General features: G+C 49.6%; 12 protein-coding genes across 43 annotated transcripts in view; 5 read left to right on the plus strand and 7 right to left on the minus strand.

The window, feature by feature from the left end:
- Positions 1 to 20,852: 20,852 nt before the first annotated feature.
- Positions 20,853 to 24,628, minus strand: CRYBB2 (crystallin beta B2). 3 transcript variants are annotated; one of them, XM_042805694.1, is made up of 6 exons: positions 24,513 to 24,628; positions 23,585 to 23,660; positions 22,816 to 22,934; positions 21,867 to 21,999; positions 21,289 to 21,431; positions 20,853 to 21,165 (listed from the first exon to the last, which is right to left on the minus strand). In XM_042805694.1, exons 2-6 carry the CDS (start codon positions 23,639 to 23,641, stop codon positions 20,997 to 20,999), a joined length of 621 nt encoding a protein of 206 aa, XP_042661628.1. In that variant the 5' UTR covers positions 23,642 to 23,660; positions 24,513 to 24,628; the 3' UTR covers positions 20,853 to 20,996. The 3 variants fall into 3 exon arrangements, with proteins under 3 accessions (XP_042661628.1, XP_042661626.1, XP_042661627.1); XM_042805692.1 differs by having other exon boundaries at positions 21,825 to 21,999; XM_042805693.1 differs by having other exon boundaries at positions 21,825 to 21,999; positions 23,585 to 23,695.
- A 2,597-nt stretch (positions 24,629 to 27,225) lies between these two features.
- On the minus strand, positions 27,226 to 32,693 carry CRYBB3 (crystallin beta B3). Of its 2 annotated transcripts, XM_042805696.1 has the most exons (7): positions 32,200 to 32,693; positions 32,006 to 32,075; positions 30,085 to 30,164; positions 28,591 to 28,709; positions 28,309 to 28,441; positions 28,038 to 28,180; positions 27,226 to 27,528 (listed from the first exon to the last, which is right to left on the minus strand). In XM_042805696.1, the coding sequence occupies exons 3-7, from the start codon at positions 30,157 to 30,159 to the stop codon at positions 27,363 to 27,365; spliced, it is 636 nt and encodes a 211-aa protein (XP_042661630.1). In that variant the 5' UTR covers positions 30,160 to 30,164; positions 32,006 to 32,075; positions 32,200 to 32,693; the 3' UTR covers positions 27,226 to 27,362. The 2 variants fall into 2 exon arrangements, with proteins under 2 accessions (XP_042661630.1, XP_042661629.1); XM_042805695.1 differs by having other exon boundaries at positions 32,006 to 32,693.
- Positions 32,694 to 34,586: 1,893 nt separating this feature from the next.
- KIAA1671 (KIAA1671 ortholog) lies at positions 34,587 to 121,936 on the minus strand. Of its 4 annotated transcripts, XM_032995006.2 has the most exons (13): positions 121,566 to 121,936; positions 98,978 to 99,113; positions 96,764 to 98,426; positions 95,456 to 95,549; positions 90,506 to 93,721; positions 89,797 to 89,919; positions 48,436 to 48,554; positions 42,224 to 42,479; positions 39,995 to 40,169; positions 38,474 to 38,601; positions 37,964 to 38,103; positions 37,711 to 37,793; positions 34,587 to 37,156 (listed from the first exon to the last, which is right to left on the minus strand). In XM_032995006.2, the coding sequence occupies exons 3-12, from the start codon at positions 98,371 to 98,373 to the stop codon at positions 37,715 to 37,717; spliced, it is 5,940 nt and encodes a 1,979-aa protein (XP_032850897.2). In that variant the 5' UTR covers positions 98,374 to 98,426; positions 98,978 to 99,113; positions 121,566 to 121,936; the 3' UTR covers positions 34,587 to 37,156; positions 37,711 to 37,714. The 4 variants fall into 4 exon arrangements, with proteins under 4 accessions (XP_032850897.2, XP_042661174.1, XP_042661173.1 ...); XM_042805240.1 differs by lacking the exons at positions 89,797 to 89,919; positions 90,506 to 93,721; positions 95,456 to 95,549; ... (1 more) ...; positions 98,978 to 99,113; positions 121,566 to 121,936 and adding an exon at positions 83,588 to 83,796; XM_042805239.1 differs by lacking the exons at positions 89,797 to 89,919; positions 90,506 to 93,721; positions 95,456 to 95,549; ... (1 more) ...; positions 98,978 to 99,113; positions 121,566 to 121,936 and adding an exon at positions 62,954 to 63,841.
- A 12,253-nt stretch (positions 121,937 to 134,189) lies between these two features.
- Positions 134,190 to 177,616, minus strand: SGSM1 (small G protein signaling modulator 1). Of its 5 annotated transcripts, XM_042805284.1 has the most exons (26): positions 176,870 to 177,043; positions 176,730 to 176,773; positions 164,134 to 164,224; positions 156,016 to 156,178; positions 155,043 to 155,195; positions 154,393 to 154,460; positions 153,736 to 153,881; positions 153,138 to 153,269; positions 152,436 to 152,560; positions 150,319 to 150,386; positions 149,732 to 149,895; positions 149,123 to 149,252; positions 147,805 to 147,984; positions 146,719 to 146,857; positions 146,277 to 146,341; positions 145,743 to 145,888; positions 145,004 to 145,132; positions 144,327 to 144,509; positions 141,905 to 141,976; positions 140,544 to 141,110; positions 140,228 to 140,352; positions 138,845 to 138,927; positions 138,400 to 138,509; positions 138,025 to 138,121; positions 137,434 to 137,601; positions 134,190 to 136,915 (listed from the first exon to the last, which is right to left on the minus strand). In XM_042805284.1, exons 1-26 carry the CDS (start codon positions 176,886 to 176,888, stop codon positions 136,827 to 136,829), a joined length of 3,456 nt encoding a protein of 1,151 aa, XP_042661218.1. In that variant the 5' UTR covers positions 176,889 to 177,043; the 3' UTR covers positions 134,190 to 136,826. The 5 variants fall into 5 exon arrangements, with proteins under 5 accessions (XP_042661218.1, XP_042661217.1, XP_042661214.1 ...); XM_042805283.1 differs by lacking the exons at positions 147,805 to 147,984; positions 176,870 to 177,043 and adding an exon at positions 177,469 to 177,616 and having other exon boundaries at positions 164,134 to 164,209; XM_042805280.1 differs by lacking the exon at positions 147,805 to 147,984 and having other exon boundaries at positions 149,732 to 149,892; positions 176,870 to 177,036.
- A 5,229-nt stretch (positions 177,617 to 182,845) lies between these two features.
- On the plus strand, positions 182,846 to 190,095 carry LOC116962086 (sodium-dependent serotonin transporter-like). 2 transcript variants are annotated; one of them, XM_042805681.1, is made up of 11 exons: positions 182,846 to 182,984; positions 184,623 to 184,757; positions 184,861 to 185,080; positions 185,280 to 185,418; positions 185,679 to 185,813; positions 186,463 to 186,566; positions 186,815 to 186,942; positions 187,235 to 187,347; positions 187,687 to 187,818; positions 187,965 to 188,064; positions 188,268 to 189,478. In XM_042805681.1, exons 1-11 carry the CDS (start codon positions 182,897 to 182,899, stop codon positions 188,387 to 188,389), a joined length of 1,416 nt encoding a protein of 471 aa, XP_042661615.1. In that variant the 5' UTR covers positions 182,846 to 182,896; the 3' UTR covers positions 188,390 to 189,478. The 2 variants fall into 2 exon arrangements, with proteins under 2 accessions (XP_042661615.1, XP_042661616.1); XM_042805682.1 differs by lacking the exons at positions 182,846 to 182,984; positions 184,623 to 184,757; positions 184,861 to 185,080; positions 185,280 to 185,418 and having other exon boundaries at positions 185,568 to 185,813; positions 188,268 to 188,368; positions 189,396 to 190,095.
- Positions 190,096 to 192,060: 1,965 nt separating this feature from the next.
- CUNH12orf76 (chromosome unknown C12orf76 homolog) lies at positions 192,061 to 193,840 on the plus strand. The gene is made up of 2 exons (XM_042805286.1): positions 192,061 to 192,191; positions 192,332 to 193,840. Exons 1-2 carry the CDS (start codon positions 192,083 to 192,085, stop codon positions 192,415 to 192,417), a joined length of 195 nt encoding a protein of 64 aa, XP_042661220.1. The 5' UTR covers positions 192,061 to 192,082; the 3' UTR covers positions 192,418 to 193,840.
- A 1,298-nt stretch (positions 193,841 to 195,138) lies between these two features.
- Positions 195,139 to 210,146, minus strand: ANKRD13A (ankyrin repeat domain 13A). 4 transcript variants are annotated; one of them, XM_042805614.1, is made up of 17 exons: positions 210,052 to 210,069; positions 209,444 to 209,522; positions 207,760 to 207,813; positions 206,914 to 207,046; positions 206,655 to 206,779; positions 206,237 to 206,282; positions 205,387 to 205,530; positions 204,746 to 204,941; positions 203,621 to 203,687; positions 202,106 to 202,187; positions 201,308 to 201,366; positions 200,249 to 200,385; positions 199,723 to 199,880; positions 199,123 to 199,236; positions 198,212 to 198,363; positions 197,904 to 197,968; positions 195,139 to 197,096 (listed from the first exon to the last, which is right to left on the minus strand). In XM_042805614.1, exons 5-17 carry the CDS (start codon positions 206,742 to 206,744, stop codon positions 196,898 to 196,900), a joined length of 1,509 nt encoding a protein of 502 aa, XP_042661548.1. In that variant the 5' UTR covers positions 206,745 to 206,779; positions 206,914 to 207,046; positions 207,760 to 207,813; positions 209,444 to 209,522; positions 210,052 to 210,069; the 3' UTR covers positions 195,139 to 196,897. The 4 variants fall into 4 exon arrangements, with proteins under 4 accessions (XP_042661548.1, XP_042661546.1, XP_042661547.1 ...); XM_042805612.1 differs by lacking the exons at positions 207,760 to 207,813; positions 210,052 to 210,069 and adding an exon at positions 210,104 to 210,146 and having other exon boundaries at positions 209,444 to 209,551; XM_042805613.1 differs by lacking the exon at positions 207,760 to 207,813 and having other exon boundaries at positions 209,444 to 209,551; positions 210,052 to 210,089.
- A 588-nt stretch (positions 210,147 to 210,734) lies between these two features.
- On the plus strand, positions 210,735 to 242,643 carry GIT2 (GIT ArfGAP 2). 12 transcript variants are annotated; one of them, XM_042805600.1, is made up of 21 exons: positions 210,735 to 210,856; positions 215,180 to 215,313; positions 215,852 to 215,964; positions 216,697 to 216,802; positions 217,181 to 217,267; positions 217,413 to 217,543; positions 218,653 to 218,747; positions 219,562 to 219,607; positions 220,111 to 220,116; positions 221,184 to 221,235; positions 222,234 to 222,306; positions 222,644 to 222,744; positions 223,039 to 223,150; positions 224,153 to 224,295; positions 225,123 to 225,272; positions 228,492 to 228,740; positions 230,143 to 230,232; positions 234,550 to 234,632; positions 234,747 to 234,929; positions 238,965 to 239,028; positions 239,892 to 242,643. In XM_042805600.1, exons 1-21 carry the CDS (start codon positions 210,805 to 210,807, stop codon positions 240,102 to 240,104), a joined length of 2,283 nt encoding a protein of 760 aa, XP_042661534.1. In that variant the 5' UTR covers positions 210,735 to 210,804; the 3' UTR covers positions 240,105 to 242,643. The 12 variants fall into 12 exon arrangements, with proteins under 12 accessions (XP_042661534.1, XP_042661535.1, XP_042661536.1 ...); XM_042805601.1 differs by having other exon boundaries at positions 222,647 to 222,744; XM_042805602.1 differs by having other exon boundaries at positions 221,187 to 221,235.
- Positions 242,644 to 242,858: 215 nt separating this feature from the next.
- On the minus strand, positions 242,859 to 249,852 carry LOC104359929 (trichoplein keratin filament binding). Of its 2 annotated transcripts, none has more exons than XM_042805616.1 (11): positions 249,353 to 249,852; positions 248,548 to 248,604; positions 247,939 to 248,007; positions 246,934 to 247,107; positions 246,331 to 246,443; positions 245,950 to 246,016; positions 245,490 to 245,659; positions 244,516 to 244,597; positions 244,108 to 244,293; positions 243,888 to 244,031; positions 242,859 to 243,327 (listed from the first exon to the last, which is right to left on the minus strand). In XM_042805616.1, the coding sequence occupies exons 1-11, from the start codon at positions 249,716 to 249,718 to the stop codon at positions 243,295 to 243,297; spliced, it is 1,461 nt and encodes a 486-aa protein (XP_042661550.1). In that variant the 5' UTR covers positions 249,719 to 249,852; the 3' UTR covers positions 242,859 to 243,294. The 2 variants fall into 2 exon arrangements, with proteins under 2 accessions (XP_042661550.1, XP_042661549.1); XM_042805615.1 differs by having other exon boundaries at positions 245,490 to 245,662; positions 249,353 to 249,850.
- An 885-nt stretch (positions 249,853 to 250,737) lies between these two features.
- Positions 250,738 to 253,443, plus strand: LOC116962091 (glycolipid transfer protein). Its single transcript, XM_042805617.1, has 5 exons — positions 250,738 to 250,939; positions 251,385 to 251,446; positions 251,784 to 251,917; positions 252,179 to 252,329; positions 252,620 to 253,443. Exons 1-5 carry the CDS (start codon positions 250,837 to 250,839, stop codon positions 252,800 to 252,802), a joined length of 633 nt encoding a protein of 210 aa, XP_042661551.1. The 5' UTR covers positions 250,738 to 250,836; the 3' UTR covers positions 252,803 to 253,443.
- Positions 253,444 to 254,538: 1,095 nt separating this feature from the next.
- TRPV4 (transient receptor potential cation channel subfamily V member 4) lies at positions 254,539 to 264,083 on the plus strand. Its single transcript, XM_042805297.1, has 16 exons — positions 254,539 to 254,581; positions 257,343 to 257,798; positions 258,821 to 258,993; positions 259,159 to 259,311; positions 259,832 to 259,972; positions 260,077 to 260,375; positions 260,881 to 261,060; positions 261,143 to 261,301; positions 261,422 to 261,514; positions 261,712 to 261,785; positions 261,897 to 262,062; positions 262,271 to 262,337; positions 262,544 to 262,860; positions 263,022 to 263,149; positions 263,379 to 263,500; positions 263,624 to 264,083. The coding sequence occupies exons 2-16, from the start codon at positions 257,422 to 257,424 to the stop codon at positions 263,764 to 263,766; spliced, it is 2,592 nt and encodes an 863-aa protein (XP_042661231.1). The 5' UTR covers positions 254,539 to 254,581; positions 257,343 to 257,421; the 3' UTR covers positions 263,767 to 264,083.
- A 7,347-nt stretch (positions 264,084 to 271,430) lies between these two features.
- FAM222A (family with sequence similarity 222 member A) overlaps positions 271,431 to 279,917 on the minus strand; it is a 29,365-nt gene continuing 20,878 nt past the window's right edge. For 4 of the 6 annotated variants that reach the window (XM_042805275.1, XM_042805274.1, XM_042805269.1 and 1 more), the window contains exon 3: positions 271,431 to 272,936. In XM_042805275.1, the coding sequence (XP_042661209.1) occupies positions 271,717 to 272,936 (1,220 nt within the window). In that variant the 3' untranslated portion in view covers positions 271,431 to 271,716. Of the gene's footprint in view, positions 272,937 to 278,212; positions 278,275 to 279,917 lie in introns of all 6 variants that reach the window. The other 2 variants (XM_042805270.1, XM_042805273.1) reach the window with 1 other exon arrangement.

Raw genomic sequence — 279,917 nt, forward strand, 5'->3', positions numbered from 1 at the left:
AAAGGCTAAGTCAATGACAAGTCTGAAGTTTAAAACTCAGCTTGTTTTGAGCTGCCTTCAAGTGCCGCCACTCCTCCTTCCTACATCTTTATGAAAGTTAATGATCTGATTAAAGCTAGGTAGAGTATACAGCTGGAAGGATTTCACTGTGCGGCTCATTATGAACCGTCTGAGAGCCCACTTTTTCTTGAAAATGTGAATTTAAGCCAACCCTTTTCGCTGGAACAGATCCTTTGGGGCAGGTTTCTCTGCCGCCAGTGACGTTCCTGATGGGCACGGAGCAGTGCTGAGATTTTGGGTGATCAAGCGAGGGGTGGAAGGGAGCAGGGGGGGCGTGGGGCATGTCCCTCGCGCCCGCCCGGCAGAGCCGTCTTGCTCAAGCCTCCCGTTGCTCTCGGTGAAGCCATCCAGGCGCACGCAGCTGTGCACCCTCATCAGCGATTGCAGAATTATTGTCTAGTTAGTTGTAAACACATAAGTATACACGATGCCCTGCGCTGTAGCGCACTAATCTACCCACTAAAGCAAAACCCGTGGTCTGCACCTCATCTACAGTGTCATTTTAGAGTTTTGAAATGCTTGGGTTTTGATGAGAAAGGCTGGTGTTGTCTAGTGACAGGTCCAAAGCTGTTTGGCTCCACTGTTAAAAGGAATATTCTAGTTTATTTAACCAGGAGTAAGCATTTGCCACCCTTACCACGGCCTTAGCCTGGTTACATGAGCACACCCGTGCATCTTGCAGGCACCTCCAAAGCGGCGGCTGAGCCGCAGCTCCTGCAGCCCCTCTGTCCTTCACCGCTCACGGATATTTCCATGGAGAGAACTGGTTTTCATTTCCTGAAATGCAAACGTGCAGAAGAAGCAACAGCGCTGCAGGGAGGTTGTCAGCGCTGACCTGATAGTGTTGCTAAACACCACCATCACGATGCAACCGCGCCGAGGGGAGGGAAAAGCAAACAGAAACCCATTACTGCCCGCCCGGCACTGCCTCGCCAAAGAAGGCCTTTCTGTGTTCTAGAATATTTACATGACTTTACAGCGATGATGATACCAATAATGGCCACGAAAATGCCACTTAGGGTTCATAATGCTCTCCTTTTTATTCCCATGCCACGTTTTCACCATTATTATCTTGGATATTATTGTAACGCACGCTTCACCAGCATGCTTGGTGACAATTTCTAGGAAGTCATGTTTGCTGATGGCCAATACAGAAAGTCAGTTAAGGAACTTGTTCCCTTCTTTCTGCTCTTGTGTTTCCTTTGGTGCTAGCTGGCATGGCAGCAGCAGCTAGAACCAAAACAGTAGTGAGTTATGAGAAAAGGTGTTCTCATCACCATTTATTTAAAAAGTGTATCATCTGCAGCGCAGTCGGAGGTGGTGGCATGTCCCCGTCAGCATGCTTCTGGCTACCAGAGTTCCAACTTACACCCAGCATGGGGGCAGGGGAGGGCTGCTTATGAATTGTGATCTCTTGCAGCATGGTAAACTCACACATTTTGCAGTTTTGTATTCAGAGGGTTTGAAGATCCCTTGGACGGGCATTTTTTTAATGACGGAGTGGAAGCAAACCTAACTTTCTTCCTGAAGCTGAAGCGAGCAGAACAGGTAGTGCTGGCATCCACTGCAGGGAAGCTCATTTCCTGCAGCTTTTCTGAGCGCTTGTTTGTATCCCAGGTTTAGTGTTTGTGTGTATTGCAGGTGGGGCTTGCTTTCTTGGTGTGTGTTGTTTTATGTGTTGCCTGTTGGATTCAGTGTTTGTGTGTAGCATTTACGTGTGTTTGTAAACAGTGCTCTGTGCCTGTGGGTGTATTCCCCAAGGTAAAGGGAACCTTGAATTAATCGATGCCAGGGTTGGCAGCGGTCAGAATATGATACACTCACACACGCTCCGAATGCATCTAAGTACCTCCTGACATTTCTGTGAATGCTGATTGATACTGTTCAATCAATTTAAGTGTGTCTTGAGGCCTCTCTGGGCTTGAGCGCAGGGTTTTACGTGCATCCATGGCAGAGCCAAGAAAACCTGCCTCCTCTCTGGTGTTCCTTCCTTCCGAGGAGTCTGTTTCTCCTACCATCTGTATAAGATTTAAATGTTTAATTTTGCACTGCTCTGCTTCACAGGATGACAGATGATATTATAGAGAGTAATGAGTCTAAAGTAGATTTATTAGTGCACCCTTTACTAACACCATCCTGCTGAGATAATGGTGCAAAATGGCACACCAGGATGGAGGTGTATTCACCCTGCTGCCCTCAAACCTGTGGCAAATCTGATAACAGATAAGATCTCTGCTGCTATGCGTGGCTAATGATAACAATACACCTCGAGGGGAATGTTCACATAGAAGATTGTTAAACGCTGTTTTTAAAATATTTCTAATGTATTACCAGAAACGCACGTAGTTTGATATTAAGAGCATTAAGCAGTGTTTAGCTCTGATCCCTCCATGGGATGCTGCTGTCTACAGAGAGAGCAAGCCTGCACTCCTTGCTCCTCCTCAGCAGCGCTGGTACAGGGTAATATATTCATTGGCGATGGAACCCGATGGGATCTGACTCGCCGTGGCTTGTTTGTGCAGTAGCCAAGCAGAGAGGTGACATTTTGCTGCTTCCTCTACTTCTGGCAGTATTATCTGGGGTGTGATCGTGTACTTGGCTGAAAGAGAGAGGGCAGAAATCCCCTCCCCACACCGCCTCCACCGAGCTCCTCTCGCCGGAGCGTTTTAAATCAGCTTCTGACCTCCGGGTTACCTGGAGGTAAAGCACAGGAGCTGCAGCTCCTGCTTAATGAAGTTGTGCGAGGATTCGTTAGTAAGCAACAGTGAAGTGCCCAGGGGACAGCAAGAGGTAAATAAATGCAAACTATTCTTAGTAAAAACTAGGCAGTGTAAGCCCTCCTCAGCCGACCGTGCCCTGCAGCAGAGACGGGAAGGTGCAGAGTCACCGCTCCCACGCTCGGCGCTGTGGGACACGGAGCAGAGGGACACGGTCAGCCCAGCATCCCCAGGAAAACAGCCTCATGCTATCCCTGTTGCCTCTCGGATTCACTGGGCTCCGGGGTGGCTTTGGCCCCTCGGGACAGAGCAGGGCAGGAGGCACATCCAGGCCGAGCACACGGGCATTCCTCTGCAGCATCCGCACCGAGACTGGAGTTGCAGTCCATCTCCTTAATGCTACGCTAATAAGCAGTGAGAGGCAATGTGGAAAACAAATGGAGTAATTAATGGCCATTTCTGCTGCTGGTTTTATTCACTGACTATTCCAGAAGGAGCAATTTTACAGAAAACAGCCTCTGCCTTGACAGTGCCGTTGCATTAGGCACCCTCAATCTCAGGAGGGGAATCTGCGCTGCAGCTCTGGCCTCCTGGAGAAACGCAATGGCTCCTCTGCATCTCTACAAATTCACCCCGCTTTCTCCTGGACACTCTTAACAAAGGTACTTCAACCACCTCTGAGAGGTAAAGCAGTCAATGTAATTTATCATCAGCACAGTCCTCTTTGTGACTAGCTGATGTGATGATGAGGCTAAGTTTTAGTTGGGAAACAAATGACAGTTAAATTCTCAAAAATATTATTCACCATCCAACATTTGTACTTGAATGTCTGACTAGTAAGAATAATGTCCTCTGGGGACAGAGATAAGAACAGAGGTGAAAGTCACGCAGCATCCTGAGCCGTGCATGAGAGGTACGGGTCCTTCGGTTTGCAATGGCATCACAGCATTTCTCTCACCACTATAATAAAAAAATTTTTCAGACATTTTCCTCCACGCATTTTCTTAAACTGACATGCCACACAGAAATGTCCTGTTGCTGTCCCCTTCCTCAGTCTGCACCTTGCCAGGCTGCCCGTTCATTATCCGAGGCTGCTATTTTCTCCACAGCTGCCTGAGAGCCAGGCAGATTGTACCCCAGGTGAGCTCACGGAGTCTCCTGGGACTTTTTTAAACTTCCAAATGGTTCCACGGGGGCAATTTAGGAGAGTCTCAGAGTCACTTAGCAGGGGCAGGAGGTCGAGCAGGCTGCGCTGGGGACAGCAGGAAAACTCATCCTCTCTGCCCTGGGCAGTGGCAATGCCTGGCTGGGCTCCTGGCCTGGCTCAGTCCTCCAGGAGGAAATGCGCGCTCCTCTGAAATGGACTGGAATGATTTTAGCCCTACTTTTTTATCAGAATAAATTGTGAAGAAATAACAAATCTAATTCAGATGATGGCAACATCAGAATGCATTCTTCTGGCCCCTCGCTAATTCGATTGCCAGCCACACAGGACATTCTCCAGTACCGATCATCTCATAAAATCTGGGGCCCGAATCCCGGGCAGATGCTGATTGATGGGGCTACGTTGGCTTTGGTGGGCTGATACCGATGGCACCCAGACATCCAGCCCCCGCTGGCCCCTCCTCCGTTCTGGTTTAACTGCGCTCGCTCCCCACGGGCGAAGAGCACCTCGGTCCAGGAGCTGATGGCTTATGGAGGCTTTACTGTGGGTCTGATCCAGCTCATCTCAGCATCAGTGGGAGCTCCAGCCTGGCGCCAGTGGGCTCACCAAGCAGCCCACGGGTGTTCAGCGAGCAGCGTCGGGACCCATCCTGCCCACGCTCCACTCCAGGGGGCTTGCAATTCTTGCAAGTGGCTTCCGTGCAACACGACTGGCAAGACAAACACGTCATGCTTGCCCAAATTATGATTATGCAGGAAGGAAAAAGGAAAAAAAAAAAATAAATCTTCCAAAACTGCGGTGCCTGCCTCTGGTGCTGCCAAGCAGAGCGCACCCCGCTGAGCATCCAGCATGGCACGTATCCTGCTGGGCATTCGGGAGGGCCCTTGCTCCAGGGTACAGCTGGACACCAGTGATAACCACTCCGATTTGTCATGCCGCCCATTCAGTGGGGAATAAAAAGAAGCCAGAAAGGATCCTCTGCAAAATCCCTTTTTTCTCCCCAAAAGAATGATCCATGTACATCAGCACTATTCCTAGTAATAATCCTCTCCTGTAACAAGCTAACAGCTACTGATGTCTTGTACTGTCTGGGATGCAAGACATTAATTCTATTCTACAGCTGTCATAAGTGGAGATCCTGGCTTTTCAACTGGAACAGGACACTGCAAAATGCTACACTGCAGATCCTGCCGGTGTGCAACCCACCACCACCCCAGACGCTTTTTTCCTGGTAGAGTTTTTGTAGCACATTTGTGTTCTGCACTCCCAGCCTGCACGGACACAGTGAGCTGGCCCTTTCGCCACCGGCTGGGCTGACATTTTGGCAGAATTGCTTGCTTTAATAGCCATTAGTGGTCATTAGTACCAATAGTAAACATCTATTGCGTGACCGAGTCCAAATGCCCCACTGCAGACAAGCTGCTGCACTGATGGTTTATATACCAGCATGTATCGCAAGCTGGGGAGGCTCATCACGTACCCTAAACATCTTTTAATGTACTTTGGATGTCGGGCAAAGTCATAAAACAATCCAAAACCAAGAGGCATCCCAGTCTCTTCCACCCTTTCTCCAGTCTCTCCCAGTTTGATGGAAGCCAGCTGAAATCCTGCCCGCTCTGTGCATGAATTACCAGGATCTGAAAGGCTCTGAGGGGCACCTTTCCTTCTGGTTTGGGGATTGCTGTCCAAAGGAAGAATTTTATTTTGGGGATTACTCATAGAAATGGTGTTTTCAGGTCTACTCATACAGCTGACCTTTCTCTTCTGGATTATTGCACATCGAGCCCTTCATCTGGACATTTGGCTAACCGGGCAATCAGAGCAAATCACCTAAACCTTACAGCTCACATAAGGAAACCCTGAGCAATTAATTTCACAGAGTTAATCCGCAGGTCCAAAGTCACACAGACAAGTGATTTCCTACTTTCGGATAATAGAAATATTCCAATCCCAGTGTCAACTAGTGGGCAGCCCAGGGCTGGAGAGAGGTAAGAGGCACTAGTTGAGTTTTCAGCCATCTTTTAGTCTACACAGTGATTTAAAAATGAGTTTTCTATAAAGAATAAATAAATTGCCATGTGCAGGAATTCCTGCATTATTAAGATATTTTGAAAAATGGCGGAATACAAAGTGGTGAAATTTAAGCAGTTCAAACTCACAAAGAGACTTTTTTTAAAAAAAAAAAAACAAAACAAACAAACAGCGCTCTCTTTAAATAAGCATAGTTTTCCCTCCACTGGAATGACTCTAGATTTTTAAGACTTTCTCTACTATTTATTTCCCTCCCTTTCAGTGGGGGAATGGAAGCAGACACAAATGAAAACACTGAATGTTGTGAAGAAAATATAGAGGTTTTTAAGACAAATTAAAACTGATAGTAGGTGCCTGTTCGCTGACGTTTCCTGCAGGAAACTGCAGGGGAGGGTTTCTGAGGCTCAGGTGCAAATTGATAGCAAAAGGGCACAGAGAGAAACGGGGTTCAGCTCCCTGCCCGCCTCGATTTCCCACCGCTCCCACAGGTATCTCCAGCGCTGAGCATGAAATCAGCCCTTCCCTTACCCTGCAAATAACAGGGATGAACTCAAAAAGACAGAGGGAAAAGCCAAAGCAGCAGGCACACCTGAGCAGCCACTAACATGCCACGGATCCCTCCCAGGTTGGGGTTTTTTTTTTGTGAATAACTTCAACGTGTTTTTGTCTTGTCCTCCGGCTGAATGGGAAAACCCAGCCCAAGGAAAGGGAAGGCCAGCTCTCGCTGGTCTCCAAAGCAGCAGGGCACTCTGCTCTCCCCAGGACGCGATGCTGGTGGCGAGGCAGGTTGGCACAGACCCGTCATGGAAAGGTCGTGCTGCGATCGGGGCTGAGGACCCGAGGGGTTCCCAGGGACCGGTGGCCTGACCGAAATTGCAGCGCTCCCTGGGCTGGGTTTGCTGCAGCAGGTCACACTTGTTTGCTTATAGTGAGAACCAGAGGTGTTTGGGCAGCTCCTCAGCAGAGGGATCAAATCCAAGCCTTATGGGCTGAGCCAAATCATTTACTGGGAAGAATGGTTATTAAGGATAATTTGTTTACTTGCTTATACCTGAGCTGGAAATGGAGAGTTAATGGGGACATATGTGTGCTGAAAAATGCCCTCACCTAAAGCTACCTGCAGAGTATGTAAAACGATGTAAAAATGATCTTAGCACCGGACCGACCACTGCCACCTCCTCAGGCATGGCAAAAAAATAAAGCTTTTCCTTGAAACCACGAGCACCAGACAACCTCTCCCTCCCAGCTGCGACACGCACCCACTGCTGTGCAAAGCCATTGATCCCCAGGCTGTATCGTTGCTGTCCCTGCAGCCCGCAGCCCGGTGCGCTCGCACTGCTACCGGGGCTGGCTCTGACCTCCTCACCCAGGAACATTACTAAAACCAAGCGTGGCAAGAAACCACCTTTCTTCCCCACCACACACACATCACAAAAAAAAAAAAAAAAAAAAAAAAAGCAGCATGTCTCTGACCTGGCCAGTACAAGCTTTAAAAGCCCAGGAGCAGCATCCCCCCTGCAGAGCAGCTAGCTGGACGAGCCGGGGATGCAGAACCAACATCATCGTGCCAAAACTAGCCTGGCAGGGGTGAGGCACAGGAACAGCACTGGTGGTACCAAAACACCCACTGACACTGCTGCAGGGAATAGCAGAACTGGGGCTGATCCCCAGCACTGATTCTGTTCCTTAAGTAGCATCACCTGGTGCCACGTGCACCCACCTGAGTTCCTCTGCAAGGAGGGCTGACCCATACAACTTGTCATGGGGCAGGAGGGGGCCAAGGAGAAGTTTGAGCCGTTTTTACACTGAAATCTCTACCCTTGATTCTCCTCACACCTCAACCACAATATGGACACAGCATCTGGCTCAGACCTGGCCGGAGAGGCTCGTTGAATCCCTGTTCACAGGGTTTGAGGTGCCTGACGGGAGCCAGGAGAGGTGGGCAGTGACACCGGGGTCACAGAGAACCTTCCCCCATCCCTCTGCCCACCTCAGAACTGACCTGCCTGCAAGAACCCCCTGATTTAAAAGCAACAGAGTCTGTTTTTACACTTTAAAGCAAATAAACCTGACGAGGACTGTAACAGCAAATGTCTTAAAACCCTAAAAAGAGTCTTCCTTCAGCGCTCTACAGGAGAGCTAATATCAGTTGGCATTAAAGAAGCGTTTTCCCTGTACAGACTGATTAGACAAACAGATGTCAAGAGGGAACCATTGAGCTTTCACTGTTCCAGTCTGGTTTGAATGTAACTTGATAAAGAAAAAAAAAAAAAAAAAAAGAACAAAACATCAGTAATTGACTAATTTAGCTATAAATTTTGAGGGATAGAAGGAGAAAAACCAACAACTGTGCAGATATTGAAATGGCACAAGTTAATTCAGGTGCTGTCACAACATTTTATGGAAGGTAAATCATGCAGTGCCGAAAATAAAAGCCCTCGTCTCCAGGGCGGTTTTGCTGCCCGTTGCAGGAGTAGATCAGAAGGACACGATTAACTCTGGCAGGCAGTGGGGGGGTGTGGGGCTCGCTTCAGGCAGCAGCACCCCGGGTTGATGCCGAATGCAGCGGGGTGGTGGGTGGGGGCTGGCAGCCGGAGGGTGCGGGGCTCCAGCGCCGCTTCGCTGAAATTCCCTCGGCGTGCCAGCGAGGCTGCCTGCGACGAGCCAGCCAAGCCAGCCTGCGAGAAAACCTTTAAAATATGCTCCTTGGAAACAATTCTAGTTATGTGGGAAACGCTTTCTAGTTATTTCTCTTCCCCGGCTTTTCATCCTCAAAGTCTCTTTGCACACAAATTGGCATTCGCTGCCCTGGCTGATCGTTCACCCAAATCCAATATTGCACGTCTGGTCTCCGCGCCGGCCCTGGGTGCCTGGTGTCACGGCCGGTGGCAGCGGTGGCAGCTGGAAGGTGCAGGGTGGTGGAAGCTGGAAGAAGTCGCCGTCCCCCGTGGCCGAGCCACCCCCCCCGAGCTGGCACGTCCCCAGGGCAGCTCTGCCACGCTCTGACACCAGAAGCGACGTGGCACCGAGAGCTGGGTGCCAGCATCCCACCCAGGGGTGTCCCCGTTCCTCCAGCCTGGAGGCTCGGACGCTGCTCCTCCACGTCTTGCCAGAGGCAGGAGCCTTCTGGCCAGGGGGAAGGGATCCGGCCATCGCGCCCACAAATCCAAGAGGTGTGAAAGGAGGCTCAATTCCATCACCTGCGGAGGGAGGAAGGCGTCCCACCTCCCGGGGGGAAAGCTTGGCTGCCCCAGCCTCACAGCCTGCGGCCCAGCCCTCCTTTCCCCCTGCCTGGGCATTGTGTTTAAAACCTACATGGGAAAAGTCCTCCCTCCAAGGCTGCTCAGGAAACCAGAAGGGAAATCACACCGTTCTGCCTCAGCCAGGCGTTACGCTGTTAATTTTTCTACTTGGCTGCATCACTCTATTTCAGTGAGAGAAAACAACTCTCTCTGCAAAACAGAACCAACCTGGTGCTCTCCGTGCCCCGTGACAGCGTCACGGTGCCGTGGGCTGCTCCTCCACCTCAGCTGCCCGGCTCCAGGGCACCCCATGTGCTGCAGATCGAGCCCTCGCACAGGCAGACCCCGACAGAAACACGGGGTGAAGCAGCAGGAATGCACTGCCAGCTTGGGAACAAAACAGCATGGAGTTTATTTGCACTTCCATCACATCAAAGGGGCCCTTGTTTGAATTTTTCTCCCTTTAGCCTGAAGGAGAAGAAGGGGAAAGATTGGTTCCTATTAATAGCCTTGCATCCCACAAGATCCAAGCCTTGCAAGAAGCCATGAAAAACTGCGGCATCAGATTCTCTGAATAAATGAGGTAATTTTGGAAGAAGTGTGTGCTCAGCAGCCTTAATTACTGCCTTCTCCAGTTTGGTAGGAGATGACAGTGGTAACTTACTTCGGTGTCGGTAGCGCCCGGGTCCCAGAGGAGCTGCACGGTGCTGCTGTGCCCAGAGAGCCACCAGCACGGGCAAGCGTGCTGCCTTCCCCCAAAACTTCCTGATTTTGCAGTAAACATCCCCAGGACTGGCACAGAGCGAGGGGAAGGAGCACCCCAGCAAGCTGATGGGTCGGCAAAGGGAGGGGCACAGCTCACTGCAGGGATGCCGAGGGACTGGTGCTGGCAGCAGGGTAAGGGGATGCTCGGGAAATCATCTGTACCAGGGAGGGAGCAAGCAGGGAGCAAGGCTGTGGGGATGTGGCTCCAGTCCCACACCCCTGGGGACCTCCCTGCCGCGGGGAAGGGCGGGGGGCCGTGGGCAGGCTGGCCTTTTCAAAGGCTTTGCTGCCCATCTGCAGGCACCTGACACCATCCCACAAGAGGATTTTTCTCTCGTCGGCTGTAGGATGGTGCGAAGGGGCGTCCCGCTGTATCGGCTGTGGGTAAAGCTCAGGGTGCACCCACCATGCGTGGGATGAGTGGGAGAGCAGGGAGGGATCTGCCCCCGCTCCTGGGAACACACAGAATTATGTCAGCTTTCCCTGAAGCAGATTTTTTCCCAAGCCCTAGGTGCCAGGTTGAATCCAGACACCGACGGTACGTGTGGCAGCGGGCGCCTCTGGCCGGCGGCGATGGCTGTGTCTTCGCCCCGCGCGCGGATGCTGGAGCCCGCGTTGCCCTTCCCGTGCCAGGCGTGAGGCCACCAGAGCCACCAGCCTGCCGTCCCTGAGACACTGGCTCTGCTCTCCTGCCAGCACCCGAGTCCGTGGCCGCCTGGTCAGGAGTGACCCTGCAGGGAATGCCCAGGGGGGAAAAGGAGCCCGCGATCGCCGCAGAGCAAATCTGTGCTCCTGCTGCATTGTGCATAACAACGAAGCAGAAGGATTTGCAGGACCATAACCCATTCTATCGGCGGGGCCCATATGCCAAACAATTAATCTACCCTCTCAGTGTCCTTGTAAAGCAAATCAGTAAATTATCTTAATTTCACAGCTGAGGAAACGTGGTCCCAAGGAGGCCGCCCTGCCCAGGGGGCACAGGAGCCGGCGGCATGGCTGTCCGTGGTTATGGGGTTCATCAGAACAGATAGCTGCAGCGTCCTGGAGACAGGCTGCCCGGGGGAAAAAAGGGACAATTCCCAGAGAGATTTACATGTCCAAAAAGCACACTGATTAAACTGTCAGTGAGCTCAAAAGCATCTTTCTGCTAAAATGCGTTCCCATGGATTTAACATCTTCAGCTCAGCTTGACCCCTGGCACTGGAGAAAGGCACCTCTCCTCCAGGAGAGTTTAGTTTGCCCTCTGAGAGAAGCAGTCGTCACCACGCACAGCACCACAAGCAAATCAAACCCAGGTGGGATGTAGAAAAGACATTTTTTTCAATTAAATACTAAAAGCAACGAGCTCCTTTCTGCTTGGGTAGGGCAGAGAAGGACCAAATGCCTCCACACCACACCCAGGAAAATGTAAACTGTTCATTGCTGTTGTTGGTAGGTAAGTGCATCACAAACTCAGAAGATAACACCTTTCGTGTCGCGTTTGCTGTGTGAGAGCTACAGCGTGGCAGGCACGTTGCACATCCCAGGGGGACCGAGCACTCGGTGCCATCGCACGTGCTCACGGTTCTCATGCAACCAGGCTGGTACGGGAGACTGGGGGCCGCTTCGGGTACCCAGGTGCCGTGACTGTGGCAAGGGAAAGGCAGCACGTGGATCTGCTGTGGTCCCCGTGCCTGCACCCTCGCAGCGGCAGCATCCCCGCGGGAGGAGAGCTGCCGTCCTTCGGTCACCGGGCTGGTGTCAAAAGGGACTTTAGCAGTTAAAGCATCCTGCTTCCCTGCTTGGCACAGCCCTTCCTTTGGAGCTCATCTCCGCAGATAATGGACTCTGCCTTCTGGCTTCATCTTCTGTAAATCTCTCTCCCTTAATTGCTTATCATCCGGAAACCTCGGACTGAGCCAGGACAGACACTCCCTGCCATGAGATACTGCTGTCCTCTCCCTCCCTGCTGCCATCCTGCTGCCACATGCACCCAGAGCACCCAGCACACCCAGAGCACCCAGTGTGAGCACCCAGAGCACCCAGCGCACCCAGAGCACCCAGCACACCCAGAGTACCCAGCGTGAGCACCCAGAGCAGCCAGTGCACCCAGCACACCCAGCACACCCAGAGCAACCAGAGTACCCAGCACACCCAGAGCACCCAGAGCACCCAGCACACCCAGCACAACCAGAGCACCCAGCACACCCAAAGCACCCAGCGTGAGCATCCAGAGCACCCAGCACACCCAGCACACCCAGAGCACCCAGAGCACCCAGATCACCCAGAATGAGCACCCAGAGCACCCAGCACACCCAGCACACCCAGAGAATCCAGCGTGAGCACCCAAAGCACCCAGCACACCCAGAGCACCCAGCATGAGCACCCAGAGCACCCAGCACACCCAGCACACTCAGCGCACCCAGCACACCCAGAGCACCCAGCACACCCAGCGCACCCAGAGCACCCAGCGTACCCAGAGCACCCAGAACACCCAGCATGAGCACCCAGAGCACCCAGCACACCCAGAGCACCCAGCACACCCAGAGCACCCAGCGTGAGCACCCAGAGCACCCAGAGCACCCGGCACGCCCAGCACACTCAGCGCACCCAACACACCCAGCGCCCCCCTGCACCCCTCGCCTCCCCACGTGGCACATCTCAGCCCGGAGCTGCAGTGGGACGAGCGGCACCGGCGGGGACCCAGGGCCGGGTTCCAACCCGCTGCCCCAGCGACGCTTCTCCTGACCAAAACGCCGGAGGTTTTGCGGCCGCGCTGCCCGCGAGCGACGCTGCTGCGGGTGCCGTCCGCCGTCGCAGCGCGGTCCGCGGGACGCCCTGGCAGCTCAGCAGCTCTCAACGGGAGCTGAAATCACGGCTCTCCCGGCCAGTCCCAGAACGAAAGGGCTCTGTTTGCCCTCCCCGTGTCTTTCCACCCACAGAAGAGCCGAGGACCCTCGGGAAGGCGGCACGTGAATATGCTGGTGTGAGTCAGGAGCCAGCACGACCCAAACCGCCCCTCGTAGCTCAAAGGCTGCTTGGGGTCTAACTGGGGGCACAAGCCTGAATGAAGAATTTGATATGAATGGGAGCTGATGTGCCTTTCAATTAAAAATGCCTCTTATGACAGCCGCGAGCAGCATTTTGTTCTCCTGGCTGTCGAAGGAGCAATCCCATCCTGCGGAGGGAAGACGTCATGCGATGGGAAGGTTGCTAAGCGAGCGGTTCCCTCCTTATGATGCACGACTTCATTACTCGGCTCCCTAAATGGATGTTACATATAAATGACATTTGCCTTAGAGCATATGAGCATCCCAAAATAGTGTGCGCGTTTCTGTGTTATTTGTATGGTTTTCTGAAGAATGTCCCTATTGTCTGCTGGGCTCGCAGCGCCTGATGGCTGGAGTCGCTGCCTGGCGCTGCGCAAAAACCCTCCCGTGGTGGGTCGGCAGTGGTGCAGGAGGGGTGGGGAGCCCCGACCCAGCGGAGCTGCCCTCGGGGTCCCAGCATTGGGGGAGCCCCAGGTGAAGGATGGGGACCGCTGCGGCTGGGGGGGAGTGGGATGCAACGCCAATTTCTCTCTTGCTCTGGTCATCTTTCTCTCCCTGCCTTGAATTTCTTCCCTCGCGGTGCTTCGCTCGGTGTTTGTCTGCAGGCCAACTGTGATGAGAGGAGACCAGAGCCCGAGGAGAAGAAGAGCCTCTGGCCGCTGCACCCAGGAGGGACTCCGGCCTCGTGCAGAAGGCACGGCTCTACCCCAGGGACCAAATCCTGCTCATGCCGCACCTTCCGGGAGCAAAAGCCTCACAGAGATGGCAGAGGGGACAGCCACCCTTTCATGCCCCCCCAGGCACCCATGTAAAGCCTATTCTCACCAGCCACAGCCTCCCTCCATGCAGCCATGGCCACGCAGGCAGCGCCCGGGTACCAGGAGGGGCCAGCTGCTCACGTGGCCATTTCAGCTAAAATTGCTTAAACTCAGCTCAGCACAGGCTGTCTTTTCAGATTCACTGAACTGTACAGAGAAAAGGTATGGCACCAGCTCCGGCACGTTACATAAGACACAAATTAAGAAGTAATAATAAAAAAAACAGGTTATGCCCATCCTGAAGAGAGGAATTTGTTTTTCATTTTTTCCCTGATTTCATAAGAACATCCACAGCAGCTGATCTTTGCAGCACTAACATAATCCGGTGATATATTTTAATCCCATTATGTTGCCATGTGCTTGCTTGTAGTCTGCCTGGACTATGAGGAACAGATGTTTCCTAATTGGCACTTCTGCTGCCCAGGAGTTTACATCACTGAAAATAGTTTCTTTGCCTTTGGCGTTGACATTGAAAGCGAGACCCCGCCGCTGGTTTTTACAGCCTCAAATTATGTCACGGCGCTGGCTCCTCGCATTCCCGTTACCCACCTCGAGCCGTTATTTTCCGTGCAAAGGCGGCAGCGCCAGGACCCGCTCGGAGCTCCTGGCTGCCCTGGTTGGGTCACGCCGCGTTTGCTGCCCATCGCCAGGGTTTAACTGCCTGGCTGTGGCGGGACGGGGCAGCAACCGGGGCTGCCCTGGCCGCTCGCCCGGAGGAAAAGCCATTTTCTTTTTAAAGCTGTGTTTTCGGTAAAGCCGTCTGACGCAAAGCCCCGTCCCACAGCACAAGGGTGGCTGGGGAGGGGGGGAGCGGGGGGCTGAGCCCTGCGCAGGAGGCTGCTCACCCTCGGCTGCAGCCAACTCGGTATTTCCCGGCACATACCTTTGGCTTTTCATATCATTAAAGCGGTTTGGTTTTGTCCTGAACGTTTCATAATCGAGCGTTGGGAAAAGCACGCTGAGGCTGTAGCGCGTGGAGCAGGAGCGGTGTCGCCGAGTCCTAACTGCTGCTGTAATCCCCTGATACGTGTTAATCCCATTATGTCTCCATGAGGCTGGTTCCATTTCTGGCCTTTGAAGAAGCGATGTTTCTTAATTAGCATTTCAACAGGACAGGAGTTTTACTTGCTGAAGGAAGCCTAGGAAGCTGTAAACCTGTAAAAAACAAAAACAAAAACAAAAACAAAACAAGACAACAAAAAACCAACCAAACAAAAAAAAACAAACAAACAAACAAAAAAAAACCAAACCAAACCAAACCAAAACAAAAAAAAAAACCAACAAGCAGCAGGAAAGCAAACTGGAATTCTGGGCAAGAGCATCCACCAGCTCTGGTCGTTGGGTGCTGGCGTGGTGCAGAGCCCCGGGTACCACGAGGGGACCGAGGCACATTTCTCTCACCCGTTGCTGGATGCTGATACTCCCTCTGCCTGCAAACACCAGAGATCTCCCCCGCTGACCCTCACATACCCCAGGCTCGTGCGATGCTGAGGGGTCCTGAGCCAAAGTCCAGCACCCATCCGTCCTGCCTATTTCCTTCCCACTTCTAATCCTGTGGTTTGGCTGCATCATTCAGAGCCTGAAATGGAAAAATTACTTGCCCCCCCCCCACACACCCACCACACAGCAGGTCCCCTCGTTTGCAGCAGCTGCTTTTTCTCCCCAGATGTTTTCTCTAATCAGAAAAGAGGGAAAACAAGGTGGCAGGAGCCTTTGGGAGCTCAGCACCCAGCCCTGCTGCTCCCCATCGCCCCGGGGACAGCGGGAACCCCACGGCCCTCGCCAAAGCGGGGGGAGGATCCTCTCTCAGCTGGGGAAATAACGCCGGGTTATTCCACTCTTGTCCCAGCTTTCGCATTAATCAGAGTTGCAATTACTTTCTTGCTCCACATGCCAAAGCTGAGCGCTGATAAATCACAAATCTGCCCTGAAAACCCACAAGACTTTAATAATATACGTGCTGGGTTCCTGCTTATTTTTCCTTCCCTTCTTAAGCCTTCAGTATCTGTGGCAAGGGTCTGTGCGTGTATGCACAAACATGAGGCTAGAGGCTCAATTTAATTTAAAGAAAAAAATCAAAATTGAAGCTAAGAATCTCATGTAATCTTGTGGCTCCTGAAGCTGGAGAGTTAAACATAAGAATAACAATAATTTTCAGAGGACAAAAATCTGTGAATCCTGCAGTAAACCCCTAAGAGTTGGCAAGTCACATTCAATACCCAAAGTATCCAGGCTGCAGATAAAACTACCCCCACTATAACTAAGAATAAACATTTCATATTTTTCAAGACTATTGGGTTTTGGCCAATGTTTTCCTCGACCTTGGTGTGTCTCCCAGGGCCTCGGCACCCTGCCACAAAGGGGAACTCGCCCAACTGCCGCCGTGGGCTCGGTGGGAAGGTGAAGGAAAGCCACTGGGAACACACGGGCACTGTTTCATCTCTTTTTATTGCATTTGAAATTCAGCAAGGCCAAGTGCAAAGTCCTGCCCGTGGGTCGGGGCAATCCCCAGCACAAACCCAGGCTGGGCGAGGGATGGCTGGAGAGCAGCCCCAAGGAGAGGGACTGGGGGGGTTGGTGGGGGGAAAACTGCCCGTGAGCCAGCCCCGTGCGCTCACAGCCCAGAACCCACCCGTGCCCTGGGCTGCAGCCAGAGCAGGGGGGGCAGCAGGGCCAGGGAGGGGATTGTCCCCCTCTGCTCCGCTCTGGGGAGACCCCCCTGCAGTGCTGGGGCCAGCTCGGGGGCCCCCAACAGCAGAAGGACACGGAGCTGCTCGAGCGGGGCCAGAGGAGGCCACGGAGATGCTGGGGGGGCTGGAGCAGCTCCCCTGGGAGGCCAGGCTGAGAGAGTTGGGGGGTTCAGCCTGGAGAAGAGAAGGCTCCGGGGAGCCCTTCGAGCGGCCTCCCAGGGCTTAAAGGGGGGAGAGGGGAGGTGGGGAGGGACTCTGGATCGGGGGGGTGGGGATGGGATGAGGGGTGATGGTTTTAAACTAAAAGAGGGGAGATTTAGGTGAGATCTAAGGCAGAAATTCTTCCCTGTGCGGGGGGTGAGGTGCTGGCCTGGGGTGCCCAGAGCAGCTGTGGCTGCCCCCTCCCTGGAAGGGTTCAAGGCCAGGTTGGACGGGGCTGGGAGCCCCCTGGGCTGGGGGAAGGGGGCCCTGCCCAGGGCAGGGGGTGGCACTGGGGGGGCTTTAAGGTCCAACCCAAACCAATCTGTGATTTGCTTCCTTCCTACCCTCACACATTGGACAAGGTCCCCCATGAAGGCACATTCCAAGGACAGAAACGGCTGATGCTCAAGCTGATAAAAAAAAAGAAATAGGAAGGAAAAGGCACCTAAATCTCTGATGCGATTTAACCAGAGTTTTGCATTATTTTTCTTCCAGCATGAATTACTTCATGGCCAATCTCTGCAGCACCCCTTCCTGCCTCCAGCACCCGGTGCTTGGGGGTGCTCGGGGGGGACGATCCCAGGGGATCCCCAGTGCCCGATGGCCCTGGGCTCCCGCAAGCACCGAACGTGCCGCGGCCACTGCAGGTGTTGAAGGGCCACCCAAGGGGATCGAAAACCAGCGTGGCTGGTGGCAATGGGGGCTTGAGGCCCCCCCCCCCCCATAGTATTTTCTGGGTTTAAAAAAACTAGTTTGCCAGTCTGGAGAACAGCTTTAGCTCTCCCGTCTATTGGCATGACAGCAAAACCACCCACCCGCCGGCAGAGCCGTGGGACCGCTGAAATATCACCAGCGCCCGGCGCTGACAGCGCCCGCTGTTCCCCCCGCAGCCCCCCCGGCAGCGAGGCCGGGTGGGCAGCGGCGAGGGAGAAGCTCCAAGAGCTTTGGGGTGACCGGGGGCACCGAGCCGCTGCGGTGGGTGGCTGTGCGGGGGGGGGGGGGGCAGGGTAGCAGCGTGCCAGATGGCACCTCCGCAGCTTGCGTGGGATGGAGGCGATCTTGTGCTTTTTGAGCAAAATTTAAAAAAAAATAAAATAAAATAATAATCCCAGCACATTTCTCACCGAGCCGTCTGCTCAGCCGTGCCGAGGAGCTGCGCCTTCGGGGTGACCACATCTCCCGGAATGGTCGGCTCGGTGGTGACGTTTCCAATGGGGGCGAACCCCCCAAAGCCAAGGGTGCCGCTCGCCCGGATTATTTGCCTCCGCCCTCAAGCCCAGCCCTCACGCCTCGGCTCGGCTTGCCCAGCTTCACGTGCCACTCATGGCTTTGCTCTTTGGCTGTCTGCTCAGCTGAGCAGCCTCCTAGGCTCGGATTCCTCCCTCCCTCCTGGGTCCTACCGCTTCTATGGTTTCTCCAAAAGGAAAGGGGAAAGGGGAGCTGGAAGGAGGGAGCATCCCAGCGGGGGACACGGAGCTGGAGCGAGGACCCCACGTTGCCTTCTCCAGCCCCACGCGCTCCTGGGTGCTGGATCCGAACTGCCGGGAAAGCCACCAGCTCCCAGCCCTGCCAGCTCCCACCCCAGCGTTTGGCACAGGGTGACACGAGACCCGAGAGCCGGCTCTGCCTTGGTGACGCTGGGTGACACCGCGCAGTGGGTCTCTGCTCACCCTCACCCAACCAGCCCCGGCTCTTTGCCTCTCCCGGCTCAGACCGTGCTGCGGGTGGACCGGGCGACCTGCATTGCCAGGCAGATGGCTTCACATTTGTCATCTGTGTCTGCTTAAAAAATGCAGCCAGATGGGGAAGTGGCTCTCTCCGGAGCTACCCCAGCCCCGGGCAGCCGGGAACAGCAGCCGTGCTGGGAGGCTGACCGGGGAACAACGCCGTTCCCACCGGAGAGGAGAGCTGGCACATCCCTGCTCAGTCCCAGCCGGCAGCCGCGGGGCCCGGTGCCACGGGGGGTGACGGAGCCATCTGGCTGCCGCCCCCACAGCTCAGGGTCCCTCCGTGGGCCGTGGGGAGCGGGGTGCCTTGTCCCAGCACCCATCCAGCCCAGCCAAGGACGGCTGTGTGTGGGGACACGGGCTGGGCCGGGGGTGACACCCATCAGCACCGTTCGCAGGATGGGATGTGCCTTCCTTTGGCGAGGGCAGGATTTGGGGCTGGGGTTACTGGTGAGCAACTGTGAGTCAGACCGGGAGCAGCTGCCGCACAACTCGGTCAGGAAAACACGTCTCCTCCTGCGTGAGCCCCTGTAGAGAACCGCCCGCTCCGATGCGCTGCCGTTGCCCGGCGGCAAGCGGGGTGCAGCCCACCCGCCCCTGCAAAGCGCCCGGCCGCGGACCACATCCCGCTCATGCCATGGCCTCTGCTTTTCTTCCAATCTCTGTTTCAGACCACTAAAACTCAGGGCCAGGGACCAGGAATGCCATCTGGGGCCGGTGGGAGGGGGGACACAGATGCCACCGGGCAGGACCCCGGGGAGGGTCGGAGCATCACCGCGTGCCCTTGCCACGGGCAGCCGGAGCAGAGCTGCAGCTTCTGATTCCCCGAGGAGCAGCCTGGGGTCAGGGAGCGGAAAAACCCACCTCAGCAGAGCTAAAGCTGCATCGAGGTGCCCTGAGGGTGCCCACCCAAGTGCACCCAGCCACTAGACGAGGAAATTCCCCCGACAAGTCCTAGACGAGCCGCTTCTGGGCTCATTCACCTTTTCCCCTTCTGCTTTCGGTGCTTTTCCCCCCAGGACCCCCCAGCTGCTCACAGCCGGGCTCTGTGGTCCCCGAGGGGTCTGTCCTGCTCCCCCACTGCAGGGACCACACATCTCTGCTCTCCGCCTCGTTGCTGATTTTAGCAGTTCGCACCCACAGAAGATGCCGTTTCCCACTGACAAGTCACAGCCAAATACCCAGCTGAGGCAGAGCTCGCCCGGCAGCAACACAGCAGGGCACGTGTCACTACTTCCATTAAACCCCCCATTTTTCACAAGAAATTTTCAGGTCTGGGATCTTCCCGAATTTTCCCCGTTGAGGGAAACGCACAGATTTTTTCACAGGGAAGCGTCTCGGTCGAGGCGACGCGCTGCCAAAGCACGACTCACCGAGGAGCTGACATTTCACAGCAACATTTGGCAAAATGATTAATTCAGATTATCGCCCCGTGGAGCTGGGCCTTGCCAAACCGGTGATTTATGCCGGGCTCAGTCATCCTGAGCACAGCGGAAAAGGCTCTGAAACGCGGAGGATTCCGGGGGCCAAACGCCATCCGCCGGGGCGGTTGCGTGTGGGAGCGGATAGAGGAGGGGGCTGTGCATCCCCCCACCCTCTGTGAGTCGCAATTTTGCCGGTGTTCACACCAAAACCCTGCAGCCCCCCCTCTCCTCCCTAAAACCCCCCAACCCATGCAGGCCACCCCTGGGGCTGCAGCCCCCCCGCACACCCGCAGCCGCCCTGTGCCCCCAAAGCTGTGGTGACACAGCGGCTGCTGCGGCCGCATCCTGCCAGCGGGGAGGGACGGGACTGGCCCAGCACCTTCCACCAGCACCCCCCAGTGCCCCCCCAGCACCCCCCCGGTGCTGCACTGAGCCCCAGGGCCAGGCGGGGTGAGGCTGCGGTTCCTCCGCTGTGCCCCACAGCTGCCTCTGTTCGACTCCAGTTGCAAATATTTGAAGCGTTCTTTCTCATTATGAACGCTAAATTAAAGCATTATTGCTAATTAAAGCTTGCAATGCCTAATAATTAAAGTGATTATTTGGCTTGGAGGTGTCCAGATCCCCCCAGCCCTGACCCCGCAGTGCCTTGGGGACAGTGCCGGCTACAACGGGACATACAACAGCCCTTGGCTGTGCACCCCAGGATGGGGCTGAGCCCCCCAGCTCGGGCCGGACCCCCCCAGGGGTGCTGGCTGCGGAGGGGGTGAGCAGCTCCCGCCCCACCGGTGACCCCCCCAGCACACCTCTCCCCCCGGGCTATTCGGGGGTCTGTCAGTGGTGGGTGAACTGAGAGCATCTGGGGGTGCAGCGATGGGCCCCCCCTCCCTGCCTGGGAGCATGGGGTCAGGACAGGCACCCCACTGTTGTGGGGGGTCCCCTCTGCACCCCCTCCTGCCCGGGAATGAAGGGGTCAGAGCCGGGACTTTGAAACTCCAAGCTTTATTCAGTTGCTTCGGCAGCGGCGGGCATCACACGGGGGGAGGCGGGCGGCGAGGCCGCGGGGGGGACAGCGGCGGCCGGGGGAGAGCTTGCTCCGCTCCCCGCGCCCTGGCACAGGCCGGGGGGGTCTAGTTGGTGGGGTGATAAGCACCACGCTGGTGCCACTGCATGTCCCGGATGCGCCTGACCGACTGGATCTGGGGGTGCTGAGCGCCGAAATCTGAGCTGTCCTTGTAGTCCCCTTTTTCAAACAGGTACTGGTAGCCCCTGTAGCCGGGGTACTGGTAGCCCACCCACCTGCCAAGGCAAGCACGGAGGTCACCCACCATCGCCCAGCCCAGCAGCCACGGCACGGCCGCATGATGCTCTGGCATCGCCTGGGTCCTGGCACCCCCCACCCCGCTGCGCCCCGGTACTCACGTGCCGCTCTGCACCCGCACGGATGAGACCTTCTCCTGGTAGCCGTGTGCGTGGAAGCTGGGCACATCGTCGTCTATGATCTCGATCTTCTTGCCGGTGAAGCTGGGGTTTTCATACAGCACAATCTTGTGCTCCTGGCTGTCCTGCAGCGAGGAGAGCAGAAACGGGGCGTCAGCAGCCGCCGGCACCCAGAGCTGGGCAGGGTGGGGGGGGTGAAGGGGCAAAGCCCAGGGCTCTGGGGAAACCGAGGCGGGGGGCCGGCCCCGCGTGCTGCCGCTCCCACCGCTGCCAGGGGGGCTCCGCATCCCTCTGCCCAGCTCAGAGAGCCGGCACCTGCGGGGATGCTGCCGGACTTACCGGCGGGCATCCTCCGCTCTGGGGTCACCTGCCCCCGTCCCCGCGCCCCCCTCCGACCCCCCCACCGGCTCCCCGGGCCCCAGGGGCTGGGGCGAGGGTGCGCAGGAGGGGGTGCCCCTCCGCCCGCGGGGCTGGGGAGGGCGGGGGGGGAAGGCTGGGGAACACTTCTGGCTGCAGACCTTGGTCTGGCGGGTGGGTAGTGGCTGTCTGGGTGCTCTCACCACTTTGATGGGTCTCAGGGAAGTGATGCTGTCGCTTCTCCGGCTGTTGGTCCAGGAGTCCCAGCGGGGGTACTCCCCCTTCTCAAACACAAACTGCTCCCCTTTGCAACTTGCCTGCTCGTAGCCCACCCAGCTGGAAGAGAGCAGGGGATGGGCTGCAAATGGGGCAGCGGGGCAGGGACCGGCACCCTGGCTCTGCCCGGCAAATGCCCCCACGCTGAGCCCCCAGCCATGACCCCCCCCCGGCAACGCACAGGCCCCTCTGCTCGGTCGATAAATAACAATGAGCATCACGGTGCCCAGCGAGGTGCCAGGGTGGGAGCTGGCAGCCCTGCCTGCAGAGCAACACCTACATCCAGCACACAAAGCTCGGCCACGGCACCGCGGGATGCTCCGGCGCGGCGGCCGCCCACCCCTGGTCCCCGGGGACCCGCAGAGGACGGGGTCACCCGCACGGATGGGGCTGTGCTCCTGCCAGGGTGCTCCGCAGCCGCCCCGTTGGTGCCGGGTGCGGGCAGGGAAATCCCCCCCCCTCCCCGAGCACTTCCCCCAGTGATTTTCAGGGGCTCCCCATTGGGGGGGAACCCCAGCCCCTCTCCGAGGGCTCAGCAAGCGGACGGGGAGCGAAGGTGCTGCTGGCAGCACCGCTGAACGAGTGCTGTCCCCGCGCCCAAAGGGAAGAAAAGCAAATTGAGGGGAACGGCGTGATCTGAGCTCCCTCCCCTCCCACCGAGCAGGATTGGGGTTCCCGCCCCCCAACCCGCCTCAGCGCTGGGCACCCACAGGGACGAGGTGGGGAAGCAGCACGGCAGCGTTGGCAGCATGAAATCCAGGGTGCGGTGCAGGTGCTGGCAGCGGGGAGATCCCCTCGGCATCCCAGCCCCTGCCACCCTCCTGCACACCCCCACGGCCCCCCAGACCTACCCCCCTCCCCCCCCAGGGCACGTACGGTCCGGAGTGCACGAGGATGGAGCCCACTTTGTCCACGCCGGCTTCTTTCAGGTTGGGGCAGGCACCGCTGAGCTCATGGCAGCGGCCCTGGAAGTTCTCCTGCTCGAAGATGGCAATCTGGGAGAGAGCGGGGACCTCAGAGCGGGGCACGCCGCCCCCCGCCACCGTGATGGGGGGCACACGCCGCCCCCCGCCACCCCCTCAACCCAGACCTCGCACTGCCCTCCAAAAAAACCTGCCCGGTGGTGGTTTTTAACCAGCCTGCGAGCATAAACCAACATTTCCATCCATCTGGGCTGGTCAGTGAGTCCCCACCGGTGCCGGCCCCGGGGGGGAGGGTGTCTGTGCTCACACCAGGCACCCAAGCAGCCTGGGCTCCGGCGGGACACAGTGAGCAGGGCACCCAGCACACACGGGGGGGGGGGGGGCACCGGGGCAGCCCCCGGGGGGGGCCAAGCGCTGCCAGCTCAGCACCGATTTCACGGATCAGCGGGGAGCGGATCTGCTGCGTCCGCAGAGGTGGTGGGAGACTGGGAGTTGATCCGGATGCCAGGAAAATCCCCGTGCGTCTCCCGCCCCGCTTCCCCATCCCTCTGCAGACAGCTCAGCACCGCAGCCGGCGACGCTCAGCACCAGCACGGCCGCAGCTCAGCTGCTCCCAGCCCGGCCGGGGCCCTGCGGCATCCCGGGGGGGATGATGTGGGTGCTCGGGGAGGGGGAGGGTGCCCCGGCCCTGCCGCAGAGCGGAGGAGAAGCCGCACACTGACCTTGGAGCTGGCTTGCTGCTGCTTGGAGGCTGGCATTTGGTGCTCGGAAGCCATCATAAGCTGGGTTGTCCACTGCCTTGGGTGGAAAACTCAGGAGGTTGAAAGCTGCCACTGAGAACGCAGCGGGGACTGTGGGTGCAGCCCCACGGCCATACCCCACGCTGGGGTGCTGGGTGCTCCCCGCTGCTGAGCCCCACGGAAAGGGGTGCCGGGGCTCGGGCTGGCGGCGGGGTGGGCGCAGGCTGGGTTTGCCAGGCCCAGTCCCCGCTCTGGGCTGCTCAGCACCACTCGCTCGCAGGATAAACCTCCCCAGGCTCGTGGAGGAGCCCGGGTGACGGTCACAGCCCAGCATCAACCACGATGGGACCTGCAAAGGGTCTCCAGCCTGGAGCGAGGGGACCTGTGAGCCCGGTGCGTTCCCAAGTCGTTCCCAGGGGAGCCCAGCCCCACGCACCGAGGCTTTTCCCACTGTCCCTGCCCAGCAAGTGGCAGCCGAGGAGTCCCTGTCCCGTGTGGGTGCCTGACAGGGACGAGCACCGGGGCACCCAGAGCCAGCTCCGGCCGTGCATGTGCCGGGTGGCCAGTGCTGAGCCCTCCCGGCTGCACCTGCCACAGCCACCCCTACAAAGGACCCTCATCCTCGAGCCCTGCGGGACCCCACCCCGTGTCTGAGCAGGCTCCAAACCAGGTGAAAACGGCTCATTCCCACTAAAACCAAACCCGAGCCGCAGCCGGGCGGCAATACTCCTGAGCTGGCCACCCGGTTTGGGCTGCAGGGACGGGACTGTCCCCGTGGGTCACCCCCCTGCGTGCCTGCACCCCGCTGCCGCCTCCGCACCTCTGCCCGGCACTGCGGGAGGGAGCGCCGGCGCCAGGGGTCGGGAGGAGGCAACGACAAAAAAGAGGGCAATAAATAGAAAAGTCTTACCAGTTATACCAGTACCCGCTTGAGCCAGTGAAGGGCCACGGCCGAGAGGTGGAATTTATACCGAGCTGCAGAAGAATGGTGCCAAAACTATTTACAAAATAGTTAAAGCATGATTCAAAGCGAGAATGCTGGATTAAAACCTAATGAAAACCAAGGTCAGCTGATCAGCCGCAGCCTTTGTCTCCCCAAACACCAAGTTGGGGAGTTATTTCATTAGCTTTCACATTCGAGTTGCCCGCTTTGTTGAGTTTGTTGGCAAGGAGATTTGGAGTTTGCATGCATCAGCCGAATGCATGCCAAGACCCAGACCGGCCCTTGCAAACAAAGCCCCCGCCAGCCCTGCTTCAGGAGTTTTGGAGCCAGACACTTTATCCCTCCAACAAACGGGCGAGCGGCCCCCACCGCTGGAACTGCCGAAAACTGCTGAAGTTGGCTCTTTCCATGCGCGATAAAAACGAGCCTTCAAATAACCGGTGAGCGTCTGGCTTTGCCCGTCTGCCTCCCCGGCAATCGAGCGCCCACGGCCGGTGCCAGAGCCGACGCCGGCGCTGCCGCGGAGGGACCCTGCCAGGCTGCCGGGCCTGGGGTGGGGGGCACCCAGGGATCCCCTTCCCGTGCCCACCCGGGGCGTCGGGGACGGGCAAGGGGCAGGATCTGGCCCTGCTGACACGATGCCGTGGGGCAGCACCCTCAGCCTGGGCTGCGGGGGCACCCGGGCACCAGGTGTTGGGCTCCTTCTCCGCTATCCCCCCACCCTTTTGGGGTCCCCGAGGAGCATCCCGGCCCCACGGGGCAGCAGGAACAGCAGAACTGAGACCCCTCTGACACCCCGGGACACAGCCGAGGCCAGCGACAGCACCTGGGACGTGTCCCCACAGCCCGGGGATGAGCTGAGGGTTAAAGGCAGCAGCAAAACCCCTTCGCTGGCATCTTGCTGCCGGCTGCCCCGGGGAGACATGTCAGGGCTGGGGGCTCATTTTGGTTGCAGCAAAGTGAGGTTCCCGGGGCGGGAGGGAGGACAACAACATGGCTATCAGACTCCCCGGGTGCTGTGCAGCACCCACAGCCCCCTCTCACCCCCCCTCCCCGAGCAGCGGGATCCCCATTGTCACCCCAGGGAGTGACACACAGTGTTAACGTGGCCCAGGCCAGCTCTCTTCTGCACGCAACATTTCAGGGGGGTCCCCGCACCCCCAGCAGCACCTCTGGCTGCTCCCCCCAGCCCCAGCACGGCCCCACGCAGGGTCCCCCCCGCTGGGGTGTTGCTCCCAGAGCCTGCCCTGGCAGGGACACACAGAGGGGTCTGTCCCCACGGTTGTGGGGGAGCAGCCTCGGGGGCCTCAGGACACCCTGTGCCTCTGCAAAAAAAAAAAAAAAAATCTTGCCACGCCACGGGTAGGTTTTAGCAGGTTGGGTTTGTGACCTACACCGCTCCCAGCCCTGCTGCCGTCCTCCTCCATTCCCTGTGCCTCCGGCTGCGGCACCGCAGAGGGATCCAGCCACTGCCCTCCCCGTCTTTTGGGGCTAATTCGTAGCGGTCCCCAGCCCAGGACCCCTGGGGACCAGCCTTGGGTCCCAGCGCAGGGCAGGGGCATCCCCGCGGCTGCCAGCCAGTGCATCCCAGTGAGCGACAGGCACGGTGCTCAGCGCGGCTCCTGCCGGGCTGTGATTCCTTCCCCTCGGCTCTGCCGGGCCCGTTTCGGCTCATCTCGGCCTCGGGCAGTGGCGATGCCACCAGCAGCCACCCAGGGACCTTCCTGGAAGCAGATTTTGCCACTCAGGACCACACAATCTCCTTTAATAGCTGCAAACCCGGATCCAAAATAGAAAAGCTTTAGGGGGGCGGCACCAAGAGCCCAGGCAGCCTCGAGCCCGTCTCTCACCTCTGCACCAGCCCCGGGGGGGGGGGGTCCCCAAGCGCGGGCGCTGTGCCCTCAGGGCAGGGGGGATGCTCTGCATCCTGTCTGGATGAGGTTGCTCCGTACTGGGATGCCCAGCTCCCTGCCAGCATCCTCGGGGTCCCCCCCCCCCACTTCCACAGCAGAGAGATCAGCCCCAGGGAGCAACAACCCTGGTGCGGTGGGGAAGCTTCCTCAGGGCTGGGCTGGGGGCTCTGGAGGGTGCTGGGGCCAGGCCCAGCCCTCACCCTGGGGGACGATTCCCTCTTTGGGGGGCACAAGGCCTGGCACCGCCCAGGAACAACTGCTCTCCACCTCCCCCCTTGCTGCTGGAGACACCCCTGAGGCTGCCCGGGGCCCCCAGGACCCCCCAAGCCACCACTCTGCCCTTTGGGCTGGATGCCCTCCCGCAGGGGAGCAGAGGCAAGGGGGGGAAGGAGCCGCAAGCAGAGCTCCCCCAGCCCCAGGAGATGCTTTGAGAAGGGGCAGAGTCACGGGAAAAACCCTTGGCAAGTGCCCCAAGACACACTCCCCCCCCCGCCCCAGGGGGCTGGGCTGTCCCCAACGCAGGGCTCACCCCCCAGCAACACCAGTACCCAGCCACAGCCCCACTGCGGGCTATTTTTGGAAAGCTGCAGCCTTTATGTAACATTGCAAGTCCTCTCCCTTCCCCGGCTTTTCCTCTGCACGGGAGATGCTGGGGGCACTGCCATGGCCCCCCCTCGCCCCATCTCCACCCCATCCCTGGACCGCAGCTCCCCTCACCACACCCCACCACGAGCACAACCCCAGCCCAGGACCAGCCAGGCCCCCCATCAGCCTCCAGCTCAGAGCTTTATTGAGGTTTTTGCACAAAAAAAAAAACCACCAAGGTCACGGCCTCAGCCGGCGGCATCGTGTCAGCCGGCCCCTGGCCCCGGGTGGGGGACACACACAGGGCTGGGGGGGTCCCTCAGCTGTTCTCGAAGCAGCCCCGCTGGTGCCACTGCTGGTCCCGCACGCGGCGCACGGACTGGATGAGGGGCTGGTTGGCATCCCACTCGTTCCAGTGGCGGTACTCGCCCTTCTCGAAGACGTGCTGGCGACCCCGGTACCCCGGGTACTCGTAGCCCACCCACCTGCAGGGAACGGGGGCAGCACTCAGCAGGGCCCCGGGGGGTGCTGCTGCAGCCCCCCTCCCCCGCCCAGGGGGTACGTGTGTGTGTCCCCAGGAGTGGGAGGGCAGCATCCCCCCGTGTCACCCCCGAGGCTGTGCCGGTGCCTCTGCCCGACGCTCCGCAGCGCTGCTCGGGGACCACGGCGCTGTCACCACCAAGTGCCACCGCCACGAGGCTGCAGCTGCAGAGTCCGGGTGGGAAACGTCATCGTGGCGAGACCCCAGGGGCAGGGAGAGCCCTGGGTCGGGGCGAGGAGCCGTCACACAGCCCCGGTTCCCCATCGCTCCCCGCAGGCCGTGGGGAGGGAGCAAGGGACACGACGGGCACGAGCAGCAGCGTGGGGACGGCCGCCCCGTCCCCGCCGCAGCGGTTGCACCAGGCATCCCTGCCACCACCCCAGCCACGGTGCCACGGGACAGGACCCCACGGGGGGTGTCCCCGCTTGCCCCCGCCGGTGCCACCGTCCTTACGTTCCGTTCAGGGCCCTGACGCTGGCCACGCGGTCCTGGAAGCCATGGGCCCAGAGGCTGGGGACGTCGTCGTCCACGATCTCCATCTTCCTCCCGGTGTAGCCCGCGTTCTCAAAGAGGTGGATCTTGTGGTCGGGGCTGTCCTGGGGGAACGCAGGGGTGAGGGGGTCCCCGCCCTGCCCTGCGCACCCCCCAGCCCCGACACTCCCATGGCTGCGGCCGAGCTGCTTGTCCCCAGGGGCACAGACACCCCAAGGCAGCCGCTACTCACGATCTGGAGGGGGCGGATGGACATCAGGCTGTCGCTGTTGTGGCTGTTGGACCAGGAGTCCCAGCGCGGGTAGTCCCCTTTCTCCAGCACAAACTGCTCCCCGGCGAAGGCTTGCCGCTCGAAGCCCAACCACCTGCGGGACCGGGGGGGGTCGGGGATGGCATGGCCGGGGGGAGGAGCACCCCCCAGGGACTGCTCCCCACCAGCGGGATGCAGGGGATGCTCTCCCCGCTCCCCCCACCCCACCCCAGGGCTTGTCCATCCTCCACCCCCCGGACTTACGGGCCAGACTCCACCTGGATGGAGCCCACCTTCTCCAGCTCCTTCTCGGTGATGTTGGGGAGCTCCTCTGTCAGCTCGCACTTCTTCCCCTGGAAATTCTCCAGCTCGTAGATGGTGATCTAAAGTGGGGAGAGACGCCGTCAGCCGCTGCTGTGGCCGCTCGGGGGGAGGGGGAAGCCCCCTGCCCCAGCACAGGACCCCCCTCGGCAAACGCCAGCAGCAGCAGAGGGAAGTGCCCCAGCAGCATCCCCGCCATCCCCCACGGCTGAGCTGGATCCTGCCACGTGCCTCTGCCCCGGCAGACGGCTCCCGGGCCGCGCTCCGCAGCCGGGTATTGGCCAGAGAGGTTTGCTTGGTAAAACACAGGCTGATATTTCATCCGTGACAGGCTGAAAACGAGCTGACCAGCTCAAACACAGCATTGAAAACACAGAGGGTTGGCGCTAAGAGACCTCTGGGACCGTGGACTGCGGTCTCCTGCCCCCAGCCCATCATTTCCTAATCACTGCTCCTCCAGACCCATCCATTCCCCTCTCCCAGCCTGGCACAAGCTCATTATTTAGTATTTTCCTCTAAACCCTGCTGGATGCAGAGACCACAAGACCTCCCCGGGCCCTCCTGCTCTCGGCAGAGCTTTGGGGCTGAGCTGCAGGACGAGCGGCCAGAGCACAGCGGGGAAGGGGGGCCTAGCACGTTTTTGGGACCAGGAGGGTGGGCACAGCAGCCAGGCTGAGCACGCCTGCGGCCAGGCACCCCCCGGCCCCTGCCCCAAAGGGGTCCCAGCCGAACCCCCCGAGCCCAGCACAACGGCAGAGCCTCCTGCAGACACCGCAAGATGGGGGCGTATCAAGGGACAGAGGGGACACCCGTGGTCCTCAGGAATTTCTTGCCACCCCCAAAGCAATAAGCACTCCAAGCTCCCAGCACCTCTCCACCCCATTTGCAGGATCTGCTCCCACCTCCAGCCTTCCCCGGCCAGGAGCGGCTTTGCCCGGCTTCCCGTGCTGCAGGAAGGGCTGCAGCCATTGCAACACCCACAGCTGATTTACCTCTAACCGACCTACAAGCGTAAGAATTACCACCTAAAAAAAAAAAAAAAAAAACACCAAAAAACCACATAAGGAGTTTTACTGCTCAACCCTACAGCCGATCCCCGCCGTGACGGGGTAGTTTATCTCCTGGATTGAAACGCTGCGCAGCTGCACACCGGACCGGCAGGCAAAAGCACTTGGCAGCCACAAACGCAGCGAGCAGCGTCTCCTCCTGCCAGGCAGCGGCAAATCCGGCGGCTGAAGCCTCCCTCCCCGGCGCGCAGCTCGGCTCGCCGGGCGAGGAGCAGATTTCTCAGAGCGGTGCCACCGACGTGCTGCTGCATGAGGGGAGCCGGAGGCTGCTCGCTTCCCCAGCCTGGACGCTGGGACCAGCCTGGTGCACGCACGCTGCAACGCCCGGCGACCTGCAAAGTCCATCCGTAACCAGTTGCCCCCAGTATACCTTGTAATTGCCACCACGCTCGCCAGCACCCTCCCCAGTCGCCATCTGCTCGGGGGGACTTTGTTGCTCGGTCATTGTGCCTGGAAAACCCAAATTGGAGGAGGTTAACACAGCATTGCTTTTAAGCAGGTATCAGCCTTTATAATTATAAAGTGCTTAATAAAATAGGAAAGAAGCTGGCGTGGGAACGGGCAGTGGTAGTTAAGACGGCTCCCCCTGAACGCAGCGGCTGTAAATCCCCAGGGGTGTCCAGGCTGGCAGGAACGCTCCGTTATCCATCCTCCTCTCCCTCCTGCACGCGGGCCCTGCCTCCTTGCCACGGGGCCGCAGAGCCCGTCACCAACCCAAGCCACTTCCCAGTGACACAGTGACACGGCCTCCCCCCCCCCCCGCCCCTGGACAGCTCGCCCAGGTGCTCGTTAAACCCATGTCCATCAACCCGTCCTTCATCTCCAAACCCAACAACCGGGTTTCGGCTGCTGCCGTCTTTCCCTGCTAACTTCAACCTGACGGTTCTTCCCTTGCTGCCGCAGCCCGGGGGGCATCGGACCCCCCCGCAGCGAGAGCCCCCTCCTTGCTCCCCAGGAACATCTCACCAAGTTCCCACTCAGCTCGGAAACGCACGCCTGCTCTCACCCCGCTAACGCGAGGGGGTGGCGAGAGGTTAATACGAGATGAATAAAAGAAACCGAGTTTGACCGGCGTCCTTCATCAAAACCCTTGCAGCGTCACTTCTCGCCAAGCGTTAGCAAAACATTCGCGCTAGCGAGACCTCGACTCAGACACGCTAATTCTTTTTTAAAGCCCCTTCCAGTCCAAGCAGTGCTGCCGCTACCTCTCCCGGCGTGGTTCCGCTCTGCCGGCCGGCGCGGGTGGCCCTGCTATTTATGGGTTGCTTCTGAACAGAACAGCACATTATTTGGACGCTGATACAGCAGCTGCGTCCACTGAATTCCATCCATGAGATTTCATCTCAATAGCGCGGGCTCGCAGCGCGCTATGGAAACGTTATTCAGATTTCTCCCGGCTGTCCCTTAAAAATGTGCCACTCGATTTACAGAAGATTAACGTCGAAATTCGCATCAGCACGTTCACGTCGCTTCTTGCCAGGTTCTCTGGAAAACTCTCCCGTCAGCAGCTAAGGGCAGGGTTTAGCCTGGAAACTGAGCCCAGCGCAAAGCAAAAAAAACAGTGCAAAATATTTACAGCTTGTTTGGGCTCGAACGCGAGACGAGATGCGGAGTTGGTGTTGGCTCTGGGGAGCTCGGCGGGGCTGGCAGGTTCAGGTTCTCGCCTCCGTTGGGACCCTCCCCGGGAAGGTTCCCTCCACTGAGCCCCTTTTCCTCCTCCTCACCCCTCTCCGCGTCCCACGCTGCGTGTTTCCTGGGAGCACCCACCTGCACGCAGGGGCTTTGGGGAGCCCAGCGCCCCGGCCACGGGCTGATCCTTCTTTCCAGGCAAAGCACGAGCTAACGGGGGGGGAGGGGGTCGGGCAGCCCCTCTGCACCAGATTCCAAACCAAGAGCATCGATGGGGCCCAATTCTTCCGCAGGGAGCACCAAGCTGCCTTCAACCGCACAACCACTGCTCTTAGGGGGCTTTGACCTGCTCCTCGCGCATCTCGCCTCAAAACTAAGAGCTACACACAGCACGTTTACCAAAACTGCCGAAAAGCCACTCCGCCAGGACAGGCTGGGCAAAGGTGAAGTTGGGCTGGTTGGAGGGGGCCGGGAAGCTGCCCCGGCACCCAGACGGAGCTCTCCACCGCAGCGCTCCGCGCGTCTGAGCCGCTCCCGGCCAGGCTCCTCGTCCCCCCCCCTCACCACTGCCCGGTGCCGCAGGACAAGAGAAGTGACCCCCAAAATCCGGCATCCCTAAGGGAGCCCGGGCGCAGGGGCACCACCCAAACAGCGTTTTGTACCTGCAAAGACCACTTTTATTGCAGTTCCTTGTCACATTGTCATCTTCTCTTTGAATATGAAGCTGCTTGTCTGTAAAATAGGAAACGGCTTCTGTACAGGAGGACTCAAAGGAGACCATGGAACGGGTTGTTTCTTTTTACCAAACACGATAGCATCTGTTTTCAACGCATTAGAAATGCAGAATTTTTCTTACCAGTCCACTCCTTGCCAGGCTCCCCGTGACACTTTGCTCCTCAGGGGCTGCGGTGCCCATGAATCTTCCTCTTTCCCAAACTCACAGAGCTTCCACACCGATATGGCAATTGCAAAAACATGACAGAAGGGGCACTAGATCTCACCGATTTGTCTTTCGAACAGAACTCAATTTCCTTTCGCTGTCAGTCTCTTAAATCCCTTTGAGAAATGCTTATAGTATATTGTTAAAAAATAGATGTTTAAAAAAAAAAATGTGGTAAAGCTAAACTTGAATCATAGTTGTACAGTCTAATACACAACAGCAAGAGTATCTTTATTACTTAGGAGATTATTTAGTACAAAATATATTCTGTAGCACAACACATTTATTCTGGCCTGTATTTACATACTCTATAAGGCTGCGTGGAACGATATAAAATTTTAATTTATACAATAGCGCCTTTAAAAACAAGCTTGGGGTTTAATATGGAAAGAGAAAAATCCGTAAGCCATTAGGCCTCGTCTCTCCTCTGTCTCCAACCCCACCAGCAGAATCAGAAGTTACCCATCTGAGCTGGTTTTGCAAGAACACTCTGGGCTCGGCGGCTGGCTGTGCGTGCCGGGGGCCAGCGCTTGCCCTGAGCAGCTCCCCCCTAAGCCCAGATCCCCACCACTCGCCCTCCACCCGCACCAGCACCCGCAGGACCTGGGTGCTGCAGCTCCGGCTGAGAGGCCTCGGAACCCCGAACCCCCAAATCCACCGAGGCTGGTTTCTACCCCAAAAGCCCTCTCCTCCCCCAAAGCCCACCTTTGGGGTTTTTTTTTGGTTGTTGTTTTTTAATTCACACCAGGACCTAGGAAAAACACCAGCTGACAGCTCTCACGAGCGCAGAGCTCAAGTCGATGCAAAAATGAACATTTGCTTTTGCTTCACGCCGGAGAGCGCGCCCCCCCCCCCCCCACCGGGGCCACTGCGCTGCATCCCCACCCGGGGGCTTGCACGAGTGTCCTTCAGCTTCTCGCCCCGGGTGCCCCTCCCCAAACACACCCCCCCCCCCCAGCTCCCGGCAGGACGAGCCGTCCCCGGTTTTACCGTTCGAGGTCGGGAACCTGCGCTCAGCAAACCCCCGCCGGCGCGGCACGCCCGGAACTCCGCGCTGCCCCGGCTCCCAAAGCGCCCCGCTCGACAGACCTCCCCCCCACACACCCACCCCGCTTCTCCCCAAAGCTCACCCCCAGGTCTGCCTCTGCAGCTTTTAAAGCTTTTTATTTAAACTACCTGTACGGCATTTGTCTTAGAACTGCCCCGATCCCCACCGAGCTGTCTCGGTGTATCAGCTCCTCACTGAGCACCTGGACATCAAACCACACCCTCGGTTTAAGGCCTAAGACAGGAGGCGTATTTGAGGGTGTTTGCACACGTATTAAAGGTTATAAATGAACAGACGCTGCTGCGCCCGATGAACTGGCCGATTAGCAGCCTGCATCCGTCAATCCGACACACAGCGCGTTTAACAGCTTGCCAATGATTGTTTGTAAACAGCAGGGTGAAGCAAACTTTTGTGCAAACGAAAAGGTGGGGGGGTTTAATTCCTTCAGGGCCACTTTATAAGAAGGTTTCAGACTTCAAAGGCTGAAGAACAGAAACGGTGCTTCTTTCTCTGCAGGAAGTAAAAGCAAAGCAGCGAGAGTCTGAACGGCTAAGGACTCAAATTATAGCTACACAGACCTTAAAGAGGTGAATTTGCAAAAAGGGGGGGAAAAAAAAAAAAAAAAAAAAAAAAGGTATGAATCCACAACTTGGGATTCCAGTAAAAAGAAACAGAACGGCAGAGTAAATCCCCAGTTGACAAACTAAAATGGAGAGAGGATTCCTGGTAATAATGAGAGAAAAATGCAATCAGAAAAGAAGTATTTCCAAATCCCACAGACCATGTACTTCCACTTTTAAAAAACCACTACTCCACTGATGCAGCTTTTTAAGCAAGCAAAAAAAGCTGAGCAGCTGGAACGGGAGGGATGAGGATGCTGCACTCCCCAGGATCTCCATCACGTTCGTTATTGCTCAGACACTGTTAGGACAAGAGCTGAAACCTGCTCTAAGCCAGGTTCCAGAATTAATGAAAAAGCATACCTGAGGAAAGTGCTGAAGCCAAGAGCTCACTCCCCTCCTGTATTACCAGCCAAAAAAAAAAAAAAGTACGTGGCAACAAAAGTGTAAGAAATTCCACAAGCATTATTTGGAATGAAAATAGAATTATATAAAGTGTATTACAGTATGGTCTCTCATTTAAGAAATAGTAACATATTTATAGATCTTTTATTACATAGAGATAACCTGAAGAGAAGGAAGTAGATATTTAATTCATGTACACTATAAAGAAATGATAGAGCAGAAAAAAACACTTTCCCATTCGACGACATTCTAAAGATGGTTTTTAATTAGACATTTAAGCATTAAACATTTCTCAGTAGTAGGTTAAACTACTAAATACAGTAAGTTTCAGTGCATTGTCCAAGCAGATGTGGAAATGCATACACATTCAAAGGGCTTTGTGGAAACCTAGCATTAATCCCCTCAGTTTCCTCAAACACAGAGCAAACACTGCAGTTACAGAATTTCTGGCCTTCCTTTATTAGACCAAAAACCAGTAAATCCTCCAACTATTGGTAACGCAACACTGTCAGCCTGCTGAATTCGAAAATCAAGCCTGTGTAAATATTCTCGTAAGCAGGGGGAATTTACCTGATTTCTAGGTACAGTTTAAAGTAAGCCCCACTTCATCTGAGTAACGGTAAGGAAAGCAATCGCCGCCTCCCACGCCTGCACACGCTGCTGCTCAGGGCTGGCCGAGGTGTGTGTCGCACGGGGTACGCGGCTGGCGGTACCCTCGAGTGCTGCCATAAAAAAAAAAAAATAAAAAAAAAAATCCCAAAAGACACATATGCAAGGCTTATCTCCAAGTTGCCTTTTCCACCATCATCTAAAGAAAAGGGAAGAAGAAAACATGTGCAACGTCTTAAAATTAGCCAAGAGGAGCTCTTCCAACAGTCTGGTCGACCGCGTTCAAGTGGAAGCCCGTCGCCCTTCGCCCAGGGTTAAAAGCCACAGGGAGTGAAACGCTTGGCAGAAATCTTGGGTGATCGTTTCTTAATTGGGAGCAGAAGGGGCTGTAAAACTGTAACGGTGGCAACAGCTCTGATGTGAAATAGGGCAAAGCAGCAAGTAAAGATTTTTTCACACAAGAGAAACGTATGCGTTGCATCTCCATTAAGGACAGGGAGCTGCTATCGGAACTAAATCTGGGAGAGAGAGATGCGCATATGGGACTTGTCTCCTGACATACTGCTGTTATTTCCTACGAGCAGACTGGGACTAAAAATCACCTCATCTGCGACTCCTCCATGAGAAGAATTGGCACATGGTTTTGGCAGCTACAAGCTTGATAGACAGCAGACCAGGCATGCCACTCTGGCTAGCAGATGCACCATTGTGGTAACCCCACGTAAATCAAGCTTTCCGAAACGCTGATCATTAAACAACAAAAAAAAAAATTTGGAAAAAAAAAAAAAAAAAAAAAAGGAAAATGAGTTCAAGTGCTGGTGCTTTATCTTTAATATCTAGAAAAGCCCATCAGCAGGACGGGGGATGCGCAAGGCGAGGAGCAGCCTCTGCTCTGGCTTCGCGCTTTGCTTTTCCACGCTGCTGCTTTCAGGGTTGAGTCGTGAGGAACACTGACCCAACAGGAGAACCCCCCTCGCTGGGCTACATTTTTAAAGGTTTACAGAAAAGAGCACTTATTTGGGGAAAGAATAAAGTATGTCTTAAATGGACATCTTGGTTGCTATTTCAGAATCTGTATTCCAAGATATTAACATGTTTGAGATATCAGTGGTATTCATCACACCCGTGTTATGCATGAGATATCTTTACCGCTATTAGAACATCAATTTTACCAAAAGAAAAGTAAGTCATCTGAGAAACTGAAGATCACATTTAGGTTATCCCACAAAATCAGCATAAAAATAAAAACTTAAACCTGGTATTTACAGATTAACAAATAAAAATATGAAGTGGGACTATCCAAACTGCTATTAAAGTGACATTCAACAATTAACTGGAACCCTGATATGAGTGTAACATCTGCCCTCTTCCCTTCCTTTTTTGTTATAAAAACAGTATTTACATTTTCTTTTTTTTTTTTTTCTCAAGAGAACTGGTTGACATTATTGCTTGATCCTTTTTAGGAAAGACATTCCAATGAAGCAATTATTCCACATGCTGACAAAACACAGAATATACCATTTCAAGAGTGACAAAAGTTAACATTTTGTTCATCTAAAAATTATATTCATCTGCTAGGTCAGCAGATCACATGTAAATATAAGCCAATCAAAAATACATTTTACAAAAAATAATCAAGTTTCCTTTTTCAATATGGCAGTAAACATAATTTGTTCTTTCACTCTCAACTTCCACAAACTTCATTCTAAATAGGAGCTTACGATTTTTTCACAAAAAAAAAAAAAAGATAAATTTGATTAAAATTGTTATTTTCATAAACAAACACAAAGCCCAGCCTTACACCTGTCGTGTCTACCAGAAGTCACACTCCTGAGTCGCCGAACACCTATGTAGAAATGCAGTCTTTGTTCAACAGTGAAGGGACTTTCCTGGTGCACAGCACTCCTAGATCAAACGTGACAATCTTTCACGGCTTTCGGAAGTGCTAACTGTGAACCACCAGTTCCTCTTCCAGGCAGGTCTAAAGTGACTATCCTCCCATATCTGAAAAGATACAGCTTTGTATTTGACTATGAATATTAAGCAGCTTTCTCCACAAAACAGGAAGGCACCATGCACATAGCAGTTGAGGCAGGAAGCAAACAGCAGCAACATGACATGTGAATTTTAGGTTCAGATGAGTTAAGGCTTCTGTTAAACTTCTTTATCTTCTTCTAGTTAGAATCACTATCTGCAAAGAAAAAACAGAAGCCACTGAAGTAATGGTGTGACATGGTCAAGCAAGCAGCCAGACCCCTCTCGGTGTCTGCAGCAGGACAGCCCCCCCCCCAAACACACATTACTGTTGTGGTATCACCTTGGCCTCATCTATTTAATGCGCTAAACGCTCAAGAGCTGCCCAGAATACTGCTGAAACCACATCCACCAAGGGTTTCAAAAGGTGTGCAAGCCTCACTGACTCAATGACAGACTCATCCTTGCTCAAGGGGAACTCCATGAAATCGCAGCACAAACAGACCCGCTGTCGTTACACCGAAGTGATCTGCAGAGCAGCAGCAAAACTCTTATCACCTGTGGATGACAACGTCACTTCTGCGAACACTGCTCTGCCTCAGCACGGAATTATTTCACATGCCTGGGTGCACACTTCATGGTAAGTCAGTCTGCTTCAACGCCTGCGCTCGCAGAGTCGTTATACTGGCACAGCAAGGAAACATTTCCCACGTGTGTTTCTATCACTGCACACTTTCACTCAGCAAAGCCACTCTTTCTGTCGGAAGGTACCTTTTCAAACCTGATTCTCATAATGGCTCTGTCTCTTCTTTGATTTCAGCTCCTTCAGCCACTGAGGAGACTTTTCTTCTGACCTAAGATATAAAAAAAAAATACTCTTTTACTCTTTAATTATGAAAACTCATTACAGAAAGAAAAAAAATATACAATTTTCCCTACAGCTGTGGGAAGCCTACTTGCATTATTATTTTCTTCCATCAAAATGAGTATTAGCATCTTTCTGACACTGGTGGGAGCCTCTCACCTGTCCTCCTTCTCTACACTGGAGGGCAGCAGTCTGCTACCAGGAGTTCCAAGCGGCAGTTGCGATTTAGGAGATTTGAACAGCTGAGCAGAACTTACTTCACCAGGACTCTCAGACTCTTGTCTTTTCCGCAGTTGGGCCTAAATATAAAGAAAAGGGTTCCTTTCTAAGCCAACATTCAGACTTTTTTTTGGAATGCCCAACAAATCACTCAGATTTATATAAACAAACCCCCCCTGCAAAACCAGTGAAGGGATTCCTTATGAACCTATGCAGTTTTGAAAGCATGGTTGCTATTGCAAAGCTAACTTTTGCCAAATCACTTTGTATTTCTAGCCAACAGTTAAAAATAAGAAAGAAAACGGCCTGGTTTTAATACACATCACCCCACCACACACACCCCAAGCAACATTGTCATCTTCAGCAACATCCCCTAGCTCTATTCCTAGAAAGCATCTGCAGCTACTGAACTGGTCTAACTCTCATCCGATCCGGTCTGCCCACGCTCACCTTGAGAACAGAGTGGTCGATTCCTGGAAATACGGGAAGTCTCTGAGGTTGTACAGAAGACGATCTCGCAGCGTGCTGTGTCTTGTCTTCCTCATCGGAATCTTCCTGTTGCATAGTTGTCTTCTCTTCTGATTAATTGTTTAAAAAAACAAGCAGAAGGGGAAAAAAACATTAGCCAGCAGGCTTTTCATCTGTACTTTGTTCTAGATCTCTCCCTTCATTCAAAGATTTATTAAGAGTAATATTAACACACCACAGGACTGAGTTCAGTGCTTCAACAGAGATAAAAGCAACCAACCTAAGTGCTCAGCAACAGAAAGACTTCCAGCTGACAGAGATCAGGGAGCAGAAGGTGCTCCTAATTTAACGAGTGTTGCTGCTTCTACACGACTCAGTTGATCACAGAACATGAGATTAATTCAGGCTGGAAGAGACATCCCAAAGTTGTGTGGTCCACCCCCTGCTCACAGCAGGGCTTTGATACAGTCTGAGCAGCAGCAGCAGTCTGCCCACTGCAGGGAAAGACGCAGTGGTACGGCTGCCTTGCTGGGTCCTTCCGTGATAAGTGCACTCCAGATTCTGATACAGCATATATCATCAAAATATTTTAGGTCTGTTAGACATGCAGCAAATCAACCACCACACAGATAATAGTCTTTCCACTGATAAGGAGGCTCAGAAGAGATCAGTTTGATCACACGTTCTTCCCTGCATTCACAGGCTTTAAGGGAAAGCAGAAATGGCAGGTCACAAAAGTGGCTTTTTTAATAGGTCCCCTCAGTTATAAAAACATCACCAGCCTCTCTAAAGAGCAGGCTGCAAGACCTGGAATTCCTCTGCTCAGGGACTATCAAACAGGTATCTGCAGCATGTAGCACCATAGCACCAAAGTGCTGCGGGTGCCAAATCGTGGATCTCTGATGAGCGCGTGCATTAAGCCTTTCATTCACTTCCATAAACATGGATTTTCAATGCCCGATGCATTTCCTTATTGCATCCTAAGGAACAGGCCAGGCGGGGTACATTTTTAGTAGAATGGATTTGAGGGAATTGATTTATCCTTAACTAGGCCTCTTGGGTCCTGTAGTACTTCCAGATGCTAAAAAAAAGATTATTTATGAGCACTCATAGAACATGAACAATTGCAGTTGCTCTTATCAATAACACACAGGCTTAGATATAAGGAATGTGCTAGAGAATGCATCCAACCGTAGCAGTTTCTAAATTCAGTGTTTTCTCAGTGAACAAAATTCTCTTAAATCAGCAGCCAGAACCTAAAGGAAATCGCATCGAAGCTCTCCTTCGCCCTGGTCCTCTGTAGGTCTGGCCACTGCAGCTCCCCTCACTCCACGGGCTCCAAGGAACGGAGCGAAAGGTCTGATTTAGAGGGTGACCCAGAGGTGGGAAAAGGAAACTGCTGCTCAACTCCGGAGCAGCTTTGGGTCTGTCAGACCATTTAGAAATTCCTGCCCTTACAACCAAGTTGATTACAGCTAATTATTTCAGACAGTTGAGGGATACCTGTGGAATCTTTAAACATCCAGGTGTTATCTGGTTCCTCCGTCAAAGAAAATCTGTTTTCAAACTCCAGCCCTCTGCTTCTTCTAAGAGAGTGGGAAATAGGAGCCCGACGGCGCCTCTTTTTGCTGAGCTGTACACGAGTTTTCAGCGCACTGGAGTCCAGAATAGTGGTTTGCTGTGAAAAGAAACAAAGCCTTTACTTTCAAGCGGCCTGAAAATTAAGTAATCTCCTCCATAATGATCTCCCAACCTACTTTAACGCATTAATCCATTCAGTTTAACTAAACTATATATATATATATTTGCCTGATTATTATTCTTGTAGTTACTTAAAACTATATTAAAGAGAATTTATGATGAGGATATGCTACATTGTGGCTAACTGGGTACAATACCGGTTCTTTGATCTCTTAGCTGTGGATGTCTCATCTGCATGATTTATTTTCATTATTCACTAAATTAATAAAAAAATAATTACAATGAATAGGATAGTGGTTCAGAGAGTGTTTCAAGAGTACAGGCCTTGCTAGCTGGTAACAGCTGAAGGCTAATAAGAAGACTGGGATCTAGAAAGAGCAACTACACAAAATTCTCTTGTAGTTGAATGCTGCAGTTTCATCGTTCTGACGGGCTGCCATCCACAGAAATTTCAAGCCCCTCACCAGCAACAAGGAGACTGCAAGTTCAGTGTCACGGCATTCAGAACATTTCTGCGATCGGCCACTTCAAACACATCCGCCTCTGTGCATGACAGTAAGGCAATAACATTTACAGAGCAAAAGAAGGGGCTGTAATTTATGTGGTTATTTAAAGCAATTTGGTGTTAGAGACTTGCCTGCAATCAGCAAACATCACTGAGCCTCCTCCTCCTCTTCGGAAGATGCGCTCTTGTTTCTTTTCAAGAGATTTCAGTTAGGAATAAACCACTCCTGAAAACAGCATATTGCCAGCTGTGCCTGAAGCTAATAAAGCTTTACAGAGACACCTTCAGCTGTGCAGGGAACAGCACAGCACGGGACCACCTCCACTACCTGCCGAACCGCTGACAGACGAAACGCCCGCGCTGTTCCGGGCCGCTAACGCTCCCTTCACGGAGCGAGGAGCGCGCTCGGGACATCCTGCCGAAGGATTCCCGACTGATGCCGAGGCCAAGGCACACGCGGTTTGGGATCTCAAAGCAACGCACCGCCAAGCGTGGCCTACTGCTTCAGAGCTGGAGTGGGCTGGAAGGCGAGAGCTGCCACCTGCTTTGGCAAAACGCGGGTTTCTGCCGTTCCCCACGGACGTCAGCCCCAGTGGAGAAGGGAGCTGGCTGGAGGCGCTTTGGAACAGCCCAGGCAGGAAGCAGCTGGGATTTTAACAGCCAATTCCGCTGCAGCACACCAAACTGCCTCCAGCACAAACCTGCTTCCTTCCTTCCTACGTGTTGCAGAGCAGTCTACTTCTCAATTCAGAAGGTGCTGTGGCACTTGGACAGGCAAGGCAGCGTATCTGAGACCCTCCTAGCAGATGCACTATCCATTTCAGTTGGGAATCTTGCACTTACCCGTATGTCTGCCATTAGGGATTACAGAATTAAGAAAAGGTGCACCAATGCTTACTAAAAAAAAAGCAATACTTTCTAGATGCTGTACTGAAAAACTACAGTTGGGCTAGTTTCAAACTAACACTAAACCTCATCTAACTGTGTAGCCAGAAATTACTGTTCTTATACTAGCTGCAAGATTCTCAAGTATGAAAAAAAAAAAAAAATCTTTAAAATGCAACTATAAGCTACTACAGAAAGAGACCAATTGTAAATAATAAAAGTATTAGTAAATGTCTTTATAGCCTTAAATCTGCACGGCTCATAGAACAGCAGTTACTAGCCATTTCTGTTATTTAATTATGCTTCCAATGTTCATAGAGCCATTTAACTCTTCTGATGCAGCTCACTGAGAGGCAGAAAAAGAAACAGCAACTTTATTAAGCCACTGGCAGACATTATCTGAGGCCAATAGCTTTTTGGAATCTCTCAGATCCTAAACATTACAGGAACTAGAGGATCTTTGTAGCTTTGATCTCCAGCTTTTCAGGCAGGAAGTCAGCTGGGAAAATTCAATGTGGTAAAGAAAAGGCAGAGGAAGCTTGAGTGCAGTTTCCAGAAGATGCTGCTTCGCTGTGATTAACGCTGATAAAAATACAGTTAACACGGAAGGAGAACTTCTGTTTCCTATCCTGGCAACTTACGTCAATGAAAGAGAAATCAGCGGTCTTGTCATCGGGGTAGGTGTCTCCCGGAGGAGGCAAATCAGTCCCATCAGTAGAGTCCATGTCAGTGCTGGAACGGTCCAAACTTGTGCTCCTTTGGTCTTTTGAGAAGTCATGGTGATCAACCAGGGAGGCAGGTTCCGTTTGGGAGGACAGGGAAGATGGGTGGCTATTTGGAGGTTGCTTTCTCGTCGAAATGACATCGTTTTCCGAGGAAGGAGATTCAGGCACAAAGCTGTAAATTAAAATAAGATGTACGAGTCTTCAGGGCAACCAAATACATGCCACTGTTGTTTGGATCACGCGTACTCAGCAGATGATAAAGATGGAACTGAAGCTATGGCTACAGGTAACAACAGCACCTTTGGAGCAGCTTACCAGCAGCACGGGTGTGAATCACTTCCATTATCACAGCTTTTTGCCCACGCGGATTTACAGTGTATTGAATAATGCAAGTGTGCCAATAAATTCTAATAATTTGATTGTACTGTGCTTTTACTGCTTGGGGTTTCTCTTCCCCAGCACAAAGGCCCCTTCAAACATGTACACGCAAGCGAGATGAGGGAAACAGCAAGCTGCTTAAAAGCTGCTTAAATTTGCCCATTTGATATATAACAACGGCAGACCTTACACGTTGGCACTGTATAGATTTTAAAACATTTTGAAGGATAATAACCTTTTTGCAGGCCTCGGGCAAAGAGAAACTGTTAAAAGATTCTTCTCCTTGCTCACCCAAAACTATTCTCAATACATATAAATGCTTATAAATACAAAACAATAAATACCTTTACTGTCAGGGAATTCCTGCAGGACACTACGAGCTACTTGCAGCCCTTTCAAGAGGACACCTTACAATCACTTCTGTTGTTCATGTCCCTGTCCTTTCCCTAGGAGGGTGCTTTTTGATATATATATATATACACAAAAATAAAAAGTGCATTTATATTATATTTAATTTAATTCACATTCATATATTATTAATATATTATAACCTATAATATCTATTTATATTTTTATATATATGGTAGATAAAAAACTTGTATGAATACTTTCTGAAATCACAAGAAGGCTGTGTGTACATGCCTGGACCTGACAAAAATGCAGGTGTATCGGGACTGGCCCCAGCCACTGCAGCAGGTCCTGCACCACAGCCGGTGCCCCATGCACACCCACCAGTAATTTCCATTTCACATGACTCCAAGGAAACTGAAGCATCTTCAGGAGTGCAGAGGATTTAAACATTTTGGGATGCAATTTTTAGATGCTAATAGACATGGGATTTAAAACTAAATTGCATCCCTCATGTCCTGACAGAAAGAGGCATCTCTGTTGGTGCTGTCCCAAGATCAACAGCTCCTCCACTGGAGCTCTATTAGATTTTGTTTCTCTTGCTGCCTCTAGTTTTGGTTCGACAGGCAACAGTAACCCAGTGAACCACAACAGCCAAGATGTGAAAGAGGAGAGAGGACATTGCTGGTTTAGATGGGCCAGATCCCCTCTTGGGAAGCTCAGCAGTTTTTAAGCAACAACTCAATCACACAGAACTGCTACGCGCTCGTGGCTCCGCTCTTGCCAGGCAGCAGGTCTGCGGGCTTCAGAGTGGGTGACTTCAAAGTGTGCGAAGAGCGAACTGGCAGAGAAGGAGACTGGAAAGGGGCAAGAGGAGGGCTGGAAATCACTACAGAAAGCTCTCCTGGGCCAGTCCCTCTGGACTGGGGATGGCAGTGGGGACAGACGCCCCGTGCTCCTCCACCACACTAACCTGAGAGGTGCCCACGCAACTGCAGAACTGGTTCTCTCAACCAACCACGGCCTCGAGAGCTTCTCCCTTATTTCGGGAGATAATTCAGAGCCTGCTGCCCAGCCAGAGGTTTTGTTCTTTCAGGCATGCTGGGGCGTGCCGAAGAGCAGCAGGACCTGCACCCCAGCACTGCCATGTTCCCCGGGTGTTCCTAGAAACCTGCCCTTCGCCTGGGCTCACAGAAATGAGTTGTAGGACTGAGAGCTGGATACAATTATGTGTCTCCCTTTGTCACACAGGTTGGAGTATTCCTTTAAACAGCAGGAGACTGTAGGAAACACAGTAAGACTCTACTGTCAGTAAAAATAGGGCTGTCTTGCTTCTAGTTTTAAGAATTTCTAGTTTAAAAAAAACAATACCTAAAGTATTTAAGGAGTTTGGATTTTTTTTTTTCTCTTCTTAGCAGGAGTCTTTTGTAACTAAGCACCTCTTCTTGAGCAATTATCTAGGAAAACTGTTCTAAAACAAAAAAAAAAATCTGAACATGTATGTATGAATATATGCGCATTTTAAAAGCAATAGTATTTTGTATAGTCCACAGAGATAGCAATCTCGGGAGGAAAACACTCAGGAGCCTACTGTTGAATAACAACTTTCTATCAAGCTGCAGTACATGATATAATTTCCAGTCTGGCACAGCAAACACTGCCCAGAGGGTTTCCAGCACATGAGTAGAGTGAATGACTCTTCCCTCCTTCAGCAGTGGGCCCCAGGATAATTAAGAAATGCCACTAATGAGCTCCAGAGGGAAGTTTTTGTCTAGTATTTTTGCTTCGAATGGTATTTGGTATCTGAAGCATTAGGTTTTAGATTCACTAGCATATGGAAGAACACGGAGACGAAAGACAATCTGCAGCCTTATCACCTTTCATGGAAATAAAATGTATATTAAAAGGATCCTGTCTGATTTGCATATCTCCAGGAAGCCACTTCCCTTCTACGCGCCAGGGCTTCAGCTAACACAACTCAGTGCGGTTTTTCAAAATGAAATATTGGAGAATAAGCAACGACAAATATAGGTGAATTTACACTGACTGGGGGCTTCTAATTCACAAACCTTTCTCATGGATTCTCCTGCGGATCTCTTGCACAATTACAGCATCGTTACACGCTACACAGCGTACCACAGCTAATCACCAAACGCGGCAAGGATGACTTGAGTACAGACATTCTGTTGTGCACAGCGGATTCCTTCCATCTGAACAGCGAATTAGGGGGAAATTCCCTTCAGAATCATGGTCAAATATTGGAATTTTAAACATGTTTTCAGTTCTCATTACTGAGATGTATTATGCATCTTCTATTATTTCATTAAGATTTCACGTTTTATGAGCGTATCCGTAAGCTACCAACAATTCTCAACAAGTGTCATTTACTGACACTTGCTCCTCTGAAAAATTCTCTTTCATGTAGTGCACACAAGTGTCAGCAGAATGTTTATCACAAACACGCAATAAACTAAGACCAATCTTGACTTTCAATTGCAATTAAATTTAATTAGTTTTAGCAAGGCACTGCTAAGAGGCTTCATGATGTAATATCAGGAGTCAAAAAGTAAAGGAATTCTACTTCTTACAGTAGCACTGCTGAGGAATTAGAATCAACAGGTCAAAAGGCAGCTTTCACTATTTGTTTAGGGCATCACACAAGAAATAATGGAGGGCATCTCATAAGAAATAATATCCATTTTTAAATGCCCTTTTATATTCTGTAATTGCAGATTCCCGTCTGTAGTGGGTAGCTGATACCCTGTAGTGGGTTTTCATTTCAAAAACTTTGCTGTAGTCTAGCTTCAAGAGTTTGAAGAAACAAATAACTAAAACCTCATGAAGTCAGACCTGTATAGACCCATCATCTAAAAAAACACAGTCCCTTTTCTGTAAAGGAGAATTGTTCTTCATTATGAAGATTGTTCTGATCTAAAAGTAAGATTTTTCTATGATGTCAACTTGGAAAAGCTTACTAAAGCACTTGAGAAAAACTAAAATTAAAATCTTTTAGATAAGCAAAGAAAAACCCAATTAATGCCTCCAAATTAAACCATCTCCTTCCATTCTAAGAAGCTGCTTGCCAAAGCCCACTGCAACCAGCCAAGGGCAGCCCCTTACGCTGATTCCAGCGGTGACTTCAGCTCTACTTGCAATCGATCCTGCCTCCTCCTCCCAGGCAGCTTATCTAGGAAAACGACCACGTTCATCCTGTTGCCATGTAGTCATGAGTTTTTATTTTAACATTCCCTTCCTCTCTCAGAGAAAATGAGTTCATTCACAGATGCATTAATGAAACACTCCTAAAGGGGCTAAAATCATCGCTCCACCACTGGAAACTGCCAGAAACTGGAAGTTCCTCCAACACAGCAGCAGCAGGCTGGTGACACTGGTTTGTTCCCCGTTTGCCCGCCCGGGACTGGGGTCACGGTGCCTGTTCCCCCCGTGCGCTCTCGGCCGTGGGTTCGGCTTACGGCCGAACGCATACCGGGGTGCGCGAGGAATGCACCCCCACGGGCCGTACGGCTGGCAAGGTATAAAGGCTAAGGGAAGCGAGCCAGGCAAAACAGGAAAGCTGAATTATCAGAAGTCTCCTGTAAGTTCCTGCCTCCGAGCTGAGCAGAGGAGGAGACGACCACCTCGGCAGCAGCCGAACGCAGAGACGTGCTCGAATCACCCATGGTCAGAGGGGAACGTATGCGCTTGTCCTGGCGGAGGATTCCTACTTCATAAAAAAACTGCCAGCAAAATGCATTGTCCATATATGCCAGGAATATTTCCATTATTAATTTAATATTTAAAAGCACATTACTCTCATTCCTCTCCAAGTGCTTGAATTAATACATCAGTAATTCCCCCGCAATGAACTATAAATCAAGCTAAAGCAGAGCAAAGGCGTGGCAAAATGCTGAAAAGTCAATATACCGTCATCATTAGACCATAAAAAGAAAAAACTAAACACTTCTTACAGTGGAAACAAAATTCCATGACATGGGGACTGAGTTCAATACTTCAATAAACCAGAATTTTCAGATGGAGCTTTTCTAATCAGGAAGAATCGTCCAGGTTTGAAATAACATTCAGATGCTATCTGGTTTGGAGCCGAAACAAGCACCTTTGTTAAGAAACTGATTTCAGAAAATGTCTGTAACATACTGAAATCAAAGTTAATTTTACAGAAGACTTGGATGTCACTGCTGGCATGTCACTTAGCTCACTGTACTTCAAGCTGAAAGCTGCCCTGATTCCATAAGCAATAAAATATTTATAACACACAGTTCTCAAGTGTAGAACACACCAAACATAATTGACATTAATGTTTGCTATATGAGCTCAAAAAGTATAGATTTAAAAAAAAAAAACAGGTAAAATGCTATTTTCATACTACACTGAGCAGAGAGGATACTGGCTTGAGCAGTGTTAGATCAAGCTATAATTTACACAACAGGTGTAAGCAATAAAAAACCTCACACTTCAATGCTCTAGGTTTATGTCATTCAATCGTTTTAATAACAGAGAAGCAGCAGTAATACCATCTTCCATTCAACCGATACCCCATTTCACCCTCCACTTCCCCACACTAAAATGCCTCAGAGTTGAGGAGGTGTGGGCACAGCACCCCCGGCTCCTCGGGACACACAGGGGGGGTCCCGGCCGTCACCCTGCTGCGAGGGGGTGCCGGCGCTCAGAGCACCCCTTCCAAAGGGATTTTGCCAAGGCAATGCTAATTGGTATGGGAGAGACCCAAATTCATAAAAAAATAAAACCACCCCCAAAACCGTTAGCACACCCTGACTAATCATAATCAGAGACTTCCTTACCTGCTCGAGAGGTAGGAAATCAGGTGATTTCAGCAAAAGCTTCTCAGAACCCTACTTTGAGCCATCCAAGGCACATATCAGACAAGCCCGTAACCACTTTCTAAATGTGGAAATGTACATTTCTAAATATAATTACAAACACAAAGCATTAAAAAAGTTTTACCATCTGTGTTAATCTAGTCAAAGCCATTTGGTGTATTTATTGAGAAAACCTGTCTTTCTCCCATATCTCCTTTCTACCATTTTAGCACTAAAAAACAACATCTAACTTGTGTTTCACCCACTAGCAGACTTGTTAAATCTCTTCCAGTCCAAGCGGGTTTTCTCACTGCTTATAAAAGTGGTGATACTGCATTCTCACTGGAGGATGGAGTTTAAATTTCAAAACTGACTGCAATCCACAGATAGGAAAGAAATATTTCTTCACCTGTAGACTAAGAAAACTGTGTAGTGACCGAAACTGAGCATCCAGCTTTAGAAGAACCGGGCACGTGCACGTGTACACGGCCAGGCGGACGGTTCCCTCTCAGCCCTCCCCTGCGGAGCTCGCGCGCGGGGCGGGGGCACGCGCTCCCCCCTTACCTCTCCCCGCTGTGCCGCTGCTGGTTCCAGGTGCCGTACTGGCTGTCGGGCTCCTGCACCAGCGTGTCCGTGTCCTTGGCTCCCGGCGGCTGTCTGGAGAAGCACTGCTTCAGCTGATCCTGCAATGAGACGATTGAAGTATTTCAGCATTCCTTTACCCCTCGGCTAAAGGATTAACAGATTGTTATTTGCCACAGTGGGTGTGAATCTGCCAGTTAAACCTGGTGAACATAAACCTGGGCATAAACTTAAACAGGGAAAACAGCTGTGAACTCTAACAATGACTCTCTCTAACATACACGCTGTTTTCCTGGGCAAATAACCGGTTCTAGAGGCTGGACCTGACTCCCTGGTTTTAGTAATTCCATATTGCTTTAAGATTATTCTGGTCTCAGGTTGCACAAAGTTTTTAGAAGCCCCTACGCAAACACAAATAATTCTGCTGGGGACTACATTTAATCTTGCCAAGCATACAAGGGAAACATCAATTCTACTGATCTTTTCCTGGGTTTAAGAATTTTTTTTTTTTTTTCAGCTCTTTCTTTGGAAGACATTCAAAATAAAAAGCATAAATAAATAAATAAACAAATAAGCACACCGCCAGACACTAGAAAGCCATTGACAAATTGATGTGTGCTAATGCAAAGTTCAAACACAACGTGAAGCATAGGACAGACCACAGTGTTTTTTCTGTGTTCTACTCCGACCTCTCATTTCCCAAGTATTTTTATTTCACAGATCTGCTACTTTCCTAAGAGGGAAACAGTGCACCTAAGGAAACTTTCCTTTCAGGGGAGAGAAGTGGGTCAGCCGCTGCTGCTGGCACCCTAGATTTGCAGCAGACCAATGTTAATATGCCCCAGAATATAGCACTGCCGCACCTTTTGTTTTGCAGTTGTATTGAGTTACACAGTGAAGTTAGATAGTTACTGAAATAATACACTGTGCATAGATAATTAAATGTTGGCTCCTTTTGCATTCATTATCCTGAACAAATACAAGTATGGCTTTCAGTGCCATGTCAGCTTTGCTTATGAAGATCTCACCGCAGCAGATTACATTGTTTCCCACCTCTCCTAAACTTTTCCTCTTTATAAAAAAAAAAAGGGAAAACCAAAACAACATCGACCTTCCCCATCAAATCCACCTAGCAGAACATGCTGGTGGAAACGACCGACACATCTGTTTCACTTCAGGCAGCACACTCAACGTCACAGCCATATTCAGTGGAATGGGATTCCTTAATATTATCAGAAAGAAAAAAAGAGATTGCATGTTTTGTGTCCTTAATTTTGTAAACCTAAAGAATTCTGCCTTAAGACTATAACAATACTGACATTAAGGATAATGCACCAATACTGATACTTGGCTACTGAAGAGGTCCTACAGTGCTTCCACCTTTTGAAACAAGTTGCTTATTGCCCCAGCCGTGCTCCCAGCCACTGCCGTTCCCAAGCCCCAGCACACTGCGTCCCTCTGAATGCCAAGTGAAACAAAAAACGAAAGGCTCCCCCCCATTTATTCCAGCTACTACAAAGCGCCATTACTAGACAAAGTAAAATTCTCATTTTGTAACACTGAAGTAAAACAGGGGCTCGGTTTGTGAGCTACAAGAAACAGAAGTTTCCTGCTTTTCATCTTCCAGATGCTCCCACAGCCTAATAATTCACTGGTTGTAATTCTTACCCTTTATATATAGATATATACATGTACGCCCAGAGGCAAGCAGAGTTCTTGCATTTTTCAGCCCATTCCAGGTACAAGCTTTCAGCTGTGAGCGATGCACACTTTTCTAACAGCTGGGTGAGTGGCAGGGGAAATAGTCTGGTATTTCTTAGAAACCACAGGGCATTTTCCTCCTACTTGGCTCAGGCGTATGTTTTGCTTTCCACAAATTCCCTCTGTAGCTTCATGATTTCACGCTCTGCACCGAGGGCTAAGCTAGCCCTCCTGGACTCAGCCTTCTGCTGTCTCTTGGTGGCCACGTAACCTTTGGCAAGTCGATTCGCTTCCAGGAAAGGCACTAACAAACACAAATTGTTATTCTTGCTTTCTTCCTTACTGTCCATGTCAGTTCAGGGGTTTTTCCAACTTGATACTTGTTATGAATTTTTTTTCCATCCCAATCTCACATTACAAGCTACCACATCCTCATAGTCAATATGTACAGAGTATTTATCAACTCTTTTCCCTTTCTGCACAGAAGTTGCATCTGTGTTATGCACTGTAGCTGCAGCACCTGGCAGCCTTAGCGGCAGCACTCTTGCCTCTGCAGCCCTCGCCCCACACCCCGGGTATTATTGCTGCCCAGAGCACGACCCAACAGACACAAGCCTGTTACCCTCCTTGTTGGAAGCCAGTTGCTTCCACCAGCTACAGCACATTATCGCTATGCGCAGCATATACTGTATTACTTGCAATTACTCACACTGTTTCTAGCTAGAAACATAGTCTAAAAAGATCAGAAACAGGAATGGGAGCAGCCAAAAAGCAACCTTGTTTTATGGCATGGAGGAGACACTATTTATAGAAAGTGTCGTGTTATCATGAATGTGATGGCTGTAAGGAGAAAGCATGCACAACCCAGATAATACCTTTTTGGCAGCAACAGGAAAGAAATTTCTATGCAAATATATCACTCATCTGAAGGCTCAGTAATTCTTAATAAAATTTTACACTGCAGACAAATGGATCAGTACATATTCCTCAGTTTCAGGCAACATTTTACTTGATGTTACATATATTTGAACTTTGAAATGCGGTTTTATAGCCAAAATGACACAATTAATACTCAGATAGCAATTCTCTATGCTGAAACCAAAACAAGCCTGAAAAAGAATTAACATGACTACTTCTGTAGCCACTGTGAACTTAAGTTCAATAAAACAAACTGGAAAGTCTAAATGTAAGGAGTAAGACACTCCAAATTCTAAGAGATTACTTTCTTATATCAACTAATGTTATTGAATTTTGCTTCTGAAGGAAATTACCTATTTCAGAAGAAGATTGTATGTCATTCCCTGATGATCCCTTTCAACCCATACCTTTTAATAGGCCAAATGATTAGTTGGAAAAAATAAATGTTCTTTCGAGTCTACAAATCGCTCCTTAGGCTTAAACTATTTAAAGATTCCAGCTTCTACCAGCTAAGAAGAACCGCAGAGAATTTAATGAGGTCCAATAACCTGGTCAGCTAGCCGAGAGAAAAAACGTACCAGCTATGACCGAAACAGGGAGAGGTAAGAGGTGCCATCGTCTCCCCAGGCTGTGGAGGAGGCGTCAGCTGGGGGGACCAAGGGTGACACAGAAAATCAATTTATAGCCCGTGCAGCCTGGAGTAGATGGAATGCGTCGAAGAAGGAAGAGACAAAAAACCATAGAGATTATTCTTTCCAGTGCGTGATGATTAGCAAGCACAAGAATGATGAGTTTTAGCTTTTCTTTTGCAGATTTCTTTTGTACCATCTTCACCACATTCCAGAAGGACTCAAGGCAATTTGGTAATATGGAAGCGCTGGGGCACTGGGACCTTGGAGGGGCCTGGGAAAAATCCATTCCCTCTGTTTTTAAAATGTTTACTCTAAGTAACTATAAGTTTATTTTTAAAAAACATTGGAGGCCTCTTTCAGCCTGCATACTCTCTGGATAGCACTTAGTAGTTGCTAGTAAACTTTTGGTTTTTTAAATACCAGTCATTATACGATTTCTCAGAGAACTATGCATATGTACCATTGTGTTTTATGGATGAGATGCTTTTAGGCACAAGCAACTCAAATTAGACCATACAGATATATCTGCATTTTCTGGCACTAACATTTTACTTGGAACAACTTGGTGTTACAGACAAAGAACATGAATGAAGAACAAACTGGGATTACAAACTGAAAGCTTGAAAATAATGTAAGACTTACTGAATGTACTAGAGTGACAATTTTCAGGTCTGTCAGAAGCCCATTGTATCTCACATCCCACAGTGCCCTCTATCACATTAGTTTACATAAAACCACAGAAGAGAGATCAAAGCACCCTGCCCACTGCCTAGTAGCGCTTATATTGCAGCCAGTGGCACAAGGTGCACTACAGCCAGTTTTTACCCAAGTTTGGGGAGGAGAAAGAAAAAAATACTCTCCAACGTGTACCGGTCCCAAACATGACCAGTTTCTCCTTCATATTTTGTTCCCTGGCATAAATCCTAATTTAAAGCTCACTTCTTCAGATGGATTAAAATTTAACTTAAAAGAAAAAAAAAAAATGTATAAACTACACAGAACAAGAGATTCTGCAAGATAAAGAACTGACACATCTGGCTTTGACTTTTGTTGCTCTTAAGAACAGATCTGCTCTCAACAGAAACCTTTTTTTCTGTGAGAGACAACTACCCATTATTAACTCTGCAAACTTGTGCTAACATGTGTGATCCATTCTCTTTCTTTATCCATCCCTTGGAAGAAGAAACCAAAGTTGAAAGAAGTGGTGAACAGCATGTGAAGCTAGGCCAGACACAGCCACTTCCTCCATAAACAGAATATTCATGATACAGTAAAACCAGAGATTTCAAAGGAAAAGGCAGTAAGAAGAGGGGTCTGGTGTCTTCTAAACGCACAAGATAAGAAAATTCCTGATTTGGGTTTATTTAAAAATGATGAGAGAACCTCCCCAATTAAATAAATACTACTCTCAATCCAGTATTTAAATGCTGTAATTCTCCATGCTTTGAACTTTAACTTCATAATTCTTACACCAGTAGCCAGGGAAAAAAATCAACTTCATTTTCACATGAAATAAAACAGCCGAGCTGTATACTGATTTGCCTCTTTTAAAATGAGGCATTATGATTATGCCTCTTTCGGTACTCCCTTGGAATTAAGCTGGGCTTGGCAATAGTCCAGGGCTGATTACTCCTGCAATTTCCAGTTCCTGAAAATGATGCACACACAGTATTGGTCCTACCAGCACAAAAATTAACCGTAACTAAGAATGAATGCATACATTTCTGTGAAAGGCTCTTTTGCACTGATGTGAAATGAAGACCTGGCGTATGAGGAATACCAGTCGAAAGAGATCTCATATGAGTCAGAATCTGCACAGACAGTTTCAAAAATATCTTTGTTTGCAAAAGAGACTGAGACATCAGACAGCCAAAATGACATCCCACACCTTGAAGTGCAAAAATTAGAAGTTAAAATGTACTAGCATAAATTGAATAGGTAATTGCACAATGGAATGAAGTTTTGACCATCTGCCTTGTTAATACAAAACAAAATTTCGCTAATTTATTTAGAAACCTTTTTCCCCCCTCTCTTTTCCTTTTTCTCTCTCCTTTTTTTAATTAAAAGAAGTTAGAATTTTGGTCTAATTACCCATATTCAGAACTCTCCTGCCCCTTTAGCGTAAACTCTCCTTACATGCAGTGTCACAAGTCCTTACAAATCCAGAAAACCATCCCTATTGTTCCCCTGCAATGTGCCAGGAAGATAGCAAAACACCCCGTTCAATTAAAATTTTATTCTGTTTTTTCACAGTTGACTCTGCTTTGAACAGAATGCTGGGCTACACGACCTCCAGGTGTTCTCTCTAATCTGAGTTCTACAATTATTCTAATGATTCTAAGGATTATTACTGAAAGATAAACTATGTATTTTGGACCACTAACAGAATTAGCAAGAACATAACACCATATCAAAACCAACCAACACCAAAATAACACCCCACCACAACAAGAGGCACTTAGAAACTATACAGCATTTCAGAACCCATGTATTTTTTTCTTTGCAAGGATCCCAGTGTCAGTACTGCAAGTGGAAACTCTAACTGTGTGGAATGAGCATCCTAGGATTGCCATCTGTACTTACTATCCGGCGAATTAGTGCTGCCCACAAGGAGTAAGTCATGGCTCAAGACCAACGCTCCAGTTAGTTCCTAGCGACCAGGTGAGAAGATTTACCAGCTCAGCTTTGGAATAAATTGTTGAAAGGAGTAACTGCCTTGGTGTAACGTCCCAGGCAGCAGACAGCACCCTCTGCCTCCCACCCCGCCCTCCATGCTGCAGTGACAGATAAACAGTTCCAGGAATTGGACATTTTCTTTCTGACCTCACTGATCAGGAAAGTTAAGAGACCTCCAGTGCAGGCTCCACCCATGGGCATCAATACGTGAGGACGACTTCCCCAGCCCTCTCAAACACCCTAATTCAGCACAATATCTTCAAACCAAGGAAGCACTTTACAAACGCTGGAGACCAAGCCTAAGAGCAGTGACGGAAGTAGCTGAATTAATCAATCTCATTACCTCAAGGTCTTTACATTGTTCCATAGGCCACCTCCCCTGCTGCCAGCAGGGAAGGAGACTGCAGAGAGCAGCCCTCCTGGGCGGGGGAGGACAAGCTGGTTTAACATGGCAAACTGCAGCCGCTGCCGGGGTGCGCGGGCACACGCACGGGGAAACACCAGCGTGCCCCAGCCCGTGTCTGAAAGCACTCACACAACAGATTTAGCGCCGTTACACCCTAAGGATCCATGCTGCTCTGCTCAAAGCCCCTTTCAGTCATAAAATGTTTCATTTTTCCATGTGCAGTGGAGTAGGTACCAAGTCCCACGGTATAAAACATTCTCATAAATGATTTCAGCCACTACATCCTCACTGTTGCTATGCAACCTAGGGCTGTCTCAGCCATATGTGTTTTCTCTACCTCTTCCACTGGGATATGACAAGCAACAACCAATTATAGCCCTAATGTTAAAAGCTGACAGCGTTTACCTTATGAAACATGGGTTGTTTTTAGAGGGTGACTGGTTTAATTCCCCACCTTTTTATAGCTTCCCAGCTTGATGCACAGGCCTGAATCCCAAAACCTTCTCCCTGGCAAGGCACGGTAAAAAAATGCAGAAAAGCAGACCTGTGTCTGCAGAAATAAGGGGAAGGGCAGTTGTCCCTTCCAGCCCCTAACCCCAGGAGCAAATGCCAAGGGTCAGCGGTGAACGGCTGGTACCCCAGGACGGCGAAGCCACTAAATCCCATGTACACTGTTAGCTCAGCTGCTCTCCTTCAGAAAGCTTTCCACCACCCACAACAGGCCTTATCACTAGTCCTACGGCCTTGCTGATAGGAAAGCCAGCCTTGACCTTAGTAGCAAAACTCTTTGCTTCAGTGTTGTATTTGAATTGGATCGAAGCAAAACTAAATCCATTGTATTTAACCTATATCCCTTTGAAATGTGCACACGCCATATCCCACTGTAAAAATATTTTCACCTTAATCAAAACACCCGAACTGTGCAGAACGAAACACTACAAATGATTTGACAAGCGGGTTAGCACAGAGCTGACAGGGATCCTCCTTGCCACACCAGCACAAAACATTTGCTGCACCCAGCAACAAAGGAGCCAGAGAAAACCACTGCCAGCAAGTTCAACAATTTACTCAAGTTCAAGCATCAGGTTCGCAGCCAGACCTTTCCAGCCTAAACTTGAACCCCCAAGAGGCTGAATACTATCACAGCTCCCCAAACCCCGGCATTTTCCACACCTGTTGAACACACAAAATGACTTCCCCTGCTTGCTGGTCTTTAGATAATGGCTTCGCCGCCGTTAGCAGACCTTTCACTCCTAAGCCCCAGCTCTGCCGTGCCTGCCGGGAGCCAGGTCCAGCTGAGAGACTCACAATTTGAAAGGCAGCAACACCAAAAAGAGACCCAGAGTCTACTCGGAGCCAACTGCCCACAACAGAGAACGTGGCCAGGTTAATCCTGATGAAATTAGTTTTGCCAGGAATCTGGTTACCATCGTGCAATGAGATCTACTCACTGCTTTTGCAGTGACTCACTGAATTTAACCTCCTCACTCCACTGAGGATTTCAAAGACATTTTTGAGTTCGTCGTTTTTTATACCCTGAAAATAGAGCTCCTATGATATGCTGTGAACGCTCACCACGCACATATTGTGGTTTTAGTGCAAGGCTGAAGACAGAGCAGAGGTTGACTTTACCTGCAGAAAGCAGACAAGAACCAAATTCTAAATATATACCTTGCTAGAGCTGAGTGAGCCAAGACAGTACTTCCTCTAAGAAGTGAGCAAGTAGAAAACCAAAGCAGAGTAGAAGCAATAGTTGGGAACATCTTTAAAATCCCTCCTATATCAATGTATTAAATTTTCTTTTCAGCCTTAGGCAGTCAAGCTAAAAAGAAATTAAACCCCAAGAAACCAAACCCAGAAGGCTGAAAGCCAGAGACATGCCAGCCTGTCCATCAGGAAGATTTTGAGCAGAACAGTGCTGTCCTACTTCAGAGACTGAGGAATTCACTCTCTCCCAGAGGGCACACGCAACTCTTATCGGTATTAATAAAAGTTGGCACCAAGAGCTGAACAGGATCCCTCATCTTCAACACTGCAAGAGACACAAGCCAGAACAAGACAATTTTATACTGTTATGCTAGGAAGTGAATATATTTGCTTTTTTTGAAAAGCTACATGCTAGAAATCAACACCTCCTACTTGAAATACTTTATTTCACGGCTCTTCTGTACAGTTAACGTTTTTCCACAATAAGACACAAGTTAAACTTCAAACAAACATTCCTGGGAAAAAGTGCTCTTTAGTTTAAAGTCTAGATTTAAAGATGCACAGAAAGTGATAGAATTTCTTGACAACAAGCGAATAACAAACACGCAGACTTGGGAAACTGTGCACTGCTCGTTTAAACAAAAATCTCAGACAACTGAGAAGATGTTTTAGAAGAGAGCAGACAAAATATACACACACAGACCAATGGAACACCACTAGTATTTCCTGAAACTATCACAATGTTACAAAGTTTCAATAAAATGGATTTTCATTGTTAAGAGTTGTGTTCGGTGATGCTTTTGTTTAGCACAATTTATTTCCCTCTGCAAGCTAACTGCTATCACTCAGTGCTTTAAAAAAAAATAAAAACCACCAACCAAGCAAACAAAGTAAATAAGCACAAAGTGACCAGCTCTAAATACATTCATGTTATTTTCTTATGCTTTAAGAACACGGTAAAAATCAACTCCTTGCAGCCAGCCTAAGTAAAATTACAGAGTAAAGTTGCCTAAGTGATTATTCCTGTCAAAATAATAAGGGAACAACAAAAGCAGTCTACCAAATACCCATCACTGCAGTTTTATGGCCCAGATTTATGCTGCCAGCTATGTTCATGGCCTGTTAAACCAAAGAAAAGTTATTAAGAATGAAAAAGCATGAACTGTTTCAGTATTGGCCCTTGTATCTTCACTAATTAAACTGAACAGCTCTCCTCTTCCCCCCCACCCTGAAACAAGACAAACAGCTCATTTTTAAAAGCGTGCTTTCTGCAAACATGCTTCACGTCACCATAACAGCTCTCTGAAAAGGTAAAGATAACACTCTATTCACCATCGGTATAAAACAAATATTTTTCAGAGCAATTAATTGTGCTTTTGAGGAGTATTAGGGTAAAATAGTTCAGAGACTATTTGTTGTAGGGTCTGTATCAGAATAGTCAAGTTCAGAATAAAAACTACAACTTGTATGAATTTCTTTTTACAAATACTTTGTTGAAAGATCTTCACCATGAAGGACAAACATTTGCAGACAGACTGTGGGTAAAATCAAACCAGGCAGTACCGATCAATGCTCTTTTAAAAGCAGAGATCCGATGCCAGGCCATGTGCAGGTGAATGGCACGTGTATAATTCAAACCAGTTTTAACAGCGCTGCTCTTGGCCCCTCACCTGCCCTTCAGCGCCAGAGAGGGATCCTGCTCATATGGAAAAAGTCAGAGTCCACCAACTTTTCCAAGAAACAAGCTGGCTGCACAAGCTTATATTGGCTTAGAGAGAAACATCTGTGAAGATTAAAAAAAAAAACTAAAATGGGAATTTCAGCCTCTAGCAGAGAGGATGACGGTGAAACGCCTGTAGGATGCAACAAAAACCCTCTGAAGGACTAAGCGCCCACCCAGCACATCTGGGACTCGTGCAAACGGAACACTCAATTTCCACCTTTATTTTGGAACTATATTAAAACTGAGTCCAAACAAAATAACTCAAACACATGGACTACTCACAGCCCAAGTAGCCACAGAATTAATCGTCTCTGTTCTATTTCAGAACATCCCAAAGAACATGAAACACCTCTGAGGTTTTCCACAGCTTTGTTGTTCATGCTAGCAGTCTGAAGGTAGTTAAAACGTCTTACAAGGAAACAAACTGCCACACTTTTCTAGTAGTGTAAGGGGATAGCGGAGGAACCGGGGGCGTTAAGCAATTACACTGTTTTTATTGTACAGCAACAAACTTAGAGGTCTGGAACTAATGGTGTTGGCTGTGAAACCAGGTATCACACCCATAATATAGACGTGACTGATATTCCAGGATTAAGGCAGAGGCAATGCCTAATGAAAGTAACTCTGCTCCTCTTACAACAAAGACACTAAGCTGATGACATGAGACAAAAAGTGGAAAAAAAGCCTCAAATAAAATCGTCTGGGAGAAAAATCAGCTTCCATTTAAAAGGTTTCACTGTAAAGTAATAACTTCTGCAATCTCAGCTACAGATTCCCAGCTCTGATATTACTATGCCAGAATAATGAGGCAATTAAAATCGGTCCTGTGTGATTACGTGTGGACAGTTTTCAGTACACGTGACCCGCGCTAGCAGGGCCCAGGCATTCCTGGGTGCAGCAGCCAGCAAGTTTCTTCAGTCCATGGTGACATCTTTTTTCCTTAAATTAAATATGAGAACACAGTATTACATCTATTTGTAGAAAATAATCTCAGAACAACTAAATCCAGTTCCAGTGGAAACAAAAAGGATGGATGACTACCTTCAAAGATACGGCTACATGAACAGACTACCACAAGGCAAAAGAGAGGAAGGAGAGGCTTGCTGGGAGACAGCAACTGATGAGAAAAACAGTGTGCTCAGGGGTTTGTGCTATGAATGGAGGCAGGACAAATGACAGAGTATTCCATTTCAATGAAGAAGTTAATAGGAGTACTACAGGGAAAAATAAAAACGTCTTTTTCCAAACAGCCCGCTGTTGACTATACCAGAGAAGCTATTTAAAACAAAAATTACTCTTACAGATTTGCATATATTAAATTCTGACTGAGCAACTGTTAGTTTGAGAAACACAAGATAGATTAGTTTTAGCTCTCAGGCTCATTTTAACCCTTGACTGTCCTAGCTTTTAAACAATTCTTAAAATGGGGCTGTACTTTCTCTAGATTCAAAATCAGATTGCCCTGTGTTAGACATTTATTTATCTAGGTGTGATTTGAGGTGTATGGATTTAAATTTAAAAAAAAAAAAAAAAAAAGTAGAGAATAGAAGAGATTTTATAAGGCACAAATTAACTTCACAATGTCCTGTGCATAAAGTCTGCTTCCCAAATAAAAGCTAGGGGATTACATTTTAAATATGGTATATCCACCCAGGCTCCCTTCCCGAGGGATGTGCTGCGGAACCTCCTCTCTGCGGTGCTACAGAGAAGCGCCGAGCATCAGAGACAGAGCGGGGTCAGGACATCAGCCCTGCCAGACTTCCAGTAGGAAAATGTGACACGGTATGAACAGAAAAACAAAGCGAACACGTAATCCCTGAGCTGTTAGAGAAGTGTTTGAAAAGAAAATTACTTCCTCTCTCTTACAGACTGATTCTTACTTTTATGACCTCCAGCAAGGAAATAACCAATTACGTCAAATCTCTTTCACTCCTATCCTAAAGCTCCTCTGAGGTGGATAAAGATCTCTCTTACAGCCCAGAAAAAAAATGCAATATCCATGAGTCCTTCCCCACTTACACAGCTTGCAGTAGTGATCAGCTAAAATATGTTGTAGTATGTTATTAATAAGGTGCTGACCTACCAGTTTCCCCACGTTTACAAAGACTGGGAACTGCACCCATGTCAGACCTGTGGAACAGCCCCGAGTCTTCTCACTGCAGGACGCAGCAGACAGCACACACAGCATCAGCCCTTGGGCTGGCAACATAGGATGGCAACTTAAGCACAGAACTAAACAGAAAACAAGACAACTTTTGAGCTCACGTGTTTTTTAAAAGTCACAGATATATAAATAAATAGATGAATGCTTTAACACCTCTAGAAGATATCTGAAGCAGTGACAGGAGATCCATACAAACTGCAACCCATTATTTCCTCTGGTATTTAATCTCAAAGTCCACCAAAGCCATGAGAGGGGACAATCAGCCAGCTACATGGATGCAGCAGAACGCACCCTCACACCGCCGCTACCTTCAACCTCAGCATCAAGACATTTATAGTTTAAGGAGTCGACTCACCCTATCTTAAGTTGTGCTGTTTGACTTGAGTTTTGCCAGGTTCCTTGGTCTTGTACAACGCTCGGTGCTCAGCCAGCAGCCGCCAGTGACAGCAGAGGCAGGAAAGCCACCGGCCCCCGCTGTGTCAGGCACCCGGCAGCACCCGGGGCACCAGCCCACGAGCCCGGCTGCTCCTTGTTTAAAAACTGCATCGCTGAGGTGTCAGCACCGAGCGACTACTCTACAGTACATCCCTGAAACAATAAAGAAGTCAGTTTATGAAGAATTATGAAGAATTGCGTGTTTTATACTAATTCCATAGTTGGACCAAAAAAAAAAAACAAGGCCTAAGTAAAATCAGGGCCCTGTTCCAGCCAGATAAAAAGATAATAGCTGAAGGTTCGTGTTCTACAAGTTGTTCTGCGGAAGATGCAACGGCACAAACTATGAACGTTCACTATGAAGTGCTGAGATCTTAACTTCAAGTGCAGGAGCTGGGCACAAGTTAAACCAAATTCACGCATAAAGCCAAGCGTGTGCAAAATTACTGCTGAAACAGAGGAACAGCGGCTCCAGTGGCTGTCACCAGTGAATTAAGTGAAGCGGTCATCCTGTCTCTCACAATTTCTGCTCTGTAAGCAGGGTAGTGTAAGGAAAGTAGTACAGTTGCCCTCTGCAAGTTCCACATTCCCATTTTTCAGTCTTCATGTCTTTTAAACAAGTTTTTCATTCAGATGATTCTAATAAATCTAAAACAGCACCTTAACAAAGAAATCGACAGAACTCCACCATGCTAGGGCTGTAACAGTGGTTACCAAATATTTTCCTCTTCATTCTTTTGTTCTCACTTGACGTTATTTTCCAGTACAGCCAAACAGGAGACGAATAGCAAGCTAGAACAAAAATGCTATAAGCATAACTGATAAAAAGTACTGGAAATAGCCCGTACACAAACACCACACCTGCCCAAGGAATGTAACTTTACCTTCAATCATTCAGTGAACAAACCTCCGTCAGGCCACATCAGAACTTGATGCATTTACACTTGACAAAGAATAACTACTTTGTTTAAAAAACAAAATAAAACCCAACCAAGACATTTTAGCCACTTCAGAGAGCGAGCTGTTCGGGATCTACCCACGTACTGGTAGCAAGGCTCTGGTCCCAATTCTGCTCAAGCCAACCACAAGACACCCACCTCCCATAGTTCCAGCGCCAGTCTTAAATCACCAGTTTCAGGTACAACTCAAGTCACCAGTTTAGGCTCCTCTCCATGAAATAAACCAGAATAAACCAGATTCAGTTTACCCTTCATGCACTAGAACCTAAAGATATTGCTGCTTTGCAGTATTTGCTGGAACTAGAAACAGGGGGTGTGGAATAACGGCTGCAAGGAGCATGGCAGACCCCAGCCCAGCTGCAAGAGCTCACACCCCTTTCACCTGGGAAGGGGCTTCTCTACATAACCGGGGCTTCCTCCCCCGCTTTGCCATGCCACTTAATACAGACCGTCCTTCCTGAAAATAACCCGGAGAGCAGGGAAGGTATTTAATGGAAAAGGGAGGGGTGGGGGGCTCCGCATGGCACCCAGCGTGGTGATCGGAGGGCTCTTCACCCTCCCCCTGCTCTCATGAAAATACACCCTGTCTCCGCCCCACTACAGCCCTCACCAGTCACGCTGCTCATATAACTTCTATTTCATGACAAAGTAGCAATTATACTGAGGGGAAAACAACACCTAATTTTCAATAAAAGGAGAGAATAATGACCACTGACCACCGAGTGACAGCGCTTAACTCTTTTTACAAATTTAGCTTCAGGCATTTTTTACAGGAAAATTACCAAGACTGATGTACATTCAAAGTCACTCTGAGCTGTGGTGTTGAAATGACTGACGCAAGTGCAGTTTTGGACTAACTTTCTTTGTCTAATTCTAGACAAATATTTGTTCTACCTTACTGTGTTGCTTTAAAAAAAGATCAACAACATTCTTCCCCATTCTCAAAACCTTGATTAACCATGTTCCCTCGGCAAATGAAAATATCCACCTGCGCTGCAGAAAGAAACCAGCTGGGAGCAGACAGACAGACACCACTACCTGGAAGTGTTTTGGGGGCTATTTTTACATTGAAAAGCAGACATGAGCTAGGTTTTGTTATTAGACAAAATGCTGCAACAAACCCAAGTTTTTTGCATTGTATTATCTACCTCGAGACTCTCAAAAAAGCGTATAGCTTACAAGCTCAGGTGGCTCTGAACTGGTCTGTCTCTTCCTCAAAGAGGAAAACCTCTGCTGACTCCGCACTGAAAACCTTCGGAAGGACTCTCTGCTCCGGGATGCAAAGTGCCTGAAGGAGGAGGTTCGCTTGAAGGGAGTCCTGCTTCCACCTTCCCCGCTAGTCCGCTCATGAGCAACCGCAGTAGTGACTAAATTTAGTGCTTCCTGTAAGGATCTCCGCACTGTACCCATCCACTGGGTCATGTGAGTTTGTGCCACTGTCAGTTTGTCTCCAAGGTAATCCATTTTTCCAGCAGAGATGAGAAATCAGTATTCAGGAGCAATTACTGTAAAATATATTCTCCTTAACAACCCTGATTTTATTTTGCAAAAAAAGAATCCACTTATAAAATATTTTCAGCTAAGGGAAATAGCACTACACTATAACCATCAGCATATTTCTGCATTTAATTAACAAAAGATGTGAGGTTGGAGATTGGTATTTGTCAAGTAGGAAAAAATAAAAGACTTTTCCTACTTACAATCAGATTTCCAGAGTTCCATCAAATTATGTTTAATTCAGCCATGTTAGAGAGAGAAATCAAGGTTTAAATCCTGACACAGTCACTTGAAATTAGTCCGTTTACAAGCATAGAATTAGTCTCTTACTGTCTCATTTCAGAGCTGGAAAAGCAACTCCCTTTTTAAGCCAAGTTTTTGTTTTGCTGTAAGTATCAGAAGGATAAAACAAATCGTATTCTTCTGGCTCGGCAGCTTTTCAGGTAACAGTACCTCAAACAAAGTTCTGATGCTTCTATACAATCCATTTAGCAGCAAAACCGATTAGATCTTCTGAGCAATAAATCCAAATTATTTCCTTCCCCCAAAACCGTGCAGGAAGGTGTCAGCATCGGCAGAATCCCCTCCTCAGCAGGCTTCCCATCTTCAGCACCATTCTCAAGGTTTTCACTTCCCGAAACGCAGATCACAAGCTCGGGAGGCCCAGTGAAGCTGAAGGGGAACCGTGTCAAGCCTGCTGCCTTCAAGACCGGACTCGCTGGCTGCTCGGAGCCTGCCAAAAGATCCTCTGAATGACATCAGCCCCTCTGCTGCAAGGGGGGCTTCCTAAGTGAGGGGTGTAGCTGGCAAGGGTGAAACGCTGTACCGGCAGCCAGCACAGACTTTCCCCACGCCTATGAAAGGCGCTGCACACGCCAGCTCCCCTCCTTACACGATGTGGAGAGGCACGCTGAAGAAGCTGCTGGCTACCAGTGCTGTGTGCCAGCCCACCCCGGGCTCCCGAGCCAGCTCTGCCGTGCTCCGGTCGCTCCCCGAGCAAGGCGCAAGAGGTCACGGGCGGGCGAAAGCCGCCGCTGCCTCTGGTATCCCGTTCCCTCCTCTGTGTCCCTGCCTCGCCTCTTCTCCGGGGAGGAAACAATGAGCTAGGTGGATGAGCCGCAGAGGTCTGCCTAAGGAAGGATCTGGGCTGGGCTTTATTCTAGTACAGGCACGGTTCCCATGGCAACCAACGGAACAGCATCTGCTTGCTGCCTAAGCAGGCAGGAGTTGCACAGATCTATTGGAATGATTCATAGTTTGCATATGTCACGTGTACTTGCTGATTTTAACCCTTCCTTGGGAAAATAAGAGCGACGCCTCTGCCAGGGAATGTTTGACGCCGGCACCCAAAGGCTTCCCATTCAGACGGGGCAGGTTGGGACAAAAGCTACAGCCCATCCTGCTGCGTGGTGGGGTACTCGGGCAGCACCGGCACGTGTAACTGCCTTATTACACGATTTACAAACTCAAACAAGATGCTCTCAGGTTAGTGACCACGATATCAGTGCAAGATAATGATTAAGCCAGAAGCTCCAAACAAAGCTGAGCAGGTCTGACCATTTGAAGCAGTTCTTTTTCCCACTTCATACACGGTTAAGTTTTGTCAGCAAGGGCTCGCTGCCGTTCCCCAACTCTGCTCCCTCCCCAGCAGCTGGGACACCCCAGTGTCGGCACCACCACTGCAAAGCCTGAAACAGTTTGGGGTAACGAGAGGACCCCACGGATAAAAACAGGTAACACTGAGCAGTCTGATGTCACCGGCCATAGAAGTTCTGGAAACAGTCCATTTGAGAGGACAGCAGAAATAAAAGCTAAGGTTTTAAATCAATAAACATATGTAGGTGTCCAAAGTCAAGATTTGACTAGTTCAGAAGTGAGGTGAAAGACACACACAGGTACAAAGGTAAGAAAGGCATGTTGAGAGCTGCTCACTTTCTTGTTTATTCAAGGGATTTTCTGTTGCTGTTACTTAATTTGCCATACAAAGTACCAGGGTCTTGCATCATCCACTCCTCCTCTAAACCGCTCAGGAAGAGAGTTAATGGAATTAATAATTTCTAGATCACCTTTTATGAAATGGTTCTCACATTAAAGTTTTATTGTATCAGAAATGCTACTTACAAACACGCACACGAGTATAAGATGCTCTGAGGAAATGGGGTGTCTTGCCTTTTAAGAACTGTTTTTAAGAGTTGAACTCCAACAACCTGTAACTTATCTCAAATAAAAACCTCCCTAACAAAATGTATTCAGAAATGAAGAACAAGATATGGAACACTATATTGTATTTATTTTGAACATTCTCAAATTAGCAGTCGAATAAAAACCACCAGTGTTAAAAGGAATCCAACCAACAGAGAAAAACCTTTTTTCCTCATACAGCTCTTCTTTTAAAGAGCCACAGAGTTGTTTCTGTGTGGAAACGGAAAGAGATATTTTTGATCAGATGCCCCAAGAGCTGGGTGTTTCTTACATTTTTAAAGAAATAGAAAAAAAAAAAATAATTTATTCTGACACAGTTATGGCTAATGCTTCATGAATGATGGAGATCCTGCCTCCAAGGTTGAAATTTAAGACTACGCATTTTTACACTGTTTATTCTAAGCTCTGTATTTCAAACATCTGCACATTTGCAAGTACAGCTCTGCGCTTGCTGCAGTACAGGGATTCTTGATGAGGCACTTGACTATTTTAGATGGTTTCAGGCTCTGTCTGATTCAGTAGCCCCCTGAAATAGCAATCAGAGAGCTCTGGACTGTAGCTGCCATGCAAGTTAGTCAGCAGTCCCTTCACTTAAACAGGACAGGCAGAGCAGAACTGAAATTTAACCAACCTTCTGGTGTATGGCCTGTCACAAAACTGGAGGAGATGCACGACCGGATTCAACCCAAGATCCACAGAAGGCGACTTTCTTACAGCTTGCTGCAAGAACTTCTCACACACATACCTGACTTAAAGAATCTGAAAATTCACTAGAGAATATATTCCACTTTTTAATTAGACATTCCCTGAAAAGAACGAGATGTTATGCCCAATTTACCATTTTCATCCTTAGAAGATTCTAAAACTGCTGATTTGAGTATATCTGCAATACTAAATTTAGTATCTTCTGGCTACCACATGAACATACTGCTAGGTATTTAAGTATATTCACTAAATTATTGCTTAAATTTACACTTCAATTAACATCATGGCAAAATGTTTTAGAAGATAATCAGATGCGCTTTCACCATCAAATTCAAAGGGTTGAAGATTTTTCCACTCCTTCATCTGAAATGCAGTAAGTGACTGCATGTTCTCCTGCCTCAGCTCCATATCAAAACTGGCTGAGTTCAGCAGCTGCCAGGAGACTGACTGCATGGTCAAACTTAGTTTCCTTAGAAAATCCAACTAAAAATAACTGAAGTCTGCAAAAAAAATTAAGTGTTAAAAAAATTGGTAGGAATATTGCTTTATTAAAATGCATCTGCACAGGAATTACATAGAAGAAATGCCCTCAAAAATACCTCTCACTGGACACTGCAAGGACTGGATAGACTCACAATTAATTTTTTTTTATTTTTATACCTCCCCATCAAAAGCATAACATGTTGACCTCTGCCTTGATCTGTGCTGAGTATGCGTGTGAGGACAGTTATTATTCTACTTTATTAAAATGGACTGCTTCTATCCCTTCTATTCTAGTAAGTAAAATAACCCGCCGAAACCTCAGAGGACCCCATTACATCAGGCAACCACAGTTAGAGAACACTTGGAAAGTCTAAAGGACAGAGTTTCCAAAAGCTGTAAAAAACTGAGTAGCAAATGATGTTTTGGGGATTTTCTGATCCAAGTGAGATTTCACCTGTATGGAAAACCCAGGCCACTATTAAAAATCATTTTAAAAGACATACATCAGCTTCACAATAGATTAAGGACTGGACTAGCCATAGAAGAGTAGCAATTTCAACGAGCACGCTGCCACAGACAAGATGTCCTGCTGGTGGGCGCACACACAACGGACCAAGAAAGCCTGGGCTCCTCAGGGAGCACACTGACTCGTTCTCTACTTCTTTTCTAAGGCTCCCCAGAATATGATGCTCTGTAGCACTCCACACAAACTTCCCAGCTGGCAAAAGCTCACAACTGTATTTTAATTAAATAACAGCATGTGGGTTGCACATGGGCTCTGTTTACTCCTTCTGTGGTGAATCCACATATCTTTTTATAACCATCAGCCTACAGAACATAGCTCAAACCATACAGATGTTCTATAATTGTCTCCCAGTCGCTTCAGTCCAGCAGTCTTTCCAGCTGAGTAAGGGTTTGCTTCTGAACAAGAACAGCAAAACACAATCCTCTGCCCTTGCAAAATACTTGTGATTATCTCACACCACAGCCACCCCAGATCTGTCAAGGGTCTGCAGTTTCAGAAAACTGAGAGCAGACATTGCTAACCAGTACTGCATGACTAGTTACCACAGTAGCAAATGGGACCTCATTATTCAAACGTTGTTGGATACTTTTATTAACAACATCTATTCCACCTACAACTCAAAAATATAAGCCTGCGCAAAGAAGTAACAATTACTACTTTTCCACTTGCTCAGCAGAAAACAAAAAAAAATCTATGGTTACATTGTATTTTCCAAAAGCTTCTTTCAGCTCATTTTGAGCTCTACCTGTTCTCAAATACATGTAATTATGCTAATGACTCTATAGGACTGGAAAGTCAAATGAAAAACAAGCCTGCATACACACACCACGAGAGGCAGGCGGAACTTGCCTCATGATGAGCGTGAGCGGTTCAAGTCCACAGGGTCTTCAGCAACGGCTGGGTCCCCCCATCACCACCTCCCTTCCCTTCCAGCAGCACTAGTGTGCACGGGACTGGGAAGGCCACGCAGCTGAGGCCCTAATCCTACCAAAAGGATGTTGGGGGTTAGTTTTCACTTCAGCTGGATCCCTGAATGATCCTTTGTCAGCAAAGCAGATGTGACAGAGAAGAATGAGCAACGTTAGTTTCAACTAACTGCAAAAACAAAGTCTCAGCTTCTCCCTTGTGGGACCCTCAGGCAGAAACTCATTCTCCTGATGCTTACCTGCTTAACACTTAAGTTAACAATTATTAATAATTCATGCACTTCACAAGTGTTTTGTGCAAATCATCATCCCACGCACAAATACCATGACCAAGTACTTGCAAAGATCATGACAGCTTCAATTCCATCTCGGGCCTCTTAGTTTGTCCATCTCAATTACGCTCAGTCTTCAGCAGCCATGGAGGAGCAAAGCCTGCCCTTGTAAGGCTGTTCTGGTCTTGCATTCCACACCGACTCTCTTTCTGTTTCATTAGTAAGAGAACTTAATTTAACCTGTTGTGTTTGACATTATGGACTATTTAAAGACGCAGCACTGTGCTGAGCTTAGCTGCATGGCTCCAGACTCAATTACTCCTTGGGTTCCTCAGACACTACAAAACAACTTATAGTTTTTATATGCTCCTTGTTTTTTGCCTCTATATTTTCTATCTGAATTGTCATGTTCAACGAAGGATTAGCAAGCATTCCTAACTACAGGCTAAATTTCTTACATGTAACATCTTATAATAAAAGCTTTTACCATGTCACCTTCAAATTCTCATTTAAAGTAGAAGAGAAATGCTTTCAGCTCAGTCAGTTGAAACATCAAGCAGTATTCCCAATGACCAGACAGTTCACAACAGTCCTGCTCCAGCTACAAACCGTTCCCCAGTCGCCCCACTGCCCTGGACAGTCAGACAGTCAGCGGAGCAGAGGGGGACAATCCCCTCCCTGGCCCTGCTGCCCCCCCTGCTCTGGCTGCAGCCCAGGGCACGGGTGGGTTCTGGGCTGGGAGCACACGGGGCTGGCTCACGGGCAGGTTTCCCCCACCAACCCCCCCCAGTCCCTCTCCTTGGGGCTGCTCTCCAGCCATCCCTCGCCCACCCTGGGTTTGTGCTGGGGATTGCCCCGACCCACGGGCAGGACCTTGCACTTGGCCTCGTTGAACCCCATGAGGTTTTCCCAGGCCCTCCTCTCCAGCCTGTCCAGGTCCCTCGGGATGCCATCCCTGCCCTCCCACGTGTCCCCCACCACACAGCTTGGTGTCATCGGTGAACTTGCTGAGAGGACACCTGATCCCACTGTCCGCATCCCAACACTGGTGTTTAACAGCACTGGGCCCAACACCAACCCCTGAGGAACAGCACTTGTCACTGCTCTCCACTTGGACATTGAGTTGCTGACCACAATTCTCTGCGTGCAACCATCCAGCCAATGCCCCATCCACCAAACGGTCCATCCATCAGATCCATATCTCTCCAATTTAGAGACAAGAATGTCATGCGTGGCGGTGTCAATATACTGTGTTTTGCTTTCTACATACAAAGAACAAAACTGTTTGTGTGTCAAGTTGGTTTCTTTAAAATGTTCCTATCTACTTGCCCGTTCTCACGCCCCACCCCTTTCTCTTCAAAATGACTTGCTATTACACAAACAAAAAAAAAAGATTTTGTAGAATATCTGGGTTTGGGGAAACGTGAAAAATGCATACATTTTAAGCAGGTTATCAGATTTATGGGTAAAAACTGTGTAATTTTGCCTGCCAGGTTAAATCTCATTTCACTGGCAAGAAGTCAGACTCACAGAATCAAAGGCACTTCCTCTGTTACTGTCAGTGAACTGTCACAACTGTTCATTAAAGTCTTACTGTACACAGTCTTTAATTTTGATCTTTGTTCATAGCACACAGCAATCTTTTTAATTTAAGCTAAAAAAAAAAAAAAATTAACACACAGCTTAAGTTAAACAAAAGACATTTAGATCCATGAACAAAAGACAGGAATTGCTCAGGCACCAGCACCTGTTTATACTTGACAGAGTTTAAAACCGAGCATAATTTCAAAACCGTAACAAGCTGCTTGGTGCATGGGTGCAGAAGACTGCTGTGACGTGCATCATCTAGGGGAAATAGAAATAAATCCCTCGGTCCAATCAAGGTTTGTTCTGAGAGAGGAGAAAGATGATACGATTCACACCAGAGCATCCATCTCCATCCCGAAGCCAGCGGTGCAGAGAGGGATCTCCAGCAAGGTAGGCACCTTGCCTACAGCTCCCTCAGACTCATGCCTTCCCCGTACCGTTGCTGTACTTGGCATTCCCACCCCTCAAATCCAAGATTCCTCATGAAACAGACAAAGATGAAGGGCTTAGGGGTTTTACCTGGTTTGTTTGGTTTGCTTTGTTTTTTTCTTTTTCATGGTGGTATGATAAATACAATTCATTCAGATGCCTAGACTGTTTCACCTGCCACAACAACCATAAGCAGTCTATGATCAGAAGAAAAAGAAAATAAAAAAGAGAAAAAAAGTTGAATGGACAGTTTTAGCACAAGGACTTTGCACCGTGTCTACATACAGTGAAATCTCTTTTGTAACCTGAAACACTGTTTTCCCAATATTACTTGTTTTCTATTCCTACTATAATTTCCTACTGAAACTGAGCAAATTAAGCTCATGTATACAGTTTTAATTTGTGCTTATTCAGAATTTAAGACAAGTTGCATAGAACTTGACATTAAAAGCACACGTAGCCAACTACAAAAGAGACCAAAGTCCCATTTCCAGAATTTTTTCTTATATTAATTTATTTTAAAAGCCACAGAGGCCTCACAAACTAGTGGGCAAAGAAAAAATGCAGTAGCAACAGCTTCTGGATCAATGTTTGGAAAGCTTACACAAGCACACATTAATACAAGAGACTTTTAAAGAAATGAGTTTAAAGTACTGTATGAAGTATCTCATCAATATATTCCATGGCTATTTTTAAAATCTTTAAAATAAAGGTGGTAATAACCTCAGAGCAATACTACCTTCCTAAAGAAGTAATGCATTTCAATTGTGGGAAAACAATTACATTTTGTAATTCAGGGCCAGTGGCTTTGCAGACAAATACTGTAATTTATTCCTCCAGACTGAAGAGCAAAATTAAATTTCTTGATACTTTTGCACCATAACTGCAAAAAGGCCTATGCAATAAAACTGTCTTTGGAATTTGCCTCTGAAATCTGAGTCTCACCTGATCTTTAACAGGACACAGGAATTCTTTATTTACCATCCAGTCATATTTGCCTCAGGACAAACCTCTGCTAAGCAACTAATTTGCGTCCCTTTGAAACCACCACACTTCCCTAGCACGCAAGTGTCCGCACGGTCCGTGTCACGTTAGGACAAATACCCATCGCAGTCCCACCTCCTACCCCGCGGTGTAACACAAGGGGGGCACTGCAAGGAGCAGACTGAATCACTGACAGCAGGTACTGAAAACAGAAATCATACCACCCACATGCTACACGTCATATTCCACAACTACCTTATTCTTAGAGCTCACCTGTGATATATTTTTATTTGATAAATAACAGGGCTGAACTCACTTGACAGCCATCATGCCATCCTGCCTACTCCAGGTGAAACATCCAGGGTAAGGAGAAAACAATGATCCAGAACAGAACTACTCCCAGGCATGGGAGGTAGGGAAAGGCTTTAGTCTCTGGCTTGCTGTGTGCTAACCTGACAATCCTCTCAAAGCACAAAAAACATTATATATAAAAAACAAACAAACAAACAAACAAACAAAAAAAAAAAACAACAAACAACCATGTTTTATGGCAAGCACAACAGAATTCCCTCATGCAGGGGCAGAAAAGCAGTAAGAACATTCCCTGGCACAAAAAGTGACTTCAGGGAGGAAACTAGCAACCTCCCTGCAGACCTACGGCACAGGTTTTGCCACTTCCCCAGTAAAAATGAATATGCTTTGCCAAGGTTTCACAAACAACCAAATACCTCATGGTCACTGCACGTATATGCTTGAATATCAGCTAAGAGAAGACAATAAAAAGGAGCAAGGACAGACAAAACAGGAAAAATACATCCATTCTCCAAGTTTCATACAGAGAAAGACTTGGTTAGACTACAAGATGGACAAAATGGCAGGGAATAAAAAAACCAACACGTAAGAAGAGACAAAAACCCTACACTCCTCATGTACAACTGTCGCCTTACAGCATCAGTGGCACGTCCCTGGCCAGGCAAAGCAACAGGTACGAGCTGTTCCCAGAGCAACGTACGAAGGGAAAGCAGACACACTGTTCCTCGAGCTTGGCACAGGCCGAGCGCTGCTGCCGAGTGGATCCAATGCTCCGGGCTGATAAAAAACAGAGTTTACATCGGACAGGGCCTCCCCTCCTCGCCTGCAGCCAACTCCTCTCTCCTCTCTGCCCCACTGCAGAACAGGAGGTTTGTTTCCAAAGGTCTCTGCAAGCAGTGTATCGCCTGTCTGGGGAGCAGGAAGGAAATTTTTTTTCCACCCTATTTTGTATCATTTGTCTTGACTGCGGGCATTCCAACCTTCTCACTCTGTATACATTCATCTGCGGTAAGAATGACTTGGAGTTAAAAGCATGAAAACAAACAGAAAAACACATCTGGTGCTCAGGAAGTAAAGGTTAAGTTGGCCAGCTCTAAAGAGAATTGGAGGATTCGGAAGCAAGTATGAGGCAGGTCCTCGACACTCTATAACCCCAACAAGATGGCAGGAACTTTAAAGAGATAAACGTCTCATACCTCCCTACTGGTAACTTATTAAAGCTGAAGCTTATGCCTGATCACGGATTCCCAGCTCACCCACATCTTTTGACAAATAAAACATTCTCTGCAACACACAGGGAGAATTGTCCAACATAACTCTGAAAACAGCAAAAAGCTGTTGAAGTGTTATGTGTGCAGCTGATTAAACTTCCGTGTGCAAGGTTCCAAACCATTTGTATATACAAAGAGCTACCACTTTTAACATCTTTTCTTCTTCAGCCTTTAAAAAAAAAAAAAAAAAAAAAAAAATAGAGTGACCTAGTCTGTGTTTGAAATTTAATGATCAGAGTTAGGCATCCACACACATCAAACAAGTCAAAAAAAAGATTAGAAATTTTGCTGGGACATCACCTTTTCCCCTCTCACACATGAAGCAAGCTAGCGCATATGAAATGGAGCTTTTTATCACCGAAAAACATTTTGCAATGTTTGATAAAAAAGGTCAGATACCGAAGGCATCTCATCTGCCTGCAAGTCCAGCCCGTGGGCTGGCCCTTCTCACGAGGAACACTTGGGCCCCAGCCGTCGTGCTCTCTGCCCAGTTTTGTGAGCTCTCCCCCACATCCCCCTCTCTGATACCACCTCCCTTCCCAACACGTTTCATAATATCACGGGGCTTATATCCGCTCTTTATATTATGAACCTTTGAGGGTACATTTGTCTTACTGTTTCTATACAAGATATGTAACACTCATGTACAGTGTAACAACAATAAAACAAAAAATCATCACAGCACTATCACCTCAGTAAGATAAAATTCTGTACCTTACGTTCTCATTTAAGAAAAGTCACATGGAAGGCCGATCTTCACAGATTTAGATCAAAAAATAACAGAAGGGGGAAGAACAGGGAAAAGCCGAGTCACAGAGGGAATCTTATTAAGTTCCAAATGCACTTGAAAACTGCACTTTCCTCAGAATTAACCAATACTAGAGAAACCAGATAAGAAGGGAAAAAAAAAAAAACACCACACAAATTTGCATTCATTGTTTTCCTTACAGAACTACACTTGCAATAAAAGAAAACAGTAATTCTCATGACTGAACACTCCACATACTGGTTTATACCTGCCAAAATAATTTTACTAGTCTACTACCATGGTCATCCTTGATGGAATCAGTGAAAACTGCAGTTTCCCATTTCTTTTGTAATCCAATAAGAAAGTCAGTCATCCTTTTCTCTGTACAAAATTCTGTGCACTTTTACAGTAGTATGTAATTATTCCAAGATTAATAAAAATCTGTAAACAATGGTAATTGTTAAATATAGCTTTTAACCTAAGTTTTTAAATAATTTAAGTTTAAATACAATTACCAGTAAAAATTGCAACAACTAGAGTGCCAAAACAGGTTTTTTGGAAAATGTTATTTCTTTTGTCCCCAAGCTATGTTTCTCTTGAACTTGAGAAAGGCCCAGCTAAACATCCTGCACATGCATGGGTTTTGTACCTTGAATTGTTTCAGTATAAAACAAAGCTGTCGACGTTAAAGCTGAGGGAACAAGCTAAAAATATACTATGCTGTTTGAAAACCCATGTACATAATCATTCAGCACTTCCCTTCCATCTCAATGGAGGAGGAAAAACTGAAAAACAAAACAGAAACAGGAAATTCCAACAGCACAAATACTCTGGAAAGTATTAAAAACATTTTCTTTACATTTGTTTACATCAAAAGTATCAAGGCAAGGAACAGATGAACAGTTACAGGTTTTCCATTTATACTAATAAAAATCCAGGATGAAGAAAGCTTTCTGTTGATAAACATTACCATACAAACCCTAAACATTCCCTCTAATGTGGGTTGAAAACTACAAATAAATTAGCTACAAGCTTGGCAATGCGCTAAGCATTCGCTTTTGTATCACCCAAGAAAGATGCTATGGAAACCCAGGAGCTGTCTTACAGAAGGGAGCTGTCTGACGTCAACAAGAAAACCAGAGTGAAACTTATCGGTAAGAGAAGGAAGCTACTTGCACAGTGAAATGAAAATATGAGCATGTAAACACATACAGAGCAGGCTGAACACCACAGGCCCCCTGCAAACGTGGCCAAGCCCTCGCAGGAGCAGTTCTGTTGGTTTGATCAGACGCACCGTCTCACCACACGACTGATTCAGTTCTCCCCGAGGTCCCAATCTCCGGCCAGGGAATCTCCCCAGCATGCCAGGCAGCCACAGGACAAAAGCTTCAGCCTCCAAAGGATCTCCTTGCACCGGGGAGGCAAAACAAAGCAGTACCAGAGCCAGGGCTCCCTTATTAAATCCAACACGGGAACAGTTATTTCTCCATCACTTGATCCAATAGACTTTCACATGTTAAGCACAGGTAACTGCAAAACATCTTTAACAGAGACTTCTTGAGGACAGAGTGTGGTCTAAAATACCTCCAACAGCTAAACTTTTCTCACAGGGCAAAGGAGGTAAGTGAAGTGACAAAAAACAAGCATGGGAACGTGCTACTGCTGCTCAAAACGATAATGGGAAGAAGAATGGCTGGGAAATTTCTCATTCTCATGAGGCAGATGACACGCAAATGAGAAAGGACAATCTCACATGAAGAGACATTCAAGATATTCCCTTCTCCTTGACCAATATAAAATTGTACTGTAAATTCAGACCTGCATACAAGCAGACATTCAAACCCCTCCTCACCGACACCATTTTGGCAAAGGCATCAAAATCTGACTTCAGGGATAATGCCAGATCCACCAATTTCATTCCATCTCCTTACAGCTTCACCATGAAATTCTGATTCATCTCGCTAAATGCGGTCTGAGCAGTTTTGTAGCATTACAGCTCCGCCAGCATCTCACTTTTCAAGGGTACGTGGGCTGGATGGGGCTTGTCACCCCCACCCTGTAACAGCAGGAATCCCCTTAGGCAAGCAGAGCTCTCTTCTTGTACACAGCTGAGCTTTTGGGGAAGCAGGATTTGGCCCACTCACATTACATACCTTAAACAGGTTCTAGCAGTTCAGAAGATGTCTCCTCAAATTGGTAACATTATACCTAAATTCAGGGTCCGTTCCAGTGCGTTCCCGAGCATCAGGCAGCACGGGCAATTCAAACCACTGCAAACCCACGGGCCAATTTCAAGAAGTGACAGACAGACTGACTGCCTGCCTGCCATACCAGGGAACGATGTGTCCTCTGAAGAGTTAGATTTGGTCCAAAGCATGTTGCTGTCTTAAACCAGTCAGTAAATGCCAAGTTTACTATTTCTTAAATAGCGCGTTTCTGTCATCCTTTTCAAAGGGATAAAATACGAAACTCTTTATTACCATCTGCCTGGAGAAATTTGGTAGTACTCCCTTTCTCACAGAGGGTGCTCAGATAAATCTCCAACTACCAAAGGCTCAAATCTGACTTTCAGAATTCAGAGAACACTCTGAAGGAAGACCATGCTCTTTTGCGCAAGGGATTTCCTTCTAACAAGAAGCTGGGAGGTAAAACTGCATCTTAAATCATTCCAGCTGTTCTCAGCATCATCACATGCTCCCTAAGAACTGTCTAAACCACCTTCCCAGTGCACAGCTGGGAAATACTGAGCGCCTGAGTGTTCTTTCTATTTTCTCCCTACAAAGCTATTCCATGCATCTTTCATTTACACCGGCCACTTCTCGATCACAGTAAGTAGAACAAACATCAGGTATAAATTTATACAATATATCCTTTACCCATTTTATCTTTCAACATGCCATTTTGATGAAATCAATAGCATTTATTTGCCAGTGCTGTCTAATGCTGCATACCTACATGGTTCCATTATTTCCTTGGACTCTTTGCCTCCTCCTCCTCCCATGCACAGCACGCCAGCTCCACATCACCCGACCGGAGGTGGTTGCACAGCCCAGCCACACAATGGCCCGATGCTCCCACGTCCCCCAGGATGTGGTCGGTGCACTGGTGAGGGACCACAAGCCAGCCAACCCCCCGCTTGCACCAAGCTACACCCAGCCAGCACACTTTTCTAGAGCCCAGAACAACACGGTACAAGAATAGCCCTGCAACACTGCTGAAGGCTCCATCTTCAATTGCTTATCAGGGTCATTGTTAGAGGTGCGGCCTTCGCTTACATTTTTTAGATTAAATGCATTATTTCCTGCTAGGTCTGGAGCTAAAAGGTTGATTTGCTAAAACTCCTTCTGCGGTCTCAACTAGATTTGCTGTGTTTCCTACCCTGAACTGTGAAATACTGCTGAACTATGGAACAAATCCAGAAGTAAATCCAGTCTCATCCAACATCTGCAATCTCCAACCCCAGCAATCAAAACTTGCCAAATATGTCCTGTGGTTAGCAAACAATCTATACTGCCTTCCTTAACTTGGCAGGCATTTATTAGCCTCGCCCATGAATCACTAAACTAAATACTACGTTTTTTCCAAGCTTCATTCAGGCTTAAAATTCACCTTCAGTTACTTTTTAAGAGAAGCTCTGCACTACAGTACAAGGTCCTGTCATGTCTTGAGGAAAGTCCACTACAAAGAACTACTTTCACCATGCTCAAGTTGCTCTCCAAAATGCTCTTTCCTTTCAGTACGGTAAACACGCACTGGCTGTATGAACAACCCACAACTGCTGAAAGAACAGGAACAATAGTGGGAACTTGGCTGTCACCCAGCATCAGCGACATGGACAACAGCATGGGAAAGCAAGAGCCAAGTCAAAACAACTTTAGATCAAAATATTAGTAAGGAGGCAGTGAAGTTAATCTGCTTTGTATGTATAAATGAGGTTTAACAATCCACATTAGGCTCGTATCAGAAGTGTAGTCACTACCTCAGCCCCCATTTAAAGGGGAGGGGATCAGGGGCAGGCAGTCCCCCAGCTCCAGCTGCTCTGAGCCGGGGATGACACAGTCATCACCAAAAAAATTTTCCAGGTCTACAAATGGTTACACCTTACTGAATGCAAACCTTATTGCACCGAGTTAACCTAGAATGCACTATTTCATAACAGCATTTTATGGTAAATTAAACTTAATACCACATGTAATTATAACAAACTGTCTTGGATTCTGCACTGTTTCCCTTGCGCGAGCTCCGAAGCCGTGTGAGGACGAGTGGCCTCGGGCCAGCACGCCGGCCTCCCGCGGCCGAACAGCACACTCTCGTGTTCCTGCGGGGAACGGGCTTCCTCGGCCAGCCTCTCTCTGCTTCCTCTTAGCAACGACACAAAAGTTAGAATTCCTCTTCTACAGCAGCATTCTGGAACTAGCAAAGCATCTTTCCAAATAGATTTTTTTTTTCCCTGCTATAGGGCTTCATTTACTCAGGTTATCTGAAAGCAAGCTTTAGCTGCTGACATTAGCACAGCAGATGTACCTCAGACACTACCTGGGTGTGAGGGATTTTTAAGTCTTTATAAAAAAAATGTATGCCTAAAATGCAACTGCTCCATCATCAAAAGCAAACCCCACAACAAAATAGCAGCAGACACTGTCCAGAGGAAATCCCCAGGCAGCACACACAAAGGGAAGCCACACACCACCAACACAGAATGCCTTCCCTCCCTGAGAGCCGGGGTAACCATCACCCATGGCATGCAGACCCGATGACTTCAGTTTCCTTCCAGCACCCATTCAAGCACTATTGCAGTGACGTGCCACAGCAGCGTGGTTATTAGTAAGCTGCCACTTCCTTTGGAGTCATCTGATAAAGAGGTATCAAAACCACTCTTAAAAGACAGCAACTAAAATCCTGTCAAAACAAACTTTAGATCTTACTTCTTATTTAAATACCCCAATCTTCTTTTAATTCTGTAATTATTGTTTAATGACTGTCAATAAAGAATGTCTTTTAAACCATCAGTGCTGCAGGGTAACATTTTATTTAAAACATGCCATTTTCTATTGAATGCTTTCAGGATGTAGTGTTTGTTTGTTATTTGAACAGGCACAAGCGCCAGACAGAAAAAACAACTCATCAGGAATGGTACCTAGCATGATCAGGAGACTCGCCACCAACATCCATACCAGAAGGCCAAAACTGAGCAATGAATCCGGATCCCACTTTCATTTCAATGTGTTTCACAGTGTTATGTATAACACAGAGCTACAAGATTTACCAGAGATGCTCCGCTCCTAACAGGACACTGGTCTTCCACTGCCTTTTTTGGACCTTCCTTTTGTTGAGGTGGAGCCAAGATCACTCTTAGATCCTACCTATAATGTTTTCAAGGCCTCTCCAGCCACTCACCTGCCCCAGATGCTTTTCCTGTCACACTCAGTTGCAACTCATGAAACTATCCATTTTAGGAGGCGTCAGGATTTACGCATCTCCCACTGGCAGGGATCTAGACCAGGCCAACACTCAGCTGTCAAGGGACAGACCACATAGTCACCAGAGCTCACAGCGCTCTCACATACAAGGGGTAGCTCTTCTCAGCTCTTTCATCTGTCTTCTCCCGTCTGCTGACTTGATCTATCATACCTGGATTGAGCAACAGTCCACAGCTCTCCACCGAGCCCCAAGGTTTTGACTGTTGATCGTCTCTGACACCCCAGCAGCACAGGTGGAGGCCCAGCCAGCACTCCGCACCAGGCCCCTCACTCACCATCAAACCAGCCAGGACCATTCAGAAGGTGGCTCAGCACAAGCAGCCACCAAAGTCACAGCTGGCCAAGGTGCTAAAAACTGCACCTAGCACACTTCACATCCTGACACCAACCCTCTCCTCCCCATGAGTACTGCACGGCCTGTTCCAGATTAGCCAGGGCTCCTTTTCTTTTCCTTCAGCACCTGTTCTGGAACAGGTCCAGAACTTTCCTGTCTCTTGCCAGCTCTGCCCCCACTGTCTGGCCTCTGCTCACCCAGTTGGCTTATGTTACCTGGTCCTACTTGTGACACAGATCATGTTTATCAGTGTGCTCCTACAGTAACCTCAGATACATCAAAAAAGAGATTACATCATCAAAAATTGCAGCATCCCACAAAATGCCCTGGGGCAGAGCAAGAATTGCTCACAACTTTGAGATGGCTAAGGACAGGAACAGAACCATCTGAGAGTGCTCCACTAGTGGCTGTGTCCACAAGCAAGCCAAAAAAGCTGGTTATTGGACAAAGGACATTACAAAGGAACAGGACACCTCATTACTGTGGCTGCATACCTAGCATGCTGAGCAGCTTGACAGTGTGACTGATGCAAGCCACTGGACAACAGGCTATCAAGCTGCACTTAAAGGATGACTTATGCAAGTCAGACCTAAAGATGTCTTGTATCAGCTGCAGCAAAGCTCCTCACCAGCTGGAAAAGGGATGATGAATACCCCATGTACCCTGGAAAATACTCAAATGTAATAAATATAGCACATGGTCACTGAAAGACTGGCACTTGAATACATAACTACAATAATTAACAATTAAAGATGATAAAAAGATCACAGCTAAGAGAAAGGTACATGGCAGAACAGAGGAGGAAGTGATGACGTGGATATGATGCAGTCTCCGAATTTCAGCTGCTAAACTAGACAACCACAATGGATTTGGTGATTAGTGCACAATGCTCTGCTTTATGTTTATCTGAGCATTTGACTGAAGGGATCCAAATAACAAATACAGTCTGTAACTGAAAATATGACTGAAAGCAACTCGGGGAGTTTGGATTCCAGGTGGATGGAGAAGGCAGCAAGAGGAAGCAGTGCTGACACCAGCTGGATGGTGAAGAGCCGGCCCTGAAAACACCAGGAAGAGAAGCACCACCAGCAGCCTCCGGGCAGACATGGGCTCAGGCAGGACCAGCCACAGGAGTCCTAGCGAGGGCTGCAGAGAGAACTAAGAGGCAGCCTGGACCCTTTTCCCCCATCACCAGCAAAAGCTCAGTTGTACACCATACAGGTTATATCTCACACCATTTATAGTCCGAAGGGTCAGAATCAAAGAAGGATCGATAGATCCCTCGAGTTGCAAAACCACAAGCTTCTGAGAAATTTCTCCCAACAACGAGCACATTTATAGTATGAAGAGGCAATTTACTGAGAATGAACCAGACACAGAGTGGTGTTTAAGAGTCCTGCTCTTCCTCCTCTCAAAGAAACATCAACTAATTTAACCAAAACCACACTGTGTTATCACACCAACCAGGAACTTCTGGATTCTTGAACAGCCATCCTAAAGGCTCATAAAAGCCTTATGCAGCAATCTGCAAGACTCCATCAACACTCTTGGCTTTCTTCTTTTATTGTTTTTGTTTGCTTGTTTGTTTTGGGTTTTTTTTGCTAGTTGGTATAGTTGCCTTAATAGTTCTCAGTAGCTCTTGTTAGTCCACCTTCTGTCATCAAAAAAGTCTGATGCTCAGTCTTCCCTAGGAACATGCTTCTCGGTAATCCCTGTTTCAGTGTTATGCATCACACTGAGGAAAACACCAGCCAAGAGGGAGCTGCAGTATTTCAGTCCTGCAGCATGCCCCACTAAGAGTGGCAAATGATCCAGGTTTGATAAGCTTGCTCATCTCCTCATTATTACAACTCAAACTGAAAAGGGAGCTCAAGGTTGAATTACTGGACAGAACTCTGCGTGCAGCTAATACAACCTACTGAACAAAACATTTTGCTGGACACAAAGACTACTCCTCAGAAACCTAGAGGTGTTATTCAACACCCCTGACCACAGGACACAGACTTTTTGGTGGTTAGTCACCATTCCACACATACTCAGGCAGACCACAAACTATGATCTGCTCAAAAAATACTAGGAGGATTTCTTTTGACAACTTTCCTACACATCACAATAATACATATCCTATTAAAAGATCAGAAGAGAAATCTGCAGATAATTAGCAGATAGCTGGCACTGAGTGGGTCCACTGATGTCCAACAACTCCAACACTGAGTAGGAGTAAAATAAATACACAGCAGAAAAGATACAACCTGTCAATAACTCAAGATAGTAGCGTTAAAAATGGAATTATAGTATTTTTTAATTAAGAGTTACGGCTTCTTCAGGTATGTTTACCTAATGTATAAAGTATCTTAGCTCCCCAAGATAGATTAAATAACTCAACACAAAGCTTGACAACTAACCCGACATCTCTGGTTACTCCTGATTATAGAGAGGACTGATAAATATCTCCTTAGTAGCCTTCAGCTGTAACTTTAACACAGAAAGTGACAAAAGGCACAGCTGTGCTTTTCCCTTAAAATTTCTTTTTTTATGTATGTTTAGTATTAGCGAATAGCACCGCTGTCCTTCCAATATTTTCTTGCAACGTATCAGGAGAGTGTACAATAATGAAAATGCCTAAGAAATTCTTGAAGGCCTCTAAAAGAACATATACACACGAAAAACATAACGTACCTGTTCTGTTACTGACTAAAACTGCTCAATATTAGGTATCATCCCAGTGATCTTCTGGACTGATCAAAAAGGTTGGTTTGGTTTGTGTTTTTTTTTTCCAGAGTCTTGTGGAAAATCACCAGATACATGTGAAAGCAAAACCATTCAGAGATCTCTTTCAGACTTCTCACACTGACAAACCCTGAAGAACATCCGCCTCCTCACCATACTTAAGTGTGATATACCACGCTAATTTTTTAATGTGCAATTTAAAGAAAGCTTGCCTCTTCAAAATCTAGCTAATCAAATAGAAAAAACTTAAGAAGTGTCCAGACTTCCATGTTTTACACTACTACAGACTCCAACAGGAAAAGATTTTGAAGAAAATGCCCAGTTCTTCAAGTACTATTTTCTCTCCCAGCTTCAAAAAACTTACAGTAGGCAATCTCATCTCACTACTGATCCAAGCATGTGCAAGGCAAGGATTGTAAAATTAAACTCTAATTGAGGCAAGCTAACTCTTTGCTACAGTTTCAAAATGCCCTAGCAAACTGCTAACACTGAAAGGTTTGAAGTGTCAGTGCTTACTACAATATGAATTTACAGCTGAAAAAGTTGCTAGAGTAATGCAGACAATACCACAAACAAATGAAAACTGATATTTGATTAGTACAGAAGAAATTAAAACATCAAGTAATTAGGTTCAAAGTAATATAGCATCTGTTCATAAAGGCTTTAAAAATCAAATTCATCTTTTATAACTGTGAAAATATCAAACAAATAGCAATCACTGTGCAAAAGTAACCCTTCCAAGCTGGCAGACTAGCAGAGTAAAAGCAGCCTGTTAAAAAGAGCTTTTCATTGAAGAGGGCCCTAAGGATTGTTTAAAGAGGAAGTGCTCACCGAGACAAGCGAAACCTGTTAACACAACCAAAGCAAAAATAAGTAAGGAATTGTGAAAATACACACTTCTGAAGCCATTAGTACTGGCCATTTTACTTAAGTAGAAAGCAGCAGCTCTAGCCAGCAGCAGGGGAAGGAGTGCTGCTGGAAGGAGCAGCCTCCAGAGTCCAAGGATAGCTTTTAAACAAATGGGGACAAATATTTCTAATACGCAGTATGCAAAACTACAACTGCTGTGGTTGGACATAAGGAAGAAATTCCAGTTACTAAGGGGGTTTTCTAAGGCACATTCAAGTAGTCTGCAGTCTTCTCATTTTAAGTGAGTATTAATGATAAAATAGCCTTTCTCACCCAAAATAAATCTGAAGTTTACTGTTACTATTCAGAAAGAAAGGGCAAAGGAAAGCCATCGCTACATGTGAGCGTCCTCAGGATTTCTGAAAACAGTTAAAAACGTCCAACTTGGCAAGCACAAGACATTAAAGAGTACACTTACCCACAAATATTGCAGCAACTTCAGCAAACGTGGACAGTAATAATACTCCATCTTCCAAAGCATGAAGTTAACGTAAAACCATCTTCGTTAGAGTCAGCCTCCTCACTCTTCCCTGACTCCAGCAGAAGTTAAAAGCAGACCGGAGCGATTAAAAGCAACATGAATAACGTACAGTGTCTGGTTATCCGGCCCCACGTCACCACGCTGAGCTCTGTGCCTTTAACAGATGCTGGGGCTACTTATAAGCGGTAACTGAGCTACCGGCACCATGTGACTTAACCACTTGTTATTTAGGATCTAACTGCTCACGCTTCTCCCTTCTCGGTAATCTGTAACGTGTTAGTCTAGAATTAATAATAGTACTTCGGGTTTCGCACTAAAAAGCCCTTCATCTGGAAGGAAAGAGAAGCCTCTAAACACACTTTGTTTTGCAGGCTGGGTTACGAAACACTATTAATGCCACTGCAGTTGTCGGGGTTGCTAGCGGACCTTATTTTTCAGTAATGTACAAGAAAAAGAAAATAATCATACATGAAAGTAAAGCTTCTGCTTTTAATGTCTTTTGTGAATGAGAAGAAATAGACACAACAAAGTGTCTTTTTATATACCAGTGGAATGTTCCCAGCAAACGAATACTACCAAAAAAGGAAGAAAGCCTGGGCAAACCGAGTTATTAACCAACAGTGGGTCATCCTCCTCTGGGCTGTTTTGAGAAATAGGAAGCAGAGCTAAATGACCAAACGATGGTAGGTATTTTGTGAAGAGCGAAAATGAGAATCATATCCTTTCTGCCTGTTCCTACCTTTTTGACCTATGTCCTTTTTTTGATGGGGAGAGGAAAGCCAAGTGACAGGAACCAGTGCACGGAGGACGCCGGCTGCCTTTCCCCCCCAGCCCAGCACTCCTCAGGCTCTCACCTGAGACGTGACAGAACAGCTTCCAGGACACCACAGCCTCCTCCACTTGCAATTGTGGTTCTTGAGAAAAACACCCACACTTTTCTAAAGGCCACCTGTAAGCTCTTGTACAGCCGACAAATTATTTTTTCTTCCAGGCTGATTCAGTTTTTAGTCTAACAGACCAATTTGCACGCCATGGGTTGTTCAGTACGTCTGTTCCCATCTGGGCAGGAGTGAAGCTGCAATAGTAGAGGCTTTTTTCAACCAGAAGCTGAGAAGGCCTGCTTTCCAGCAGGCAGGAGAGAGACCTGTCATGGGCACAACTGGGAACAACTGGTGATCTGTGACAAGCCAAATTATAAACTCATTTGCACATGTTTAGAAAATATTTATCTTCTCTCCCTTGCAGTTCATTTCCAAAATATTTTTAAGAGTCAGCTCATGATTTTCTTAAACAAATCCTGCTCCACCCACACATCACAGTCTCAAATAAGTGCATCTTTGTATGGATACCAGATTTTCCTCACCAAAGGACAAAAAAACCAAAGTTTAATATAAAATAAATAGATAAAATATATAACCAGAGGCTTCAAAATAATTCATGCCTACACCAGTTTCTAGTATCAGTGTTCTGTTTTAACTACACAAAGCTGCAATTCTGGTTACAAACCATAGCTGCATTAAATCTGCTCTGTTTCCAGCTGAAGGCACAGTCCCTTCAGTGCGATAGAACAGGCACAGTTACTTCTATCTGGGAGATGAGCTGCATCACACATTCCTCAGTTTTTAATTCATAAGACTCCTATCAGTCTCAATGACTTAATCAGGAATTGAGGTTTGTGACTGAACGTCAGAGAATTAAAGACCTGTTGTCAGCTGTGATGGAATCATTATGATTTATGAAAGACAATACTTAAAAATGTCTTCTGAAATTCATGTGGTTTATCGTAGCACATTGCAGTTACAGTGCCTTCTAAGGGAGCACAGAGTGCTTAGTAACCCCAAGTCTTGTAACAGGACACAAAGCCAGAGAGTATTTTATTTTACTGGTAGTCACACCAGCAGCTCACAGACCTTGAAAGCAGTTTGAGGGACTAAGAGAAGAAACCCCTCCACCAGCCTAAGGCACTAAGCCATGCAGATGAGCTCTCTGCCTGCTAGACAGTCTGAGAGATTTGCAGCTACTTCTGTGAGCTAAAATCCCAGTTGGCCCGAGCAAACATAAGAACAACTTTATTTTTATACCTATACTGTGATGTGGGCAGGGCCAAAGCACAACATACAGAGTATTGGACTTTATGAAGGAGTAAATATTTTTAAATATGAAAAGTTTTGTCTTCTCAATACTGTCGGTTCTAACAAAGCAAATAGGAGATTATTTATTCACATAAATTCTATTCTTTTCTTTAATTCTCTATCAGGTGAATGACTTTAAATCTGAAACTACTTCCTCCTTCACTAGAATCAAGCTATATTAAAGAATGAAAAGGGAAAGGAAAAAAAATCTCATGTTGGAACAGAATGTTTAAGCACTAAGCTACAATTAGCTTCTTAAAAAAAAAATACTAACAACAAAGCTTACAATCATAAACATATTCTAACCTCCAAGAAACAGAAAGATAGGCCAAAATATTCACACAGAAATCATAAATTAGAAGATTTTTCCTTGCTGTTCACCTGTATTTTTGTCACTCGTACCCCAGAAAGCAGAACTAGCCCCGAGGACACAGCTATCCGGCTGAGCCCTGCTGCACCAGCCACCTCCTGAACATCTCAGCAAAAAGCAGCCAAGAGAACACTACAACATCCAACTACACAAGAGCAGGAATAGTTCTGCAGATCACATCATGTTTTCCAGTACATGAGATGTATAATGCTACTGGCTCAGAGAAAAATATACTCTAAGAAATCTGCCAGTCTTCAAGGATCTTCTCGGTTTGAAGGTTTTAAACCATGACATGTCCACGGTCATAAAGACCATCACATTAAAATGCAGACTTTGTTATCCTCTATTCTGGAACAGCCCAAATAAATAAGTGGGAAGTTCCAAACCGTGGTATTTCTATTATGCACGGGGAGTAAAAACATCTTTTCAGGTTGTAGAACACGTGATTTTTTTTTTTTTTTTTTAAAGTACACAGAGATGCTGTAGCCCAATTCTGCCCCAAACTCCAGCATATAAACCACTGCTAGTATGATACATTCAGAGTCATTAATTCACCACAGTCCAATGCATTCACAGTCACTAATTCACCACAACCTTCGAAGGTGGTGAAGTGCAGAAGCTACTGCTGGCAGTACAGAACACCTTTCCTTTCCACCAGCAACTTTACCTCTCTGAATGCTGTGATGCTTTACCAGCCTTGTAATACTTAGAGCACTGAAGATTTTCTTTGTAAAAGACAGAGAGAAAAGTAACACCCATAGTAAAAACAGATGAAGATGGTCTAGCAATGATGCTGGAATCTTTATAAAAGCCTAATTCTGTTTTTAAGCAATACAAACTCAAAATAGCTAAAAAATGCAGACGAGATGAGTGTTAAATTACAAGAGTAACATTCTTTGCAATTTCTACCACCAATCCAGTATTATCAATTGTATGCTCTAATGTTTTGATTTCTAAGAAGTCCTACATAACATTTCAGAAAATAACCTCATTGGAAGTAGATTCTCTAGAACTTAATCACAAAGAAATGACTTCTCCAGAAGTAAAATTATACAATTGCACCTTCCTTCCATTTAGAACTGTGTTCATCCACACGAACTGAATTCACTAGCTGTACTGGAAAATTTCATTCAAGTAGTTGTTTATCATCATAGGCAGATGGGAAACAATTCAACAAATGCATATTAACTCAAGTTGATTTGTCAAATATCAAGCTCATTATGCTACTTTAGTAGAGAATGTGAATGAAGGTGAATCTTTTATTCTACAATAAAAGTAGCAACTTGCTACTTTGAGCACTGCAGTCTCATTAGAAAGATAACAATATCTTGAGTGACCAGTGATACATACTGTAGCATATTATTTGTCACTGTGCCACAACAAAAAGCAAGTGACTTCACAACAGACTAGAAACTGTTCAAACAAAATTGTGGCAGTTTTGTCTCCTTCTAATCCTCTTTCAAAGGTGTGCTAAGCAAAACAGACTGCATTCAAATTCAGAGGAAGTATGTCACTTAACTGCGATTCTCCCTATAGATCTCTCTCCACCTCTCGCATCCCTCGACCTGAAACCCAACTACAGCGCGTCTCTCCACCAGAGGGAAGTATTGAAACGTCCCGATGAGAACAGCGGCTGCACAGCAAAAGTCTCTCTAATTTCTCCGAATGAAAGCAAAGGTATTAACCTTGGTGCCAGAAGAAATGGTTCAGTTTTACATAATATTCTGCAATATCTGTTTGGGGCTTTGGAAAACATGGAAGTATGGCGAGTTTCTTCCCGACCACATGTAAAAATTGCTTCTCTGCACCTGCTCACTCACAATTTATATGCACAAGGCCAGACTGCCCTTTTTGCTACCATGGCACTGCAGAACAACAAATACACCACGATTAGGCTTTTCAAAGCAACACAAAGGACTAAAGCACTCGGATCCTAATGAATTCCAGTGGGTCCTAGACACGCGAGTTTTCTCTTTTAGCAGGGCTGACAGCCTTCCTTTCCTGTCTCAGGCTATATTTGATGAAGTCAAAGGTTTATTCTGAGTTATCTCACACTTAATGACCAAGCTGGAGAACAACAGTCATATTTATCTAAGTACAGAACTTTAATAGCTCGGTTATCCCAGCAGTATTCCTGACAGCACTTTTCTCCCACATAGTTTACCTTGTCAGCGACATCTTTACATATTTGCACTGTAAGCTAATAGCATGTAACAACTTTTAGGGATTGAATGATAATTGCCAATTCTGTAAATAACCCAAACTCCCCCCAAGATGAACATTTAACCTGAAGACCATGCTAAGAATGGGAACAACAAAGGGATATCAGCCCTTGGATACCTTCCATGAAGTTTTAAGACTAGAATGGGAACCATACAAGCCTGTTTCCAAAACTCCTATTAGGAAACTTTTTTACAAAATCCATATAGGTTTGGGTGGGGGTTTTTTTATTTACTAGAAGAGAAAAAATAATGCACTTCCTTTCCTTTTTGATCTTTTTGTATATTCTCTATTAAAGGGCTGTAAATAGCAGTATAAGTGATTACAAAACCAGGCTCTCTGCAGAGGGCAATACATTCAGTCACCACACGAGTGTGCTGGCAGACTGAGGACAGATGACATTTGACCTTGGCACAGTTAGTATGGTAACAGCTTCCAGTTACCCCTTTCCCATACAAGTGGAAGAGCTTTGAAAAGATATGGGACATACATATTTGCAGTTCATGAAAATCTGGATGTGTAAAGTTGTAGAAGAGTGCACTCTGAAGCGACTACAGTATAACTCCAGTGTATCAAATCTGTTTCCATGCACAAGGTTTAAACACACAGACAAACAAACAAACAAAACACCCACAGCACTTGCAGTGGTTCAAAACAAGTTCTTCCAGTAAGGAAGGATTTCAGTGGCAGCAGCAATGTGTGTCTCAAAATTGTAGCATTCAGTGCTGCTGATGTGGTTTACAGATCCTTTCTTTTAAACAGAAAATGTTGATATTTCACTTATATAACTTCTGGAAGATCCACATCTTTGCTTTGTATTTCAGAACATCTGGACATCAGTGGGCTAAAGTCAGGACATCCTTCTGTGACTTAGGAGAACATCACCCAACAACTTTAAGTGGGAATTTACCCCAAAAGTATGCATATTAGGGACAAATCAGACTACCAGAATGTCAACTGTGTTTCTTCACATAAATAGTTCCCTGCATGTTGCCTACAGAAAGAAAATTAAACCCATCGTTTTTCAGGCTATGACATGATTCTTTTTGTCTGCACAGTTTTCCAGAAAAGATTTTCTGGAATCTAACCAATTTTCATTACCTAAGCTGAGAAACAAAAAGCATAATGATCTAGACCCATCTTGAGTTCAGCATGAAAATTCTTCACATAGAAAGACAAATGAACAAGTTGCATGGTTAATACTTTGTGTTTGAAGATTTGGCATCGACCAGTATGGTAGAATCCCAGGGAGAAGCGTCCTCTGCCAGTTAAACTCCACAGCGAGTGTGTCTGCTCCTTCTGCTAGGAAGACACACACTTTCTTTCACAGATATTTGCAAAAATAACTGAGTGGAGTAAGCCAAGTGCATCTCCCTTATCACTCCCTCAGCCCCCACCCAATAACCTCCTCCAAAATAACATACCGTCCCATTATCTGCTCTTCTGTCCTTATAAAAGCTGTGGCGGCTTCTCTGAGTAGAAACCAATGAAAAGTCTGTTCCATCTGTTTTGTCTGAACTCTGCTTGGTCCGCTCCTTCTTAGAAGCCTGTTGAAATAAAGTAATGTATGTTGTTACGTATACATGCGTACACATACATATGTATATAAAATGTCTTTCTGAAAGCAAAAAAACCAAACAAACAAAACAAAACAAAAACAGAGGTAGTTCAAAGCTGAAAACACAAAATGGAAAAACATTCTAGCCACCAACTTCCAACTAGTTATGCATTAATGCATTAGCATGTTACTGTGTTAAGGAAATCATTTGCACTGTTGACAGCTTAGAAAATAAACCCAGAACTACTTCTTTTCTAATAATTATAAAATTGCTGAGTTAACAGTTGAACATCCTAAGTTCATAGCACTAATAAAATAACATGCACATTTTAAAGCTTTTTCAAGCTCTCCATGGAAACAACAATATTTATATGCTCGAAACAAAAATCTAGTCATCTAGTAAAATACAAATTCCTCAAGAAAATACAATCCAAAATGAAATTAACTCTATTGAAAAGTATGTATCTGCTTCAACGTCACAGCTAACACTGAAAAGCGGTAGAGAGACATAATAAAAGCTTCTCCTCACTTTCAATTTTAGTTACAGGAAACACTTAGATACCATTCGGTAGTACCTTTTTGTCGTCATGGAAGAAAGACTCTGACCGAGATGACATCTGGTGTTTCCACCCATTATCCACACCTTCCAACGGGAAGCTTTGCCTGGATCGGGATAGATCCTTTCTTCCCCTTACTTCTTGCATAAGCAGTAGATTGTCTTTTCCTTGGTGGCTCTTTTCTGAATAGGAACGTCTTAAATCTGATGGTGCACTTCCTAAACCAGATGTATAGTTCTTCCAATCCATTTTAATTTTCACACTGGAAGAGTTGTTCTCACACGTCACCCTATTTGTGCTGTCTTTGCTCCTCATTATAGAGCTCTTTGCTACATTTTTGTTCCAATCACCTTCTGGAGACACCTCCAAGAACTGTTCTTTTGTGACCAACTTCTTCTGTAAGAGGCCATCATCTGCCTTCATGGACAACTTGGAAGCAAAATTAACTTCCCACCTTTGGTCTGTACCAACTGCATTTATAGGCTGTACCTTATCAATTAGAAATTTTGGGCTTTGATTCCTGGAAGTTAAGTTCACTTCTTCATCTTCATCAATGATGAAAGTTTTCTTCCTCGTGAACTCCACAGGTGAATTTACAAACTTATCTGAAAAAAAGCTGCTAGGGTTTCCCCAGTAAGGAGGGCTTAACTTTCTGTCTTTGGACTTTTGTTTATCAAATTCAGAGCTACATGATTCCAGTTTCTCTTTGCTCTTTTCATTTAGAATCAATTTCTCTGGCCTGTGGTACTCTTCTGCACAGTCATCTTGTTTGTTATTAACAGAACAGTGATCTGTTCCCTTCCACTCTTTCCAGCTATAGGAAGAAGTTGTCCTATCTGACACATTTCTTTTGTTCTTTGATTTCTCCCTACGAAAGGAACTGTGGTCTTCAGAGAGCTTGTCTTGAATATTACCGGCCTTCACTGATTCTTCTTTATATTCTGCCATAAGTGCATCAATATCAAGAATTTGAGATCTGTAACCATCCTCAGCCCTCCTTCCAGAGAAATCATAATTATTTTCACTCCTGTTCTGGGGTGGTAGTTCACTGTCTTTATGAAATTGTGCAAAATGCAGTGGGGATCTGGGTTCATAGTAAGAGGAGGCTTTTCTTCTGCTACTTTTGAGATCAGTTTGAGCTTTATTTTCCAGATCCTGTTTTAACATGAAATCATCAACATCTATAATTTTCTCTGTAGAGTGATCCAGACCTCTTTCATGATACTGTTGGTTATCTTTCCTAGATACATGAAAACTACCAAATGCAATGTTTTTGGAAAAAATATCATCTTTGTCTTCTTCTTTGACCCAATCCTTGTTAGTGTGCACTTCCCGCGAGTCTTTTCTACAATTTGTACTTGTCAAATTTTCATTTGGTTGCTGCAGTAAAGGCTTGGACCTTCCATGAAAAACAGGGTCCAGATTAATTGTTGCTCCCTCACTTGAGCTAGAAATTTTCTTAGTTTCACTTGTACTAAGAGTGTCAACAAAGCTTTTCTCTTTTTTGTTACCAGGAATCTGGTAAGTCACTGCAAAGTAAGTTGCCTTTGGCTCAAAGGCAGAACTCTGACTTTTCAAGTAATCATCAGGACTGTCAAGAACAGTCTGGTTTGCCTCATTCCCTTCCACCCCTTCTTTGGTTTTTTTGCTTCTCTTTTTAACTGAACCTTCATCCAATTGCAATGAATCTGTCCGACTCAGCCTTTTGATGTTTTCAGGAGTGAGCCAGACAACTTCTTCTGTCTGGTTAGAATCCCGAGGCAAGGTCCTCCTTCTCCACCTTTCTGAAATCTTCAAGTCAGAAACGCTACTTCTAGTTCTCCTGACTTTTTCTTCTGGATCTATTACTCTGATTTTCTCGCTGTTTTCATGAGCTGTACTAACTAAGCTAAAGTCTTGTTCTTTGCAATTGGAGTCTAGACTTCTCCTTAAACCGAAGGCCCTAGATTCCTCTTTATTAATTGTTATTACTTTTGTATCAGGATGGTGGCTACTGGAAGATTTACAAAATTGTCCACTTGAAAGTACTGAAGAAGACTGGGCCCCATGTTTATTTACACTTGTTGAAAGAACTTCACGGTCAGAGTTGGTTCTGAATTCATAGTTGTCTGTCCCACCTGCTCTCACACTCCTTTTCTCAGGAGAGCATTTCATCATAGTAGACCTCTCTGGTTTAGCCACAGAAGACACTTCATTCTTATCATTTTTCATTTCAGAATGTAGTTTGTTGACTTTTTCATTCACTTCCAAACATTTACTTTTGTTTGCAGAATAAGTAATTTTCTCAGCTATTAATACTGGATCAGTTTCAGTTTTATCAGAATCTTTTTTCTGTTCAGGTGAAGTGCATCCAGTGAAGAAAAAATCATTAGGTTCTCTCAACACAGACTTGCTTGTAAAAACTTTTACATCTCTAGCTTCTGAAATAACATTATCTTCTTTCACGTAAAGACTTTTACTATTTTCCCTAGCCAGCTGAGCAGTGTGTAAAACATCCTCATTGCTTTTATTCTCTTTCACAGATGATTTTCGAGTTCTAAGTGTCATGGCTTTTTTTTCAGGAGCTATTGTAATGGTTTCACTAAGAGCTCTTTCACCACATGTCTGAAAGATTTCATATCTTGGCTCTATTCTTTGGCAAATTAGAGAGTCTTCTGCATTTTTAGGAATGGGTTTTTCACTTTTCTCAACCAAAGATTTTTCTAAGAGAATTCCCAGAGTCATTTTCTTGTCTTCACATGAACAAGCTGGTTTTCCGCTTTTTTCTACATCTGCCATAGGTTTTGATGAATCAGACTGCTTGTGATACTCCTTCTTTATGCTAGTGATTTCCTCTACTTCTCCCATCCACGAACATCTGTTGTGCCCTGAACTCACCACATCATACTTTGCCTCAAGCTCATTATTCATTTTCAGTGAAGAGCCAGTCCCAGGATGATCAGCAGCAACATTATGCCTCTGAACATTATGGTCAAACATGGTAGCTCGGACAGTTTTCATGTAGGTCTTTTCCATAAGTGTAGTTGGTTTTAATTTTTTTTCCAAGCTGCTTGTGAATGAGGAAGAATTTTCACTTTGCTGAGGAAAATGCTGACTATCTCCAAGGAAGCTTCCTTTCCTCTCTATCTGATCAGGTTTATTTGTCATTTTTAAAATCTGCCGGGGTTTCCAAGGGTTCCCAGTAGCATGTGCTTCAGTGAAATCTGTGCCATGCGCAAGCTTGATCTCCTTACTCTGGAACAAGAAAATCCAACAGTTAAGATACTTTATTTAAAAGATGTGTATTGAAGTTAAGTTTAAAGCTTACTTGTACCTAAACTGTGCAACACAGCCTGCAAAAGTTAAATGCATCCATGTTCCCTGAACACAAAATCCACTGAGACCAAGGTATTCTAAACAAATGTGTAGCTCTGGCTCTTGAACCTTGATTATAACAGAATTATCTCATAGCTTGATTTTAATACAAAAAAGGAAAAATGTATGAAGTGTTGATACATGAGATATGCATGACTGAGTTCCTGAGCTCAGATTTCACAGGACATTTAATCTGCAGTGAATTTATACCCACATCATACTCCAGAGAAGGCAACACATGCAAAAACAGTACAAAACTGTAGAAGGTTCATAACCCCAGCTATCACAGAAACACTTACAGGACAATTATGTTGCAAGCCCTATAGAAATTCAAGTTCAAAAACAAAGCATAGAACAGCACCACAGGGATGTGGACACCTTCAGAGGAAGTCTAAACTCCTGGAAGACACCAAATATACTTTATTTTGTCAAAACTGTCTTTGCGAATATAGCTGTTCACTATCTAAATAGTTACATGGTCAGTAACTGCAAGGAACATAAAGATCTGAGTAAATATCACAGCTGGAGCTGCTCAGCTAAAAATGTTAAGGCTGAGCTGAAGTAAAGAGAGTAAATGGGTATTAATATTTATTGTCAATTCTTTACTATTACCTACTTCTAGGCAATACAGCTACCATCCTGAAAACTGTTATTTTTAATAAAATTCATTGCAAAAAGCACAGCATGCAAAAAAACAGATTCAGAGTACTCCCCAGTCTTCCCAGAGTTCAATCTTTTTCTCAAGTTTTAAAATTTAAAACTTGGAATTGACTTAAGAGTCTCTTTAAAAAAAAAAAAAAGCTGGAGAATGTCAGAAAATTAACACTAAATACATTTATTTATAAAGATTTTTAAGTCTGATCTATATTCTTCTAGGAATTCAAATGAATTTCTTTATCCTACTTTATTGTCAGATTCTGAAAACAGCACTTCCATTAATGAAAGATTTCCTTTTTTAAAAAAAAAATATTTTCTTTAAAATTATACTAAGCTAAAGAAACTTTTTATCTACCTGCTAGTTTCTTTACCATGTATTCCTATCTTAAACCTAGACAGGAAAAAAGCACAGCCAAGAGAACTCACAAGAAATACCCTTAAAACTACATTAAGTCTCCAGTGCCAAGAAGTGTTAGCACAGAAGTTATGTTTTGCAACACCAAAGTGTTGCTTAGAAACAAAAACAGCCTAACAGCTTTTACAGCAAATCAGAACTTTCTGTATATTTTACTGACAAAACTTCCAAGCTAAATGTTACTTAGGAAATTGACATAAACCATACAGCACATATTTAACAAGGAGTTGGATTTACATGCATTAAATGTCCACTTAAAATAGTATATAAAATACTTTTCACTCTACACCACTGCATGCATTTAACAGCATGCATATTTAACTTCTAAAAACTCAACAGCCATCATACTCCCGTACTTTAACGGGATGTCCTCAAGACAGACTCACACGAGAAAACCTGCTAGGATTATGTCGTCCTTAACGCTCTCAATACCCATGTTGAAGTCATTGATTGATAAAGACACACGAGACACAGGACAGTGCTCTCTGCCTTCTACACACAAACCCAGCTGGAGACCACATCAGCTGATGCCATTTCCTTACTTTTTGATTTTCTTGCATTTCATTGACAGAGTCATTTCTAGTTTCAGCAAGTTTCTCAGGCTTTGCTTCACTGCTTGATGTTGGACTTGAAAACCTAAGACAAAAGACTTCTGTTACTTCTTTTAGGCCAGTTAGTTAGCAGGTATGCTTCCTACCAAAGCAGACTGGTAGAAATCATACAATAAATTATATCTCTTAAAGGAGAAACATCACTATTTCACACTAAGTAACTGTATTTAGTAGTTTAATTGTATCTAGACCAAAGAATTGTTTCCCAAAAAATGGTTAGTTATGCAGCTTATTATTTACTATAAGATTTAGAGATACATAATGAGGCAGTGAAAGAGATATTAATACTCTCATGCCTCAGATTTCTTTTCCTTATTTTGATCACAATGTTAAAAGACCAAGGTTTGCTGAAAAATTCTCCTATTCCCCTGTTCACAAAGCAGGTCCTGTTAGCCAAACATGTGCTGCAATCATTATGCAAAGCACACTTCCTTTACACTACCAAAAAATATTATTCTTCTTTCCTTATCCCTTTGTCATCACATACAGAACATGAATTATCCAGACTAGTACCAGGCCCTGCAGTATGGCCTCATAGTATTGCAAAGTACACAAAGGGCTATCTCATCCATGTCACAAATTTTATGTTTTTGAATAATCAATTACCCAATTTTGTACTGAGAGATTACATTTTTATCTTGGACTACATCTCTTTTTACTGGACAAGATTTTTTTTTTTGGTATGTAAAAATTAGGAGATCTTGTATTACTCTAACAACATTGCTCATTGCCACAGCTTAGACAGAATAAAGATCATAGAACTTTAGGCTTTAGTATGACAGCAAAGTAAGATTCCTGTCTGGCTGAAAACCTGATACTCTATACCGCTGTCAGAGACATGGTAATCTTTCTTTTGCTTTCTCACCAATATATAAGCTTACAGTCTACAATGCTCACCTTAAGATTTCAAAATGCATGAAATTTTAATAATAGATATACAGTTACAGTAACATGCAAAGGCCACAATATTAACAGCTTCGCTTTTTTTTTTTTTTTCTTGCCTTTTTTTTTTTCTCCTTCAGCTGTTGTCAGGGTATATTTCTTTTTTTTTTTTTTTTTTTTTTTTGGGGGGGGGGATGGAAGGGGGTAGGAAAAGGTGGGAAAGGGGCTTAAGAACAACAGTATACAGAATAATTACATTTAGTGGAACCAAAATCATCACTTTACTGTACTAAGAGAGGAAGTTTTACTGAACGAGATAGAGTTAAGAGGATTAAATAGAATTTCTCTGCAACCTACATCTTTGTTAAGTCTGCAGAAAGTGGCCGTGATTGAAGTGACCTGCGTGGATTTCCCGGCTTAACATCAGTATTTTCTGTTGTCAGTTCTCTGATTCTCTGCTGGATGTTCACACATCTGTTTTCCTTCTCAGCAGTTGATGGGAGAAGCTCTGTATCCACTAAGGTACGGGGATTTTCTGACATAAACAAACTAATGTGTTTTTTAACACTACCTCTTACAAAATTACTCTCTTTTTCCAAGGAAGCTGCGGGGCTTTCACAGCCTATAAACATAGATGTTTCCTTTTGATCTGGTCTTTTCCCCCCCTTATTAGTTCTGCTTTCACTAGTGGTTTCATGGCTTCTTTCAGCACTGTGCAACTTAGGCATTATTTCTGGTTTTGTCTCCATTTGTTCACTTTTAGATTTCAGTTTTGTTTCCCATAGGTATTTTCCATTATTTAGGATGCCAATGTCCTGACTACTGCACTTCAGATTTGTTTTAGAAGAACTGCCTTTATTAAATTCAGCTTCTTCAGTTTTTGGCCCCACTTCCGACTGATCGTGACAGCCCACATCAGTAAAAGAAATTACCGACACATTCTCCTTGCTTTCGCGAGATGAACAAGTCTTCTTGCAAGAAGAAAGGTCTTTATGTTCAAACTTAGCTGTCAGGTCCATGGACAAAGGCCTTGGTTTTCTAACCCAGGATTTCTCTGTAGGAGATCCTTCCTCAGAAGCTTCCACAGTGCGATGCTTTTGATCTCGTAATGATTCCAGAAAAATAGCAGATACCGGTCTATGTTTTGGCCTTTGCTGCACATCAATAGAGAAATCAGATTTACTGTTGATATTATTTGCACCATCATCATTGTTTTTCTCCCCTAGATCAACATCATAAGTATCTTTTTTTTCACCAGTTTTGAGGGAGTTCCAAGAGACTGGTCTAAGACTGGAAGAAAGAGATATCTGCCTACGAAGAGGCCCTTCAGGATTCCCGACTGTCTCAGATGGCTGAGATGGTTTCTCCAGCTTCGCACTGCACTGCAACTCTTTTGTTTGCATGGTGCTAAACACTCGGCGGTCATCGGCAGCCCTTGTTTCTTGGGCCAGGCTTACCTTTGACTGCTCTGTGCCTGCTGCCTCAAAAAGAATGACAGTGTTTGCACTGGGACCAGTGTAGAAAGTCATGTTTGTGACTACTTCACTGCCAGCCTTATTTTCATTTTCAATTACCTTCTGATCTACTAATGGAGGAACATTTCCACTTAATACCTTAACAGATGATGTTTCTTCAGTGGCCTTTCTAATAAGACTACTTGATCTGAAAGCTGGAATAGGTGGTTTTACATTTGCAAAAGTATCTGAAGTTTTCTCTTTAGAAAAAGGCTTTGGGAAGAGTCTTGGCCTTGATCCTAGTGACGGCATTGTTGCAGATCTCAAAGTACTTCCAAATCTGTTCTTCTCTTCAAGTGTTAGTGATGCTGAAGCCTCCTTTGTTTTGTTACTTGCATCTGAAAGCACACTTACATACACACGCTGTGATTTATCCTCATTTCTGATTTCATTTAAGTCAGGTACTGTCGTCAGAGACGCCAAAGTAGAATTTATTTCTACTCTTGTTGCCATAGTTGTAATTACACATTCAACAAAATTGAAAAAATCCAACAAGAAAAAAGAATCTAAAAAAAAATAAAGAAAAGAGAATGCAAGTATTGATATAGTCAGCATGAACATCAAATAACATCATTCTAATTTAAATTCATAAGGTAGCTAAACTCAGATTAAGGTGCCTTTCAGATATGCTGTTTACAGAGTGTATCACATAATGAAAGACATACTGTTCCTCCTCCTCTAAAAAACACAGCAAGAGACACCATTATTCATTGATTAGGCCTAACAGCCAAAGAATACATCAAAAAACCTACAAGAGCATCTGCACAGCACTGAGTTCCCATTAGTCGTGTAAGTTTCAAGAGTTGAGATACTTAAAAATAAATAAGTTTCTTTCTGTTTTGAAGCAGACATCTCAATGTTGACATACAAACATCAACTCATCTTTACAATATAAATAGCTGGCAAGATGCATTGAGTACGTACTTTCAAACTAACAAAAATATCAAGATTGGTGTGACTGAAAGTGTTATTTGTTATCTCTTAGCTAAGGCTTACAATTAAACAGTGGAACCATATGCATAGTCTACAAATCTCCAAAAGCTTTGCTACCACTTACCATAATCTGCATTTTCTGCTGCAACCAATCCATACAGCCCAATTCACTTCTCATAGTGAAAACAAGATCTTGGTTGCCAAGATGACATTAAGAACAGTGGAAAACGATCACTTCAGCAACACTGATCAGACCTCTCCTGCAAACAAACAAAGAGCGTTCAGATTCAAGCATGGCACATACCCAGATCTACACAGGTAATACCACGAGACAAAAATCCTGAGCATTTTAAGGAAGAAAAGCTGGCTCCCATTCTGAAGTGTAAAGCCACCTGATTTAACTGTATAAAGCAAAAGAATGTTTATTTTTCTAACAGTTACTAAAAAATCAACAAGAAATTACCACCTAAAGCCTGAAAAGTGTAACTGAAAGGTGAAGGGTAAATAACTTGGTCTGCACAATAGACAGACCAAATTTGAACACAGTTAAAACCACATTTCAATGAGTACCTTTTGCAAATTCAAGTGCTGTCAATCACTGGTTAAACACAGAGCTCTGTAATACTGTAATCTCAATTACTGTAATTTACTTTATTGTAAATCTCCTTTCTGTGACAACAGCATGTGAAGCACTACCTGAGAAGCCGACCTTCAAACAGCTGATTTCCAATCAAAATATAACTTTTTTTACCATGACAAAGCAGTTTTTCCAAAATCTCGCCAAAGGCAGAAGGTTAGCTTTGGCTTTAATTATATTCTTGTTGCAGAGATGAGGGAAAACCAGCAGTAATTAGAATTTCATCAACAAGAAGTAACATGAATTTTTCCTAATAAAAAGTATATTTAAACTTTGTAGCAGGTACAGGTGGCATGTAAGGTTAGATGCCTTTTTTTTTTTTTCCCCTTTACAACCTTTCATACTCCTAATTTTTACAAAAATTCATACTGTATTTCACAGTCTTTCACTCAGGGGTTCAATTTTGTGTTGCCACCCTTTTATCTACTTTTAGGCAGCATTCAAGCTCCTTTTGCCTGATCTAGTTTGGTGTGTATTTACCCTACAAATATGCCTATCCGGAGATTCTGTGGAATATGGAGGCCCTGGCATGTGAATATTAAAAAGAAAAAAAAAAAATTGCCTTCCTGAGCCTGCAGTCTAGAAAAATTGTTATTTCAGCTCCCCTTGAATAGACTAACACCACACTGGCACCATAACTTGCCGGGATTTATTTTTGTCCCTTGCATTTATGCCTTCCTCTCTCAGCTGGGTGATGAACTCTGTTCACCTTGCCCACTCCCTTTCATCTTTCAATAGACTTGAAATTCTGTCTCAACTGCTTACAGGCTATGCTAGTCCCCTTTGAGTCCACGACCTCTCCTTTCCAGAACAGTCACTAACCCAATCAGCTTATCAGAATCAATCTGTCCCTTCCACAATCTCACAGATCTTAATGAAACCTTCCTCCCTCTCCCACTCCTTATTCTAAGAAACACCACCAAAATCCGATTAAAATGCTCTCACATTCCAAGGATGCAAAGGTTTTGTGAAGAGCAGTTATGCTCTAAAAGTAAAATAGTAACACTTGCTGAAATAAGGGCGAAGCTAACAGGAAATACCACAAAGCAAAAAATTAAGCTGTAAAAACAGCATCTGTCTTACAGTACATGAGAATAAGTTTGCTCATATCATTCTGTACTTCTTTTTCTTTGGAAAAGAAGAAGGGGGCACAGAGCTTCTTAAATGGAATAAAACCTGATCCTCAATGGAACGCAAGGCAGTGAGTATACAATGCAGGACATAATCCTTGCTAACAGCACACAACTCATTTCTCCAACCAGCATTCCTAAACCACCATTTACCCATTCGGATGATATCTGTTCCTTAGTTTTATTACACTACACTTCAACTTCACAGGATCCCATTATTTTCTACATGATCTAGCAAAGTCACCCAAGCCACGTTGTCACCTTTTCTGGACACTATTTTTCTTTGTGTTCCCTAAACTTCGGTCACACTCCCCTCAGCTGTTCTTAGGTGCATTCTGCGTGCACAAATGGAATTATAAATATCACTGAAAAAATACCTTTTAAAATTCTTCCTGCTTTTAATGAAAAGAATGGCACAAGAAGGCCTGGCTCTTTCCCCTGCTGCTCTTCTTCCTCAGCTTCAGAACAACTGTAACTGTGATTTTTCCGAACCACTACAGGGTGTTACAGAGATGCACACGCAAACACCACTTCAGGCTCAAACCGAGTCTTAAAGTCTTAGTGTCCTGAGGTGTTGTTTGGATTTTAATTAAACAATCTATCTTTGCAAAGATTATTAATGTTGCTCATTTGAAATCAAAATGGATTATTCACTGCAGAGTGTTATTTTTGCAAAAATCATATGGGAAGGACTTTACCCAAAACACACCCTTTATATTTAGTGATTGCCTGCCCTGCCTTACCCACCAGCAGCACACAGAACTATTATTTACATCAGAGGTAATTCCTTTAAGCCTATTAGGACAACAGGAGCAGCAGCCTGCAGATAATTTTTCCACCCTGAATCACGTGATTATTGTGAACTTCCTTGCTCATAAATAAGAATGTTTTAAATGACACAGAGCAAAATAATCTATAATCTGTCCCTGAACCACACAGCAGATAAACAAGTCCATCTGTTTTTTGTAAGGATGGAAAGCAGAAAAATTCCACAGAGAAAATCTCTCTGCTATCAAAAAAAAGGGAATAAGAAACCCAACCAAACAATAAAAAAACTCCACCCCAAACACAAAAATCCAGTTTATAAACTTGAAAACAACCAGAAAGCACGGCTTCAACAGTGACTATCCGTGTCTGTTTATACTAAGAGTACTCCAGTTGAAAACTACCAAACACACACGAGGTTTTCCTTCTTTAGACACAACTTTACCAGCAAATCTCCTACCAGAGGAAAAAAAAAAAATTACTCCCTTAGAGCGTAAATACAGGAAGAGATTTGTGTAACTACATACATTAGCAGCTTCTGAAAACACAGCCTTGCCAGCAACTACATATTCATCTGTGCTGCAGGTTTGCACAGGTATAGCAAGCCACGGGAGCTACTGAAAACAAATACAATGACCATATACACTGCACAGACCCAGAACAAGATTTCTTCCATTCCTTCTACAGAAGGCTTCCCCACTGTCTTAAGAAAAAACTTTTTTTTTTAAAGACTGAAACTTTTTTTTTCTTCCTCTCCTCAATGACCATATGTTGGCAGTCTACAACAATTCATGTCACTTATCCTGAGCAATCCTCCTCCTGCCACTCCCTACAACATTTGAAGAATTGCTGATAGGATCTGTTCTGTTAATTCTTATTTAATCCAATCACTTACTGTATGGGTGAAGAATAATTTAACCATGTGTGTGAATACTGTCAAGATAGCATAATCAAAGTAAGACAAAGAGGAAAAACAAAAAATAAAAACCTTTTCTGAAACTTTTGTAACTAAATAGATCGTGCAACTAATTCAGAAAAAAAAAAAAAAGGCTTTTTCTAATCTTGGATTTAAGCCTAACACATTATTAGACCATCATTCACTGAAATGGGATCCATCAGCTGTATTTCAGAGGGCATACAGGGTCTCTGAAAGAGAAAGATTAACAAAAATACTGTCATACTAGCTCTAATTTTAAAAAATATTCGTGGACAAATTTATTCATAAGGGAAGAACAGGTAGTAAAAATGCATTTAAATTACCTTTTCCCAGATTCACAGTGAGAAGTTCAACAGAACCAGGCACTTGCTCTGCTTCTCAATAATCAAAATTAACAGGTCGAGAACTAAAAATACATATTCCAAATCTCACAAGACTGGTATCTTATGACCTGCAAAACCCCACAGATCTTTAATATTAATATTCCAAAGCACTGTGAAATATAGAATATTCTTACTCCATTCCCCATGTGCAAGCCTATTTGAAGCCTCTAGCTTGCCTTTTTTAAAAAAAAAAAAGGACAAAGTGCTGTCCTTTCAGTCCCATCACAAGGATGAAATACTCCACTCTGACATTTTCTACCACTGCAGAGAAAGATTAGCATTTTGTTAAATAAAGTGCCCATCCTATAAATAGCAGCATTTACAAGCACTTGTAAATCTCTAATTGCTATTGCCAGTACAATTGCGTAACTATCATCACTTGTTAGTGCTTCACTGAGATCTAGACATGCACCAAAGAACAGAAATATTTTCAACAATCCTTTTGATTTTGTGCTGCCATCTCAGTACTAGAGTGAAAGCTTTACACCTTATATTTTAATATCGATGTAACAAAGGTAATGTAGTTAAAAGGGTAACAAATTATAAAGCACTACAAGCAAGTAGCTTCAGTAATTCAAAATAGCCCCACAGAGGCAGTAACATCCATAGCAAACCAAAAATTTGATGTTAAATACACTGGCATGTCCATGTAATGAACAGCATAAATCGAAGATTACAGTCTTGATTGCAGGACAATCAATTAAGACAAGCACGAAGGAAAACACATTAATTTATGTTAAAGTAGGTTTCAACAGCAAAATGCAACTGTCCATAACAGAGATGGAACGCCCTGTGGCAGCTGTGGGGCAGGGGGAGTCATCCTCCAAATTTCCTTGAATTTGTGAAAAAAAGATCAGTCTGGAGGGAATGACTTGTGAAAAAAAATTGTGTGCAATCATCTGCTTCCGCAGCTGTCAGTCCGATAGAGTTTTCATGTTGCATAAAAAGTAACCAAACAGGGTTAATCTATCAAAAAATCAGTCACCACTAGCAAGCAACATCCCTGGTCCTTGTCTGTCCAGTAGCGTGTCTGCACTCTGCTCAGAAAGAAGAGGCAGCGAGGTGGAACAGACCTGGAACCAGGGGTTTGCTTCCAGTTCTTTCTAAAACAGAGTTTCAGAATTTCAGCCTTTAAGAAGGTCCAGTTTGGTTCTGGGCTATCAGCCTGCTTGTTCTGCTGCTCTTCCCCCTGACGCAGCCCAGCTTCGGTCACGCAGCGCCGAGGGACACAACGCCCACCACCCCCTCCTGCCCAGCAAAACGCTCTTCTCCTCTGTAAAGCCAGATGGTTTTAAAGGAAGATCTGTGATTCTTCCCAGCAAAAAGAGATCACTCCAAACATCAGCTGCAACCGTACTTTACCCTGCATGGCCATCACATTTATTATCAGTTACCCATTTTCAGGGGTTTCAGCTCTGAAAAGACCTCCAAAGGTTTCCATACTCTGACCTTTCGAGGCAATTACCACCATTCTACAGACAAGGGCGAAGACTTCTCTGTCAAGATAAACTTTGTCAAAACCAGACTCTTGCTTAGGTTTTTTCCTGTTCATATATCATTACCGGTAGGTTCTCCTCAAGAGAGATCCACCAAAAGCACAGACCGAAAGAGCACGTTAGGCATTTCCTCTGACCTGTACAAATACCTCATTACATCTCACGCTTCCATAATTTCATTCTCCACAACCCTCTCATTGGCAGTTTCAGAGTAAACTCTTTTCCATTCCAAGTTTCACAGAGGGTCTAATTTGTTTTGAAAGCCTCACGAGACTGAGCTAGAACAAACCGTAACCAAAAGAAAAATGCTTTGAAATGTTGGTGAATCATCACTTTTTTGGTACCAGATGCTGTGCATCCTCACCCTCCTGAGTGAGTCATCTTTTATTTCCAGCTAGCATTCTGCATGAGGGATTCCACTCGGCTCATTACTGGGTGGGTATTCTCAGAAATTCTTTTGGCAGTTGAAATAAAGAACAAAAGCAAAATCTTGATTTCTGCCAATGGAGGATGACATTCAGCAAGAACAACACGAATTACCAGGTAAGGCTGAAGTCTGGCTAAAAGTGTCTTTGTGCAGAAGGTCAGTATTCCCAGCAAGCCACAGAAAGCGCTGTTTTGTTTGCTTATGCCATCACACATTTGGTTTTGTGGTCAGCTTCAACTCCTTCTAATATTCTTTTAGGCTTCATCCTCGTAAATGCATTTCACCCACAAATAACTTCCCCCCATTATATGCAGTTTAGCGTAAAAAAAAAAAAAAAAAAAAAAAGACATTCCAGAAACAACTGCATTGCATGCCAGATGAAATATTAATGATCATTTTTGGCTACAAGCAAGAAAAATTGACTATGGAACTGAAAAAAATAAGTCAAACTAAGGCTCTTACAGGAAGATGTTCAGTTGTTTCAGGTGGAGCTCTATTTCATCAGCAGCTCCCAAAGGTCACCAGGGTTACAGCCCTGACACAGCAGAGGGTGGATACTTTAATTTGCAATCTGGCAAATTTCTCCTCAGACCTTTTCAGAATCATAACAAAACTTCCTCCTAGTTAATTTGTAGGAACAACATGGTCATCTTATTGCAAGAAGCTTAACTTCGCCTTTAACTGTATTTAAAATAAATTTTGATTAGAATAATTTTTCTGCACAGATTATAAAGGAACAGGGTTAAATCCTTGGCTATGTCTTTTTCATACTCATACTTTACATCACAAATATGATGAAATTAATCACATTGTATTTTATTTATATCTCCTTGGAGTGTATGGTCTCCATGACCTTGCTTTAGAAGAGGTGAAATTTGGTTCATTATTGTTTCAGAAATACATCAAGTAGCTACTGATCCCTCTGACCTCGAGCAGGCGGCACTTCCGACCGCCCCTTTCTAGCTGCAGCCCACAGAGGCACGGCAGGGCTGCATTTCCTCTAGAGGCTCCAGCTTTGAGCGTGAGTGCTCCGATTTGGCAGGCACACCAAATGCACGGCTGAAGGAGAGTAAAGAGATGGATGAGCCAGCTGTCGGCAGCACAGATAGAAATACAGGACTGAAAAAACCCTTTGGCACGCTTCCATTTGATACTCCCCTACAGAATACCATGTTCAGTACCACATTTCAAAAGTAAAAGATGCTTAGAGACCACCCACACCTGGAAATATTTACTGTCCTTGTGCGCACTTCTCATCCTCTTGGCAGTAAGGCAAGACGAAGAACAACTGTCTCCAATCTCAGAGATGACAGGACACAGATATCACCACAGGATTTTCTGTTTCGCTCATTGCACTGCCTGCCTTGAGCTACCAGCTGATGCAAATGCATTCTAAGCAGCAACAATATTACTGGGACAGTTTCCTCCCAAAACACTGGTGAAAACTACATTGTCACTGACATTGAAACTATTTACTCCATGGAGCAAATGCAAAGTTAAAATACCCCCTGGGAAAATCCCTGCAGTGAAACACCTTGCTAAGCTTCCCAGCCAGTATGGGAACAAGCAAAGCCAGTAACAACACTCCCATCACTCATGAGAGAAGGGTCTGCTTCTGACCTGGAGCCACATGCAAGTCAAAGCATCGAGTGAAACTCATCTGTGGGCTTTGTTTCATTAAAAAAAATCCACCTACTCGTTACAAAAATAGGCAAGTGTCTTCACAGAACTATTGCTTGTAAGCAAAGGCTATGAAGCTTTCCAAAATAAACCTGGCACATCACCCTCTGCACCCAGGAAAGAATCAGAGGGAACAGATCATTTCAGATAAACTGAGCTTCTGAAGGTCACTATATTACAGAAATAGCATGATGTGAGAAGACATTTCCTGCTTGTCTTTGTGTGTGGCAGGTGCTTTTGTGTCAGAAGGGACTGCAAGAAAGGACAAAGCCCATAATCCTCTGATCATCTTCTTCAAATTCTAACAGAATTTCCAGTGCTGGAAAATACATTTGTGGCCTGACACTGTAAACCACCTTCATAAAATATAACCAGCTCATGTTGTTCTGCGATTGAGTTGAAATCACCAGCACTGATTTATAAATGCTATGTCTTTTAAAATTTCATCTGATTGCTGAAAAATGGATTAAGGTATTGCCATATGGAGAAAAGAACAAAGTAGTTTCATCAAGACTTTTAAAAGACTGAGACTACTTGCCTTGGAGCACTATCTTCAACACACTAGGAGATCACTTCAACAGTTTAATCATCTGGAGAAAACCTGAACCCATAAAATGGAGGACAAAGAAAACAGAGTGATGGGTAGAAAAGCAAAAAGAACCATGACAGATTAAAAATTATACGTGTATGTATTTGTGTGTGTGTGTACACATATGCATCTTCTCCAAGACAGAACACCTGGGCAAAGCTAAACTGCATGGTTTCCATTAGGAAGACAGCTTTTCTCCTGTTTTAATCCTCAATATTTGTCCTCACCATGAAGGTTCAAAGCCAGATGTCTCAGGCTACTATACAGCCATTGCCAACAATTATTAAAGAGCAACTACTAACAGACCCTGGGAATATGTCTTTGGGGAAAACAGCTTGCTCACAAGGCAGAGCAGAGCCAGACCTGTCGAGCAGTGGGGAGAACATCATCCCTCTACACAATAAAGCCGAGGTGCAGAGACCCACGTACAGGCCAGTGCTTGCTCAGGGCCGGACGAAGCTGTGTAACCACCACAGCCCCAGTCCCACACGCATACAGAGGCGACTAACACCTGTATTTGTGGTCTAAGCCTTAAGGTTCCTTTGCTTCTGCAAAAAGAAAGAATTTACACCGTATTAGTTTTATACCTGTACTTGTGTTGAAAGAGATTCTGAAGCTGCACAATCACTAGTAAAAGACTTATTCACAAAAACAAGAGGTGCCATCTACAGCAAAATACTTAGAGCAAAGATGCTGTAATAGATTATGCTGCTTCTAAGCTTCCATCTAGCTAAGGAGAAGCCTGTTGTCATGTATTGTTACAAACATTTATGTTCTGTTTCAGCTCTTACAGCTATTCAATTTGGTGTCTTCAGTGGCTGATTTTCCACTTGCTTTCTTTAAAATAGTCATAGGTTGGTTTGGGTTGGAAGGGACCTCAAAGATCACCTAATCCCAACCCCCTGCCATGGGCAAGGACACCTTCCACTAGACCAGGTTGCTCAAAGCCCCGTCCAACCTGGCCTACATATACGAAATCATACACTAAAAAGCTCTGTGTTCAACAGCTTTGGATTTTGCTGCTAACGACACATTTTCTTTCAATACAGACAGCCAATATTGTCTAGCAGCAATTTCTCCATTCAGTCCACCACTGTACCTTTCAAATATTTGCATTAGTCATATCAGAAGCATGTAGTCCAGCTTGGTCAACAAGCAACTATACTCAAGCCCAAAATATTTGTCCCGGGCACTACTCTAGAAATGAACCTGCAGCATAAAGGGAGAAAAACACCCCAAACTGGCCCTGCTCTAAACAGGGGCTTGGACCAGATGATTCCCAGAAATAGATTATCCTATTCCATGAACACGTGAACAATTTCTAAGCCTGCTCCTTTAAGCTGTAGCAAACTTTGTCTTAAACATCAAGCTTGCCACAAAGCTCCACCATAGCAGTACCTGAAGTGAACAATACTGGTATCTGTTACCGTTGGAAAAGACAAACACCATGACAATGGATGGACAGAGTTAGCATTAATAACCACCCCAACTCGATCTCACTTCCCCCCCATTCGCATCCCAAGGCAGGTGGTCCCACAGAGCAGCTTTCAAAGGCACTGCCAGCAGGGATGCCTAGCACTGACACTAAAACAACGCCTTGCATCAAGCTTTGCTTCTCCAAGGTTCAGCTAAGAATTACCATAGGATGCCCTAAGTGTGCTGGGTACAAACATTTAATAATTTAAAAAAAAAAAAAAAAAAAGAGCCTTAGGCACTATCTAGCAAATTTTGACTAATGACATTCCTAACATTCCTAACAGCTCACAGTAACAGCTACGGCAGTACACATAACACTGAATTGCCTAGAAAGGGGGAAGCATCTCCATCCCGAGCCCCGGGGTCTGCAGGCACAGGGCTGACTGGCACTGCCAAGACAAACCCCGGCTTCGCTGACAGGCTTCCTTTTGGGCGCCAGCAGCAGCAGATCCCAACACGCCTCTCGGACCTGTGCATTCAGAGGAGATTTTAATGACTGACCCTTTTTTAATGCATGGTCCCTGTAGCCCAAAAATATTTAAGGCAAAATGGAGGAAATAGTAGAACTGAAATTGGACTTGGGTTTGCATGTCATTGGCATCAACCCCTGGGGAAGTTTTTCGGTGAGCTCAGCAATGGCCTGACCACATTGAAAATCCAACTTCAGTGCCGGTTCTGGTAGGCCAACACCACACAGCACAGAGAATACCTGTCTCAGCTGTTTTACCCAGCACTACGTATGATGCAGGCAAGGTTATCTGATAAAAATCCTCCTTTGCCCAAGCTCTTACTCCTATTGCAGCAATTCAATGATTTACATAAAAGACGACTCCATTTTGAACAAGCCAATTATTAACAATCTTAAACTGGATTAATTTTACTCAGGTTATGCCTTTTAGTATACAGATGGAGCCATTAAAATGCATTCTAACTCAAATGGACATGACCATCGGATTTACAATTTCCACTCACATCCCATAAATACTGAAAAAATTACTAAACTAGCCAGAGACGGGTGGATCTATTTTGAGTCAAATGAAATTTTGTTATAAAAGCAAAATACTTGGTGGCCTTTATCATTCTCTGGGCCAAAATCCCTTATGTCATCCTGTGCTCTACAAAACAATTACATACTTTGAAATTAATCTTTTTGCCTCTCGGGTTGTTAACAATTTTCAGACAGCTCTTTGATCTCTTCCTTGTACACTCAACACAGCATTAATTTGGGTAGGATATGTTACTGCAGCAGGGTGCTGCCTCCTGTCAGGCATCAATCTGCCCCAAGCTGCATACCCATAAAAAAGCTGCTATGTCAAGAATGTTTCATGTGCCAGAGGAGCTACTGCTGCTACCTTGAAGATAAGGCTCCCATTTTTCCTCCAGTGGTCACATCTAGCTTTTCACATATGCAGGAAATAGTCTTAAAGCTTTTTCCTCCCACCAATGCAATACCAATTTTGGAACCACTGGCTGGGTTTACTAATTTATATGTATGTTTCTTTTGTTACCTGCTAGCAGGTTATCTTTTTCAGCAATCTACAAGAGTTTCTTCTTCCTCCAAAAGTGGTACTAATTGAACAGAGCACCAGGGAGGTCTGTATTGACTATGAGGAATCAAAGCAGTGACACTACATTTCTTCCTGTTTCTGAACAAAAGCATGTTTAAGCCAAGAACTCTGACAGCACAAAGCCTGCACATGCACATTAGCCATTGTGTACTACCTTGTTCTTCAGAAACAAGATGTTATTCAGAGAAATCAAGGCCTCTCATGAATTATCATTCAACACACTATCTAGAAATTTTATGACTACAAAACAATCCCCCTTCATCTCCCTATATGCTTGAGAAAGCACAGAAAAGGAAAATTGCCTGTTAATTGAAAGGCAAGAGGTCAGACACTTAAAATGTTAACATTTTTATTGAGGGGGCCAGAAGTGGAAGTAAAAAAAAAAAAATATAACAGAAGTATAAAAAAAACCAGCACTGAAATCCAAACCGTGGAGGCACTGGGAACCTGGAGGTGCCTGCTGTGAACAAACACTTGTGTGGAAGACACCCCCACGTCCGGCACACTGTGCTAGCAGGGGCACGGAAGGGAGGTAAAGGAAAGCACAAGTGGCTGATTAAAGAACATTCACAAAATTTAGCATACAAGTGCATTTTTACCTACAAGTGAACAGTGGGGTTTTTTAAACCTTCTGCTAAGTTTTAAGCACAGAAGCCACAGAACCACTCTAACGCATCAAAATTAAGAGTAACATAAAACACTTTTTTTTTTTTTAATTGCAGACACTGTCAAAGAATACCTGGTACAGTGTAGAGATCATCTACATTTTAAGTCAGGATAACAATGAATAGCTGACACATGTATATTTTGGAGCTCACAAAAGTTAGCAAGAACAAAAGATCACAGATATGTTCCCAACAGCTCATCTAGACCTGAGAAGCTGGGCATAGAGCACTCACTTGCCTGAGAGCGTCCAGCCCAAGAAGCTTCCCTCAAATCACCCCCACTGAGCCACACTCACACCGGCGTTACAGCAGCCCCAGCGCCTGATCCGCATTTCTCAGGGCATATCCAAAGACAGGATCTTAATAGCATTTTAGTAACCTGAGAATGATCTCACAGTGAACTTAGAAACATCATCTTTCTAAAGTTATTACAAAGAAGGCTCCTTTGACTGCAATCTGATCCAAAAATCAAACCAGAATATACTGAGTCCTCCCAGCTCCCCATCTTGGCCCATTCCTGCCCCCAGAAAGCCACACAGTAAAGCATAACTGATCCTGGGTTTAGCTTCACTGTTAATACTGCTGGATGCCTCTAAAGGTACGAGACACTTTCACCAACTTCAAGAGGCTCAGTAAGTCCTGCAGCTACTGGGAAATCTGCTGAGCTGAATCCCTCACTGACCTTTTTGTTGCAGATCTGCAAATTCAAATAGTGACACAAGGCTGTCATGAAAACAACAGGATAACCAACACAGGATCCAGTTTCTGCAGGAAGAACCCCAGCTGAATCAAATAATTTACAAAGCAGGAACCATGCCAGTCCAAGGAGCTGAATGTTAAGGCCAAACATATAATTGGCTTCCTCAAGTCAGTGGCAAATTTGGCAAGTGAAATCAAAGATCCACACATCCCAGCACTTTTCACGAGACAGCAGCCAGTGGGGGATGCTTCCTAAGTGACAATATATAATTTCTTCTCAGTTTCCAGTAATCTATAGTTTAGAGACTTGACGAGCCAACAAGAGACCACATGCCTGCTCAGTAAAGACAACTGGGTGATTTTCTTTTGTTTCATCACATACGAACCAACCAGCATACCATGGACCAAAAATACAACTGACCTACAGGACACAAACTCTACCCAGGAATCGCACTGATCAACCCGAGCCCCCCCTCCCCATAAGTCTTCAGGTTCAAGAGCCAAAGTGATAAAAATTAAGGCTAAACAAAAAACAGACATACAGGATAGGAGGAGAGATCTACCTGATCAAAACTGCCCAATGTTCAGGCAGTGAGTGGCCTGTTTGTTTTGCAGCAAAATGGCAAACTCTATGGATTTTGATGCCTAACAAAAGCCAGTCCAACTTATCATAAACACTGTCTTGCATATTGGTTTAAAGCCAATATTAGTTAAATAGTTACAAGCAACTTTCTGTTAATTATGGAGTTTAAAATATACACTCATGCCTCAACAAGTTTCACACTCCAGCCTCCTCTCCAGTACAATCTCCAGATGTAATCGAGAGCAGAACCACTGAATCTGGCCAACAGCACATTCTCTAGTTACTCTTTGAAGACAAGTCCAGGTATCGACACTCTCTCCAATTCATTTGCAGTTATCACCCCTGGGCTCAAACATGTCAAACAGCTCCACAGCCAGAGCCCATCGATCACTGGCAGTGGCCACCCCACCCAAAGCAATGCCAGGGACTGAGACTGACCCCCCCAGGCAGGAGCAGCCAAGGAAGCAGCTGCCCCACAGCCAAACAGCCTCCTTTGCCTTCCAACATGTGCTGTTCACTGTTCTGAGGCTCTCCAGGTGCTGACCTGCCATCTGCTTCGTTACCACCTTCTCCCCACTCCTGAAGATGTTCTCAACACGCTGGGTTGAGGTGCTCCTCCCATATTCAGAGGCTTTTTCCACTCACTCCCATCAGCAACGAGTCCTGGTGGAACCAGTGTAATTAACAGGATGCTGAGATGCAGATCTCCAGAATGAAGCTGCCTCGCAGTATCTGAAGGAGCCAGCATAAGCAGAAAATGGAGCAGACCACAACTTATAAAAGTTTTAAAGAAAAATTGAGACTACGGCAGCCCTGAGCAGGAGGCAGACAGAAAAGAAGTCGCCCTGCCCCAAGAACTCGTGGGAAGGTTCCAACTGTGCCGAGGTGTAATGATGCTTCTAATTCATCCAAGTTAAATTTTACAGTGCCATTAGAGAGGACACAACAAACATCAGAGAACAATCATTTCTAGAGCCAAGCTGAGCAGAAAACATGGCAAAGTTTTTAATCTCAAAGTAACCATTTTCAGCATCTATAAAGGCAGCATTCTGAAAGTTTACTAATCTGGAATTAGAGATGTTAAGTTTCAAAAAACAAAAACAAACAAAAAAGAAAACCCTCAGTGGAGCTAATACAAGACTTTTAGAGACAATTTGAAAAAGATACCAACCTGCTCTTTACAGAACCAAGATTACAGAAAAACCATCTTAGTCAACCATACATCTACAGTACAAAAAAAAACTGGATTCAAAATTAACTACCTTTTACATTGTGTGCAACAGTCCAATATCAACAAACATGACACTGTGTGATTGTTACTTTACATGTATATCACATACACTTTAACACATCACAAATAATCTCTAAAGATACTACACATGCTGGTTAGGAAACAATACTAACACACATTCCCAGTATTCAAGACCAAATAGGAGAGAAAAGGCTTAGTATTGTTTATAAGAGGTGTCAGTAAGGAGGCCGAAGTTACACATCTGCTTCAACACACACACTCATTTCATTTTTGCACACACATAAACAATTAATTCAATCATTACAGCTGCAAGTCTACCCTAGCCTTTTATCCCACTATAAAGTGCCTTCAGGAGAGGAAAATATGTATTTCATCTTAAACAAGGCTTCGACCTCTCCATCATGGTATCACCTCCTTAGATTTCATCTTCATGCATAAGCAGCAACATGACACTGACACTATTTAAGCGATCATTTCATGTAAAGAACTCGATTCAAAATGAGATCTGCAAACATGTTTTTTGCATGCGATTGCAGTACAGCATACAAGAAAGCTTCTCCCTGTCCAAAACTAACCCTCTGTGCTCCAAGCGCAGAGCAAAGGCTCCGATGGAATCTGCAAGCGCTGCAAAAGCAAAAGGAAGCGCAATTCCAATATGTTTAACAACTGAATTAGCATAATGCTCACCATGCAGAAACCAGTTTCCCTGACCTTCTTGAAATGCTGATCTGTAACTATTGGTGAGTCTTTCCTATGTGTACTGTGATTCAACTATTTTAAGGAAGAAGTAAAGAAAACATCTCTTGCCCTGTCAAGTTAAGTAAGAATAGGTCAGACACACAGAAACCTCTCCTGCAGGCTCACAGAGCCATGTAGCAACAGTGAGCATCTCTTTCCTACTAGGTAAAATTGTATTTAGGAGAGTAACAAAAGACCTGAAGTGGTACTAGAAACTCTACTGTAATCAAATCAATTCATTTAATCTCTCCTTCGCAAACAGTAACCACAGAGAGCCGCAGTGATTAGAAAAAAAAAAAAATTCATTTTGTGGAGAACATAAACTGAACATTATGACAACTAGTAAGAATTACAACATACATAAATTCAAATGTGTTTTAGAAATACTTAGTATTATTTGCATAAATCAAGCTATATATTTTCTTGGACATAACTTACTGTACAGTTTAAACATGCAAAGGAAAACCCCTGTATCATTTGTACATGCTTACTGCAAGAATAGGAGGATATTTAGATAAGTCTGCAACCATCACGTGGCTTAAAACATTCTAAGGGCAGATTATACCAATATCTGACATTTAATAGTGCCAATACAATAAGAGCACTGTTTGACAACAAATAATAAAAATGACATTTCTTGTAAGGTCTCTAAGTAAAGGAACAAACCGGCTGAGCTGCACGACCGCAACATAAATGCCCATTTTAGAAAGGCATCTGGGCTCATTTTGTTCAATGAAGAATTCTGAGTGTTCTCATAAAATATCAAATGCAATTACAGTGGCCAAAAATTCCAACCCTGTTTAAAATGTATCATGGCTTTGCTGGGCAGAATGCTTTCCTTGTGGATGAGACAACTTTGTCCATCGAAAGCCTTGTATGGTTGAACATACTTGCAGCAGATAAACATCCCTCTTAAATTTTGGCACAACTCACTCCCTACCAAGAATTACTGATATTATGGCTGAATTGAAGAAGCAGCCAGACTTAATCCGAGATGAAGTCTGAGCTCATTAAAAGGACAGAATAAAAAGACAAACTTAAATTCCATTTCTATTTATGTTTTTTTCAAATTCTCATCAACACTGTAAAATAAAGATCATCCTAGTTTTACAATAGGAATAACAAGTTTTAGAACTTCACATTTATTAACATCACTTGTTGAAAGGCACAGAAAGCATGTATGTAACTAATACTAAAACCAGAAAAAACAGTTACTATGAAAATATAAACAAAAGGGGCTGATATGTACAGCAATAACATTGTTTGCATCAGCAAAAGCACACACAAATACTCATATTCTCATGCATTTCACTAAAATACTGTCAGTCTTTTACCCTTAGGAACTGTGAAGGGTAAAATTGTTTTTAACTACTAGAATTGGAAAAAACTAACAAAAGAAAGTATTAGCATCTTCACTTCTTCACCTCCTCTTCTCCAATGTGCCAAACCTATGTGTTTCGGATTTAAACAACAAAATGCAGCCAATTTCTTTTTCTTCTATTTTTGCCATCCATCTTATTTACATCCAAGTGCTGCTTCTGCAGCGAGGTTCGAGTTGTCTATTCCTGGGCTGGCCCCGCGCGCAGCGCACATGCTTCCCAGCCATGCCCGAGCTCTGCAGCCTTGGCTGCCGAACTGTAACTGGGTCACGCCTGTAGCAGGAGTTAACAGGCCACTCGGCTCATGGCAATTCCCTCCCCAGCCCCCAACCACATTAAAAGGGTATTTTGACCCGGAAAAAAAAAAAAAAGACTTCAATGTCCTACCACCCCACATGAACGCTCATGCTAATTCTGTAAAATAAGACAAATAAAAATTACACCAAAACTAGAGCCGTTTATATGCTGCATACATATGCTCTCTGAAGAAACTGCTGGAACACACACGCACGCTTATTCCCTCTAAGTGAAAACTGTGCAGATAACAATTCAATTGCTGAAGGTTTGGTTATCTTTTTCTACTTGTTACAGCAGGCTAATGACCATCCTGACTCATAATTACTACAACAGTAAGCAGCTTTCAGTTCTCACACTACTCCAAGACCAACACTTATCTTCTTTCAGGCATGCAACAGCTTTATTGCAGCCCAAAAGTGAAAGTTTTGGCACTTAATTCTGATAAGAATTTCTAACGAAGGGCTCTGTAAGTGGCTTTAAAGGAGACCAGATTTCCGCCCCCCCAATGTTTAAGTGCACGTCCATGGGACATGACTCAAAACAAAAACAAGCAATGTTGCAGATGATAATCCTCTGCAGTCCCAGACTGCTCAAATTGCATCACTGTAATCACAGAAGCCTAAAAAAAAAAAAATTAATTTCCCCTCCTCAAGAGTGTTTTGTGGAGATGAAGAATATAAAAAGGAAATTCGAGTCCAATTGTTTCAACATAATTGTAAGGTATTCAGGAACTGTAAAAATATGTATTAACAATCCCTTATTTATACAGATGCATTGAAAAAGTAACCTCAGTTTGGAAGGCTTTCTTGTCTGCAGAAGTTCCAGCATTACATATTTCCAGAACAAACCAGAGACAGTGGTAAGCAAGAAAATAAGCCACCTTGATCTGAGAAAATAATCTAAAGATTAAGTTGTTTACAGTAGTATATGTCTTTTAAGAGTCTAGATTATTTAAACCTAGGCCTGAGGAAAATCACCATCCAGCAGATCTACACACCCCTGTCTGATCAGATCATATTAGCCGGTCATGAGAAAAAAGGGAAACATTACTAATTTTTTTAACCAATAGCTGCAAAAAGACAGAATAGCCATCATACTAAATTTAGCATGTTTTGCCAAAACTCAATACCCAGTTTTTCTTAAGAATTTGTTTTTCCTGCCACTTAACAAAACCTGAGATATTGGATGTTCACTGTGCATAAAACTGCTTCACCCACAGAAGCCCACTCAAGGCAAACAGTAATTGACTTGCTATGATTTCAATTTGCTACCTTTGATTTTGGGGGGTTTTTTAAGTATTAGTAGAACACGGCTTCAAAAGAAAGGCCTGAGAGTTCAGACAAAAGTTTATGTATGCCCTTCAAACTTACTGAAAGTCAATCAAGGAAAAGAAAGCAGACATCTTCTTCCACCTCTTTGAATCCAGCAAGTAGAATATCTCCTCAGAACGGGCTCCTTACAGTCACAGCTCACTGGAAGCACGTATGTGGGCAAGCCAACAGCACATTCCTGTGCATTTCTAGGGAAAACCTGCACCCTCAACTGCACAGGACAGGTGCATCCAGAGTTTATCAAGCATGATGTCTTCCAGTTGAACTGTAAAATCTACCAGGACTGTGGTCTTTCAGAAGGTTGTCATTAGGATTCAAGACTAGTTTGCTGAGGAGGGAATTCCACAGCTCTCCTGACACTATTATTCCAGTCTCTGGCTGCAAACTCAAGACAACCATGCAGCAGTTTACACTGCAAAGGCTACTACTGTAACCAGGGTGTCTTCATTTAAATAGATTTCTGAGGCAAAAGCAAAAAGTTTGTGGCTTTTTCCATGTCATCTTTGGGTGCTTCCTACATACAAAACAAAAAACACACCTAAAACATTGCAACATTCTCAGGTTCTAGTCACCCCCGTGCATCAAACACAAAGAAGTGATACAGACTGTGCTCACAGCATCACTGCAAGCTTCATGCCTGGGCTTGCAGGATTAAGCAGTTTACTTCAGTCTCGCTTTTACAAACAGCCCACTGAATGCAGCGTGATCTCCTATTCCATGAACGTCTCTTTAAAGTATTGAATAGATGTACTTTCCTCCCAAAAGCTGCCTGCTACTTAAGAATCAAACAAGGATCCCCAAAAGGCTGCACCTGCGTTAAGAAATAAATTAATAACATAAATTAGCAGAAAAGCAAAGACTTTTAATTCCTCACTACAACCAACCGCATCATGTAAATTTACCAAGCTGTGAAAGAAAGACTTTCAACTAGCAATATTCACATCCTCATGCAGGAAAACATCCTATAAGAAATAGCTTGAAAATAAGAAAGGAACAGTGACATTACATGTAACTGGATGCAGAACATTCAAAATTTGCATTAAGAGATGCACACACACACACCCCTTTTAGTAGTCACATTTTAAAATAACTACACAGCACACAACTCAGCATGACAAACCCATTTGCCAAAGGAAACTTCCCCTGGGTAGTGAGCAGCACCAAGTCACCAATTTCTATAGAACATCAATTCAATAAAACATACCAAGCCTTAGAGAAAAATCTTGATATATGAGACTCCTCAGTAAGAAACCAGTACAATTTTTAAACACGTGAGCAGCCAAAGGTATGAGAGAGTTAGTTCTCCGCAGCTACAGGTGTACTGTTGTCCCTAACTGACACGTTCAGAGTAATCCTCTCAAATATGACCCCAAGTCCTGCATCCCTGATGTGCAGAGTATTCCCCACAAGCACAGCTATACTGAAATTTTCAACACTATAGGAAATTTTCTTACCACTATTTAAAAACTCGAAGACAGAAGGAACAATCACTAGGAGTTCTATCGACTTGATTCTGATGATACCTGGAAAACCTAGCAGAAGAGAGAAAGCTCCATGACCAAAGATCAAAGGCTAATCCTAGGGAAAGGACTAGGCAGCGAAGGCAGCAACGCGTTCTTCACCTAGGAGAGCAAGCTCATTTTATACTTTACAGTAACCAAGCATGTGTGAAAGAGAAGGGAGGTGACAGGACTGGTTTCAGAATTATCTAGTAGCCAAAGAAACAGAAGTACTGAATGGAGCAGAGTCCAGGTCAACACCCAAGGAAAATCACAGCACCATGCAAAGAATCACAGGAGGTGGAATATCTGAGCCCTCCATCTACCTTCTACCTGGGACCTGCTGGTCAGGACTGGCTTCTTCCACACGTGGTCTACATTTTACATTCAGTCCATAGAGCAGTAAGGGCTGGCAAACTTTTCAGACACAGTCCTTAGAGTCTGAAATTCTTTCTTTCAATAAAATCTATTTTCAAGTCATAACTGATTTTTTTTTCCACCCCCTTTGGGAGAGATCAGGCATCCAGGAAGCATACTACTACTGTCAGAGGAGTCTGCAGACACACAGGGGGCTCAATTAGCATCCACAGCGTCACCACTACACATGGTTAGAAACGGTATTTAAAAAAACCCACAGTCATCACTACACATATCTCTCGGTATGGCAAAGACCAGAGGTAATAAATTGTTTTATCATCAGACATTAACATTTTCCCAATACATTGGTATCTAGTCAGTTAAGAGCCCAGGTCAAGAGAAACATAGACAGGTACTCTGCCCTTTCTCCTCCAGCCATAAGACAGGAAGCCTCTGGAACTGCAGCGTGAGCACAAACCTTGGATTGGTGACACGTCATTTACTACCATATATAAAATGAGATAGTAAAAAAATGACAAGTGTGGGTATTTGAATTAGAAAACAGTCCTAGATTTTTACTTCTTTTAGGGACTTGCCATACTGTGACACTCTGGAGTCACTTTGTTCTGTCTTCTATATATTGGAAAAGAAACTTTTCGCTTACAATTAGTTTAGAACATCGCCTGAAGGAGAACAGACTAAAGTTTACAAGTGTATTTTCAAGAAACCATACACTTATACAGGCTACATCTTCCATTTAAATAGAATTCCTACCTTTTTCATTATTCTAAAGTAAAAAGGCTTTTTATGTTTACTTGCTAATAAATATTCTTGACAATTTTTACAGAAAAGGCATAGCATACAGTGAAGACAATATTACCAAAAAAAAGTCTATAAATTCTTGAAAGACTTTTTTTAAAAAGTCTTTACTTGGATTAAGCTGCCAGGCAACCTTATTAGCATTTCTGCCATACATTGTATGTTTCCCTGCCATACCCTAAAAATGTCACAAGAAAACAAGGGGAAAAAAAATATTTTCATGTTGTCATTAAAAAGATGCAAAGACTTCTAATTTATGGAAGGGAGACAAGGAAAGGAAAATACCAACAACCTTCCATTCTGGCAAAAAGTACCTCTGAAGCAGCTAAACAACTTCACAGTTACCCTGGAAACATAGTTTACCTCTTCAGCCTACCATGAAAATTGCCTGCAATTACCACAGAGGAATAAAGCATCAGTTTTGACAAAATATCAATTGCTATACGCTGCAATTCCTTGAATGCAGTACCAGTATTTCATCGTGAGCAATACTTTATCTTAAATAGAATTATATTATTAAATTCTAGAGAATCAAATCTGTAGGTATAATAAAAGGTTACGGTATCTCGTAATGGTATAGCAGAGCTCCGCCATCTGCCAAGTGCGATTTCCCTTAATCCCATTCCTCACACACAAATCAAAATCACATGGATTACGCCACAGAAATAGAAGTCAAGTCAATACCTGAACCCATAAGATTAATCTCCCACCTTCAGACAGGAGAAACGCAAGAGCAGTAACAATGCTGCAAACAGACAGAGGGAGGCAAAGCTTTTTACATGGCTCCAACACAATACCACAGGAAATAAAGTGATTTCACAGATTAGCTTCATGCTTTCAGAATCCCAGTTTTGCTCCCTCCCAAATCCAAGCACAGAGCTCCATGCAAATTCAGGGAACTGAATCAGCTATTTCCACCCATAAGCAGAACTCCACATCCCTCCAACCACACATAAATCACTTGCATTCGGAGTTAGGAAGAAAAATAGACAGATGAGTTGCATAACACAAGAGAGCAAATACAAATCTGCCCACCCAAACGTCAGACATGCTTCTAAAATAAAAACATACACACATGCATGGGCCGATATGCCAACAAGCAAAGTTATGTGCATCCGCGATTAAAAAGCAGCAGCATGATGACCTTAAACTGGTACTTAAAACTAACTCTGGAAAGCAGATACAGCTCCTAAAGTCCAAGGCATAGGAGAGTCACACACCGCACTTGTGAAATGCCCGGGTCGCTCCTGCAAACTGCTCTTACCCGAGTAGTAGTCGGCACGGCTGTAAACTCTTCGGGGGAAGAGGAGGGGGGGGGGGGGGGGGGGGGGGGGGGCATCTTTATTTATACGGTTAAGAATGCCAAACACATTATCATCACTAATCCAGAGGGGAACAGATAATTGCAGCGTTTACAAAAGTCATCTTGGATTACAAAATAAGGCTCTAATCTGCAGTGCTCGCCAGCAGAACATTATACCCATGAGCCATCAAAATCAGCACGGAACCAGCGATCACCGCACGCGGACAATTAAAAACACGAGGGGCTTTTTTTCTTTTTAACTCGGAACACACACACACACTCGAGGACCCAACTTCTCCCCTCGCCCTTGGCTCTGACGCAGTGAAAAACCAGCAGCGCCCCGACCCCGGCACCACCCCCACAGATCCCGCGCCGTTTGCCCCCCTGGATCTCCGTGGGTCTGTCCGGCTGTCTGTCTGGGGGGGGGTGTGCGTGTTTCGTGTGTGTGTCCCCCCCCCCCGCCGAGGAACCTGGAGCAGCGCGGGCAGCACCGCCCCGGGCCGCCCCCCTACCCCCCGCGGCGAAGCCCTCAGAGCCGGCCCGGGGGAAGGCGGCGGGGCCGGGGGGGCGCCGCTCCCCTCGGCGGGTGGGGGGGGGGGGGGGGTGGGAAGTGAACCGGATCCGCCTCACCGGGCCGCCTTTGTCCCGCCGCCACCAGCGCGGTTCCGTGCCCCTCACCGACGACCCGCCGCCAGCACTTACCCTGACGGGGCGCCGGCTCGTCCCTCAGAGAAACCGACGCGGGACGGCGCTGGCTCCGCCGCAACAGCCAAGTTGCTAACTAAAGTTTGAGCGCGGCGGAGCCCAGCGGCCTGCCCGGCTGAGGTGATCGGCGGCCGGGCACGGCCGGACACCCCCACCCGGGGGCGGAGCGGGGCGGGACGGAGCCGCGGAGCCGCCCCTCCGCGCTCCCCCGGGGCGAGGGGCTGCCGGCGGGCAGCGGGAAGGGCGGAGGCGAAGGGTGAGGGAGGAGAGGCGCCGGGGTGTCCCGCCCCGGTCCCGCCGCCTCCCCGGGCCACGGAGGCCACCGGGCCCTTTGCCGGCCCCTTCGTCCCGGCGCCGAGGAACCGGCGGCGGCGGCGGCGCGCGCGCAGCCCGGCCCGGCGGGAAGCGCCTGCTGTTGCCATGGCGACCCGCCGGGATGGGCGGGGCCGGCGCGCGCGCGGTAGGTGGCTCCGCCCCCGCCTCCCGCCCCACCCCCCCCAGCCACCTGCTCCCAGGGCGCTCAAGGCGCGGGTTCGCGTCCCGGCCCCGGCCCATTTCCCCTTGAGGGAGAGCTCCCCGATGAGCGCCGCGCCGCTGCCCTTCCTCCTTCCCCAAGGACAGCACAACCGCCCTGCCCTTTCGCCCAACCTCCCGCGGCCTCTCGCCCTCCCCGGGCAGGCGCTGGGTGGGTGGCTCCCAGGGCAGGGGTTGCCTTTCTGCATGAGCTTCCAGCCGCCATGGCTCTGGCCCTCTGTGTCGGGCTGCGGAGAGAGACTCTGAGAGCCTCCCTGCTCTGTAAAGCCACAGCCCTTCCAGGGCACTCAGATGGCAGCCTGGGAGGCATAGGAGCCCGTTTCAGCAAGCACATTTCCTCAGAAGGTGGAACTTCTCCTCAGATTGTGAAGCATTTCTCCTCAGCCCTCCTGGGGAATGGTGCCTGACTCCCTCAACGTGCCTGCAGGCACCTCGGTGGCCCCTCCGCCGTCTCCAAGGCCGTGCCACAGTTCTAGCAATTCAAACGCTCCAAATGCTGCTTTTCGGCATTACAAAAGGTGTGGTTTCGCGTGACAGAGGAGTCCAAAGTCGCCTTGTGAGGCAGGGCCGGCGCGGAGGCTCATGACTCAAGGCGGGCGGGCAGAGCCCGGAGAGGAAGGAGGGCCCGGCTGATGGCGGGCACGGCAGCGAGGGGCCGGGAGGGCCAGTGCTGCGGGACGAGGAAGGGAAGGCATCCCCGCGCCCTCATCCCAGCCCTTAGCAGGACCTCGAGAGGTCAGGCAGCACATCCCGTGTCCCTGCCGTCAGCGGGGAATTTACTAATCTGCCATTAACCGGCCCTCGAGGGACCCAATTCAAATTTCGCCCCTTCTGCAGACGTCGGGGGTCCTGAGCAATTCGAGCTGACCGATCTCTTTGTGACCCATTCCCGAACTGCAGGCAGGTGGTGATGTTTCTTGGCGTGCCTTGGCTGTGCGGGTGCACAGGAGCTGCCCCTCGGCAGATGCATGGAGGGGGGCCAGGGGAGGGGTTTCAGCAACAAAAGCATCCAGCTCTGCAACAGCTACGGGAATAAGCGAGCGTGCCTCGCCTCCTCTGTCCCCACCCTCACTGTATAGGCTCACATCCCATTTAAATTAAGATCCCTTTCCCACAGATGCCCCTCGCTCCCAAATCAGGATGTGTTTTCCCCACCTTAGCAATCCTTTTATATTCACCACACATGCAAACACAAAGGGATCCCAATTCCCTGACTCATTTGCCTTTCTCTTTTCCAGAAACCGAGGCAGAACCCATCCCCTTCTCCACTTATCCCCCCCCCAGCACCCCTCCCCGGCAGCCTGGCAGCCGTCCCCTCGGTGCCAGCACCCACCCTGCAGCTCAGTCTGTTGCTGGCGCCCAGTCCCTGCCCCTATGGAAGAGAGGGATCCATGGCTCACATCATGCCTCTGCAAAGAGGGTGTTCCTGCTTCTTACACCTCTTTGAAGTGGTTCTTATTTCACCCATGGCTTGGGAACCCCTGCTCTAGTGCATGGGGCTTTCAGCAAGTAATGTGAAACAATTAAGTCGTCTGCTCAGTTATTCAGGAGCCACTCTAATGGCAGCACCCTCTGCAGAAACACCTAGATGTGGCGACACAGCCTGAGATGAGAGAACTGGCCAAGCCAGGCTCTGGAGGCTCCATAGCCTCTGGGAGGCTGCATTCAAATGGACAACTTCAAGAAGAGCAAGCCGCGTTCCCAAGAAGCTGCTGCCTCGTTTCCCACTGTCTGAGGAGGAACCTCAGCATGTGCCTTTGCAAACGCCCGCGGTGACGAGACCTGGGAGCTTCAAAGTAGCCACAAAAACTCTCGATGCTTCAAGCCCCGGCAGGCCAGAAGCAGCAGCTGCACCTGTGGGATTGCAGAGCTGCAGGGTAGATGCAGTGGCGCGGAGCAGGCCTGGTCTCGACGAGCCTCCCGTGTAAAGCTGGAGGGGCCGTATCCTCACCCCCACTCAGCCCCTCTTGCCCTGGGGACGTCCCGACCGTGTGGGAAAGGGAACGGCCGTAGCGCGGGTCCAGCACAGTGCAGGGAGCCGTGGGACCTGCAGTGCGGCTGTGGGGAGCTGGGTACCCCACCAGCCTCCACGCTCAGCCCTGGCACCCCAGCTCTGGCACCAGAGAACCACCCCACCGCCACCCCACTGCCACCCCACCGCTGCTGCTCCCTTCGGCAAGCACAGGACCGAATGCGTGGCGCACAGCCCTGGCTCCAGGAAGCCTTCCTCCCCCCATGCTCCAAGACCCTGCATGAACCTTTCTCCCACTGTGTTTATCAGCAAGTGTTGGACTAGTTTAACCGCAATCTAGGGGCAGAGTTAAATGCAGAGTCCTGTTCTATCACCCCATGTATATGAATTAGAGCTGTAATTCCACCCTGCGGTGTGGATGGCAGCAGCAAGCAGACACTGCCAGACCCATCTCACGCAGACATTTGAGCTTTGAACCTTTGGTTTATGATTTCACCAGAACTGTCAGTGCGATGATATGCAAGCAATACACAGTAAAGGAGTCCTTGTACTCGGAAAAAAATTACAGGCCCCTGACTTTGCCATCAAACCAGCAAAAGGCTCTGCCGGGCTGATGCACCAGTTTACCAGTAACTGTGCTCCTCAGATGGGTAATACCACTGTTTCTCCTTTCTGCCATACAATTAACTTCCAGGGCAGGTGGGACCTTTTCAGAATTAAAGAATCGCACAAAACAGTGAATAACAGCAAATGTTGCACCTATCAGCAAGGCTGCTCTGCTCGGGTGAGCTGGTTCCTCTCGCATAGTCTGTCAGTGCCCTATAGTGGAGAAATGGGTTAATTGCATATGCCACACGGAGCAACTGCCAAACTGCTGCGCTGCGCTCCTGTGAACCTGAGCGCAGGCCAGAGGGGCCGGTGGGGAGATCCCAGGAGAACACCACGGCTGCTTCATAGCAGCAGCTCTGCCCGACTTCACTGGGTGCGATGGCAAGATTCCCTCCTCTGCTACAGCCATTAACAATCTCCGTCTCTTCCCGCTGAGCAAGTTGCTCCTGTTACGAAGAGGTGGGGATGTATGCAGAAAACACTTCATCTGGATCTGGGGAACAAGCATCTGCTCTTCTCAGGCCCACTCGGGTTTGAAATGCTCTGGCTCTAAGCAGTGAAGCATTTCAGTGTCCTGTCTTCAACCCTCCACGAAGTAAGTGCTCCCATGAAAGCCCAAAGGATCGGTGAAGGGTCAGGATGAGGCCCCAGGAGGAACCAGCCAAGAGCTCCCTGCACATCTTGGCCATTAAGTACTGCAGGAAGGTGCTCCACTGCCAACTACAGACAATCTGCAAAAAGGAAAGCAGAAAATCCTCCTTCTCCCCATCACCACCACAGCAGGGGTCCTTAAAAGCTCCTTTCCCACCTCCCCATGTTCATCCACCATGAAAATCAGTGCAGAGCTACTCAGAGAGCAGCAAGTGCCCGGCTTGGAGCACCACAGAGGTCACAGCCCTCCCGATAAAAGCCCCACTGGCCACGGGACCCCCCTTGCTTCCTCTCCCGCCCCCAAGTTTGACTGCTGATTTAAAGGGGAGCCAGGCTGGGAGAAGGAAGGTGGGAGAGAGAGTCCTGATTTAAAAGGAAGAGTCTGTAAAACACACAGTCCAATGTCAGCCGGCTTGTTTTGACCATCATCTGTGCCCCTGCGAAGGCTGAGCTCTGCCGGGGTGCTGAGCAGCCCTGGCTGCAGGCCTGGAAAAGGCATCACCCCTCCGATGAGTGCACGGTCCCTGCAGCATTAGACCTGCAGTATCCACAAAATACTTCTGCAGAAAGGAGAAATTCAGCAAGGCAGAGGTGGTCAGAAATCCCTGACAAAAAAAACAAGGATAATTGAGCATCAAATCTGTATGTATAATGCTCTTCAGTAGGAAGGATTTGTTAGATTGCACTGTCGTGGAGGTTTGATTGCATCAGAGTGAAAATTCAGTGGGTGTGGAATTTTTGCCAATTATATAATCTCTGGCGGTTTTGCCTCGGCTGGTTTGGGCGAGGACAGGGCAGCCATCCCAGTCAGAGGCTCGCCCTGCGCTATCAGCGAGCGGCACATGGTCAGACGTGGGGGGACTGTGGGGAGAACAAAGGAAAGCAGATTTCCTGGGAGTCTGTTTTTGTTTTCCCAAGCAGAAGAGTGACTCAGATTTCAGCTCGCGCTCCTGTAACTCAGCCAACAACAACACATTGTTAGTCCAAGTGATAAAGGCGAGTCTCTGTGTTCCACTTGCTGAACTAAGAAAAGCTCAAATAAACTTGCCCACCCAACAGCCAGCTCAGTCGCTAAACCAGAGACCCTGCGCCAAACCCCAAGCCCCTCGCAGTGACGACAGCATCTTGCTCCCACCCAACCTCACTGAAATCCTGGAAGCTACTTGGAAAATACACTTCTGTCTAAACCAGCACAGAAGCTCACTGTGCATTGTCATAGTTGAGAGCTTCCTAGTAAATATTGTGAGCGCTTACATGTTGTTCTAATGCAGCTGCTAGAGGTGCTGCAGAAATGCTTTTGCTTTCTGCAAACTGCTCCAGGAAAAAGCTCTCTACTTCCCTGTGCTTAAGAAACGCCTTAACACATCCCTGCTCTTTTGTCTCCTGTCTCTGAGCTGGATTTTCCTGGCTGCGCGGTAGGTACATCCACAGCTCGTCGGGCACACCACAGCACTGATCGCTCCGTCACAGCCCCCGCGCACAAATCAAGGGAAAGGAGACTCCGAGTCCCGGGCTGGCGCAGCCCGTCCCTATCGCGAAGAGCTCGGGGGGCTGCCGGGCAGGGTCGGGGCCGAGGGTCTCTGCACAGTTCGTACCAGTGCAGTTAGTGGTGCCTGGGCAAACTGTGCTGTACTGGTGCAAAATGGGACCCTCCAAAGGATTTGCCCAGGTATTTCTACACCCGGTTGTGGGTGAGCCTTTGTATACTGGCTTTCTTTTCCTTCGAAAAAAGGCATCTCTGAAATATGTGTCAGACCACCGTGACAAGGCAGATGTAGCCAGGGGTGTTAACAGGACAGAGCAGACCTTATGAGTAGATGTTTAGACTGAGTAACAGGACAGAGCAGACCTTATGAGTAGATGAGTAGATGTTCAGCACTTTGTGCTGAGATTTAACATGTTCGTTCCTGCATGTTAACAACGTGCTATAAACAACCTTGGTCCGTCCCGGCCGCTGCGGCCACAGCCGAGGCTGCACCGGTGCCGTGTGGGGAGGGTGCAATAGGACAAGCTGCTGGGCTTAGCAACTGCCAGGCCAGGCTTACCAGTGCAGACCGTGGGGAACAGGTTTTCTTCCAGCAGCAGATAGAGCTGCCACCATCCAGGCTGTCGTCTCCTCCGCTGCACGGAGGTGGCAGTTCTGATGGAAACGTCAGTGCCTGTACATAAGCGCACTTCAAAGCACAACCTCAGGATATCTGCTTTTGTGAGCAAGTATCCCGAGTTAAAAATTAATGAAATTCACTTTTAGGATCATTTACTTTCCTCCATCTAAATAGCAGGATTTCTGCCAGTCTCTCCGCACTGTGAATGCAGGGCATTTCTGCTCTTGCACGTTGGGGGCCTGGCCTCTGGTGATTAGACTGTCAATTAATATCAGGTAATTAACACATTTGCAAGGGCTGGTTGAATCCCACCCTGACATTTTGCAAACTGTGCGTCTTTGGGGAGTGTCTTCATCACTCTTTTGAAGTTCTTAACTGTGAGCTCCCTGGCAATCAATTAGGCTGCACTAAAAACTGGTGCTGTGCCATTAGGGCAAACATGCCCCAAGAAGCAAACATATTAAGGATTAATTAAATACCAGGTTTTATTTAATTAAGCCTCTTCTCATAAGTACGTAGAGGCAGGAATCTGGAGCTACCATCCAATCTTGCTTTCAGTCCTATCCCATTTTTAGAAATGCATTTCAACTTGGTCGGTGCTGTTTAAAACACGACATTCAGGCTGATGCAAACCTGTTCTGCCTCCCCGGTGTGAGCGCAGGGACCGGCAAGTGCCACTTCATTAAGTGGCTGATGGCACCCACCACTCCCAGGGTCAGGGTTTGTTCCCTCCCCGCTCCCACGCACGACACCCTCCCTGGGCAGAGCTGGAAGCCCCCCAGGAGCACCCGAAGACCTTCTGGAGTCCACGGGGATGATAGGCGCCAGCCCCGAGCACAGGCAGGGACCCACGGGCGGCTCGTCTCCCCGCTCTCCTCTCACCCTCCGTGCATATTTTAATGAAAAACTTGTCACTCCTGTTACCCGCTTACCTGCAGCGAGGAAAGCGCCGCAGCCTGTCGTATCTCCACCAGTTTAAAGGCCTAGAGATAGATCCAGGAAATATCAAGGCAAGTTAATGAGATCAAGTCCAAGGTCATTTTAGACACCCTGTCTGTGTCAGCGGAGGATCACACGCTGATATGAAAACTCACCGCCACGTCCCGGCTCTGGGTTGCCCCAGGGCCCTCGGCCATCTCTCCTGGGTGCAATTCACTTCTTTGTGCAGCAGCCAGGATCCAGCCCAGCCATTGGCAGCCTTTTTCCTCCTCTCTCAGTGCTCTGTTTCACCTTACCAGTCATCAGTTTAAATTCCCCCACGCTGCAAGAGGAAGGATGGAGGTGCCGGCGCGAGCAGGCTGAGCACAGTAGAGGCACGGAGGTGTCACTGCCCGGCTGCAGGCAGCGTCTGCCTGGGGAGGGACAGGGTCAGGAGCAAAACCACGCGCTGCCTGGACCACGAAGGCCAAGAAATGCAATCGGGGAGAGCAAGGAGCACGGAGCAGATCAAAACAAGCAACAGGGCCAGAAGTGCAAAAAGGAGGCGAGGTCACAGCAGGGTCCCTGGGCGAGGACAAGAGCAAAGGAGGGCTCTGAAAGCTGGGAGTGATGAGAAAACACAAATCCCCTCAAAAAAACCACAGTTTTAACAGCATCCCTCTGGCTGCTGGGGATCCTGTGGTGCGTGCTCCTCCCCGGGGGACCCCGAGACCCAGCCCTTGGCTCTGCAGAGCAAAGCCGCTCTCCGCGAATGGGACCGGGTGCGTGCGGAGCTGGGTTTGAGGCAGGACAGTGATGGGGAGCTCGGGGCAGAAGGCTGCAGGTTCCCGGTGCCGGGCTGTGTCTCCCCAGCCCCGGAGCAGCACTGGGCTGTGGCAGATCGTGTGCTGGCCTGTCCCCGCGCTTCCCCATCCCCTCAGCCGTGGCACTGGGCCGGGGAGCAAGCGGAGCAGGCTGCAGCCCCGGGTGCTGGGATGCCCACAGTGCAGCAGGTCACGCCGGCAGGAACCAGGGGGGGCTGGAAGCAGAGCCAGGAGCCTCCCGCCATCCCCCCGGGGGCTGATGGAGCAGGGGCTCTGCCCCCGAGCACCCGCCCCGCCGGCGGCCAGGCTGAGGGGATGCTGAGGAGCATCTCGCCAGCACTGAGAGGAAACGGGGGAAGCTGCTACCCGGCCCAAACTAACCCGCACAGAGTGATCTGTAACCCTCAGAAAATAAAAGTGCATTCCCCCCGGCAGAAGCGCTGGGAGGGGGAGGAGGGAAGCGAAAGATTCCCTCTAGAAGATTTCTCAGGCCGCGTGCTGATTCGGACTGAAAAATTCCTTGTCAGCAGCTTAGAGAGCACAGAAATAGCTTGGTGCAGATTAACTCTGTTGGAATGACGGTGTCGTTAATGGCACGAGTGTTACCAACATCCTTTCAGCAATGAGAAGAGCTTTTTCCAGACCAAAGTTGTCACAGCACTTGGTATTTTGCTGTGGCTTTCAGCGCTCATTAAAAATCAGTAGTTTTTCTAGCAACAAGGAACGGGTATGCTGAAGGAGGGAAGTACCAGTCCGTCCTCAACAGGAGGAAAAACACCTGAGCCTGCCCCTGCCCCCTCAGAGATGAAAGCATTTTTGGGTGCTGCAGTTACCCCCCTGTGCTCTTAGCAGCAGCATTTCTGGAGTCGGCAGCGCTGCCTTCGTGGGGTACGCCACGTTTGCCATCTCAGCAGGGACTGCGCAGCCATAAAGAACAACCAGGATTTTATTGATTTGAAAATACATTAACCATAGAGAATAGAGCTTTAATTTGTCCTTTCTGAACAACAATAAGGAACAGTTTACATAAAAAAAACCAAAAGCATGGATAAAATAATATAAAACAGATATTATACCACCGTGTGGAATTCAAATAATCTAAGAACATTAGCAGCACTTCTACAAATAGATTAAAAGCTACAGTGCTCATTAAGCTCAGATAGAGCAACTCCCAGAGACCCAAATGGCATCCAACATATAAAAGCAGCAATTCGATGTAGGGCAACATAAAAGTCCAATGCGGGTACATCAGATACATTCACAACCCTGCGGTGTCCCCCCGCGCCTGGGTCGGTCCCCGCCCCCCCCGCGGCGGCTGCGGCCGGTGACAGCCCCGCGTCACCCCTCAGCCTGCCAGGCTGCAGAACGCACCGCAGCGCTCGGGAGGGGACAGCCGCGGCTCTGGGGTTACGGCCGAGTTGGGTTCTCAGCAGAAGTTTTCCTTAAGTCTGTTTGTCAAAACCAGCTTTCTCCCTCCCTGGCTCCTGGGAATTACCCTCCAAGAAGAGACTGAATTTCTAAGAGTTTAGGTAGATCCTCTTACGTCATCATGAAAATTGAGTTTTTAGTATCTAAGTATCCAGTCATAGGATTTTCAATTCTTTAACTCCCTTAGCAGTGAAGCCACATCGACTCTTAAAACTTCCGTGTAGATTTTGAGATCTTGTGCATAGTTTACATTTTAGCATCGACTTACTAAAAAAATAAAAGTAAAAAATGGTGCTTTTAACCCCTTACAAAAAAGTTGATGAAAAGTGGCCTCCCTCCTAGCCATCTCCCGCTTCAGCAGCACTCAATGCTCTTGCTGGGCAGCGGGAAGCGGGGGCTTCTCTGGGAGAGCCGGGAGTCTCCGCTGAGGACAGCGGCTGACCCCACCGGCGGGGCAGAGCCTGGGACCCCCCCCCGGCCACCGCTGCCCGTGCAGGACTGGCCCCGGAGCCAAAGGGGACACGACCCTTCGAGTGCCAGCGGCTCGGGAGCCGTCACACCCAGCCCCGGACCAGAGGCTGGCACCCGCGGCCCCGTCTCCGTGTGCAAAATCAATTTTAAAAAGCAAGTTATTAAAGTACTGAACGGGAATTTAAGGTTGAATATGCTTATCGCTAATCTAAAGTTAGACACGTATTAAAAGACTGCTATGGCTATTCCAACAATGTACATTCTCCAGGAAATTCAGGATTTGGACAAAGTTTAGAAGAAATCCAAACGCTCCAAGCTGTAGAAACGCATGGCTACAGCACCAAAACAACCTTAACTTTGGCCCACGCTGCCACCATAAAACATAAATGTGGTGAGTGTGACTGGGGACCACAAAGACTTCAGGTGCCTTAATCAGTGATAGGTGTTTATTTGAGGGCAGGCAACGAGGATAATGACCTTGAGTGGAGATCCCTGGAGTGCCTCAAGTACTAAGCAACAGTAAGTGGCATTTTAGCTACGTCAGGGTATCTGAAAACTTTTATAAGAATTTCTGAAAACTGGTTCTGGTGAGAGTTACAATCCTTCCATATTGCTAGAAAATCAACATATCCATAAGTTGTGCTCTTTCACTATCAATTTGTGCTCACGCGATAGTAAAACGCTGAAAATGTGCCCAGAACTGCTCAGTACACATTAAAATTCCCAAACAGAGTGAAAAATATTTGACAGGTGAAATGACAATCACTTTGGCCCCACTGATGAACGGGCACAGAGGCTACCGCTGGCTGAACAGCAATGCCACAGCGCAGCACAGCAGTTTAAGACCGTGTAAGATATTTTTAAAGGCAAACTTACATGATGAGAATCCTGAAATTGGTCCCATACCTATTTTGAGGACTGTTTGCCACAGTGGCTCCCAGTGCAGAGAATTAGCCAACTACTCAAAGTAAATGGGGAAGAAAAGGAAATCTAGCCAGTCAGATTAAAATAAATAAACAGATAAATAAAGAAGAAAGAAGAACCTCATCCTGGAAATTGCTCTTGGCCACAAGGCTGGTGTCTCCAAGGTGGGATTTGGGGATAGGCTGAGCCCGCCCATGGATGGGTTCCCAGAACTGCGATTCCAAGCTACCGCATGAAGAACAGTCACTTCTCTTCATCTGTTTTTAACTTTTCAGTGACAATGGTTGCCAAGACCTGCACTTCTACTGCTGGCTCTGGTTACAATGAAAGGTAGATTTGGAAATGTTAAGGGATGTTTGAAATGTAAGAGGCCGACTGAGAGCAGAACGGGGTGGCAGCAAGAAGTTCCCACGCAAAAAACCCTCTCAGTCTTCATGAAAAATGGTAATAGCAAAGCAATTCAGAGACTCAAGACAGTAAAAGTCCTGTAAAAATCACACGTTTAGGAACAAAGACAACTTCTAAAGTGTTCACATGAATAACACTAAGAGAGATGGGTACCAAGAGTTACAGGGTAGGGTGCATCAGTAGAAAGCTCAAATGCAGAAAGGGAATCCATTAGTAACTCCCGGGGGGAACACGGGGCCAGGACACATTCACTGTATTTAAACACGCCGGGATTATCTGCGAACTGAGCAGCTCTAACAAAAGATAAATCGAACCCCCCCCCCGAGCCCCACGGCTGCTCAGCCTGTGGAGTCCATCCCTCGCTCGGGACCCGGAGCGCGGAACGCCGGCCGGGGGCAAGCGGGACGCAAACCTCGCCGGGCCCGGGGCACGCGCCCCGAGGAAAAGGCACGAGCGGCTCGAGCCCCCGGTCCCGCTGAGCGAGCAGCAGCAGGCTAAGGCTAGTCCCCGGCTTGTAGTGCCATTGCAGGGGGGTGGATTCCAGCTGCACGGAGCTGCTGGGATGAGACATTCCTCTGCCCCGAGGAGCCAGGCAAGATGACTGTATATGGGCAACGCATTCCCCCGCGACGGGCTTCTCCCTCCGTGGTAAACAGGCGATCGCCGGCTGCACGGCCGCGAGGGTTCACGCTCTGGGAAACCCAGAAAAATGCTTCTACCTCAGGGCAATCTGGCAGAGCCAGGCAGGAAAGAGCCTACAAAGAGCTGCACAACAAAAACCTTTGCTTAAATTTTAGTAGCTTTTAACCATCGAACCGATCTCGAGCCCCGGAGTCCCGGTGTTGCTTCGCCCTGGGTCTCCCCAAGCACATCAACCTGCCCGTCAGACAGCGGCTGCCCCGGGGGGGGGGGGGGGGGTCAGCGAGGAGCACAGCTCCCACCCAACCCAGCTTCTAAGATGCTCAAAAGGGACCTCACACGGAGAGGGGCCGGGGAAGGGCAGAGCCCGGGACTATTGCCCAGAGCCCGGGGACAGCAGCGTCCCCCCAGAGCAGGGGCCTGGGAACCGCGCGGGGCTCCACAAAGCTGGAGCTCCAAGTTCAGGCTGGCGTTCCCAGGGAGCAGATGGTTTTGCTGACTTTTGGAGGAAGGGGAGCAGGGCAGGGCGGGGGGGCAGCGCCTGCAGCAGGGCTGGGCAGGGTGCGGATCAGCTCCGCCCGTGCCCAGGACATGCAGTGCCCCGTCCTAACCAAAAGCTCCCTTCAGCTGCAAAGGAGAATGACTCTAGTCCCGATTTAAATGACGTATCCTGTTCTTTGGACGAGCCAGCTTCTTCACAACCCACACCAAATCTCAACTCTGCAACTCTTCTTACCCAAGCTCAGCCCAGGGCAGGCACGAAACCCTGCCCAGCCTGGGCAGAGGCCTGCTCCTGCACACTCAACTCAGCACCATAGATGGAACAAAGCTTTTTTTTTTTTTTTTTTTCCTCCCCTCCTTTTTTTATTTCTATTACAGTTTTAAAGTCAGAACTAAAATCAAGCCAAGCTGAGGTTGTGATGGTGGTTCTGCTCTGAGCTTCCTGTTGCCGTACCAGAACAATTCTCACAGCACAGAGACAGTGACAGATTGGCACATTAGGGAATAGGTGCTATAGGAACCACACAGTTCTTAGAAGCAAAAGATTTCTTCTCCCCCCCCTCAAAAAATAATCCACTTAGTTCACATATTTTCTCCCTATACTGTATATATATATATATGTTATATATAGACACAATTTTCTGGTAAACATTTACAAGATATTGTAAAGAACATTGAAAAGATATATCTCCATTTGCGAACAATGCACACTCACATACTTCAGTATACAAGGACACACAGTAATGTACAATCAATAAATAAATACTTTTTCCCCCCAGAAGTTATTCAAAAAACACTGCTATTGAGCGGCCCAAAGACACTCTCAGTTAATACAGACAGCAAATATTGTGCAGAATTTCTTGGCTGTTTTTGTTTAAAAACCAAGGAAAGGAAAACAGAAGCTTGAGAGATAAAGTGTCAGCAACGTTGCTTGACAAGACCGTATTTAAACTGACCTACTGGTTCGTGTCCCTCAGAACGGGGGGGGGGACAGAGCGCTTCCCTCCCCCTCGGGGGGAAGGTGATGCAGGCAGCCTGCTCCTGCCCGAGGGTCCGGAGGGAACTGCAACAGCCCGGCAGGGTGGGCATGAGCTTTTCGCTCTGCTTTGTGGAAAGATGAAAGATTTACACACGAACTGGCAGATTCGAAGCTCAGCTGCCTTTGTTTCCCACGCCACTACAGACCAAGCACTCTTTGGCGGTTTTATGCAGAAAAATCGCTTCAAAGAATTTCCTAGGTGGTTGGTACACACTTGCTTGTTGGGATTACGAGACATGAAAGGTTCCCCACTGCTCTCACCCCCTCCTGCCATCCTCTTCCCCACAGGGTTCAGTAGACACTACCGTTCCCTGTTTTTTCTAGCTGCAACCTCCACGTCCCAGCAGCGCAGAAAGATGAGCTGGTTTGCTCAGAAACTGCAAACCGCTTCACCACGCTCTGCAGAACTTTTCTGAAGCAGCAGTCGTCTCTTCTGCAGATTTACATCTGTTCTTTTTTCTGCAAGCAACGTCTGACATATGCCACAAATAAATACGAAACACAGTCAGCACAGACAGATGTCCCACAGAAGGAGGGAAGGGCCCCTTTTCCCTTCTGGGGAGCAGCACTCCAACAGCAAGAGAAGAGCAGGGCCTATCTTGCAGACGGGAGGAGGAGAGCACACACACAGCACACATCGCATGGAGGGGGAACACAAATTTTTGCAGCAAAACTTGAGAGAAAGTACCCTTAGAGAGAGCTACAACCCAGCGTCCTCCCTGCTGCTGAAAGCACACGTTCACGGCAGCCTCCCGTGGCCGTGACAAAGCCCTCCCTGGCTGAACTAGACCTACCGACAGCCTCCACCTCTCCTTTTCCTTTATTGTTTTTACCTGAGTTGAAAATTGAATCCAAACCCTCCGTAGCGCAGCCGTAGCATGACACAGCAGCTCAGCTCTCACGCTGGTAGTGCTGGAGAGGCACTTCATGCTGTGTGCTCCAGGGGCTGCCACGCTGGAGAGCCACTGCAGGAAAAGTGGCCACAGAAGTGCATCTTCCAAAAGCAAACAGGGACCTTGGGCTATTTTCCTCTTCGCATGTGAAAGGAAGAATTCTTTCTCGCGTGTGAAAGAAGACCACACCAAGACCTAACTGGAGACTTTCAGTGGACTTGGGGGCTTTGCAGCCAGCCCCAGAAGCACACAGAAAACCTGCAGGCACCAAGGGGATTGTTTGCACTGTCTAGCTTTGAGCAGCCGGTCTTTCCATTAACAGAGGAAAAGACAGACACCTTCAGTGGGAAAGTCAGGACAGTCACCGAAGGCAGGAGCTCTGACTTGCCTTGTGAGGAGCTCCCGCCTAGCAGGGGTTGCAGAGGAACAGTAAGGAGACCAGACTCCTAACACGAGCAGCTAGAGTAAGGCAGGTAAGAAAACCTCAAGTCTAGAGTTCCCAGAGGAGGTTAGGACCAGATTTTCCAGTGTTCAGAGCGTGTTACAGAGGCTGGATTTTGAAAGAAAAACCCAATGCTGAACGTGGAGCTCTTCTGAAAATTCATCCAGAGATGAAACTCTTGTGTGCTCAGATATTGTAGTAACAAACAACCTAAAAATCCCAGGGAGAGACCAGAGCCCTAAAGAAAATACTGAAGGGGATGCTACGCATCAAGGGACAAGATCAAAAGAAGAGGAATTTCTGTGATCAAAGTCCCTCCCTGTTACTGGCAGAACCTCATAAAGTTTGTAAGAAACTGAGCACCGGCAGCATCCCTGGGTCGCCCAGGCTTGCAGGGCTGGCTGGCTTCCCCGTGCCACAGGGTAAGGGCTCTCCAAGGAAGCAGCTTTATTTTCTTGCAACAAAGGCTGTCGAGCCCGAGCTGGCCCCGGGGGGAGGGCTGGCAGCTCTGCTCTCCCAGACCCCCAGCTCTGCCCCGGGACGCCGGCAACTGCCTCGGCAGTTGTGGTGGTAACCACACTCGCTGCCCTTTGGCTGCAGCGAGGCAAGGAAGCGACTGCCTGGGTCCTGCTTCCAAAGCAAGTCCTTCGCAATTAAATGCAATTGTACGGATCTTTGGTTAAGTCACTGAAGAAGGCTGCAGAGATCTGAGCCGGGGGCCCTGGACCTAACACTGACCACAGCACTTGGAGAGCTAAGGGTACTTCCAGTTTAGACAGCAGCATGTGTCCCACTACCTTATTTCCACAGGTGTGGCACTTGGAGAAAAAGGAGAAGGGGAGGAAGCATTGAAAGGGAGTCCCGGCTCTTTGTCTGGATGCCTCGTCTTCCCCATGTCCTTCATTTGTTCTCGATCAGAGTCTGGACTTTATAGACAAGGTCCCGAGCCAGCTTCAGGATCTGCTTGGTGTTGTGCCGCTCAGCCATTTCTGGAACAGAGACAGAAGGAACCCACAAAGAGGCTAGACCCGAGCAGCCCGGCATCGCGAGGAGAGCCCCAGCCTCACAGCTCTCTGCTTCTCAGCCGAGCTCCTGGCGGGATCCGAAGCTGCGAATTCCTGCCCGAGTTCCCCAGCACCACCCCTCGCAGCTGCCTGACTCTTAAGAGCCATCACTACCCAGCTCGTCTCGGGAGGATTACAGCCAGCAGGAAACACAACCTATGCTCACAGCTCCCTTCAAGCACGGCAAGGGGGGCTGTTGCCAAGGACTGCAGGGCAGCTCCCCCCACGCACCGCCAGACCCCCTCAGAGCCTGGCTGTTCAGGGGCAAAGGGTCTCTATACCATCGTGTTCCAAGCACCAGCATTGCACAACCATCCACTGCTCTGCTTGTTTTAAACTTCTACCAGTAGAGCCCAGATATGACTGTCTATAGGCAGGCAGACATGTGCTGCCTACCTCTGAGCAGCTGCCACAAACTCAGCCCAACAGAACAAAAGCTGTACCATTGAAAAACTTGATGATGTCTGTAAAATCCATGTTGTTCTCCAAGATTATGTCCCGGTACATTTCCACCAAAGCCAGGGCTATGAAGAGCACATAGTGTGCAGAGGAAACGTGTGCAGCTGCCCAGATGGTCTCCCAGACGGCGAACACGTCATCATACACCAGCTCTGTTAAGAGAGGAAAAAGCCCAGCAGTTACTACACCAGCCACGGGTTTGCAATCACCCTGACTCACGGAGTTCACAGCAGCACTGGGAAGACACGCTGGGTGGTTCCTTCCCACAAGAACCTGTTCCAGTTGGAAGCAATAAGCAAGTCATCTGTAGAGACAAATATTCAGGCCTGCAGCAGGTGGCACAGGCTTCAGGACACAAACCCGGTGGAGGCTCAGCAGCAGCTCCGGAACAGCAGGTTCTGCATCTAGAAAAGTCAGCCACAAATCTACCGGGGAAAAGCAAAACAGGAACACGTGCTGAAAAGTCAAGTTCAAACAACTGAAGTTGCAGAGTGTATTGAGAAGCGCGGAATCATGGCAGACCCTGCCTTCCCTCCCCGTTTGCTGGTCTCAACTGCTTCCCTCCCAGCACATACCTCTCTTGAAGTCCAGGAGAAACCATCGGTAGCAGAAGTAGAAATGAGTGTAATCACCGTTCTGGTGCATCAGCTCGAAGAGCTCAGAGTCCAGAATCTGCCAAGAAATCAAAAGGAAACTCATCAGTGTGCACCAGAGGCACCAGCCCTTCCTCTGCCTTCCTATTCCCACTGCTCTCCTGCTGCACCACAACATCTTCCACGCAGCTTCTTCCTCCTCTGCAGCCCTGGCACACATTACTCCAAGCTGTCTTTACAGCCCGCTGCTCTCCCTCCTGCTTCCCACCACTGAAAGCTCCTCTCAGCCCCTCCCGAGAACAGCTTTCCCCCTCTGGCCTGAGGGGCTGCCCCGTCCCCGTGCCAGGACCCCCCGACCTGGATCAGGGATCTCATGTTGGCAAAGTGGGTGTCCATGGCTCCTCCGTGGGGGAAGTTCTGATTCATCCTCTTCATCAGCTCGGTGAAACAGCTGAAAGCCAGAGCCTCTGCACAGGGGAGGGAGACAGTCACTGCTCTGCTGCACCCACACCCCCACACCCTGCCACCCGCACGCAGCAGGAATATCCCTCCCTGCTCCACACACACACAGAGCCAGGGCTGCGCAGCCGGGACCGGCCTCGGAAACACCCCTCATGCTGAAAAAGGTCCCCAGGCTGGGCTCCCGGGAGTCAGGCAGCATCAAGGACAAACGGGACCCTGCCAACAGCCACCCCACACCACCGAGCCCGCGACCCTCCCACTGCAAAGGGCCACCGCCAGCCCAGCACATCCCCCCCCCACGCAGGTATGGGGGAAAGCCAGAGCAGAGCCACCCGCTCACCGTCATCCAGGATGACCAGGAGAGGGGCTAGCAGGTCACACATGCCCTGCACGTAGCCAATCTCAATGTGCTGCCAGATGTAGCTGTGGGAGAGAGCAGGAAAGGTGACCCGTGAGCCCTTCCCGTGCCACGCGTGAGTGCCACAGCCTGCCACCTCGCTCGCCCGGGCCCGGCCTCCAGTTCCTGGGACACCAGCATCTCCTACCTGCTGCCACCAACGCAGGGCAGCAGGCAGGGAAAATCAGACCTTTTTGTGCTGCTACACCTACGCTCCGTCCCTTTGAGGGCGGCCTGTAAATGATTAAAGTGTCTGTGGTGACTTTCGGGTAAGCCACGGCAGGGTGTCGATCCGGGGCTGGGCCGTGGCCGTTGCGTGGAAATCAGAGCAAGGAAAAGTTAAATCAAAAAGCACAGCAAGGTGGGCTGGTTGGTCAAAGGGCAGAAACTGGTAGAGTCTGTTCGTTTATCCCTCATTCTCACCCTTCCCCCTCAGTCCATCCTCCTGGCTCTCTCTGCACGGTACTGCCTGCTTCGCTTCCCTGGACCCAGCGTCCCAGGAAGCAACCAGCTCTGCAGAGATATCTTCCCATATTTGGTAGCAAGTCAAAACGTGCTCAAAAAGGACTCAGATCCTTGCTGGCGCAAGGGAACGATCTTTTCCATCCTGCCCACTAGTTTTCCAGAATGTGCTGCATTGGAGACCTCATCTCAGCAGAGATCTCCAACTCTGGCTGTCAGACAAAGTGACAGCACTAATGAAATAGCAGCTTCTCCTCATATTTGCAAGATGAGTAACAGTATTTTAGCCTTCACTGCCCCTGAAGCAGCCGCAGCTGCTGAGCTAAAGCTGAATTGAGTCGGTGAATGTCACACAGCAACCCCTTAGTCACAGAGACTAAGCGAAGAGAATCAGAAACGCACCCAGGTTTTGCTGTCTCCTGGGTTCTCGGGTAGGCACTAATCACTGGGTCCCTTCAGGCACTTCCTCATTAGCACTACAGCTCTGCGGGCTAATCCTCATTAAAATATTTTCCAGATATATTCCGGAGAGCAGGTGGGCTGCGCTGGGTTCCGACGGCGTGCCTGGGCAGCCCCAGGGAGCCCTCTGCTCCGGCCAACAACCCAGACACGCGGCAGAGCGGCGCAAGGCAGGACGGCCGGGCTCCTCGGTCTGGGGACCGGGTGGTCCTCGGAGCTGTGGCCCCAGTTTGGGATGACGAGGGGATTTGGGGGAAGAAGTCAAGGAGGCGAAACTCAGGAACCAGAACAAAGTTTGAGGCACCAGCCTCAAGGTGAGTTCGGGGAAACCAACCACCAGTGTCAGGAGCCCACTCCCGCCGCAGCAAGGGCTGGCGGGGCCCCCCCGGCCCCCACAGCTCCCACCTGCACATGATGTTGCGGAGCTTCTCCAGGTTGGCAGGGGTGAAGTACCAGTAGTTGCGGTCGCACCGCTGCACGTCCTTCTCGATGCGGTGCAGGTTCACCGTGTACATGTCCAGTAGCTCCGGCTGCCCAAAACAAAAAGCAAAGTTGATTCGTTTCCAAATAAAAACCAAAAAAAAAGTTGCAAGGGCAACAAAGCGCCAGGGCAGAATTTGGGTGGAAGGTGGAGAGCCCCTGTACACACAGGAATTGCCCAGGGAAAATGCAGGGAAATAGTGGGACACCCAGGAACAAACCCACTCACTGAACCACTTACAGAGTAGGTGACACCCGACGAGGAGACAGCAGACGTTTCGCTGTTGGCCAGGTCAGCTACAGCCAGAGAATCCAGCTGAGGGTACAAACTCTCCATCTCCGGCTCCTCGGAGAGGTTATCCTCACTCTCCACCAAGCTTTGCTTTTCAGCTTCGCTGTCTGCCCAGCTCTCTACCACAGTCAGGGCCACAGCATCATGATCACGCAGGACCCCTGCCGAGCTCTCACCCACCGGAACAAAGTCCACGCTTCCACTGGTGGGAAATTCCCCTTCCAGGCTGTCTTGGCCCTGCAGCTTCTCCTCCTGCCGGGCACCGTCCGGGTCCTGTGGGCCTGGCATCTCAGACCCACCGGCCTTTCCCTGAGAGCTGGCCGAGGATTTGTTGGTTTCCAGGGTACTGTCCTCATTGCTGAAGCTGCGCTCCGAGAAGCCCGAGGCGATGGAGAAGTTCTGGGAAGAGGGGTGGCCAGAATCAGGGGAACACGTGCCGTTGGGAACCGTCCCGTTGGGGATCTTGCTTTGTTTGCCATCTTCCATCTGTTCCACTTCATCAACAGATTCAAACACCTGCAGAGCACGAGCAGAGAGACCCATGAGAGTGAGTAAACCCCCAGCATTCAGCAAACTGTTGGGACCATGGGCATTACGTCCCCAAGGGCTGCATTCAGCAGTTTAACTGCAGCTCTTGGGGACGCAATGCCCATGTTCCCAGCAGGAGGGAGAGAGGAAGATCTGCTCTATGTGTGCAGGACTCATACAAGCAACCAGTGGAAGAAAGCTCAGAGGACTTGAAGGCATTTTAACTTACTAGTGCTGTGCCTGGCTGTGGCTCCACATCTTCGCTATAGCGAGAGACACCTTCAGCCTGAGCATCTAGCTCCCTGTCCCGTTTTAACCAGACTTTTGGAGGAATTTCTGGGCACAGTCCTCAGCCTTTAGGTTCCCCTGCCTGGATTTGGCAGGTCAGAGCTTGATCATTTGCACTACTCGGAGCCCACAGCCCCTGCTCCAAAGGACTACGCTTTACTCAGCATAATACATTGGGCAGAATGTTATTTAAACACAGGGTTACTTCCATATGGAGCAGCCAAGGGCCCTCGAGTGCGAAGGCCACATGGGGGTTGGTCCCCTGAGCCTGGGCAGAGCAGGCTGGTGAATATTAAACACTGCCAAGCAGGGCACAGCTCTGACCTCAGCGGCTCCAGAGGCAGGTTTGAGTGTCATTGCCCTCTTCCAACTACGGCTTCTGTTTGCCAGAAGTCGTTATGGTTATCGACCGGTGATCAGCCCGAGGCGGGGCAGAGCGCTGAAGGCTGTTGGGTGTCTGAACGAGCAAGAGGGGACAAAGAGCTGCCGCTCACCTGCGTGCTGGAGCTGGAGTCGCTCTGCAGCCGGGCGTGATTCTGTCGGCCAGAGCTGCAGCTCTGCGAAGACTGCAAGAGAGAGGGGAAAAGGCCAGTGAAAAGGCGAAGAGCACGGTGTCTGGGGCGGGGGGAGGCTCAAGCCACGCTGTAAGAGGTGGGCACATCTGCACGTAAAGAACGAGCAGAAAATGCCTCCAAGAAATTCTCATATTTGCCCCATGAAAGACATTCACGTCACATCAACTCTGCCGTGCGGATCTGTCACCCAGCGCAGCACCCTGCCCCAGCCCACCACTGACATTTACTGCCGGAGAGGATGACAAAAAAACAAGTTCCATCCCAGGCTAATCCAGTTCAAACACGGTATGTTTGGGTCTGAAAGGAACTGCTTTCTTCTGGCCTTCAGAGAGGTCACGCTGTCTCCCTGCAGTACAAATTTCTACAAATCTCTGTCCTAATTTGGCAGCGAGGCAGCTCAGCCCATCTTAGTTTACATAAACGATGAAGTCACAGGCTATAAAACAATCCCTCTGAGCGTATTAATGTTTTTTCCTTTTCTTAAAGGATAAATATTGATGTTTCAAGTCAGACTGAGCAGAGGCAGCCCCTCTCAAAGTCAACAGCACCCTTTTCTGGCTTCCAGCTGAAACGCAGAAGGAAGCGTCGGGCTTTCCAGCGACCAGCTCAGTGCTCTGCCTCGTGGATTCCCTTCTGAGCAACGAGCCTTCAGTAAAGAACGAGTCCTCCCCGCTCCCCGCGCCAGCCCAGTGCAGGAGCCCGCGGCTGCTCGCGCCGCACGCGAGTCGGGATGTGCAGAGCGTTGCAATGACATCACACACAAACAATAGGGCTGTAAGAAAACACGGCACCTTCAGGGTGGCAGCAGGAGTTGTTCCCACCCTACTATTGTGGGTGTTTGCTGAGCAGGGCTCTGATAGGAAGGGCGACAGTTTTCTTCCATTACCACAGGAGCATTTTATAACAGGAAATTTCAGGCTGAGGTGGGAAAAGGGTGAACCTTTGCACGCATTAACTCTGCCAGCTCCCCTCCCAGTGCACGTTCCGAGAGCAGGCAGGCGTGGACACAAAAGAACCACCGCAGCATTCATCCCCAGCTTTGGGGATGGGAATGATTCCCGGGGCTTCAGCAACGCCGACCGTGCAGCCCACCTCTGCTCACCCCCTGTGAGAGCTGGGCCATCCCCCTCCCGCACACCGACCCCGGTTTGGACTTGCCTCCCCTGCATCTCGCCCTCTGTGCACACACGTAGCCCGCCTGGTTAGGGCCGAGCTCGTCTCTTTCCAAAAGCATCCACACAGACTCCCCAGAGGAAACCAGATGAAGGTCTCCAGTGCTGCAGCTACCAGGCCCCTCTTGGCTTGGTCCCCGTTCGCCTCCGGCGTGGCAGCACGAGGTCAGACAACCCAGCACCGCCTGCTCTGCCGCGCCGGCTCTTCTCCTCCAAGGACAAAAAACACACAGAAACACTCCCTGGCCTCTGCACCCAGCACCGCCTCTCCTTTAACAGGCTTCTCCCTCCACACCCTTTGGTTTGGGCTGTGGATCTGACTCCTCACTGCACTGCTAAAAGCCAGTCCCACGGAGCTGGGTGCTGGGGCCCAGTTCTGTCCCACGATGGCACAAGGCGGCCCTGAGCCCTGCAGGCTCCTTCACAGCCAGTCCCAGAGCCATCCCACTCCTCCGGTGGCCCAGGCGTCCTCTGTGCTGAGCAGCTGATGGAAAAGGGAGCCAAGAAGCCCAACGACCTGTTTCACAGCCCCTCGGTGCCAGAAAAGCTGTCCTCCTCCCTCCCCCTACTTCGACAGGGACTTCCATGGAAGTTTGCACCAGAAGTGCCAACCGGGTAACGAGCGTCTCTGGTTTTCCAGAAATACCCACAAGGAACATTTCACAGGACTGGTAGGAGTATCTGGATTTGGACATGCAGCTCCACAAACGAGTTCTGAGCTCCTGGCTGACTCCCTGCCCTCTCCCTGGCTTTCAGGCCCTCTGTGCCCAGCACCCCCGACCCAGGGTGAGGGATTGCAGAGCCGTTCAGTGCCGCTGTGGATACTGCAGCTGCAAGAACCAAAGGAGATGGTTTTTGACCTCCAATACATCACTCAGGCTGCAGATCAAAACCTCTCAGTCGGTTCAAGAGCACACAGTATGGAAAGCGGGGTCATACCGCAGGAGATGCCACCCCTTACTGTTAAACACTCTGGAAGAGCAGGTGAAAGCAAATGGGTAAGAAAGCTCCAGCCCTAACTCGCTTGGATTACAGCGAGCAACGAGGCGCTGAGGCAGGCAGAGGTCAGGGAAGGAGGGTGAGCAAGAACCGTGTCTCCGTCCCTCCCTGCGGCACAGGAGCCCGGGTGGGCACAGCCCTCCCCGAGCCCCCACACCCCACACCCTCACCTCATTGCTGATCGTCGAGTCCCTGTGCATCATCCTCTGAAGGTGGGAGTCCAGACTGGCCCCGGAGGAGCACTTGGCCAGAGCCGCGGCGTGCGACTCCTTCTCCCGCTGCCGGACGATGGCCTCGCAGCCCAGCCACTCCGCCATGGTGTGCTCGTAGCAGGCGCGGATCTGGGCGTCAGCCTGCAGCGTTTGGAGAGAGAGAGAGAGGGGCGTTGGGCAGCTGTCCTCGGAGGAACCCAGAAGCCAGCACCTCCTGCACCTCCCGAACAGCCCTGCACAGACAAGCTGAGCGCCTGCTCGCGTTAACGACGGCTAGGTGGGACATAAAGTCTCCCGCCTCCGGCACGGCGCCAGCCAGGGCCTGAGCCACAAAACCTCGCAAAAATTAGGATGGAAAAATGACCGCCCATCTCCTTCCTGCCTTCCAGAGGTGCACCACTGAACATCAGCAGCCAGCAGCTGCATCCGCACAGCGCAGGGGCGAGCTTTGTCCTAGCAATTCCTGCTGCTCTGAGGCTTTCTCCCACCTCCTGTCTACAGCTACAAGGGGGACACGACGCCCAGCGGGTTCACAGGGGGGACTGTGGCTCACAGACACTTCAAAGTTGTGAAATATCCAGTGCACACCAGTGCAATACACCAGGCTGCTGAGCCAGCAGCACGCCCATACCAACCTCCTTCCTTTCTGCCTCTGTCATCCCGAACTGATAATGCCCCAAAAGGAAAGGCCAGACAGCCTTCCTGATCTCGTGCTGGATCCCGCCGTAGTAGATCAGCCGCAGCAGCTCCTGGTCCTCATAACTCTGTGGGCAGAGCTGGAGGTCAGTGCACAGATGCAGCCAGGACCAGAGCCCACCAGCTGGCAGATGTGAGGGCAACCCCAGCTCAGCCATGCCACCCTTCAGCACCCAGAGCGCTGCCCAGACGCCGACCACCCACAAACCCGCTGCCCATTTGTTGCAGACGCTCTCTCGGATCTCCACTTGGGCTTAAGCACAGCCAGAGGCCCATGTGGGTGGACATTTCGGGAAGCACTGGCTCACCACAGCCAGAAAGTGGCCCACCAAAGTCACTGCTGGGACTCTGAGCCCCGGCAGCACATCAGGACTGTGGCACTGGTCGCAGCTCTTCAGCTATCCTGCTTTAACAGCGTGCCAGGACCCCCCCTCAAGACCACAGAACTCGGGGTGAGATGCTGCTGCAGACAGGCTCCGAACAGAAGCGTGCTAAGGAGAGCAGCGTTCGTTCCCCAGTGTCCACATGTCAAGAATTAAGAGCCTGGGGCAGGCTGTCTGATTTCTCTCCTCAGGGAACTTCTCAATTTTCTTTACCGGGCCACAACCACTTAAGCGACGCTGCCCTGGCCACCCCAAGCCCACCACAACCGGCCTCTCCCAGGAGCGTTGGCCCTACCGTGCTGTCCTGCAGGTATCTCTGCCATATGTCCACAGTCAGTCCCGAGCTGGCGTTGCAGGGCACGTCAGGAGACACGATGTTGTGGTTCACCAGCGCAGAGAGGTGGGTTCGCACCGTGGAGAGGTGCCTGCAATAGGCCAGCCCTGCATCAGGCAGAAGCAAACATTCAGCCAGGGAACGCAGGGAGCCGCGAGGATGAAGCGCAGGAAAAAAGCTCTGATGAATCTGGTCCCCGAAGGAATCCCTCGGAAGCCACTCCCAGCCTGAGCAGCAAAGCAGGGAATCTACTGGGACAGGTAGGCAGCTCATCGCCTTGTGCCACCAGCGCTGCTGCTCGCTGGGCTCAAGTCCAAGGATCAGAATTCAGACGTTTGCTCCCAGTCCTGAGCATGTGTACGTAGGGCCCTGCGTGCAACAGACTGGTCCCAGTACCCCGGCCACTGCCCTGCTGCTTCAGCACCACTCTTAGCCCGGAGGCCAGGACTCTACCCCTTGCCCATCACACATCTCATGGATGTCACAAGTACTCACAGCCGTAGAAGGCCCGGGAGAGGATTTGGTACTTCATATTGTCACACAGGAGCTTCAGTGGAGCTCTGCCAATAAAAACATACAGGACGTGAGGAGAGGAAATGCTCCCGTGCATTCCCTGCCTTGATCTGACCACTCCAGCTTTGCCTTTAGAGGTGTGCCACGGGACCTCTGCTCAGCTTGAGAGCAGCAATTCTTGCTGCCAGGACATGACCACAGAGCAGCTGAGACATCCCAGGTGAGGGGAGAAGCCTCACTTCAGCCTGGACGTGTCCCACTGGCCCCTGCAAATGGTCCCTGGACAACCGAGCAGCGTGTGAGGCTGGAGACACCACTTGCACCATTATTGCTCTAGCTCAGCCGTCCAGCTGCGCTTCCACCTGTAGCTGTTATTTTATTTTACCTGTATTTCTCAAAGCGAGCAGCAGCAGAGCCATCATACCTCTCGTGGCTGCAGCCGTTGGATGGCCCGCCGTCAGAGGAGCCGCTCTGAGAGCAGGAGGAGCAGGAGGACTTGCGGGTGCTGGGTTGCCACATGGGAGGCAGGCCAGCACCCGGCGCGTCCATCAGGTCCTGGGGCACTGTAAGAGCAGAGAGAGGAGCATCAGCTGCTGCCTGGCTCTGACCCAGCATCAGCTGAGCCACGGGAGGTCAACAGAGAGGGGAGTTTTGATTAGCAAATGCAGCGTCCCGTCCTCTTCCCAAGGAGACTCAGCAATCAGGTAGGACCCACACCAGGTAATCACAGCACCAGCACTCGTGAGCTCGGGAGAGGGGAAAGGAAACAAAGAGCATCGGTAAGACAGAGAGAGAACCATCTGGTAATTAACTACAGTGCCTTCAGCAAGCTAATCTTACTGTTGAGTGCTAACCAAGGCAGAAAACAAACAGCCAACCCAGAGAGACTCAAGAGAAGGGGCTGCAACAGATTGTCACACAAAAAACACGATTGAAATCAACTGTTGTCCCAAGAAGCGTGGCTCACTGGAAGGGAAAAGCCCCCACCTCTCACACATTAGGATCCCATCCAAGATTGAGGGAAAGACTGAAGCATCCAAATCACAAGACCCGAGGTAAAGACTTTGACGAAGAACTTGGGAAGGACAGCAGGAGCAAGAAGCTCTTCATGTTGTCACTCGCTAAATCCCTGCTTAGACTCAGATGTGCTATTGCAACGGCCTCGGACCCTGCCCAGGTCACCTTCATGATAGAGGTGAACCGTGGGATGCAGAAAAAAGATTAATGAAGAATCCTCCTATTTGATCCCCCTTGGAAATTATATCGTGGTAGAAATTCCAGCTGGGAGATGGCTTCCTCACTCGCCCTTGCTCTCGCTGACTCTCCCCGCTTGCGACATTGAACGACTGAAACTGGCAAGAAAAATGTTGAAATATTCCTATTTCCCCCATACTGAGCAGGTGCCGATGGGTCAGGGACAGACCGCAGTGACAGCGGACACCCATGCAGGAATTGTCAAGTGACAACACAGGCAAGCAGCAGCACCAGACACAAACGACAGCGACATTACACTGATGCCGAGCGGCCCCCAGTGTGGCAAGGGGAGGTCGGGACGTGATGGGGAGACTCGGAAACCATTTAGGGATCACCACCATCTTGCTTGCAGCGGGAGTCCTGGCCATCTTCCCTCTCACAGCAGTGATGGAGATCACAGACGCAAGGAATGGATGAAAATTACCATTAATGCTAACTAGAGACACACAGAGAGGACACAGGCACAAATGAAAGGGGAGAAAGGAAGAATCTGTAGAGAAGAAAGAACTGATGCAGTTCCACCCCCCTCTGGGAAGGTCCACAGGAACCACACAGACTTTGATGATGCCAGCGGAGGAGATTGCAGCAATTCATTTCACAGAAAATCTGGCCCCCAGCATGGAATTTTAAGGGGCAGATCAAAAGGAAGCTACAGAAAGGAGCGTCTCTATCTGCTATTTTAGCCTCAATCAGATTTTTATCTGACTCACTGAATTGTGTTAGTCAGCTAAAAGCAGGGAGAACTAAGTATAATCTTCACTGATGTTATGGAGGACAGGAGATGTGACTGTTCCCTTCTAGCCTCAAAATTATAGGAAGACATTTTTGATCAAATTTCATAGCTTTTTAAAAGCGCTCCACAAGTCTTCTATTACACTGTTGTTTTTTCCCCCCTTATACAGTCATCTACTTTAGATGTTCCCAGAGGTCAAAAAAATTGTTCTTAGTACCCCACAGGAGAGTGAGGACAAACGTACAGTCACTTCAGCCAAGCACATTGTGCAGATCATTCACAACCAGACATTAAGAGAGATTGGTGGTTTGGCGAATCCAGCAGCATCCTCTCCCTTGTCCTGTGAGCTAGGGAGCAGAGACACGTGGATCCAGCCTGGCAGCACCCAGAGAAGGGTGCTGTAACCTCTCCTTTGCGCTGCAGAAGCAACGCTGAAGGAACATAGCTGAATTTAATGCAGCACCTGCCGAGTTGGCTTGGTGATAGCAAGAGAAGAATCAGCCCTGGAGGCCTGTGATGGGGAAAAGTGACACCAAAGAACACGATCAAAATGAACCTTTCTACTGAAATTATGAGCAAGAATTTTTTTTTTTTTTTTTCCAACCGTTATGGCCTGTTGAGCAGCCGCAGAGATGAAGGACTCAGTAGCAAGTGAAAGGTTCAAACAAAAAAATAAAACCCCGACGCATACACGGTGTTGAATGAAAGGCAGTACTGTTACAAGCAAAGCCCATTTCTCTGGAACCACTTCCTGGCATGATGGGCCTGTCAGTGCTGCATCCCCGGCTGCTCGTACACCCTGCGATAACCCACCCGAACCACCCTCTGCCAGCGCACTCACCGAATTCAGACTGTGTCCCTGGGTAGATTATTCTGAAAACGTAATCTGTGGCTTCATCATCTTCCTTGTCGGACGCGGACTCGGAGGAGCCCTGGGGACTTCGCTTCCTCAGCTTGGGAAACACCTTCCCCTGGGTGAACAAAACCTGCTCTTCACAAGCCGCCCCGCGCCCGAGCAGGCAGGCCAGCGTAGCCGCTGCCTCGCTTGCCAAGCTCCTGCCCGACAAGAACACGTGCTTCATCAGCCCGGATGATGTTTGCACGTTCCCGGAGCTGGAGCAGCCTTCAGCTTAAGCTTTCAATTACACGGTGAATATAAACCCCCTGTTTGTGCACAGGGTATGTACAACCCACGCAGCACGGCCAGGTCCAGGAGAACCAAACCTATCGTGCCCCGTGGCCAGAGCTCCCACGCCACCTCCTCCCTTCTGATGTGCCCAGAAGGCGCTGGTCAAGGCCCTGAGCTAAACCAAACTGCCACATTTCGAGCCCGCTTTCCTCCTTAGCTTCGGGAGGGGGATTGTTTAAAATGCAGCAGCCGCTAACATCAGGCAGAGGGTCCTCCCCATCGGCTCTGCACAAGGGACAAGCTCGGTTTCGGGGTGCCTACCTTTCCCCGCTGTGACCAGAGGGGTGGATCCAGCTGCCCGTGGGGCAGGAGGCCGTTCTCCAGGCAGGACAGGAACTGCAGTAAGTGCCCTCCTCTGGGGAACCGCAGCGGGGGCCTCTGAATCCCATCCTGGCTCACCAAGACAACCGTTCCACCGCTGTCTACTATTAGCGACAGCAGAGGGAAGACACAGACATGAATGAGGGAAACATTACCAGTCAAAAAGACAGAGGGCAGGCAAGAAAACTCAGGGAATTGTCTATCTGGTATGGAAAAAGATGACTTTCTTCCTTGTTTGGATTCTTCTCCAAGTTTATTACAAGTCTGGGGCCCCGGAGAAGGCTTGCCTGGGAGATCACACCCTTGTAAACCACTGAGCATTGCTCTGCAGGGAGCACTCCCCAGCCAAGCACCACAGCCAGGAGCTGGTTTAAAGGTTTTCCTAGAAGCACTCACATTGTGGTGACCACCCAGAGCTCTGGACATCTGCTCTGGAGCTGAATCAAACCATCCCCACAAGCAAACTCCCCAAAGAAGCAAGTGTCAGGGTGATAACCCCCCTCCAGCAGCCCCCGCTCTGCCCTTACCTTGCTGGTGACAGTGCAAATAGACGATCTCCTCCAGGCGAATAGTCATGGCATAGTCCCAGTACACGCTGGAACAGAGAAAGAGAGGAAGCTGTGAGCTTCAGGGATGCAAGAGGCTCTGCTGCTGTTCGCACCAGCTCCAGACCCTGCCTCCAGCTATCCTGGTGCCAGGGGAAGCTACAGAAAGGCTGAGGTCCCAGCAGCACCGTGACTGCCATGAAGCCAGCCTCAGTAAGCGACAACATGCCTCCAGAACCAGTAACTGTCCCTGCTGCTACAGCTCAGTCAGGGTAAGTCCAGTCCCACCTGCCTTGGGCTGTTTCTCTACCCTCATGTCATTCCCGGGCACAAACAACGTGCCCATGGATGCTGGCAATGGCAGGGAGGGACGTGGAGCTCTGCGAAGCTGAGGACTCTGCTCTGGGCACCCCAGAAAGGACTCACCACCCTGCTGCCGTGCTGGGAGAACCCCATGAACCTGGTGGGAGCAGCCTCGGAGCCCCAAGGGAACGTGCAGTGCAGTCGGAGCCTGGGCTGCTGCTCTCCTGAGCTCCTGTCCCCAAGGGAGGGGGAAATACACCCTCAAAATTCATGAGGTTTTTTTTCAAAGCTGAAAATACATTTAGCCCCAGTTGCTTCTGTCTGAGAACCGTGCTCCCTCTGTACAGGCACCTCGAGGCAACTGAGCAAATCTAGAAAATGCCGGGAGAGCTGCTGGTCATCAGGCAAGGCAGAGGGTCGGAGAGTCGCCAGGAGGAAGACGGGAGAGGGGATCCCACCCAGAGACACGTGGCCTCACACAGGGTTTCATTTCTGTGGAAAGCCTAGCAAGAGCACTGCTCTGTGAGGGTGTCAGCATTTAATAACATCCTACTTCTTTGCAACAAAGGAATTTCCAGATTCTGAGCAGCATTATCTGTCACTTTACAAAAACAGTGCTTAAAATAAATGATCCTGAAGATAGTTAAGGATGGCAAGGGGTGTGTAAGAGTCACTCCTTGTAGATTCATACTTACTCTGTCATCTGACTCCTCTCTTCCTTGGTCACGTCTTGACACTGGGAAGTTTTAGAGCTTAGGCTGATGCCCAAATCAAGAACTCAGAAAAGTAGGGTAGAGATGAAAATAGCGTTTTAGGGGGAGGGTACCAGGCATAAGGGAATGGCCCAGTGGCCAAGAAGAAAGGGGAGATGAAAAGAACACAGGTAAACAAACCCCAAAAAATTAAATTAAAAAGAAAAAAAAAAAAACAACAAAAAACAAAAACCCAAAACCAAGAACAAGTTTTGCTGAAGAAGATCTTTACCCTAGGTCAAAGAATCAGTGTACTAAGCATTTCAGCTTTCCTGGAGCATTTGCTGGTGGAAGGGGATTTTGTTTGCTTTTGTTTCTCATGCAAACTGGGACCTGGTGTGATTCTGTAGTTTGTTATAAGGATTGCAGCTATAAAAGAAATGCCAGCAGTCCATAGGGCAATCCCAGGGAAAAGGGGCATGGCAACACACCCTGCCAAGCAAACCAAGCAGACTGCAGCCTTCCTGGAGGAACGAGCTCCAGGGACACCATTAGATCCAGGGGACTCTGAACACCTGCACGTAGGATCAGGTGCAGACTGCAACCAAAACAGCACTGCAAAATGGCACACACTCAGTCACCGAGGTGTGACTACCCGGGAACTGCTCACCTTCACCCTCTCTGCAGACACCCTTCCCCTCTTCACGAGCGCCTCAGCTCCCCAGATTCATATAACCACGACAAACCTGGAAGTATTGTGTAGGGGGTGGAGAGGGCATTCTCCTGAGAAAATCTCCGAGGGCAATAAATGCAACCACTTTGCACCTTTCAGAACGAGCCCCCCCGCCCAGTTCCCTTGCTGAACACTTCCCAGCAGACGGGCGATAGCACAGCACCTCACACCATCTCCCGCAACCCCCTTCTGCCACCCCCTCAGGCCTCCGTCCCCGTCGCTTCCCCCATTACAGACTCAGGGATGATTGCTTTGCTCTGCAGTCGGTAGGAAAACTCACTGATGGCCTCGGACATCAAATCCAAGCTCTGAACCTGGGGAGCATTCGCCTCCCCTCTGCCCCGCACTGGGGCACGCTCGGAGCCAGTCACCTCTTCTCGTAGTCCAGATCCCCCACAGAGCCGTTCATCAGCTGGTTGGGAGTCCACTTCAGCGCCATGATCTCGGCAGTCTGGTGAAGGGACAGATATCCCGGGATTGCCTCCATGTCATCTCGCTTGAGAAGAGAAACGCAGGGAGAGAACGAGCTGGTGAGAGCAGGCTGGCAGAGGCCAGAAGCAAGGAGCGCTGCCTCAGGCTTCCCGAGGCTGAGCCATGCCCTGGATCACGGTCCTGGACCCTACACCACAGCCCTGCTTGCTGCCCATCCCCTCACCAGCGGCTAGAAACCCTGCAAAACCTCCCAGCAGAGACAACGGGACACCCCACCAGCTTGGAAAAGGGCCGAGAGCAGCTTCCTGGCTGAGGCAAGCTTAACAGCTCCACCTAAGCAGTTTGCATTTCATTTATGGGACTAGAGTAAGCAGAAAGGGACAGGAGGAGGGTTCTGTGGCCTCTGGTCGAGAGCAGGCAGTGCGGGGAGACTGTTTCTACTCAGACAGAAGCAGAGCTCTTCCATTCCACTGGGAGGATCCACATTCACCAGCACCTCAACAAGCACAGGCCAGTCACCGCCTTTTCCCAGATTAAAAATGAGCCTGTGCTTTTCCCCACCAAAGAGCAACCTGGGAGGGAACTACCTGGTGGGGAGCAGAGCAGCATTTGAAAGCGCAGACGCCCCAGCAGGTACTTACCGGCTGCACCAGGACGTTGTTCTTGCCGTAGAGGAGCGTGGCTCGGGAATTCTGGTGCAGCGACTCCACGTAGTCCCTGGCAGACAGCGATGGTCGGTCGTCCATGCTGCCGCTCGAATGCCTTTTCTGAATCTGGAAGAGAGCCACCTGCAAACGTGAGCTGAGCACTGACGCCTCTTGCTTTCAAAAAGCTTCTCCTGAAAGCTCATTCCCTCCTCACTTATACACTCAAGGAATTCATACTAGAAATCTTTCCCTTTGTGTCCTCTAAGAGGATTTATGGCTCTGGCCAAGCTCGATTCTGTACTCAGAGAAGCTCCAGGAGCGTGGCTCTGTTTGCAATAAACCGAGCAGACTTCAGCTGCCTTTGCTTTTCCTTCATACGTGATGTTCTCAAAAGGCAGGGAGACCCCGCGTCGGCCCAGCACGCCTGCCATCTCCACGGCACACGTGGAGCATTTCTGGCTCCAAGACTTTCTTCAGCATTTCTGGCTTGAAGACTTCAAGCAGCTGCCCCTTTTCCTCCTCCTCTCATCAGAGGGCTTCCCAGCCCTTTCCGAACGGCCTCGCGCTGCCCGTGCGCCCCCCCCGCACTCACGCAGAGCGCCGGGCGCTTGGTGGGCGAGTCCTGGCGACAGTGCGAGCTGTGGATCCGGTGCCTCTGAACCAGCTCGTCGGCCGAGGGGTCCGTCCAGAAGTGGTCAGCGGTCTTCATCTTCGTGTACTCCAGCGCGCAGGGCCCCACTGCGCCGAGAAGAAAAAAAATCACAAACGGAAGGAAGTCGCCGGTGGCGTCCCCGCGACTGTGGTCACCCCTCCGATCCCACCCCCCCCTGCCAGCCCAGCAGCTCAGAGCAGGGGTGGCAGCAAGCATCGGGCTCAGCACACCTTGCTGCATTGTGTCACAGCAGCAAAGAATCCAGAGGGGTCAGCAGCCCTGGCAGTGAGCAGATAACCCACCGCCTGACCGGCCACGTGCACACCATCCTATTTGTGCCCGTCAATATTATCGAAGTCCACACACAAAAAAAGAAACCCCCGAGCTCAGCCTTGCAACGTTCCATCTCTATTGCACAGCTCAGCAGCTGTGCAGCACGTGGTCTTTATAAGCGCTCCGCAGGGCGACCTGCCCAGGGCTATTAAGTTTTCCGAAGTTCTTACGAGGAAACAAGTGCATTTCACATCCCAGATCACAGAACTGGGAACACTGGTTTGGAAAGCAAGCTATTGAAGTAGGATAAGAGAAAGGTGTTACCCAATAAAGATGCAAGAATTGGCCCATCCACGGGATCCATCAGGAGAGCTTCTTTCTCGTAGTACTTACTAGAAGGAAAGGAAAAAAAAAAAAAAAAAAAGGAGAGCAGAATGCTGTAGCATTTCAGCCCCCTGGGACTGCAAAATTATAGAGACAGTGGTTTTAAATCATTGTAATGCCTTTCTCTTTCTGTATCACGCCCTGACGATGAGAGGGCAAGAAGCCCTTACTTAGGCTGTTTCTGGTAGCTGTGAAAATCCTGGGGAATAGATGCCCTCCTGCAGACAACTGCAAGCACCACCATCTCCTAACAAAACATCCCAAGGACTGGAGATGGCACCTCTCCAGGACAGGACACCTCAGCATGCAGTTTCCAGAAGGACGACCCAGTCCCCAACAACCCAGCTGTCAGCAGAACAAGCGTCGTAGCCTGTCTTTATTTTAGGGAGTGTACAGCGGCCACTAGCAGCAGGGAATGAGGCAGAGTCCCTGTGCTGGGCACGGAGCAACACAACTGGCCTGTCCCATCCAGGGACTTCTCTGGCCCACCTGGACACAGTTCAGCCAGTCACACCTCCAGCACCATCGGAAGGGGCAGATACTGGTAGAGAGTTGGGACAGGCAAATGGTTGGCCTGTGCCAGCACTCACCTGCTGTTTTCTACCAAGTAATGCACGATTTTATCCAAGACCTTTTCAAAGAGGGCTGTGCGGATCCAGAGGTGCTTGATGGCTTGAGGAGACAGGTTGGGCAGCTTCGGCATCTTGCGCACATTCTCCGGGATGCCCTGGACTTGATTTCGTCTTTGGAGGTAACAAGGCAAAAGACAACATCATCATCACTGGCTCAGCACTGCAGGAGCCCTCACGGCACCTCGGGGGGCAAGGGGCCGGGGTTTCAGCGGTGCTGACCGTGGTGGCTGGGGGATGCCCAGGGAACTGCGTGGGGACAAGGCTCTGGAGACTGCTCCCTTCATCTACTCCACCCCCTACTCCAGAAAGCCCACATCTGCATTTGAAAACTGACTTCACAAAATTGGTTTCCCACTGCAAAGGCGTCCTAGAGCAAGCCTCTGCCTCAGCGGAGCCCTTCAACCCACACACCTTTTCCACTGGTGCCTGAGGAGAGAGGTTCACAAGCAAAGCAGCTTATCTTAGGATGGCATAATGATTCCTGCCCCCAGGTAGCTGCTCCATCCATCTCCCTGGTTCCTGTCCAAGGATGAGTAAGCCACTCTCAGACAGAAGCTGAATTACTGCAGGTTCAAGCCCTGTAGGTTGAGGCAGACCAAATTTGGTTCCAGTTGGTTTAGTGTACTGGTCCATAAACTGTGGAAGTCCAGGAGCAATCACGCCTAGCTGACCCTGAGGCATGAGACAGGGGCGGAGGAAGTAAGAACTTGTCCATCCTAGCTTAAACCACAACTGCAACTCTCAGTCTCCTCAAAAAGCAACCAATTCAGTCAAGATATCAAAAGCACAGGACAGCACTCTGCCCCACTGAAAGAGCAACTCCTCCTGTAGCAGCTCAAGTTGGACATGGCGATCCACAGCCGGACCCAAACTACACACCCACACCAAAACACGAGCGACCAGCAGGACGACCGCAACGCCGGTGCCTTACGCATTCTCGATGAGCTGCTCCAGGTCTTGCACTTTCTTGCAGAGCTCCTCAGCCAGAGGAAAGCTCTTGCCCACCTTCATGAACAGAGCCGCTATCTTGTTGCTGCGCAGGAATCCTGCCGCCCTCCGCTTCAAGCCGTACAAGACACAGGCCTCCACAGCAGCTGCAACAGAGCGGAGCGGTTACTGAAGCGGCAGGAGGACGCGGAGCTCACGTCACAACAGCCGGTCTCCTGCTGCATCCACTTTACTCCACAGCAGAAATGTTTCCCAAGAGGAAACCAGTGCCACGCTCTACTTCTGCCCAAGCAGACAGGAGGTTAGGGAACCCAGATGTTTCTTGACCGAAAGCAGCAGACAGTGGTACAGTTTTTCTGCTTTCAGAGTCATGAGTTCTGGCTGACTGTGTAGAGGTACAATTTTAGGTTTGGAAAGCAAAAAAAGAGAAATTGAGGTTGGTGATATATATTAGAAGTTCAGCTAACCTGAACAAAATGACTAGCATGATGGAAGAAAGTGTGAACCGTGGGTGTGCCAAGTACTTCAAAGTAGAGTTAACTTGTGCCTGATAAAGTAAACGAGGATCTCCCTGAAATCACCTGAGTCAGGCAGAGTAACTTGTTTAGGATTGACTTATCTGACCAACTAACAGCCTAAAGAGACCTTACTAGACTGGAGATGAAATGGGACTGTGCAGCTTTCAGACCATAAAGGTGGTACCTCTGTGCCACCAACAGCAAGCTGCCTGTGCCGACGTGCCAAGCTGGCAGCCTGGATTAGGATTTACTGAGCGCTTTGCTCAGTCATAAAAGCAGAGCAGGAGAAAGGTCTAGGACTGCTGTGCTTGCAGCCCTTTGTTCTGAAAACACCAGGATCCAGCTCCACTACACAATACCCTGAATGCAAACAAATCGATGCTAACGCTGGAAAATCTCAGCGTGCACGGAGGTGGCATCCTGCTTCCAGGGGTGTGCTGGCACAATCGCTGTTTCCAGAGCGGTGATTTTCCCAGCAGAGGAGCTCATGGCGTGGCAGTAATCGCACGGATCAGGAGCTGCCAAGAGCCCCCTCATACGGAGTCACTCAGGTTAAACCTGTGGGAGTAAACAGTTTATCTCTGGTTTATCGGCTCGAAGCTAAGTGTGGCTGCACACCGCACGGTGATGCACCTGGCTGTGCTCCCCCGGCTAAATGGGTCTGAAACCATTTCAGGTGACCAAACTGGGACAGACAGCAGGCTTCTACAGTGTCACTGGGGAGGGCACTGCCGACAGCACACCAGACTTGGGGTCCCTCTGCAAGCCCAGTGCACGAGTCCCTCTCCTTTCTCTCCAGTGTGCTCATCAGTCCGGCCACCACCATTAATCAGTGGGCTAGATGGAAGGATGCGATGTAAAACTTCTCAGACAATATATTTTAAGGCAGAGAACATCCCCACCTGGCCTTCAGGAAAAAGTCCTCATCAGACATGCAACAACTAACAAGGAAGCGCGCTGCATCTTCTCCAAGTAGGATAATTGCTTTGCTACGCAGGTAAACAGGCTGACATTCTCCTCGCAGGTTTCTTGCGGACTGTAGAGAAACCAAACAACTCCCTGAAGTTTTCCCTTCAGCCCAGTCTGAGGGATGGGTACGGCTGGAACGGGAGGTTTCACCACACTGTGTCGGGATGGTCCAAGTGAGGAGAAAGCTCAGGAGTGAGAGGCAGGCAAGCTGAGGATTTCTAAAGCAGCAGAGGAAATGGGGCAATTTTTTCAGTTAAAGAAAAAAAAAAAAAATATCTGTGTCCACACAAATGTTTTCCTGAAGAACCTAAAGGCAACGGAGAACCTGGGGCTAAACCAGACGCAACGCTTCGGAGACCCTCCCAGCTCGGTGGTGGCTCAGTTGGCTCCTGGCGGCTGGCACTTGGCAGTTACGTCCCCATGCAAGGCTTCGCCTAACTCCCTCCGCCGGATTTTGCCAAAAGGCAGCATCAGGCACTCACCAAACCCCAGCGAGAGCCTGGAAAGCACCAACCGCCTGCCCTCTCCTGCCAGGCTCCCTGCCCGGGCACGCAGCGAGCAGGGAGCCCTGGCAGGCGGCTCCGGCGATGACTCCACAGAAAGATGCGCTCACGTACAGGCTCCGTCGGCGATGTGTTTGCCGGAGTCCCCTGGGAGGGCTCAGGATGGATGTCTCGTGTCAAACACAGACTTATTAAACAGGCTGATCAAAGCACTGGAAAATTACACGGACCCACAGTTCTGCAGGCTATTGATCTGGGTCTGACAAGAAGCTTTCTGGCACACCGGCGCCCCGCCTTCCCCAGGAACCCGGCGCTGCCCAGCCAGCTGCGCTGAGCCTTCCCTGCAGCGGCCCAGCAGACGCCGATTCGCCTCTCGCTTGGAAAGGCATTTTTTCCTACAGCTGAACAGCTCTATGGAGACATTTAAAAAGACATTTCATGCAGACCCATCAGCATCAGCTCCCAGGGCTGAGAGATGCTCTCATTATCTCTGCCCTGCTTAGTGCCATGCCCGAGTTCACCGCCGAGCGTGCAGCATCTGAGGTGCTGCAAGACATGTCCTGGGCTAACAGCAGAAAAGCAACACACTTGGGCCAGCCAAGTCCTGCTCACCCAATACTAGCCATTTCCGAGCCGCTGGATGGATACCTAGTTTTTAAAAAAAGCCCTGCACAACCCCTCCTGAAGCCCAAAGTCAACCGCAGTCCAGTGAGGTCAGGAGCTAGCTGGAGTGGAACTGCAAGCAGAAAAGCCACAGCTTTGCTTTTGGAATGCAAGGTTATGCTGACATACAGCTGAAGAAGAAATCACAGCAGCACCTTCAAAACCTGGGGAGAAGTTCCCCCTCTCCACCGAGACTGAACCAGGGGTGAGGTCTCTGGGACCACCCTGCCCAGGCCAGAACGCCCAGCGTCTGCAGCCAGCACTGGGCAGGGCATCATCACTCCCTCCTCCAAATTTGTATTTTTGGGGACTTCCCTGCTCTTGAGCAGCCATCTCCAGCTCTTTAGAGGTGGCCTCAGCCTCCGCAGCGAGCGCCAGACTGACCGGGCTCCGACCCTCCCCTGGTGCAGCTGAGCGCCGGAGCTGCCGGACACGGTGCAAGAGCAGTGCTGGATCTGTGGCATTCGCAGCTCTGCTAAGCCATCAGCTGCCAAATTAGTTATGCTGCCAAGCAGCAACTTATCAGGGCCCACTTTTCTGTCAGCTCCACGAGATAACGAAAGGCCAGCAAGCATATAAGTCCAAAAAACCCCTCTGCGCCTTGCACCCACCCTCATGTGCCAGAGAGAAAAGTCATGCAACCAAGCCTTCAGTCATCAGCATCTGTCCTCAACGCCATAGCCTGAACCTCTCCAAAACACTACTCCTGCCAGCAAAACTACAAGCAAATGTGCAGTCTCCATAGGAAGAACTCTCCCTGTGCTCTCCCAAGGGTTCAGAAGCTTGAACACATAAACTAAGCGTACCGGGTCCATGTTAAATCCAGGGAGAGTGGTAACTTCTTTTTTAACCTTATGATTTTTGGAGCCCAGTTTCCAACTGACTGCCACCACTGCAAACGGACTCTGTGAAGAGAAAGACTCTCCCCATCCCTGCAGCAGAGACACGCAGCGCAGGGCTGCTGTGCAGCCGCGCCCAGGCAAGGTGGGAGTTTTATTTCTTGGCAAAGGACTAAAGATATTTGAGATCTCAAGAGTGCTCTGGGGCCTGGTGCAATTCAAAGCACTCAGGGGTTGAGCACGAAGGCAGTCTCAGCAAACCCCTCGGCTCACGCGGGCCCCCCGAGCCCTGCCGCCGGCTCTCCATCAGCCTCCCAGGGCAGCGTGAACGTGACAGATGCCAACTCGCGTTTGTCTGCTTCAAACCCTTCCCTTGCAGGCAAACCAGGGCAGCCGGGGGCAGCTGCCCTTTCCTGCCAGACCACTGGTTTCATCAGAAGGGGTTTGCGGTACACTGGCTACGCAGGGGATGAGGAGGGCTCGATGAGGAAGGCAGCTCTCTCCAGAGAAAAGGGCAGCTCTGCCTAGCCAGATCCAGGCTTGCAACACGCTCTGCTTGTCAGGGAAAGAGGTTATTTATAAGCTCACCTGGCTCACGGAGAGCCACAGCACGGAGGAAGGTGCACATACCATGCAAATGAGCGAGCAACAGCAGACAGACCAGAAGGTGTAGACACCAGAAGCCAGTGAAAGTGCAGCAGCAGCATTAAGAAGCCAGAAGGAACCAACGAGCCCTCCGTGCCTGGATGCCTCAGCTCCGTGTTGCAGGAGCCTATAAATAATTCCAGGCTGCAAAGCCTCGTGCTGCACAGAAAAGCAGAGAATGAGTCACACCTTGAAGTCTGTTCTGCTCTTTCGATGCCATTCAGTCGACAGCGTACAAAGGCACACAGGCCTGAAACACGCATCTGCATGTCTTTTATGTGAAGGCCCAGGAGAAAAGGAAGACCACAGCCTCTTTGCTCTCCAAAGCAGACCTCACAGCTCCCTTTCTCTCTTTATTGTGCTTATGTCTGTGGATGCTACAGCCTTACTCAGCGGCGACGGTGCTGCACGAGCCTTCTCGGAGCAACTTCTTCAAAAGCCAGTTGTCATCGCTTCTGTCATCTCCTTCCTAGGCTCCGAATTAGCAAGCTGCCCTTCAGCTATCTGTAAATCGAGGCGTGCCGCTCCCCCTCCGCACGCTGCCTCCAGCACTTGCTCAGCAGCAGCCACGTGGCCCCAGCCTGGGCGTACTGGAAAGCGCTGCTGACTCTAACTCAGCAAACATCTCTGCTGAGAGCGACAGGCACAGCAAGCAGCTCAGGCTCCACACCAGCACCGGCTGACACCCCCCTTACCTGGAAGCCAGGGCTCCTGTTGTCGGAGCAGAGCAGCAGAGAGGTTCCCCGGCAGTTTCAGTCCCAGGACGACAGGGGAGGTTCTTGCTTTGCTCTTTAAAGAAGCTTGCTCGGGCAAGGACCCTGCGAGGTCCACATCCCTGTCTCAAATCCCCCTGGCAGTGCTGAGCAGACACCCCGCAGCAGCGGAGCCCGGCTGCGCTTGCCCAGGCTCCTCGATTTGCAGGAGCGACGCTTCCCCCCCTTGCAGCTGCGCTGGGCTTTGAGCGGGGACCGCAGGGCTGGCTGGCTGTCACCTGGGGAGAGGTGGCAGCAAACAGCAAGGCACAGATAAAAACCATAAAACCAGCAGGTGGCTTTTCCAGCAGCTGGTAGTGGTCTCTCCCAAGGCCCTTTCAGCCGTACAGTCTGCAGGGGACAGCCAGCCTCCCTCCCTTAACACCGCTGCTCTGCGGAGAGGGTTTGTCAGCAGCTCTGTGCCCTGCAGAAAGGAATACATGTTGCTTCCACCATCTCAGCTCTTTGCAGAGATCACTGCCGGTCTTAGGAAGGCCCCTGGCCTCGGGGGTTCACCATTGCACAGCAGCAAGGGACAAGGAGGTGCTGGAGATCTGCTCCAGGAGCACCCCCAGGCACGCTGCCAGGTTCTGCCCCAGCGGTGCCCCCTGAGGGATTTCCCGGAGACCCCCAGGACCGTGCCGAGCAGGAAGGCCGTGGCTTTTAGGATGGCCATGGCTTATTTTAGGAAGGCTCAGGCCAAGGGAGCCCAGACAACATCACCTCCACTACATGGCAGAGCTGGGCCTGCTCAGCCACCGCCCTGCGTATCGCCGCAGATGCTGCCGTGGCAGCGAGCAGAGCCGGGGCACAGCTTCGCCGCCGCCTCCTCCGTCTGTCTTCTCGGTAGAAATGTGTGAAACGGGGTGGGCGGCCGGCAAGCACGGCAGGCTGGTAAATGGCAGGGGGAGGCACTGAGAGAGGGCAGCACCCACCCTGCCACCCAACATGCCGGGGCGCAGGCACGCACACCACACTCCCCAAAAGCCCTTTCCACGCAGGGACAGATGCTGCAGTCCAGGACGAGACATCCCGCCCTGGGAGTCAGCGGGCAGAGGGAACTCTAACCCCTGCCATCAGGAGCCCACTGTAGGAACTCTGTCCTGGAAAATTCAGGGAGCGTTCCAAAGAGGGCAATTCCGCCCATTTGACGGGTGGAGCTTCACCTCAAACGTGCAAGCGGGGGAAACACAACTGAGCAAGACACTTAGCAGAATCACTAGCCCTCAGCAAACCACCTCCACCGTTTGCCCGGCGCTGCCGGTGACCAGGCAGTGACAGCTTTTGCATCCATGCCACCCCGAGAGACAGACGGGGAGGGGGAGCCACCGTGTCTGGCAGGAGCCTGGCAGAACGGCCCGTCGCAAAGCTGACTGCCGCTATAAAGAGATTCAAACACAAAGGCACCCGGGAAAACCACTGTTGTACAAACCTACTACCAGGCCAGAGGACAGCAAGGGCCTTGCTCTTCTTCCTTAGCGGTCACTGGTGTCTCCCCAATCCAGTATCCATCTCTCAGACAGCTGCTAGTGAGGAGACAGAGGCAGACGGAGGGCAGCAGGCACCTTGTCAAAGCACGCTCTCCAGCTCTGGGTGAGTGGGTAAACACTTGACACTGCTAGGGCACAGAAATCACAGCTCACGTGCCTGATTAATGCTGTCCCTTTGTCTCCCTCAAGCCCTCCATCTGCCTCCAGCTCCATCCCACCTGCATCCCCCAGGGGATGAGAAATTTTCTTATCCATACAGCACCCAGCACAAAGGGCCCGTTCAACGCCCAGGGCTACAACCACCTCCCTCATCTGACAGCCTGAAGCGCTTGCCCTGCTATCAACAGAATAATTGGTTTCTGCCTAGGTTTGAAATCCATCAAACAACCCCCAGTCCACCAGCCAAGGTCTCCCCACTTTTGTGGACACTGATCCTGGCAGCGCTTGGTGGACGGAGCAGCTGAAGAAGCTGCTTTACCTGGGCATTAACTGTGTCCAAGGCAGACGCTTACTCTCCACTTTGAAAGAGTGAGCCAAGCTGCACAGAAGGGCCGAAAGAACAGAAACAATCTAATTTCGCCACTCTGATTGCAAAGTCTCCCCTGATGAGATCAGCAGTGATCTTATTAAAGGGGGAAATTTGGTTTTCATCTGTCAGAGGGGAGATGGGGAGCCAACGTGCCGGGCCATGAGCCCGCCGTGTGCTGGTCCAGCCCCCCGACACCTTCTCCAGCGCAGAGCGGCTGCCGAGAGCAGCCGGGGCATCGCCGGCTCGCCAGCCCCGCCGCACGTTGCCCCGTGGCAGCTCGGGCTGCTGCAAACCCTGCGGCTCCAGGGGAGCTGGTGGGCTGCCCCCGAACCCTCCCCTCGGGCTGCACAGACCTGCGGAGCTCTGCACGGGGCAGGCTGCTGAGACCTGGCCTCAAACTCGTGCCACGTGCCACTGGGAACAAGGCTGCTCTCTCCTGCTCCACGGTACCTCTGAGGTGTGACTGCTCCTCCTCTGCTGCGCCACAGTCCTGGCCTGGAGTGCCCCCACCACCACCACCCCCCGCACCCAGCGCAGACAAAAGCCAACTGCTCTCCAGGGAGGTTTTTGCAAAACAACTTTGCCAAGTTTTTGATGGATCCATTCTGACACACTTCCCCATTTACAAAACTGTCACACCGGTAGGAAGGGGAAAAAAAAAAATAAAAAATAAAATAAGTGAAAAAAGCAGGTTAAATGAAAAGCACAGCTGCCAGAAAACAAGCCTGAAACCAGCACAATGGCAGAGCAGATCTTCCACAAACTCCATTTAAAATTCCTTCACAGCCTCCAGCCTCAGGCAGACCAAAGACTCCTTTCCCTAAATTCCTATTCTGTAATAGCAAAGAAATATTTGGACTTGACAGACTTTCTGTTGAATCAATTCTTAAGGGAATTAAAAATAAAATATTATTTTTAGTATTTCTTAAATGACTGTATACACTGCCAATATCCCTCCCTCTTTTGACACATCTGAGCCTATTTTAAGCACAAAGTAGAGGCTTCAGGGACTCAGACTGCTGCCAGAACAACTCATCCTCTGGCCTTAACCACCCCCAGCCCCAGTGCAACCCCCCAGAGCCGGAGCGTGGCCCCGGGGAGCGCACGTACCGCAGCCCCAGCGCCGGGCAGGGAAAGCCCCAGATGTGCTCCAGCCCCCAGTTCATGTCCACATCCCGCCACCAGAGACTCACCACAGAAGGAGATGATGTGGCTGCTGTCCTCATGCACGAACTTCCTCGTCACCGCCTCCTCCATGATCTGCTTCACCTGTCGAACAGAGGCCTGGTTAGAGAAAACACTGAATTTCAGCCATGGACCAGAGCGGGGAGACCTGCGGTGGAGTGGGTGCAGGATGCTTGCTTCGTGTCTGTAGGGGAACCTCCTCTGCTCTCTGACTTTCCTCATTGCTCTAACGGCACACGAGGTCTCATGGAGAATCGATGCATCTTTGCCTGCTGAGCATCACCGGCTATTTCAAAAAGTCAGGTATAAAAAAAAAAAGGGTCGTTCTGTTTTTGAGAAACTTGGAAGCGAGAAAACTATGAGCAGAGAATTAACTGCAGGAACCAAGCATCATTTAGATAAAAGACATCTTAATAAGGGTAACCAAGTCTCATATTCAGTGCTTTTACAGTATTGTTATGTTCTCTCATTTTATGAGGATTTGACAAATTCCATGTGAAACAGCTGTCCCAAATGTCAATGCTGAATTCAATGATCACCTGGCACCAAATGTGACCAAGAATGCTATTTGCATAGCAATGCAATCAGCTCTGCCCTCCCAAATGACCGAGCCTCCACTGCTCATGACACATTACTGGCACTCATTTCAGTGCAATTAATCAAAAGGAAGCTGTCACCTAGGTTGCACATCAGGGGCACAATGAGGGGAAGAAAATAAATAGGAACCCACATGAATTAGGAGCATAATTTTTGCAGGTGCAAGGTGGGAGGTCAGACCTGCCAGGTAAGCAGGCTGCAGAGGACAGCGTGGGTAGTTTGGAGCTAAAAAACTGGACTAGACCAAGCTTCGTTCCAACCCTACATAGCAACTGCAGGTTACAAACTTGAGTCGCTATCAGAGAGGATTTTTTTAAGTGCCTTGATGTCTTTATTTCCAGTGCTCAGCTTCCAACACGGGTTGCCAGCAGACCGTCCCCCTCCTTGCTGAAGGTCTCCTGTGGAAGCATGTTGTCCTCCCTCCGTGTCTCCCACCACTCCTGGCGGGCACCGTGCTGCTGTGCTGAACTTGAATTCAGTTATTCTCTACAAGGATGCTGATGGGAGCATCTGAACACGTGCTGCTGCTAAACAGTAATGGTTCTCAGCACCTCAAGGAACCTCGCACTCCCAACGGAGATGACTTCTCCCATGGGTTAGGGGAGTATTTCTGGGACTGCTCTGACTTTCAGGGTGGGATTCCACATGAAATACCCTTAAAGCTGGATGATGTGTGGGAATATGGTCCTGAGGTCAGGGCAGAGCAGAGCAGGGAACGCAGAGCAGCTCTGAGAGCCTCCTCAGCCCTCCTGCAACATCATCTCCATTGGCCCCCAAACCTCTGTAGGACGCAGGAGCTGCACATGAAAGATGTGGAGTTTAGTGCTCGGCCAGGTTTGAGCTTTGCTCAGAAAGTGATGGAGAAGTAGGTGTTATTAATGGAGGAGGCAGCCCCAGACTGACTGCCCTGTGAACCACCCTGGCTCTGCCAGCCACCATCCTCCACCACAGCCTCTCTGGTGAAATCCTGCCAGTTCAGACCAGCAGACCAACGGATCTGCCATCCCTCTGTCTGTCCCCCCCCAGCGCCCCGCAGCCCGGGTGTGAACATCGCAGCCCCTCCAGGCAGACCCCAGCCGCCCTGCTCCTGAGCTGCCGTGCCTCTTACAGCCAGCCTGCCCTGCTCAGCGGTGACTTCTGTCCCCAGCCCTCGCCCTCCCTACTCCTCCTGAAATCACCAAAAGTCCAGCTGCATGCTTGGTCCTTAAACATTCAGTTCCTAACTGTTTTTCGTTTCAAACACAGAGCTGTCAGCGTGCCCGGATCTCATCTCCTAGTGCCTCTATAACATCTTGCTTTTCACTCTTGGGTTTCAGAAAACGCAGGGGAAAGGGTTCACAGTGCAGAGATGTGGGCGTAAGAGAGGCTCTGCTTATCAAGATGTTCTCTCTGAAAGCACAGGGAGGAGGTAAAAACAGCAGGTCAAGACTTGGCCAAGCAAACCCTGCATGTATGAGAGGTCTTTAACGGCATCATTTAGGGAATTAAACTCCTCTGCAAGATATAATCAAGGTCAGATATGCACAGCTGACAGCTCAATAAAGGAAATCCTTTTATGAATATGGATTAAGAAAAAAGTCCTATCTAAAGCCAAAAGCGTATCTCTGCATGTCAAAGCAATCAGGTCAGCTCCCAGCGCCGCTCCGCTCTGCCATGCGGGGTGACTAACACGGCCTGCTCCTGAACCCGAGGGGAGCGGGGCTCGCCCAGCGAATTCACCTGCACCCCGGCAGCTCAGCTGAGCTGACAGCGAGTCAGGCACCCGCAGCTGGGAACGTGCCGGCGGCGCGGACCTCGGGAGCAGGGGTGGCTCAGAGCACTGGGAACCCCACCTGGGCACAGCACGGCACGGCTCCTGCAGCTCCCGCATCGCGACTCCGCGCTTGGGGCAGCGACTCCAGCTGCAGGAACACCCTGGGTGTGGAGGGCTCCGCTTCCAGGGACCACCCCACACCCCCTCCCCAAAAAAAAAAAACGCTCCCTCTTCCTCGGTGCTTCCTTGTGGCAGCTGCCCCTTATCAGGGCACCTTCCAGCAAGGCCAGGCCAGGTGAGGTTAGCAAGCCTTTCGTTTCATCACCACGTGCACACGCTGAGCACCACGGAAGGGGGCACCTGCAGTCCCCACTCAGGCTTCGCGGCTCCAGCGGTGTTTTATTTTAAACTCCAACAACAGAAGGAATACCGTGAAACCGAAACGGGGACGGAGCAAGTCCCAGTGACAGGAAAGGAGTCGTTCTCTTCCATTTGCTGCTTTACAGCGAGACATTGGCTGCAGCGGTGGATTAGAGATGGGAAGCAGCACACACCTCTTGCCCACCCAGGCACACACCAAAACAGAGTTCCTCCTCTTCCTCCACCTGCCGTTACAAGTGTCCAATGAAGACATGCCAATCCCTCCTCCTAAAACCCCAATCGGCCCGAGATCCATCACCCATCAGTCGCTCGTCGCAGCCCTGGCAGAGAGGTCTGGCGATGCACACCTCGGGGCCTGCGGGGATTCCCCAAAATTGGGCTCTCCGGGCAGTTTGAGCTCACAGCCTGGCCGGGCTGAGCTGCCCCTCTCAGCGGGTCACGGGCACTTCCCTCACATTCCCAACTAATTCACAAAAAAATGATGAACACAGGTATAAAGTTTGCCCTCACGTCAACGCTGATGTTGTCTGCATTCTAAATCTCCCAAAATACTCTTGCGAATCAATGCACATAGTTACCAGCTTCTGATTAAATTAGGAATATATTCAGATTTAAGCAGTCTGTTCAAATATTTGTCAGGCGCCTTTTGCACAAGCTGTGGTGTCACTGCTGTGACGCAAGGCCCGCAGTCACACCCACCGCAGGACTGCTTTCTGCGGGGCAGGGGCCATCTGGTTATTCCGCGCCTGCGGAGCAACCGGCACAGCGGGACCCCGGCTCCGACCCGGCACCTTGGTGCCAACACTGCACAAACCACCTGTGTTCTCAAGGCACAGACACACAAAAAAAAAAAAAAAAAAAAAACAAAAACAACCAAGCAAACAAACAAAAAAAAAACCCAAACCAAACAAAAAAATCCTCCAAGAGACACAGTGTAGCGGAAAATTATTCATTAAAAGAATAAAAAAAAAAAAAAAAAAAAAAGCAGCATTGTATTGACCAAGGTTATCACACTAAATAAAATGAAACAAAGATATCTAAAGAAATAGAAGTGGAAAGCGCATTGCAACAAGGGCACTCGCCTGCCGTGAAGGGCTAGGGCAGGGGAGCAGCTCTACAACAAATACAAAGCCCCAGCAGGTAGGGGCCAGACAGACAGATACGCTCTCGTAACAGAACACAAGCGTTATACCGAGAAATTCTCAAACAAACCGATCTTACATTTGCCCGTAAATGGACGCGGCTGGCATCTCTAGGACAGCTCCAACCCAGAGAACCCCAAAACCCTTGGCAGGTCCCCTGTGCTGTTGCCTGCAGACCCCAAAGGCCTCTCCCCCCCCCGCAGCAGCACCCGCTGCCATCTGCCACGGGGGTCCCGGAGCCCCCCCCCCCCCCCCCCGACAGCGAGGGGGGTTTGTGCCACCGCGGGGCTGGGGGACGCCAGCTAACCCCGCGCTTGGCTCGCTGCGCTCGGAAGGCTTGAACAGCCCCGAAACACGCTGCATTCCGGCATTTTAATGCTAATTCTCACATTGTAGCCAGAACAATCTCAACAAATGAAGCTGCCCACTCTCTATCTAAAGCCAGTCTAAGGAAAATGAGATGTTTGCTCTTCTTTTATCAGAAAGGAAATTAAAACGGCAACTAATAACTTAGCTGTAGGTAAACTCAAGAGGAATATCATAAACTATTCCACAACAAGAAAAACACTCCTGGCTCCAGCTGTGAGCACAGCACAAGCCACCCCCTGCTCTGGGAGAGCAGGGTCACAGGGACACCCCACAACAAGATGTCTGCAGAAACTCAACAGCTTTAACTGCAGTTCCAAAAATACAACAGAAGGCAGGCTAGCTGGTCTCGACATTACCGTCTGAATCACTGACTCGTGAACAAGTGAGCTAGTCTTTCTTTGCTTCAGGTACGTGTCTGAATTACAAGGAAAACAATTTTTTTTTCCTCCTTGCTCCACCTCCAAAGCCAGATCCAAGAGCCACAGGTGTTGAGAAGAGTCCTTGGGTAACGGCACTCATCAGGGGCACCAGGAACCCCAGTACACCCAGTTCAGAGCAGGGATTTGAGCTTGCACCCCCATACCTGATCCCCAAGTCAGCCTCTCCCTTGGTTCCCCTTGGCCTGGCCAGCTCCATCACAGCCAAAACACTGCTATTAAAATTTGGTTTGACTATCCGCTTTTGTTTCCCCCTTGAAAAATGAAAACAGAACCTTACCTATGCAACAATCCCCAGAGCCCAATGAGGGATGCAGGCTTAGATCTCTCTGCTACAAAATTCCTAGGGTTTCACTTCATCTCAAAGTCCAGTTTTCCCATAGCAGAGCTTCGTAACCGTCCCCAGTCCCAGCTGTCATTTACAGTGGTGGAGCAAGCCAAATACTACAGCAGTTACAACCACCATGGAGGTGCAGAGATCAGGAGCAAACCAGTAACTCTAGGTTTAATTAGTCTAAGGCAATATTGACTCATAACTCTCTTTTACCTGGCTGGATTTTTCCAGGCAAGTCACCATACCACCTATACGCCAGATTATTTAGTGATGCTTACAGTCACAATTTTCCCTGCCACGCTTCTTGCAAAGCCCTTTGCTGGTTATTAAGGCATTTGTATTGAAGCACAGCTTCTCCCATATACTTGGCCATGCTCATAACTGGAATTGTTTACAGCAAGCTAGATGCAAACAGAGGCCCCAGCTTGACCCTTTTCCCAGCCCTCTTTCAACGTTTTAAACTGGCAGAGGGCAGATTTAGGTGAGATCTAAGGCAGAAATCCTTCCCTGTGCGGGGGGTGAGGCGCTGGCCCAGGGTGCCCAGAGCAGCTGTGGCTGCCCCCTCCCTGGGAGGGTTCAAGGCCAGGTTGGACGGGGCTGGGAGCACCCTGGGCTGGGGGAAGGGGGCCCTGCCTGGGGCAGGGGGTGGCACTGGGGGGGCTTTAAGGTCCCTTCCAACCCAAACCATCCAGTGATGCTGTGATTCACGTAACCTGCATCCTGGAAACAAAAGATTTACAGTAAAAAAATACAGTGGAAATTAAGATGTCTTCTGCTACCTCTGAACATCCACCTCTGCGTGGGATGTGAAGGGTTTGGGTGGGATGAGATGATGGAACACCAGAGCCAGGAAGCTGCACTGCCTGTATCCTCTCAGAACCCGCCTTGCCTGGGAAGGCAACCAAGCACTGACTTCCATGGTGCCAGACAAAACTAGTCCGCTCACCAGAAGCACTGCAATAGCTCTGAAAAACCCCAGCAGATACAGGAGGAGCCTTGGAAATCCCTCCTTTAACAGACCGCAGGAAGATGACTCCTATCCCACGTAAATATGCAGAAGGAGCATCCCCATAAGCATCCAGCACAAACAAGCGCTGTGTTCAGGATCTACAATTGCCGCTTGGCATTCAAGCCTCTTCACTAAATCTCTGTGTACTTCTTTTCCATGAACTTGTTTAATCTGCTCTTCTATATGTTAAAAAAAAAACAAACAAACAAACAAACAAAAAAAAAACACAGAAAAAAAAAAAAAAAACAACAAAACCCACACAAAACTAAACAAACAAACAAAAAAAAACCAAACAACAATCCCCACACACACGCATTGATGATACAGGCTTTAAACTTGTTTTGCTTTTGTATGTTCACTTTTCAAATTCTTTTATGAGCTGGTGTTTTCTCATTTTCATTGCAGTCCTTAAGTGCTGCTTTGATTACGTATTTGGAAGTTAATTCCAGCACTTAAAAATCCCATTTTACATGTCAGTTTTGGTGCAGCAAGTCCGTGTGGGCACTCCTTGATGTAATCTGAGCTTTTCTTTAATGGCTTCTTTGAATCAAGGTCTCTTTCCAGGAACAAGCTCTGGTTAAGCTCCACAGGAAAGCGTTTCCCATACACCGTGCAAGACTTACCCATGTTGCGCTGTAGTATGATCACTTCTCAGGTATTACAAAATGCTAAAGGATCACTTAGTGAGGCAGGTGCAGTATTAAGACAGCCCCAGGCGTGTTTGCATTTGCAAGGACAAACACGATTCCCTTGCAGCATGGCTCCAGCAGTCCCACCAGGTCACCCAGCTAGTGCCTCCTGGCACAAACCCGATACCGGCTTTTATCTCCAGCTCTTGGGTTGGCTTGTACCAAAGATGGTTCCATGTCCATGGCACAGCAAGCGCCAAACCTCTGCTGAGCTCTAGGACACAGAGCCACGACCCCACAGAAGTCTCTGTGGGGCACAGCGCGCTGGGGACGGTGGAGAAAACACCCAGTACCACCTGCACTGCAGCTAAAAGCCACTTTTTCAGCTCAAGCAAAACTTCTCAATCAGATACCTCTTACCAACCAGATTTATCTTCTCATTTGAAAATTAAATGTCTGCCTATTCCCTGTCTTGCTGCTACAACATCCTTTTTCAGCAGACTTGCTTATGAAATTCACATTATCAAACTCAGTGTTGCAAGAGTTTCTTATCTTTCCAGCGACAAACACCCTGATTATTCCAAAAAGCAGGTGCCAGACAGACTTCTCCAGCAGCATCACAAGTGGCAGCCAAGCTCTACCACGTATCTAAGAGTTAACGAGCTGACCACTAAATAATTCCCATTAATTGTGCTCCAGTCGGTTAAAAGACTGCCAGTTGCAGAGTGCATGCACTATTTATACCCAGAGGCTTCCAGGACTCTGGCCAGCCCCCTCGATGGGCCGGCACATGGCCCCCTTGCACGGCGGGAGGGCAGCACGATGACAGCTCCGATGGCACCGCGCACTTCACCCGCACGCGCCCCCAAAGGCGCTTGGCAGCTCCATGTTCTTGCTGCCACGGAAACATTGATTGCAGTCCTACCAACCGAGGGCTTCGGCTTTTCTAAAAGTCTTATTTAATTATTTATCACCGCTTACTGAATAAAACATAGCACCTTCTGCAGCTGGGGCAGCCTCCACGTGACACACGTGGGATTTCCAGGCCAGCTAGCAGACCTTCCCCAGGAACCACGTGTGCTCACGGCTGGAAACTCGGCCGAGTCACCTTGAGGGGCAAGGAGGAAGAAGGTGTTAATGCACATAAACTCTGAATATCTGGGCAGTTTGTTGGGGAGGAGACCAAAAAGACATTAAATGGAAGGTTCCATAATGCAACATCATACCCTGGGGGGCACGGGAATGATCCCAGTGATGTGTATTTGCTGACAGTACTTTGTGCCAGACTTTCTTCACAGGGAAGCAACTTTTGGCCCAAAATCCATACCTACAACACTAATTTAAGATCACTTCAGATCATGTTATAGCTGGTTCTATTCCTGCTGTGCTTGTCAAACGCAAGTTTCCATGCCATCTGTTGGCACTGCTGGTACCGCTAGCTGTGAGATGCTCAATAAAGACACTGCAACATTTCAGGGAAAACTTTAGTCATTTCTCTGTTTTCAACGCCTGATCTCAAAGCTTTGCCCTGTTTTGTTCTGCACCCATCACACCACAAAGCTTCTACTTTCCGAGGTGCTAAATGTTACGCTGACGAGCGTTTTGGATTCAATTAGCAAACACGGCAAAGACTGACACTGTTTGCGCTGAAACCAAGTGCAACTTCCAGCCCCAAATTGCTTTGAAGCCCTGAATCTGTGCAAAAACAGGTATTTCCATGGCAACGGCCAGGACGCCACAAGGAGAAGAGGATGACATTTTGGCAGCAGAGAGGAGAGACTTGGGTGGGGAGGAAGGAGGCTCCTCTGCCATACAGATCTCATCTCCCTTAATGCCGAGAAGGAAGATGAAGAAAGGAGGAAAACAGCACAAAACCTGTTCTGGGTATGAAAGATCAAGCCAGGGGTTTCTGGAGTATGAGAGCACTTCTGCACACCACTGCTTTTATCTTCAAAAGGAGAGAAAATGGTCCCCAGCGATTAGTAATACTCTTTTCAGAAGAGATCGATTCAGGCAATCGAGAAATGCTGCATTAAAGCCATCTGTTTACTTTTGATATAGGAACATCTGAAAAAGGCTGACCTGGGTGCTTGAGAAGCATCAGAAGGTCCCTCTGCAAATAGCAGCTTTCATTACAAACCTGCAGCTTATCATCCTCATCTTCATATTGCCTGAACAGTTTTGACAGCTACACAAAGGCCATTTTTTTTTTTTTAAATTGGCCTCGAGAACATTTAAAGCTATCAACATTAATTTTTCAAGTCCTAATAACATTAAATTAATTTACAATTTTCTACCAATCCAGAATGAAATAGCTGGCATTGATGCTGGCAAGCTGATATTTTGGAACTACGGGCATACATACACGCTCCAGAAAAACAAACCCAAGCTGCAAAAATATTGCTCTTACCAGTCACTCTTGTTACTTAGCCACAAACGAGACAATATGGCTGCGTAGCGGGGGCACATCATTTAAAGGGTGGGAGGAAGAGAGACTGACTGTTGTCCCTATGATACTCACGATGGAATTAGTCAACAGCTACATAGTGACAACCGTTCGAGCTATTAAAAAATAAACAATATCTCCGACAGAAGACTGGGACATCAGCAAGGGAGCAGGCTGTGGTCAATCAACAACAGTTATTTTAAAAAATTCTAAGAAGAGGCAGCAAAATGTTCAATACAGGCATGGCAGTTATTGACAAGTAAAAGACTTGAAGCTACTTGCTGAGCGGCAAGCTAAATATAAACTAAGTTTCTGCAGAAGAATAAACAAGGCAACTGTTTATTTTCATATTCCATTCAGCTTTTCACACAACTAATTTTCCAGGCATAGTGTTGTACAGCCTATATTTTATGGGCAACACCTGCTTCCCCACCTATTCTTGTATGCAATGCAATTACCTGGAGGTAGTCAAAAAAATACCACAGGATTTTCCTCTATTAAAAATTAAACTTGCAAAAGAAGGGGAAGAGCATGGGTTGCAAGAAGAATATTTTTAGTTGAAAGCCCAACACCCCTTTAAACCTGGCTATTTCAGGCTCTGGGTTTTCAAAGAAGCTTCATTCCATCTGATAAAAGCTTTAAACAAATCAAAGATTTGGTTATGCTTCTTATCCTGCAAAACAGGAAACAGGATTCCTCAAAGTCATACTTCCACTCCTTCCCTTGCAGTCTGCTGACAAATAGTCAATTCTGCAGCTTTCGGTATTAGTTTGATTTATTATGACCATATGGGGGAAGAAAAAAAAAAAAAAGGAAAAAGACAGTGATAGCACAACTCATTTCAACCTGTAAATCTACTGCAGAGCAGGACTTCTTAAAAATAAAAATGCATTAACCATGGCAACAACCAAATATCAAAGTCCATTTGCTCATTGCAGCGCTTTGGGTAATTCTGATTTACTGTTTATCTATCTTCTCTAATCAAACAATCAAACCTTGTCTCCACAATATTCTTTTCTTTAGGTTGACAGATGTGGCGTGGCTTCCCGAGTATGATCCATGGCTGTCCCAGTCTCAGTGGAGTTCACCCGCACTTGAGAACCTCAGCAGATCACACAGAGGCATGGCTGAAGCGAAACCAGACATGGTCTAATGAAATGAGAATACACAGTTTCGTGACAGGTAAAAATTCCAGGAGGGGGGAAAAAAAAAAAAAAAAAAAAAAAAAAGAACAGAGATTTCTGCAGCTAGCCCTTTCTACTCCTCCTCGGAATCTGCACAAGCTCCTGACTTAACCTGAAGTCAGTCTAAGAGAGGAAGAAAAAACAAAAGCATGAGCAAGACGGGTCCAGTGAGCAGGGAACAACAGGCAAAAGAATGTCCCACCAGCTCCCAATTTCAGGGATGCTGCTAAATACTTAACTACACAACCTGTGGGATCATGCTTCCCAGGTTTTTTTAAATCCTGACAGAGCAAAGCCCAGGTGGAGAGAGTGCAGAGCGCGGGCCTGACATAGAATTCCCGCTGCAGAGAGCCCCACCTCGCTGGACCACGGCCCCTGCCAGTCCCAGTGCCTCCAGCAGGCACCGAGCTGGGAGAAACCTGAAGGAAAATGCAACCACCCTGTGCAGGTGCAGAACCCGCATTGACGTCCCGAGGCAGAGCCCTGAGCGAGGGGACCACCAGGGAAAAAAAAAAAAAAAAAAAAAAAATCTCTGGTCTGCCTCATCACTGCCCTTGCTAAAGGGCTGCTGGAGAGATACCAGAGTCAAACACCCACGTCACGGCACCGTGACGCGTTGGCTGGTGGCATTTCACCAGGGCAGAAGGGCTTTCCCCATACACCACCCCTCTCCACCAGTCTTCACCTGCACTCACCCAAGACTCGTACCGTACGTTTTACCAAAAGCCAGCGGAAGGGCATGTCAAAACCCTCAGCTCTCCACCCCTAGGCACAAGCTGCACTTTCTTCAAGCGGAGGAGGAAGAGCAAAGGGAGAGCAGCCCGGTACTGAACGCCAGCGGGGGAGATGCTCATGTGCAGCGACAGCTTGCCGAGGCCGCAGCGGGCTCCGGAAGGAAGCTCCTGTCCGCTGGCCGAGCGGTGCCACCGGCACGACGGGCGGTCCTCACCTCCCATCCTGCAGCAGCAGCCGACGCACAGCCTGCTGTTTTGTCTCTCTCCACTCAGGAGGAGTCGCAAGACAGACAGTAATAATGAGATGTCAGCTTGCTCCCCGCTGCTAAATAAATGTCATACCCTTTTTCTGGTTTAATAGCTGTTCCCAAGGCAACAAGTAGTATTCCTTACCACCACACCCGGGAGAGGATTAAAGGTGGGAAGTGGTCTGGATGAACAGCCAAAGGCACTGTGCTGTCACCTTCCCCAGACCTGCCACCCACCGCTCTTGTTCACCCTACCCCAAGCGGTGTCTCCAGCAGGGCCGTTCCCCTTTCCGGAGCCCGTAAGCTGGATAGCAAGACGCCTGTACGACCAGAAACAAAACGTCACACATCACACCCTCCAAAATCCCAGGGGAGGTGACCTGCAAGGACAGACCACAGGCAGGAGATGACCAACAGCTCCCAGCGAGCGACCCAGCGCTCCACCACAGGGCACAGCAGGTCCAGGCTCCCCGGCCGCGGGTCCCACGACGTTCAGCCACTTGAGACTCGGCGCTCCACGCCAGCCCACGCAACCCACCTCCACGCACAAACTACGTGGCAGAGCCCTGGGACTCTCAGCCGCCTCTCTAGATCCACCGTCTGCTCACCGCGTGAACGCCACACGCATTCCAAACGCTAAGCTCTGCACAGAGCGGAGGCAGCTCAGTAGAAAGCACATACAAACTAACAGAGAGTTAAAGACGCCCGAGAAGAGAGACCAGAGCAAGAAGATGTAAAACGCCATCGCTTTGCCCTGGACCCACATGTGCACGTTCCCCGTTTTCTCAGCCGGCTGCCTCCCTCCCTGCCAAAGAGCACTTTGCTGCAACGAGGGGCTCGCCCCATCCCAGCTCCCGAAGTAAGCAACACCGGGGAGTACCCCCTCTCTTCCTTTCCCCCCCTCCCCCCCATGCTGAAAAAGCCACAACTTGTGAGAGCGGTTCTGCCGCCAGCGAACGGCAATTTTCCACAGATCCAGGACATCGGGGGTGCCAAAATTCACCGGTGCTGCAGAGGGATGCTCCCCCGCCTACCCGGGCACCGGGCTGGGCTCACGCTGCGACCCGGAGCCTTGCTCAGATCTTTGCGGGGGGCGGGGAGGGTAGTTTTTTTGGAAGGTGAAGGCGGGGGGGGGGGGGGGGGGGACGCGAATGTTTAATTCGCTGCAGCAGCACCGTCGCGATCCAGCGGGACGCTGCGGACAGGGCGAGCCCGGGGCTCCCCGCCGCTCGACGCCCATCACCGCGGAGCCGGGGCTCCCCGAACCGTGACCGGGGGGACGGGGACCCGGGGAGGGGTGGGGGGGTGTGGGGTGTGCTGCTCCCGCGCTCCCGCACCCACCTCCTTCTTGACGGTGCGCAGCAGCCGCTGCCGGGTCTCCGCCTCTGTGTGGGGAAGAAAAAGGGGGGGGGGGGAGAGGCCCGTTAGCGCGGCCCCAGCCCCCCCACCCGCCCTCCCCTCCGCTCCCCTCCGCTCCCCACCCGCCGGGGCCGCCGCCATGGCCGCGCTCCCCCGCTCCGCAGCGCCGGCAGAGTGACGGCGGGGGCCGCTCCGCCGAGGGCCGGGCCGGGCCGGGCCGGGGAGGAGCCGGAGCCGCCGCCGCCAATCCCCGATCGCCGCCGGGCTACCGGCAACCCCGGCAACGGGCGGCCCACGGGGGGCGAGCGCCGCCGGGCCGCGGCCCTTAAGGCGGGGGGGGACACACCGCACACGCTCCCCCCCCCCCCCCCCCCCCCGCCCCTTCCCACAACCCCGGCCCTCAGAGGCGGCCACCCCACAGCCTCCCCCCCCCCCCCCAAAAAAAAAAAAAAAAAAAGGCACCCCAACGCAGCGCCAGCAACCCCCCCCCCCCCACCTCCCCCCCAGATCTGCTGCTCCTGGGTGGGTGACACGGGGCGCGGGGTGCAGCCCGGCTTTGGGGGTGTCCTCAGCATCGTGCGGGAGCTGGGGGGAGATGCGCCCAGGTGCGAAGCGACAACGTCGCCGCAGCCCCGTGCCATCATCCCGGGGGATTCTTCCACCCCGGGAAGGCGACGAGAAGCCGAGACCCTATTCACGGGAGGCCCGAGATGCTTCCCACCAAAACCACAGCGCCGTCAGAGAAAGCCCTGCCTAGCAGCTCCCATTAACGTGTCTTCTGTTTTCCTCTTCCCTCGCTCGCCGTTCCAGGACATTTCCATAGAAACAGGATCCCGGCTCCTTCGCAGTCCAGTTTCCAATAACTACAAACTGCATTACGGGCGAGAGCAGCGGCGCCGGGCCACGCTGCACGCCAGCGCGGCCCCGGCTCGCCCACGCTGCGGAAGGGACTCGGTCCCTGCTCTCCGTGCCGGGAAGTTTCCATCCTGTTAAAAATTCCCAGCCCCGCAGCCCCGGGCACTGCTGCTCCGCTCACCCCGGGGAGCTGGGCTGCGTCGGAGCGGCTGCCTTTCACCCTAAAGACAGCAGGAACCATCCATCCCCTCTGCCACCCGGGATGGCCATTCGCCTGCCAGAAGAGCAGGAAAAAGCTCTGGACTCAGGATTAATCAGAATTTAGCCCCTTCTGTACTTTACCACCGGCACAGGGGCCCGGAGAATCCCCGTGCCATATCCATTGTAAAGAAAACCGATTTCCTTGTCTGCTATTTGCTTTTCACTGTTTATCTGCTTGCTAAATGCCCTGTTAACGGGGGCGGTAGCGGTGCAAATGTTACTGAGTCGCAGCAACAGGGCCGGGCTTGCTTGGCTGTAGGTGATTGCTGAGCCGGATGGATCCCAGACAGATCCTGGGATCTGTGGGAGTCTACCCTGGGCAGCTCTGGGTGCTGCTGGCGGGGGTCACAACTTCCCGTCTGCAGTCGCTGAGCGTTGACAGACCGTCAGAATTCCGAGCTCAGGTTGCCCCCCCCCCCCCCCCCCCACGAATGACACAGGACTCGGTGTGCCACGCTTGGTTTGTCCAAACAGCCGTGGCTCTGCTCCCCGCGACCACCGGTGACGGGCCCCCCGAGGCAGCAAGCCCCGTTGCCCAGTCTCACCGTTGCATCTCTTCTGCCCAGCAGCCTGCGCCGGGGCTCTGTCCCAGTTTTGAGGATGGGGTCCCCCTCCTTCGAAAGGGGTGCGGGAGGAGAAGGACCAAGCCAAGAGGCAGGAGACTCGGGCTGTGCTCACAGTCAGCCCGCACAGCTCGTACCAAGCTCTGCTGCTCTGCAACCCCGCCTGTCGTTTATTAATGACCGCGGGTCCCACGGTCTTGAACGGGTAATTAAGACAGGCTAATAAACAATCATAATGAAGGCATCACGGCCTCATAAAACACCATGTTGGAGCGCCATCGAGTATCAAGAGTGAATCGAATCACCAAGGGCAGAGAGCCCTCTCGCTCCCTGACCCCCAGCTGTGGCTGGGATGGGGTAGAGCCGTGCCTCTGCATGCCTGTGGATGCTGAACTGGGAAAAGTGCCACGTTCCCGAGGAGCCAGGGCACAGCACGGACATGTCACGCACGGCACCTTGCACATCTCTGGTGTCTGTGAAGCTTCTGACTTAAACCGACAGCATCTGCCAGCCAGGAGAGCCTGGGCTGCCTGGCAAAGCTTTGAACTCGGCCTCGGACAGGCAGGCGAGTTTCTCCTGCTTGTTTCTCACTTTTGCTATTGTGAAAATGATGTTGGAGACGTTGACCTGCCTCTTGACTGGCAGGGGACACCGGGAAGTGTTCAGTTTAGCAACTCAGTCAGGAAAACTACTCTGTCCAAGCTGAGCCAAAACAACTCTTTCAGGATTTTTCCCATCAAACAAGCCCCACTTCTTTTAAGAGCCAAGATGAGCTCGTGGATGCGGCCGAGGGGCGATGCTGAGGGAGCCCACAGCCCCCCGGTGAGCCTGACTCTAACGCACAGCACCGGCAGAGCGAAGCCCGGGGGAGCACGATGATCATTTCGATCCCCGTTAATGAACCGTGCTGGTTTTGTGCAATCTTCACTCCTGTCAATCTCTGCAATCCTCCAGGCTAACTGGCACGGGGCGGGCAGCGTCCACACGCCGAACGAGCCCCAGGAGGTTCATGCGGTCGGTGGTGCCGGCACTTCTGTGGGACCGTGTACCCAGTGAGGCTTAGTCCATTTGAGAGGGATTACGAGGGGTTTGCCTGGCTCCTTTCTCCCCAGGAGCAACGGTGCTATACAGGGGGTGGGAGCTGTTACTCATTTATTACCTTCCTTTGGGGAGAAATCAGCTGAAAAAAAGCACAGGGACAAGTTCTCTATAAGCCTTGCTGGTTCCTTGGAAAATTCTGCTTCTCCCTGGATTCAAGATGAGCAGGAGAGAATTGGCCCCTGTTTTCTGAAGTCTGAAGAGCTTAAATGAGAGCACATTGATCTATACTTAATGTGATTAAGTTACATCTCTGAGTATCATGCTAATTAAATTAAACTTCCCACTGCTGCCTCTGCGGCTTAAACAGGATAGTTGTTTTAAGACCACAATTCACTCCTCTGCATTTCATTGCATGGATATGCAGGTAGGATAAAAGCAATCTGCTAATCAAATAATCGTATGGTTTAGAGACAACTTCTAACTCAATGGAAATTCAAATTTAAATCTGATTTGAGCTAGATTTAAACTCCGCATTTTAAATCTGAAGTGGTTTGGAAAACTGTGAGCAGAATAAACAAAACCCTGGGGAAAATTTGTCCCTGGCGGGTCACAGAGCTGGGATCCCACTGGGAGCTGGGTGCTCGCAGGGCCCCAAAACACCAGGGCTGAGTCTGGGGAGCACAACTCCTTGCAGTGAAATACATTTCCCAAAGACACCTCTCCTTCCGCCCTCCTCCCGCCTCCAGCAGCCCTGAGAGCCTACAGTGGGTTTTCCAGCTTGCAGTTTCTAAAATTAAAAAAAAAAAAAAAAATTAAAAAAAAAATAATTGAGATTTCAAAGCTGTGTCCTCATTGACTTGACAGAGGCAGCCCTGACCCAGCGCCGGAGAAGAGGCCGCTGCGCTGGCCGGTGGGAGCGGAGGGGCGGCGGGCAGCGGCACGGGTGGGCGAGGGCACCCGAGGAGAAGGTGGGAGCTGGGGGAGCGGGATGGGAGCGAGGACCCCGGGGGGGATCTGTTGGGGATGGAGGCTGCTGGAACGGCTCCTGGGAGCGACTCTGAGCCCGGCTGCTGCGGCTGCCTCAGCAGGGAGCAGGGCCGGGGTGCAGGACGGTCTCCACACTCGGCACACCGAGCCGTTGCACGTAAACCACTCGGAGAAGAGAAGGGTCAGCTGCAGAGAAAGAGCTATTATTTTTTTTACAGTTGCTATGGCACCAGCTGTCTCTGTTCTGTCATTTATGCCCTTCAAATGGTCCTCGGCCGGGGGGATTAAACCTTGCTCCCCCCTCAGACAGATCACAGCGGCGAAGGGGATTTCTCACCTTCATCCCTAAACGAGGGACAACCGCAGCCCCTCGGCCAGCCCCCGCAGTTGGGTACAGCCCTGTCTTTAATTTCCCACACCCGCTTTGTAAGGACCGCAACTGAAACTCATGGCTTTGCAAGGTCCCAGGAGTGACACAAATCCCGTATCAGCCCACAGGAGATTAATTGTCCCTCACTCGTGTGCCGGGCCTTGGCTCGGAGGAGAGCCGCACCGGCAAAGCCTGGCGGGGCCAGGGGCAGGTGGGTTTGCAGAGGGGGGGCTCTGCCCGGCTGCTTTGGGACCCCCCCCAACCTCCACTCGCGCCCCACCCAGTGCAGGGACCAGCGCGTGGGATCACCCTGACACCCTCCAACCTAACCCCTTCGCTCGGAGCAAAGCATGTGTAGAAAGCTGTTGCCAGTCACCCCCTGAGCAGAAAATGGATGCGTTTTCAAACGAGAGGTGTTAAAAGGGACGATAATTTCCTGTTCCACAAGCAGAGAGGGAGAAGCCGTGGCGAAAACAGCCCACCCTGCACGGGGACTGACAGCAGGAGGGTGGCAGGAGTGGAGCCACCACCCATCACTGCCCACTGGGAGGGGGCAGCTCGGGGCTGGGCACCCCAGTTTGGCCACCCATTCCCAGGGCTCTGGAGCTCACGCTGTGCAGGCGAGGAGCCGGCGGGGTGATGTCCCCTGCAGTGTCCCTGTCCCCTGCAGTGTCCCTGTCCCGGGGTGGCTGTGCCACCGCAGCTGGACTAAACCCACCGAGGCACAGCCTGTCCTGCCCGCCTCGCCGCAGCCACCCAAAGCATCAGCCCCCCTGAGCTGCTCTGGTCCCACAGCCCCAGCAGCCAGGGCCAGGCACACTATACAAAAAAAAAAAAAAAAAAAATATGTTTTTAACTGGATATTTCTAACAAGTCTCCATGCGTGTGCCTGAAGGATTAACAGTGTCCAGAGGTTTCCCATGCTGGGCAGACACCAGGCAGCTGCATCACGTCGTCACAGCAACCCACTACCCCTGGCCCTATGAACCGCAGTTCCCGGTTTGATCTCTTCTGTAGTTTCTTTTAATTACAGATGAGGGTGTCTGCAAAACCCGGGGCTGGAGCACCCTGGAGCCCTGGGAGCAGCTGGTGGCCCCTGGGCAAGGGCTGGCTCGGCACCGGCCCCGGTGCCACAGCTGGAAACAAGACACAGGGACCTGCCCGGGCTGTAAGCCCGCAATGAAATTTGCTGTTAAACTGTCAAACAAGCGAGCAGTGGCTTTTGCTACACTGCCCTGATCGCATCTGAGCTGCGAAAGCAATTTCCCTTTCCAGTGGCTCGTTTGCAACAAACTCATCCCCACTCTGTGCCACAGAAAAGGACCCAGCGAGTCCCCGAGGAGAGCTGGGTGCGAGCGGTGCCGGCTCCCGGCAGCCCGCAGAGATGCTCCAAGCTCATGAGGCTCCGGCAGGCTCACGGCCAGCGCTGGTAGAGTTTGTGCCCTACACTTCCCTCCCGGCCATTTCCAGGCCCCGCTCGCCCCACAGAGCTTCCCCTGCAAGAACGAGCGGTCGTCTGCCCTCGGTGGGTCTGGCATCATCATCGGCAGAGCGGCAATTGCAGAATGCACCAAGGAGAAAGAGATCCCTATTTCTCAGGAGGAAGGAGCACCACTTCTCTGTGCAAATAGGGTTCTGTGTCACCAACCCCGACCCCAAAGAGCACCCACCCGGGAGTAGAGGGGACAGAAAAGCGTGCGGTGAGGCTGGTCCCCACGCCTCAGCCCTCTGCTCGGAAAACTGCTCTCCCCCCTCCTGCCTTTGATCAGAGGATGGGTTTCTCCACCGGCTGCTCTCCGTGCCGTGGGTTTCCAGCGGGAGGTGGGGAAGCGCAGTCAGCCTGACCCTCCCCTCCTCAGATCTGTCAGCAGCGGCAGAAAAATCCTGCCCGTCCCCAAGTTACTCAGCCTGAATCCGGCAGGATTTGCCAGGGCGACAGGATGGCAGAGCAGCCCTGCTTGGCACCCACTTCCAGCCCCCGCCGGCACGGTACGGCCCCCCACCCTGGTCCCACGGCTGGTCCCACACCCCCGGGGCCCCAAAGCCACCCCAGGGACAAGTGGAGCAAAAAAATGGATTTCCTCCTCTCGGTCATCGGATTCGCTGTCGATCTGGGCAACGTCTGGCGGTTCCCCTACATCTGCTACCAAAACGGAGGGGGTAAGGACACCACTAGGATTATTTAAGTCTCCTTTTGGAGAAAAGAAATCTGTTTTTCATCTTTCCAATGCTGAGAAACCCGCTGTTTCTTTTCTTTCTTTGTCTCTATCTGCTCCTCTCTGGATAGGGTGGTTTAGAGACCGACCCAACTTCTCCTGACATTTGTCTCTTTTGTGTCTTTCTTGATTCAAAATCCTCCTCCATTCACTCCTTCCCCGGTGTGGTTAGAGGTGTGTTAGAGCTCTGGGATCACAAAGAGAAAACTAGCATGGTCCAAACTTCATAAAGAGATTAAGAATCTACAAATTTGGAGTGGGAGGTTCATACCCTTTATGATCTTGTGACGGTGAAAGCAACCCTTTCTGATGGCTTGTGTTTTAAAATAATCCTTGCAAGCATCCCAGCCGCTGCGCCGCGCAGGGCTTGAGGTGTTCAGTCCTGCGAGTGATCAACAGAAAGTTAAGATACAAAAGCTCCATGAAGGAAAAAACCTTGAGTAAATGACAACTAAACAAATTGCTTTAAATAAGAGCGGAGTAGAAAAACCCCTTGCGTGGGAATTAAAAATGAGGAACGAAGATTTTGTGCTGTTCGCAAAAGCACAGTGGATTTAATTGCCAAAGTCGGCATTCGGGTAACGTCCTCTGCTGCTTTGGAAAATTAGAAGGAGATAATTAGTACCGTACTCAGGGCTAAAATGCGGATCCCAGGTGCCCAGACAGGAGCACAGTTATTTGTGATTTACTCCAGTGGGACTCGGAGCAAACTTTAGCCACTCTTCACTGCTGTGGCTCAGGCAGGTGCTGCTTTCCTCGCCCCGCCACGCAGACGGGAGGGTGAGGAGTTCAAAAAGCGGCTCCTGGGAAGGACAAGCAGGGCCCACGCAGAGCCGGAGCGCGGCTGCGGGCCGGCGGTGGGCTCACCCGTCAGCGGGAGACGTTCTGAGAAGAGAAACCCTTGAGGGCTGTTAAAGAGGAGCAGGGCACCTCTGGGCCAGCAGCACCCCCAGGCAAACGGGGGGGGCTGGGGGTGCTGCACCATACGTGGAGGGCTCTCGGAGAGAGGAGCCGTGGGGGTTAAATTAACTAGTCCCAGCAGAGCTCTTCTGACGAGCGCAGAGAGCAGCTCCAGTTCCAAAACCTCCATGGGGTACAAGTGTAGCCCTGGTGAAGATGACATCGTTATGAATAATGCAGATTACAGCGTTAATTATTTGTGTCTTGGGGTGACTGTGCATACTCAGTGGGATTTTCTCCAAAACTTATCTAGACCTGAGAGGTGCTTGGTGCCCCATCCCCTGCACAAGACATATATTACATGCATACAGACATACGTTGACAGTACGATAGGTGGTTTCTGTTGGACCATCCCACCAAACGATCCGTCCCCGGCGAAGGCTGGGATGCCTTCACCCACAGCAGCCCGGGAACCCGGGGCACCGAGCGTGGCCCTCACACCTCCAAACAGATCATTTGCAAAGCATCTTTACAAACCCGCGTCCAAACGCAGCATCCCCGCCGCTGGGTGACACGTCCCTGCGGCGCCAGGCGGTTCGGGGGTGGCAGCCCCCACCCCCCCACCCCCCCCCACCTGCCCACCCTCGGTGGGTCACCCCCCACTCTGCCCCTCGCCCCGCAGGAGCCTTCCTCATCCCGTACGCGCTGATGGCTCTGTTCGGAGGGGTGCCCCTCTTCTACATGGAGCTGGCCCTGGGGCAGTTCCACAGGACGGGCGCCATCCCCATCTGGAAGCGCATCTGCCCCATCTTTAAAGGTGAGAGACCCCCAGCCCCGGGCCACCGCCGCGCGCTCGGGGCTCAGGGGACAGGGCTGGCTCAGCGGGGGCTGCTGCCTCTGCCCCCCCCTTCTTTCCCCAGGCATCGGCTTTGCCATCTGCATCATTGGCCTGTACGTCTCCTTCTACTACAACACCATCATCGCCTGGGCTCTCTACTACTTCTACTCATCCTTTTCGGGCACCCTGCCCTGGGCGAGCTGCGACAACCCCTGGAACACGCCCGACTGCACCAACTACTTCGGGAGGAGCAACGTGACCTGGACCAACTTCTCCAGGTCCCCCGCTGAAGAGTTTTATACGTAAGTGAGCGTGCGTGGGTGACGCGTTTAAGCTGGGGCGCGACCCCCGCGGGGAGCAGGACCGGGGTGCCCGGGAGCAGGATCTCGCGTGGGGATGCTCTTGGGGAGCTGGTGCTCCCTGTTCTCGGCGAGCTGGGGGAGAGGCCAGCATGGGTCTGCCTGGCCAGGGCTGAGCCTGAGACACCCTCCCCGCCCGCAGGAGGAAGGTCCTGGAGATCCAGAAATCCAGGGGTCTGTACGATGTAGGGGGGATCCACTGGCAGCTGCTCCTCTGCCTCTTCCTCATCTTCACCATCGTCTACTTCAGCCTGTGGAAAGGAGTGAAAACCTCTGGGAAGGTAAGAAAGAGATTTCCAGCATCAGCCCTGCCCGGGTACGGATGTGCCGGAGCCCTGGGCACGTGGGGGCTTGCAGCCTGGCATGCAGCATCCCCTCTGTGGCCAGGGGGCCGAGCCCTGGTGAGGTCTTGCACCTCACCACATGCTTAAACATGGGGTGTTGCCTCCTCCCCGCACCCCTACGCCCGACACGGGTGGGTCGGGTGCTCAGTGGAGCAGCTCTGCCGGTGCCAGAGGGGCTGAGGGTTGCTTCTCTCCAGGTGGTGTGGGTGACGGCCACGCTGCCCTACGTCGTCCTGCTTGTGCTGCTGGTCCGGGGGGTCACCCTGCCCGGCGCCTGGAGGGGGGTGGTCTTCTACCTGTGCCCAGACTGGGGCAAGCTCCTGAGCACCGCGGTGAGTGTGCAGCGGGATGTGCCGACCCGGCTGCCCCCTGCCCCGGGGGTGGCAGCACCCAGACCCCCTCCCCAGGACACACACCCACCCCTGCCTGAGGGTCTGGCCCCCGCTGGTCAACGGGGGCCCTTGTTCCTACAGAAACAAGACGCCCTGGACAGGCTCTTGGAAATGTAAATCTATAATTAAATCACCCATCTCATTGCCGCTGGGTTTTGTTTGTGCCGTGTTCTCGCCCTGGCCTGACAATAGGCTTCCTGTGGGTAATTACCAGGCAGAATTCTCATTAGAGGTAATCAGGGCCTCACTGCTGGCACTGAACCTGCCCAGGCAGGAGTGGGCATGGGGGGTCTCAGGGCTCCCCTCGACTTTGTCCCCGCTCCGGGCACAGGGGAGCACAGATGCTGTTGCTTAATTCTGCTGCTGCGGGTCCCCAGGGCGGAAACGAGCTCCCTCTGTCCTCCGGCAGCTCCCGGGATGTCTCCCGGGGGGCTGGGGCAGGCAAATGAGGAGATTTGGCAGCATGTGTCAACACAGACCCCATCCCTGGGCCATGGGGTGGGCATGCCATGGGGCACCTCCCTGTCCCAGCCCCCGGGGACCCCCTGCCCTGCCCATCCTCCAGCCTGCCTGTTGCTTCCCCCGCCAGGTTTGGGTTGATGCTGCAGCACAGATTTTCTTCTCCTTGGGCCCCGGATTCGGCGTCCTCCTTGCTCTGGCCAGTTACAACCATTTCCACAACAACTGCTACCGGTGAGCTCCCGCAGCCGGGAGGGTCCCTGGGGACACGGGGGCTGCGCCGGGCACGGGCTGCATCCCGACGGCTCCTGCGCCTGTGGGCTGAGCATCCTTCCCCCTTTCACTGATGGTTTCGGTGTGTGGAGCCAGGGGAGGGAACTGGTGGGAGTCCAAGCAACCAGTGCAGCCGAGCCGGGGTGAGCGCTGAACTGGAGAGGGGGGGTTCTACCGCAGGACACATCTCCCTGCTTTCTGCTTTCCAGGGACGCGCTCGTCACCAGCGCGGTGAACTGCCTCACCAGCTTCCTCTCGGGCTTCGTCATCTTCACCGTGCTGGGCTACATGGCCGAGATGAGGGACGTGGAGGTGGAGGATGTCGCGAGAGATAAAGGTTTGCCCCTCACACCCCCGGCAGAGCAACTGCCCCGTCCTGGCCCTGCCGTGCCCAGCTCTCTGTGCCCACCATGGCTGGGGGGGGGGGCCGGGGTGATGGCCAGGGTGCGGGGGCTTGTGCCCAGGAGCGGAGGGCAACGAGGTGTCTGATCCCTGTATCTCAGCCGGGGCCGGGCACGGCCACTCTGGCTTTGGGGCATCTTCCCCACACACGTTCCCACTGGCACCGGCACCCCGGGCTGTGCCAGAGACGCCAGGGCACGGCAAACCAGACCAGTGTCCCCTCCTAGGGCCGAGCCTCCTTTTTATCACCTACCCCGAAGCGATCGCCAACATGGTGGGATCCACCTTCTTCGCCATCCTGTTCTTCCTGATGATGATAACGCTGGGGCTGGACAGCACGGTAGGGAACTCCATCGAGCGCAACAGACTGGGGGTGGCTGTGTCCCCCCCGGGGGGAGCGGGGTGACAAGGGCAGCTGCAGCCTGGGGAAGGAGGGGGGCTGGCCCGAGCCCTCCGAGCACGGGGATGGAAGGAGCTTTGTGCCATCACATCACCTCCAGTGGGTCTGAGCTGCCCTCCCCCCAAACACCATCAGAGGGGACGGTCACCGCGGCGGGAGGGGACAGGATGGGATACCCCCACTCTGCTTGTGGGCAGAGGGGGCTTAAGGGGGAGCAGGTTTTCTCCGAGAAAGTGCCACGACTCATTTCTCTGCCTCACGCCGGCGTTTCCTTTGCAGTTTGGGGGCTTGGAGGCCGTGATCACGGCCGTGATGGACGAGTACCCCCAGGTCCTGGCCGGGCGACGGGAGCTCTTCGTCCTCGGCCTCATCACAGTCTGTTTCCTGGGCTCCCTGAGCACCCTCACCTACGTGAGTACCACCGGGCACCGCTCTGCTCCCGTCCCCCCCCATACACCTACTCGTTTCTCCAACTCCTGGTGCAGGATTTTGCCCAAGACCTGCCCTGCATCCCCGCGGGGTCCGCAGCCGCCCTCCCCTCCCTTGTGCTGTTCCAGGGGGGGGCCTACGTGGTGAAGCTGCTGGAGGAGTTCGGTGCTGGCTGCTCCATCCTGGCAGTGGTGCTCCTGGAGACGATAGCTGTCTCCTGGTTTTACGGTAAGGACCAGCCTCTGTTATGAAAAAACATCCTGCAGGCCCCTACACGGGTGCTCAGCCTCATGCACGTGTGTAAATGCCAGGGGTTTGGGGGAAGATGCTCGTGCGTGACTGGGATGGGGCACGGAGGGAGTCGTGTCCGTGTCCCTGTACCCACATCCTCCGTGGGTCTCTGGGGCTGTGACGGCTCTCTCCTCCGGCAGGGATACAGAGGTTCTCCCATGACCTGAAAGCCATGCTGGGCTTCCCCCCAGGGCTGTTCTGGAAGGTGTGCTGGGTCGCCATCAGCCCTGCCTTGTTAGCGGTGAGTCTAGACCCAAATTAAAGACCGGGTCACCAGTCCTTCTCAGGAGCTGCTCTTCCCTCCCCGGGTGCCGCTGCTGCCCAGCGCTGCCGATTCCGCCCCCCTCGCTTCTGTGGGGTGAACAAGGTGGGCCAGGGGCCCGGCCGGGGCTGTAGGATCTCACGCCAGCCCTCCTCGCCAGCTCCCCGCGCTGCTGCTCCAGCCACGGGCAACAACCACCTGCCCACAGCCCCCAGGCCAGCGGGTTTCACCAAAAAAGGGAGCTGGAAGTACATTTTCCAGCCTCTTCTGCAACCCCAGGGCAAGAGCTGGGTGCTGACACGGGTGCAAGCGCAGGCTGGTTTCATCCTCCTGGTCTGTGGCACGGCCAGCCACGGTGCCCAGCACGTCTCTGACAGCGCTGTGCACCAGGCTGGATCCGTCCCCTTTGAAATGCCAGCTCCCCCAGCACTTCAAAGGCTGCTGTCTGCGAGAGGCAGAGGGGTCTAATCTCACCAGATCTGCAGAAGAGGCCTTGTGAGGATTAATTACGGCTCTAAGCGCTTCGCGCAGGTTATTAAGAGAGAAGGATTATAATCAAAGCAGACAGCAAATGATTCCATTTCAGCACGGGGACGTGCAGCCGTCGCCGGCCACCGTCTCGGTGGGGTGTGTTAGATGAAGACCTCTCAGCCCACACCTGGGGAGGGGTGGCAGCCTGGGAAATGTCACCACGACGTCCACGCTGGCCTCTCGCAGTTAGGAGAGCAGCAGTGGCAGCGGGACGTGGACCGTGTCGACCCCCAGGGCTGAGCCTTGCAGGGGCTGGGGAGATGCTGCAGCTGATCTGCTCTCTGTGGGGAGCCGGAGATGCCCGGCCGCCCTGAATAGAGCTTTTCTAGCCACCCATGTTTTGTGGCTGTGGGTTTTGAGGGCTGTACAGCCCTGCTACAGCCCGGTGCTGCTTGTGACAGGCAGTGGGGCACATCCTGCCATGGCCTGGCCCATGAGCATCCTTCCCTAACGACCTGTGCTTCGTTTGGTACAGTTCATAGTCATCAGCTCCCTCCTGGACCAGCCGCCCCTGACGCTCTTCGACTACCAGTACCCCGAGTGGAGCATCACTGCGGGGTATCTCATCGGAGCATCATCCTTCATCTGCATCCCCTTCTACATGGTGTACAAGCTTGTCTGGACGCCCGGGTCCCTCAAGCAGGTGAGGAGTGGGGTGGGAGATCCAGCAGCTGGGGGTGGGCAGGGACCCCCACTCAGGCTGACACCTCCTCAGCATCTTTGTACACGTGGCCATGAAATCCTGCCTGGCTTGCTGCTTGGAAAAGGGCTCAGAGGTGCGTGGCTCAACCCCCTGATAATTTTAAAATCGTACTTCTGAAGCTGTGATTTTGGCCGGGTGGGGAGGCAGCGGGGCTATATCAGCACGGCCTTGGGGGCAGGAGACTGTCCCCTGCTGTCACCCCTCCTCTCAGCCCGTTTTTGGGACACCTCCTGCCCGCTGCGCTCCCCGCCCTGCAATGAGCAGGATCCTGGTGGGGACGGCTCCGGCGCATCGGGGCAGGCAGCCCTGCTCGTGGCAGCGGGGAAACCCATCGCCTTCATTTTACCTCTGTCTATTTGCACCCTCCAGCGCCTCGCCGTCTGCATCCGGCCAGAGAAAACAACACGAGACCCCCAAGCAGAGGCGGTGTGCATGGCACCGGCCCTGTAGCCCTGCGGCACATCCAGGGGATGCTTCCTGCTCCTCTCCCCGACAGAGCAACCGGGCAGGGAGAGGAGGAGCCGCCGTCACCTTCCTCACAGCGAACGGCCCCTCTTGTCCCCCCCGGCGGCTGCACATCTTGGCAGAAGCGGCACAGCCAGCACGTCCTGGCAGAGCGGAGCCCGTTCTCACCGCGCGGCAGGAAAACCTCTGATCCGGAGCAGGGAGAACGGGACCCGCTGCTGAGTCCCGTGGGCTGGAAACGAAAGGGCCAAACTCCTCCGTTTTGGAGGGGACCCCCCCCCCCACTCCCGGCGAAGGCGGAGGCGCAGCGGTGAGTGCTGCTGCCGGGGGGGGGTTGCTGGCCGACGGTCCAAGGAGTGAACGCGCCTTGCTCAGAGATGTTTGCGACCTCGCTGTGCAAAGCCGTGCATGCCTTTAGCCATGCCGTGAGTGACGTGGAAAATAAAGCCAGTATCAATCATTAGGAGAAAAAAAGGGAGAGGGGCCCAGAGCAGCGGGGCGGGGGGGCTGCCACTGTCCTCACGCACAAATACCTCGCTCTGTTGCAAAGAGCAAAAGTCCCGCAGAAAAAGTGTGGGGCCTCTTGGGTTGCTCCCGGGCGGGTCGGCCCCTCCTGCCCCCCTCCATCCCAGCTCTGCCCCCCCAGCGCCGCAGCAGCTCTGCTCAGCCGGGAGGATCGGCTGCGAGAGACGTGGCGGCCTCCGGCATGTGGAGAAGAAAAGGCCTTCATATATCTGATTTTAAAAAAACAAACGCTGGGGTCGGGGAGAAGCAGCCCTGGCGCTGGTGTGGACCAGCCACCTGCGGGCTGCAGCGGCTTCCTGGGAATGTCGCATCGGTGCCACCGCCGCCCGCCCGCCGGGCTTGGGCCACCGAACCTTCCAGCACCGGGACCCCTCACCGTCCCCTCAGGGCGCTGCAGAGCAGAAGAGGGGAGAGCAGCCAGGAGCTGGGGGGGCAAAGGGCTTGGGGGGGGTGGGTACATGGGGCTGGGGGGACACGTGGGGGCACACGGGGCTGGGGGACACAAAGGGCGGGGGGGTACATGGGAGCTGGGGGGAAGCACACAGGGTTGGGGGGGGACACATGGGGATGTGGGGGGGACATGGGAGCTGGGGGGGGCACATGGGGCGGGGAGGAAGCACACGGGGCTGGGGGAGCACATGGAGCTGGGGGGACACATGGAGTTGGGGAGGGACATGGGAGCTGGGGGGGCACATGGGGCTGGGGGGCACGAAGGGCTGGAGGGGCACATGGAGCGGGGGGAAGGACACAGGGTTGGGGGGACACATGAGGCTGTGGGGGGGACATGGGGGCGGGGTGGAAGCACACGGGGCTGGGGGACACATGGAGCTGGGGAGGGACATGGGAGCTGGGGGGGCACATGGGGCTGGGGGGCACGAAGGGCTGGAGGGGCACATGGAGCGGGGGGAGGGACACAGGGTTGGGGGGACACATGAGGCTGTGGGGGGGACATGGGGGCGGGGTGGAAGCACATGGGGCTGGGGGACACAGGGAGCTGGGGAGGGACATGGGAACTGGGGGGGGCACATGGGGCTTTGGGGCGGGGACGGACATGGGAGCTGAAAGGAAGCATATGGAGCTGGGGGGGGGGGACACACGGGGCTGGAGGAGCACATGGGGCTGGGGGGGGGAAGCACACACGGTTGGGGGGCACACGGGGTTGTGGGGCACGCATGGGGCTAGGGGGGTACACAGGGCGGTGGCGGGGGAGCACACAGGACTGGGGGGGCACATGGGGCTGGGGAGGACATGGGAGATAGGGGGGGCACAGGGGGGTGCAGGCTGCCCCCGGGCGAGCCCCCCGCCCTTCCCCGCGGGCGCAGCACAGCCCCGGCCCCCCCCCCCCCGGCAGTTTGGTCCCGGCGGGGCGGGCGGGCCCGGGGCGGGGCGGCAGGAAGAGGAAGGGCCGGGCCGGGCCCACAAAGGCCGCGGGGGGGGGGTCGGGGGGGGGGTGTTGGTGGGGAGCGGCCATGTCGCTGGCGACCGTGCGGGGCTGGGCACTGGCCGCGCTGGCCCTGCTGGCCCCGGGCCCGGCCGAGCGCAGCCGGCCCTACGCCGTGCTGCAGAAACAGAACCTGGGTAAGGAGCTGGTTCCGAGCGCGGCACCTTTCTGCTTGCTTTTTGTTATTTTTATATAAAGCTAATTTAGGGGGGGGGGGGGATGGCTTGGGGGGGGGGCGGGATGCGTATTTAAATCCTAACCTGTCGCCCTCCCGCAGTGCTGCTGGGCAGCATCCTCAGCGCCCTGCTGCTCACCATCATCCTCATGGCCGTCTGCGTCTACAAGCCCGTCCGGCGGCGGTAGCGGAGCGGGACGCGGCGGCGATGGGGGATGCCCCGCTGATTCGGGGACCCCCTTTCGCCCGCCCAGCAGCGCGAGGTTCCGCCGGGCCGTCGCTTCCCGCCACAGCGTGGGCCGGGTGTTGGCAATCACGCCCCCCCGCTCCTCGGCAGGATCCGCATCCTCCTCCCCAAACGCAGCGGTTCGGCGAGGCTGCTCCGACCCGATGGGCTTCCAGAGCATCCCGGGAGGGGTGTGGGGGTGCGCACCCAGAGCCTCGGGCGGGCTGCGGGGGACACAACCAGCCAGGACAACCCCTCCGACCCGCGCCCTGGAACCTCCACGCCCCCACGAGAACCCGGGCAGCTCCTGGAGAAAATCGCCGCCTGATGAGCAGCCCCACGCGCTCCCTTACCCCACGTCTAGTCTTGATTTCTGATGACTTCGGTTCCTTGAATGCCGAGTCTTGAGGGTTTGTAGCTCAGCCTTCAAAAATAGCCCGAAGGCGAAAGCTCAGCAGCCTGCTGTGGCTGTGGGGGTCTGGTGTGTGCTTTCCTCTGAGAAAAACACGAGCAGATCCTGGTGTAGCTGTTCAGGGACAGGCTTGTCCTTCCTGTTGTTATTTACTTCAACTCTTCGCTAAATAGCCACCGCCAGCCTCGCACCAAAACAGCCCCACTGAACCTGTACGAACTGGGGTGCCCAGGGGGGTTCCCGCCTTGTGCGACCGCTCCCCCTCAGTTCCCCATCCCCCTGGGAAATGGGAACCCCCCCAGAAGGCTGCGAGCCAGCCGAGCTCAGGCACTCTGGAAGCTCTGCATGTTGGAGCTCCAGCCACCCCAGTTCTCCGCATTTCCAGTAATACATTCAAGTGTTTACACTGAAACCACACTTGCGTTTGAATGCTGCTATTTTGTTTTGCACTGGAGTAGTAACTGGATTTTGCTTATTAAGTATTACTTTGGTATTTAACATAGGGGTGTTTGGGCTAGTAATTTATTTAGTGTTTTGAAACTTAACTTCCAGAACAATTGTGTTGACCTGTTCTCTAAAACCTTGTGCTGCACCTGGCCTGTTGTCTGTTCAGTTTGCTTTAAAAGACACTGAGCACTCCTTGAAAAGGGAGGTTGTGTTTGCTGCTGCTCCAGTAGTAGGAAGCTGGCCTAGAATGGATCTAGTTACTAATCTAAGGGAAACGTGAGGGAGGAAGCAAGGTACCACTGTTCTACTGCTTTCTGATCCTTTTCTGGTTTTGATCACAGTCCTGGATCACTGTTTTTTTCACAGCTGGGGTAAAGCTTGGCCTGGAGCTGTATGCTGCTCCCGGGGGGGTGGATGGGGTAGCTGGCAGCCACAGCTCCAGGTTCCCCAGAGCTGCATCCGTGTTTGTGTTCATTCTTTGCTCCCTGCTATGTCTCTCTGTACAAATAAAAAGCTAAGTAAACAATCTGGGAGTCCTTGGGCTCATTCATGGCTGGTGTTTGTTATGAACCAGGCTGTAGCTGTATGAAGGGGAGGCAGTCCCCTCTCCCACCTCTGATAATTTTCGTTTTTACCCTGTTTTCAAGGGCGAGGGAACAGGAGTGGGCCAGCAGCACGGGGTGTAGCCCCTCTTTTTGAGGCTGTTCGTTAGCAAGGGACTGGTACCGGTGAACTGAAACCTCATCCTTCGAGTGTAGTGCAGTTACTAGCAGACCTTGACAGGTAAAGTTCAGTTCACTCAGTCATAAAGACTTAGTTTGAATCAAAAGTCAGCCAAAGCAGCGTAAGAAGGATCTCCAAATTAAGCACATAATGAATTAGTGTTGTATGCTGAACCAACAGGCCAAAAGCACAAAAAGGAACATAGTCTCCCATTCAGGAACAGATACAAAACAGCACTGACACCCTGGAAACAGCGTCAGTTTGAAGAACTGTAAAAGCTAATTATAGTTTTCAAACAAGCTCCAGGTATTTGTAACTGTGAGCTGCTGCTTTCCCACATCAGCCTTGAACTTCCTTGGAAAGAGAAGTTTGACTTGGGTTTAATACAGCAGCCTCAGTATTAATATTACACACAGCATGCAAGCCTCTGCTGCCCTGCTCTGCTGAACAGAGCCTGTGCAGGAACAGCCGAGGAGCACTCGAGTGCTCCCACCGCCCTGCCCTTCACGGCCTCAGAGCAGGCTGTGCTGCACTGATCCCTCTCTCCAAAACAGGGAGACTCAAAGGTTGGCTGAAAATGGCAGTGAAATGTTTCCAGGGAGTAGGTGTCTCTTTCAGGCTAAACCAGACCTATCTTTGATAGTTTCATAGATTATAACATCACCCTTAGTGTACAAAAAGGCAGATATTTAAAAATACTTCACTTACCGTGTTAAAAAAATACTCACGGATGTAGTACAATATTGTGCAGTATCTTTGTTTTTCATTCTAGCACATAGAGGCTCAGAGGATACTTTTCACCCACAGTGTAAAATGTAAGCTAGGGTTTAAGAAAAGCAGCACCTGTTTCAGGGATGGAATGATGCAAACATGACAGAAAGCAATAAAAAAAAAACCCAAACCAAACCAAAACACCCACATTTTTTACAGCACTAGGCAGAAGCAGGAGCATAACAAAACTTGAACTGAAACTGTTCAAAAATCTTTAGTTTACAACATAAAAAACAGAGAACAAGTCAGCTTGAAAAAAGATATTCCCACCCCTCACAACCTTTGAAATGCTTAGTAGAAAAAAAAAAAACAAAAGCAATGTGAGCCACATGGGTTTATAAAGGCAACAGCACTCTTTATTTCCGCTGGAGGAAAAAAACACAGCTTCATCTCCCACTCCACAACTTTGTCAAGAGCTCAATGCAAGGCTTATTCCCTTTTTTTTTTTCAACTGTGAAAGTCACAGTAATCCCCTTTTCAAAGAAAGATGCAATTCCAACATACACCACTGCCACTGCGCAAGAAGGTCAACATTCCTGCAAACACCAAAGAAGCTATTTAGGGATGCAAGCTGTATTATTAAACAAAAATGGTGCAAATATACCAGCTTAGTGTACACTGCAGGAATTTTAAATCATTTGCTATGTAAAACAATGGATTATTAGTTTAAAATAGGGTTCCAAGTCACCAACCACCTGACTGGTTACAATCCCATCCATTTTATAGTGATCTGATATTGGTTAATAGTTGGTCACACAGAACCGCTGTGTTTTGCCCAAGGAACAAGTGCAGGATTAGGTAGCAAGATCAGACCATTTGTACCATAGGTTCTTCACCCTTCTGCCAGCCAGAACAGAGGAATATTGCTCACATTTAACTACTATAAGGCTTTCTTGTGGATGTACGTTGTGTACTCGTGGAGTGCACTTGAGAGTCACAGTGTAAGTACTGTAAACACTGACAGAAGTGCAGATAAAACAGCTACAAATATATTTGTATGACGAAAGACCTGAGGAAAGCTGGTTAAAACATACTTGCAAATTGTTACAATACCATTTTTATGAGTGTAGTCATATTGGCCTGTTTTAAAATCAATAAAAATATTCAGATAAAAAAATATATGTATTCACATGAAGGATGAGCATTTGAATTTTAAAAAGCAACACGCGTCTCCCTTTCAGATGACAGAATTAAAACCTATCTTCCAATAAGTATACATTAAAATTTCACCTGAATTTTTTTTCTATTTGAAATCAGCACCCACACACAGGCACGCACTCATGCACACGCACCAAGTGATCGCAAAGAAGCACCTGTACCTATCGCTAATTTTCTTGCTGCCCTCTGACTATTGGGAACTAGCTGGTTTTGAATCACTGCAGAAACTGCTACTTTACTACACAGATGGTCCCATTTTAGGATCTAAAATTTTACTGGCTACTTGTTTTGTTCTTTTTCAGAAAGCACTAGTTTAATCTTGAGCTTGGATTAGCTTTTCAAGTATGAAATTATCCCTCTTAAGCAGGAGCACATGATAAAAATCTCAGTAACTAGAGAAGAAATAATCATGTATAAACAAAACTAACAGAAAACATCTGTCAGCATGGTACACTGTCAGCATGAAGAACTACCCTATGTGTGTATACGCATATAGATACTCTTCCATGTAACAACTGGAAGAAACAGACAATGGCTTTGAGTTATTCAGAAATGACTAAACAAATGAGTATTTCTTTGGTAAGTAATGAAGTTTCCCTCCCAAACTCCCCATAAAGCTGGTTTTCAAGCTTTGCTGCAGTCCTATATCCTGACACTAAGCAAGATTTCCATCTGCTCTTCAATAAATACGTTTAGAGTAAAACTTTCCCTTCGAAGATAAGACTGCAAGGTTGGGGAGCCAAATGCAGAGTCCCGTGATCCGAAACTCCCTCAAACAAAAATAAATCAGCTTTTTGTAGCCGATGATGCAAACTTAGAAGGCAGGTGAAATGTTTACTTAAGCAATCCAGGAGTGATCTTCAGACTGATAGCTCTGGAAGCCTTCCATTTTATGCAGATTTGGTTATCCCTATTTCAGATCGCTATGGAGTTATTTTTCCACAAGAGAAAGCTGTAAAACTTGTTGAAGCTCTGCATCTTCCTCTTCACGGCGTTGCTTCTCCCGTTCCTCCTGCTCTCGGACAGACAACTCCATGGCAAGCTGCAAGTCTTTTTCAAAACTGGAAGGTTCACTAGGGGTGCTGCAGTGTGAGTTACCTGAGCTTGTTAGATAGCTCTCCTGCAGTGCCCTGAGGGAGAAAAAGAACTTTAAGAAGCAAGAGAGACAGAGCCCATTTCACATGTCCTGCAATGATCCTTCCTAGCAACTGTTTTCTAACTGCAAACCTGAAAATCTCTCCCCAGAGGGCAGAAAGGAGTTTTCAGGATAAGACAGCAGTTGTTCTAACATCTGTAAAATTCCCAATGTAAAATCTGCTCTTTGAAGCTTCCTCAGAATCTTTCATGCATACTAACAGTTAATTTCTCAATGGGCTTCTAAAAGCATTCTCACCTAGTTTAAAGGTAACATGATTTCCATGTACAAAAGAACCAAGAGGATGCAGTTCTTTGTGTACACACAGGTTTCTCTGCTCTTAACTGCGGGAAAACCCCACAGATACCAGAGCATGTTCCTAAGGGTCCATTAAATATATGTTGCTACCTTTAAGGGCTACATAAATGATTTTGAAAAGAAAGAAGAGACACCTTGAAGCATGCAGCGTCTAATAAATAAACATTCAACCCAGAGGGACCAAATTCACAGTTTTAAGAGCAGAACAGGAGGACTCTGCTTATTTTTTGGGTAAAGAATCTGGTATGTGCACAGACCAGTCCCACAGCAGAGCTAAAGCCCTGTACTACATAAGCCAGGAAGGCCCGGTTTGGAGTCCTTGTTTCTTGGAAAAGTAAAAGTTAGAAAAAGCACAAGAAGAGAGACCTTGAGTTCCGTGCATCTACTATTTACATACACAAAAAATTGCAGAATTGCTTCACGCTACTGTTTGAAGTATTTTTGCTTTGTCACTACATAGTTTGAAGTGAAAAAAATTAGTTACCTCTGATATTGTATATTGAAGTCCTGTGAATATGCAACTGCTCCATTGGAATGCACCCCCACTTCCTAGAAATGGGGAGAGACAGACAATTCCACAGCAGTTAACAAATCTGCAGTGCAATTCACTGAAAAGTAACTCTTAAATCACTCCTATTTCTTCTTTGAAATACATTACTATATTTTTCTCTTCTGAGGTCCTTAGAAAAACAGGTCCTACATTGGTTTAATTCAGAGATGCAGCTATTGCTCCGTAGTCCTTGTCAAAACTGTCAGACCTGCACTGCACTGCACAGGTGACAGCACACTCACTTTATTTCCACCGGACTCCAGCAAGCTCTGCTGAATAGCAAACTGCATGATCTCGTTATCTTCATCCTGCACGTGGATGTTCCTGCCGTCATCTTGGACGTGGTAAGATTTGGGGATCTCAAACACTGACTGGTCGACCTCGAAATTAGCACCTACAGAAGCCAAACATAGTTACAAACAAGATACAGTATATTTTTACAAGTTGTGACTTAATAAATTCCAATGAATGCTTATACATGATTAAGTTAACTCCAAAAATTCAGCTAAAGCACCTGGCTAAATATACCAACAGGCTTTGAAAGACTTCTGTGGCAAACAAGCACAGCAGTAAGACAAAACGCAGAGTCTTTCTTTAGGATGCTGGAAAGCGGCACAAATAAAACCAGCGTGCAGCAGACCACTATAGTGGCTGAACTCTGACAAAACCAGATGGGGGAAAAAAAAAAAAAAATAGGTCGCAAAAAATAAATACTGCAGCAGCTCTTTTGAGGCTATTCCTAATGAATGAGTCTGCAAGCTCATAGGGTCTGCAGCTCACAGGACAGAGTATCACTGGATATGTGCGGTCATGAGCACCCCACTCAAGCGTAATGCGCCCTTTTCTGAAAGAGCAGGCAGACTTAGCTGTCATTTACAGCAGTTTTGTATTTCACTCCCCATAGCAGTAGCTTACACCAGCATTTAGACCTCAAAATGCTTGGAAAAGCTTGGTGCAGCTCACTTTAGTCAGTTTGACAGGCACGGAAGCGGCAGAATGGGTCCGTATGATCAGTATCGCCGATCTGCTGTAATGCATTGCAGCTTCCTCTCACCTGTGAATGTTTCATTCTTTGCAGCTAACTCATCTCTCCCGTGCACTCAGCTGACAGAAATGTAAGAAGATGTGATCACTGCATCTTTCTGCTCCTTACCTGAATCACACTGTGCGCCTCCAACCATTTGTGATGATGTTTTGTCAGCCGTCCTGCAGCCATTGACATTTTCAAATGTAATTCGGGCATTCAGCACATGAAATAGGGGAATTTCTATAAGAAAGAGTACAAGATTTCCATCAGAAAGAGAACTTTGTCATTCACTTGCACACCTACAGTCACATCAAACCCTTACATGTTTATTGAATATATTCCACAAGCAGCATCCTATAACGATAAAGTATACAGTAACTCAATTCACCAAGAAGTTGCCCTTAGTCATTCTCACTCTCTCTCCAAATCTCTTATTTTCTAGTAAGGCTTGCCAAATCTAAGGCACTGAAGCTAAGAGGAAAGGGCTAGCAACAGCTCATTCTTACTGAAGTGATACTGTCTTTAAAATTATACTCCTGTACTGGTCATTCAGAATTTGGATTCAGTGACCCCAATGTAGAAGACAAGGTACATCTGGGTTCTCAGTTCTAGAGATCAGTGAGATGACTAGTAAAATACTAACGCTTTTTTGTAAATACATGCTGTAAAACCAATAGAAAGAATGAAAATTAAGAAGATGCTACAATAAAAATTGCTAAATATTACCAATTTTGACAGGAAATCCCGGTGGAAATTCCAGAGTGATGAAATCCCTAAGTCTGGCAAAATGAGCACTAGTTCTGGCCATCAGATCGATGATTGGTGTGACTTGCTCCACAAGAGACAAAGGAAACTCTTCACTCATCCACAAGGTTGCTTTAAATCTTAAAGAGAAAGTTGCATAAAAACAACCTAAGTTTACACTTTAGGAACAGATGCAAAGCAAAATACACAGCATTGTCATCAGCTTCGTACGTTTGAAAGCATCAAACAGTTACTGCTCTGAGAAACAGAACCACATTCCTGGTCAGACCAAAGGCAAAGCACAGGAGATTACCAACAAAGTTACAGCACTAGTCCAAATGTTTTCTCTGACTTAGTGGAAGAAAAATTAGACTATAGTAGAATTCAAGATCTCTCTTTTGATTAATTTTGAACATATGAGGAAAACCACAGTGGATATTTGTAAAAATGGTTCCTGGAGATCAGATGACCGAGACAAACTAGAAATAGTTAAAATTTTATTTCTCACTTCTGCGTTCGAATGGTGACTTCTTTCGGTCTTCCTATGTCTCTACCTTTCAAATCAAATTCTGGGTCAAAGTATTCCTCTAGAGTAATAGCAGTAGGATTGTTACTTGCAGCAAACTCTGTTGTCTTGGTTGTACTCTATAAGGAAAGAGAGAAAACAAACAAAACAAACAAAAAAAAATCCAAAAGTACAGAACAAACAGACAACAGCTACTGTAAGAAACTTCTAAGTTACCTCTTGTGAAGTAACTCATTCACTATTTCAGACACCAATGACACATAGCCATAAATACAAGCATACACATTAGACTGCTTTCTACTGAGGTTAAAAATCTCCAAGCGTTTTAGAGGTAGGAAGGATCTACTTAAATACTTTAAATCTAGAAATGCGCACACAGGCTATATTTCTAGGCTCCAAATCCTTTATTAATGGCAAAACTTTGATGGGGTATTTGAAACAAAAAATCTCCAGAGCCATGTAAGATCTGCAATGCCATCCTGATACAGAGCCAGCAGTTGGCAAATCTATTATCTACTGTACTTCAGTATGTACAGATGCAAGGGAGTTTCTGAAGCTGTACAGAAATCATTATCAACACATTTAAGAACAGCAGAGGATATATGGTTTTCCTCCGAGCTGCTCAAGAGCAGTGTGCTAACATACCACTCCACCCTTTCATCTCTCTGAAGACCCCCATGCTAGCACTACCTCCCACCCGAGGCTCCTGCAAGTCTGTGGATGTGTCTTCCCAGATTACTGGTGGGTTGCCACTAAGATCTGTGCTTGCTCAGATTTACTGCCACTGCTCACACCCCAACTCTTGCTGTGCTAACAGATTCTATGTCTTTTTCACAGGAGTGTTCAGAAGGAGGTACTTGCTATTCATAAAGAATATTTGAGGGCTTAAAACAAACAAAAACACCCTCGGGGAAAATTTAAACCTCGTAATCAAAATTGCTGCCAAACTAAGGTGACAAGAGGTGACTTCACACACCTAGAATTCCAGTCAGCACAGATCTCTGTGGTGCAGTGACCTGTTTCAATGTCAAAGACACTCACCTGAGCACCATATTCATGCTCCACTGTACCCAGAAATGATTCCAGGGGGTTCCTGTCAGCTTGAGGAGAGAAAACCCCAAAAAATCTGTTACTATTAATGAGCAATAAAATTTACATACAGACCAGGCTAACAAACAAGGCTTCTAAGGCAAAGTGAAGCAAGCTGTTCACATTTCCTGTAAGCTTGACCAGGCAAGCCCAAGACCCAAAGCTGACAGTATAAAACGGGTACAATACACAGAACAGAAGCAAAGGTTTTCAATGGTTTCTATCTTTAGCAGATAGCTTTATTATTCACAGTGCCTCTCCTCCTGGGCCCCAAGGTAGGCCAATGAGGGGCAGAGTTTCCATATGAAGTTACTGGCTGGTCACCCTTTACTCTAGTTTAAACACTCTAAAAAATTAGTGGACCAGAACAAAACAAGTAAGTCCAAGCCAACAAAGCCTACATGAATCTTGTAATCATGGCCAAAGCAAAGTAAAGGCATGAATACATTCCAGAGCAGGAAAAGGCATGGAAAAGCGCAGCCTTTTAAAACTTTCAATAAACTTTCAACAGTTTTGAAGGGCTGCTCTTTCCTCTAAACACAGCTAGGATAAATACTGGTTCATTTGTAAGGTTAGGAGTCAAGTAATGAGCTACCTCAGCCACACAACATGTGAAAGTAAAGCAGAGCAAAGTCAGCAAGAAAAGTATTTCCCTTGTCTATCTGCCCAGTTCTTCTGCAGCCACACAGGGGAGGTATCAGAGAGCCAAAAAGTTCTACTTCTTTCCAGTTATCCTGTAAGGAAGACTACCTTTGTATCTTTTCTTCTCCTCTTCTGTTAAATGTTCTGTACGGATTTTTGTGACCACATTCACATTGTTTGCCATGTACACCTTGGGTGGGGAGAAGTATAAAGCCAAAAAAACAAAAAAGCATCACAGGTTAAAAAAAAAGAGAGTTCTTCCTAGGAAAACACGACGTATACAAATCTAAAGACAGAAAGAATAAAGCAGCATGGATCTGCCTCTCACTGACAAAGATCTTAATCTTTAACATACTGGTGATCAACAGGAAATGCTTCACTTTGATTTTTCTCCACCCTTCAGTATAATGGAAATCCCACTTAATACATTCTTGACAGACCTATGCTAAGGCTGAAACGACATGCCACCTGCTGGGCAAGCTGGTGAAGTAATAAACCCTTTAAACCATGCATCCCAGTATTTCCAGACAGCAGTCATCTCACAAGCAGCCAGTGCCGGAAGAACGGCAAAGGAGTTTTGGTCATCGATTTTGATGGCAACACGTCAGCCTTTCAACCAAGCTCCTGGAAAGCAGATTTACACACTTTTAAATACGCTTCTGTAACTAACTAAACCAACCTCAAAACTAGACAGGCATTTCCAAGCTTGCTGGAAAGAATCCCCACCTGGGCAGAGATTTTAAGAGAGAAGGGGGATGGAAAGTGAGATAACATTATTTTTAAGCAGACTTCACTTGTAAGACCTTCCAAATGAAATTTTGTGATAGTTTAATTCTGCAGGGACACTAAGGAACCCCATGTCCAACTGAATGGTCCTGCAGCCTTACAAGAAAAAGCCTTCATATGAATGCAGAAAGCTATTCAGCATTTATTCTTCTGTTAAATGAAATTACAAAATGTAATTTATTGCACAAATTCCAAAACCTGGAATAAACACAGACTTATAAATCAGGGAAGTTAATTGTGATTCTTAACTTAAATTCCTAACACAGTAAGGCTGTAAAGCCATCTTCAAAATACTTCACTAAAGTGAAATGGAAGACAAAAACAGTGTCACATGGAACAAATCTAAGCAACTGTATGACTCATGAGCATGTTCAGGGTCTTTAATTTACCACCAGTCTTTTATTACTTGAACTCATGATGCAACTCATGGCAGCAGGAGGCTGTTATTTCCCTGCACTACTGTTATTAGAGAGTGCTCATGGCACTTCACCAACTGATCCCTCATCTTTTAAACACCGAAAGAATAACAACATTCAAGAATTAGTTAAATTCCCATTTTTGGATGGAAGGGAGTTCTGGTAGTTATGCTGAATCTTTTGACCCTCTTCTCCTGAAGAGCTCTGATCCTCCCTCTCTCCTAAAGCCCCTGCTCACAGGCACCATCTCTCCCACAAGCCTGGCAGCCTTGAAGTTCCTCACTCCTGCCCAGTTCTGCTGGCAACACAATAAAGCTCTTGCTGGGGAGTTTAAGATCCGAAACATTCAGGAAATGAAGGCAAAACACAATCACACTTCAGTTAGCTGTAAGACCTTTCAGTAGAGTAGAATGGGCTTTACCTTTGCTTCATAACCATTTACACCTTCTGCTTTTTCTGTCCTCCATACCCAGAATCCAGATGTGGTTCTGACAAAAAGTGAACACCACAAGTGTCTATATAGTTGCATTTCTACACAATCCCCAGCCCGTTTTTCTAAAATCGATCTTAAACATTTGATAGGTTACTTGATTCTTAAGCCCAGACAAAAGCACAGTCCATCTGTCCTCGCACACACTATCCCAAGAGGGCCGAGGAAGTCATGCTGTTTCTGTTCATAAGTGGTCCACGACCAAAGCAGAAAGGCTCAGACAGAGATTTCAGATTGAGATGTGGATATGTGAGCCACAGAGGACAGCCTGAAAACTTACCAAATTATTTTATCTGATAGCCTGGGCATGGCAGCTTTTAACACACAGTTTAATTTCAAAAGTAACCTGTCACTGCACTGGATAGTAGAAGTACTGCTGTCTAAGGAATCTTTGTTTCTGGATGTGTAGATGCTGCAGTTACGAAGGCTCAGTGAACATCACAGGGATTAATTCTGGGCAGCTTTGAAAAGGTACTAAATATTCAGGAGAAAGATGCTGGAATTATACATCTCACTTTGAAAACACTTGTTTTGTATGATCACAGGGGCGGTTTACTGCATCACAGAGCACTCCAAAAGGAGTTTCATAAAAAGGATCGTTTGAACTAAGCTGACAGATACCTGGATAAACACGTGTAGTGAACAAGGTCGGCAAATGTGTGCCTGTGGAAAGGAACACTACATACGTATTTTTTTAAAAAATATTAATGTGAGATTTGACTGACTTAGCTACAAGATGCAAGTTCTTGCCCAGGAGTTTCAGCACTATACATACGGATTTGGGTGAAACGTAAACTTGTAATGAGACATTAACATTGATCTCACTATTGGGCTGGAGGTTTTCTGCTCATCAGTTCTTTCAACTGGAAACTTTTCGCCAAGCAATAGTGGCAAGCTGGACAAGCCAAATGGCACATGAAGTTTAAAGTCATTTCAGATCTAGGCCTAGAAGTTTTTATTACCAGGGCTTTGAGAGTTTATCTTTAAAGTTTCACTGCAAGTATGAACATCCATAATCTTGAAGTGTGTATTTCTTAAGAGAAACTTGTATCTTACCTTTCAAAAGCAATATTTTTTGTATCAAGGCACGTATTAATAATTGGAGATGTAAGGCGTCTTTCCACATCTTTTCTTTTTGGTGTCATAGATCCCAATGTCAAACGCTTCATGTGTTGGGAAATCTCAAAACGCTCCGTTGTAACAAACTTATCATCATGATTGATTTCAATTAGTTCTGCCCAGCCTCCAGTATCTGTTGGAAATGGTACATCTCAATCTAAAAAAACTTACCAACAGTATTCCAGAATGAAAAACTGAGAATATGCTGTATATCAAATCAGGGTGGATGCTAGTTCACTGTAGTTTGCACTCAGCTGAGATCAAATTTGGAGCTGTATTTAAAATTATTTATTTGGGGAGCAGGAAAACAGAAGGGGGAAAACTAAGGAAAAGACTGGAGTAAAATTTTAGCCCTATTACCAAATTTTGACCTCAGATTTATTTAAAGGAAAGAAATTAAGCCATTACGTTAAACCACAAAGCAGTATCTCTACAAGACACTCATGGAACATATGTATAAAACTTGAATAAAATTCAGTACTCAGCCTCAACAGGTCTTTTTGTGCAAAATCAGGATTTCTCACTGGGGCTTACATAGTATTTGGTGATCAATGGTGCAAACACGCTAAGATATTTACCTTCTCCTTTGAAAATTAAACTACGCCTTCCTCTCTCCCAGCTCATATTTTCAAAGCCCAGTAAAGTGATATCAACACGCAGCTTGGCACCACTTTTCCAAATGCGGCAGACATCACTTGGACAAACTCTAGAAACCAGTGGGACTATAAAAGAAAAATGAGAAAAATGTAAATAGAAAATATTCAAGCGACTAAGAGCACAGGAAGTCTGAAGTCAAGCAGAAGCGATATTCCCAATACAGGACTGCTCAGTACTGTGATCATTATTCCAGAGGAGGTGAGATACTGATCTTCTTTAGCTTTCAGAACAATCAGCTTAGGGACAAAACCCACCAACTTTCATTTAGAGATGAACATGAAAAGGAAGAAGAGATTGGTTCAGACTAAAAGATGTGAAATGGCATAAACCCCATCTCCTACCAGTCTAATAGTTAGCTGTTTGGAAAATTAAGTCAACTGTAAGACCTAGCATTCATTCCTTCAAAAGGAAAGCAGGTACTTGTCAAGTGGTCTGTGCATCTATATATGAGATATGTATCACTGTCTTAGTCATTGACATCCAGAGACAGGTAAACAAAATCCCAAGAGAAGTCCTCAGCAATTCTAACAACGGCTAAACTCTTCATTAAAACAAGCAAACAAAAAAAAAAAAAAAAAAACAACAAACCAACTAAACAAACAGGAAACAAAGAATAATTGTGCAACAAAAATATAAGAGGATATATTGAGAGGTGAAGAGATAAGTATTCTGGGTAGCAGATATTACTCTGCATATATTTTGTGGTATTTGTACATAAGCGAGTCCCTTTGTCTGCAGTTTAGAAGAGGTAATGATGACCAGAATTCTTACCCCAGCTAGTGAACTCCCATTTCATTTCCACGTAAAAGTCAGGAGTCTGAAGAAGGAAAATACTTTATGAATACTTCATGAAATAGTTTTAATCTAACATTCAGTACAGCATTCTTGTGAACATTTCAGATAAAGGAAAACAAAAAAAGAACAGACCTTGAGACATGGTAAATGAACATTAAAAAAATGAAATTGAAACTAACAAACATAAAAGACATTAGCCTACTACTGCTGCTTTCTGATGAGCTATTCTTCCTTATTTTACCATAGGAGCAGCAACACCTTCAAGATTCAGCCCCTAATGTTGGAGTTCATGAATAAGGATTTCAAAGTAAAGTCAAGGAAAGAATCTCCATCTCCCACGGCTACTTGAATGAGAATTACAGTCTGGAGTAAGAGTTTTAAACTAAATAATTACCTCATTAATCTTCTGGAGTAATTCAGGAACTCCTCCAAGCGTCATAGAGGTCTGCTGGTAGTCCCGATGCTGCAAAATCATTTGTACCATCTCTGGATCTCCTGTACTAACAGCCTCATGTAAAACTGAAAGAAATCCAGACACAAGCTAGTTTCAGTTTGCTCTCTGAGCAAAATACATAATGTAAAAGCTGTCAAAATACAACATCTGCAACTGAGATGTATTAACAAGTGACTTCTGCTTTCCAAGTTATCCTTACCTGTCCATCCCTGTGCATTCTCTTTAGTTACATCTGCCTTGTGTTGAAGGAGGACTTTGGCAGATTCTATATAACCCAAGGAAACAGCAAGGTGCAACAAGGTCCGGCCTCGTGGATCACGTTGATCAACATCCTGTTGAGTATCCGAGAGAGACAAAATGCTGAGGCTGTCCTATCGACTGCAACTAATCAGAGCACACTGAGAAGGGTTTATATAAAAAAAGCTTGGCAGTAGTAATCCAGGAGTCAATATTCCTAGGTATTCCCACGTATCAGTCTGTGGTGCACAGCCAACTTAGTTTTCAAACACTACTGTGCTGCCCTTCCGCACTCCGTACAGTGCAATCTTACTTCCCCACTGAAATAAAAAGAGAAGCAGAACAGGGCCTGTAAAACCGACGTGGTAAGAACTGGTGTCACTGTAAGACACGACTGAGTTATTGTCAATGCTTCTCATTTATTTTTCTGTAATTATTTCCCCTTCTGTCCCCCTTCAGAAGGAGTCTCTTTCGGAGAAGACAGGCGTCCTAGTCTGCGTGCACCGCACCATGGACAGTCAATAGCCTGAGAGACCAATAGTTTAACATTATACAACATAATGGAGGGGTAAGGAGAAAAAAAAAAAAAACAAAACCAAAAGTAACAGGGCATACAACACCAATTTTGCGCAGCACTTTTGAAAGTATAGAAGCAAATGGTATTTTACAAAGCATCCATTTGACTGACACACACAGCACAATGAAGAGTGAGTGCATTTTGTACAAGTCACTAAAAAAAAAAAAAAAGAAAAAAAAAAGACTACACAGGCATAAATATCCAAAACATGCAAGCACAACATACTCATACCTTACATATTTTTCACTATTAGCTTAGAGATTTGAAACAGAAGAGCATCTATAACTAAAGGAAAAGGGGAAAGTCAATAGCAGAATAAGAAAGGAAAGTTATTATGCAAGTTAACGCGGTTATCTGACAGCATTAAGTTGGAAAGATCACACACAGAGTAGGGAAAGCTTTGTTTTAAAGCATTCTCTTTTCACTTCTGTGGTGGAATCCTAATTAATTTACCTCCCCACTTCCTACAGCTGCAACGCCTGCTGCACTGGCAGGTAAAGGACTCGAAGGCGTCCTTCCCAATTCTCTTTGCTGCTGTTAACCGGTAACCACACACTGTACTCATCGTTTGCCATACCAAGTGCAGCTGGCAAGTGTCTTTTGATTCCCTCGCGCATCCCTCCAACAGCAAGAAGCTTATTCCAAGGAAGCAGGAGGAAAAATATCTTTGGAATACTTTAGAAAAAATAAGTTATTTAAAAGCAGATAAAGAAAGTAAGAGACGGATATATTCCATCTTAACACGTTGCTCGTTTCCTTCCAGTATAAAGTGTTTGAGGTAGGAAGCAGCATTTCACAGGTGTGAACTGCAGCCTCAGACTAACAAGAAGCAGAACAATCCTTATCTAATGACAAACTGTCACAGACAAGAACATTATTGAAACAGAAATAAGTACGCAGAAGCAACGTGCCAGTAAGGTTAAAGATTTTGTTAAGGAATAAGATCACATGAATTAGATAAAAAGTAACTGCATTCCAAAGATTCTCCTAAAAACAGGACAGGAGCATGCTCTAAGCAAGCATTAGTAAATCGTGGTATACCGTTAGAATTGCAGATGATAGTCACTAGTCAGGAGGTGGCACAGCTGATCTTTGGCTCAATACTTGTGGTGTCAGGTATAATGTAATTAATATGCTCTGCTTCTGCAAACTATACTCCACACTAGCAAATGTCAGAGCTTTTACATAGCACCTCAGCAAAATGGATGTTTGCTGCTCAAGCTCTGCTGCAGCTTTTCAGACCATTTCCTTACGTCACTACTATTTCTCTCTTAGCTGTCCCAGAGAGGGAACAGCTTTGTATTTTTCTACTCTACAGCATGAAACAATGATCCATTTTTTTTACCAGAGTTGCTGACAATGTTCCAGCCAGTATAAAATTGCTGCTCCCACAGACTTGGACAGCAACAAAGCTGTAAGAACTGCTGGTCCTCAGCAAGCTAGAGGCTGGTTTAATCTTCAGCTGCAGCAGCCACCTTTGCTGCATGTTGGCTTCCCATTACGGTAAGCAATATTTACTGCTTTTCTGGCACAGAAAAAAAAAATTAACATCCATCATATCTGCTCTTCCTGATCTGTTTCAATGACTCCTAACACTTTCTACCGGAGCCATTCCTCAACCTGCACTCGAGTGCTGTGAGCACAGGTTTACAGATAAGTCAACATTTAATGTCTTGTGTAACAAAAAGCGTATTCCTACACCTTCTTACATCACTCCCGCAACCACAAATAATTAGGTAAGGAGAAAGAAGCGCAGCAATCCCACACGCCCAGCAAAGACACCCCGCAGTACCACCGAGGTTACTTCTCCCTAGGAAAGCAGTGAAAGGGACATCGAGCCCTGGACCATGGCACAAGCTCTGCTGGGGCCACCAGCCCCACACCAGCCCCCCTCTCGCCCAGGTGTCCTGGGTACCTTGTCCTGCAGCTCCTCATCCAAGCGCCTGTAGTCATTATTCCAGACCAGGACGTGCAGGGGAAACGCACTGCTGGCCCTGCCAGGGGAACTCATCATGCCACACACCTGCAGGAGCGGGGAACCAGGGCGCCTACCCTCACTGTCCCCCCCTCTCTTTATTCTGGAGACCCCAAATTACTCAAGTCTCGACCCTTTAATCTTCCCCTCTCCCCTGGCACCCACCTGCCCCAGGTGGGGGGGGGAGCACTGGGCCACAACCCCCTACGAGCCCTTCACCCCGCTCCGAGGGGTGCCCCATGCAAAACCCCACTCCTGGGGGCGTCCCTTGTTCTTGGGCAAACCCCCCCCCCCCCTCAGCCCCACGCTGTAGCGGGTCTCCTCTGCTCCTGCCGCCCCCCACAGCCTCACGCTCCCGAGGGGCCCTCGCTCACGAACCCACCCACAGCCTCACACTCCTGGGAGCCTCCTGCTTCCCCCAGCCCCTCCGCTCCTGAAGGTCTGCCCTGCTCCCGGGCCCCCCAGCCCCACACACCCGGGGACCCCCAGCCCGCCCCCCCCGCCTTTTCCCTCCTTCCTGCCGCTCCAGGGCAGCGGCCGGGACAGACCAACAGCACAGCCGATGCAGGGGGGACTACCCCTCCATTCCCCTCAGCCTACCGCCACCGGCGAACCCACGCAAAAAGGAAATTGCTGCACACACACACGCCACCTCCCCCTCCGCGGGCGGGCAGATGGAGCGTCCCGCCCGCAAGCTGCTCCATCGCCCTCTGCGCATGGGGGGGGAGGGGAAGCCGGCAGCGCGGCATTAACTGGACGCGGAGCTCAGCGCGGGCTACTCCCCCCTCCCCCGGAGCGTGTTGGTTTCGCCCGCCCGCTCTACCGAGGTGCGGGCCCGCCATGGTGGGTGAGGGCAAGGCTGAATGGTGGCTGGGCTCTTCCGCCAGCTTTCCGATACGTCGTTTTTCGCAGCTCCTGAGCCGTGAGAGGACAACGAAAGCCCTGCGCTTCCCCGCAAGAAGCGCAACTCTTTACGTGAGGCAGGCACCTGCCAGGGACAAACGTGGCTGGCCAGAGCCTCACCCAGGCTACCGCCCTTTTGCCAGGAGTAAACATGGCGGCCCTCGCGCGCCGCGTCCGCCCCCCCCCCGCCTCCCTTTTGCTTGCGGAAGGCCGCCCGGCGCTGGCGTACGCAGCTTAGCGAATAGCGCCGGCGGCGCAGCGGGCGCCGCCGCCGTGCGCCTGCGCGTTGGTGCCGCCTGGTCGCTGAGGCGGCGGGGCGGGAGGGGGGGGGGGGGGCGGTTCTGGCGGCGGGGCCCCGTTAGCGCGGCAGGAAGTGGCCGGTCCCGCCGCCGTGCACCATGTCGAAGCGCCTGAGGAGTAGCGAAGTCTGCGCCGACTGCAGCGCCCAGGGTAGGCACCGGCGGCTCGGCGAGGGCACCCCGGCGGCGGGGAGAGCCCATCCCCCTCCCCACAGAGCGGGCAGCAGCGCTTTCCCCCCCCCCCCCCTTCATCCCTCAGGCGCTGAGGGGGGCGGGCAGGGCCCGCAATGGCCGGCGACGGGGGTTGGCAGGGTTTGGCGGGGGGGGGGGGTGTCCTGTCAGCAGGCCGGCCCCCGCTGCCCGGCACCCAGCTCGGCGGGAAGGCGGCGGGCCCGCACCTCCCCGGCGCTGCTGCGGGGGTGTCACCGCCTGGGAGCGGCTCCCCCCTCATCGGCGGGGAGAGGTTTGGCCGCGTCTTCGGTGGTTTTGTCCGTATCGGCTTGTTTCTGCAGCACCCGATCTCGTACCGAGTGATGATGGGCTCAGCCCTCTCTTCGGTTTGCCAGAATTTGGGTTTTAAAGCACTCGGGTAGCCCGGCTCTCCCCCGGCCCTCCCGGGGACCGGACCGCCGGGGCATGGCCTGCGGACAGCGACCACCCCCTGGGTGTAAGTAAATCTGGAAGTCCTCGGCCGCGAAAGGAGGAAGGCTTACTTAAATAAATCTTATAGTCAAGGAGCAAAAAGGTGGGAGGAGGGTGTATGTTGGAAACGTGTCAGGGAGTGGGACAGTGGCCGTCTCGGGGGTTTTGTGCAGGTGAGAGCGGGGCTGGCTTCGGAGACATTCCTCCTTCTGAGGGTCAGGGGGGAAGTAAAATTTAAATTTAAGTTCCCAGACTTCGAAAGAAAGGGTGTTTGGAAGTGTCCGATAGACTCGTATTGGAAATGTTCAGTGAGCAACATATTCTGGATGTGCACGTTGTCTGTTTTACACTGCAGATAAGTTTGGGAGCTTATTGAAACAAATCTTGTCTTTAGAAAGTCAGTTGTATATCCTTTTCTGACTGTTTGTAGTTTTGCTGGTTTTGTATTTAAAACTGTCTAGTTTACTTTTTTTTTTTTTTTTAAGCAACTGCATGTATTTGTTGTCTTTCCTTCTCAGTGTTATTTTGTTGTTTCTGTTCTGTGCTGGTTCTAACAATATAATTACTTATGTACATACTGAAATTAATTAAAACAGTGTGATGTAGGTAACATTTGAGTGGCCAGAAGATACGATGTGGGAGAGGGGATAACAGCTTTTGTAAAACGAGACTTACGTTTAAAAAAAATAAAATAATAAAAATCCCAAATTAACTCCCACGGGGTTACTTTTATCTTCACAGAATTTTGTTTTCACAATAAATAGAGCTTGCATATCTTACGTAGGCAGTTGTCCCTATCTCATACAAGGTATCTATGCTTTTAAACATCAGTGGTGTTAGGACGCTAAGATAAAGTTGTGTTACTGTGTTTGTGTTCGTTAAACTTGTCACGACTATGCAGTGTGTCAGGATCACTATTAGGGTAATCTTGTAAGCTGGCTTTTTATTTTGTTGTGTCGTGACTTTATAGCATTGTCAGATATTTATTTGATCTTGGTGAAGAAATCTGCTGGTTTCTCTATATATATAAAAAAATCCTAATTGAATCCTTTCTTAAATTAAAAAAAATACAATAATCAAACCCTTCTTTTACTTCAACCAGAGAGGGTTTTCGGAGTGGTGTTTGGGAGCTGCTACATGTAGAGCTGCGTCAGGAGACCTGGTCAGGCTGCAGATAGGTGCAGCAAGTGGAGAGTGCCTCAGTGCTGCCATAATTAGTACTTGCCCCTTGAACTTAATCGATACACCCTTTGTGTTTTCTTTTTCATGAGGTGATTTTACGTGTACTTTTCTGGTACACTTCCTATTCTCAGGCAGGAGTTCATTTTTCAGACTCACGGTTCAGGCTTGTCTTCATCGCACGCTTCCTGTTTTGAATCACTCTGCCATGTTCCTGAAAACAGATTTAACCTATCTTTCTAGCTTCTCCCCTGTTGTAGTTTGGTATCGGCTTAAACATATTTTGATTGCATCCATAATTGGATCTCTCTTAAAAAGAATTCAGATAAATTCCGGCACAGACACTTCATTGAGTTAAATTGAAACCCAAAATAACAATTTTTGCATAACCTGACAGCGCGCTCTCTGTTTCTTCAGACCGTCTAACACTCTGTTCCTCCTCCCTTTCCCATCCCCATCTGTTACTTGGCAACAAGTAAATGGTACTGAGATAGGTATGACTTGAACTGAGGGGCTACAAATTGTGCATTTTCCTTAAAAAAACCCTCTTTCAGTTAAACCAGTGTGACTCAGAAAGCAGGTTGCAGTGCTGACCTTCCCACTGCTCTTTGCCCAGTCCGCTCTCCACCATGCCTCTGTCAAATCTGCTCTGTTCCGTATCGTTTAGGCTCCTGAGACAGGGCTCAGCTGAGCTGCTGTCAGTCCTCCCTGGCCTCCCGAGCGCTTACTAGGAGCAGAGAGTGTCCCCTTGGCGCCTTGTGCTGGACTTTGCAGTTCCCTTGCTGAATCCATCTGTGGTTTTTCTTTTTGTTTTTCTTTTATTGTCATCTTTTTTTGCATCACACTATCCACATTTTCAGTGGTGCCAGCTTTTGACAGATTCTGCGTAAACATGGACTCTTTCTTCAATGTGGTTTCTTGAATGTCCAAGCTGAGATTACAAGCAAGGCCTCAGCTTTCTTCAGAAGAATTTTAAAGTCCTATTTTTGCTATGAAATGACCAAATAAACAGTAGCTGACTCTATCATGGCTAAATGGCTGTTGTTTGGAGCCAGTTAAATTAGGTGTTAAGGTGGGCGTGAGGGGAAAAAAACTGATAATGACTGCTAGTCAAAACAGTGAGGCTCACAAGCAGCCTGTAACTAGTGATTGGAACAAGAAACGGAATGGCTTTCAGAAGAATCCTGTTAGTTTATGAATGAGCGTGTGATAAAGTTGTCTATAATGAGAAGGGACTAGACTCGTTAATCTGGAAGGCTGCCTCCAGTCTTGGGTTAGGTTAGCACTAATGCATCTCATTGTTATTTTTTCCTTCTTAGAAGTGAAAGTTGTTGAAATAATGGAATGATTTAATAAGGAGGTTGTGTGCTTGTTATTAATTTGTTTTTTAAATTAGGTTAGGGTTTTTTTCTAAAACATATGCTTTAATTTGGCTCTGGGCTGTGATAGTTATCATCTGTGAATAGATGCTCCCATCCCTCATGGCCTGTGGTTCGAACAGGTTTGCCTACATTGCCTTCAGCACACACACAGCATCAGCTCTGCTTAGAAACCACAGCTATGATCAGATCTCATGTTTCAGGGATTCAGTAAATTCATTGCATGGGTCAGAGAAGACTTTTTTGTGATGCACAATTGCATAGATGTATTCTGACAGGATGCAGTTCTCTCATCAGATAACCAGGCTTGTGTTCTACTCACTTATTTAGCTTCAAACTCTGGATTTGAAATTGAGAAGATCTTGAATTCCTTTTTCCTTCTTCTCAGACCTGAAGATCTGTCTTGCTACTCCATTGCCTGTTACTGCAGGGTCCTTGGCACACGGAGTTTCATGTGTCACTGATGGAAAACTGGGGTTTCTTTTGAAGACTGAGCTGAGAGCAGCAGAGGGAACTCGGTTCAATGTCCTATTGTGTTCATATTCCATTTCAATCTGATGGAACATTCCTACTGGGTTTTATACTATTTGATGTTTGAAGCTACGTCATAGGTAGTATCTATTATTTACTACTTCACCTTCCATCAGTTTTCTCTCTGGTTTGCTTATAACATGGATCTATTCGGAGCTGAATTTAATTTGCTTGGCAATTTTTTATTTCACTGAGCCTTTAACTTGACATGTATGTATCTTGCTCTTTTTTTTTTTTTTACTGTGACACTCTTTAGTATTTTTATTATTTAATGTGGAAGTCAAAAAACATTGTAATAATATAGAACTGAAAAAGCATGACTACCACTTCTTATATATAGACTTCTGAGTTTTTCAAAAGAGCAAGTAGGTATTATTGTTACAAATATTTTTGTAGGATTCCACTAAATTACAAGTAAGCACTTCAAGAAGATAATAAATTTAGCGTCCTGTTACGCTTACAAAGGGAAGTATTTTTATAGGAGGAACTGCAAACAGTGGGACTTTTTTCAGAGTTTCCACAGTGGGTCTCCTTGCTGTCCTAGTGCTCCTGCATCCCCAGGAAGTGCAAGGGCTGGTGCTTCCCGGCATCCAGATTCCCAGCAAGGTTGTAACATTCGCAAGCCCATACAACTGCTGAGCAGTAAAGCTGAGGTTAGAAGAAAGGGCTCCTAATTTTGGGCTGTGTGTTTGAAATACAAGGTCACGTTGCCTTCTGTGTGTCATTGCTTTATTCTTTTTTAGATCCGTGTTGGGCATCTATAAACAGGGGGATTCTGATCTGTGATGAGTGCTGTAGTGTTCATCGAAGTTTGGGGCGTCATATCTCTCAAGTGAGACATCTCAAGCATACACCATGGCCTCCAACACTGCTGCAGGTAAAAAGTAAAACTGTGACTTCCTTCATTAAAATGGATATATTATTTTTTAAAAACATTTTTAATGAGATTTAAATCACTAAGCTTTTGTTTGAGAGGGGCTGGTCCTTTTAAGCTTTCTTTTTCTAGGTTAGTCTTTTATTTCTCTTGTCTTGCTGTGATGACTACTAAAACCAGAATTGTCTACACCTTTGTAATTTTATACCTTTGTTTTGGAAGATCATCTTCAACTTTTCTTTGATTTCTGCAATGCATCTGCTTCAACCTAAATTTTCAATATATAGCAAGCCTCTCTCTTCAGTAGAGCCACTGTTGAGAAGAGTAGAGAATTTTAAGGGGGTTCTTACTACATTCCATATCATAACCTCCTAGGCATGTACCTGGTTCTGAGATCCTGGAAGGTTATGGATGCTGGCACACAGAATGTGAATTTCTGTTGGCTTGCTGTCTATTTGAAAATAATGACAGATACTTGTCAGTCTGTGCAGCTAGCAGCAAAATTTCTTCACTGCTTGTTTGTATGCATTTTGGATTTCAGATGGTTGAAACACTGTATAATAATGGTGCTAACTCCATATGGGAGCATTCCTTGCTGGACCCTGCCTCTGTTATGAGTGGAAGGCGCAAAGCTAGCCCACAGGATAAAGTGCAGTAAGTGAAAAATGGCAGAATTTTTATTTTTGTAGAAGTTAGATTATTTTACTCAGCAGTGACAGAGGCAGCAGGATATTCATGGGAACCTGTGTATTTTTGTTGCTGGAATAGAACAGGAGTAAACTAGTTCTTTGTTCACTTTTTTTTTTAAATTTCTAATTACAATTTTTTTAAAAATTATTGCAAAAATGGAAATAACATTGCTTAAATTCTCGAACTATTGATTCCTGACCTCAAGCTTTGAATAGTGAGGACCTTCACTCATACTTGAATCAATAGACTTTTAATTCTCGTGCCATATGCTTCAGTTAACTGAACGCTGCTAATAAGATTGAGTTTGGTTGATGAATTAAAAAAAACATTGAGAGAAGATTTCTGTCACTGAATAATGATGCTTTGCTTTAAAATGTAAATAACTATATATAGTAAGTATATACTTTAAGTTGGTGTAATTTTAAGTTCAATGTTTATTTCTAAGGAATATACACTACATGCTACAGTCTGCAGATATTTTGATGTTTGTAACAAAAGTATGTTCTCTATAGTTAGACAATCTGCACTGAGTTGTTTTTTTAATGAAAATATTTTTACATGTCTAATTTTGCTACTGGTAGCATGCAAAAATTTAATGCAATGTTCATTTGTGGCTTTTTCTAGAGCATCTGTATTATTGTAAAAGCACCAATATTTATTATCTTTCCCTTCTGTTGCTTGGGTTTCTTTTTACAGTCCCAATAAAGCAGAATTCATTAGAGCTAAATATCAAATGTTAGCATTTGTTCATCGCTTGCCGTGCCGTGAAGATGACAGTGTTACTGCCAAAGATCTTAGCAAGGTTAGTATTTTTTTTCTGGAAGTCTGAGGAAGCTGCAACTTATGTATAACAGAACAGTGAAATCTGACTGAATTAAATGAGTTGCTTCTGACTTGAGATGATTATTGCTGTTCTTCAGTGCTATTATGTAAACAAATACAGCTTGTCTTCAACTTAAAGCCACTTTTTGGGTGTAATATATATGGATACTGGAGTTGTGGATGGTTGAGAGGCATCAATTTAGGTTAACCTGGAGAAAAATGTTTACCCAAAACAGCTGTCCCAAGAATTCTTGCATACTCGTTTCTACAAGCATGGCTGGAAGAAAAAAAAAAAAAAAAAAAGAAGACAGAATCAGTTACTGCCACTGTATTAAGTACAATCCTTCTTCTTTTTCAGCAACTCCATTCCAGTGTAAGGACGGGCAACCTGGAGACGTGTTTGCGACTACTCTCCTTAGGAGCTCAAGCCAACTTCTTTCATCCTGTATGAATGCTTTTTTCATTATTTTGAGATACAATCAATTCTTACAGTTTGTAATATTTATACTGATTTCAGCTGATGCGCACTGTATTTCAGTCTTCTACGCAGACCTGTTGATTAAGTAGATATTTTTCTTAATAACTTGTAGGAGAAAGGAAACACCCCGCTCCATGTTGCTGCTAAGGCAGGACAGACTTTACAAGCAGAATTATTAGCGGTTTATGGTGCTGATCCTGGCACGCAAGATTCCAATGGAAAAACTCCAGTTGACTATGCAAGGTAGAAGGCTCTGACAGATGTGATTCTTTTATATATTATACAATGTTCATAAAACACATGGTGAACCTGCTTAGATATGTTTCTGTCCTGAAAATAATTTGACTGTTAAATGCTAATAAGTACTTCTTCCAGAAAGAGCAAATGCTCAAGTGTATAAATAAGCATTTTCATTGTTTCAAGGCCTGTATTCTCCTGGATGCTCGAGACAACAGTTGTGATCCCAATGAAACGGGCTGTGCCAATCTAGCAGCTCACGGAAAAGTAATCTGAGGAGAAGAGTTTCTGAAAGTTCAGCAAACTTGAGTAGACTCCAGGAATTCGGATTAACTAGGGAATTGCTGTAGGAAAGGGCTGGACTGCACAGATGGATCGGGGAGCAGGGGGCAGACCCAGGTTAGGCACGTCCCGGCGCAGAACTGCGCGCGCAGGAAAGCCTGCCTTCAGAAGGGCTCTAGGCTTCCCCAGGGCAGGCAACGTTCACGTCAAGAAAAATTAAACGTGAACATCTCTGCTGGTCGGTTGGGCAGTAATGAGGCACTGCAAGATCTGCAGCACAGCATTGAAGATTTTTTTGTGTTTTATATGCAAAATTGGACATTACTGATCAACTAGAAGCCACACATTTGTGTAAATAAAAGAGCCTCATTGCTCTGATTGCTTTTAAATTGAGGCCATACATGGAATCTGAAGACTGAATAAATTCGCTTGGTTGCAGAACACAATATGCCAGAATATTTCTATTTCTCAGTGCTCTTAATCAAATGTGAGGTTGGGTGAGTTTGCTGCATGAGCTCAGGAACTCTCTAGAAAGTTGTAAATAACATACTCAAAGTGGCCTGTATAATCTGATTTTTTTTACTACAGCAAAGCACTAGGCAAAGCTTTTCACTGACTCTTTTTGAGCAGTTCTTGAAAGTTTATCTGTAGTTTTCTGCCCACTGGAACATAACGTTGAAAATCCTGCTGTGAGTCTGTGCTGTGTGGATACACTCAAACATGTGCAGTGTTGAACAGTGGCTTGTACTAAATCTACTGCTCTGACCAGTTTTTGTATGTCTCAAAATAAGTAACTAATGTATCTTTTCTGTGTGTGTGTGTGTGTAAACCAGACAAGGTGGGCATCATGAACTGGCAGAGCGCCTGGTGGAAATTCAGTATGAACTCACAGACAGGTTAGCTTTCTATCTCTGTGGCAGGAAACCAGGTAAGTAGAAAAAACTACACTCAGAGATGTTTCAGTGTTAATTATGGGACATTTCATACTATGGTATATAATGTTTGTGTTGGCGTTACTACACTTTTTATATGCATTTCAAATATGCTAACATAAATTATACAAGAACAACTAAAGAAAATATAACATGTAACATTGTGATAATGCATTTAAAATTCAGATAAAACTGCAGGCTTTTAAATATACCTAAATTTAAAATTAAGTTCCTTTCTGTTTTTCCACAAGTATATGTTCTGGCAAATGGAATATGCCAGCAGGCGTGGAGAAACCTAAATATAAGATTAGATAAGCACTGTTTAACTTCGAGGAGTGAATTGCAGGGAAAATGTACATTTTGTGAATGTTGAATAATCTGCCAGAGATACTGCAGAAACTCCTTTAAGTAGTTTCTTCTCATTGAAATGCAAAAGCGGGGGGGTGGGTGGGTGTGTGTGTTCAATTAAGTGGGTACCTTTTGGACACAAGCACACTTAAAAATGTTTAGCCATTAGGTGCTAAAAGCACCTGTGTTAGAACTTAATTTTTTAAATGGAATTTTAATACTGTTGATAAGCTTTAATTGGAATCTTTGATACCACCAGGAAATTGTGGTAGGAACCTTCTTTTAAGACTTGCTAGCTTCTTGTAATTGGAAACTGAGTAATTACATCCCTGCTGCATATATTCTTGGGTTTCTCATTACTGTGTCCTTTAGTAAAACTGAATACCAGCTGTATATCCTGACAACATTGAAAACTTTAGTCCAGTAACAACCTACTAAAATGCAATTTGTTTTCAACTCTAGAGCATAAAAATGGACAGCACTTTGTTATACCTCAGATGGCAGACAGGTAAGTTACTGATTCCATGGCATATCTGAAAACAGCAAAATAAAAAAAAAAATCCTAATTAAGTTTCCTTTTCTTTCTGAAACAACTTTTAAGCTTGTTGTCATTCTAACTTTTTAATGTGTGCCTTTATCAATCTTGGAAGCTTTTTTTTTTTCCCAGACAGAACTTTGTCATTTAAACAAAATCAGAAAGTTGTAGAAGTTTATTATATTTGTTAAAATACAGGGGGAAGGTGAGACAATTATATTGAGGGAACACACATGGGAATTTCTGGGAAACAGATTTTGTAAATAATACAAGGACTGATTAAGTTAGTTTCCTGATACTGCATTTTGAAACTAATGCTTGCAAGGAAGGTGCCTTTTTCTCTGAAAATATTTATACTTTTGATCATCTGAGTGCTTTTAACTTTTGTTTATGATGAGTTAAATCACACTTGTATAAAACATCAAGTATTAATTGTAAGTCCCTATTTCTTTTATTGCTATGCAATTGGAAATAAGACGGCTGTAAGTAAACTATTGTCAACGTATTGCTCGCAAAATTTCTATGAAAAGCTGTAATAAAATAAAAATTATAGAAACTGTGTAGTAGTTAGTAACATACTTAGTGTTAACATCTGTAATTTTTTTAGATCTGCTGTGTTTAGCTTTTGGATAAAGTACTATGTATTTTCAGTGCAAAGTATTTTGCAGAGCAGAGCAAGTATCGTTTGCCTCATTACACAGAGAAGGAAGCTGACATGCAGAGGAAATGATTTGTTCAAAGATGTTGCTCAGATTGCAGAGCCTGCAGTATGACCTGACTCTCTTTTACCTCTGCCTGATGTCCTCTGCTTGTTTGGTTTTGGTTTTGTCTTTTTTTTTTTTCCTTTGTCTAGTTGACGGCCTACACAAACCCTCTGTGATGTCAGTTAATCATACAGAGGTTTTGTTTGAGCCTTCCCATCCTAGTAGGTCAGGGGAGTCTTCCCCTGCATGATACAAATATAGACTCAAAAGTTGTCAGCTTCCTGGTCTGTGGTTCTCATGATAAATTCTGTTGAACTGCACAATTTTCATCTTGTGCCTCGTGTTCAAGGCTGGAAACCAGTAGAAGAGATTATTTACTAATCAGTACAGAATCATTTTAAGCATGGCCCTGTTGCTGTAGCCATTTGCCAGCCTGATGGTCATCTACCTCCTGCAGAGTCCAGTGGAACAAATCCCGTGTGTTTTCTGTGGGCTCGAGTTTTGGTCAGAATGATCATACTGTTCCAATTCCTTACAGAAAGCATTTTGTTGCACTACAGCTTGATTGCTTCTTGAGCTATGCAAATGTGGGTATTTATGTTCCAAAGGATTTGGGGGATTCTTTTGTTTTAAATTTAAGATTGTTGTTTAGAAAAGTTTAGTAATACACTAGCTGGTAGCAATATTAGTAAGATCAATGCATTAAAAACTAGATTAAAATTATTAAAAGATTAAGGAGTTTCAAATAAGTGACATTTTAATCATTGAATTATCGAAACATAGAATTTGTGTTTAAACAAGCTATTAAGTGCTGTAGATGTAATGATCACTTTCTGTTCTCATAGCAGTCTAGATTTATCCGAACTTGCAAAAGCAGCTAAGAAGAAGCTTCAGTCTGTAAGTAAAACTGCCAGTGTGATGTGTGACACATCTTTGTCTGGATGTGGCAAACTCTGCACTTCATCTTTCAAGCTGGTTTCAGCTGCTAGTAATTACTGCATAAACAAATGTCAACTCTGTGGCAAGTTAAAATTTTGGAGAAAAACATGAAAATAGGCAGAAATGGAGGAGCAGATATGATGACAAATCCATGAGGGAGAACAAATACTTGTTCATCTTGTCTGGGGTAGTACCTCTAGGTTTGTCTCCCCCGTTCAAAACCTCAAACTTTATTGTTTGTCTTGCTTTCATCTATTTTATATAAATCTGTATGTTAAATGTCACTATTTGGCTTTAACTTCCAGGAAAGCCAGAATAGTGCATTACTGTCTGCTAATTAGTTGATACTAGCCCACTTCTGAAGGAAGATCAGCCATCTGTTCAGGCTTGCTTACACTCACTTAGTTATCAAGTTAGTTATCAAGTCTGGTACCCATTACTAACGTTAATTCACTGTACGTCAGTAAGTGAAACATCCACAAAGCCCTGTGGCATCTTAATTTCACGTCTGGTCTTCCAGCAGCTCAGTTCTTCATAGCACAAGTATCTCTCTTGGACTATCCACTGTAGGAACAGTTTGTAACGCACAAGCGTTTTGTGGGCCTTCACTGCTCAGTTAAGCCCACATCTACAGCAGCATTTGGATACCTGATTCTCCCAGTAGGTCTGCTTCACCCCAAATACACAAGGTCTTCATGTGGTCAGATAGGAGAGAAAAAACAAATCCATTAACCAGTAAAGTGTAGAACAGTATTGTTGTCTCTGTATCTAGCAATCAGGTGGGTGTATGTATCTGCTTAATGGATTGCTTTACAATGCACGCTGAGAAACGAGCAGTTATAGAGGCTGAAAAGCAGCCAAGCGAGAGCAGAGTTGTGCTGTTATATTTTTATGCTATGGAGGTCTTGCTGGATTTTGTTCATTTTCAAGCTGTAATTATTCTCTTCTACCCTTAGCTAAGCAACCACTTATTTGAAGAACTTGCCATGGATGTGTATGATGAAGTTGACAGGAGGGAAACAGATGCAGGTAAATGAGGCTTTCTGGAATGTGTGTAAAATAAATTTGAATTGTTACATTACATACAAAATGCTAGTGCACGTATATGATCTGTTTGAAATATTTTTGTATTCAGTAATTACTGATAATGGTAGTTTCTTTGTCTTGCATTGTCTGAAGGTGATGTTAATTGAAAAAATCTTGTGGTTTTTATGGAGTAGAGAACCCTCGGGGAAAAAGAGCCTTCCTTTGAATTGATTGTGTTTGTGTCTGAAATTGTGGTCTTTTATTCTTTGACAAGAAACACTGTCAAAATGTACTGGAAGGTTATTTCCTCTTTTTTTTTTTTTTTTTTTTCTTCCCTGAGCAGTTTGGCTTGCTACTCAGAATCATAGTACTCTTGTGACAGAGACCACAGTGGTCCCTTTTCTTCCCGTAAATCCTGAATATTCCTCAACAAGGAATCAGGTATGCAGTCTTCTTAATACTGTAAAACTATTTTGATTTAACAGGCCAGGTTCTAAGTAATTGATTTACTACATTACTGTAGAAGAGTTGCATCTCCTTGTAAGGAGATTAAAATACTTTCACGTTTTCCCTGCTCTGGAGTGTGCAGCTGGATAATTTAAATCACACTCTGCAGTAAATGTAATTGAACAATCAACTCTCTGTGAGTGCTATAGTCTTAGTTTTACCTAGGGACTCTGCTGTTTATCTAATACATGATCTACTTCTTTTTTTCTGCATTATTCTTTAATTTAGGGAAGACAGAAACTGGCTCGATTTAATGCCCATGAATTTGCTACGCTAGTTATAGATATTTTAAGTGATGCCAAACGAAGACAACAGGGGAATCCTCTCACTGGTTCAAAAGGTGAGTGTACTTTTGGTTGTCAGCTCTTTATGCAATTCTTCAGTAGTTTGAGCGATACTGTAGCCTCATTCAGAAGTATTATATGAATGAAGAAAGAGATTTATATTGTATTTATGAATTACAAGAACTGAATCATGTGGATAACAGGCTATTGGCAACGTGAATTAGGCCACCAAAATAATGCCCAAGTACAGGAAATTTCTCTTTTAAGGTTGGTATTTGTAATACAATTAAATCAAGTGGGTTATGTGCAATTCAGGAACATCTTTCTATGGCGGTTGTGATTTTTATAACTTGGTAAAATTTTTCAGAATACTGCTGTACAGTTTTAGAGTGACACTTCTTATTGGCAGCTAGGATAATGTCAGTGTTTTAGATGCTGGCTTTCTTGGCTGCAGGACTTTGCTGTAATTTAGTTGCTCTTGAGCTTATTGCTAATTTACTTAAAAATGTTTACTTTCTGTACTTCTTGAGCATGATACATATCAAAGAATATAAATACCTATGTCAACAACCAGACAGCCATAGTTCTAGCGATGATGTCATGCAACAACATCTGAACACTAGTTTTCCATCTGAAAATACAAAAAATCTTTTCTAACTTTTAATTTTTGCCTGTATTTTTCTTTTGAATGTTGAACATCCATTTGTCCAGTGTAGTCCATTTTGTGTTTTTTTTTTTTTTTTCCCTTTATGTGACTTTTAAGCTGCTAAAGCGTGATTCTCACCACTTTAACTTATCTGAACACTTACAGGAAATGAAAAGACAAAGCCATAAAACTTAGATGTTTTAAACAGTAATAATCCATACCTATTAGGTGAATCCAAGTTAATTTTTTTGAACTGGGCTACTCAAATGATCCTTTATTATGGCATGTCTTTGATTTGTCTCATTTAAGATCTTTTCTGATTTTATTTTTTTGAAATTACTTTAAAGTATGCAATTCCGTTTCTTCTCCAAACTTACCAGCACATTTTTAAATGGTGTATGTTGATCTACAGAAAATGTGGAACTGATACTCAAATCAATCAGCAATCAGCATAGTAGTGAAAGTCAGGATAATGACCAGCCTGATTATGACAGCGTTGCTTCAGATGAAGATACAGATCTGGAAACAAATGCAGCTAAATCAAGCAGACAGAAGGTAGGTTTGAAATATTTATACACACACCAAATTTTATTCATAAAGGTAATCTGCACTGAATCTTTCCCCTTGTGAGGGGATTTAACAAGCATAGCTTTTCAAATTTTTCAAATAATTTTTCAAATTTAAAAAAAAATAATTTTCACGTTAATTTCAGAATCATGCCTCAGTTTATGAGCTTCAACAAAACTAAGTCTTGTGACTTCAGGAATTTATACTGTAAATAAAGTACTCCTCTGGAAAAGTAATGTGTGCCACTGCGCATGCCTGGAGTTAAGGTATAGATCTAATTGCACCAATGAAGTAATTGGATCTACCAAAACACTCTTAATCAGTGATTCCATGGTATTTCACAAACATGTACTGCCTTCTGCTGAAGAAATAGTTAGACCAATAGTGACTGAGTGTTTTAAACCATTCCTGAAAATAATGTAGCATGGTAAAAAAGGGGCAGTAAACCTGGTAGTTCTAGTTTAATTTGCCCTGGTAATGTGCACACTGGTTATTTAACATCCTGTCTTTTATGACCTTCCAGTTCTTTATTTCATACTTAAAAAAAAAAAAAATCCTTACAAGAGTGTATCATATCACTGAAATGCTGAGCCAGATGTTTTTGTGCATAGAGAAGCTAAGAGTTGACTGACATAAAATTTTTTTTATATTGGACTGAAATTATTTTAATGAATGGATCTTATTAATTTGAACTTAATTCGAACTGTAATTCCTTTAAAGTAAGTACATGAAAAGCTGTTGGAATCTTATTGTCTTGTTTTCTTTTGGTAACCTGTCTCTCAGTGATGTAAGTATTGTTCTCTTACTGTTTGTAGAGCCTGGATTCAGACTTGTCAGATGGACCGGTGACGGCCCAAGAATATATGCAAGTTAAAAATGCGTTGGTGGCTTCTGAGGTAAAGATTCAGCAGTTAATGAAAGTGAACATCAACTTGAGTGATGAGCTGAGAATCATGCAGAAAAAGGTAACAGGCAAAATTGTGTAACCCCTTAATTTCTTGACGTATTTTAAGTTGACCATAATAAAACTGCTGAAACTGAAGATGCAGTAACCCAATACCAGGACAGTGAGAAAACTTATTTTAAAATGGAGCTGCTTTGGAATCAGATGAGACTATAAACATGTATGTGCAGCAGACACTTTGAGTAGTTTTTCTTGGAGATGATGATGATTTGCTTAGTTCACTTTGACATCAGTTTTCCAAGTGACAAGACAGTTGTTGCAAGTCTTTTATGGTTTTGCTGTCTTGCTTCAAGATAACCAGTTTTCAACAATGAGAAAGTAAGTGCTAGCACACATCTTACATATGTGCGCATACCTATATACTGTACTTCCATCTTTTCCAGTAAATACGTTGGGTTTTTTCCATTAATAAGCCTAGCTGGAATGAAGGCAAACAAAAATTCCAATCCGGTTTGGCAGGAGAAAGTAATCTGAAATGTGGCAATACAATACAAAGTTTTTTGTATACCAGGAGTCCAAGATTTATTTGTTTGCTTGTGTTTGAATCCATTGGAAATAGCATGTAAAGGATATAGTGGTAAACTCAATTACTGCTTTAAACCTTCAGTGTGGGTTTTGTCTAGACGAGGAAATGGTAGAGGTATCTCATTTACAATATGTGTTACTATGTATGGATAGTCTTATACAAACAGAAAACTGACCATTTTTGCTAAAATCCTGAATTTAAACCTCTGAAAACCCAGTTTGGAAGCCAGACCTTCTAATCCTTATATAAACAAACCAACAATTCGTTGAATGCTTTGCCAGTGTTCTGGTAAATAGAGATTTTTGTGGGGTAAAGGAGACTTCATGTCTGTATTGAGTTCACTATCCTGTCTGTCATCTAGCCTAGAAAGAGCTGGGTGCTTCCCCAAATTAATTCCTTTACCTAGCATTAAAAATCCTGTTTTCCAAATAATTACAGTACTGCAAGACTTACAGTATGTGCTGTAGAAAGCTCTCTCCCTGTAGAGAAGGTTGTTCAAGCTGTGCTCCTGCAGAGGTGAACCTGTGCTGAGAGCCTGTCTCCTCTTTGTTTTGGGGTAGAGAGGCTGATGGTTTGTTGAGCAGAGGGAATTGTTGAGTTCTTAGCATCTGAGGCCGGGCGAATTGAGCAGATTCGAATCTCTGTTAAGTGCCATCCTTCTCTTACAGTTGTGTTCAGCCTTTTAGATCTATTGGCATGATGAATGCTGAGAGGAACCGAAGAGAGCTCAGGGTGTTTCCTTGGTCTTGTAAACCTTGCTGGTTAAGCATTTCGCTGCATCAACTGAATTAACTTTTCACTTCTATTGAGTTTCTTTAAAAAGATATATTCTATTTAGGGTTAAATAAAAATCTTTAGGGCCTATGAATTAATGAGACTTCAGTATATTTATGTGATGCAGCAGAAGAGAGATCATTGCTGTGCTGCAGTTGAACTTGTTTTGAAAGATGACATAGCCAGGGCTTGCTCACCTTGGAGACAAGTTGCACTAATTTTGTGTCCTGATGATGTATGTAGTGATGGGGCTTCTTTAACTCAGTGTTTAGCGGCTCTGGATTGGTGAAGGACCCAGCCGTGTGCCACTGCAGAATGCAGGATGGGAGGCAGCAGGGCACAGAGCTGTCTTAGCACTGAGCTGCTGGGAACTTCAGTATAATATGGGAATTCTCTGCTGGGTTATTTGTGGCAAGACACCAATCTATTTGTACTACTTCATCGAATCTGTTGTATTAGAAGTCATTCAAGAATGCCTTATTTTTCTTTCTTTTTTTTTTTTCTTTCTTTTTTTTTTTTCTTTTTTTTTTCTTTTTTTATTGTTTTCTAAGCAAGGGCTTTGAAGTTTATAAACTAAAAAAGTCTATCCATTTTATATCTCACCTTCTTAGCCAACTGTGTATCTAATCTTTTGCATGCCAATTACGAAGCAAACGATGTTAATTAAAAAAGAGGCACTTGATAACTGCCACTTTAGATTAGATTCTTCCTAAATAAAAATGAAAATAGTTCCATTACTTTAATGGGCATTCTAATGGTTATTTTTATGCCTACAGATTTTTTAGGTGCTTATAGGTGGTTAAGATTTATGTCTGAGTTTACATTAGCTGTTGGCTAAAACTGCACGAAAAGCAAGTTTATAAAATGAAGAAGTTTGGAAGAAGGAGACTATGAAGTTGACCTATTTAACTCCCTCTAATGTCAAACTTTTGAAGGGTGGCTTGGCTCCAGGCTTATCCTCAAATCTTAAGACTTGATACATCTTACTACAGAGCACACAAAGTGGGGAAAAAAAGCATAAATTATCTTGATAGAAGTCTTCACATTCTATTCTGGGAAGTGCTCTAGGCAAAATAAGTTTTTTTTGGTAGAGATAATGTTCTTGAAGGTTCATGTGATGCAAAGTAAATCAAGTACTAAGCATGCCATTTCCAGTTTAAAAGGCCATCAGCTGTTTGAAATATTATACTCAATTATTGTTAGAGAATTGCTGATACCGACTTTTTTTACATCTTTTCTTTAGGATGTGTTAATATAGCAAACTTACTTTGAGTAACTCCACAAAAAAAATGAGAAATGTTGCATTTTTACTATCCATCAAATACATACTAAAAAGCTCTAAAATTATTTCTTGTTGGCTTCTTAGAAAGCAGTAGCAGATAATTTTCGTAAGCTAAACTCTCCTTTTGCTTTGCAGAGCAAGCTCTAGTTTTCTTTGCGCTGCCTCTGGTGTCTGTGCTGTAGTTCTGGCATTTTCAGATTTCATGGGCCTTATGTTAGAGTCCTCTCTTAAGTTCTTGTACTGACTGCTGAAATGGATCACTATACTTGAAAAACTGTTTTGTTGGCAGTCCTTCCCCCCACAACCTCCTTATATTACACGATTCATGTGCCAGTACAGCCAGGCTGGAAGAAATGGATTGTGTGTTTTTAACTACAACAGACAATTTCGAGATCTAATTTAGCTTGCATCCCAGCAAAAAGTGCTGGAAATCAGCACATAAATATTTCCAGATCTGGAACATAGATGTTTCTATGCTTATACTAAGCAGGTCAAGTAGATTTGGAAAAATAAATCAAACCCCAGCTACTAGTAACTGGATTTACTAGTAAAGCTGACAAGCGTGTATTGTATAGTCAGTTTGCTTTTGACGCTTGCTGTTAGAAAAACAAAGTCCCACTGCTAAACATTTCTTTCAGCTTCAAACGCTACAGAGTGAAAATACCAACCTCAGAAGACAGGCCACAACCAATATATATCAGGTCCAAACTGGTTCTGAATACACAGACCCTACCAACAATTCTTCTTTAAAGCGGCGACCATCTGCACGGGGTAGCAGACCCATGTCCATGTATGAGACTGGATCAGGTCAGAAACCCTACCTCCCCATGGGAGAGGTCACATACCCAGAAGAAAGCATAACAAGACTGCAGCCTTTCCCTCCACATGTAAGTAAAACTGCTGATGCTTCTGCATTTCTTCTTGTGTTCAGCTTTTCTGTCTGTTCCAGCTATGCTCATTTACCAAAGCTGCTCAACTGTCTGCTTCAGAGTGAATTTGAACTGTAAGAGTTGTTAATGTTTGCTGTATTAACATGTCTGCAGGAGCTTGATGTTTTGAGAAGTAAAAGCTATAACAGTTCTGGAATATGTAAACCGGAGCTTTTGGCTTCTGCTCAGCTGTTTCTTTTAACCACAATGTATATGCCAAATATCAATGTGTGGCTGTTTGAAAACCAGGAGGATGGGTGGGTGGGAATAGTGTTCCAAGAAGGTAGGTAAGGTTCACGGATTCTTTCTTGAGATATACGGACATGTGCCAGTTTGTGGAACTTCAGAACCACCTTTCAAAAATAAAATTGAAGCTAAATTTTCACTAGGCCACCAATTTCTCATTCAGATTGTGGAACTGGAGGCTGAAGATGGTTTAGATCTGTTAGTTGAACAGATTCTTCTGGTTTAGTATTTTCATGTTATGATACACTAATAGTGGAGAGGGAGTTAGTTCTGTATGAGCCACAAGGATTTTGCACTGATGTGTTCATACTATAGATGAGTGATCCAACACACACTAGTGCTTATTAATTTTTTGTTGCATCTTTTTAGACTGCCCTGTAGGCAGGAATAATGGACAGTATTTTCTAGGCACATATTTAACATTTGTGGATTTGTTTCAGTATATTTTCCTGTTGGTAGCACTATCTTGTATTTCCTTCCAGATAAATAATTAAGCCCTTTAAAACATATTTGGATGTTAACAGGTTTTTTGACCAGCATGAAGGAGGGCAAATGTTCCATGCACATTCCAAAGATGACAGTTGAATGCATCAGGGAATCAGTGCAGAAATTTGTATGCCGGGGTTTTTTCTGCCTTCAATTAAATCAATAAGAACTTTAAACTATGAAATATAGATAATTTTAAATTATATTGTCATGCTGATATAAAGGCAGTTCTGACAGCAAGAAATATCAGAATTCTTTTGTATGTGACAACATTTGCAAAACATGACAGTGCTTTTTATAGGTCCTTTGGTCATTTGGTTTGAAATTTAGATAGAAATAGCAGTTCTGAAGCATTGATTTGTTATATGGAGTTAGTTAATTTGGTATTGTGGTGAATGTATTTTATTCTCTGTGGCATTTAGCACCTCTGGAAAATCAATATTAGAATTAACATGAATTCGGTTGTATTTTGAAAGAATTAAGTCCACTCAGGCTTAGCCACGTTCTCAAAATCATTCTTGCTTTATGACATCTCCATGTTTTTAAGAATGTTCCTTTATTTCAGTTAAGAATTTATTTGTGTTTTGTTTTTGGTTTTCCCGAGTGTTTTTCTCTTTCCCATTTTTAGATCGGGAGGAGTGCGTTTGTGACCTCCTCTTCATCTCTACCTTCCTTCCCCTCCACGCTTTCCTGGTCAAGGGATGAAAGCACACGAAGGGTTAAGTACCTTCCCAATTGGTCTTTTACCTGGAGGAGGTGGCAATCTCCCTAGAAGCCATTATGCCTCTACCTTCTCCCCTTTTATGCTGACTAGCCTTCATGTTTGCATGAAGCAGTATTTCATCACTTTCCGTTTCTTCTGCCACGTGCTGCGGATACGTGCCTCTCTCTAACTTCACAACAGCTAAAACCTTTAGCATTTAACACCAGTTACTCCAGATCCCTTGTTGAACTGCATAACACTGAGAACAGTTAGGAGACAAGTTGGTTGCTGTTTGGAAAGTAATTTGGCAGGCACTCACTGATATTTCATATGCCAGTACATAACTCTTCCTACTGACTAAAACGCACTGCATGAGATGTACGAAGCTCTGGGTCCTTGCTTTAAAGCCTGCTTTCTTTGGGGGCTGTCAGTTTGCACCTCTCCAAAGTGGTACTGATTGACCGTTTATCTTACAGATGTTTATTAGTTTGTTTGAAATTAGTTCTTTAGTCATCCAAACAGCCATTCATATTGCCCACTGATACATGATCAGCTAGCCTGCTTCCTGCTGGCCTTGCCTGACAGAAGAATGAAAGGGTGCAGGAATTGCTTTTAGCAAGATTCCTTTCAGGGCAAGATGAAAGACACTGAGAGTGTATAAAGGAAGCTTATATTGGTGTACCATCAAGACCTACAAAACCTTGTTCTTAGCGGTTTTGTTAGCTGCAGTACAGACTCTAGGAAAGAATTGCAGCGTTACCAAGAAACATTAAATGCATTCTGTAAGTTTCTATTATTCCAAAGACACGGTCTTTGGTGTGGCCTCATATGTGAGCTATTAGCTATTAGAAGAAGCCTTGTTCAGCTGCTTAAACATTTTTGAACACTGTTCTCTTTTTGTAGTGAGACACTTTAGTCTGGTCTTACTCAAACTCATCTGCTAGAAATGAGCGTAAAATGCCACCATGAAAAAGGACACATGTAGCAAGGCAAACAGCTTGATAGATTAGTCTGTCCGTGACAGCCTCTTTTTAGACTATGTTTTATTTGGGATCCTTGAACTAATTGCAAGTTACATATTCAAGAGAAGAGAGAAGCACATTGCATTTGCAGCTCTAGAATAACATTAATTTTTGGCTGTGAAGGGGCTGCGACTGAAGTAGTGGACCCTGAGCAGGTACAGCTTAACGTGTCACACGCTGATGAATGCTGGAGGTGAACAGCCCATAGCTTTCACGCTGCAGTTTGACCAGCTTGAGCTACCAGCTTGCACTGCTTGCAGAAAGTATTCTCCGTCGTCAGAATGGGTCGACTATGTTTCGAGGTCTTGTTCTGACTAAACCTCTTTAACTTTGATGCAAATACCGATACCAGGTCCTTTGGGCTGTTTTTAGATGTTTATGTCTCGTTTCTTAGCAAATAATGAGTAGCTTATCCCATTTTGTTGTATGCCATGCTCAAGATTTAGGCTTTGTCTACTTCTATATTAAAATAAGACTCTCTGAGAGTAAACTCAAGATAGTCGTATTTATATTTCAAGACTTAACTGATTTTGAAAATGTTTTTCAAGAAAAGTTCTCTCTTTTTGATCTGCTTTGTCTGTGTGGTTAATATAATGAAATGAGTATGGTCTCGTTCCGTTTCTTGGACAAGAATTTCAGAGTCTGTAATCAAATTTTACTATATAATACTAAATTTTTTAAAAAAACAAGTTTATGGTTTAAATATTGAATGGTCATACTCTGGCCTCTTGCTGCTAGGATAACCTGCTTTTTAAATCCTTGTGTCCCCATTTGACTGTACATTGTTTGGACATCTCGGTCGAGTAAATACTAGATTTGCAAGTAGGGCTGGATGATAAAACTTGGGAGGGAATATCCTGCTTGGTGGAATGCAAATCTGGGTTGGCTGCAGCTGATAGCAGTATCGTGCAGTGCTAGAAACTTGCAGAAGTCTGGTTTGTTTGATATTACTCTACACGGATTCCATTACTATATTATCAAATCCATAATATCCTATTCTTCTAACTTATTGTTGTCATTTGTATTTCTGACCACAGTATAGTGCTTTGCCACTAATTGTACTGTTCTCTATACGTTTGGAAGAAGGAAAGGGTCAAACCCTACACATAATAGTTTCATATCTTCAAAATGTGTGTCACTTTTACAATTGATCTTTACTATCTAACCTGAGAGGTGAGCATTCAAAAAAGGCTTGTTTTTTCTTTCTGTGCAGAGTAGCTTTAAAATGAGTGGAAAGTGTTCATAACTCCAGGTGCTTCAGTGTTAAGAATTGTTGGTTTTAACATTAGATGAGCACTTAACAAACATACTGGATCTTAACCAATGAAAACTATTTCCTAGTCACATTTTGGGTCTGTCCTCGAGGTAGAAGTATTATTTCCAAAGTGTATGGACCAAGGATGCAAATTGAAAGTGTCCCTTACAGTCTAATGCTTGAGATTCCCTCACCTTGACTTCAGAGCTTCTGCAGAGCGCCAAGTCTGGTTCTTCAACAGGGATTGCGAAGGACCCCATTACCTGAGCAGTGGCTGTGACTAGGGTGGGAGCTGATGCAGAGGCTGATCTGTATGTGGAGTGACACTGGTGTGGCGTACCTGCAAATGGACGAGCTGTAGTAGGCACTCCTGATGAGCTTTTAAGTCTGGAGTAGGCGGGTGTGTGGTGATCCTGGGGCCTGGCTGAGGATGGGAGTGTGCCTGAGGGCTTCAGACTGCAAAATGATGTGGATTGCAGAGATCGGCCTGACAGTAGGTATTCATAGCATAAACCTCTGGGATGTTGCACTGCCTGGGCATAAACTGTCCTAGAAGGCTAAACCAGGTCAGAGAAGGGAGCCTAGCTCTGTCTGAAAGTCTGCTTTGAATCTTCCTGACACAGGAGGCTGTATGTCAGGATCCGCAGGGAGAAAAAAGAAAAACAAACAAAAAAAAAAAGTTGAAAAGGTCTTTAGGTAAAAGAACTGAGCATCATCCTTGCCCCTGGATTGGATGCTTTATTGGGAGGTGCAGAACTGGTGTGTATGGGGGGAGGAGGTGATGGGTGTTCTACTGTTGCACCTGGGAGGACGCACATGCGTGTGGAGGCGGGGAACGGGCGGCACTCCGGTTCCTGGTGCAGACACAGTCCCTGTATCTCCCCGGGGAATGCCATGTGAAGGGGAGAGCAGGAAAACTCTGGGCCTCTGGCTCTGTTTATGGCCTCCACCCTCTGGAGCAGCACCCTGCAATGGGGCCTTCCCGTGCTTGGTCCAGCCTCCGCTCTGCAGCGGGCCTCCCACACTTGGTTCAGCCTCCAGCTCTGTCTTCAGCCTCCCCTTTGCCACGATCCAGCCACTCTAGGTTTGACCTCCCCTTCCTTGTGTGCCTCCCACTCTCAGCTTGACCTCCCAGTCAACTCTGGGCCTCCACTCTGGGTTCAGCCTCCCACATTGCAGTGGGTCTACAATGATCAGTCTGGCTTAGACTTCCTTGCGTGCCTCCTGCCAGTGTTTCGGCTTCCATTATGGAATTGGTTTTCCACCCTTGCTTCATCCCACGGTCTGCTACGGGCCACAACTCTCACTTATTCAGGCTTCCAACTTTGTGTCACTCTCAGGTGTTCAGTGGGCCTCAGCTCTCCCCATTTCAGCCTCCACTCTGCAGTGGGCTCCAAGTCTTGTCAGTTCAGCTTCGTACAGGCCCTTTTGTCTTCCACCCACAGTTTGGCTTCCACTCTGCAGTGAGCCTCCCGCCATCATTTCAATCTCCTGTCTTTATTTTTGCTTCCCTATTGCAAGTCCTCAGCCTCTGTTTTGGTATCCCATTCTGCAGTGGGTTCCCCACGCCCGGGTCAGACCCCTCCCTGCTTGATCTGGTTTCTACTCCACCACAGGCCTCTCACACTTGGTTCTGCCTCCCACCTCGTGCTCCTTCAGTTCTCTTTACAGCCTCCTGCTTTTGGTCTGGCCTCTCTTTCTCCTTGGTGGTCCTGCCCCTCTCCATTTGGCCTCCCTCTCCATGCCCACCTGGCAGTTTCAGCAGCTGGGGGAAGGACGCGGTGCTGTGGCCCGTCTGTCCCTCCCCGCAGCCCCACGGGGTGCCGGGGCAGAGCCATTCCTTCAGGTCTGGTGGGGCGATGCCATGCTGGCAGCACCCAGGACCATGGGTGCAAGCTGGCAGCAGGAGCCCAGCCAGGGCGGGGGGACACACCGGGCTCCAGGGTAGGGGCTGTCGTGCTAAAGAGCAAGCCTGAGTACGCAGGACGTGGTGCTGCCACAGCTCGGAGCTCTTCCTTCCTACAAAATGCTGAAATAAGTCTATATTCGTTGCAGGCCTCAAAGCTGGAGAAGCAGAGCAGCGTGTCCGAGAGCGACTACGATAATCCCACGGCCGCCCTGGAGCTGGAGGAGACGGGGTAGGCGCGGTGATGCAGAGCTAACGGCGCAGCTCCGCGCTGTCAGGGGACGAGGAGCTGTGTGAGCAGCCAGTGCTGTCCCGCGGGGCCAACCTCTGCTTTGTTCCTTTGCAGGTCAGGCCGGAAGGGCCGGCAGAGGAGCGTCGTTTGGCAGGGGGAGGGATCCATCCCTGAAGACTCTGACACAGCCCCCAGCTCCAGTTTGCCCAGTACAGAAGATGTGATTCGGAAAACCGAGCAGATCACTAAGAATATTCAGGAGCTGCTGCGAGCAGCGCAAGAGAACAAGCATGACAGGTAAGGTGTGAGTGCTGGAAAAGGAAAATCCTTCAAGGTGTTTTCGGAAGTACAGCCACCACCCCCCACGTTAACACTGGAGATGCTGGTTTCACACCTACAAAACACATGGGTCCGTGGTCTTTCCCGGTACTGAACTGAGTGCCAGGGGGTGAGCAGGCACAAGTAACAAGCGCAGGCGGTGCAAACACACGCTTCCATCCCAAAAAGCCAGCGAGTGGGCTCTGGCTGCTGCCTGCTCTGCCCTGCCCGCAGCTGGCGCTCGTGGAATCCTGCTGCGAAGGGTCTGTTGTTTCAGCTATAAATCAGATTTGTTGCGGGGAACCTGGTGTAAGTTTTTCTTGGATCTTCGGACCTCCGTGTCCTTAGGTGAGGACACCCTGCAGAAGTGTGGTGGTAACACCAAGGTTCAGGAAAAAATTGTGGAGGCAGGGCGAGTTTGGCTTTTGTACTGATAACATACCAGCAAAAGCTCTGTTGAGCTATTGAGTTTAGACACAGATGTAGCTGAGTGAGGGGAGCCTGTTCACCAGCACATCGGGTAGCACACAGGTTCAGCTCTCAAGGAACTTTGGGGCCAACACAATTAATTTTAAGAATAGTTGTAAGCAAGTAAAAATGATACTGCCCTTGACTGATCATCAGGTGGTGCTCCCGCACCACTCTTGTAGAAGACTGTAAATAAAAGTTATGTCTTCCCAGGAACGAAGACATTTTAGGTCTGGAACAGCTTTGGTCTCCAGAAAATCTGAACTTGCAGGGTGGCAGGTCTTACACTCAGCCTCCCATCCCAAGTTCTGTGCCCGCCTTTGCTTGTGAGAAGCAGCTGGCGATTTATGTCAAGGCCTCACTTCCTGCCTTGCTGAGAGAAGTGCACAACAATGGGGCCACTTTTGTTCTGTGTTTTTTCCTTCTTGTAATTTTCTATTTTTAGAAGGGACAGCGCGCGGCCTCTCCTCATGCTGAATGGCGAGTTCTAACGTGTTTGTGCTGAGCTCATTGCCCTTCTCCATAACCTTTTCCACTGCAATCCCTTGCTACTTGTTTCTCACAGAGAAGAAACAGTAAGAGAAGTTTTAAGCGAGTTGGGTTTTTACGTATATCACAGTTTACAGAATTTGAATTATATTTAAAAAAAAAAAAAGTTGAAAGAAATAATGCAGCGTAACTAGCTTTTGCTGTTAAATTCAATAGTTTTTTAAACAACCTGTTACGTTCTTTTTTGTTTTCTCTTCTGTACCGTGCATGGAGTGGGGTGTCTGCCAGTACTTAAATGAGTATAATCTTGCAAAACACTGAGCTGTGAAGCTGCTGGTTTTTGTTTTCCTATTCCCTTGCCTTGTCTCAGTGGGCTGAGAACTGCACAGCCTGGGGCACGCAGGAGGTGGAACAGGCTTGTTCCACCGTCCTCTTCTTGCAATAGGGGAACGCTTCCTTAACAAAATGAGATACTTAGCCATGTAGTAGTACATCTTCCATGTGGGAACATTGTAGATGAAAATCACACACTGCATAGATAATCAGAGAGTAATAAAATGATGCAAGAGTATCATCTATTAATGAAACCCCTTCTTTTTTTTCCCTCGCCCTCTCCCGTTCCCTTTGCTGTGCTCAGCTGGCCGAGCACACCCTGGGAGTGTGCGGGCTTGCTGCCCTGCAGCCTCTGCTTGTCCAGCAGCCCCGGCCTGCCTCCTGCTGCTCTGCCCTCTGCCCCTGCCTCCCAGGCACAGTGTCCTTTCTCTTTCTCTCTGCTGCCTCTTTCCCTCACGCACCCTCCTTGCGTGAAACGCTTCGAATGACAAAGAAAAACTGCAGATGGCCAGTACAGAGAGTTACAAACCTGTGATACCACCTGTTCAGTTGAAGCTCCTGGTCTTGATTTAACAGGGAACAGAATCACAGCCTGGAACTGTAACTGCCTCTAGTGTAAAAGATTCTCTTGTCTGTTCTGTTTATATTGTCCATCAAGATAAATTAAATTACGACAGCTAACAGCACAACGTGTGGCTGCTGCTGCTGCGCAGTGTTGCAGAAGTAGCAGAAGTTTCCTGGTTCCCAACATGCAACACTCACACCTGACAGCTTAGGCCCTCAGCTTTTTATACAGCCGGGGTGTCAAATGAGATCACTTGTATCTTGAATCAGTGAAAGAAGATGTGTGTTTATACAGCGTTATCTTCTAACCTGGCCGAAATACTGTTTATTAACACCTAAAATAAAATGAAATTTAAGTGAGATGTTCTTTAAAACAGAACTTCCGGGTTCTAACCCCAGGTGTTATTGCCAGTGACAGATCCCAGGACTGGAGGAAGAGGTTACCACAAGTTACTTACAGTGATGGATTCTTTTTTCCAAGCTGTCACTGCTTGAATAGTCCTGATGTCTTACTGGAATGTGTGTAAACTCAACAAATGTGTCATCTTATTTCATGAACTTACAGGGAGTGTTTAGACTAGAAAATAAGGCCATTTCTCCAAGACATACTGTAAACTTTGCAGCTAACAGAGAGAAAATATTATGAAATATGTATGGTTAATCTTGGTCTCTCTTATTCAAGTTATTCTTAGGGCTTTCTCTGCCTTGTTAGTGAGGGGTTTCATCAGCAAGCTATTCTGCACTGGAAGTTTGGCATACCCCATTCTTGGTAGGTGTCTAACCTTCCAGTTTGTGAAGAGAAAAGGGATATACCTGCATGGTGCAGCACCCCTGGCTTCAACTGATAATGGACTGATGCAGGGAGGGAAATAAAGCTCCTTGGAATCAGGTGTGTCCCCAGCATGCAGAGCTGAAGCGTCACAGAGGTGGCTCAGAGTAGCTGAGAACTGATGGGTTAAAAGCTTATGGAGGTCAGACTTCAGGTCTTGCTGCTGCATGTTTTGAATATTGTTTTTTGGGGTTTACTATGTTGTGGTAACTTAGGTACAAAATGTTTTTTTAAATTAGGCTTCTACTTTGTACCTTACATGTGGAAAAAAATGTGGAGGCAAATTGCATTGCTTCAGAGGTGCAGACAAGACAGTCCTATAAATACCAACACTTGGCTGTCAAATTATTCTGAAGTGTTTGGATGGCCAAAATTCAACTCTGAAGCGTAAAATCAATTGAAGCAGTTTTGGTTTTTTTAACTTTTCTTCAGAGGTTACTGGATATTTTTAGCTGCTTAGATCATTAGCCATTTAAAAACTTTTCTTTTAGTAGTCTGGTTTTATAGTCTCTTGCCTTACAGAGAAAGAGCTCTTTCAAAACAAATGGGTAGAGATTTCCCTAAAATGGTAGCAAGTTAAAATTACTCAGATCCCACATACAAACTTTTTTTTTTTTTAATCTGCTTTTGATCATTAACACTGCACTGAGGAAAACCTGCTTTTTTTCTAAAGTACCTCTGTATCACTGGATTTTGTTTAAATATTCTCAAGCAGCAGACTCTTACTTCGCTTGTGCCTGACTGACATGAACCAGTTTGCTTGGGCATGCTCTCCCACACATATCGATATGTCATCGTACATACATCAAGCAGAAGGAGCCGAGCAATTTTCTGTACAATTTGGAGATGAATTCTAGCATTTGAATAGTTGGGTGGCGGGGTGGTTAGGAAATGTGAGCATGTGAATTAATGGGCAGTTAATATTCATGGTCACATGTTTCCATAATCGCATACAAATTGAGACTTTTTCTAACAATGTTTGGTATAATAGGTGTGGAAAGTTCTTCTCTCAAACAAACTTTGATGGAAGAGTAATGAAAATTTAAATAATTTTGTACAATAGGTGAAGTTCTTGCTTTTCCTGAAGTTGCATAGTTGTATCTAGACTTGTGCTGCAGTGTGCTGGGAACACAGAGGAGACGCTATGAGTCTCCATATTGTGTGTTGCATTAGCTACTCCAGTTGCCTTCAGTGCAGCCTACAAAGATATTTTTAGAATATATATAGGGGTTTTGATACTCAGTTGTTTTCAGAATAATAGCCACTGACTAGTGAAATTGAGAAGGAAAGGAGTCTTTACATAATGAATACTACATTGCATCTTTTTGCAGCTACATACCGTGCTCTGAGAGAATACACGTGGCAGTAACGGAAATGGCAGCCTTGTTCCCAAAAGTGAGTACCTTCCAGCATTAAAATGGTTTTGGCCTCATTTCGTGTTAGATTTCCCTTCCATAAATGAGAACCAAAAGCTGAAGGTAGGGAGCAGTGACTGGGTGTTCTTGTCACATCTGGCGTCTCTGTATTTATTAGCATGCCAATTGGGAAGGGCTAATGCATCGATCCAGGCCTTAGAGTTTGAAGTTTAAGAGTAATTAGAGAATTGCATGCAGTTCCTCCAAAACTGGAGGCTACTTTGCATCTATCTTGAGGAGTCGTGGTTATACAAGAATTTTGCTAGACTCATCACCCCCAAGTTTCCATTTGAGTGCTGTTGCCTGGATTTCTTACTTGCAGGTATGTTTAAATCTGTTATCTATCTACCAAAGTGTTCTGTTCCTTCACAGAAAATTGAGGATGTGAAATCTCCATGATAAAGTTTTTGTAAACCCTTATCTACCTCTTTAAAACTGCAAGGGAAATCTAATGCTGTTGTGCCTACGTGAACTGATTGTCTTGTACTTGGTGTACCCTTTTGTCAGCCAAGACATGGGCTGGGTAGCAGTAGAAAAGGCACTAGAAAGTTTGTCTGAGTAACTTCCTAAATGAGAGCATGAAGCTGTATTCCCTGCGTGCTGCCTGGCAGCAGTTGGAAATGCCCCTGAGATGAGAGAGGAGAAATTCTGGGAACTGGCTGTATCCATCCCTGCAGCAGCGATGGCTCGGGCGGTCGCAGCACAGCGGTGTGTGCAGAAGGCAGGGCCCAGGCAGATGTCCCCGGTTAAAGAACACCCAAGAACCACTACGGAGTAATTAAAAGCCATCCTGAAACAGTTTTGTTGCTATGTCTAGTTCCAACTTCTGCTTTCCTTTCCCAGAAACCCAAATCTGAACTGGTAAGGACTTCTTTGCGTCTGCTGACATCTAGTGCCTACAGACTCCAATCCGAGTGCAAAAAAACCCTTCCCGTGGAGACGTGCCCCACGACAGACATCCAGCTGGTCACGCAGCAAGTTATCCAGTGCGCCTACGACATCGCCAAGGCTGCGAAACAGCTGGTTACCATCACAACCAAAGAGAACAACAACTGAGTCACACTTGGCTTGTTAGCCTGGTTTTTTAAGGGTTGGATTTCAAATAGAGGTGTGGAACTATTCAAATTTTTATGCGAAAAACTAAAGGGGCAAGAAACTTTTTTTAAAACTCAGTATTATTTTTGCATGTTTTCTAACAATTTTATGATTAATTTAACCCACTGCCTTATTTTGTGCCTGTGTTGCCAGTTTAGTTACAGATAATCGCATGTCGCAGATAGCTGTTGAGCCAATATCGCGTACCAGCGTTGTATCACGCTCTCGCTAGATGTTTCCTTGGGGCCACCTCCTGCTTTCAGGTATCGCTTGCAAAAAAACCCCCCGCCCTGAAGTCAGCTGCACGTATCGGAGGGCAGAACCTCCCCTCTGGTCCCTCCGTCCTGCAGCCTCGCGTGCCGCGGTGCCGCTGAGCGAGGAACCTGCAGCAAAATGGGCTCTGAAGGCTCCAGGACCGTAACTGCTGCCAGGCAGGAAGGAGGTCGTGGTCCCGGTAACTCAGCACGAGCCGAATATTATCTGTTCCCATATCAACTGTTGTGCAATAATATGTTTTTAGTCTGCTAAAACAATAGTAGTTGTGGGCATCCGAGCTTATTACATGTCACTATACAAGGTCTTTGTCACTTTATCTGTTTTGGAAGGAATTTGAAACTTAATAGTTATTTCTTTTAGTTGTCACTATGCCATTAATATATATGTTTGATGTTACTTTAGGGCATTAGTGGTTAAAATATTATCCTTTGTTTCTCATTTAATAATTCATTCTTAAGTTTCCTACAGAATTTTACTGTCATCTTCAAGGCACCGTCTTGTTTGCAGCAGCGTTGCTCAGTAACTCAAGATGCAATTTCACTAAAGATTTCTGTGATAATTAAGATAGCAGAAAAGGAAGTCCAAGAGTGCCAGTGCAAAAGCAGCTGTGTCTGCCATAGCGTATAACCTCTGTACCTCAGCACACCCAAATGTGAAAAGATGTCTTCTATCTAGTAAGTTTTATGCAAATCTTTCAAAATTTTACAAGCTACCTGCAGCGTAACCCACGCTAGGCTGCCTGTCAGAAAGGTGGATGGGTAACAAATGTCAATGTGTGTTTCAGCTTTTTTCATTTGTAACAGTTCACAAAAATTCCAAAAATGTGTCAGTCTGTAATTCCAAAAAGGAGAGGGGTTTGGAAGTCTAAATTCCAGGGGATGGGGTTGGGGGGAAATCACTAATTTTTGCCTCCACCTGTGTCTCATGTGGCAGCGTGGTGGTGTTTCAGGGGGCTGGCTGCTGTTCCGGGCGAGGTCGGGGGCTGCAGCGGCGGGGGCTGCAGCGGCTGGCGCTGGCAGCTGTCGAGGTGAACGTTGAGTTTTCACTGAACCCTTCGAGTCAGAAACGGCTGCCTGCTGTTCCCCAGCCCAGGCTGCAGCCTGCGGTCTGCCAAAACCGCACACTTTTCAAGGCTTTCTGGTGAAAAAGTGCCCTAGTTAGGTGAACAAATGAACTGAAGTTCAGCGGTTGGTTCCTCTTCAAATCATCGTGTTTGTATGTGTATATATAAACACTAAGTGCCATAACACTGTGGGATTCCTGTATGTTGTAATTAGGGCCCTTTTTAAAGTAGTGCAAGTTTGAGGGAGGGAAGGAGAGAGTAGATGACAACTCAGTAAACTGATGTTCTGCAGCGTGGGGTTATTTCCTTTCTGCACTTCTGAATTCCAGAACTGTCTCTAAACGCAGGGGAACGCAGCCAGGCTGGGATTAGAACTGCAGAAGACGTTTGTAAAACCTACTTCAGAATTATGCTACTGGCAATTAACTATGTTGATAATCTGCTAGGAACCTTTCCTTAAATTGGCATCACGGAAAGGCAGCAGATGGTATTTTTAAATCTCTCAGGACAGCGTCGTGTGCTTTTTTTTTTAACATATCTTACCCGATTTCCAAAGCAGGGTAACGCCGAGCTAGCAGTTGTCCAAACTTGCTTCTGACCGAAACCAAATGGACCCTGGGGTAACTGCACACCCTCGTTCCAGCTACACTAGCTCCAGATTTTTTAAAATCGGCCCTTTAGCTTGTTGGAAGGCCCAGGTGTAAAACCACGGCCAGCCCCGCCATGCTCTCCTGCTCTGCCCCCCCTCTCCTGCCCTTTTAGGGTTTCCCGTGCCAGACTGGCCCTTCTCTGCCACCGCGGGTCAAACCCAAGTGCTGTGAGCACGTGCTGAGTCAGCGCTTTTCACAAAGGGGCGGAGTGGTACAAAACCAAGGAGCTAAGGAGAAGCACAGAGATGAGCCCACAGCTCCTACCGCACTGCAGGTCAGCAGCAGCTTTGTAACAACCTGAAATAACAAATGTGGGTTTTTTTCTCTTATGACCAGATCTCCTCTTTTTCCCCTGTAAACAAACCTGCTCTTTCTCTACCAAATGCTGCATAGGAAAGTACAAATTTTTTTGCCTTTTTCCAAAACTTGTATTTATCAGTGTCATTCTGTCTGTACAATACTTTGACTTAATCTTTTGTTTACAGTATTACTATAAAATGCTAAAACCCTTTCAGCGTGCAAAATTATTTGCTTGTTTTGTAAAGATCTTGGAAAAGGTTGCTGTAGGTGGGTACAGCTCGCTGTGCTGAGGCGGCACCTGTCTTTGTAACAGCTCATCGTGTGCTGTCTTAATGCTGACCATAAGAGTCAGAAATCAAGTGCCACAATCAAAAGAAACTCCCCTCCAGCACTTTGCTCATGTAAAGAAAGAAAGGGTTGTTCACATTGCAATTGTTAATTATTTATGAAACAAGTCAGAATTAGGTCCTTCTGGAAAGGAGCTGGACATCAAGAATTATGGCCATGGCACACGTTATCCATGTTACTGATTTGCAGTGTGTTATGAATTAACTCCTAAAAGTTTATTTGCTGTATGGCCCCACTGTACCACGTACTAAACTACATCATCCCGCTCCCTGAACACGGAGTAAGTGAAACCGTTCAGTCTTCCAAGGATGCTCACACCTCCGCAGTCCTGAGGCCAGAAGCAGCTGGCCCACAGCGAAACATTTTTCAGAAATTACTGAGTTAAGTCTTGGCCTCATTGTAAGCTATTCCAAAACCACCTTATTTCAGGAGTTCCTTGATTCTTCCAAGTTTGCTTTCTGTAGCCTGCAGCTGCAGTTGGTGCTCATTCCTCCGGTACAAAGTCCAGGACTCCTCAGGTCCAGGCTGCTTTTGGGTAACTGTAGAGCTGCCGGGGTCAAAACAAAGACCATAATTACTTTATAGACTTAGAATTAATCCTCCACCTGGGTGCTGTTCAGCATGTGCAGGCGGGACTCAGGGGAGCAGAGAGTATCCTCAGAAAAGGCATCTTGAGTTGACACTTTAGGGCAGTAACGCTGCCTTCCCTAACTTCAGTAGCTACTGAATAAATGACAGAGGTGAGTGGCTGCAGCGTAGCTCCGAGTTTAGTATGAAAACTAGGATTTAGGTAGGGTTACACAAATTCTGCTCCTTTTTTAGAGCTGGGCCACGCACACTGGAAGGTGGACAGGGAGCAGCTGAGAAGCGCTGTACCGGCTGCGTCAACGCAGCTCATCGTGCTGAAAATAACATTTGAGGCAGCAGCGACAAGTCTGCCTCAGAGATTATTTAAAAAAGGGGACCCAAAGCGAAAGTATCAGCAACAGAAAAGCCATTTCTGAGAATTACAGCCCTCTGTCAGAAACGCTGCCAGGGGAAGGGCGGGCTGGGGGTTCTGCCCTGGCGCTGCGCGGTGCCGCCGCAGCCCGTGCCGCTGCTCCCTACCCGGCTGCGATACCCTCGCTCCGCCACGCGCCTGGCCTCCCGCCGCACCAGCTCCTCGCAGCGCTGCCGGGCTGATTCCTCCTCCTCCTCTTCCTCCCGCTGGCGCCGCTGCTCCTCCCGTTGTTGTAAGCGGCGTTCCCTCAGCTGGGCACGGAGATGGCGGGGCCGTTACCGCGAGGTCAGGGACAGACCCCGCGCACCTCCGGACAGCGGGCCGTACCTGCGCGTCCAGCTCCTGCCGCCGGGCTGTCTTCAGCTCCTCCTCCTGCTCCTTCTCTCGCCTAGACAGCTCTTTCGCCTCTTCAAGTTCTTTAATCAGCTGCTCTCGATACTTCACAGACTCTTCTTGGGCTCGTCTGTTTAATTCCATCTTCTCTTGGATCTGGCGCTGTCTGCCTGCAAGCACCTTTGGGAAGGGAGAGGATTAAGGGAGAAGTCAAGAAATGGGCAGTCAGGAAGTCTGGCAGATGGAGAACGGGGGAAATCTCAGTGCAGATGGTTAAACCGTTCTCAGGAAATGTATGAGAGCAGCAGCAGAACTCTGCACCGGGTACAGGAGGCTGTGACCCTCCGGAGGGTGGAGAGTTACAGCTGGAGCGATGGCTTCACCGAGCCAAGCGGTCAGCACCTCATTCATCAGGCGATCTCTGGCTGCTTTTTCCCTTTCCCATTCTTCTTCCCTCTTCTCCCACACTTTTTTAGCTTCATCTCTAAAGGAGAGAGGAAGAATTATCTCTAAGGTTACTACTTTGAGTTTAAAAACCCCTTATATACTCATGGGCACAGGTGAGCTACCCTGTGCTTCAGAGGAACCCTTGGGTTTCTCTTCCTGTCTGTTTGCAGGAAGCATGTCCACCCCACTCGTGCCTGCTCCACAAAACTCCGCCAGTCTCCCCGCTGCACCCGCCTGCCCCAGGCACAGAAGGGCCTCGGGGGGGATGTCTGACTCTTAACGATGTTCCGTCACACTGAGGGGGGTAGTTAAGGGCACTGCTGGGAAAGCTGAAGATTTTGCAAATCTTCCCTCTGCAACAAAACCTTTAACTAAAACTCAGTGGGAGCACACGCCGTCCTGGCACCAGCAAAGGTGCTCTCTGCGCCGGGGAGAGCGTGAGTTGAACCTGAACGAGGAACCTGAGGCAGCTTTTATCTACAAGCTCTGAGATACACCAGGAAACAATGTGCAGGTTTTGGAGTCACTTAGACTAAACCCTTCCACCTCAGTAATGCAGAATCACTGAAAGCTGGTTACAAAGCACTTAAAACAGAAAGGTAATTCTTGTTGTCTCCGCATAACTACCTTTTTTTGTTATTAAAGCTCTTGCATTAGAGCTAACGTAACAAAAATGATGGACTACCTCTTGGGCTGAGGTAGTTGAGAAACGGCCTCAGGTTTTGATTCTCTCGTGGCAGAAAAGCGTTGGCTCTGTACTGGCAGGCTGGCCGCCTCGCACAGGACTCGGCACATGGAATGGCCAGACACCTCTTTCTAACATCCACTTTCAAAGCCTCTAACAGCCACAAACGCAGCTGTGCCAACCAGGCAGGAACATTCAGCACCTACGGTCTCGCTGGATGACGTTCGGAGGTGGGCAGACTCACCTGAAAAAAGTCTGCAGCTCTGCTTCCCTCTCCTTTTCCAACTGGAGCTGCTCCTCAATGACATGTTTCATCCAGGCAACATCTGCAACAGCCCGCTCTCGTCGCGCGGACTGGCGGCGCTGATCCTCATCTTCTTTCTCCAGGAGGGCTAATAAGATTTGCCTGTCTATCTCCTTGAGAAAAGCCACAAGATTAACAACTACCCAACAGGCTTGCAGCCCGCGTGCAGGGCTGCTCTCCACAAATTATTGTGAGTGGTGTCAAGGATGTGCTCAGGAAGACACTCGGGCTGCTGGCTTCCCCATGATCTTTTTGCTCCAGCCCTGTTGCCAAGCTGGAAGGGGCTCACTAACTAATTATCTGTAGGCATCAGAGCCAGGCACATAAACGAAACACAAAGAACAACCTCCTTCAGCACACAGTATCTATAACGTATAAATCAAGGGGTATTTCCTCTTACCAGCTCCTCTTGTATCTGCTGGGCTCGTCTCTTTAACTGGACATTACACTGATGCCTCAAAAAGCGACTGAAGGAGAAAAAAAAAAAAAAAAGCATTCAAACTGAGTGCAAAGCCCGATGTTGTTATACACCAGGACTCAGAAGGTACATCTGTGACGACGTAACTTACAGGCAACAGGGCAACAGAGGTACCTGCTACCGCCAACACGAACAAAAAGAAGTAATGGCACCAATGCGTTTGGTCATTAACTGTTCTGGGCGTTCCATCAAAAACCAAACTGCTGCTCCCTGAAGTATCTCCTTGTGCCACAAGTGCTACCGCGGACGTAGGAGCAGCTTCTATCCAAGCCCTGCTGAAACAAGCTACACTCGATCTCGTACCCAAGCTCTTTCTTCTTCCGGTGCTCTTCCATTTGTTTCCTTTCTTCTTCCAAGTTCTCCAGCTCCCACTGCTCCTTTAATAAATTCTCTTGTTCTTTTTTCAGCTTTGTTGCCTAAAAGGAAAAAACAGCCACCAAGAAAGAGTACATCAGAGAGCGAGGACATCCCAGAGCGCGCCTTTGTACTGGAGTTTGTACCCTGCTCCGCTCCTCTGCGAGCGGTCAAAATCCTCATTGCAGTAAATATTACACATTAATTTAATTTGTGGCTCAGAACACAAGAGACACCGTGAGGAGCTCCAGCTGACAAAGCCTGTGACCTGAACCTGTCACACTTTGAAGTTTCTAAGAATCTTTTTCTCATCTGGTGCAGCACAGAAGGGGGCTCATATTTCAAGAGGAGTAAACAAAAGCTACCAGAACGCGGTTAATATGCCAGTGTTCAGGGGAGAGGTCTACGTTACTAGCAGAAGTTGTGTCACAGATAACTTTGTTCCAGATTTAACATGTTGGAGAGCTGGAGGGAAGAGGTCAGGTCCATATTGCTGTATTTCCAAGTGAAACAATGAATTTCCTTCTCAAATGAGGAGAAACTAAAGCTTACCTCTGTCTCCTGTAATTTCAGTTCTTCTATTTGTTGAAGCAACACCTCCGCTTGCTTCTTCTCTTCCAGCCGACGTTTCTCTTCCTCTTGTCTCATTCTTTCCAGTGCTTCTCTTCGTGCAATTTCATACTTATTTTCATAACGTTTTTTCTCTTCAAGTTCAGTTGCTTCTTTCTTTCCGAGCCAAAAGAAAACATGGCATTTAAAGTTAGGCTAACACAAAGAAACAGCCTCTGGCTCAGGAAATCCACAAATCAAACTCCTGCAAGCTGACATGTACTGGGAAAACATGGAACAAAATACACTAGGAACACAAGAACAAAGCCAAACTATCTGCTGATCACTGCCTGAAAATGGTTATCAGTCTGTACACAGCCTTTGCAGGACCCTGCACTGCCCTGATGCTAAGCATAAGTGGCCTCATAAATAGGAAAATGAGCGTATTACAACCCAGATTATTTAGTTAACTGTGAAATGTGTATTTGAAGCCCTTTGTTATTCTTTCACATCAAGAATCACTGTATCCTCGTATCAAGTATGTGCATATTCAAATACTGAGCTGCAGCTTTGCACTGGCTCTGCACTGCAGCTCGCCGTTGGTTGGATGAGTACTCAGCGCCCCACTGCATCCTGCAACAGATCTGTTCAGCAGACAGCACTGGCTTTGCTAGGAGACAGGTAGCATATGCTGCTTGGACAGGAACAACAGCTCTTCCTTAAAAGCATCCGTCCCATTAGCAGGTCCTGTCGTTCTGCAGACACCAGAACTCCCCATCTCTACGGGAACGAGCACGGTGACCTCAGTCATTACGTGGTTTAAGGCTGGTGTGAGAAAACGAACAAACAGCCAACTCCCATTCCTTCCACAGCCGTGCCGTGTCCGTACAGGAATGCAAATGGTTCTGCCAGGCGGGTCAAAAGGCGCACAGCCTCACAGCTCCTGCTGCTCCCACATTTCGGGAGGCAGCCCTAGCGACCAGTAACACCAGGGCTGCCCTGGCGTACCTTGGTTTTCTCCGTTAGCTGCTCACCCCAAGCCTCCACCACGTGCCTCCTGTGCAGCTCCGACTCTACCTGCAGATGACAAGATGCCATTTGTGCCAGCTCTCCTGTCCCCCAGGATCTGCTGGACTCTCTGGAGCAACATCGAGCCCAGCCGTCGCCCTGGAGGCCCAGCAGGCTCTGCCTCTGCAGAGGCGGGTTCCTTGGGGTGTCCTGGGTGCCCACCAGGTCCCAAGCTGAAGGTCAGTGTCACTAGGAAACACCACAGGGACACTGAAACCAGAGCTGTGGTGGCTAGAGCAGCAGGTCAGCGGAATAAATAATGTACACAGCAGGTACAGCTTTAAAAAGCACCTGAGCTGTTTACATCCTGGGCAGCACCAATCTGCTCTGAGTCTGAACACATTTCTGACTGTTTTTGAAAAAATACCAACTTTGAGGGGACTTCTTATACAGTTAAGCCATTTTACTTCTTTGCGTTTTGCTTACCAGAACTCAGGACAATTGCCGTGATTCAAGATGAATGACAACAGTAGATACGTGCTGACTTTTGAGTTAAAAACTGGTTTAATAAGCTCAAAGCAGCGGGAAGTAAAAAGAAAGTAACATCACCTCCCGGAGCTGAGGGTTGTTTTTCTTCCAGTGCTCGTAGAGCAGCTGCTCAGCAACCTGGAAAGACGAGAGTTGGGTTATGCCAGAGCACAGAAAATACCAAACTCTCCCCCCTGGCAGCCACCAGTTAAGGGCAGCAAGTGTGGAAAAACACAGCGCGGAACGCTCCTGCCCTGTCCCCCCACAGTCCTGTCTGCCCACTGGGGAAAGTAAGGGAGCAGCCCCCCAAACTGGGAGTGCTCCTGCCCCAGGAGGGATGGGGAAGCAGCCCCGGGGTGCCTGGCGGCTCCCCCCTGCCTCACCTTCCTTCCCCTCCCCACCCTATCTTCCTCCCTCCCTCACCTTCCCCCCCCACCTCATCTTCCTCCCTCACCTTCCTCCCCCTCACCTCATCTTCCTCCCTCATCTTCTTCCTCCCCCTCTCACCCTCCTCCTCCTCCCCCTCTCACCTTCCCATCCCCTTACCTTCCTCCTTCTCCCCCCCATTTTCCTACCCCCCCACCTTCCTCACCTTCCTCCCCCCCACCTCATCTTCCTCCCTCACTCACCTTCCTCTCTCATCTTCTTCCTCCCTCTCTCACCTTCCTCCTCCTCCTCCCCCCATCTTCCTACCCCCCACCTTCCTCTTCCTCCTCCTCCTCCCTCCCTCCCTCCCTCACCTTCCTCTCCCCCTCCCCACCTTCCTCCTTCCCCCCTCACCTTCCTCCTCCTCATCTTCCTCCCCCATCACCTTTCTCCCCCTCCCCTCACTCCTCGCTCCTCCTCCCCTTCCTCCCCTCCCACCTTCATCCTCCCCGTCCCTCACCTTCCTCCTCCGCTGCTCCCGGCCGGTTCGCAGCTCCTCGCTCCGCCGCCGCATCCCGCCGCCCGCCCGCAGCTCCCTCAGCTCGGCCGCCAGCGCTTCCCGCTCTTCCCCGAGCAGCCGCCGCAGCCGCTCCCGCCGCTCCTCCAGCCGCGCCGCCGCCGCCGCCTCCTCCTCCTCCTCTTCCTCCCGCCGCCCCGCCGCCCTCCCGCCGCCCCGGGGTGCGCTCCACCTCGCCTGCCTGGCGCAGCAAACGGCGTCGCGGGCGAAGGCGCGGCTGACCCGCTCCCACCGCTGCCGGCCGCGCTCCTCCAGCTCCCGGCGCCGTCCGGCGGCCCAGCGCTCCGCGGCCCGGCCCCGCGCCGCCATCGCGGCCCGGGCCCAGCTACGGGCGGCGCCGAGGGACACGCCGCGCCGAGCTCCGCGCTCCCGGCGGCTCCGCGCGTTCAGCGCCTCGGAATTATGTCGGGTGGAAGGTTTTTTTCTGCTCGCTCATTCTGCGCCAAACCCACCCACCCCCCTCCCTCCCGCCGCCAAACCGAGCCGGTGCGTGCCCCAGCATGTGCCCAGGGACGGGGTGCGAGGCGGGGAAGGAGGCGGCCGCCCCCGGTCCGTGCCACCGCGCTGCTGGCACTGGGACTGCTGCCAGCAGCTTCAGCGCCAGCCAGAGATCGGTATCGCCCCGCGACCTGTTTTTCCGGAATAGCCGGTAAAAACACCGGGTTTGGGTCCCTATCGCTAGCGAATCGCCTCCCCGCTGGACCCGGCGGAGCCTCCCCCCGCCGCGGGTCGGCGGGGGGGGCGAGCTCATCCTGCCCGCATCCAGCTTGGTGTCGTTTTTCCACCCCAAGCCCTTGTTTTTTTTGTTTGGGTGTTTTTGTTTGGGTTTTGTTTTGTTTTTTTTTTTTTTTTTTTTTTTTTTTGAACGAGTATTTAAAATTAATCACTCCCGCCTTAGGGTCGAGGTTTGTTTTCCCGGCGCAGGCCGGGCCGCGCTAACTGAACCATCTGCTCCCTATGAAAAATTGATCTCCCTTAAATAATTCACAACCACCAGTAAGGAACGCCGTGCCCGGCCAGGGCGCGGAACGGCCGGTGCGGGGCCGGGGCAGCATCAACAACGGCGGCGAAGGGGGGGACGCTCCGATTTCCCCCCCGCTACCGGGGCCGAGCTGCGCTGCCCCCGGGGCCGCAGCGGGGGATGAACCAGGGTGGGTTAAACACGCTGGGCAGCCCCCGTGGGCAGCACCCCACCCCGGTCCCCAAACCGGGAACCGGCGCGGGGGGTTCGGAGGGGAGCTAGGCCCCGCCCCGCCGCCCCCCCTTTAGTCCCGCCCCCGCACTCCCATTGGCTAGAGGGCGGGTGGGCGGTGCGCGGCCATTGGTGGGAGCGGCGGGGGGGCGGGTCGCTGCGGCGGCGCGCTGCCGGGTCGGGCGGCGGGGCCGGTCCCGGTGCGGAGCGGAGCTGGACTGGGCCGGGCTGGGCCATGGCGCTGCTGCTGGAACACGAGTTCAAGCCGCTGCCGGCGGACAAGCAGATCGAGACGCTGCCTTTCCTGGAGGCCGTGGCACATCTACCGCCTTTTTTCGGTAAGCCCGGGCTGCGGGGGCTGCGGCAGGATCGGCCCGGTACCGGCGGGCAGAGGGCCCTGAGGCCCTGCCGGTCCCAGTAGCACCTCTCCAGCGGGGCTCCCCCGGTTCCATGTCGTTCCCCCCCTGCCCCGGTGCTGGACCCCCGGTCGGTGCTCACCCCCGGGCTGGGCTGCTTCCCGCACCCGGTGCTCGGTTTCCCCCCCCCCCCCCCCCCGCTCCGGGGAAGGAGCTTGGCGGAGCCGGGGTTGCATCACGATCCCGTCAAACCCGCCGAGCAGCCCCGTTGGGAAACATCCCCGGGGCCCCACGCCCCGGCAGAAGCCGGCGGTGGCTCGGTGCTCCGGCTGTACCGGGGGTGTAGCCTGGCGGTTACGACTCGGGACTTCGCGGTGTCTCCTCCGTCCCCTAATGACTAATCGCCCCCCCCTCCGCTTTGCCACAGATTGCCTGGGGACTCCTATCGTCTACTCCCCCGTCAAAGCAGACCTGACTGGAAATATCAAGGTAGGAAGGGGCACAGGAGGGCTCGGGGGGGGGTGGTGGTGAACCCCCGCACAGAGATTTTGGGGGATGGGAGAGGCAAGACCCAGAGGGGTCTAACAGGGCTTTTCTTCCCATTGGGGTTTTCGGGCTTGGCGGAGGCTCGTCACGTTGTGTGCGTTGGCTGAACGTGGGGCTCCCCGGTGAAAGCACCGTCCAGCAGCCGTGGTGCTCGCTGAAGGCACCACCTTTCCCCACGCCACAGCCACGGGTGCCAGCCCAGTTGCTCTCCAGTGCCTCCCACCACCTCTCTGCTCGGCAGCTCCAGGGAACCAACCCCCCCCCATTTCTCTACCCTCAGAAAATCCGAGCGGTTTACGACTCCAACCCAGCCAAGTTCAAAACGCTGCAGAACATCCTGGAGGTGGAGAAGGAGATGCACGGCTCGGCCTGGCCCAAGACGGGCGCGACGCTGGCACTGATGTGGTTGAAAAGGTGATTCACGGTGTTGGGGGCTGCGCCGGGCTGTGTCCCAGCACGTGGGGAGCCCGTTGACACCGGCTGGAGAGCGTGGGGCGCTGCTTTTCAGGGAGCGTTCCTGCATGAGCAGGAACACCCAAGGGCAGGCAACAGCTCTGTGAGGAGGGTGTGCTGCCGGGGCCGGGGGGGTTTGGGGGGGGGACCTGGATGCGTCGGGGATGGAGACTGGGAATCAGCATCCCCTTCCCCACCCTGACATCTCCGCTCTTCTCACAGGGGCCTGAAGTTCATGCTGGTGTTGCTGCAGAGCATCTCCGACGGCGAGCGGGATGAGGAGCACCCGAACCTCATCCGAGTAAACGCCCTGAAGGCTTACGAGATTGCGCTGAAGAAATACCACGGCTGGATGCTGCAGAAGCTCTTCACGGTGAGCATTCGCACCTCTGTGAAGGAAAACAGCCTTTCTTTAAGCCCAGGTGCTCGTTACATGCCCCGAGCAGTGATGTGCTTTCAGGGGATAAAGGCTTGGAAACACGGGAAGCTGCTGATCTATTTTGAGCAGTATTTCTAGGGGACCATCTGTGCACATCTCTGCTTCTCCAAGGGTCTAGCCACCATTCCTAAGGTTGTTCCCGTGGCAATAACCCAAACTGGGGTCCTGCACGTGGGATGGAGAGGGCTTGTGGGAGCCTTACAGCTTCCTCCCCTGTTTTATAGGGCTCGGTCTACGCTCTTCCATACAAATCGGATTTGCTGAAGGCGTTAGAGAAGGGTAAAGAAGTCAAAGAGGAGGAGAGCATAGAGAAGATTCATCAGTTTCTCTCGAGGGTCACTCCCATCCTGGATGCAATTTATGAGATGTACACAAAGATGAACGCCGAGCTGAGCTACAAAGCCTAAGGCTCGCACGGGACTGGCAGGGCTTAAATCAGGTGTGACGGGTGCTACCTGTGTCTTAATCACCGAGTCAGCTGGGGAGGCTCCCGGCTGTCAGGCAACTTTGATTCTCATCTGGATCTGCAGTGGATAACCTGTTTTATAAAAAAAAAAAAAAAAAAAAAAAAAAAAAAATTAATAATTAATTTTTCTATTGAGAATGCAGCAATAAAATAATTGTACCGTGCGTCATCGCAGGATTTCCCAAGCTTTTGTGCTAAAGAGGAAAGCTGACTGTTTCTAAGTCCTAACCGACGGGTTTGTGTCTGCTGCAGCCTGGGGAATGAAGCAATGAAGCGTGGTGCTGCTGGGGCTCTGCCCCGGCTCTCGGACTGCGCCGCCGCACCCTCGGCTGCGCCTGGTACCTGACAGGCGCCCGATGCTGCTTGACCACCGACGGGCACCTGGGTGAGGAACATCCCGAAAGGAGTCAATGACTTTCCCTGGTGACGCCAAATCTTCCAGCGCCGGCGTGGGAGCGAGCCCCCCGACGCGGGGTTTGTGGAAGCAGGCGCTGCCTTACTAACCGCCCGCCCTACGGCGCTGCCGAGCCCTGCGCCGGCGGGGCAGGGAGGCAAAAGTTAATAAAAATTCATGGTAACCTCGGCCTGGGTGGCTGTTTTGGGGGGGGGCAGGTCCTGAGGAGGGTGTTTTGGGGGGCTGTTTTGGGGTGGATATCTTGGGGGGGCTGTTCCTTGGGGGGCTGTTTTGGGGAGGGTGTTTTAGGGCTTGTTCCTGGGGGGGGCTGTTTTGTGGAGAGAGATTTTGGGGGGGCTTTTCCTGGAGGGGCTGTTTTGGGGAAGGTATTCTGTGGAGGGTGTTTTAGGGCTTGTTCCTGGGCGGGGCTGTTTTGTGGAGAGAGATTTGGGGGGGCTTTTCCTAGAGGGGCTGTTTTGAGGAAGGTATGTTTTGGGGGGGCTGTTTTGCAGAGAGAGATTTGGGGGGCTTTTCCTGGAGGGGCTGTTTTGGGGGAATGTATTTTTGGGCTTGTTCTTGAGGGGGCTGTTTTGGGGAGAGTATTTTGAGGGGGGCTGTTCCTTGGGGGGGGGCTATTTTGTGGTGAGTGTTTTGGGGAGGATATCTTGGGGGCCTTTGTTCCTGGGGGGGGGGGCTGTTTTAGGGAGAGATTTGGGGGCCTATTCCCAAAGGGGTTGTTTTGTGGAGTGTGTTTTGGGGTTGTTCCTGGGGGAGCTGTTTTGGGGGAGGGTATTTTGGGGGGCTGTTCCTGGGAGGGCTGTTTTGGGGAGGGTGTTTGGGGGCTTCTTCCTAGGGGAGTTGTTTTGGGGAGAGAGATTTCAGCGGCTTTTGCTGGGGGGGGGGTGTTGTTTTGTGGAGGGTGTTTTGACATTGTTCCTTGGACGGGTGGTTTCAAGGAGGGTGTTTTGGGGGGCTGGGCCTGAGGGGGCTGTTTTCAGGGCTGCTTCAGGGAGAGTGTTTCAGGGCTTGTTCCTGGGGGGGGGGGGGGCTGCTTTAGTGAGTTTTGGGGGGACTGTTTTGGAGAGATTGGGGGGGGCTGTTCCTTGGGGGAGGGGGGCCTGTTTCAGGGAGGATGCTCCTGGGGGGCTGTTCCTGGGGAGCTGCCGGGGGCCGGCTGGAGGGGGGGCCGGCGGGGGACGCTCCCGCAGGCGGGTCCCGGGGCCGCCCGCCCCCGACGCCGGGCCGGGGAGGGGCCGCGCTCCGGGCCGGGCCCCCGGCGACTCGACGGCGCCGGAGCCTGCGGGAACCTTCGCGGGACGTGCCGCGGTACGGGCAGGGAGGGGAGCGGGGGGGGGGGGGGGGGGGGGGCGCCGGGTCCCGCAAAAACGGGGGGTGGCCGGGCCGGGATGCGGGTAACCGGAGAAGGACACGGGGACCGGGACAGGATGGAGCCCCGCGGCAGGACAGGGGGACCGGAGCAGAACCCAGGGACCAGAGAAGGACGCAGGGTTTGGGGCAGGACATGGGGACTGGATCAGAACCTAAGGACCAGGGCAGGATGGAGCCCACGGGCAAGACCTGGGGATCGGATCAGGACCCGAGGACCAGGGAAGGACAGGGGGATTGGGGCAGGATGGAGCCCCCGGGCAGGACAGAGGGACTGGAACAGGACACGGGGACCGGGACAGGATGGAGCCCCCAGAACAGGACAGGGGGACCAAAACAGGACCCAGGGACTGGGGCAGGATGAAGCCCCTGGGGTGAAGACAGGCTGAGCTGGGCAAGGTGGGGTGCAGCCTCATGGCCTCCCCCTGGCACCGCGGAGTCCTGACGTGTCTGGCCAGTTTGGGGGCTCAGCGCTCCGAGAGGGAGATGCCGGGTGCGTTCCCACGGGCAGCTTTGAGGAGGGGGTTACCAGCGGCTCTAAAACTCACCTGTTGGACCTCGCTGAGTGATTCTTGCCCAGGTGAGCGTGGCCCCGGCGGTGTGGTTTATTTTGGAAGGTGGCTGGTTTGCTCCGGATGAGCGTTTCCACCCGGGGCTGAACGCAAACGCGATGCGGTTTCAGTGATTCATTCCTACCCAGAGCCCTTCGTGCTGTAGTTTGAGGAACGCTTTAATGTGGCAAAGTCTGCACCGCCCGCTAACGGGGCATCCTCCCTGCACGTCCCGGTGTCGGTGCCAGTGTCCATGCCCCCGTGGTGGGCTGGAGTGGGGGACTAACTGGGGATACTGGTCTGGCTGAGAGGTAACTTGGTGGAAAGCTGGGGAGAGGTGGGAGTGCAGGCTGGGGAGCGGGCGGGAGGGTTTGTGTTGGATGGGAGAGCCAGGGCTGTGCCGGCGGAGCTCAGTGCATGGTGAACTGCGCCTTGACTCATTTATTCCATGGGGTGAGGAAGTCTGAAAAATAAAAACCCAAATAACTAACAGGCCAAATAAAACCCCATTGACAGCACCTTTCCTGGCAGTGGCTGTGCCCGGGGGAGCACCCAGGCTGACGGCACCGGCCAGTGAGCCCATCGTTTCCGATGCGAGCTTCCTGCCCTGGTCGCTGCCCTTTCCACTTGTCCCCTCGCTTCTGCCCCGTGTCCCCACGAGCATCCCCGGGGCTGCCAGCTGTGTCCCCCCGGCTGATGTCTTTAGCCCAGCCCGTGCTGTGTTTGGGCTTTTCCCTAAAGCTGAGCTTCCCTGGGGCTGAGATTCCCCACGCTCCCCACGCAGCCCCGAGGGGCTGGGTGCTCCATCCCCACGCACAGCCTGCAGCATCGGCGTGCTTGGCTGTCCCCTCTGCTGTCCGAGGACAAACCAGGCGAGGGCCCCGTGTTTGCCCAGGGTGGGGTTGTGGGACCTGCAGGCTTTGGCAGGTGCTTGTGGAATTTCTTGCAGAGAGGGCGAGGGCAGGAAAGTCAGCAAGGAGGAGAAACCGTGTCGGCTCTGCCACTCGCCCCGTGTCTCCCAAGGCTGAACCGTCCCCGCTGGGTGTCACTCCGGGGAGGAGGGGACCGCTGCCTGAGGTCCCCATCGCTGCGGCAGGATTTTGGGGCTCTTTGCAGCCCTCGTCCCCCGTGTCTGTGGGAGTGCCTTGGGGCTGCCGTGGGACACGCTGCCTAATTAGAAGCACATTATGGGGCAGCAATCCCTGCCCGCCCCAGGAGGGCCCAGCCTGCCATTATGGCTTGTTGTACAAAACAGCAGCCCAGCAGAAAATGATACGTTTCCCAGCTATTTTTTCTGTCCCGGGACCCGCAGGGAGGGCTGAGCTCCCCAGGGGCAGGAGCTGGGCTGAGCCTTAAGGCTGCTGCGTTTCGCGGGTGCGTTTTGGGGGGAAGCAGGGCTGGGGGACGTCTGGGGGTCACTCACCTGCCTGTCCATGCCCCTGCCAGCACTGCCTGCCTGGATGAACCCAGCAAACAGGGCACGGCAGTTCCTGTGGCACGGCGCAGGCTTTTGCTGGTAGCGTGGCTCTCCTGCAAGCCCTGTTTCCCTCTGGGGAACCTAAACCGGTAATTTTTTGTCCTAACCGCTGCTCCTGCCCTCCGGCGGGCTGCACCCCCCACCCCCACCTCCCCCCCAGGCCACATCCATCCCCCTCTGGGTGCCCAGCGTGGCCATATCAGCACCACGGGCACCCGGGGCCGGGTCCCACCGAGCCCCCTCCCAGGACTGGGAATGGTGGGGCACTGAGGACCAGCCTTGCTGCCCCGGGTGTGTCCCAGGAATGTTTTTTTTATTTTGCCTTGGGCGGCAGACGGGAGTGCACAGGGTCTGCTCTGTGCCCTGTCCTGGGCTGCACCCAAGCTGACCACAGCAGGGAGAGGCAGCCAGGCCGGGCTCGCCCTCGCACATTACGGCTGCACTTTGAAGCTGGAGACGCCGCAGCTGGTGGGGCCTCTGCAGACCTGAGGGGTCCCCACGGCTGGGTAGGTGGGCACCGAGGGGTGTCGGGGCAAGCAGGACCATCCAGGAGACCTCGGGGCTGCCAGCGTCAGCGTGGGACCCGCTCCTGTGCGGGGGCACGGTGTCCCATGGGAGAGGATGGGGAGGGACAGCGGTTATTTGGGGATGACGCTGGGTTTTCCTCTGCCAGGTCTCCTGCTCTCGTGGAAGGAGTTGGGGGTTGCAGCCGTCCAGGCAGGCTGCTTGTGCCTGTCCCCCGGGCAGAGAGCATGGCAGATGCTGAAGACACCCCCCGCGCCCTCGGCGGTGATGCCGGGGAGGTCCCGGGGGATGACGGGTACCTCCAGAACGACTCCTTCCCCCTCTCCTCGCTGGCCAACCTGTTTGAGAGCGAGGACACCCCGTCCTCCGCCGAGGCAGCCCGGGGCCCCCCTGGCGCTGGGGATGGAAAGCAAAACCTCCGTATGAAATTCCACGGGGCTTTCCGGAAAGGCGCCCCGAAGCCCATGGAGCTGTTGGAGGCCACCATCTACGAGTCGGCCGTGGTCCCCGCGCCCAAGAAAGCCCCCATGGATTCCCTCTTCGACTACGGCACCTACCGCCACCACCCCAGCGAGAACAAGCGCTGGCGCAGGAGGGTTGCAGAGTGAGTCTGGCGATGCCCGTACACCCCGGTGCCAGTGGGGAGCGATGGGGAGGGGGGGAAGCACCCTGGGTGCGCAGCGCCGTGGGTGTGGGGATACCCAGCGGCTGGGGAGAGGGACAAGGACAGACCCCCACCCCCCAGATGGCTCTCTGGGTGGGTCCTTGGGGTGCTTTGGGCAGGGGGTGCTATGTATGGGGGGGTGCCGTGCTGTGGCGTGGGTCTGCAGCCCCGCGGGGCCGGGAGCGGGGCTCCCCTTCCCCCTTTTTGGTGCGGTGAAAGAGGCTCTGTGCGCCCGGCCGCTCCCCTGGCCGGTGCGGACGTCTGGCTCCCCGGCATGAAAGGGCTTTTCAGGAGGGCCTCCACCCTCCCCGCGCCAGGAAACCGGAGCCCGGGGAGGGCGGGGGGGGACACAGCCCGCGCCCGGGCACACAATGCCCCTCTGTGCCAGGCACCTGGGGCGGCCACCGTGGCCCCCCACCACTGTCCCCAGCCTGGGGGTGCAGCCTGGCTGGGGGCACCAAGGTGTCCCCTGTGCTCCGGCGGGAGCTTGGTCCCCTGGGTGGGCAGGGATGCAGGTGGGTGGAGGGGGCTGGGGTGCCCTGTGTGCCCCCAGTCCTGGAGATCCTTGCCTGGGGCAGCCGCCTTCTCTCCTGTCCCAGTTCCCAGTGCCAGGAGCCGGCCAGTTGTTCCCAGTCTGTCCCGCTGCTCCTTACTGCTCCAACCGGTCTGGCTTCCCCCACGGTGCTGGAGCGTGACCAAACCCACAGCTTGTCCCTGCCGGGGGGTCCAAAATGCACCCAGCTGGGAGCCAGCAAGGTGCCCGCCAGCCCCTGTGGGCAATACTGGGAGCACTGGGCTGCTGTGGGTGGGGAGGCCGCCCCCAGCCCCATGGGTGACCCCAGCTGGGGGGTGTTCCCAGGTCCCCATGCCCTTTGCTGGCGGCTGAGCAACCTCGAGCTCATTGCACGGGTGGGAAACTGAGGCAGAGGCTCCGGTCCCCAGTGCTGGTGCTTCTCCCGCAGGAAGCCGCCGCCAGGCGTGAAGGGGCCGGCTCCCAACCCGCCCCCCGTCCTCAAGGTCTTCAACAGACCCATCCTCTTTGACATCGTCTCCCGGGGGTCCCCGGCTGGTCTGGACGGGCTCCTCTCCTTCCTCCTCACCCACAAGAAGCGCCTCACAGATGAGGAGTTTCGAGGTGAGGACCTGGGGCTGGCCCTGCCCTGGGACCCCCACGGTCCCCACGGGGATGGTGATGCACAGCCCCAGCCCAGGGAGCTGCGGTGTGTGGGGCTGGGCACCCCCCATGGCCTGGGGAGGGGGGGGGTTGTCCAGGCTCCCCCTCAGCACCCTCCGCTCCCAGAGCCTTCCACGGGGAAGACCTGCCTGCCCAAGGCACTGCTCAACCTGAGCGGGGGCAGGAACGACACCATCCCCGTCCTCCTCGACATTGCCGAGAAGACAGGCAACATGCGGGAGTTCATCAACTCGCCCTTCAGGGACGTCTACTACCGAGGTGGGGGGGTGTGGGGCCAATGCCAGCCCTGCCTGGGCATGTGGGGGACCCTGGGGAGGTTTGGGGACTGGAGTAGCAGGGACCCTGGGGAGGATGGAGGATGCTGGGGAGGTTGGGGACCGGAGCAGTGGGGATACTGGGGAGGATGGAGGATGCTGGGGAGGTTGGGGACCAGAGCAGTGGGGATACTGGGGAGGATGGAGGATGCTGGGGAGGTTGGGGACTGGAGCAGTGGGGACCCTGGGGGACTCGGGGGGGGTTTGGGGACTGGAGCAGCAGGTCCCCCGGGGAGGCTGGGGAGGTTGGGTACCGGAGCAGTGAGGATGCTGGGGAGGATGGAGGATGCTGGGGAGGTTGGGGACCACAGCAGTGGGGATACTGGGGAGGATGGAGGATGCTGGGGAGGTTGGGGACCGGAGCAGTGGGGACCCTGGGGGACTCTGGGGGGGTTTGAGGACTGGAGCAGCAGGTCCCCCAGGGAGGCTGGGGAGGTGGGGGCTGACAGATGCCGGCGGCACAGGTCAGACAGCCCTGCACATTGCCATCGAGCGCCGCTGCAAGCACTACGTGGAGCTGCTGGTGGAGAAAGGAGCAGATGTGCACGCCCAGGCCCGCGGCCGCTTCTTCCAGCCCAAGGATGAGGGCGGCTACTTCTACTTCGGTGAGTGGGGAGGGAGCTGGGGGGGGGGCCTGGCTGCTCCCCGGGGGTGCCCCTGCAGCGGGGTGGGGGTGACGGGCACCCCCCGGAGCGTGCTGTCCCCGCAGGTGAGCTGCCCCTCTCGCTGGCCGCCTGCACCAACCAGCCCCACATCGTGCACTACCTGACGGAGAACGGGCACAAGCAGGCGGACCTGCGGCGCCAGGACTCCCGCGGCAACACCGTGCTGCACGCCCTGGTCGCCATCGCCGACAACACCCGGGAGAACACCAAGTTCGTCACCAAGATGTACGACCTGCTCCTCGTCAAGTGCGCCAAGCTCTTCCCCGACACCAACCTGGAGGCGCTGCTCAACAACGACGGCCTCTCCCCGCTCATGATGGCTGCCAAGACCGGCAAGATCGGGGTACGGTGACCCCCCCCACCCCCAGAGCTGTCTGCCCTGACGTCCCAGCTGCAAGGGCTCAGCCCCCGTCAGCTCTCAGCTGAGCCCTGTCGCACTCGGTGCATGTCCCTGACAGCAGCAAGCAGCATGGCTTCTCTCTGCAGATGCTGTTGGAAACCTGGCTGTGCAGCCTATTATCCTGGCTAATTAACGCCCCGTTGCTTTCCATCCCTTCCCTAATTAACCCCAGGCCCTCAGCACATACTGTCCTTTCCCTTGACTTGCCCTCATCCTCCAGTGGTGTGGGCGAGGGGGTTAAAAATGCAAAAAGCTGCAGCGTCCTGGGGGGCTGCCTGCTGTGACAGGGACACCCCTATCCCCCTTTGGGGTGCAAGGGTTTGGGGCGGTGGTGAAGCGGTGGAAGGGGAGCTACTCGGGGTGGGGTGGGAGGAGAGTGGGGTGCCCCGAGCAGGCGGGGGGGCCAGGTGCGGGTCTGCCCGCGGGCGACCAGTCCTCCCTCTGGCAGATCTTCCAGCACATCATCCGGCGGGAGATCGTGGACGAGGACGCCCGGCACCTCTCGCGCAAATTCAAGGACTGGGCGTATGGCCCCGTCTACTCCTCCCTCTACGACCTCTCCTCGCTGGATACCTGCGGGGAGGACGTCTCCGTGCTGGAGATCCTCGTTTACAACAGCAAGATCGAGGTGCTCAGGGGCTGGTGATGGGGCCGGGGGGGGGTGTCGGTGGGGCCATAGGTCCCTGCTGACAGCACCCACGTCCCACCAGAACCGCCATGAGATGTTGGCCGTGGAGCCCATCAACGAGCTGCTGCGTGACAAGTGGCGCAAGTTCGGGGCCGTCTCCTTCTACATCAGCGTGATCTCCTACCTCTGTGCCATGGTCATCTTCACCCTCGTCGCCTACTACCGCCCCATGGAAGGCCCCGTGAGTCCCGCGGCACCGTGGCACAGCCCCATGGGCCAGCACCCCTTGGCAGGGGGGGCGTTGCTGGGCCCTGCCTGCCCTGGGATGGTGGAGCAGCTCGGCTCTGTCCTCTCCCCGCAGCCCCCCTATCCGTACACCACCACCGTCGACTACCTGCGCCTGGCCGGGGAGATCATCACCCTTCTCACCGGCATCCTCTTCTTCTTCACAAACGTCAGTGCAGCAAGGCAGGGGGGGGTCCTCCCACAGGACAGCCTCGTGGTCTCTGTGCAAGGAGCGACTCGAGGGCGAGAGCCCCGTGTCCCAAGGCATCAACCCCTGCCGCGATGCCCGCCCCGACACCGGGACCCTGCCAAGCAGGGATTCGCTCCCCCCCCCTGGCCCCTCCAACCTCTCCCTTTCTCCCCCAGATCAAAGATCTGTTCATGAAGAAGTGCCCAGGTGTGAATTCCTTCTTCATAGACGGCTCCTTCCAGCTGCTCTAGTACGTGGGGACCCCCCCAGGGTCTCCCCGAGCCACAGCACCCCCGGGCTTGCAAGGGGAAGCAGCCGGCGGTGGCTGTTGGAGCAGGGTCTGACCCCAGCTCTCCTCCAGCTTCATCTACTCGGTGCTGGTGATCGTCACGGCAGGGTTGTACCTGGGTGGCATCGAGGCGTACCTGGCCGTCATGGTCTTCGCGCTGGTCCTGGGCTGGATGAACGCGTTGTACTTCACCCGGGGGCTCAAGCTGACGGGGACCTACAGCATCATGATCCAGAAGGTCGGCTGGAGGCGGGGGTCTTCTCCTTCCCCAAGAGGGCTGGTCCTCCTGGGGTTGTGTGTCCCAAAAGAAGGCTCCTCCATGCTTTCTTCGGTGTTTCTTGTGGCTCACCAAAGCCCTGCTGTCAGCCCGGCTGTCCCTGCGGCATGGCGGGGCGATGATGGCACTGCAGTCCAGCATGCCTCACCCTGCTCTCCATCACTTGCAGATCCTCTTCAAAGACCTTTTCCGCTTCCTCCTGGTCTACTTGCTCTTCATGATCGGCTACGCGTCGGGTAAGGACCTGCCCAGCGAGCCGGGGCTCGGGGCAAGGATGAGCCCAGCGGCACGGCCGGGGGCTGCGGAGCCCCTGCTCCATCCTACCCAGCTGCGGGCTCAGCCTTTGCCTCCTCCTGGCATGGAGCTGCGTGGGGGGCCCGTTGTGGACCCCGTCCTTGCCGCTGCCCCTGCGGACTCGCCGTCCTTGTCCCTTCTCCCCCAGCTCTGGTGTCCCTCCTCAACCCGTGTCCCAGCAGTGAGTCCTGCAGTGAGGAGCTGGCCAACTGCACGGTGCCCACCTACCCTTCCTGCCGGGACAGCCAGACCTTCAGCACCTTCCTGCTCGACCTCTTCAAGCTCACCATCGGCATGGGCGACCTGGAGATGCTCGAGAGCGCCAAGTACCCCGGCGTCTTCATCATCCTCCTCGTCACCTACATCATCCTCACCTTCGTGCTTCTCCTCAACATGCTCATCGCTCTCATGGGTGAGACCGTGGGCCAAGTCTCCAAGGAGAGCAAACACATCTGGAAGCTGCAGGTACCACCCCCGGAGCTGCTGGGCAGGGGGCTCCAGGGGCTGCCTGTGCCTGGGGGGGGGGCTGCAGCACCCCAAGCTCTATCAAAGCAGCACCACCTGGGCGAGGGACCCCCCACACCTCCGTTCCCAAGCGGCTGAGGGGTCCCTGGTGTCCCTGGCAGTGGGCCACCACCATCCTGGACATCGAGCGCTCCTTCCCCGTGTTCCTACGGAAAGCTTTCCGCTCGGGGGAGATGGTCACCGTGGGGAAGGGCACCGATGGGACGCCCGACCGCCGCTGGTGCTTCAGGTAAAGGCGGGATCCCTGGGGAGCCGGGGATTGGGAGCAGCCCAGCATCTCCCACCAAAGCCAGCAGCATTTCGGGGCGCCGGGGCCGTGTGTTTGTTTGCTGGGTGGTTTGTACTAATCTGGAGCCAGCTGGCATTGCCGGGGGTGGGGATGGTGCAGGGATGCAGGAGCTGCCACCCCGGCTCCCAGCCGCCCCGTGCAGCCCCTCCGGGCCTGCCCTTCCCCGCAGGGTGGACGAGGTGAACTGGTCCCACTGGAACCAGAACCTGGGCATCATCAGCGAGGACCCGGGCAAGAGCGACACGTACCAGTACTACGGCTTCTCCCACACCGTGGGCCGGCTGCGGAGAGGTGAGCGTGGTGCCGCGGGCTGGGCGCATCCCTGGGGGCTGGGAGTGAGGGGGCTGACCGGCAACGGGGGGGGGAGCAGCCGCGGGCTCCCGGCTCTGAGGAACTCTCCTGCTGTCTCCGCAGATCGCTGGTCGACGGTGGTGCCACGTGTGGTCGAGCTCAACAAGAGCTGCCAGCCCGAGGAGGTGGTGGTGCCGCTGGGGACCGTGGGGCCGGCGGAGGCGCGGGAGCGGCGGCACGGCCAGGCCACGGGCTCCCCGCTCTAGCACGGAGGAACTGGGAGCCAACAGACTCCGTCCGGGCCCCCGGCACAGCCAGCACAATCATGGATTAGGCTGGACGGCGCTTGTCTGCTCCTCAGGGATTTGTGCTGCCACTGTTCCGGCGGGTGTCCAGCCGGGATGGGGGGTCCTGGCCCTGCCCCAGGGGTGCTGGTGGTCTCCAGTTTGCCCAGCTGAGCTCCAGTGCTGCCAGTTCACCGTGCCGTGCCGGGAACCTCAGCCACAGGCAGGGTGTGGGGAGCGTGGCTCCCTCCGCCACCAGGGCCGATGGATTTTGCCACACATTTTTGCACAAGATTTATACGACTATTTATTTAGTAATAAAGACTGACCTGCCGCCGCCGCTGCCTCCTCCTCCTGGCATCGACTGATTCGGGCTGGGAGAGCATCGCTGCAGCCGTTCCATGCCAGGCCGTGCCGTGCCGGATTACCACCCAGCTCCTCTGCAGACCGACCCTCCCGTGGTAGCCGGTGCTGCCCGTGCCCAGTGCCACCGTGGCGGGGCCCCGTGACAATATGGAGTGGGCAGAGCTCCCTGGGCCTGCTGAGACGATCAGGGCTGCACTGAGCTGTGGGTGGGGGCCGTGGGTGGCTGCAGCACCCGGCGTTGCCCTCTTGGCCTTGGCTGATCTGCCCCGGAGAGCCCGGCCCTGGCAGTGCTGTGCTGAGCTGGTGGTGCACGGCTGTAGTGCACGGCTGTAGTGCATGGGTGCAGTACACGGTTGTGGTGCACGGCTGCAGCGTACAGCGATGGTGCATGGCTACGGTGCACGGCTGCAATGCACGGTGATGGTGTACAAGTGTGGCTTGTGGTTGCAGTGCACAGTGATGGTGCACGGCTGCAATGCACGGCGATGGTGCACAGGTGTGGCATGTGGTTGCAGTGCACAGCGATGGTGCACGGCTGCAATGCACGGCGATGGTGCACAGGTGTGGCATGTGGTTGCAGTGCACAGCGATGGTGCACGGCTGTGGTGCACGGCGATGGTGCACAGGTGTGGCATATGGTTGCAGTGCACAGTGATGGTGCACGGCTGCGGTGCACAGTGATGGTGCACGGGTGTGGCTTGTGGTTGCAGTGCACAGCAATGGTGCATGGCTGCAATGCACGGTGATGGTGTACAAGTGTGGCTTGTGGTTGCAGTGCACAGCGATGGTGCACGGCTGCAATGCACGGCGATGGTGCACAGGTGTGGCATGTGGTTGCAGTGCACAGCGATGGTGCACGGCTGCGGTGCACAGTGATGGTGCACAGGTGTGGCATGTGGTTGCAGTGCACAGCGATGGTGCACGGCTGCAGTGTCCAGGCGCAGTCCAGGGCTGTGGTGCATGGCGGTGGTGTGTGGGTGCGGTACACGGCTGCCGTGCAGGGCTGCGGTGTACCTGTGGGGTGCACGGCAGGGTGGGGTGCAGGATGGGGTGCCAGGCGGGGTGTGGGGCCAGTTCCATAGTGGTGGTCACAGCGGGGTCCATGGTGGGGTGCAGGGCTGGGTCTGTGGGGTCCATGGTGGGGTGCAGGATGGGGTGCATGGCGGGGGGGCCGGGGCCGAGTCCAGGTTCTTGGCAGGGTGCGGAGTGGGGTGCGGGTCCAGGGTCGGGTGCAGGGTGGGGTGCGGGTCCAGGGTCGGGTCCAGGGTGGGGTGCGGGTCCATGGTGGGGTCCGTGACAAGGTGCGGGTCCCTGGTGGGGTGCGGGTCCCTGGTGGGGTGCGGGGCCGGGGCTTCCACCGCGGCGGTTCCGCTGGAGGGCAGCGCAGCCCGCGCAATAGCGGGACCGGCCCCAGCGGGGCGGGCGGGGGGGGGGGGGGGGAGCGGGGGGATGCGGGGGGTGCTGGGGGCAGCCGGAGCGGGGACAGCCCGCGGGGTGGGGGTCGGCAGGGCGAGACCCCCGGTGCGCTGCTGTGGGGCGGGGATGGGGCTGAAGCGTGGGGCGGGGGGGGGGGGGGGGGGGCTGCCCGGCGGGTGTGGGGTGAGCTCCCAGAGGGACGGGCGGTGGGATGGGCAGCACTGCCTCGGCGGGACACGCCCCATCCCATCCCATCCTTTCCCATCCCCTTCCCTTCCCCATGCCATGCCAATGTCATCCCCTGCCCTTCCCCATCCCCTGCCCTTCCCCATGCCCATGCCATCTCATCTCATTCCCCTTCCCCATCCCCTTCCCCATCCCCTTCCCCATGCCCTTCCCCATTCCCATCCCCTTCCCCATGCCATCCCCATGCCATCCCATCCCTTCCTTTTCCCCTTCCTTATCCCCATGCCATCTCATCCTTTCCCCATCCCTTTCCCCATCCCTTTCCCCATCCCTTTCCCCATCCCTTTCCCCATCCCCTTCCCCATCCCCTTCCCCATTCCCTATCCCCTTCCCCATTCCCTTCCCCATCCCCTTCCCCATTCCCTATCCCCTTCCCCATTCCCTTCCCCATTCCCTTCCCCATTCCCTTCCCCATCCCCTTCCCCATCCCCTTCCCCATCCCATCCCATCCCATCCCATCCCATCCCATCCCATCCCATCCCATCCCATCCCATCCCATCCCATCCCATCCCATCCCATCCCATCTCTTTAACCATGATGGTCCTTTTTCTGCTCATCTCCCTTCACAGCCGAGGTGTCGTTTCCTTTCACAGTTGAAGGTTGTGTAGGTCTGCGGGACTGATTTGGGCAGGCACCAGGGTCACGATGGCAGGGAGGCACGGTGACATGGTGGCAGAGACGCTGGCCAGGGCCCTGGAGGCAGCCCAGCTCACTAAGCAAATGATATAGCAGAAAAGGGGACACTTCATCTTCAAACTTGATTACTCGCTGTTAGCTTTAACTGCACTGTCTCCGTTTAAATGTGATTTACATATATCTCTCATATTGTGATTTAAGTATTTCCCCAGGGTGAGGGAATGAATAAGTTTCATTATCACTACTTAGGAGAGGCTGAGGTTTCAGCTCTCGGCTCACGCTGCATAATCGAATGAGGAGCCGAGCCGGCTCCTGCTTTCAGGCAGGCTGGTATTTAAAAATGATAAACTTTGCTTTTCGCCCAGCCAGGCGCCCAGGCCCCGCTGGCTACACGGCGGCTGGGGGAGCCCCGGCACAGGGCTCAGCCTCCTGGCGTGCCGGAGCTGGGCTCTGCGCCACGGCTGCCCCCAGCTACAGTGCCGGAGACAGGTTTTTCCAGCATAATTGGAAATAAACCCATTTTTTCACCCTCCTGTGCAAATCCTAATGTCCCGGAGCCGAGGGGCTGTGCGTGAGCGGGGTTTAAAGCAGTGGGGGTGTGGGAAGGGGGGGGGACGTCACCATGCCCCAGCTCCAGCACGCTGAACCCCGCGGGGGCTCAGTGGGGTTGGGGACACGGCGCCCACGACGGTGACATCCCGGCCCAGGACGCCTCTGCTGCTTTTGGGGCTGCAGGGCTTGTGTTTGGCCCTTTTACACCCTGCCCTGCAAAGCCCTGAGCTGTTGCACCCTCTGCCTTCGAGCATGATGAGATAAAATTGGTTGGAGGGCACCCTGGGGGCCTGGGCATGGCCCCCTCCTGCCCCCCCCCCCCCCGCACCACCCTGCCAGTGATGACAAACCCGACAAAGGGAAGAGAAAAGCACTTGTCATCCAGAATGCGGAGCGCGGAAGCAAATTTATTTTTAGATAAATTTAAAGCTTAATTTGTGAAGCTAATATCAATCAAAATGAGAGATGGGTTTTTTTAAGTCCTTTTGCAGCCGTGCAATTTATACTGCCTGTCTCTGCTCCTCGCTCTCAAACAGCAAAGGCGGCCGCTAAGTAAGTTCAATATCAGCCCTGTGCACACCTGCCTTAGAAATGATTATTTTTATTTTTATAGGAAGATATACAGCATCTTTTCCCCCGGCGTGTTCCTGCAGCGCTGGTGGGGTGCTGCGCCCGGCTGGGGCGGGGGAGGGCTCTGGCTGGCAGTGGCTTCGCTGTGGGTGCCGGGATGCAGCTCGGGGTGGGGTCCCTGCCCCATCCCCAGCTGGTGTCTGCACCTGTTTTGGGTCCCCACGGCCTCACCTGTGCCCGCTGGAGCTGGCACCGCGGCACTCCTGAATGGAGGCAGGCGCCTGCCAAGGAAGGACCCATTTATTTTCTGGGACACATTTGAAGGCTTTCTGTGCGCAGTGAAATCCTTGTCCAAGAGGGAGCTACCTGGGGGGGGGGCGCAGGGAGAATTAACCTGCTAAATAATAAAAAAATAAAAAAAAAAAAAAAAAAAAAAAAAAAGAACCCCACGCAGCTCTTAATGAAATGAAACTCTTGCGCGACCTGCAAGATGGAGCGTGCTGGCGCTCCCGGCCGCTCGCCCTGATTTATGGCAATGTGGGAAATACGATGGAGGCAGCGTTAATCAACGCCCCCCCCCGCCCCAACCCCGGCTCAAGAGGCAGTGGTAGCAGAGCAAAGTTTTTCCTGGGGCCCCCGGCGAGGCTCCTTGCAGCGGGCAGCCCTGGCCTGGGTAGGGTCCCCCCAGTGCAGGGGGTCCCCCTTGGGAGCCCCATGGAGGGGCTGCAGCTGGCACTGCCCCCCCAGCCCAGCACAGGGGCACCCACCAGCACCCCCAGTCTTCAGCCTCCCGGTTCTTTGGCTGTGGCATCTTTTTAATGACAAAGGTCTAAGCAAATATTTTCCTCCAGTCGCTCTAATTTTAATGCGCAGGCAGGCAATGGAATACCCAACACCCTCCCCCCCCCCCCCCCGCCCCCCCCTCCCAGTAACATTGACCTTTGTGAAAATTTCCTTTTGTCCCAATTTCTCTTTGTTCCCTGGATCGGCTGTCACACCGCTCGCTGCCGGTGACGGAGCGGTCCCCTCCCGGCACGCCATAAATATCAGCAGAACCACGCGCGCCGTGGGCACGGCAAGAGGAGAGGAAAAAAAAAAGAGACAAATGGAGCCGCGCTCGGGTGGCTCCGGGCATGTGGCTGCACGGCTGTGTCCCTGTCCCCATCCCTGTCCTGGCTGGGGGGAGAGGTACGCAGGAAATAATAATAATAATAATAATAATAATAATAATAATAATAATAATAATAATAATAATAATAATAATAATAAACAATAATAATAACAATAATAATAATGTATTAAGAATAAGTAAAAATAATAGTAATAATAATGATAATAATAATAATAAAGCAGCTTTGCTCATGGCAAACCAGCCCTCTGCGTCCCATTGGTGGCTCCATGGCCGTGCTGCGTTTTTGGGTGACCCCCCACCCACCCATGTTCGGGCTGGTGGCTCTGGTGTGGGTTGTGGCAGTTCCACGCTGCCGGACGCCCACCCACGGCACTGCACCGGCAACCTTGCCGTGGATTTCCACCGGGCCCGGTCCTGCAGCCAGCAACGGTCATGGGTGAGGATGTGGGTAAAGATGATCCCGATTCTGCAGGTGGGTAAGTGGAAATGAAAGCAATTCCCCCACCCTGTGCCCACGCAGCCGTGCCCCGGGGCGGGGAGGGTGTCACGAGCAGCCACCGAGCCCCCTCCCCAGCTGGGGTAACAGCACGGCACGAGATGCACCCACCACCCAGCGCTATTTGGGATTTAATACCATCATCCGAATGCAACCGCCTCATTGTTGGGGCTGGGGAGCTGCTGCCAGGGCAGAATGTGTGTGTGGGGGGGTGAGCAGCCCCCCCCTCCCCCCCCCCCATCCTACCCCAGCACCTCCCAGGGAGAAACTGGGGGGCAAACTTGCCCCGGCTGATGGGTGGCCGGGGAGGTGCCATCACTGCGCCGGCGGGGCCAGGATGGGGGTCCAGTACCTGCCAACCCCCCAGCGCCCAGCCCTCAGGGCTGTGAGGGGTGAGCAACAGCAGCCCTAATCCCGGGGGGGGGGGTGGGGGGGGTGGGGGGAGTTGGGCCATGTGCACCCACCCAGTGGCACCTAGTGGGGCCGGATTAATGGCTCAGCATCGTTAGCAAGTTATTTATAGGTGCTCCTATAAATCTGCGGGAGGAAGGGGGGGGGGGGGCCAGCTCTAGAGGGGGGGCCCAGGGGAGGCCACAGCAAAGCAAAGAGACTCCAGAGCACACGTCCAGCGATATCCTGGTTTTACTTTGGGAAAAACACCATCCGGACACACGGCTTGCGGGTTTTGTGTTGTTTTTTTTTTGTTTTTTTTTTTTTTTTTCTTCATTTGTTTTCTCTCATTTTTAAAACAATATAGTGCAGCCAGCACTTCTCACAGTAGAATATAATGGTCAATTTTAGTATAAAAAAAAAACATTCTCAGAGATTTGTAAATGCACTTAGTGCTTGAACAGGCCTTTCAGGGATACAGTACCTCTTTTCCGAGCACAATCACCTTGGGTTTCATCGGGGTATTTTTCTTTTTTTTCCTTTAAACATCAAAACACTTTGTATTTTGTGGTGTGGAGCCTTTTTTAAATGAATAAATCTATTAAACACATAATTACACATAGTGAATAACAGACCATAATGAGCATTTTGGAACTCGTTTTTTTTTTTTTTTTTCCCCCCAAAAAAAAGAAGAAAGGAGGTATGTGAGCGCCCCGGTACCGTGGTCGACTCTAACTCAGAACCAAGGTAGAACTGACAGTAAGGGGGGGAAAAAAAAACCAGCCTGGAAGTGTGAAACCCAGGTGGGTTCCCAGCGGTGCCGTGGGGTGGGATTGGGGCCGGGGGGTCCCACTGGGTGCCCGGCACGGGGGCACCGAACCTCCCGGTTGAGCAGGAATAGGAGGTGGTGGCCAACACAGGGCTGGGCGAGAGGAGGAGGAGGAGGAGGAAGAGGGGTGGGAGGAGACTCTGTAGCAGCCAACATGTAGATGTACAGCCTAGTCAACTAAAAAAAAAAAAAAGAAAGAAAGAAAGAAAAAAAAAATCTGTTCAAGTTTTCAAGTGTTTTTCTTAAATAGCCTCCAGACTGTCCCCAATTATTAGCTTTAATCAAAGCAGTGCAAGTTACGGACTTCAGCTACAGGTCAGGCGCAAGCTCCCTGCGGCCACCGCGCCGGCTGGCTGCTGGGCTGGCACCGGCTCCCGGTGAGCTTCCCGGTGAGTATCCCGGTGAGCTTCCCGGTGAGCAACCCGGTGAGCTTCCCAGTGAGCTTCCTGGTGAGCATCCCAGTGAGCTTCCCGGTGAGCTCCCCGGTGAGCTTCCCAGTGAGCTTCCCGGTGAGCAACCCGGTGAGCTTCCCGGTGAGCTCCCCGGTGAGCTTCCCAGTGAGCAACCCGGTGAGCTTCCCGATGAGCAACCCGGTGAGCAACCCGGTGAGCTTCCCGGTGAGCAACCCGGTGAGCAACCCGGTGAGCTTCCCGGTGAGCAACCCGGTGAGCAACCCGGTGAGCATCCTGGTGAGCTTCCCGGTGAGCAACCCGGTGAGCAACCCGATCCCGGTGAGCTCCCCGGTGAGCATCCCGGTGAGCTTCCCGGTGAGCAACCCGGTGAGCATCCCGGTGAGCTTCCCAGTGAGCTCCCCAGTGAGCTCCCCAGTGAGCTTCCCAGTGAGCTTCCCGGTAAGCATCCCGGTGAGCATCCCGGTGAGCATCCCGGTGAGCATCCCGGTGAGCATCCCGGTGAGCTTCCCAGCCAGGCACGGCACAGGGCTCTGCCCCACACAGACCCGGCCGGGCTCCCGCAGGTGCGCGGAGCGGAGCCTCCTCTCCCTGGATAGCAGCAACTCGTAGCGATTCCCTGTTCACATTCGTGGAGATAAAATGATTTCTGAGTTATATAGACAAGCGGTCCTTCGTCCTCGGCTTCCAGCGGGTTGCGGGTGTATCCAGTCTGGGGACCCCGGTGAAATGCCAGTGTCCCGGGAGCCCTTTTGGCAGCCGACCCCGTGTCCCCCTCCCCGTCCCCCCTGCCCTCGCTGCCACAGTCCGGTACCCGCGCGGTGCCGGAGGGGAGCACGGCTCGTGCCAAAGTCCTCGCCCTGGGTTTGGGAAAAGCAGCATCGGTTCCTTATCTGTAGACGGGCAAACGGATGTGGGCGTGCTGGTGGTCCAAGAGCCTTGGCACAGACACGGTCTCGTAGCCCTTGCCCAGCATCTGCTCCTTGATGCAGGGTGGGTGGATGTCGTTGATGAGATACTCCAGGGACTGGAGGCTGCTGCTGAGGATGGAGGTATTGCAGAGCGTCTTGCTGGGCAGCCCCTCGGCGGGGGGCACCCCCAGCTCGCGGGGCCCGGCCCCCAGCTCCGGCGGGTTGTAACAGTCGCTGTTGGGGGTCACCAAGATGCTGTTCCAGGGCGGGGCGAAGTATTGCCCCACCGAGAAGTTGCCGTGCATGCAGTTCAACGGGGACGAGCTCACCTTCTCGGCTGCGCCGCCCAGGCCGTAGGGACGCGAGGCGCCCGCGCACGTCTCGGGGGATTTGCTGAGGGCCCCCCCGCCGCTGCTGCCCCCGCTGTACATTCGCAGGTGCTGGTGCTGCTGCTGCTGCTGCTGCTGCTTCTGCTGCCAGACCAGGTAGTCCATCCCCTCGGGGTAGACGCCCGCTTTGGGGCCCAGCGCCGCGGCCGGGTTGGAGCCCAGCGCCAGCTCCTTGCGGCATTCCGGCAGGACGGCGCCGGCGTACGCGGCGGGGAAAGCGCCGTGCTTGGCCGGGCTGGGGTTGGCGGCCACGACGGCCGGGCAGCCCGGCTGCGCGCCCTGCGCCTGGCACTGCTGATTGATCTGGTAGATGATGCTCTGGATGGAGGGCAGGTTGGACGGCGGCAGGGCCAGGCTCCTGCCCGCCAGCGGCAGCACGGAGGCCGCCACCGTCACGTTGGGGGGCACGGGACCCTCCAGTTGCTTCGGGCCACCGTGGTAGCTCAGCTGCCCGGCGCAGGAGGGACCTTGAGCTAAAGTGCTTGACGCGGGGTAGGGAGCGACTCCGACTTGGGCGGGCGAGAGCTTAGTCCGCTTTCCCTCCGAATTCTTCACCACGCTTTTGCCGGAGGCTTTGACGATGGCCAGGAGACCCTGGTAGCCGCCGGCGTGCAGGGGGTAGGGGCTGTAGCGCTGCCCCGTGGTGTCGTAGCCATTGACCGTCCGGTTAAGGTGCTTGTGCTGGGGGACCCTGATGTTGGTGGGGAAGATCTTGATGGTCAGCGGGCTGTTGGCCACCTTCTGTGCGTAGGCGTCCAGCTCGGCGGGGCTGGGGTAGCGTGGGGAATGCATGGGTGCCGCCGTCTCGCCTACGGGAACAAAAGCGTAGGGTGAATCCGGTGCTGCCCGGAGGACCCGGTGCCCCAGCACCCATCGCCCCCCGCCCCGGCTCCCACCCGCTCCCGGCAGAAACCAGGTCACGGCACCAACCTGCCCCCTCCCGCTGACGGAGTCACTTGTAAGTGGCCTAAAATAAACTCGGTGTGGAGAATGGAAATGTCACTTTACCCAACGGGGGAATCTTTCTCCGAGATTGGATTTAAACTACATTATACAAGCAATTTCATGGGTGCTTTGCGCTGCTACGAGAACCTCACCAAAAATGGAAAAGCATTGCATTTACCAGCCATAAATCAGCAGTTCCTATAATGAGCACAAAAATGTCACTTTTATGCAATTTTACAGATGAACAAAACTGGTGAAATTAACTGTGGTAACCTACTGGAGTCAGCAAAAGCCACTGCAGAAAAAAAAAATTATATATGTATATATTTTTGTTCCTTTCAAACTCTTTCCCAAGCAAGTTTCTGCCATTCTGGTGTGAAAACTCATTTGTCGTACCCATTATACTTTCATTTGGAGTTTATCTTGAGTATCCAATGAGCCACCAACTGTGAAAATGATTAAATCTACAAAATCTATCTAATAGATGGAATAAATTAGGTGTTTAAAATCTCCACACACACACAGAAGCGCGTGCACACACACACCGGCACACAGGGGATGACGTTTGCTCCCGAGCCGGTCCCAAAACCCCCCCGGCCCTGCCCGGGGACATCTGCAGCACCCTGGGAATGCCAGACCTGGTGCCAGGGTTTGCAAGGGAGAGATGGTCAAATGGGGGGGGGGTGGGATTGGGGCTGGCACCCCCCCCACCGAGGAGCCCCAGCCCTCCTAGGGACGCTTCCCCTGCTGCCCCGCAATTTTGGAGGCTCCCGGGCAGCGCAGCCCCACGGAACCCCGGGGGAAGGCAGGCACCCACCGTCCCCGCGGGGACACTGGGGAGCACTTTGCCCCGGCTGCCACCGGGACCAGCGATTCCTGGTGCCACCACGTGCTGGGTGGCCAAGTCACCGGGGCAGAGCCGCCCCGTCCTAACGAAGTCGTTCACATCGGCCCTGCAGCGCCCGGGGCTCGACCCCGCTCCGAGGCGCCCGCCCGCAAGGGTCCGGGCACAAATCCAGGATTCAGGGAGGGAGGGGGGGAAGTTGGGGCACTGGCAGGACTCCGCGTCACCCCCCCTCTGGGTGATGTTCGGGGAGACGCAGGAGCGAGGCCGTGGCCGCTCTCCGTCCTCTCCATCAGAGCGGGGCAGCAGTAATTTAACAGGCAGAACGGCGGAGCGGTCACCAGCCGTTCCTCCCATTAAGCTAATGTTATGGGCTTTTTACAGGTGTCTTAAATAGATGTTGTTATTAACGAGTATATTAAGCCAATTAAAACCAGGGCCTCTGAGCAGGATTTAAGGTAGCTGCCAGGAGGCACGGCAGGACACGTGCAGGCACGCGGCGTCCCGGGCATTGAATATCCACCCCCCGACAAGCTCCGGAGCCCGGGTGGCACTTGTGGAGCACGGGGGGGCTGCGAGCGGGACCCCCCCTGCCCACCGGCACGGCACGGTGAGCCACGCACATCTGCATTCCCCTTCATGCCGGCACCGCTGTCCTTGGAGGTGGCAGCATCGTGAATACTCAATTAACATGACACTAATTAGCTGGTGACGCTCGCAGAATCCCTAATGAGCCCGTTTCACGGAAACGTTCCTTTCCGAGCAAAAATAATTGGGGGGGAAAAAAAAAAAAAAAAAAGGGGGGGGGGGTGGGGAGGCTATTGCTCAAGGGAGGGAGGCGGCATCACCCGTGGGTGCTGCGGCTCCCCAGCATGGGTCACCATGACCCTGTCCCCAAGCAAGGTGACAGCGGGGTGTCCCACCGCCAAGCCCCGGTGCCGGCGTGTGCCTGGGGAGTTGCCACGGCCGCCCGTGAGCCAGCCGGGGGGGGTGTGGGGGGGGTGGGGGGCGCAGCCGGGAGCCGCCTTTGTCGCCTCTTCGCGCCAGCTGGGTTGGATGTGACAAGCCACCAATTCGGTGTGTTGTCACATATCAGGGTGACGCACCGAACCCCCGCCGGGAAAATTACAGAGCGACCGATTTCCCGGCGGCTCCCGGCGCGCTGGCGGCTGCACGGCTCCGCCGCTCCCCCTCTCCACGGTAATTACTGCTTTCTAACGGGCTGTAATTACTGCGAGATGCAAACTCTCCCGAACCACCGCCGTCACCCGTCAGGCGCAGGCAGCCAGCCTGTCACCAGCCGCTCGCCGCCGGCTTTACCCGCCCCATCCCCTTCAACTTGACCCACCGGAGCCGCCACGCCGGGGCTGGCCGGGATGTGCCGCGGACCCCTGGCCGGGTCACCTCTGCCGGGCTCACCGTCCCAGCTCTTGCCACCCCAAAAGCGCGCCGGTCCGGGGACAGGCACCCACCAACAGCCACTTCTCCCAGAAGATGCTTCCCCAGCTCCCTGCTCCCTCCCTCGCCGGCATTCCCATGGGATGTGGCCGGCACACCCCCAGCTCCGCGCTCCCCCTCCCTCCCTGACCTGCTCTATTTTTCCAGCCTGCACTCAATAACAGCTAAATAATTGAATCTGCTCAGCAGCCAAAGATTTGGTTTGAATTTTATTGGAATTTTAAATTGTTTTGTTTCTTCAGTATTTTATTACTGTAAATGGAAAATGCATCGCCCGCAGTAATAATCCAATGGCTTTTTATATTACTCCGAGCTTCTGCTCAAAGCATTATTGGAAAGCCAGGCAGAAACGAGAAGCCATTATAATGGCAGCACAGGCTTATAAGATTATGCCCCCAGCTAAACAACTTTTTACTTTAGCAAATTGGCCACCAAACCCGGTTTGAGACACAGATGTAAATCCCAGACCCCACCAGTGCCGCGATCCAGAATAAATCTCAGTTTATGGGTCGGGGAGCTCTGGCCCTGCCGTGCTCGGAGCAGCCGGGTCTGGGAAAAACATCCGATGGGGATGGGGGGTGGCTGCGTGAGGGATGGATGGGGATGGGGGTGACCTGAGAAACCCCAAAAGCCTTCCCCAGCATGTGTGTTGCCAGCATCCCTTGCATCCCTGCACCCCCAGCATCCCCCCATCCCCAGCATCCCCCTCATCCCTTGGACCCCCTGCACCCCTAGCATCCCCCCATCCCCAGCATCCCCCCATCCCCAGCTTCCCCCCCATCCCTTGGACCCCCTGCACCCCCAGCATCCCCCCATCCCCAGCATCCCCCCATCCCCAGTGTCCCCCCCATCCCTTGGACCCCCTGCACCCTCAGCATCCCCCCATCCCCAGCATCCCCCCCATCCCTTGGACCCCCTGCATTCCCAGCATCACCCTCATCTCCCGCATCCCCCGCGCTGTGCCTGGCTGCAGCCACAGCCTGCAAGGGCCAGGGAAAAAGAAAAGATGGGGAGAAAGGAAGGGAGGGAAGCTAACTGAAGCCATCCTTGCAGCAGGAGGGACCAAGGCTAACCAGAGGCCGATGATCCGGGGCTTGCGTGGCATGGGAGTCGGCCGGCACAAACCCACAACATTCCCCAATTACTTCCAGCCCCGGCCCCAGCTCTGCTGGGACACAATGGGCGCCGGCGAAGCCCAGCTGCTGGGCCCCTAATTAACCCTGATTTTAACTGCACACTTTTAAAGGCACTAAAGCAGTTACAAAGTGGAGAACAAGGCAGGGTTAATAGCACAGACCTAAATTGCAGGCCCGCGGGGCCCGGGCCCCATAGAAATAATAGACCTGTCTGGGCTGCTCAGCTGTCAGTCAGGCGAACAATTTGGCACCCGAGGAGCTCTGTGACAGCACAGGAGCGGCAGCATCGGGGCTCTGGCAATCAGTGTCTGCTTGGTTAAAGCAGTTGTGAGATCAAAACGACGCCAGGAAAGATGCTCAGCACCTGGAAGGATGCTCAGCACTGGGAAGGATGCTCATCGTCAGGAAGGATGCTCGATAATAGGAAGGATGCTTGGTATAAGGAAGGATGCTCACAACCAGGAAGGATGCTCAGCACTGGGAAGGATGCTCGGCACCAGGAAGGATGCTTAGCACTGGGAAGGATGCTTGGCACCAGGAAGGATGCTCAGCACTGGGAAGGATGCTCAGTACCAGGAAGGACAGGAAAGATGCTTGACATTAGGAAGGATGCTCAGCACCAGGAAGGATGCTCCATGCTGCTCCCACAGCCCAGAAGCCCCGGGTGCCCCCCAGCCTGGTACTGGTGGCAGCATCCCTGGCTGGACCCCCTCTTCCCTGGAGGAGGGCGAGCGCCTGCACTGGCAATTTATGGCTTTAATTTTCAGGCCACGATGCTGCAGGAGCCACCACGCTCCCCGGGTGGTTGCCCCACTTTGAAAGGGGATGTCAAGCAAGATATTGGGGTGCATGGGGGTGACATCTTGGGGATCAGCGTCGGCAGCACCTCAGCCCTGAGCAAGGACAAGCCGAGCAGGGATGTGGTGGCAGCACGTGGCACTGAACCAGTTAACAGCCGCCACGGCATGCTGCCTCATTCCCCCCCTTTCATTCCTTCTCTCCTCTGTGAGATAAGATGGGACAAACCTTATTTTTACACATCGAAAGCACTAAAATATTTTGCAACAAATGAAAAAAAGTAATCTCAGCAGTAAATCTTTATAAAGCTGCTGAAGGCGAAGCCACAGCTGGAAGGTACCCGGCACCTCGCTTTCCCGTGGCCCCGAAGAAAAACGCTTTTCACCCCTTTTCACCCCAGGGTTTGCTGGGGCTGCTGCGCTCGTCCTGCCTCAGCGCAGCCCCGGGCATGTCCTGGCTGCAGAGGGCACCCCCATCTCGGGGGTAACCCCATCCTGGGGAAGGGGAGAGCTGCCCAGTGGGATCAGTCTCCTCCCAGTGCCGCGGCGTGCGGGGTGCCCGGCTGGCAGCCCCTCTCTCCCGCTCCGGGCAGGTCTGTCCCCGCAGAGGTGTCCTGGCAGGGACATGGCTCAGCACCACGGTGGGTTCAGGTGGATTTGCCAGGGAAGTTTGGGGAGCTGCAGCAGCCAGAGCCATGCCCCAGCGCTGTTTTCCACCCAAAATCGCAACACGGAGCCCCGGCTGCTCTGCCCACCCTCCCTTCCCCTCATCCCATCGCCACATTCACCCCAGGAAGGGGCATTTCCCGGGGGGGTCACCCTGCCCTACCCGGAGCATCCTGCCAGACCTCACCCCCACCTCCCCATCCTCACCCTCCCTCCCAGTCCTGCCCTGCCCCTCTTACAGGAAAGCGCTGGTGTTTCCAGCGCTGAGCTCGTGTTTCCCTCCTGCTCTGCCTCCCCGAGCCTGCGGGGCAAAAGGGCAGCAATTAGGCAGGATTTTTAATTTGCGCAGGGGCAGGAGGGGGTGGGAAGGGGAGCGACGCTGAGCGCGCCGAGCAGAGGCAGGAGGAGGCGTTGGGGACCTGAGCAGCCGCTCAGTGATCGGTGTGCCAATGGCTCTTATTAAATAATAATAGTGCTGCAGCCTCCAAATGAATTAAACTCGGCAAGAGCCGAGAGCTCGTCCCCTGGCTTTGGGACCAGGCTCCCTGTTCCCCTCGCATCAAGGAGATCCTAATGTCTTTGAAGCTTCAACAGCATCAAAATCCCCTTTTTCTCTGCCTGCAACACTGGGAACAGATTTTGGAAGAGCTAAACCCTAAATATTTGCAAAACACTTGGAAGAAACCTCAGTATTTGGTAAACGGTTGGAAGAAACCTCAATATTTGGTAAACACTTGGAAGAAAACAAACAAAACCTGTTATATTTTTTAAGAAAGCAGTAAAGTCCTGGAAGTTTGGGTCTGGGTGGCAAAGCTGCCTGGGCAGAAACTGGCTGCCCTGAGCCCCTGGCAGGACCCCCCCAGCCCACCCCAGGGAGCAGGGGGCTGGCGACCCCTGGCCAAGAGCTGAGTGAATCCCAGGGGGTCCCAGTTAGAACTGGGGAGGGTCACTGGGGGATGCTGCCTTGCCCAGACCCACGGGTGGGTATGGGGGTGTGTGTACCCCCCAGCCCCGGGGAGAGCCGCCGTGGGTCCTGTGTGTCCCCAGAGCGGGTTTTGGGGTGCAGTCGGGCGGAGGGGGGGGGGGGTGGCTGACACCCCCCTCGCTCTGCGCCAGGCAGGTCGGGCTGCTGTCACATCACGGCGGCTTTCCCACCCTGCGAAAGTGCGGTGGTTTCTATGGTGACGGTCCCCAGGATGGGTGGCGCCGAGGCCACCGCGCCACGGCGGATGCGTCGGGGAGCCCCTACACCGGCGCGGTCCCCAGCCCCCCCCACCCCCTCCCAAAGCACAGCCCCAGCAGCAGGGACAGCACCCACCCCTGGACCAGCACCCTCAGCATCATCACAGCCGCCCCCCCCAAAACGCCGCATCCCCACTGCAAGAAACCTCCCCACCATCGGCAGGACCCCCACCCCTTCAGTGACCATGCGGAGCCAGGACAAAACCCATCCTCCGGCAGAGCATCCTCGGCGCGAGGAGCCGAGAGACAAACGCGCCCCGGCTTCGGGGGCTTAAATTAAAACCGACTACAGAAATAATAGCGGGAGAAATCCATCTGAATAAAACGTAGGTGGCAAACCCCGCGCGGCAGCCGCGCAGGAGCCGTAATCTGCAAAGACAACAAAATTCATGACAAAGCACAAAGGGAAGCGCCGGGCTTCGCCGTCCCCAGATATTCATCCGTTAACACGTTCCCTTTTTAGGCTGACATGTCATTTCAGACGGGCCTTTTTTCCTCCCCTTTCTTCTCCCCCTCGACGGCGCACGGCTCTGCCGAGGCGGCTGCTGAATTGGATCACCTCAGGGCGAGCACTTTATTATCTGCAGTCAAAGCGTCACCACAAATACCCGTCTACACACACACGTGTCACTTCCCATTTGTCTCCTCCACGAGGTATTAGTGCCGCGCGCCGCCGCGCGCCGTGCCACCGGCGCAGCGAAG

This window comes from Tyto alba, unplaced genomic scaffold (assembly GCF_018691265.1).
Source record: "Tyto alba isolate M040663 unplaced genomic scaffold, T.alba_DEE_v4.0 Super-Scaffold_44, whole genome shotgun sequence".
In the NCBI taxonomy this organism is placed as follows: Eukaryota; Metazoa; Chordata; class Aves; order Strigiformes; family Tytonidae; genus Tyto; species Tyto alba.

Bases quoted from the DNA above. Each gene is read 5' to 3' on its own strand.
- CRYBB2 (XM_042805692.1), bottom strand. From the start codon at position 23,641: ATGATGGCTTCCGAGCACCAAATGCCAGCCTCCAAGCAGCAGCAAGCC. The intron at 22,000-22,815 runs GTACGTGCCCTG...GCTCTCTTCCAG, and splicing joins ATCCTCGTGCACTCCGGACC to CTGGGTGGGCTACGAGCAGG. The intron at 21,432-21,824 runs GTCTGCAGCCAG...TCCTCGCTGCAG, and splicing joins TACCCACCCGCCAGACCAAG to GACAGCCAGGAGCACAAGAT.
- CRYBB3 (XM_042805696.1), bottom strand. From the start codon at position 30,159: ATGACCGAGCAACAAAGTCCCCCCGAGCAGATGGCGACTGGGGAGGGT. The intron at 28,442-28,590 runs GTAAGTCCGGGG...CCGGTCCCGCAG, and splicing joins ATCCAGGTGGAGTCTGGCCC to GTGGTTGGGCTTCGAGCGGC. The intron at 28,181-28,308 runs GTGAGTAGCGGC...GCGTTCCCCCAG, and splicing joins CCATCCGCCCCCTCCAGATC to GACAGCCCCGACCACAAGAT.
- KIAA1671 (XM_032995006.2), bottom strand. From the start codon at position 98,373: ATGGCAACAAGAGTAGAAATAAATTCTACTTTGGCGTCTCTGACGACA. The intron at 93,722-95,455 runs GTAAGGAAATGG...TTCTTGTTCCAG, and splicing joins AAATGCAAGAAAATCAAAAA to AGTAAGGAGATCAAGCTTGC. The intron at 38,104-38,473 runs GTGAGCGTGGGC...CTTTATATTTAG, and splicing joins TCGACCACTCTGTTCTCAAG to GCCCAACTGCGGAAAAGACA.
- SGSM1 (XM_042805284.1), bottom strand. The intron at 164,225-176,729 runs GTGGGTGCGGGA...TTCTCTAACCAG, and splicing joins TGCGCACCGTCAAGAAGGAG to GCCTCTGTTCGACAGGTGAA. The intron at 152,561-153,137 runs GTAAGTACCTGC...TCTCTTCTCAAG, and splicing joins ACAACGTCCTGGTGCAGCCG to CGAGATGACATGGAGGCAAT.
- LOC116962086 (XM_042805681.1), top strand. From the start codon at position 182,897: ATGGATTTCCTCCTCTCGGTCATCGGATTCGCTGTCGATCTGGGCAAC. The intron at 185,814-186,462 runs GTGAGTGTGCAG...TTCCCCCGCCAG, and splicing joins GCAAGCTCCTGAGCACCGCG to GTTTGGGTTGATGCTGCAGC. The intron at 187,819-187,964 runs GTGAGTACCACC...GTGCTGTTCCAG, and splicing joins CCCTGAGCACCCTCACCTAC to GGGGGGGCCTACGTGGTGAA.
- CUNH12orf76 (XM_042805286.1), top strand. From the start codon at position 192,083: ATGTCGCTGGCGACCGTGCGGGGCTGGGCACTGGCCGCGCTGGCCCTG. The intron at 192,192-192,331 runs GTAAGGAGCTGG...GCCCTCCCGCAG, and splicing joins GCTGCAGAAACAGAACCTGG to TGCTGCTGGGCAGCATCCTC.
- ANKRD13A (XM_042805612.1), bottom strand. From the start codon at position 209,542: ATGATGAGTTCCCCTGGCAGGGCCAGCAGTGCGTTTCCCCTGCACGTC. The intron at 206,283-206,654 runs GTAATTATTTAG...TTCCTTCTTCAG, and splicing joins TACTCCAGAAGATTAATGAG to ACTCCTGACTTTTACGTGGA. The intron at 203,688-204,745 runs GTAAGATACAAG...ACTTTTTGTCAG, and splicing joins AAAAATATTGCTTTTGAAAG to AACCACATCTGGATTCTGGG.
- GIT2 (XM_042805600.1), top strand. From the start codon at position 210,805: ATGTCGAAGCGCCTGAGGAGTAGCGAAGTCTGCGCCGACTGCAGCGCC. The intron at 218,748-219,561 runs GTAAGTAGAAAA...TTTCAACTCTAG, and splicing joins TCTCTGTGGCAGGAAACCAG to AGCATAAAAATGGACAGCAC. The intron at 223,151-224,152 runs GTGAGTGTACTT...GTTGATCTACAG, and splicing joins TCCTCTCACTGGTTCAAAAG to AAAATGTGGAACTGATACTC.
- LOC104359929 (XM_042805615.1), bottom strand. From the start codon at position 249,718: ATGGCGGCGCGGGGCCGGGCCGCGGAGCGCTGGGCCGCCGGACGGCGC. The intron at 245,663-245,949 runs GTAAGAGGAAAT...GCTTTTCTCAAG, and splicing joins AGCAGATACAAGAGGAGCTG to GAGATAGACAGGCAAATCTT. The intron at 244,032-244,107 runs GTACGGCCCGCT...CTCCGTGCCCAG, and splicing joins GGCAGGAGCTGGACGCGCAG to CTGAGGGAACGCCGCTTACA.
- LOC116962091 (XM_042805617.1), top strand. From the start codon at position 250,837: ATGGCGCTGCTGCTGGAACACGAGTTCAAGCCGCTGCCGGCGGACAAG. The intron at 250,940-251,384 runs GTAAGCCCGGGC...GCTTTGCCACAG, and splicing joins ACATCTACCGCCTTTTTTCG to ATTGCCTGGGGACTCCTATC. The intron at 251,918-252,178 runs GTGATTCACGGT...CTCTTCTCACAG, and splicing joins GCACTGATGTGGTTGAAAAG to GGGCCTGAAGTTCATGCTGG.
- TRPV4 (XM_042805297.1), top strand. From the start codon at position 257,422: ATGGCAGATGCTGAAGACACCCCCCGCGCCCTCGGCGGTGATGCCGGG. The intron at 261,786-261,896 runs GTACGTGGGGAC...GCTCTCCTCCAG, and splicing joins GGCTCCTTCCAGCTGCTCTA to CTTCATCTACTCGGTGCTGG. The intron at 263,501-263,623 runs GTGAGCGTGGTG...CTGTCTCCGCAG, and splicing joins CGTGGGCCGGCTGCGGAGAG to ATCGCTGGTCGACGGTGGTG.